This window comes from Typopeltis vanoorti, chromosome 3 (genome assembly GCF_054136105.1).
Source record: "Typopeltis vanoorti isolate ZY-2024b chromosome 3, IOZ_Tvanoo_1.0, whole genome shotgun sequence".
Lineage (NCBI taxonomy): Eukaryota > Metazoa > Arthropoda > Arachnida > Uropygi > Thelyphonidae > Typopeltis > Typopeltis vanoorti.
The window spans coordinates 13,292,519-13,580,876 of record NC_143551.1 but is presented as its reverse complement, the minus strand read 5'-3'; the positions used below and the strand labels follow the sequence as shown (position 1 = coordinate 13,580,876).

The following is a 288,358-nucleotide window of genomic DNA, read 5'->3' as shown; positions in this document are numbered from 1 at the left end:
TGTAAATCAAGTTTGTCATCGTTTATTAAAAATTTACCCGCTTCAGACCTCGGACTGAGTGAGCGTGAACCAGAGGACGCGACAACAAATAGCATTGTCTCCAACTACCACACATTAACGGTTGTATAGATCTGTTATTCGATTTTTTTAACGAACTTTTTTGATGCTCATAATACCAACAAATGAACTTGTTTTTCGTAATTTCTTATAGTTTGTGCTTTAAACTGTTAGTTCTCTTTACCCCTGAAGATGTTAGTCTAACGAAACTAGCCGGGTTATTTTTAGTACTTGTTTAGTATTTTAAAACAGTTCTCTAATAAACATGTGGTCACAAATATTTCTATTGAACTTCTTAACCACACAAACCTTGAATATTTATGTAGTGTTTCAGATTTTTAATGCTAAGGGTTCGGTGTTTCGCCATGTGCTGGTCGGATTTTGGTGCCGTTAATTAGAATTGCGTTTTGGTGGAAGTATGTTGTGATTTCGTTTAGGTCTTGTTGTGCTTTCCAGAGAGCTGTGTTAATGTCTGTGTGGATTGCTAGTAGTGCAGTATCATCTACGTATTGAAATCTTTGACTTCTTATGGATATGTTATGAACATCGTTAATGAATATGTTGAATAGAGTGGGTGATAATATGGCACACCTTGAGGTACACCGTGTTTTACTTGTATTCGACCGTGTTCGACTGTGACATGTACCTATTTTTGTTACTTGTGTTCTGTTCGAGAGGTAGTTCTTGAACCAGGTATGCAGTTCCTCTTACACCTATTGAGTACAGTTTGGTGAGTAGTATGTCGTGTGCAAGTGTATCAAATGCTTTGGTTAGGTCCAGCAGTATAAGGACGGCGTACTTGTTTTGGTCGAGAGCTTTGTTTATTGTGTCCGCGATGTCTTCTAATAATGTGATGGTGCTTTTTGTTTTCTGAAAGCCGTATTGGTTTTGTAAGATGATGTTGTACTTCTGTAAATAGTTCTGTAGTCTGGTGTGTGTTATTTTTTCTAGAATTTTTGAGATGACTGGTAGTGTAGCTATTGGTCTGTAGTTCTGAGTATTGTTTCTATTGCCGGGTTTGTATATTGGCGTAATTACTGCATTTTTTAGTTGTTGTGAAATAATGCCAGTGTCGAATATTATGTTCACGAGTCTCAAAAGTATTAGAATTATTTGTTCAAAGTGTGTTAAAAGGTCTGTGGGTCTTTTTTTTTTTTTTTTGTCTATTCCTGGAGTGGTCTTTGGTTTTAGCCGTAAGAGTGCTTCTTTCAGTTCCTGTTTTGTTACGTTTAGTGGGTGGAAAATATATGGTTTGTTGTTGACTTTGTGTCGATAATTTTTTGTTGATCGTTGGTAGATTGTCTTTTTTGAGTTGTTTGTGAAGGCATGGTTGAATGAGTCTGCTAGTTCCTCTTGGTTTGTGTCCTGACCGAAACTTTTTGCAAGAACTTGTGCTGAAGTTTTCTTTTTTCGAGTTACTAATTGGTTAAGTGTAGCCCATGTTTGATTCATGTTGTCGTTATGTTCCATGAATTTTTGGAAGTAGTAGTGTCTTTTTGCCCCACGAATTTTTGCTGTTAGTTGATTTCTTGTGTTTTTGTATAATGCTTGTAAACGTGTTAGTGTGTGACTTATTTTAGTTTTTCTCCATAGATTTTCTTTTACAGTAATACTATTTAGTATATCATCATTTATCCGTGGATTTTTATCTGTTTGTCACTTCATTTATGTAGGCTTTGTTGCTTTTTTGTATATTTCTGTGAACTTTAGTTGAAAATTCTTATATAATTTTCAGGATCATTTATTTTCAGTAGGCAATTCCAGTCTTTTTTTTTTACAAGGTTGTCGACAATACTCTTTAATATGATCGAGTTTTTCGACTTTTGTGGTGGTGGGAGGGGGTAGGTAACGTAAAACGAAGTTGAGACAAAGTAGTGATCGGCAATTTTGACGTTAATTACTGATGATGTATATGGATGGGAGCCCGTATGTTGATATGATTAATGCATGATTGTGTTAGTGAGTTATTGAGTATTTCTTCTCTTGTTGGGGAGTTAATGGTAGGGTTTATGTTGTACTGACTTAGTATATCAAGATATATGTTAGTGGTTGACGAAGCGTGGTCAAGAGTATTTATATTAATGTCTCCTATTTGGATGAGCCTATGTGTTGTACGGGGTTCGATGCCTCTTAGTCATGCTTCTAACTCATGCAGAAAGCTCAGTGGATTATTATCTGGGGTTGTGTATATTATGTTTATTGTGTATTTGATACTATGTTTGTATCAAATACACAATACACATTGTTTCCAAAATTAGTGTTTCCGCATGTTCGAAGTGAGTTTGTTTCTCAGTCACGTTGTATTTTTCTTTGATAAATGCCCCGATGCCACCTCCTCTTTTGTTTGGTCTACATAAGTTGTAGGTTTGGTAATTATTTATGTTGTATGCGTAAATTTCTGTGTCGTTTATTGCAACTTCGATCAGTATTAGCGCATCTATGTTTGTCGTGGTGTGAGCAGTGTTATCAATGTAAGCCAGTGTTTTTTTTTTGTACTTCTTATGTTTGTGTGTATGGTTGTGAAATTGGTGTTGGTGGAAATGTTGTCAGACCATTTCTTCAAAGAGTCAAAGACCTTCAAGTTTATATTATCTGACTAGATATGTTTGCCTATATTTGCGATCTCCATTATATAGTTTTTAAGTGGTTTCTAATCTTGTTCTTAAGGATGTGAAGAGTTAGTGTTAATAATAATAATAATATTTTTTAAACACTTTATTATGTCTTGCATACATATAATAATTACATTATAAATTATAGAAATTTCAAAATTTAAAAATTCTAAATATTACATACATATAATAACAATAATAATATTTTTATTTTAAATTCAATGATTTTTTATTATTAAAATTATGATTGCATATTATGCATTTACAAAACATGTTGTTCTAGTTTTTATTTTTTATTTTTTTTAACAATGAATTTCATACAAAGTTTCATTTTGTATATATAATGTGTTAATAATAGTGCAATTGAATAAGATTACATTTTTAACAGTATTTATAGTATAACAATATGTTATATTTTACCATTTTTGCTTTTAATATGTTTTTATAATAATTTTTTCTTTTTATTCTTTAATTCCTATATATTTTGTTATTATATTATTATTCTAAGAAACCTTTACATCAAAGGATAATAATAATATTTTTTTATGTCTCAGATAAATTATGTACATAGATACAGTATTAATTATATATATATATATATATATATATATATATATATAGTATTTATAACACATTACAATTGTGAATACAGATACTTGCAGTTAATTTTTTTCTTCTTTTTCTGTATAATGTATTATATTCTTTCTATAGGAGGCTTTTCTGATTTCTTCCTCGAAGCTTAGTAGAGCTTATCTGAGGAAGATAATAGATAGCGGTGGTTTCATGGTTATGCTTCTATACTGGTCCCAAGCCAGGTGTTGATTTTACTATTTGTTGGTACGTGCTTGGAAGACTTCGACTGCTATTACAGTTTAATTTTTTTTTTTGTGCAAATAGGGTTGGATTTAGACATGGTGTGTTTGTTTCTTTGTGTTATTGTAGTGATAGTTTTTGAGAAGGGGGTAGAGATAATAATAATAATAATAATAATAATAATAATAATAATAATAATAATAATAATAATGTTTATTGATTTTTTCCTCCAAAAAAGGATTATGTTATTAATATTTAACTTTTTACTATTTTTTTCAGTCGGAAAACATCAATAAAATATACTTATCGATCGTGATGTAACAAGTATTCTAATTAAAATTCGACTACTTTTTTCTTTTCTTTTCTTTTTTGTTATTTTAGTTTAAATACCGGAGCCACAATCACTCAATATATTTATTCTGACGGTTAAAATTTACCTTTAGTGGACTCTAGAAAATGTACTCGCGAAGCAGAGCTTCTATAATATTTTAATCTAATATGTTGAATTCGTGAAAAATGAAATTCGTAAGCATGAAATGAGCTTCTGTATTTATTTGCAAGTGAATAATGGGCAGGCATTTAGAAAAAGATGCAACCATGTAGCAGAAAATGGAGTTTTCGTATTTTTTTCAAAAGAATATGGATATGCATCTCTCGTGCTCTAGCAATTAGCAATGTGGCAACAGAATATAAAACGACATTTATGATTTCAAATATTTCTTGTCCAATGGATTTTTCCTAACGCTTTAATGCAGACACAGCGAATGAGTTTAAGGCACGGTTTAAGAAGTTTTTTGTGTGATAGTGTGTACTTCCCTCGATAAGTCTCTGACTCCATGGAGATCTGATGTTAGTGATAATAATAATGCTTTGGAAGGTGTACGCACTCCACAGTCTTGCGTGCCTTCAGTCGTTCGAGACCAATCAAAGTACAGTCACGTCAAGTGTCGCTCATAAATAAGTAAAAAGTGCTGTTGAATAAACAAGTATTTGGCATATTAATATCAAATTGTAAGCAATGAACCAAAATTATTCTGATAGCTCTTTAGAATACTGGCGACAAAGCGAAAACGAAGTGTTACCACAAAGCTCTCCAAACCATATAAATATTTTTGGATGTGAAGAACGTTTGCGAGGGCTTTTCAACTAAAGGTGAGTTAGTTGGTTTCTCATATGGGCGGCAGGGTTTTCCTTCTGGAAACTCGTGTTTTTCATCGGCAAACCGTCCCCATGAACATGCACACATCTATAGACATCCTTAGAGGAATGGTAACCCAGTTGCATTAAATTGCTTAAACAAAAACCTAATCAGAGGCTCAACCTGCCTTGGACGAAAATTGGATGGAACACATTTTTCCACGAAAAATTTCTTTAATAAGGGTTTAAATTGCCTTAAACAGTACAGTTTTTATTATTATTATTATTATTATTATTATTATTATTATTATTATTATTATTATTATTATTATTATTATTACGATTTTATAAATAACATGAGATTTAGTGTTTATTAATTATTGTTGTATGCAACGTAGGCATCACTGAACTTAATGCTAACAGTGTCACCAAGTGACAATTATCTAAACTAGGTGTATTTGCATTTCTTCTGTCGCACTCTCTAAATTTGTTTCATTTACATTTTTATTTAGGTGATTTTCGTAAAACTGTAAGCGCTTTATTTCTTTACACACACACACACACACACACACACACACACACACACACACACACACACACACACACACACACACACACACACACACACACACACACACACACACACACACACACACACACACACACACACACTCTCTCTCTCTCTCTCTCTCTCTCTCTCTCTCTCTCTCTCTCTCTCTCTCTCTCTCTCTCTCTCTCTCTCTCTCTCTCTCTCTCTCTCTCCCTGAACGAATTTCATCCAACATTTGTCAAGCCATCTCAGTTTTCTTACAATCGGATCGGTTACAGAAGTAAAAAAGAGCAAGACGTTTCAAAATTGTATTTATGGTAATAATTTTGCTTACACTACGTGGAATTTTATAAAGTTAAGTATTTAGGATATGATCGTGGGGTTTTAATTTTAGTTTCATCCGGTTTTACACAATTTTAATGGCAAATAAAATATCAAGTTTAAGTACATATATCCTAAGCAACTGGAGGGTCAGTTATTGTAATAATGAATGGTTTCAGGGCGCAAGAAATGCTAGTGGGAAACGTACCATTTTTTTATTTTTTATCAGCCAATGTAGCTCAGTGGATGTGGCGTTTGCACACCATGGTGCTTGACCGCACGAAGGAAGACTTTCTTTCGAATCTAGTCTGAGACTAGAGAAAATTTTTCTAAGCCATTTTTCGATCGGATCCCGAGTTAGCCGATATCTGGAACGGGCAAACGGGTTTTTCGTCCCGGAAACTCAAGAAAATCGACCATAGGACCCACATTATTTCAGACATTAAATATATTGTGTTAGGGTTAGGGATCACGAGATGGTGGCACTTGTTGAGCCGTCTCTCTTCACTGTGTGCAGCTTATTCATTAGTGATAGCCTCGGGCCAGCTATCTCTGATTGGCTACCAGTGGAGATTGAACTGCCCACTCAGTCTCCAAGAACTAAATAGGATTAAAACGACCTCGCTTACTCCCTATTCGGAAAAAAAAAGGCGTTAGCTGATTTTTTTTTTTTTTTGATAGAATGCTTTATTTGGAAACTCGTGTTATTAAAATTTCGTCATGAAAACTCCAATTCACATTTTTTTTTATTTCGTACAAGTGCTGCTTCCTAAATAGTTAAATATGTATAGAGGTTACTGAACTACTGGCAAAGATCAACGCCAGTAACTTTTATTTATTTATTTTTATTTTTTGAGAAGCGAAATGAAGGCTAATTTAGATATAAGATATCAGACGGATGAGAAGATGAAAACACTTGAAAACAGATTTGAGGCATGCTTGTACACATACTCATTGTACCAATGCTACAGTGAGTGTGTGACTTCTGAATTTTAAAGGGAGAAAATGTACATTTTTTTAAAAATATATATATATACTCGTATACACTCAGTTCCGCAATTTAAAATGCACCTCGTATGTGCATACAGCAGTTTGTCAAAAACAATCAATTGATCAAATGAAATCTATACTTAGATTGGATACCTTATATTTTATAGAGATTTAAGTGCAGTAAATCCGAATGATTTAGGTTAATTACAATTAGAATTACAATTATTAATCTCGGAATTTTGGGTTGTACATTCCGTACAACAGTAATTGGATGCAGGAAATTTTTAGATATAATGCGTTCTTCTTATGTCCTTCTTTGCTATGATAAATCTAAATAACCAAACAAATAAAACAAAATCCAATAAGAAACATCCTCGAGGAACATAATAAGCATCACTTAAAACAGTATCTGCAATGTTACATGCAACAGATTATTTTCCAGTTTTTCTCATCTTTGAACGCTCTGTTTTTAGAACGATTCTACATTTCAAAAGCTTTATTTTTTAAAGGTTTCTGACCGAGACCCGCAATGGAAAGTCATTTGTCATCGCGACTCAACCACAAACATACACATATATACTGACCTTGATCTTTAGCCAAAAGACCAAAGAGTGAGATCCAAAGGGAAGTGAGGATAAATCACAGTAAAGGTTGCGCAAGCATAAACACTTCGTCCCGTTCCAAAAATTATTTTAATATCTTGGGTCCGATGGGGACGTGTCAGATATTTAGCTAAATTATCTGATACGAAAATCAGAAAAGCTGATAAGACAATCTGATCTTATCACCTTAAAATCTAATACGGGCCCTTAATATACAAATAAACTGATTTTTGGAAGACGTGAAGTGTTAGACCAAGCTTGGTCCACCTTTTCCACGAGTGGCCCTGCAATTGCACTACCTCTTAAGTGAGCTCACCCACGTCAGAGAGAATAGAAAAACACACGCTCTAAACTGAAACAGTATTTCACACTACATGCCCTTACTATATGTAAAAAAGTAAAGACAAAAACATAACAATGTTAATATGAAACGTGAATTAGAAACAAATTCAAAATGGGCTGCCGAGTGGTTAGCGTATCCGCTGCCCAGCCAAAAGGCTGAGGATTCGAATCCCGCCGTGGGCATGGATGTTTGTGATCGTCCGTGGAAATACCAGTGGTGGTGGTGGTCGACGATAGATGGCGTTGGTGTAGTTGCGGTCAGCTGGTGGAGTTGTGAGTGGTGGAGATAGAGTTGTAGAGTAGATGCCCTCCCTCGATGAGTCTTTGGACTCCCTGGCGGTGACAACTAATAAAAATAATAAAATAAAATAAACAATGCAAAAAGAGAAATTTATTTAATGCGACAAGTATGCTCTCCATTAAAACAGAAGGATTCACTTTTATTCTTTCTTCAATACGTCTATTCTTTCTGAAGACTGGAGTGAAATTGTTCCTGTAACATCCCCCTCCTCCAACAGACAAATTACTGCAAATACTGTACAAGAAAAAAAAAAAAAAGTAGGTTTATTGTACCGCTAAATGCGGTATGGACACAACAAATTAGTTGGTGACGTGTGTTCATATATATTATATTATACAGAGTTAGCCTAAAAGAAATAAACACTTCAAAAGTTTTACAGAAAGAAGAGTTTTAATAGCATGGCTGAAATACTTACATGGTTTGAAGAGCACATCCTGAAGTTTACATCGGTAAGTTACAAGTGTTCTATGTGTGACCCTTTTGTAACACAACAAATATCAATGCGACAGTCCAGTTCTTCTCAAACACTTCTCAGCATGTCCATGTCAACAGTCGCAGCAGCTACTATGATGCGTTGTTTAAGATCGTCGACACTTGTAGGGAGGGGAGGGACAAAAACTCTGTCCTTTATGTACCCCCATAAGAAGTAGTCACAGGGTGTTAAATTCCGACTTCTTGGTGGCCAACATGTACAAGCCATGTTCTGGGCGGCTGAACGTCCAATCCAACGCCGAGGGAAATTTTCATCCAGGGAATTTCTAACTTCAAGGTGCCAGTGCGGCGGAGCGCCATCTTGGACAAATATGAAATTGTCATTGTCTTTTTGTAGTTGAGGCATCAGCCACTCACGTAACATGTCTACGTAAGTTATTCCACGCACTGTTTTTTTTCCTGGAAAAAGAATGGTCTCCATACGTCTTTTTACCGGATACAGCGCAAAAAACGTTCGCTTTGGGTGAATCCCTCACATGGTCTACTACAGCTCTGGTTTTCAGTTTCCCATATACGAACGTTGTGTTTGTTCACTGTACCACTAATGTGGAAAGTTGATTCGTCACCGAAAATTAGTCAGTCAAAGAAATCAGTATTGTAAAACGACTCGTGCAGAGTCGTCTTACAATACGTTTTACAATATTATGTTAGATAACAGAATTTGTTTTTGCAAATTCAATCACGCAGAAAGCCTTCTCCACCTGGCTAGCGGCCACACTGCTCGACTTACGTCAAGGGCGCTCGCGTGCTGATGACGTCACGAAGACAAACGAAAAGCGTAGGTCGTAAACTTCAGGACATTTTCTATAAAACAGTACTAAACGCTTTCTGATATAACAAACAAATTTCAATTTATAAAGCGTTTAAACTGTCTATTTCTTCTAGGCTAACCCTGTGTATGTGTGTGTGCGTGTGCGTTTGGGTAATTTATTCCTACATGCTCCATTGCATTACAATGCTTATATTACGTGTAGCTTACAAGTACTGATTAACATTTCTATTTATATTTTTGTATCAATTTTCATATTTACATTTAGATTTTTATATACATATATTAACATTATACAGTATAATTCACATAATAACAATATTTATATTAAATCACAGGGACTGAAAATTTATTTTATTAGCAAATTTAGTTAATTCTATGTAATAGTTTTCAATAAGTCTGTTTTGACACGGGCCATTTGTCTCCGGAAGTGATGACGTGTTGTATTAGGGGCATCCGGATGGAGTCCAATAGCTGAGAGTCGTAAAGGATGTGGTCAACAGACTGTTGAAGGTGTGGACTGCAAATGCACGATGGTGATTCCAGGATATGGAATCTGTGAAGGTAGTGTCTTAGTTTTCCGTGTCCCGTTAGTAGCGTGGTTAAACCTGAAGAAATGGCGTGTTTTTTCAGCCGGAGTCTGTTTCTGATGGTAGGAAAGAATTCTTTTGTTGTTGATCCGTTTTTTGATGTTTTCCATTCTTCTTCCCACATGTCTAGGCTTTTCTTTTCTGCGAGGGCCTTTATTGCAGATTTCGAGAATTTCTCGTAACTTGTTTCTAGCTGCTCCTTTAGCCAACTGATCCGCTCTCTCGTTTCCTGCTATTCCAGTATGCGCTTTCACCCTGCAGAACTTGATTTCCCATCCCTCTAGATGAGATTTCGAACCAGATTTCTTGTCTGTTCTATCAATGCAATATGATTGTTCTGGTTTTTTTATGCCGTCTATAGTGCTTCTGCTATCGCTGGAGATTGTTGCTGTCTTTTGCTGAGAGGTGTTGAGTTCTAATTCCTGGAGATATATAAGTGAATGAACTATAGCAAGTTGTTCTGCTTGGTTGTTGGAACAGGAAGGATGCAGTCTACAGCAGCGTTCTTGTATTATGAACTGTCTATTGTATGCATTGAACGAACAACCGACGTTCGTTTCGGTTTTGCTTCCGTCAGCGTATATTTGGAATTCGTCACTTTCAGAGCTTTCCTTCTCCTTAATATTTGTTTTCTTTGCTGGGTGAGGCCACTTACTGTAGTGAAGCGGACGTTTGTAGCAATTTGGATCGATTTTGTAACTTTCGATATATCTTCCGGAAGTGACTTCATATGTAAGAGATAATTCTTGTATTTTCAGGCAGATCCGTGTTAGAGTGCAATTGCCTCGAAAGATATTATCCTGTATCCTTTGATTATGCGTATGGCTATAAGGCGTTGAACTCTATTTAGTTTTTGTCGATTTATCTTTGATTTCAGTGAATGTTTCCAGGCAGGTGCAGCATAAGATATCAGTGGTAGTATAGCACCGGTATATATCGTTTTCAGCGCTCGTTGGCCTAATCCCCACTTAATCCTTGCCAACTTAGCTAAAGTTTACTATTTGTAAACTTTTTTCGTCAACATATGAGATGTGCTTATTGAAGGTGAATTTTTCGTCTATTGTTACTCCTAGGTATTTTAGCTCACTGGCTACCTCGAAAACTTCTCTGTTTAGGAAGACTGTTACAGGTTGTTTTGATTTTTTTTTTGTGAGATGTGGAGCACTTTAGACTTAGTGCTATTGAAGATCACTTTCTTCTCGCGTCCCCACTTTGCAATTTTAAAGGGTTCTTCGTTAGCCGTTACTTCTAACTGTAAGCCGTTGCTTCCCGGAATTATTATCATCGGCGAAGGCTATGACTTTTGTTTCAATGGTGACAGGCAGTTTAAAAGCGAGTCGTACTGGATGTTCCAGAAACCTGGCCCACAGCAGGAAACTTGCGGACAGCCTCGTTTGACTTTTTTCGTTACAGTTGTGATTTTTAGTGTTATGGTTGCTCTTCTGTCTGAAAAATAATTTTTTGTAAGGTTGAGTAAGTTTTTAGGGCATTTTAAATCTATTAATTGATTGATTATGGCTGGCCACCAAGCATCATCGACGGCTCCTTGTACATCGAGTGAGATCAGTAGTACGTCTTTTTTTTGCTGTAGACGGCGAACTCTTTTGCTTCCATAATTGCATCTACTGTGTGTGTGTGTGTGTGTGTGTGTGTGTGTGTGTGTGTGTGTGTGTGTGTGTGTGTGTGTGTGTGTGTGTGTGTGTGTGTGTGTGTGTGTGTGTGTGTGTGTGTGTGTGTGTGTGTGTGTGTGTGTGTGTACTTGTATATTGAGTATATATATAAAACTTAAAATCAGATCGTATTACAAATAAAATTTAATCAAAAGTATTCAAACTAGGATTCAGTATATCTTTTAAATTTTCTTTGTAGAAACCCGTTCTCTGGATCCTATCCCTTCTGTGTTGAGAGGACGAATTTCGACAAAGCGTGAAATATTTCTCTCCAACAGTTTGAAGTTACAAAAACGTGTGGGATGCGTTGCGATATTTTCTATTCTCTTTCATTAAAAAAAAAAAAAAAAGTTAGTCACTATCGGTGAAACTGATTTCACTACCCATTAACGGGTCGCGGCCGCAGTTTGACACAAATGATGCAGCAGACTCTGTGTAGACTTTCTAAGTAACTCTCGTAATGTATGATGTTATGTTGATTCTTTTGGTTGGTAGAGTGAAGTAAATGTCCTTTGATTCATTGCTAAATAAATGATATCAAACACAAGCGGATTCAATGTTTTTAGGGTATGGTGGAATTTAAAAATAGAACTTTTCCACTATGTTTTAATTCTTTGTTACAAATATGTCTAAACATAAGCTTGTCAAAGTGTTGATCATTGTTAAAATAATAATAATTTTTAATTAGAAAGAGAATTTTTTTATAAAATGATACACAATCAAAATTCAAGTTGTTATATTTTGCAATAAACAAGAACATTTAAAAAATGTTAAAAATACCCAAACATTTGAAAGCAATTGTAAGTGCTTTGTTTCATTTCATACGCGCCTTCCTGTGTTTTTTCTTTGAAGAGATTGATGCACCATACCAGCATTCTATTTTCACTGGTAATTTTAATTGGTATCATTGATGGAACCGTTCGTCCTGCTTGTCACTCACTACACTTAAGTTTTTTAGCAAAGAAGTCCGGATGAAAATGATGGAATCGAATCTTCAGTGATTTCCTGTCCACATTTGATGTACGGTTATTAAAGCTGATCAACTAGTTTTTACAATAATTTGAAGTTTTACTTTGTGGTCCCGAAACTCTTCAATGATGTTCTGCCTGTTTTCGTGCTTAGAGTTCTTTGGAACTTTTGGTCTTCTTCCTAATTGAAAGTGTAAATTATACCAAGCTTTCTTAAGTTTGATTTGCAAAAATTTGCATTTACGTACGGCCCATTTTTGTTCATTGCGTGACCAAAACTTTAATCAAGACCCTAAGCATAAAAAAGCAGCATGTTTTTGTAAATCTTCCTTATATTTATAGCCAACAGTAATGCAAGAGATATACAAAATGACTTCTCGATACTGCTATACAGCAGTTGCTGTTCAGCTTGTTTTCGAGTCCACAAACAAGCACAAATTCTCCGTATAATTAACTTGATTTATTTCTCTAAATATCTCCGTCACATCAGTAACAAATTTCATTCTTTGTCTCAAAATAGGAAGCTAAGATTTTCTTGTATTTCTAAAAGTAAATTTTGGCTATTGGAGTTGATGAATTCCATTTGTGAAGACAAGATCCAAGCAGTTCGGTTCCGACTGTTTACGTAGATTCAAATCTCTACGAAGATTGTTTAATTCTTTTTGTCCATTCCATGAGGTTCAATGATAACTTTATAAAGGCTTTCATTTCGCGAGCGAAAGTAGAAAGTTCATCTGTGTTGCTGTAACTTTCACTGATGGTAGAATATGTGCTGGAGGATCTAAAGAGGTGAGGCATGGGTTTCGTGGCACGTTGTTAGTTGAGTCGCGATATCAAGCATTCGTTTGTATAGAAAAGTCAGATATATTAATTATAGAGATAAATTCATTTACAAACTACTGCTACACTGAGAGTAATAATGAAGAAATTTAAAATTTCAATAATTACCTTAATTTATTTTACAATTAAATTTAAATCTAAATGATAGTGAAAGTTATTAGGAACATGTCAGATTAGTAAATAAAATATTGGTTTCTTCCCTTATCTGCTGTTTTGTTTCGAAGCACCTCACTCATCGTAGAGCCTTCGGGATTTGAGCGATTTCATTATACTTTCCCCGTCTTTTGACAATAGGTTATTATAGTTTAGAAATCAAACGAAAGTAAACCAGAGTTTGAATTAAGAAACCGAAGTTTCAGAAAAGGGTCATTGCCGTGTCTTTTATGTAGCTTTTCTTCTTGGAATTTTGCCAAAAATGTTATTCATGTCACACGTTTGGGACATCATTTAAAGATTTACCAATGGATGAGACTCGAGGGAATTTTTAACCCCTTTCTGTCACAAAGTGTCACGGATTTCAGAATCCTCTCGTGTCAGAATTAAAAAACGAAGAAATGGTTACAAAAGCACGTGACGTCTTCTCTCTTTCAATTTTCATGTAAATGGATTTATTTGTTGTAATTTCAATGAGCACATAATAATAGCTAACCTGACTTATGTTAGAATAGTACAAGAAATCAATTACTGCACCTTTTCATATTCCTTTGTTTTTCGAAATTTTTGAATTATTTTTAATGTGTTTATTTTATCTATGGTATTTCACCTGCCGTCAGGTAGGTGAAATAGGATGTAGCATAGAGGCAGCCTACCTCGTCGTGAGGTAGGCTGCCTCTATGCTACATCCTGTCGACAGTACTGTATCTGACCAGGCTGTAGCTTTCAATCCAGCTTGGATATTTTGTAAATATTTTAGGTAGTAGATAAAGTTCAAGATTCAGTATGATACCACCGTCATCACCACGCTTACTGAAGGCTTGAAAAAGTTTCATATTTGGTCTAGTGAGTAGAGTTTTTTAGATTAGCCCACTCATGGGATTGAATTTGCTATAAAGTTTCGGGATTGTTTTGTAAAAATAAGCATTTTGTTCTAAAGACCAAACTAGCAAAATAAAAATAAAAATCTGTATTTCCATGCAATTAACAAATAAAATGAAAAGAAAATTCATTCAGTATATATGAGTACAGTGTATTTAAATTATATATATACTTGATAAGGAAATTTTTTATGTTTATGATGCTATTTACAAATATTTAGATTTTTTTTTTCTTGCAGCTAGACCGTATGTAAAAGTATTTATGCATAAAAGAGAACAGCTTAAGTAGCTCCTTTGGCATGAAAACTATTAAAAACAAAGATCATAAATATCCGATTATTCTATAGCCAACTACCAAAACAATGTTTATCTTCGAAAGTCGTAATACTAACTCTTTTACGTAAACTCCAGGTTACTTCAGAAATTTTAGAAGTCTGAAACATTATTTTGTTACTTTCTATAAAATAATATTGGGCATTTCTTATCCTTCCTTTTAATAAGATTTTGATGATTTTAATAATTTTGAAGATTTTAATAAGATCATGCCAACAGAGGGCACCACAAGCACATCTACTTATTTGTTATTTAGAATAAAATTATGTTTAGATTTGTATGGATTATTTAAAATTCTGTTGTTACAAAGACTTTTATATATTTTTGAAATTTTTATGATTTTTTTTTTCAAAATTAAATTTAATATATATCATATTATATAAATAATTTTAATTTTTTTTTTTTGAAATGTTTATTTAACCATACATATACACAAATTCTCAAAACAATTTACAATTTGAATTCATGAAACCTTAATACATTTTTGAATTATTAACAGAACCGAAATGTCCGTTTTGTACTTGATTGTAGAGCAAATCAGAAAATATAGAGATATTTGAACAAATGTTATTTTTTGATGATACGGTTGTCAACATATGATACATTTGGCAACGTAACATTATATTAATAACATTTGCCAAAACAACAATAGACTATTAATATATTTGTCAACAAACACTCCGTATTTGCAATATTCACTAATTCAGAATAAAAAGAAAGATACTTTTTACACGCACAACAAGGTGATAGAAACACTTTATTTGAAATTTAGGTTAATGAATCTATTAGAAATTTATTATTATTATTATTATTATTATTAGAAATGTATCACAGTATTTTTAAGTTCCATTAGGAAAAAATAGCTATTTTAATTGAACATATAGTCTATTTTTGAAAATTATATTGAGCATATGATATTGATTAACTATCAGGTACTAATACCAACCTGCTCAACATATTAATTTATCTCTTTAATAGATAAATTATTAAATTTTAATAATATATATATATATATATATATATATATTATTTCTTTCTGTAAAGTAAGTGGTGTTACATATTTTTTCTTCACTTTTTTAAATAAATTATTTTGAAATCTCAATTGTAAATAATAATTAAGATATTCTTTTTATCAGTTCGCATAAATAAATGTTAATTATGTAGAGTCATTATTGAGTTTATTTTAGTTTTTACAACTGCCTTGCTATTCACTGTCTAATTTCCATTTCTTTTACTTAAGATGTGCAATTTCTGAAGTTTAACGTGCTCACATTATTCTCAGGAACTTAAGTGTAATATTTAATATCATACTATAGTTTGAAGATCCTTCATACTTATCCATTATATATATATATATATATATATATATATATATATATATATATATATATATATATATATATATATATATATATATATATATATATATATATATATATATATATATATATATATATATATATATATATATATATATATATAATGGATAAGTTTATATAATGGATAAGTATATATATATAATGGATATATATATATATATATATATATATATGCTTAAGTAATTATTTTAAGTCTGAGACGGATTCACAGCACAGTTGTTTAGAGTGCAATCTTTTGCAACCAGTTACTTATTCGTACCACACTTAAATACGTACGTTGAGGCAGTGGAAGGTTTTAGATCACTTATGAAGCAGATGGATTAAAGGCACTTTGTTATCTCCAGGTTCTTTTCAGTTCTTAGCATTCTTTTATTTTATATACGTCACAATCTATAACGCGCATAAGAAAGACAGCACATTAAATGCACAGAAATGCAAAAAGGAAGTTGATATTCACATCAGTTCAAAACTGGGACACAATGCGTCAAGTATGAGTGAGACAAATTTTCTCATTTCGTGCATAATCCTTTATAAAAGGTAATACGTGCAGCACATACAACATGCCTCTTGCACAGTAGCCTGTCATAAGGTATTGAAGTAAGAAATCGTTTTCTTAATTGTGATATCTGGGATGAAATCTTCTGAAGTCAAATATTTTTGGCCAAATTTCTTAGAAAAGTTAACACTCTTTGCTGGTTTGAAGAAAATTGTGATTCCTTTGACTGCTTCAAAGAAATTCCGGTCGCTATGGCAACAGCCAGTTAGCTTGGAGTCAATTTCACTTCGGTTGTTGCCTTTGGAAATTCTAGAGTGGAGCATTTAGTTACCATGACAACGATGTTGTCACCTACTTTCACAGAAAACGTTCCATTTTTATTCTAACATAGGAGTTCACGAGATTATCTCACAGGTCACTTTTGATGCATGCGAGTATTGTAACTGTTGTAACCTCGATGAAGATCTATCATCAACGGTTGGTACGACTGTGGCACTAAAGACACCTGGCAACTGGTGTCCCGTTGGGGTGGCGCTGCCTTTGGATACCCACGCATGCTATTGTCTGTTCTTGAATCCACTTTTAAAAAGAACATCTGTCCCGATTTGCCATATGGCGCTCCACCTGGCGCCACTTGCATGAAGTACAGTTTTCTTTGCTTCATGAAGTCCTCTCCTGTGACGAATATTACGACCGCTCCTAGGGTGATGCAGATCGGACCGGTGATCAGCCCAGACGTTTGGTCGCCAGTAGGATGTTCGACGTACAAACCTGCAATTGTCAAAGCTACCCCAAGTCCTACAAGCACCGAACCACCAGCAAACATGAACAATAAAAGGCAGAATTTTGATCTGTAAGAAACTGTGTCATCTGAATCATTCATAGTGGATTGTGATTATCCCGAAGTAGTGTTCTGTGGCCAGCCATCTGCGGAGAGAAAATAACATTCAGGACTTGTGAAAATAAATAAAAAAAAGTAATTATCGTGTATATTCACACGATATTTGGATCAATGCGCATGACTAGAATGGTAATTGAAAGTTGAATGATTTTTAAAATAGAAAAAACAGTAAACATCTTGGATAATAATATTATTATTATCTTCAGTATTTCTTGAATTGAGAAATTTAGAAACACCAGGATACGGAAACAGAATTTTTTACAGAAAATAGAATGCTGATATATATGGTAGATCTGTTAATTATTTAAAAGTCCGCCATATATAAGATTTAAAATAATCCTTATTATTCGTTTTCAACTTTAGTCGTTGATATTTTTTCCTCCTATTTTCGCATTTTAAAAGCTGAAACAATTGCATCAGTACTCAAAATAATCAGTATATTTCTCCGTTATTATTCAATAATAGCATTATTATTTGTTCCTATTCAAATACAAACTTATTTAGTAGTTATTCAACTACGGAGAAATACACTAATTATTTTGAGTACTGATGCAATTGTTTCAGCTTTAAAAATGCGAAAACATCAAGAAAAACATATCAACAACTAAAGTTTAAAATGAGTACTAAGAATTATTTTAAATCTTATATTTGGCCGATGTGTTAAATACTTAACAGATCTGCTTTATATTTTAGTATTCTATTCACGTTTCTGTAAAAAATTCTTTTTCTGTATCCTGGTGTTTTATTCATTATTTTATATACAATATTTCACGGATTTTCAGAAAATTATTGAATTTATTTCTCCTTTCGTTTAATAAATCCTTCATATCTATGAAAGTTTTGTGGTAAGTCTGTTTGAGACAGAAGTAGCGTCAATCACCTTTAACCCAATGTAATTTATTGTTATTTTTCTGAAATAAAAAAGTACGTTTTTTAAATTAAAACCTATAAATCAGCATTGTGAATAGTTCAAAACAGTTTTTTTTTTTTATTCTTAAACATAGCATAGATTCTACTTAATAGCCACTTATACAAAGCTCAAACGAGATCCTGCACGAGACCTCTAAAATCGTACAGTAATCTATCTAAACCTATCATGGAATTCACAAAACAAATAAGACTCTCATTACGTTTGCTTATCCTCTAATTCCTCTTTTACATGGTGTTTCCCAAAATATTCAAGGAAAATACTCCATTTAGACCAGAATCAAAAGTGCAGACTAGTCTATCTATAGGTAGGCAAGGAAAGCTATTGAAAAGACTACAGGACTCCACTGCTTCATATTTTTAGGACACCAAACAAGGGATATTTTGCTCTGTGATAAGGTACATCCATCTCAAAAAAGATGAGATCAAGCTTCGATGTTACGTCTCTTTTCACAAACGCTCCCACTGAAGAAGCAGTAATAATACTGGAAATTAAACTCCTTAGAAATGTTATGGCAGTCTTAACGCATTGCATAAATTCAGGTAACTTCGTATCAGTAATGTAGGAACGCTATGGCATTGGGGATGTTGTCAAGAACGTGTAGGTGTCAGACCATATACTATGTTAAAGATACCAAGCAATTTTATAAGCTAGGTTTCAATCCTTTTTTCCAAGTAAGTCAAGTTATTCAGACTTGCACTACGTGCAAGCGTAAACCTGCACGTAGTGCAGGTTTGCTTACTTGGGAAAAAGGATTAAACCTAGCTTATAAAATTGCTAGGTTTTAATCACACACACACACACACACATATATATATATATATATATATGAAAGAATGATCATTAACTCGGTTAACATACATATTTTTATGAAGAATTGAATGACTAGAACCGAGATTTAAGTAAAAAGGTTTTAATATAAAAACACTACTAGTTTCGGCCTGTAAAAGCCTTCATCAGGTGACATTATAAAAGAAAGAAAAAACACTAAACACTGATGGTTAAAAGACCTAACAACATAGACAGTCTCTATACATAATTAACATGAAAACGTTGTAGTTGTATTTGAAGCTGTTCTTTCGTTTGTTGCATTGTTGGGAGAGCGCGTGCTTGCAGCATCACGTGAACGCCAGTACATGATTACAGCTGAATGACTATCTGGGAGGTTGTAGCTCAAGTTATTATTTAGATGAACAGGATTGAAGATGATCTCTCTAGATTCCACGATTTTTCTCTCTAGTTCGTCACTGCAACGGAAGATGTTAGTAGATTTTTCCCAGCAGACTTCGTGACTTTGGTTATCATCATTAGGATTAGCTGAGAAAAGGATATGACTTGATAAGCACTGGCTCGCTGTCTCTTGTAAGTAATGTCTCTCATGTGTTCTTCCATACGCATTTCGACAGATTTGTCTGTCTGCCCGAAATAAGGAATATCGCAGTCACATAATATTTTATATACACCAGGATATTTGAGTTGATAATGACAAGGTTTTGGGTAGCTTATTAAGAAATGGATCTTTGGAAGTGGAGTGAACAAGGTTCTGATATTGTATTTTCTTAGAACGTTTGCTAATTTATGTGAAACTGTGCTTATGTAAGGAATAGATATATTGCCTTTGAATTGAATTCAAAGGCAATATATCTTCTGATTGATGTCTGGGAGGATTAAGAAGGAATTTTTCAATGATTCTCTTGGAATATCCATTAACTTCGAAAGAAGTTTTCAGATGGTTTATTTCTGTAAAAAGTTCATTTGGGTCATCAAGAAGAGAATGGGCTCTATGTCCCAAGGTGGAAATTATTCCAAGCTTATTAGGAGGGAAATGATGGGACTGACTATGCAGATATCTGTTGGTATGTAGGCTTTCTATATATCGATATTTTGAGTTTACCAGAAAAATTCCTTCTTAATCATCCTAGACATTACTTAGAAGAAACAAATAGATTCAAAGGCAATATATCTATTCCTTACATAAGTACAGTTTCACATAAATTAGCAAAAGTTCTAAGAAAATACAATATCAGAACTTCGTTCACTCCACTTCCAAAGATCCGTTTCTTAATAAGCTACCCAAAATCTTGTCATCATCAACTCAAATACCCTGGTGTATATAAAATATTGTGTGATTGTGATATTCCTTATTTTGGGCAGACAGACAAATCTGTCGAAATGCGTATGGAAGAACACATGAGAGACATTACTTACAAGAGACAGCGAGCAAGTGCATTATCAAGTCATATCCTTTTCTCGGCTAATCCTAATGATGAAAGCCAAAGTCACAAAGTCTGCTGGGAAAAATCTACTAACATCTTTTGTTGCAATGATGAACTAGAGAGAAAAATCGTAGAATCTAGGGAAATCATCTTCAATCCTGTTCATCTAAATAATAACTTGAGCTACAACCTCCCAGATTGTCATTCAGCTGTAATCATGTACTGGCGTTCACGTGATGTTGCAAGCACGCACTCTCCCAACAATGCAACAAACGAAAGAACAGCTTTAAATACAACTACAACATTTTCGTGTTAATTATGTATAGAGACTGTCTGCGTTGTTCATAGTCTTTTAACCATCAATCAGTGTTTAGTGTTTTTTCTTTCTTTTATAATGTCACCTGATGAAGGCTTTTACAGGCCGAAACTAACAGTGTTTTTATATTAAAACCTTTTTACTTAAATCTCGGTTCTAGTCATTCAATTCTTCATAATATATATCAACATTTAGAACCTGAGCCCACAAGAACTCAAATTCTTTCTTCAATATTTCAGAAAAATGATTATGACAAAAGAACTGTTACTATACTTTCATTACATCCATAACTACACCATTAAATTGATAATAGCGAAATAAGAGGATCTCTCTCTCTCTCTCTTACATCAACTCCATTTAAAACCAAGTTGGAGAAAGATTTGTAGATTTACAAAATCCTAAAGTACCCAGGTGTTTTTGGTGTGTCCCATATAACGGTCAAACGAGAAAATCATCGAATAGCACGTTAGAAGCATGGCATACGGGATACATGCATTGTCAGAGAGCTATTCACTCATGTACTGAATTCTACAAATACAAACGACAACCAGTGTACACTAAACACCAGGTGAAATAGGATGCATTGCAGACCTTACATCGATGCTATTGTCGATTTAAAAAATGAATCTAGAATCCATAGAAATGATTCTCATCCCTAGCCACATGAATGTAAATTTCAGCTATTAGAATTATGAGGTTTATATTCAGAATTCTAAATTTATCAGTTCAGCTATGATGAAAACGAGACAACGAACATGCGCTTGATAAGCACTGCCAACTAGTCTACAATGGATTTTAAGAGACATTAATCCTTTTCGGAGCAATTTTAGTTACTGTGTTTCCATTTTTTTTTGTTTTTGTTCTCCTGAATCCCCCCTCTTTTTTTTCCTCTCTATCTGTCTATACATATACATCACACCTGGACTACTGTGTTCAGATATGGTCGTCTTGGTTCCACAGAGATGAAAAAAAACAACGGAAAAGGTCCATCACCGTCTAACCAAGATCATATCTGCTTTGCGAAACTTTGCATATGAAGCTGAAAGAGTCTTAAAGTTTGAGAGATAGAAATAGAAGAGCAGATACGATAGAGACATAGAATAAGAAATTCTTACAGTATAGATAGAAGGAAAAAATTGCAGCTCATAGTAGATAGGAGGGAGTGAGAGAATCGTGGTCATCCCTGGAAGTTGAGTAAGGGTGGTCAGGAAAGAATGTGAGATTCAATTTCTTTTCATGGATGTAATGAGTGAATGGAATGAGCTCCCATTGGACATCGTGAGTGCGTCATCGGCGAATGTTTTTACGAAAAGATATTATAGGTATCAAGAATTACATCTTCTACGGCCTTCCCTCGATGAGTCCCTGATTCCATGGAGGTGCCTACATATAATAATAATAAAAATCCTCATAGCGTACATGTTGGGCTAACTGAACAATAAACAGAAAAAAAGTCGTGGCCATTAAGGCAAGGCCATCGTTGATGGCGTTGCCTTACTGACTGTAATGATTCAAATCAAATTAATCACGATATTTCAGTATTGTTATCCTGCTTTTACTGTACTAGTTATTATTATTATTCGTAACACCTCCAAGGAGTTCGAAGACCCATCGCGGGAGGACACCTACTGTACAAGTCTCCGTCTCCACCACTACACCGAACCTCTACTATCAATCATCTACATCAGCGCTATCTACTGCCCACCACCACCACAGCTAGTATTTTTTGTCTGTAAATTGCGTATGTTCTGAAGGGCCGATTGTCTGTATGCGGGATGAAAAACCCTGCTACCTCCGTATGAGATCGGCTAACTCACCTTCGATTGAAAAAATTCATATTATCGTCATTTTTGCTATACAAGTCTTCAGCTAAAGTTGGGTATGTTAGATTTAAATTTTCTGCAATTAAGACTATTATATAGAATACAAAAATAAATTAATTAATAAAATAAAAATACATTAATTTTATAATATAATAATTAAAAAAAAAGAATAGTTAAACAATAAAAATTGCAACGCACTTTTAAGTCTAACATGAAATTTTGGATACATGGGTAATGGGGGAAGATAGAAAAAATATCAATACTAAGTAAATGCGAAGTTAAATCAATATAACATAGTATGCTTATTTTGTTATTTTGGTAAACTATTTCAGTTAGTTTATTTTGTATCAAACCTACAGTTCACGCCAAGGATATTATTATCAGTGCAAGGGATACATGTGTGTCCCTTGGGACACACATGTATAACATGATAATGTACATGATAACATATAGCATGATAACATAATGTACATGATGCAAAGGGTGGTAAATGAAAAATATTAAGGACCTTAAAATGGTAGTTGGTTGTGAAAAAAAATCTGAAAATTTCATGAGTTATAACACTAGTCCTTAATTCATTTGGAAGGTAGTGAAGCAACGCTGAAGCTTGAGTGTTTCTACCAAAAATCTGCGATTTTTACTTCTTTCTCAAAATGAAGACTCACTTCAGGGGTCGACAAGTTCCATTAACAGACCCGGTCAAAGCAAGATCAACAGTGACTGTGATCCTTGAACTGGGAGTAATTTTTATTAGAAATATAAATAAATGAATACCATAAAATCGCTATTTGAAGTTTTTTGTTTGTTTGTTTGTTTGACTGTCTATACAGATGAGAGTGGTAATACATTTCCAGGATGGTTTTCAATCGATCTTTCGATTTCGAGGTTAACCCTCCAGAGGTCGCGCTCGGACTGGGAGTCCACACGTTTGCTTTTTTGCGTATATTTCTAAAGTGGCTGGTTAAATCCGGTTTTGCGTTTATGTAGCTTCGTATAGAGGCAGGCCATATGTTAGTGTAGAATATTACGTCGATGCGATAACAACTGTTCCCACTGAGACATTGCGCAGTCACAGATCCCACGCGACCTTTAGTGTTATAAGAATAAGCAGTCATCAAAATTTTTAAAATTGGTAAGCTTGTAAATTATTTATATTTTTACACACAGGCTTATATATTTACACAGGAAATATATATTTTATATACATATATATCTATTTTATATATGTTTATATATAATTGCAATATGGTAAATTATATTCTCTTTAGATAAAATAAAATGGGTGACTATGAGAAGGGGAAAGAACGATTACAGAAACTGATGAATGAATGCTTCGCTAATGACGAGGATGAAGATGTTTCAGACAATGATGTTAGTTCAGAGGATGAAGACAATGGAGAAGAAATGAGTGGCAGCGAAACCGAGCAAGAAGCCGATGAGGTGTCATTAGAAGTAGCTGAAGATAACCCGAAGAGTTTGGAGGATAGATTCTATCAGGGAAAAGACAGAACTTTACGGAGAGCAGTACCAAGAACTAACAAACGTATTAAGACTGAGAGATACAATCTAATCAAAGAATCATCTGGCCCTAAAAACGACACTCAAAATTTGCAGCCACCTCTTGTTATTTGGAATTATTTTATAGGCGATTCTATTTTATCGATTATTTTGGGAAACACGAACAAGTATATTGAAAGTTTAGCTAGTAATTACACTCGAGAACGAGATGCCAAGTTTACAACTCTGAATGAAATACGGGCTTTAGTTGGACTTCTATATACTGCTGGTACTTATAAAGCAAACCGTTTGAATTTAGATCTTTTTGGAAGTAATGGTAAAGGCATTGAAATATTTCGACTGACAATGTCGGTGAGGCGATTCAAATTCCTTTTGAGGTGTTTGAGATCTGATGATAAGAGTACACGTGAAGAAAGAAAAAAGCTAGACAAATTGGCAGCTATTCGTGAAGTTTTTGATTTATTTGTTACAAAGTGCAAAAATGGATACAATCTGGGTGCATTCGCTACAATCGATGAAAAGTTGGAAGGTTTTCGAGGAAAATTCATTTCGCCAATACATACCAAGTAAACCGAATAAATACGGTATTAAAATTTTTGCATTGTGTGATGCTAGAATGTACTATACGGCTAATCTTGAGGGTATATGTTGGACGACAACCGGAAGGGCCGTACTTCATGAGCAATTCGCGAAGTCACGTTGTTGAGAGACTAGTAGAACCAATCGAAAATTCTGGGAGAAATATTACTTTTGATAATTATTTAGAAATATTAAGAAACTGCAGTTGCACATCCAGGAAAAGGAAGATGCTATTATTGTGATAGAAAGAAAAAAAAAAAAAAACCGTGCATCTAAATATTATTGTAAGAGACGTTACAAATTTGTGTCTTGAACATGCTACAATCATGTGCAATGAATGTGTAGAACTTAAGTAAAAGAATGTTAATCCAGTTCTCCACATTTATTGCACATGTAGCACATGCAGTTCTATTTCTAAGACACTTAATTATTTTTTTTATTTTGTTTTCTCTTACAAATATGTTGTAATTTGAATAAATAATCTTTTTTCTACAATATGCTTATTTATTATTATTCAAAACACCTTCAATTTTGTTAAAAACGAGTACGGAATGACAGTCCGCCCGCAACCCTTGATGTCAAACATTTTCACGCGACCTCTGAAGGGTTTAGGGAACACTACCGCCACACCTAACCTGTTAGCGTTATTTAAAACGGTTTTCCAATATCCTGCCCTTCGTATCCAGTGGCAACCACCTCTGTTTAATGAGAGACAACAACACGTGGATGGAATCGACACTGTTTCAGTGCAGGAAAACATCGATTAATTCACCATGACATTTGGAAAACAATGGCTAGTGACACACACACTTTATTCAAGGCTCTTTTTCTTTCTTTCTTTTGTTATTACTGCACGATGCTTCATCGCTTGCTACTGTTTCACCTTCCACTCTGTTTAAACAAGTATTTCGTCACAAAATCCCCGCTGATTTCTACATAGTGAATTGTCGCGATGATCGTTAATTCAGCGCTCTAGGAACGTGTGTAAGCCTTTATTCGAAACGTCTTTCCACAAACTCGCATTAGTAAACAATAATCATGGCCAAGGTCAGAGCACTACCAGACGACTCCATACACGTACTGCACCCATAATGCTGACATAAGCTTGTTCATGCAACACGAATTCAGCTTTTCATGATTATAGACAAAGTATTCAGTTTCCAGAGAAGCAAAACCGAAAAAAAAAAATTATTTGAAGAAAGAAAATACCGGAGCCTAATGGTTATAAATCATTTTCAGGCTCCTCTCCATTTTAATGACAATTCAACCCATTAATGGTGCGTTATGATCACAGGTGGGTCAAGATAAGAAACTCTAATACACCCGCTCTCTGAAGAGCAAGTGTGACAACTTCAGAACTCAAATAAACTTGGTTATGGATAAAAATAATCTTCCATCTTATTGCGGCCACACATATATTATGTGGTCTCACATAATATATGAGTCATCTCCCTCTAAACAGCTCCGGTGTTCCCTCGAAGCTGCGTGCATGTGCGCGCGCACACACCAATCGAAAAGGGAGACCACATGCCTAGTAACTACGGCAATTTTTTCCTTTCAAGATTTCTAATTTACAGTCAATAATTTTTGAACGTACTATAAAAACGAATTGTATGATAAATCATACTTGTCGTCACTCATTTTATTTAGTAATTTTTGTAATGTTTTACTTCAATATTAAGCTAATATTTAGCCTGGGAATTGACGCTGACGTCAGCAAATTGTAGAAGCATATTTGTTTAGAGCGTCTACTGTCCAGATAGCACAGTTAGCCGCTGAGTCAGACCCTTTAAGAGTGACGAAACCAATTTTAACATATGACATCATCGCTTGTATCTAACTGTTTATCGGAGCGCCACCTGGAATCTCTGGATATCTTGCTAGTAATATTTGTGCGGAATTTATACAATATAAAATGCTGCTTTTGAATGAAATAGGAGTTGTCAAAAAGAGAACTATAATTTTAATTTAAGAGAAATAGTTTCAAGAGGCTATTTTTCCGGCAGCGTAAATTAAGTTAAGGGGATAATAAATCCCTCATTATTTTAAAGCCGGATACAAAACTCGGAGATCGAAATCTAAGAGTTTCATGCCGAAGAATTATCGGCGAGTCCAAGCGTAAGTCAACACCTGATAGTACAACACTAGGGCAACTCGGAGCAAAGGTGGAGCAAGCTCCCTCACTATCCTTAATATTTTCTCATAATGTAAAACGCAGCTCCTAGGAGATGTATTACTGTTTTACATTATGAGGAGAGGTCACTACCCAGACCGTTTTCGACCTTTATTGAGGTCTCATCAGTGAGTAGGTAGACCTGGATAGAACCCAACTTATATACCTTTACTATACGAATCGCCAGAAAGGTGTACCCATATATTATTATTACGATGAAGAGCCAAGAGGCTATTTCGTTGGCATATAACACGGATCTGCTAAGGCCTGCACTTTATGCAGATGATGCCATATTTTAAACGAATCCAATACAAGTTCTAAAAGACTCTTTTATCAAATTAAAATTCACTGTTCATTCTGTTCATTTAGTATGAAAATCAAGAAGAAAAGTTAAAGAGAAAAACAATTAGGAAGCATAAAATGAAATCTCAACAGCAATAAATATATTTTATTTATTTATTTATTTTTAAATCTCACATACTGCAGAACCTACACTAACACCTTAGCAACGTGCAGGATTAAAAAAAAAAAAAAAAAAAAAAAACACTGAAGGTATTTGGACAATTTTTAATAAAGATTGCAAATTGAATATTGAAATAGTTAATAGAAGATGCCTTTTGGAGAGAAGCCAGAGGAGACTGATTAATATCAAGAGTGAAATTAGTCAAAATCTCTGCCGCTTCTAGCAATATACGTATATTCCGCGCGCAAGGGTGTGTGTGTGTGTGTGTGTGTGCAAAAGTCACTAGGGAATTAATAGTGTAATTATAATTTCATCATTAATCTGGAAACATAAAGATTATTATATGTGCAAAATAGAATGTGTTAAAGTTTCTGTGCAGTTCTATAGCCACATTTCCAATACCATAATGATAGACCTCCAGAAAAAAAAAAAAAGGACCATTAATAGTTCGATTCTAAACGCCGACCAGAGGAATTTTACCCAAGCTTTTTTCAGCCAGTTACAGTCAGCTGATACCCGTCAGTACAGGCAAATAGACTTTATTTCCCCCTGGAACTTCCGAAATCGAACATGGACTTCACATCATTTCAATGAACAATATGAGTGCCAGAGTTTAGAATCACCAAATGACAGGAATTGCTACAGTAGGATCTCCTCGATCCCTTGAAAATCATCATTCCTGAGAACTAATCTATTGGGAACAGATAACAGCGGAGCTAGCTGCCTACTGATTTCCGAAGCTACAGGGCAGGCATAAAACAACTTTCTCTCTTTGAAGGCACCTGTAGCTAAAACCAATAAACGCAATGAGACCAAATTTTATATTGAGACTTTTGAAGCCCCATGGCTTCAAAAGTCTCAATATAAAATTTGCGATCATTCGAGATGATTTCCCCGAAAAAAATATTTAGTACCAAAAGTCTCCAATAGGGGATATTTTGGCGCTGGTGGAGTCGAAAACAAGCGGATAATTACACTAAAGGCAAATAAAATGGAATAATAACATTTCGACGGTGTAAGCGACAGCCACGTCATTCATTCCAGCTGGATATGTGGAGCGTTACAATGATAATAAAAATAAAAATAATTAAACTAAAACAACAACTTGCGAGAGACAGAAATTAATGTGGTGATTGAATTCACAGGAAATAAGGTTTTATTCATCAGAACTAAGGTTTCCTGGACCACATACACGATTTTCAATGTGCTGACATTTCTTGTGTACAACAAATTACATCCAGTGTGCGACATGCTCTACAGCTGAGCGTAAGGAGTCGGATTGCATGTTCTTAACAGCCCGTTTTATGTTCTCTTTCAAGACATGCAAGTTGGGAATGCCACCAACATACACAACGGATTTGAAATACCCACACAGCCAAAAGTCCCTGTGTCGTCGAACACCGCAGTAGCAACGTCTGTTACTGTCTCTTCTTGCACTGCTTTCCGTCCTCTGCCAGGCCTAACATCTTAATCATAGCTCTCAGTGCTACAGCTGACATAGGACCTGTACGCAGGTTATGAAGCCTTCTAAATTCCCGAAGGGCCGCTACGGCATTGCGCTGTTTAAGGTAAAACAACTTAACAAGTAAAGCATGCTAAGGCAAGGTAGGGCGCATATTGAGCACAACTCATCACTCATTCGAATAATTGACCTTTTATTCAGCAGTGCCACCAATCCCTTTTGAAGTGGAATTGGTGGCACTGCTGTCACGTACGCACAGTAAAATTTGCATAATCCCTTTTACCTACATTTACTGCAAATATTTGACTGCTTTTGGCTTCGCCAGCGCCAAAATTTTCCCTGTCGGCGATTTTTGGTACTCAATCTTTTTTTTTTTTTCGAGGAATTCATCTCCCCATGCCTTCGAAAGCCTCAATATAAAACGTGGTCTCATTCCGTGTATTAGTTTTAGCTACAGATTCCTCCAAAGAGGGAAAGTTAATTAATGGCCACCCTGTATAAAGAGCTCTGCCTACTTCCTTTGAGGAGTGAAAAATGACGTCAGATTTGTTTATTTTCATTGCATTTATTTATATATTACAATATTCGGGAGCGAAGAATAGAGAAATCACTCTGTAACCGTTCCGATTAGATAAACTTCATTTATTATTATTATTAATAGTACTAGTCAGTGGCGAATTCTCCATGCTTGGTGCGCAAGCTCATTAATTGAGAAAGAAGTAATATTTATTTGTTAATAAATGCATGCGTTTATAAGCACTCCATTTAAGCTTTTATTTTTGTAGACAGAAGACGTCTTAAGCTTGCGCGGCAATAATTGAGCTTTGCGTTGGGTATCGAAGGCCGATGCTTGCTCGTCTAGTCAAAGCTATCTTAGCTTGCTCGGTTGTAGGAACTTCCAGGTCCTCGCTACAGCACTGTGATTTCATGCGCGCGCATTATCCATTTCCGCTCCCTTCACGTCGTCTTAAACACGGGCCATACGCAGTCTAAGTAGCTCTAGCCAGTGAGCTTCAGCCAGCCTTTACAAGTGTGTGCGTGTTGCTTGGGAAAATTGTTACAACCAACTTTTTTATGATGATTTCGTTGACCAGTTCATAAAGAAGAACCGTGGGGTAGAATTTGTTGCTAACTTGAAAAGATAGAATATCATTGGTAAAATAAATGTTGTATTTGTATGATTAAATTTACATAAATTTCTAAATACAGGTAACCCTCGTGTAACGCGGTACTTATACAAAGCGGTCTAAAAGTGTAGTAACCCTCGTTGAACGCGGTACTTATACATCACGGTTCCGATAAGAACACGATCTACAAATTGCAGTAACCCTTTATCTTTTCATATATTTTTCACCGCGCGACTTAAAAATCAAATTTTATCTTCGTTAAATTTGTGTCTGCCTGTATCCCGCATGTAATTATAAGTAGCGAATTTATATGAGGGGAAATACCCTTTAGCACGCATGTACCTCAATTGTTTACCGTATAAAACGTTTGTTGTTAAAAATTGTCCTCGTTTTTTCTGCTGGGAAAGTGCATTCATGGGAAAGTGTGTTCATCTCAAGCTGAGCACTTTATTTTCTGGTGAGTTGCATACGATATGTAATGTTTGCTTTTTTGTGTAAAAAATTATTTTTATAGTAATGGTCACAAACTGCAACGAAAGAGAAAAACCAACACTGAAAACAAAATTAATTTCTCTCGAAGGAAAATATTCAAAATCTTGGATCGGTTGAAAAATGGAGAAAAACCAGGAGTTTTTGCAGGGACTTTGAATTTAAATGAATCAACAATTCGAACAATCAAACAAAATGAATGTAAAAATCCGAGAAAGCGTTTATTGCTGGGGTCAACGATAAGTGCAAAGCGCGTTGCTCGCGTACGCGATATTCTAATGGAAAAATGGAGAAATATCTAATGATTTCGATAGAAGATTGCACCTCAAAAGAAAATTCGTATGGATGGAAATCTTATTAAACAAAAAGCTCTCAAAGTTTATAAACATTTATAGTGCAGACCAGGTGTTCAGTGCGGATGAATCCGGGTTATATTGGAAAAAATGCAAACACGCACCTATATTTCGAAAAATGAAAGATCAGTTCTTGGATTCAAAGTTTCCAAAGATAGAAATACTCTACTGTTTTGTAGTAATACATCAGGCGATTGCATGACAAAACCAGTGTTTATTAACCAATCCTCAAATCCTCATGGATTAAAATATACACTATTTTATTGTGCCTAAATCATTTATGTTATATGCAATGAAGTTTAAGTACAATTTGTAATTTTTATACTTTTATACTATGTATTTGTTTCATACTTTATGTTTTTTTAACTTACATGAATTACCTGAATTAAATAAAAATATTTCTTTTGTTGAATATGTCATTGTTGTTTATATAATTAAAAAAAAACGATTTCAGAACCTAACCCTACTTTTTCTGTGTGATCTGAGACTCGCATAACGCGATTTATATAACGCGACATTTCTGTCGAACCTAACATCGCGTTATACGAGCGTTACTTGTACATAGTTTTAAATGGTCAGTAATTCATTATTCCGCTAATCAGATAACAAGAGCAAGCGTGAATTTCAAGACCAGCATTCGCCCCTGGTAGTAGTAGCATTTCACGATTACACCGAAATAGCAAAGGCCAGGAGGATATCTGTAAAATTTGTGTTAAAAAAAAAAGAAAAAAAAAAAGAAAAGGGAAAGCCATTAAAAATGTCGACACAAATAAATAAATAAATACAATTCGAAAGGATTGCGAAATTCCTTTACTTCAGTTAGAAAGACTCTGGTCAATGTTTGGGTATTTGCTTTTTAAAAAATCGTCTGCGTCGATGACAATGAAACAAAACAAACATAAAATAGATGGCGCAATACGGTTTTTTTTTTCTTTCTTAGCACGTGATTGTACAGTGGAGTTTAATGGAGTAACCACGCGACGTACTTCTGGCAAAATAAACTGCGTGCTTTCATGTACACGACTCATTGAATTTTAATGAATATAGCCACTTCTGCAGTAAATGGTGACTGTTTTCCTGCCATAGACTCAGCAAATTATTATTCAAAACTTTCTCAGAAAATAAATTAACACGAAAATATAAAAAATATATATAAATTTTGCTTTCAATTTTGGCCAATACGACATAATTTTTGCTGTATCTCTTTAAGCACATTTAAGTTTATATGCAATGGTTCATACATAAAAGTTATCAGCTTTTAATTCAAGTGAATCCTATTCCGCATAGTACTAAATGCGCTATAAATCAGCTAAGAGGATTAGACCACCAGGAAAACCACTCCATGGAACTCTGCGAAACCATTTCAGGACTGGAGTAATGCATGGTATCACATTAACCGATGAACATCATCTACCACCTGAAGACATTCACAAATATCTCTGGACAGTAGAGACGTCGCCGCCCTAAATCATAAATCCCACAATACTAGTTCGTTTGTTAATGAATCGTGCATATGATGCCAGTGGTTTACATCGGTTATTTTGAGAATGCCTCTTCAGTTTAGAATATGTTCACACAACAAATCCATCGCTACAAATAAAGTAGATCTTTCTTCTTTAGAAAGAGATATGCTCCATGATTTTTTTACTCTCCAATTGCCACCACTGCTTCGGTTAGTAGAGACCTGAAGTTGTCTACGAAATGAATGTAGAATGATGACATTCTTGATTTTGGCAGATTTCTTCGTTTGTATAAAATAGTCTTTCCAATAGACATCGGGCAGCATGGTTCTATAGGAATCTTCTGCGTGCATCATGGCTGTTAGGGTATTCTCCTTTGGCAAACTGTTCCGTAAAATAGAGCAGTCAACGCATAACACTACTACTCCGTTGAGCAGTACTGTTGGCGACATAAAAAGGAATCATTTGTTGGACAATGCGCAAATTGTGTTCCATAATTCACAAAGCCCATGACGAAATTATCAATCGACGTATAAATTGACAGACGTTAGAAATACTGAATATATTTTAGGTGGGAGATGATATATAAATAAATAACCTAATAAATAATAAAATCAATAAATAAAAATTCCTTAGTCCTCTTACAGGACTAGTATATTAATGGTTTACAAACTTCTATCGGCGGGATCACATAAAAATTTCCATTTCCATAGCTCATACAGGTATAAAAGGAAGCACAACGTCTTGCATTCTTCACACACAAACATTAACAGCAAAATGATCAGTATAAAAAGTCTCGTGACTTTCGACGCGGCACTATCATAGGATGCCACCTTTGCAGCAACTCAATTCTGCCCTACTGTGGCTGCTTGGATCAACTGTAAGTGATGTTATTGTGAACTTAATACGCCTAGGAGAAAGGAGCAACAACAGCACAATTGCGACCTTGTTGGCCACATAAAATCACAAATGGGGGGGGGACCTCCGAGTGCTGAAGTATATGGCGAGAAAATATCACCTATTGTCGGTTGAAACACTCACTATCGAGTTCCGAAATGACTCTGTAAGCAACATCAGCACATAACTGTTCCTCTGGAGCTGGAGAACATGGATTTCCATGGCTTACACCTAAAATCAGCAAGGACAACGCCAAACATCGGGTGCAGTGTTGTAAAGTTCGCTGCCATTGGACTCTGGAGTAGTACAAACGCGTTCTCTGGACTCATGAATCACACTTCACCATCTGGTAGTCAGAAGGACGAGTCTGGGTTTGGCCGATGCTAGGAGAACCCTGCCTATCCGAATATGTTGAGCTAACTAGGAAGTTTGATGGAGAAGGTATGATGGTCCGACCCCTTGGTTACAGTGATGGGGAAATCTTAAAGATGCAGCCTATAATGACAGTCTAGACATGTTTCCAACGTTATGGCAACATTCGCGAAGACCTTTCCTGCATCAATAAGACAATTCCTCTGTCCACAAAGCCAAGACTGTGAAGAAATGGTTTGATAAGAAGTATTGGTGAACTTTACTGTCAACCCCATCAAAAACCTGTGGGATGAACTGCAATGAAGAAGATTGCGAGTCAGGCCCAATTAACCGACACCAGAGACCTACCTCACTTCCGAAAGAATGGATGGGAATTTCAGCAGCAATGTAGCAAAATCTAGTGGAAAGCTTTCCCAGAAGATTGAAGGCTGTTATAGCAGCAAGGAGTGGATCAACGCCATATTAATACCTTTCATATCAGATTGAGAGTTAGCATGAGTAAGCGTTCGAATTTTTGATCAGATTTTGTAGGCATGCATTTCACTCTTTTTTTGTGTGCTATTCTTTTTACCATTATGTATTGTATTAGGACAAGGATCGGCATTTTTTTTTTTTTTTTTTAATGTAGAGCCATTTTGGCGAAATGGTATCAATTCGAATATTTTGAGAGCCTCTTGAAAAAGAGTTACCTTTAAATAAATTTTTAATAAAAGTAGAACATCGAAATAGACTATCTCTAAAAGTTCTATTTGGAGATATTCTTTTTATTAAAAAAAAAAAAATGAACTATTTCTGAAGAGCAACAAAAATTTCTCAAAGAGGCGCAGATTGCCGATCTCCGTTCTCAGCTGTCCTGTCTAAAAACACTGCAAAGATTCCTTACATGTTATCTTATTCATTGGCTGATTTCTTTTACTGTATGAAAGCAAATAAAAATGATAATTTCTTAAAAGATATTTTTAATTAACTGTTAAACTGTTTCGGAAATAGTTTTACAGTTTGTTATTTTATTATTTATTTATTTTGACTATTTTTTCCCTCTCAGGAAAATGCGCCCTCTATTTTGAACGATTTGTACTTGACTTGCCTCAGTGAGTAAGGATTTTTCTGTTTCCTACTCCTACTTATATGAATGCAATGAGTTCATAAGAGCTTCGTACGACTTAGTATGAAGCAAATAAGAACTAAAACTTTCATCAATGTTTTTGATGAAATTCCCTTTCAGCAAATTTTTCGACGAATTCTGATTTTATGATGAGTTGTGAATTTTCAAAAAATTGCCTTTCCGACTAATTGTTATTCGATGAAGTATCTTTCTATGAGTAGCATGTCTTGAAATGAACAACACACTTTGAAAATCTTTCATGCCTTACTTAACTCATTATTCTTTTATTAACTACAGTACCGTCAAAAGTTGCTTTGAATTAAATAAAAGGTGGTAGAGAATGAAATTTATCGATAACTGTTAACTACACAGGTATAAGCGAGTGTAGGTACAATCAATTCTTTGCAGCTGGCTAACAGAAGCATACAAATGCACTACGGAAAATTGTTTATCAATAAATCATCCATTATGTGTAAACATGAAACTGTAGACACTCCGTCACAGTAAAGTGACTTTTTTCAGTAATAAAAATGTTCTCTACTCTAAAAAAAAATGTTATTAAAAATCAGCTATTATTTTTATAAATTATTAAAGAAAAATATTAAAGAAACATTTATAAAATATAAAAATGCCAAATACACCTTAATTTTAAATATATGATATATATATATAAATAAAATTTTCAAATATTTTCAAATAAAAATTATAATAAATATTATAAAAATTAGAAAACTTTATATTTATTTAATCAGAAACATGCGATAACTGGAATTAGTTTGTATAAAAATTAGAAAACTTTATTTATTTAATCATAAACATGCCATAACTGGAATTAGTTTATAAAGTACTAATGATAACTTCCATTTCCATAAAAAAATTAAACTGAACTTTTCAGTGACTGTGTTAATGAACGTAATGAATAATCTTATTATTTTTAAGACATGACGTTTGTGGCTTATCTTTCCAAGTGTGAGAAAACACGGCATTCACATTTGTGAAGCACAGCTGGTATCAATGATATCAGCCAGTACCTGGTCACGTAGATTAATGCCATCGGGGAACAAATGTATTGCCACTCTGTCAACATCGCGTGATAGGCCAGGAGGGCTTTCCACCGGAGATTCAGAACACGCAGTTGCAACAATTGGCCAAGGTTGGAGCCACGAAATGCTGTCTATTTTGCCGAAGAATGCAAAAGAGTCGCGAAATAAGAATAAACAGTGTTCATAAAAGCAAGTGAGAAGTTATAGGCAGCTTTGTCCGTGCTTCTTTGGCGAAGACATCCCTGGGGGGGAACAGTCGAGTGTGCTGTGAATAGATGGCCTTGTGTTTTCCTAGCAACGGCATTATGTTTGTCCATGCTGCAGTGAGATACGGAAAGCACAGTGGTCGTCAAGGAAATGGATATTGCCAGTCAAAAGAGGAAAGGTTTTCAGATAGCATGGCAGTAGGAGTGGCAAGAATGGCGAAATGACAAACTACGCACTTCTTAATGACCCAAACCTACATTTATGGGTTGAGGAGTACTTATTATTTATTGATAGAAGACCTTCGATACTTTGCCAGATACAGAAATGTTCAGGGTAGGAGTAAACGCTCGAGATAGTTCGATTCTGTTCATAGATGGAGTTTTCCCTCTTCTGCAGATGTCATCCTAAACGGTAATCTACCTGGTCCTAATCCCAAACCCTCTCTATTATATGGTAAAGCTACCATATTTGGAAAGGCTGTCAGAGGGGTCACCTGAACCACTAGTGTCCCAATTTGAAACATTCTGTGGTCCGAAATAATGGACTTGTAAATTCCATCATTGCGCCTATTGTTGGAGGCTACAATGCTTTCGGATATAGTTCAATTGCAAATATAACGAAAAGATGGCAGAGTATACACCATAAATGGAATAAAAGTCCCAAGGCAGTCTAGTTTAAAGTTTTATTAAGTTATTTAATCTCAAAGGCTAAATATGAACAACAATCTAGTCAAAAGGCTATATTGTTAAAATGTGTCCTAATGGAATGTCAATAACAACATTAATAATTTGTTGTGGCCTAAACATGTTCGCTATTTAACCATTGGTTTCACAAATCGCTCTTTTCATAAGGGATTAAAAATCATACCTTAGAGGAGATGGGAAGAATTCGTAAAATAGAAATCGCCGTTCTATATCAAAAATGATGTTGTCACATAACCAAAGTTCTTTTCTTAAAAAGTTCAATTTTTTTCAGATGATCAGCATAGCAATCATTCACAATAATTCAAAAAGGATAGAAAAACTGTTATTTATATACAAAATCAGCTCCAGTCTTTCATTTGTTTTGCGACTTCAAACTATAGTAGTCGATACGATACAGAAGTTATAAACAGGGAATAAATTTATATGAAAAACTTAAAGACAAAGTTTTATATATTTCGACATTATTTTTAGAAAATTGTAAAACGCGATGGATGAGGGAGAATCAGATGGAATTTCGAGTGTGTTGCCACGTCGTGTGCCTTTATTGATTCTCCTTCTAATCTTTATTGGTTCCCATTTAGTACTGCATTGTCATATCATAAAACAAAATTTCATTCAGATCACTACACCATACTTAAACTGAGGACATCTACAGATACCAAAGAAACTAAGATTATGATGCTAGTGTATTTATTATTATTATTATTATTATTATTATTATTATTATTAGTAGTAGTAGTAGTAGTAGTAGTAGTAGTAGTAGTAGTAGTAGACTAGTAATTGCAATATACAGGTATCTCCAGAGTCAGAGGAATCATTGCTGGAGATCCATCACTGACGAAATACTCACAACCACCTCTAATGCTATTCCACCCATTCACTACCCTCCAAGCAAAAAAAATGTAGTCTTAGTCCTAACACCTTTGCTAACCACAATCATACACAACTTCCACTGGTGACTCCTTGTTCTTTCTCTTCCCGCTATCCTCTGAAAAAAGTCTTCAGTGTCAATCCTATAAAACCCCTTTAATAACTTATATGCTTCTGTCATATCTCCTCTTTTTCGCCTATCAGCGAGTGTGCTGTGTTGGGTGTGCTGTCGTGGGTGGTTTATGTAGCCCGTGCTACAAACTTCACGTCAGTTGGATTATAATTGCATTTTTATCGATGTATGAAAGTTTTAAGAGTGTATAGCATATCAGTGCCCATCTTAATTGGTCCAATGCAGTTAATTGCAGAATAAGTTACTTTGAATACTTTAATTCATCAATGAATTGTAACCATAGATACTGTATATTAGAAATCAATAATGAAGGACAATGCTATATTTTGTTGGTATATTTGAATTACTCAAAGATATAAAATTTGGAAGAATGGGATGAGGCTTACCTCCTTCGACTACCATACTGTTTCCCATTGTAAATATGGGCAAAAAAGTTATAAATTTATCAAAACTTATATATTAAAAACTTGTCTATATTACATATAAAAAGGTGCCTACCACTCAGTTCACACTTCACGCACGCAAAACAGATGAAACTCAGAAAACAAAAACAACAACTCATGACAACGTTCAATTGGATTGGTTGACACAATAACCAATCACAGCCTTTAGGTGCTTTTGTCTCAGAGCTCGCCTTCTGAGCGGTTTAAAACTACTAGAACGCTAAGAATTTTATCCGCTGATAAAGGGCTCAAAGATATATGTATTTTTAAAACACATCCGGGCTATTAACGCGAATGTGACGCAATGTTTAGGCGTCGGAGTGTTCTCTTCATGAAGCAGCCTACTGTGTGTTCAATTTTAGAAATCGCGCGAAGTCTGCAAACAATTGGGTGAGTCTTTAACGGAAATAAATGCAAAAATATAATATCGGTGATATTGATATTCCGTGGATGAGCACCGCACGCCTAGCACACCGGAATATTCGCCCCTGACCTGCACTATCTTTGTAATTAGCCTCTGGATCCTCTCCACAACTTCTTCATCCCCATCGAATCCGGGTGTCCAAATCTGCTTGAAATAGTTCAAATGTGGCTATTAAACTATCACAATGTAAACAATAACTATATCCCTGCTGGTTAATGTGTTCTTTAACAATCACGTAATCTGATGTGCTGTTTTCGCTACCTCTGCAATATGCCCTCTAAACTTGAACTCTTTCTCCCCAATCACCTCCAACTACCTGGTCTGATAAGTTTCCTGCAGTTCCATCAATACTGTACACAGCTTGTGACCTCTTCTTTCCAAACAAAGTTCATCACCTTACACTTGGCCACTTAAACTGACAGCCATTTAACTTCTGCCCATTCTGCTAATCCACGTAAGTTTTCTGGCAGGATTTGTGCCTACCATCATTTACCATCGCTCTTCCCAGTGTAGTATCATTAGCATTCAACTGAATATTTCTTGCCAAATTTCCTATATCACTGACGTACAAATTAAACAACAAAAGACCAAGTACTGAACCCTGTGATACATACACCACTGGTTACCTGCCTTCTCCAGGACTCCACTCCTCCATTAACCACTCTTTGAAATCTGTCCATCAGCCACCATCTGATCCAAATCACCAGATTCATATCCATCTTCATTTGAGTGGAAAAAACAGTAAATAAAAGGTGCACATCCAAAAATTTAGGTTTAAGAATGAATTGTCTAAAAAAGGAGAAAGAAAACTGTAGATATCCTTTTGGAAATAGCAGAAAATAGAAAATACGATTTGCCTAACGATACTAAACACTGAAACTCCACAATGCCAACAGAAGTGAGGGACATAGTTTGGGAATATATGCTAAACTGGATAACTCCGGTCAGTGTACAGCAACCAACTCTGCCTGCATTTTCCCAGTGGTAGGTGATCAACAGTCCATACGCAATTATCTGATCGGTCACTAGATAATGGATGGAAAGAGATGCTAATTTACGAAGTTTCCCAGATTGCTAACGAATAATTTTGTTGTCACCATTCTGCCAGATGTGTCTGGAGGTAGGCTGGTAATTGTAGCACGTGGTGAAACGGGAGACAATTGCCAAGATCGCATTCTGTAGAAGAATTTGGTTAATTCTCCGTTGTATATTGCATATCCCTCAAACTCTCCAGTTACCGTAAACTATCATGAAAAGTCAAGCATAAAAAGAAACAGGTTATAAGCGGAAATGGTCAGACTACTCTTGGATCCACTTAACAAATGCCTGGTCATATTCTAATGCAGTGATGTCGATTTCCATTTCCAGTCAATTATTCCTAATTTCTCAGCAGATACTGAACCTTCAACTACTACTCATTTCTAATTACACACTCTTTGACTCTTCATTGCAAAAGAGATATTTGTGCATATATTCACTGTAAAATCAGTCCAACTTAGAATCTTCTCTTTCTCATTTGCTGTCTCGATTCGATCCTAATTCTGACCATCCTCTTGAATATTTTGATTTCTTTTTTTTTTTCCCTTAAGTTAAATTTTTCCAAAAGCAAAGTCATTCTCCTCGGAGATTTTAATGTTTCCAACTTCAACTTACTTCCTTATCTCAACCGCGTTGATTCAGTAGTTTGAAATGTTGAGGGTGGAAGTATTCTGGTACACTAGAATCTCTCTCTCTCTCTCTCTCTCTCTCTCTAACTTGTGATGTTACTATTCGGCTTGGCAGTTTCGTTTCTCCTCTGCCTAATCCAGATCTCAACCTAATAACTTTCATGGAGCAATACTCACAAAGCCACTCTCGCCTTTGCACTGTGTGAATTGCAAGTAAGATGATTCTGTGATTTCTATGAGTTATTTTCTTGTATCGATTATACTCTATAATTATCTGAACTAAAATGATTGTTTCTAGTCTTCTGATCTAAACATTTGCGTTGAATGAATCATTAAAATATTCTTATAATTTTGAAATAACATTTATTCCCCATTCCACTTTTATTCTTTTCCGTGGTCCGTCTTTGAACAATCTTCCGTAAGAAGATTTTTTTAGCATCTTATATTGTCACAATTTTTTATCATCACTTCGCAACACAAATCAACGTCTACTTTTCAACAAATGCAAAACTTATGCATCACATTAAATGACAGACGTGCCATTTGGATATGATGCGAAGCCAATCCTCTGACTTATTTATTTTTAAGTCGAAGTCGTACACCATTCCAAACTTATAAATTCAATTTTTCTTTAATCCTTCGAAGACCAGAAGAATCTGGTCACCAAAAGTTACTGATCTTGACTGCATCTCTTTAAATGTTTTGAATTTAACAACTATATATTGTTTTCCAGAACTGATTCCAGTTCATTCCAACACCACCAGCAGCTAAGAAATTAGCTCATATTCAACTCGTTCTTCAGAAAGAGAAACAATTCAAAGAGTGATAAGATTTTTTCCCTTTGTGAAATCAAAGATCATCGATCTTATATTCCTCTCCTTTCAATTATTTTGAAAGGAGAGGAATATATCTAATGATAATTTATTAGATGGAAAATTTCATCTAATAAACTATCATAGTATGGATTTCGTCGATGTTGATAAACAGATCTTCAATAATAGTTTCTGACTTATGTCAGCAACCTTGGAACAAATGCAAAAGTTTTTTGGAAATCAAATGGTTACATATAATACATTTAAGACATTTGACTGGGTTTGGCACAACATCCATCAATTAATCTTCAATTTACGGTCTGTCTTCTGACTCCTGGAGCTGGATTACCAGGTCTTTTTTTGTTCGTGTGCCTTGAGGTAGCTCTATCCTTATCCTCGAACTTTGCAACTAATAGTAAAGTACAATATGGCTCCGCACCTTCAGTGACTTTCCTCTTTCTGCACATTGAAAGTTGTCTGCATATCGTATCTACAGATCTGCAATGAATTTGATATTCCTCTTCTGTTTCTCATTAAACACTTTACTCAATAAGTGAAAAGGCAAAAAAAAATATTCAAGAATATTTACTTTTAACAGCTATATAATGTCTATTCATAAGTGGGTTCTTATAAATTTGTTAACTGTAATGAGAGCTAAAATTTGTCTTATTTCAGAAAGAACTTTTTTTTTCCCAGTCTTACTTATGACAATATTAAATGCTTTAGACAAGAGGGAAAGTTCTCTTCTTGCAAGTTTCCTTCATTTTTTCACATAAGATATTAATAATGTCAAAAGAAATTGACGTTACTAATACTTAAGTGTTTTCAAACTGAGCTAAAATGGATTTGGTCGATTAAACCGAGTAGGAGATGAAAGATTTGCAAAAAGAAAGTGTTTGGAGCAAAAACAGAAGGGAAAAGACCTAGAAGAAGATTACCACAGAAGCAAGCTGATATGGTCACAGGTGCTGTAGAAGTTCGAAGAGAAAATTGGAAATATGAGAGATCGTACACCAGTTTGGAAGAAAGTTTTCGATGGGAAACTAATCATGAAATCTTGTGTTAGACTCTCCTAATATGTATAGTGTATTTCTCTTGAGTGTACACTAGAAACTGACGATGGTCTGCTTAAGCATCCTTGAAGACCTATACAATCAAAGTGGGTTGTAGGCCGATCCAATGTTTTCCAGTAAATTGTCATAACGATTGCTCATTGGCGACTTTTCTGTGCTGACATCTTTTTCAAGAGAATATTCGATGACTCTTGTGAAACAAAAACTAAGAAACTTTAAATCGAAATATCTTCCGCCTTTAAGGTAAACTGGCCATGCTTATTTTTGAGAATGAAACCTTAAATGGAGATCTGCGAAGTCTACATTGCCGAAACCACAATCGATTGAACTCCATTTATTTCATTAGCTTTAGTGACGTCTGAAAATCCCCCATGGGACTTTCCTGCACGAAACCAACGTTTGAATCAGGAGGTGAGAAAATGTTACATTTTGATTTCTGCTAAAAAAAGACCACAGCCTATTGGTTTAAAATGCCCAGCTCGCTTTAAGACAAATACTTAAACTTTAAGCTCTTCTTAATTGTACTTTGAATTCATATTGAAATGTAGAGTTCAGATTTATGATAAATCATGTTTAACTCTGTACTCGAGCTTATGAATACAATAGGTTGCTTACCTTATAGTTTCTCACTGTGCTAATCACATGAGCCACTTTTGATTTACGTTTGGACATGTTGAAAACATAACTGATCCCAGCTGATGAAGAGCATCCCAGAGAGAGAGTGATACTTGGACTTAGCGCGTCGCACACTCCTGCAATACACTTACTGCTCCAGTCATGTGCTCACACTAAGCTGTTCGTCACGTGATAACAATAGGCAACCATTTACCGTGAAGTAACGATCAATTGTCTTCGGAGCTAGTAGAAACGGAACGCGGTTCGTTGGAACGCTATCGACTTTTGCTTACCTATAGCTGTACATTTCCCCGCCCCCCCTTCTCCCAAGGTGACGTCAAGACAACAATAATAATGAAGCTAGCAAAATTCAAGGTGCGTGACTGTGCAGATGTTATCAATACATTTGTTTGCCAACTCTGTATGGCTTGCTCTTGATTTTAATTCCTTTGTGATAACTTTCATCCGTACTGGAACTGTGTTGTTATTCAAATAATCACCGCTCGGAAATGTCCAGCTTTGCGTGAGTCTGCTCCCAAACCAGTCGATAGACCTACATCACACGGTATACATCAGACTGAATACACGTCACCACTTCGTACGTGATTTTGGGTTGATTGGATGATGAATATATACATGAAACACTTCAGTAAACATGATCTACGTATTCTATTAAGAAACTTTGGAGTAGTTCAGAAATGTTGAATAATTTATCCTTTATAGCAATCCCACTCAAGAAATGTTAGCAACCTTGACCTAACTACTTGTACAATACTTAAGCATCATCGATATGTTAAGGCACTTTAGAGTGGTGTTTCCAGACTGGGTTGGCTGACCAGCACTGTTCCTTGATAAACAATGTTACCTTTTTCCAGGCAAACGTTTTATGACAGAGGCCCTTCATAAAGTCTACATAGGCAAAGATATATATTGCATTACTGATGTAATTCTAAGCAGAAGAAAGGCAATTTACAACACTGTCTTTTGCTTAAAATTTTAGTTGGAAAATAACCTCTGAAGTTTTTGGTTTATCACTCATTTATAAGTTATAAAGACCTCAACAGTGATGAAAGCAACTGATATTAGACGTTTTCTGAGCACAGAGAGAGAAAGAGAGAGAGAGAGAGAGAGAGAGAGAGAGAGAGAGAGAGAGAGAGAGAGAGAGAGAGAGAGAGCTGGTCGTGGTATCATTCTAAATACATCGTTCTTCTCGTTATTGATCCCAATAATAGGATAAATAGCTTTGAACTTCTCAGAAAATTGTGGTTTACACAGAGTCATTTCAGGACTTTACACGCGTCTGTTTGCTGCACAAACGAGCGATAATTTCAAATTCATGCTAATGGAAAAACAGTAAACAATTTGTTTACAGTTTGTCCATCATCATGAATATGTAACGTCTACTTCGAGCTCACGATATCGTCTTACTACATGTTCAGTAGATATTTATTTTTCATCGTGACACCTTCAATTTTCATTTTCAGTACCATTCGACTATACAAATAAATAATAGGTGAATTTAATTTAAGAAGGTTTATTTAATATTTAAGTTCGCTAAGTATGATTCTGATTTCTTATGGATATAGCTAATGTACCGGAGCATACTAAAAAGTGAAAATAGAGATAAGGAAATGGATAGTCTCAAAATGCAAGATTATTATTATTATTATTATTTTATTCACATAATTGATACACAGTCAAAACAAGATATCAAATAAATAAAAATTTGACTGGTGATTCAGAACAATTCAGATTCTACCCAAGAATCTAAGAATAGTCCTTCAGGTAGCGTCGTAAAATATGGACTGTTCCAAGTAATGCTGTTTTTTGTAGGTCATATGGGGTCACTTTATTGATTTTTAATTGCTGTAAATAGTTGGACAGCTTCTTTGAAGTTGCACCAAGTGCACCGATAACTATTGGAATGACTTTGGTGTGTTTAAGCCACAGTCGGCTAACTTCGATTGCCAGATCTCAATATTTAGTAATTTTTTCCAGTTCTTTGTTGTTGATGTTGTTATCACTGGGTACTGCAATATCGATAATCCAAACCTGTGATGTTTGATAATTGTGATGTCAGGTCTATTGTGTTCCAAATGCCGATCAGTTTGTATTCGAAAGTCCCAGAGAATTTTTGCTGTTTCGTTTTCCAATACAGTCTCTATTTTATGCTGGCTGCCACCTATTATCAAAAGTAGGAAAGCCATATTTTTTGCTTACATGCAAATGAATTATTTTTCGGGGTACACGGCTAGGGCCGTGTACCCCGTAAGCGACGCGCAGTTCTGTTATTCAACATTTCATCCTTGGTTTTGGCATGGTTTTTTTATGGCCAGATGCCCTTCCTGACGCCAACCCCCCCCATTTATTCGGGCTTGGAACCGACACCGAGAAGACTAATTTATCCTCCCCAGTGGCTGAGTTACGAACTGTGTTCAATAAAGAATCTATTTGCTGGGCCGATTTTCTATATAGCTTCAAGTCATCCATATACAACAGATGGGAAATTTTAATATTCCATTTAGGAATTTCATATCCAAGTTTTGTTTTCTTCAGAATCATAGACAAAGGTATCAAAGAAATGCTGAAGAGCAATGGTGACAAGGAATCACCTTGGAAAATTCCACGTTTAATGCTGATATCTCAAAAATCGTTCATTATTCACTATTAATGTTTTTTTCCATGATTTCATAGCAGTAGCCAGAAACGAACATATGTTTTTGCTAATTCCAAATATTTTAATGATTTTAGGATCCAGGCGTGTGGGAGGGAATCGAATCTTTTAATCTATCCATGCCATGTTTAAATTAGTTTTTTGTCTTTTTGAGTTTCTAAGAATCATTTTATTAATAAGGATCTGGTCTTTTGTTCCTCTAGATTTTTGAAACTCGCCTTTTTGTTCAATCGGATAAATCTGATTATCTGATAAGTAGTGGTATATGGAATTTGCTATGATGGCAGTGAACAGCTTAAGCATAGTTGGTTGTCATGCTATGGGACGATAGTTACTTGAGTCTGCATCCTTATCCTTATCTTTCATGAAGAGAAACGTGCGCCCAGATATCATCCAGTCTTCCACTGAGCCAGACTGCAACAAATGATTAAATTGTTTTGCCATTCGATCATGTAGACTGGTTAGATGTTTTAACCAAAATCCATGTATCCAGTTTTTTAATTTTCTAGCTTGAGAACTGACCATTTCTTTAGTGATCATGACATTTCACATTTGTTTTTGTTTCATTTCTGATTCTATTTCATTAATCCATGAAGCATCTTTATTGTGTTCAATAAGATTATCCCAGATTGACTTCCAAAATTTGAGTGTTTCTTCTTTTCCTGGTGAATGATTGTTTGCATTTGTATTTCTCTGGAGAGACTGGAAGAACTGACGTTGGTTCTGTCGAAATTTCTTATTGTGTGCATATTGGTTTATTCTTGCTTCATATCTTTTAATTTTCTGTGCAATCGCTGTAATTCTTTGTTTTAGCTCTTCGGTAACTTCAGCAATTGTTGAAGCAAATGTTTTGTTAGCCAAATTATATGTGTTAATCAGTTTGTTTTTGATGTTATTATTTTTCAACCGTCCTTCTTTAAAACTCTTTAAGTTGCTAAGATCAGCTCGAAGCCTGTTGACCTTTCGTTCTAACCGAATTTTCCATGGTGCAGATTGTTTCATCCTCGGCTTTTGCTCTTTCGGTTTGCAACCAAGCTTCACTGAAATGATATAAGCTGTGCTGTATAGGAGCTGATTTGTTTCCTTTATACTGTTGGTTGTGATGGTTTCAAAAAACAGCATTTGCGTCTAAGCGGAGCTATTTTAGCTTACATTGTTGTAAAGTTATTAATGGTGGTAGTCTTATACGGTCATTTATGGAGTTCATATGATCCAATATCTTCATTTTACACCGCCCTTCTGTCAAAACATTCTGAGGTATGTCGTCAGCTTGATGTTTACTGAGTTGAATTCCAAAGTTTGATAGAGCTACCTCCTGATGATTTTCTGTTACTAGAGTTGTTGGTTTATTACGTAACTCTTGCAGCTCAAGTTCAGTAAATATTTTGTTACGGAAAATGAAATTATTTTGGTCCATAAGCCTTTGTTCTGTTATTGCAGATTCTGGGAATTTTTTTCCAAATTAAATGCATTCGCTTTCTGAAACCTCGTTTTTATGGTGTTGATCTGTAAAAACATTTCATAATTTCTCTGATTTCTTCTACAGTCCATTTTTTACGTTTGATTTCTTCCAGTCGCTTTTCAGCTTCCTGCCCTGATTGCCCAGCAATCCTTAAATTAATTCACATTAGATGCACTCACTACCCATAAAGGCGAACTATTCCACTCACTCGCTGCTAGGTTTTTCTCTGTGAGAGAAAAACCTAGCATGTTCTTTCCTCCGCCAACTCTAACCTCGAAGAACGTCAACACCAAGTTGATTGGGATCGCACAACCAATTTATATATATATGCAAGGATCAATTTGAAAGACGAATTGTAGAATCCAAAGAAATAGTTCTGAACCCTTCACACATGAACAACAATCTGAGCTACAATTTGCCTCATTCCCATAGCGCAGTAATCCAGCACTGGCGCTCTAAAATTAGCTGTCACACACATTCAACTCATGCTAACAATAGCACGCGCTCACCTATTCAAATATGACTGTTAATATTTTTCTTCTTTTTATTTAGCTGGAAAGTCCATGTTTTTTACCTTGTTAGTTTTATAAGTTTTGTGTTATTTCTTACACACCTGAAGAAGTCGGGACACCGATATAACTAGTCGTGATTTATTAAAGTTTGTGTTATACTTTCTCGGGTTCTAGTCAGTTAAATATTAGTTTTATAAATGTATACATCCTGAGTCATACATATATATATATATATATATATTATGCGAATTCATTTTTACTCGGTTGGAATATTATGAAAAAGTTTTAATGACTGTTACTGAGAGATAAAAAGATGACAATATATTTAAAAAGCTACTAGTTTACTAGTTTGGTTGAATAGATCAACATCCTCAGGTATGACAATCAAAGAAATATATAAAAAAATTACAGAGACTTAAAATTGTAATAACAACAAATGCGAGTATGAGTTCCAAACAAACGTATACTACGCCATAGCGCTCTCTCTAGCCACGTTCTCTTTTCAGCTAACTCAGACGAAGGCCACCAGCACATTGTAAACTGGACTCAAACTTCTAACATCCATGTGTGCTACGATGAACTCGAAAGAAAGATTGTCGAATCTAGGGAAATTTCTCTAGATTCCTCTCATATCAACAACAGCCTGAGTTACAATCTCTCTGACGCACACGTTGCTTCTGTTCAGTACTGGCGCACTCGCGACAGCGCGTAGTATACGTTTGTTTTTTTAACTCATAGTCGCATTTGTTTTTCAAACACGCTACTGTCTTTTTGTACTTGTTCTGTTATTACAATTTTAAGTCTCTGTAATTTTTTTATATATTTCTTTGATTGTGATACCTGAGGATGTTGATCTATTCAACGAAACTAGTAAACCAGTAGTATCTTTTTAAATATATTTGTCATATTTTTTTCTCTCGGTATCAGTCATTAAAACTTTTTCATATATATATATATATATATATATATATATATATTTTTTTTTTTTCAAAATTCATTTTTACTCGGTTGGAATATTATAAAAAAGCTTTAATGACTGTTACCGAGAGATAAAAAGATGACAAATATATTTAAAAAGATACTACTGGTTTACTAGTTTCGTTACATGAACATCCTCAGGTATCACAATCAAAGAAGTATATAAAAAATTACAGAGACTTAAAATTGTAATAACAGAACAAGTATAAAAAGACAGTAGCGTGTTTGAAAAACAAATGCCACTATGAGTTCCAAACAAACGTATACTACGCGCTGTCGCGAGTGCGCCAGTACTGAACAGAAGCAACGTGTGCGTCAGAGAGATTGTAACTCAGGCTGTTGTTGATATGAGAGGAATCTAGAGAAATTTCCCTAGATTCAACAATCTTTCTTTCGAGTTCATTGTAGCACACATGGATGTTAGAAGTTTGAGTCCAGTTCACAATATATATATATATATAATATAATATAATTAAATTTATTAATACGCAACATGTTTTATCGGAGTGGCCGACTTCTTCAGGCGTGAGAAAACATAGAAAGCTAATAAAAAACACTATAAAGAATAAAGAAACATTGAGTCACCATAAAACTATAAATTCGACTATAAACCACACTTAACTTTGAACTGGAGCTACAGTCCGAGTTAAAGTTCTATTGTTAGACACCTGTGCGCGTGTGGCTTCTCGAGTGCGCCAATATCTGACAGCAGAGCTGAATGAGTCCTTTAAATTGTAGCTCAGGTTACTGTTTATATGGAGAGGGTCCATGGCAATTTCTTTAGACTCGACTATGCAGCGTTCTACCTTGTCGTGTCATATGTGAAGGTTTGAAGTTGTTGTCCAGTTTATCGCATGTTGGCGGCCTTCATTATTTGTGTTTACTGAAAACAGGACATGGCTTGAGAGGGCACTAGCTCTGGTTCTTTTGTAAGCAATGTCTCTTCGGTGTTCTTCGAGACATAGGAGGATGGATTTTTCAGTTTGGCCATAGTATTGTTTCCCGCAGTCACACGTGATTTTGTACACACCTGGGAATTGTAGATGGTTGTGAGCTTGTTTGTATTTGCTAAAACTTGATCTTAGTTTGGGAACAGTAGAGAAGCACTTTTTTATGTTAAACTTTCCCAAAATTCTTCTTAGTTTCTTGGAGAGCGTGCTGATGTATGGCGCACTCATGAAGCCACACGCGCACAGGTGTCCAACAATAGGACTTTAACACGGACTGTAGCTTCAGTTCAAAGTCGACTGTCGTATATATATATATATATATATACACCAAATTTTTTGTAGGAAAAAATTTGCTGCAATATACTTTCACTCGATGAGAGTCATTTTTTTCCCACTTGGTTAGACTATAATAAATTTAGTTTAATCTTTTATCCAAGTGTAAGCAAACAAAGTTTGCGCCTGAATTTATTGAATGTTCAGGTACAGATCAAACTCCAAAACTCAGCGTTATCCCCTCAGTAACAGGCTCACCGTGCCACTAAGAAGAACTCTCAGCGTTGGCTCTACCCCGTGGCAAGCTCACCCCACCACCGAGCAGAGCCGCTCATTTGGTCATATGTCATCTGTGGGGAAACAGCAACAGCCGTGCCTCAGTTAACTTCATGGGCTACAGCATTGCCATTCATCACCCAAGCTTCCAACCGGTTTCGACCTTTATTGAGTTCTCGTCAGTGGGAGCCAGACCCAGAGATGGCGATACCAAGGTGGAAGCAATGGAGAAGTCATATTTACCTATACGAGTTGCCAAAAGGTGTCTCGCCTTATTATTAAATTACTCTGGATTCAGAGAAAGATGTTGGAAGTTTTTCCCCACTTGGTTAAACTATAATAAATTTAGTTTAATCCTTTCTCCAAGTGTAAGCAAACAAAGTTTGTGCCTGAAGTATAGTCAGGACTCAGACAACTCGTGGTAACATGTATAATGCATAGCATTATAAATGTCCGCAAGGAGATGTGCTTTGCACTATGGGAGATACTGAGACAAGGAGTGATGAGAGCTTGGTCCACCTTTATCACGAGTGCTCAGTCCTGAAGATACTTCAGGCGCAAACTTTGTTTGCTTACACTTGGAGAAAGGATTAAACTAAATTTATTATTATTATTATTATTATTATTATTATACTTTCTTTTGCTAGAAATGAGCAAAATTTTTCACACTTAATTTTGAGATACAATTTAGCTTTTATTTGTCAAAAGTAATATTTCTTTTATTTATTTATTTTTTCATTGTCAACAAAAACGTATGACATTAATATCGTAAAGAGTAAGTTTTGAACAGCGACCTATGAATTCATTAAACATTAAAACACTCTAAGTGCTCAATTATTTAAAAGCGCATATTTATTTGCTAATTTTTTGAAATGTTATAAAGATTGTTCACATCCTAGACTCGAACTTAGGTCTTTACAATCAACGGCATAATCGGTAGTACTGATTGAACTATTGATAATTTTTATAAGGGTTTTGTAGATGAACGACAGAAACTTCAGTTATAATTCTAAACAAATCCAGGCAAAAAATTGCCGATTTATTTGGTGTAAGCAGACGACAGATCTTCATGAACTATCAATACGTTCGAATGTCTTAAATATCAATAGTGCAAGCTTGTTTAGGTTACCATGGACGTTTCATTATGATGGTCAGGAAAACACTTGCAGGATCGATATGAAAACACAGCTAAGATTCTGTTGTTAGTTAAGCTGTTTTTCACAAACAGACGTTGGGAATAATGTTTATTGAGGTGTTATTTGACATGTTCTATTTAAAAAACAAAAAAAAAACATCAGTGCATCTTGGAGATATAATCATTATCAATATCGGGAATAGGAAATCAATATTTTAGAAAAAAATAACAAAATAAATAAACAATAAATCCAAACCATGTATATTGAAATTCTAAGTTATGTTCATGGAAGTGACTCAGGGCAGAAGATAAATATAAGACAGTTTCCCCTACGTCAGTGATTCTTAATCGGGAGGCCGCTGAAAATTTATAGAACGTTTCAGTTTTTAAAATTTTGAAATCTCTTCAAATAATTATTTTTTGCTCCTTATTTTACTTTGTTTCAAACTTGTATCCTTTTGTATTAATAATCTGAATTAGGCAGTTTAATGCAGTTGTTTCTTTTGTGGTGGCGCCACAAATAGACTTTTTGCTTCAGTGAACACTGCCAGTCGTGACATCTGGCTACCGGAAGTGTAAACGTGTGATAGAAGTGATTCTTTGAAGTTTTAAACAATACCGATACGAATGCATAGAACTAAACGTTGTTAAGTACTACTTGAGTGCAATTACTTTTCGAAACTTTCAGCGCTGTAATACTGATTTATTATTTTTTAAAATTTACCCCCCCCCCCTCTTAGTAAATGAGCAAACAAAGAACATTATTGGATTTCTAAATATAAATTTCTAAATAGGAAGTAGTGATAGTGATAATTCCACGGATGATGTAAACGCGTGTGAAAAAACAGAAAATAATAGCATTGAGTAACACAATTGAAGCAAGAATAAACAAATTAGTTCAGAGTGTTCAACAACAGAGGTCATTAAAATACATTTAAGTAAAATTGATTTCTGTTTTCTGATATATATATATATATATATATATACAGGGTGTTCGTGATAAATTTAACATATTTATAATTAATTATATTTTTCCGTAAGTTACATGTATTAACACACACTTCTCTTCATTTAAAAGTTTGGACCCTTCTTCATTCATATACAAGATGTCAGAAAGGATGGATAGCTGGAACCCACCTGAATCATGGAAGAGAATAACTTGTATCATGATGATTCGTGCCCGCCATCAAAATAAGGATATTACGACTGCTGCCCAATGCTCCCTGAATACAGTAAAAACAATCAGGCATGAACTAGAGACTTGCAATGGTGACTACGAGGATGTAGCAAGAAGAAAGATCCCTAGCAGACGATCTGATTGCATTCGTACAGCAGAATTCCTCGCAAATCTGCAGGAACAGGTGTTGAAGAACCCTGGCATTGGAATTCGGGCTTTGTTCGTGGAGTTGCTAACTGTAGTCAAGCCCTGGATAACAAGGGTAGCCAATGGTAGGCCGTATGTATGGCAGCAGGATTCGGCCCCTTGCCACACCTCTGGGAAAAGTCAAAAATGGTTGTCTGAAAATTTCTACGACTTCACCAGTCCAAATGTTTGGCCTCCAAACTCCCCAGACCTTAACCCCATGGATTATTTTGTATGGGGCGCAGTTGAAAAAGACACCAATCGCACTTCCAGTAATACAAAAGCCCAGTTAATGGATAAAATTAAAACAGTTTTTGCGGCCCTTCCCAGGGAGACTGTAGCATCAGCTTGTTCGAGGTTCCGAAGCAGAATTGAAGCTGTGATCGATGCTAATGGTGGTTATTTTGAGTAAATCTTGTTGATAGTATTGTAATTAACTCTGCCTGTAATGTTTTTTTGTCAATTCATTAAATTTAATAGATACAAAGAAGATTTTCTTTTTCCTTACGAAACTGTCAAATTTATCCCGAACACCCTGTATATATATATATATATATATATATATATATATATATATATATATATATATATATATATATATATATATATATATATATATATATATATATATATATATATATACGACAGTCAACTTTGAACTGAAGCTACAATATATATATATATATTATATATATATATATATATATATATATATATATATATATATATATATATATATATATATATATATATATATATATATATATATATATACACCAAATTTTTTGTAGGAAAAAATTTGCTGCAATATACTTTCACTCGATGAGAGTCATTTTTTTCCCACTTGGTTAGACTATAATAAATTTAGTTTAATCCTTTATCCAAGTGTAAGCAAACAAAGTTTGCGCCCGAAGTATAGTCAGGACTGAGACAACTCGTGGTAACATGTATAATGCATAGCATTATAAATGTCCGCAAGGAGATGTGTTTTGCACTATGGGAGATACTAAGACAAGTAATGATGAGAGCTTGGTCCACCTTTATCACGAGTGCTCAGTCCTGAAGATACTTCAGGCGCAAACTTTGTTTGCTAACACTTGGATAAAGGATTAAACTAAATTTATTATTATTATTATTATTATTATTATTATACTTTCTTTTGCTAGAAATGAGCAAAATTTTTCACACTTAATTTTGAGATATAATTTAGCTTTTATTTGTCAAAAGTAATATTTCTTTTATTTATTTATTTTTTCATTGTCAACAAAAACGTATGACATTAATATCGTAAAGAGTAAGTTTTGAACAGCGACCTATGAATTCATTAAACATTAAAACACTCTAAGTGCTCAATTATTTAAAAGCGCATATTTATTTGCTAATTTTTTGAAATGTTATAAAGATTGTTCACATCCTAGACTCGAACTTAGGTCTTTACAATCAACGGCATAATCGGTAGTACTGATTGAACTATTGATAATTTTTATAAGGGTTTTGTAGATGAACGACAGAAACTTCAGTTATAATTCTAAACAAATCCAGGCAAAAAATTGCCGATTTATTTGGTGTAAGCAGACGACAGATCTTCATGAACTATCAATACGTTCGAATGTCTTAAATATCAATAGTGCAAGCTTGTTTAGGTTACCATGGACGTTTCATTAATGGTCAGGAAAACACTTGCAGGATCGATATGAAAACACAGCTAAGATTCTGTTGTTAGTTAAGCTGTTTTTCACAAACAGACGTTGGGAATAATGTTTATTGAGGTGTTATTTGACATGTTCTATTTAAAAAACAAAAAAAAACATCAGTGCATCTTGGAGATATAATCATTATCAATATCGGGAATAGGAAATCAATATTTTAGAAAAAAATAACAAAATAAATAAACAATAAATCCAAACCATGTATATTGAAATTCTAAGTTATGTTCATGGAAGTGACTCAGGGCAGAAGATAAATATAAGACAGTTTCCCCTACGTCAGTGATTCTTAATCGGGAGGCCGCTGAAAATTTATAGAACGTTTCAGTTTTTAAAATTTTGAAATCTCTTCAAATAATTATTTTTTGCTCCTTATTTTACTTTGTTTCAAACTTGTATCCTTTTGTATTAATAATCTGAATTAGGCAGTTTAATGCAGTTGTTTCTTTTGTGGTGGCGCCACAAATAGACTTTTTGCTTCAGTGAACACTGCCAGTCGTGACATCTGGCTACCGGAAGTGTAAACGTGTGATAGAAGTGATTCTTTGAAGTTTTAAACAATACCGATACGAATGCATAGAACTAAACGTTGTTAAGTACTACTTGAGTGCAATTACTTTTCGAAACTTTCAGCGCTGTAATACTGATTTATTATTTTTTAAAATTTACCCCCCCCCCTCTTAGTAAATGAGCAAACAAAGAACATTATTGGATTTCTAAATATAAATTTCTAAATAGGAAGTAGTGATAGTGATAATTCCACGGATGATGTAAACGCGTGTGAAAAAACAGAAAATAATAGCATTGAGTAACACAATTGAAGCAAGAATAAACAAATTAGTTCAGAGTGTTCAACAACAGAGGTCATTAAAATACATTTAAGTAAAATTGATTTCTGTTTTCTGATATATATATATATATATATATACAGGGTGTTCGTGATAAATTTAACATATTTATAATTAATTATATTTTTCCGTAAGTTACATGTATTAACACACACTTCTCTTCATTTAAAAGTTTGGACCCTTCTTCATTCATATACAAGATGTCAGAAAGGATGGATAGCTGGAACCCACCTGAATCATGGAAGAGAATAACTTGTATCATGATGATTCGTGCCCGCCATCAAAATAAGGATATTACGACTGCTGCCCAATGCTCCCTGAATACAGTAAAAACAATCAGGCATGAACTAGAGACTTGCAATGGTGACTACGAGGATGTAGCAAGAAGAAAGATCCCTAGCAGACGATCTGATTGCATTCGTACAGCAGAATTCCTCGCAAATCTGCAGGAACAGGTGTTGAAGAACCCTGGCATTGGAATTCGGGCTTTGTTCGTGGAGTTGCTAACTGTAGTCAAGCCCTGGATAACAAGGGTAGCCAATGGTAGGCCGTATGTATGGCAGCAGGATTCGGCCCCTTGCCACACCTCTGGGAAAAGTCAAAAATGGTTGTCTGAAAATTTCTACGACTTCACCAGTCCAAATGTTTGGCCTCCAAACTCCCCAGACCTTAACCCCATGGATTATTTTGTATGGGGCGCAGTTGAAAAAGACACCAATCGCACTTCCAGTAATACAAAAGCCCAGTTAATGGATAAAATTAAAACAGTTTTTGCGGCCCTTCCCAGGGAGACTGTAGCATCAGCTTGTTCGAGGTTCCGAAGCAGAATTGAAGCTGTGATCGATGCTAATGGTGGTTATTTTGAGTAAATCTTGTTGATAGTATTGTAATTAACTCTGCCTGTAATGTTTTTTTGTCAATTCATTAAATTTAATAGATACAAAGAAGATTTTCTTTTTCCTTACGAAACTGTCAAATTTATCCCGAACACCCTGTATATATATATATATATATATATATATATATATATATATATATATATATATATATATATATATATATATATATATATATATATATATATTGTTTTTTTTTGTCATTATAATTAGTAAGTAAAACCACTATTTTAAGAAAAGTTTTATTATTATTAGTATTATTGTTTTTATTATTATGGTACTACAAGCTAGGGGATAGAGAAAATATTTTAGGATACTTAGGGGGCCGCGACTGCTAAAGGTTAAGACCACTCCCCTACATGATTGTCGGAACTTGTATGTAGATAAGCAAGTAAACGAAAGAGAAAGAGAGAGAGAGACACAGAGAAAACAAGCGCATAATAGTTCTTTTTGTCAATATTTGAAACACAAAAAAAGTTAATCAGTCCCTAGAAGAAGACGTCTAAGATTCATCTTGTTCATGTATGTATATATATATATATATGAACTTTTGACTTCAAACAGAAATTGTTGGATTGCGTGCAAACACCACTTAAAGAGCTCTGCAGGATGATTTCGCCAATTGAGCAAAACACAATTTAAAACCATCAGTGATAGTCAGAGTTTGGCTAATGGGCTTTATTTTTGTTGATTGACGTAAGATGTCAAAGAAATCGATTTTCCTGATAATCTTGATAGCTAATCTAGAATCGAAAACTAGATTCTAGATTAACTGGAAAATCTAGAATCTAGATTTTCCAGTTAATCTAGGATACTTAATCTAGGATACTTTTTTGGACATTTTGCATTTAATTCTTAAATACAAAATGTCCACAAAGAATTTTAAGGTTTTCGTAAACAGATGGTAAATAACAACTTTTTAATAATTAAAAACTTATTTTGTAAGCTAGCCAAGTAAATATTAGTTTAATATCCAACATTTCACCGACTGATATCTGTCAGCATTTTCAAAGGAATACACTGGTAGGCGATAGAAAGTAACAAAATCTAGGAAACTAACCGACAATTCTAAAAATTATATAGTTATCACTGAACGTGAAACAGTGATATGATACGCGAGTGACAAGTACAACGTTTTATTTGTTAAGATATTTATTGTACTTTTCCTGAAAGTTCATTTCTTTTTGGTTAAATGATCTAATTGGAGTTTTCCATATATCCGGCAGGATTAGGCCTTGATTCTTGTTTAAGTTACCTGTTGAACGGGCTACTGTAGCAGCTTCTTTAAATGTTCTGGAATGGTAGTTCTCTTCTATGTAGGGCATATGACTCATATCCCATTCAATTTTATGGTTGGTAGAGGCAAAGTGGGAAGAAAGGCCTGATATATCATGCCTGTTATTCCTAACATAGTTATTCCTTCTTTCTTGTTTCAAAACTTCTAGAAGTCTGTCTGATGTAATTGATGCCACATGAACAGGGTATGCTATAAACTCTAGAGTATTTGTAGAAAGGATGGCTATCTTTCGGGGATCTTATAAACTTTTGAATGGTCTCAATAGGCTTGAAGGTTACTCTGATATTATAAGGTTTTAGAAGAAGAGCTAATTTTTTTGGATATGGTGCTAACAAATGGAATTGTTATAGAGCTGATGTATTGGGTTTCTGTGGTATGTCATTAAAGAGAATCTTGTTGATGATTCTTGTAGGGTAGCCATTTAGGGATAAATCTCTGGATATTTGCATTAATTCTTCTTGTAAGTCGCCAGGGTTTGTGGTACACTTAATAGCTCTTTTTTTGAGCATATGGATGATGCTGAGTTTCTGGGATATGTGGTGACATGAGTCGAAATGGAGGTAGCGTCCGCACCATATTCTTAACACCATATCCAAAAAATTAGCTCTTCTTCTAAAACCTTATAATATCAGAGTAACCTTAAAGCCTATTGAGACCATTCAAAAGCTTATAAGATCCCAGAAAGATAGCCATCCTTTCTACAAATATTAGAAAATATTTCTAATATTTCTACAAATTTCTACAAATTTGTAGAAATATAGAAACTATATTTCTACAAATATAGTTTATAGCATACCCTGTTCATGTGGTATAAATTACATCGGAAACACTTCTAGAAGTTTTGAAACAAGAAAGAAAGAAAGAACACATAGGCTATGTTAGGAATAACAAACATGATATATCAGGCCTTTCTTCCCACTTTGCCTCTACCAACCATAAAATTGAATGGGATATGAGTCATATGCCCTACATAGAAGAGAACTACGAATCCAGAACTTTCAAAGAAGCTGAAAGTTCAACAGGTAACTTAAATAAGAATCAAGGCCTAATCTTACCAGATATATGGAAAACTCCAATTAGATCATTTAACCAAAAAGAAATGAACTTTCATGAAAATTACAATAAATATCTCAACAAATAAAACGATGTACTTGTGACACGCGTATCATATCAGTGTTTCACGTTCAGTGATAACTTTATATAATTTTTAGAATTGTCGGTTAGTTTCCTAGTTTTTGTTACTTTCTATCGCCTACAAGTGTATTCCTTTGAAAATGCTGACAGATATCAGTCGGTGAAATGTTGGATATTAAACTAATATTTACTTGGCTAGCTTACAAAATAAGTCTTTAATTATTAATACTAGTGATCAAGAAAAAGGTCATCATTACAACTTTTTTTTAGTTTGTTTTTGGCCTCAAGGTCTAAGGATATTACTGCTATGATAGGAGTGATATGCTGGGTTTGTTGTTACGGATTAAATTCATCTTCTGCACTCTTTGTATTGGATTCATAAGGCTAACATAGTGTAAGAACACAATTGAGTATTTACGTCTACCAATATTACAATTGCGTGCAAAGATAAAGCAAAAAAGTTGCTGAAAGATGATAGATTATTATTTCATTCTTTAGATTATTGAGACAATGCACGAAATGTTTATATAGTCGCAAAAACTAGTCGTTTGACGAATATTGATCTATTACGGCTAGATGCAGGAGGTCTTCATGGAATTCATTTTTATGTTTGTGTACATTTTCCTTGAATACTAGCAAGTAATTAGCGGTATGATAAGACACACCTGCTTCTTTGAAGGAAAAAGAAATGTAATTGGTAATCGAATATTTCATTTTTTTTTTCTTGAGGTTGTGCAAGAGATACGCCTGCAAATTTATGCAATGCATTATTTATATTTACACATGTTAATTAAGACGTGGTGTAAGAGAATTTGCATGATATTTTGTTCTCATATAACTTACATTTAGGTTCCTATTTAAAATTTTTAAAACTTTTTTCTTATTGCAGTTGACTGTAATGACCAAATCAATTCAGCTAGTTCTTGCTCATTACCTGTGTCATTTTCATACCAACCTGGTATCAAACACTTGTTTGGTGTCTATAAAAGAAATCCGTCCTCCAAGAAATGTACATATTATGCATGACTTACAAATATTTAAATAAGTTTTCAGCAACTGCCTCAATGACTGTTAGAAACTCCTTAACCCATAATATCGGAAACTGCAGTTTTTCAACAATTCATTTATTTCGAAAAATCATTGGTAAGAAGTGTGCCACATACAGAACAGGCTATTTTGGTTATCCATAAACCACAATGCTGATTATTGAAGATCTGAAGTAACTTGAAAAAGGACCATGCTTCGTTACCTAAGCAAGATTATCTAATCCTTAGTCCACCGACAGTGAAATACCATAGGTTTAATCCTGCGGATAGCGCGCACGCACGCACGCACGCGCGCACGCACACACACACACACACACACACACACACACACACACACACACACACACACACACACACACACACACACAGATAGATAGATTCCATATCCTGGAATCTCCATCATGGATTTGTAATCCACACCTTCAACAGATTGTTGACCACATACTCTACGACTGTCAGCTACTGGACTCCATCTGGATGCCCCTAATACAAATGTCATCACTTCCGGAGACAAGTGGCCAGTGTCAAAACAGAGACTTATCGAAAAGTATTACTCAGAATTAATTAAATTTTCCAACAAGATCAGTCCGAGTGGTTAGCCTAGTGGGTATGCGCTTCGCAACCATATGCCTAGGGAAGGAGTGTCCTAGGTTCGATTCCCGTCGATGACGTGAGGAGATTAAGGATCTTCCACGCCCAAGGTCGGTTAACATGGCTATGGCGTCAGCCATAGCCATGTTAACCGACCTTGGGCGTGGAAGCAGGGTTTTTTTCCGCCAGTTTATCTGGGGTTTTTTCCTTCCGCAAGCAGGCAAACCGGCCCCGTGAACACTCAGGATACAGCCATAGGATGTAGTACGGCAAGGAAGACAACGGGAAACCACCTTGCTCATAATCATCTCCCTAGTATGGTAGCATATAGCTACCCCCCCCCACACACACGGCTGTATGGCAAAAGGGAACAGATAGATAGAATAAGATCAACTTCCAGTGCTTGTAATCGAACATAAATTATTGATATTGTGTGAATAATATGGTTAATATATATATGGATATATAAAAATATAAACGTAAATATGAATATTGATACAAAAATATAAATAGAAATGTTAATCAGTACTTGAAAGCTACATGTAATATAAGCGTTGTATGCAATGGAGCATGTAGGAATAAATTACCTCCTGGTAGGGTTACTATTGGGAGGAAAACACACACACACACACACATAGTTGCTGCTTAACTGAATGATGCAAGCCTGCAAGCTCATAAATGCTAAAGGGCAGTAACAGCTCTTTTATTTAACTCAAGTACACTTAAGAAATCTCGTAGTTATATCTTATAATCAGATTATTACTACAAATTCTAATAATTCTGATGACATGATAAGTACAAAATTCTGCTGTACTGTTATATATGATTTTGATAATTTTAGGGTTCATACACAAGCAAACCCTTACGCAGCGCTGTCATACATATTGCGATGTTTAAATGTTCTCTCTTTAGACGACAACTATCATTCCCCTCTTTAAATCTTTCTGATTAATATTAATTTTATTTTATTATATTCTCATTCTTTATCACATTAATACTTCAAATTTTGTGTAATATAATTCGTTTGTAGGATGACTTATAATACTGAAATGACAAAACTCAAGTGGGATATATTTCTCAATTTAATACCTTCATTTTGGAATGTATTTCGTTGCATTAATATTGAGTTTGGACACGACCGAATGTAATGGAAATAAATGCAAAGGAAATACTGGAAATAAAGACATTATTATTATTACTGAATTTTTTATGAACACGTTAGATTCTTCCCCCCCTCCACCCACCCACCCACACACACACACACATAAAAAACTAATCAGTAGTCTAAAGCTAATTGTTTTCTCCATCTTCAGCTGAATACTGCGCCTGTCACCATCAACACTCTGCGATGTGATAAATGCAAAGTACATGGCAGCTTTCATCTACTCGTCACACATGCGCTCTTCAGGCTTGTGGCGTTAGTGAGTAACTTTGTGGTTGTAACCACTTTTTGTTTAACTACATATTTTGTTTGTACATAATTTGTGTAACAGCTCGCTTAACTTGAATAAACATTTGGCTCTTGTATTCTGTCCATCAAAGCAAACTACCATTTCGAAGACAAGCTCCCGTCACTCTCGTAAAGTGGGGTTAACAGCGAATTACAATGACGAAGATGAATTATTGATTCTATAATAGGTACGTCTCTGAGTGCATTGCAAATCGTGTGGCACGTGTGCTCCATGGATGGTAACATTATCGATAGTGTAGTTAATGAGAAGATGGTGATAATGACATTATTTTGATGTACGAGAAATTTCAAGTAATGTGGGAAAAAAAGAGACAGAAATCGATTAATACTAAGGAGCTGTAAAATCCTCTTGCGTCAGTATTTTTCATCTCTAAATATTAATTTTAAAATTGTAATCAATTTTAAAATCGTAATCAATTTTTAAATGAAAGCTTCATTTAAAAACACTAATAAAAGATGAAATTATAATTTTCCTGTCTGGTTGACCGAGTGGTTAGCATATCCTCTCTCTCTCTCTCTCTCTCTCTCTCTCTCTCTCTCTCTCTCTCTCTCTCTCTCCAACCAACAGGCTTCAGGTTCGAATCCCGCCTTGGGCATGAATATTTGTGATTGTCTTTAGGTGAGAGATGCATTTCGCCGCTTGGTATAGTATCACAGCCGCATTTATTGGAGGCCTGAAGTAGCTTGAGAAAGTTCTATGTTTGGTCACAAAAAATAAATTACGATTATACTAGTGGACAAAAGGATAAAAGGACAAAATTTGTTTTCCTATCCGTTTCCTAATGACTTGTGGAGATTTTAAAAATCGAAATTTACCACGAAAGAAAAAGTAGTTTGTAGTGCTGAAAACATTGAAAAAGAAAGTGATCATGAAGCTGAAATCAAATACGATTAGCTAAGTTATATCTTTCCTTTTTAATTAATTTTTAATAAAGATTTGATGTAATGTTAAATATATTCTATTCTATAATATGATGTTTTATTTTTTTTTTAAAAGGTGGCTCCACTGAAGAGATCTGTTTATTTTGGCGTGCTAAAAAATTTTCATATCACCCTAATATCTTAAAATAAAAGTTTGAACTTCACTGATCCAAAGAATACAAATGTACACATGAACATTTCTCATCATCATGAAATTCCTGCCATGTACCATCAAGGGGTGTACAGGATATGATAGTACTACATGAAAAATTTACATTATTACTAACTTCCTATCTACAATTTTCCTCCAAATCAGTCTGTTACTTGTCAAGACTCCAACATTATCAGATCTTATATTTCTATCATCTAAGGCACTTTGTACCGTATCAATCCACCTATATCTTGGGCTTCCTCTGGGTCGTTTACCTGCCAACCTGGCAGAGAACACTTGTTTGGCTAATCTTTCCTCGCCCATTTCTGTTTAAGACCACCTGAGATTAGCTCTGCTAACGCACTCCTGGATGCTGACAATGTCAAGTTCTTTCCTAATATCCTCGTTTTTAATATGATATTGCCATTGATGCCATCTGTTCACGCCTCTAATCTTTCGCAGGACTCTCATATTTGCGGTCTCTATTTTACTTCTGACCCGGCTCTCAGATCCATAAGTAAAAATTGGTCTGAACACTGTTGTAAACAGCTAATTTAGTGTTTTGACTAATTTCTTTTTTATTCTATAAAATTTATTCAGCTGACTTCCTACCATACCAGCTTTGTTGATTCTGTTGTCTATTTCTATATTTAATTTACCATCTTCAGCAAAAATCGTGCCTAAGTAGCTGAAATGTTCTACTTCTTCTATAAGTTCTCTATTCACAATGCAGCTGATATTTTCAATGCTTCTGCCTATTTTTATTGTCTTTGTCTTGCTGTTACTGATTTTCATACGAACACGTATTTCTGTAGCTTTTAATTAAATAGTTTCTTTTCGATTAACATTATCTAGTTTGTCACAAAAGTTTTGAATCATAGTCACCGATATTCACAGGTGTGACCAATTGCAGTCAAGAAATACAGCTACATAAGCAGGGTAATTATATTTTATCGATTTTTTTTCGCTATTATCTAGGAGGCACAGAGCGTGCATGCATGCGTATACCGTGCTTGTCCATTATAACAGTTTTATTATTGGAATAATACAGAGGAGTTTGTGTTGTAAATATATCATGAGGCTTCTGCTTTACACCCGAACAACATTATCGAATATGCTAGAGAAGTATAAAATGTTATGAATCCTAATTTATCCGCATTGGTTACCAAATAATGCAACTTTTGTGCATACTGTTTACAGTTGTGCATTTTTGTTTCATAGTTCATAAAATGTTTATCAGAACAATACACGTATTAGATGAACGTCCTTTCGTTTTGACGGACTCATTTAAACAAAATAGGTGGTTAGATTTTTTAAATTTATATTTATATTTATTTATTTATTTATTTTAAGGAAATAACAAAATGTGTTTAATACAAATACAGTGGCGGCTCGTACATAAGCACTGCGACACTGCAGCATCCCCAAAGAAAAAATGAAAAAATTAAATTTTGTTTGTGTTTATAAATAATAACAATGCTTACAACATTATATAAATGCAATACAACATGTTAACGGTTACAGCTTATGTTTCGACAGTGATTGAATAGTTAATAATTGGAATTGTTCGATTAACGCTTCAGATTAAGAAACAAATGTACTGCGAACTAACGCAGTGTCAGAATTATCACGTTAGGCCAATTGCAGCTAGCCTTGCTGATATTCGTTTGCGCTTCTCATTGCAAGTGACAAGTGATTCCGACACTGCTCGTTTGGGTAGTGTATCGTATGCTTGCGCGTGCATTATTTCTGTTAGATACGAAACTTTTATAATTGGTGTTTGTTCGTGGTGAGGGTGAAATATTTTTAATAAAGTAATTTTTAATATGTAAATTTATTTATTAATAAATTGGTTGCTAATTAAGAAAAAAATAATTGAATTTTATTTTATTTTTTTAAATTTTGTATATGCAGAACTCCCACTTAAAATTTTCACCGGCCTCCACTGTACAAATACAAATAAACAAAGAAAAATGCCGCATATCCCAAGAACATTAGCTCAGTGCACAAAAATATTGGCAAGAACAATATTAAAAAGATATACATACATACATATGTACACGCCGAATAAAAAACACTAATCAACTGATTATTTTGCATGGGTTAATTTCTCATTTCATACTCTTATTCTAAAGAAATTTTTATTGTTTTTTATTTATTTTATTTTTATTTATTTATTATTTTTTTATTGAACCCATACACGAGAGATTGGCTGATCAACCTATAATACATTAGTACCGTATATGGGTAGTGGACTGGAAAAGGAGAAACTTGTATACATTCGATTTAAAAGTCTCTATATTGTATTCCTTGGAAAATACATCGAGGGTGGGGGGGGGAGACTGTTCCACAGCACAGCAATTGCAGGGATGAAGAAGGAGGAAAAGAAACTTGTTCTGTGGGTTTCAAGGTGCACTGTGAAGGGATGTTGGGCAGCAACTGCACGTGTTCCAACGAGCTTAATAATTAGTGGGGGAATTATTGACGTTATTTCAGATGAACATTAGCCATGGAAATATTTACAGAATACACATATTGCAGAAATCAAACGTCTGTGCGAAAGCGAGTTGGTAAGAGATGGATCATTTATCAGTCTCATTGCTCTCCTCTGTATTGAGTCAAGCATTTTGAGGGAGCTTTTAGAGGTCCCACTCCACTCTAAATTTATCAAATGAAAGGGAGGAGTGCAATCGGCTGTCATCTGCAAAACTGTGTATTGGGTTGGAGGTCAACTGAAGTACATCATTAATATACAGCAGGAAGAGGGTAGGTGAGAAAACAGAACCTTGTGGGACCCAGGCATTAGTTGAATGGTGAGAGGATAAGGAACCATCCACTACCATAAATTGTGTGCGTCCAGACAGAGTACTCTGCAATCAGCTTTCTGTATGTGTTTAGGTTGGTCTCGTTTCCTATTAAGAATGGTGAGCCATTAAAACTTTCTGGAGCCAAATGTATATAGTGTTTGTATATTATTTCTTTTGTATTTTTGTAATTAAATATTTCAAGTTCGGATTTCTGCAGAGGTATCTTTTCTTATGCTTATTCACTGATTATAACACTTTAGGAAAAGTAGTATCCTATAAATACTGTATATAGTCTAAGTAGTAAAATATTTAATAGGGTATACTGTATTTGGCTTTCGCGGTGATGTATTTATTGTTGGTTAAAATGTATATTAATTTATTTTGTAAAGAGAATACTGGTGTGAGATTTTCATCCGTAGTTTAATATACCTCAAGACATGGACTGGTTATTACTAACACTATGTTCCAACATAGAAATGTGCACAAATTCACTTGGAGGGAAGAGGCAAGAAATAAGAAAAGTCTCATTGACTGTGTTATTATTTATAGTGATGTTTTCCAATTGGTGCAGGACAACAGAGTGTACAAAGGATTTGAAATTGGAAGTGATCACTATTTAGTTTTGAGCAGGATAAAATTGAATTTCATATTGAAAAGAATAACATGTAAGAAAGTTTTAAAGCGAATAAAAGTTGAGCAGCTTTCATATGTGAACTGTAGACTAAAATACACAAAGATTATTGAAGAAAAAATGAAAGAGTTTGAGAACAGGAACCAAATCTTAGAGATTAAGTGGCAAGCCTTGAAGAAAACGCTTATTGATTCAGCCAGAGAGTCATGTGGTGAGGTTGTCTGCAAGGATAGAAACATCAGAACTGCATGGTGGACACAGGAAGTTAAAGAGGCAGTGAAGGAAAAGAAGAAAGCATATCAAAAGTACCTGGCAAATAAGTCAGTTTGTGCTCTTAGAGAATACAGATACAAATGTAAGAATGCTAAACACTGTGTAAAACTAGCTAAACAAAAGTCATGGGAGAACTTTGGCAAGAACATAGAAATTAAATATCAAGAAGGTGGTAAGATATTCTGGAGATTGTTGAAGAAGCTTAGAAATGGAGGAAAGAGTGCTGTAAAAGGAGTTAGATAATAAAGGTGACATGAAAACGGGAGGAAAAGATATCCTTGAAGTATGGAGTAAGTACTTCGATAAATTGCTAAATGAAACAAGTAGTGATAGCACAGTGTTAAAAAACACTCAACAGGCATACAGTCATGAATACATATCCATTCTTGAAGTAGAAAAAGCCTCCAAAAGCTTGAAATGTGGAAAGGCAGCAGGAGATGATATTCTACCAGAAATGCTGAAGTATGGTGGTATAAAAAGACTTACAGTGGCTGCACTGCATAGTTCAGAAGGCCTGGACAGAGAAACGAATTCACGATGATTGCAGTAGAACTCTAATAGTACACATATATAAAAATGGAAATAAAACTGAATGTGAGAATTACAGAGGTATTTCCCTATTGAGTGTTCCTCGCAAGATCTATGCAAGTATACTTGAGAAACGGTTGAGAAGAATTGTGGAAGAAAAGCTTGGTGAAGAACAAGCTGGATTCAGGCCAAATAGAGGCTGTCAGGATCAGATCTTCACTTTACGACAAATAGTCGAGAAAGCATGGGAATATAACAAAGATCTGTATTTAAGTTTTGTCGATTTGGAAAAGGCACATGACATGGTGCAAAGAGAAAAGCTATTCAATATGCTGCACTTATATGGTGTCAATGGGGCATTATATCAAGCAATACTTAGTCTTTATTTGAGTTGTAAGTCAGCAGTTAGAACTGAAGGAAATACAGGAAGATGGTTTAATGTTAAATCTGGTGTGAGACAAGGATGCACAATATCCCCTCTGTTATTCATTATCTATATGGATCACATTATGAAGGAAAGTGATATTAAACATAATATCAAAATTGGAGATATTAATGTCAGCTCTTTGCTTTATGCGGACGATGTTATACTTCTAAATAAATCCGCTACAAGTCTGCAAGATTCCCTGACTAAATTGAATAACTGTTGTAATAGATATGGTATGAAGGTCAGCAATAAAAAGACAAAGACAATGAAAATAGGCAGAATCATTGAAAATGTCAACTGTGTTGTGAATGGAGAACCTGTGGAACAAGTAAAACATTTCAGGCACGATTTTTAGTGAAGATGGTAAATTAAATATGGAAATAGTCAGCAGAATCAACAAAACTGGTAAGAAGTCAATTGAATAAATCTATATGGAATAAGAGAGAAATTAGTCGGAACACTAAGTTAGCTGTATTCAAGACGGTGTTCAAACCAATTTTAACTTATGGATCTGAGAGCTGGGTCAGAAGTAAAACACTTGAACAAAGACTAGCGACTGCAGATATGAGAGTCCTGAGAAAGATTATAGGCGTGAACAGATGGCATCAATGGCAATATCATATTAAAAACGAGGATATTAGGAAAGAACTTGACATTGTCAGCATCCAGGAATGCGTTAGCAGAGCTAATCTCAGGTGGTATGTTCACTTAAACAGAATGGGCGAGGAAAGATTAGCAAAACAAGTGTTCTCTGCCAAGTTGGCAGAAAAACAACCCAGAGGAAGACCAAGATATAGGTGGATTGATACGTCAAAGTGCCTTAGACGACAGAAATATAAGATCTGATAATGTTGGAGTCTTGACAAGTAACAGACTGATTTGGAGGAAAATTGTAGATAGGAAGTTAGTAATGATGTAAATTTTTCATGTAGTACTATCATATTCTGTACACCCCTTGAAGGTACATGTCAGGAATTTGATGATGATGATGATGATGATGATGATGATGATGATGGTTTAATATACCGTACTGTATAGCCGTCTTCATCCAAGCGAAATATAATATTCTAAGCATTGTCACAATTAACCAAAGTTTGCCTTTAAATTTTATTATTATTATTATTATTACGGGCTACTCCATCGAGGGAGGCCCTAATAATCATCTCAAGAACAACTGTTCAGCATCCGCACAGTATCTATCATATTTTGCTTTGAACTCATTTAGAAGCATGGCACTCCCAACAGGCTCTCGCAGCTTATTCCCCTCATTCACCACTCTCCAAGTAAAAACCCTACTTCTAACAGCCTTGCTAACCACACTCTTGCCCAGTTTCCATGGATGGCCCTAGTTCTCTGACCACTAAACCTGTTTCTGAAAAATTTCCTCTGAATTAATCTTGGAAAAACCTTTCAGTAATTTGATTGTCTCAATCATATCACCACCTTTTCCTCCTATCAACCAATTTCTGTAACCACAGATCTTCAACCTGTTCTCATAAGGTTCATTCCACAGACCTGCTATCATCTTGGTCACTCGCCTCTGGATCCTCTCCACCTCCTCCCCATCAAGAAGAAACCTGGGGACCGAGATCTGAGCACAGTAGTCAAGATGGGGTCTTATCAAGGCTCGATAAAGAGGAACAATAACTTGATTATCTCTGCTCGTCAGAGTATTCTTCAGTAACCAAGTGATGTCATGAGCAGATTTAGCTACTTTTGCAATGTGCTCCCTAATCTATCCACCAACACTCCCAAACCCCTGGCCTCGTCAATCTCCTGGAGTACAGTTCCACCGATGTGGTATGCTGCTGCTAATCTTTTCACCCCATCGATTTTTACTGATATATTTCTGAAAATATCTACAGCGTGAAATTTCGATTAACACATAATGTTTTTAGAACTTGTTATTCCTCGCAGTTATATACAGTATCGTTGGGTTGGGTAACTAAGCTAATTAGAGATTGCTTCCAGAATATAAATGTTCGTTCACCCAAATGAACGAATAAAAGAAAGTAGGACAAAAGAATGCTGCTTATGGTTGATTGCTATGAATAAAATTATTCCACAAAACAGAGCGAATGCAGTACAGAGCTGTCCTTAAGCGATGTTACAAGTGACCTTATTTAAAGAGCAAGTGTGACTAACGCTTGGGGAGGAGGGGCGTACTAAAATGATGTCACGAAGTCCAAGTCTGCATAGAAAATTTTAAATTTTTGAAAATTACACATTGCAACTTAAATAAAGTTATTTAATTCTTGCTAAATGTAGAAAAAATATATTCTTTTTATTTTCATTATATTAATTATTAAGTTTCATGTAATGTTTCCCAACTTTTTTTTTCACGTGTCTTTGTTGCATAATAGCTTTGGAAAAGAAACATTTATAGAAACATAGCTTTGATTTGTTATATTCTCACATATCATTATCAAAAATAGGTAAGGATATAATTTACCTTGTTCGCACGGGTTGATTTTTTGTGTATTGGGTTTAACAAATAAGGACCTTTCGTAGTAAAAGTTTGGAACACCTGTTTAAAGCAGTGATGTAAACTGATGAAAAATAGATCAATGATTATAGGATTTGTGTGCTGCGAGTAAAAAATCAGTTGGATTTGAAGGATTTCATGTTATAGACTGGATCTGAAACCAGTCTTGTTTCCCAACCAAACATTTCTTACAAATAAGTGATTGCAACGTTTTCAGATGCATCGAAGAACCAACAGCACTCGAAATGAAAGCGAACGCACCAAGGATGATTCAGGAAGAATGGAGGGGATATCCTTTATGAGACTATTGGTAATTCATATGCGTGTTGTTGGTAGTTCAGAACGGTTCAACTTTGATTACAAAAAGGCTTAAAATCAACAGCATGTTAACGAAGGATTAGGAAAGTATATCTTGAAATGAATAAATAAAGAGTAATAGAATCGTAGGGGAAAAAATATCAATGTGATTACCCAAAAGTAGATTTTAAACTCCATTATTAGTCATTATGGAATGAATGTTAGAAATAATAATTAAAAAAAAAAACCAGCGATCGTGAGAAGCGGAAACCGATTGCCTATCGATACGTAATAGTACTTTGAAGAGAGAGAGAGAGAGAGAGAGAGAGAGAGAGAGAGAGAGAGAGAGAGAGAGAGAGAGAGAGAGAGAGAGAGAGAGAGACTTTTAGGGAATGACAACGGCTTCAGAGGATTTATTTAAACTAAGCTGCTAAGTAAAGCGAATATGAAGTGGAGAGATTGTGCTGGCAAATGGACCTTATGTTATGATATAACAAGACATATTTGTCTAAATTTCGAATCGCTGCTAACACATAAAGTTTGTGGCGTGAAAACGTCGACAACTTGTGATATTGGAAATCGTTTCACTGAAGTCACTTCCCCTTTTCTTTTCTTGTTATTTATTCATCTGTTTTCTTTTCGTCTTTCCTCAGAAGCGGATAGTAAGCAGAACACCTTACTACTACACCATGTATCTCACTTGTCTGGCTGATTCCTTTTCCACTCCCCACAGCGTTAACGGCCCAAGAATTACGAAGAATTTGTTATACTAAAAATATAAAACTAGGGTTCAGTTTGATTCACACACTGAACTATTTGATCTACCATTTAACACGGATGGAATTTTATATATGGTAGACAAATAGAGTTCACGTAAGAAGAAGTAACTGTTGTATGAATGGTGAAGAATTATAAGGAAGTTTCTTAGTATGAGAAAAATAGTTTAAATTAACATAAAGATGCATGTGTTAAATATTTTCCAGACGTAGCCAGATGGGCCTCTTTGGTTGGGTGTCAAATCATCATACATCTGTGCTTTCTTGTATGTGGATTGATGTATTTTTTTTAAAAATAAGATTCACGAAATTAGGTCTCTCGTTCGGGGAAAAATTATGACATATCTATGCCACGATGGAATCTGAAGCGACAGGATGGTAGTTGGAGCCGAATCCCATCCACTTAACCACTCAGGCCAGCATTTATTATTATTATTATTATTATTATTATTAGTGATACCTCCAGGGAATCGAAGGATTCATCACGGGAGGGCTCTCTACCATACTTCGCTAAATACATCTTGCCTTCTCCACTACCACTTAATTCTTCTACTACTACGACACTACATATATAATTATATATAAAGGATTTATTACAAAATCACCTTCATTTCTGTTTCTATTAGAAAAGCAGCAAGAGTAGAGAAAAAACATCATGTGCCTCGCTCTGTCTTGTGATGTTCTAATTAGACTTAAATTTTTATGTAAGTGTACTTAATATTGGGTACTAATTTATGCGTTTATACCACTGTTTATTAATGGTTGTTGGAGAATGACTTTTAGTAATTCTGAAGCACAAGTTTCATATAGTGGAGTTTAATCATTAAACTCCACTATATATTTTAGTGTTTACAATTTATTTGGTGATATTTCAAAAACAGAATGTCTCCTTTTATTATTTATATTACAAACAAGGTTTTAATAACAACTAATCACTTTTACTGTAAATAAGTATTTCTGATTTCATAAAATAAACCCATTTAATCACTTTAATATCACGAATGAGATGTCGGAAGTATACGCCAAAGTAAAAAGAGAAGCCGTGTGGTGGATTTAAAAAAATGGCTTAGTGCTAAAAGTAAGAAAAAATGTCGGGCTCAGACGAATGAAACTGAAAAAAAAAAAAAAATTATGATATAACAGGCAACGATAGAAAATGTCAGCAAGATATATTTCTATAATAACGAATTTTAAATGCTGAAGCTAAATCTGATAAAATTATTTTGTGATTGTTTATAACAGTTCACGTATAAGAACTAAACTTTCAATTCAGTTTTACTAGTAATACATTAATTTATTATAAAGAAACAGATATATCCGTTTCATTTATTCGAATCTTTTATATTTTTACCTAAAATACTATTTGAGTAATTGGATTAATAAAGATTTTACAGTTGAATCCTATGACGAATGCAATGTCTACTTGTCTTCTTAAATAATATAACATTAAAAATTGTTATTAGAGGCCCTATGGAAACGGAGCCATCAGTCTTTAAGACTGTGATTAACGGAGTATAACTTTATTATCTTCAGTTTCGTTCTTGAAATAATCATAATTGTACGAAGAAAATATTTCATTGATTTGTACAGTGCTGTATGACTGAGCTGTTTAAATGCAATCAGTGCATTAAGGGTACGGTGAACCCTTAATGCACTGATTACGGTGTGTGGTAATGAGTTGGTTAACAGCAGTTTAACACGTAAACGTTTTCAAGGTCAAAGGTGCTTTTTCCATTTTCTCTCTCTATCTTTTTACGTATGCATACATCTTTTATATTTCAAGAATGCAGCATGAAAGAAAGGCAAAAAAACGAATAAGAGTTAGGCAAGATGAATACATCGATTATATTCCGATATATTTTTGATACTACAACTGATTTTTTTAAATTATTTTTTTGTGAATTTTAGAAACTTAGACGACACACACACACACACACACACACACACACAGACACACTTATTTTTCATTATTTTCATTATCTAAGGACACTTTTTTAATTAATTCAATAATTTTATAATATTATAAAATTTTATAATAATAATAATAATTGTTAATCATATAATATTCTAAGACTGTTTTTATTACTAGATGGCGCTACAGAACAGTGAAGGTATTAAATTCATGACGACTAAAACATTTTTATTTGATTTTATTTTGCTTTTTTTTTTAAATTCATTTACTGAATTTTTATACATTCAGTGAATCGAGATGTGGGCTGTTTATTTACTGGGATGATTCACGTAGGAGGAATATTGGTAGCTGCCAGGAACATTTACAAAAAAGCCATAATGCGGTCCTACAGGCTGTGTCCAGTACTGCACTCCTGCTTGCGATACGGCAGTAAAAGGAACTACCGGCTGAGGAACTGCTACAGCAACTGGCTTCTTCAAAGGAAAAGCTGGAACCACAGGAGCTAGAATCATGTGAAGGGAGATATTGAACTTTCTCTAAGGAATTTAACAGGAAAACGACGTGACTGTGAAATATTCAGTTCAATATCATTTTTATTTTCCTTACCTGCTGGTTTTGGTGCTACTACTGCGCCACCTGATGGACTCTGGCCCTCACACTCCTAAGATTAAAGAAAACAAGATTTTTTTTTTTATTGTAGAGCTTTGCTATACATTACCAAAACAAAGCAGCCCGATATAATAATAATTACATAATATATTATTAATATAAAATTAGAAGTCATTTTTTATGTGAATAAAATTCAAATTTTCACATGAATAAGTTACACTAAAAATTAGATTCGTAACGTAAAATTTCGATACCGTTTTGCCAAGTCTATGTAAGCTATCAAATTATCGTACGTGGGTGGGTGAGTTAAGGGTTACATAATTTGGATTCTTATAATTTTTTTATGAACTGATGCCAATTCTTGGCCAATTTATAAACAGGAAGAGTCAGTTTATTCAACAAGATACACGGCAATATTCAATTTATTGAGGAAAACTAAAACAGTGATAAAGCATTTTTTTAGTTCTTAACGTTCGTGTTACAAAGAGCAAACTGACCAACCAGCAAATATAATTATAGTATTATGATACAAGTATTTAAAAGCTTGCGTTTTGTTGTGAGATTTTTATAAAATATTAAGCTTAATATCTGAAAACATTATTAAGTTGCTTGAAATGCCGATTTATAGATTATGAAAACATAAATTGCAATATAATTTCTGAGAGAAATAAATAAATTACATGTCAATCTTAGTAGTGAAATTAATCAGAGAATAATCACAATTCACATACATACAGAGTTTGCAGTTAGGATTAATCACCCTGAGGGGAAGATTAGATGAAGAATATATATATATATATATATATATATATATATATATGAGAGAACCTGGTAAATGTAATTTACGATTCTAATTTCACTTGAGGGGGGGGGAAGTAATCAATAGTATTTGGGACTTTGTTCGGGATCAGTTACTAATAACAATGTCAAATTATATTCTGGAGCACAAAAGATAAATAGAGTGGGGGAGAAATTGATTCATTATAAAATGAAGCATGAACTTCAGAAGAAAATGATGTTGTTGGGAAGGTATAAAGAAAAGGCATATTCATCAACTGCATGAAGAGTGTCAAGCACAGGCATGGACAGCGACGAATGTAATAAAGAAAAAAAAATGCTAATACGATTATTTTACTAGATTTTTCAAAGGCGTTCGATAGAATACTGGACGACAACCTATTGTCGAAACTGAGTGGGTGAAAATGGATGGATGGTCATTTGGTAGCCTTGATACAAGGATAGATGGCTGATACAAACGACCGATTGTGTATTGAAGAGTGATGTCACAAAAAGAAGGGTGACAAGCGGTTTGCTACAGAGTTTTTTTTTTTTTTAATTTGCATATTAATCATAGGTCAAAGTTTAAGAGAAATGTGCCGTTGTTTGCTGATAATGTTAAATTGAGATGAGTAATGACAGAGTGCTCTTTTGTGATGAGACTACAAAAGGATTTGAATAGGTTGGCGTGTTGGATAGATGAATGGGGATTTCATTTCAATATTGCTAAGTGTAAGCTTACTGTATTTAGTCGAATATAACTCGCACTTTTTTCACCAAAATGAAATTTAAAAAATCGTGGTGTGAGATATATGCTGAATTTTCGGAAACGAAAGTTTTTCAGAAAAAAATTAAATCGATTTATAATTAAATTCTCAGTATTCGTTATAATTTATAATTACTCACATTATTTATAAAACGAATGCATTTAAATTTTAATTATCGGCGTTATTTATGCGATCGGCTGCTCAACTTCATCACGCGATATATTTCAATCTTTAGCGACAATGCTTCTGCAATTAAATTAAAACAAGCAGTTTCATTATTGCTTGTCCTTTTATCATTTAAGAATAATAAGATTCCCATGATTAAAAAAACAAACAAACTAAAAATGGGTATAACTTACCAAGAATCAACTGTTCGCGATCGCTACAACCGGTCTCGCATATGATTGGTGTAGTATTAACTAAAGATCGTGCGACTCAACAACAAAGGCAAGCTAACGATTGTTGAGTTGAAATTCTCTTCAACCGAATTCCAAAATACCTGGACCTGCCATATCGATATTCACTATCTATTTCTTAAAGTTAAACCTTTTTCGTGTGGAGGTATATACGGAACTTTTTAATTTCTTTTTTCGAAAAGTAAAATCAAGGGTGCGAGATATATGCGAGGGCAGGTTATATTCGAGTAAATACAGTAAGTACTTTGGCCAGAGGAGATACGATGGGATGTATTGTATATGAGGAGTTTGGCTTCAGAAGATAGAGGAGACATGTGATCTGGGAGTTCAGGGTAGGACACACTGCAAAAGTCATGAAGGTGGCTCAGAAATTTTTTTGCCATAATGCAAAGGACACCAAGAAGCAGAGACAGAAACGTCATTGCACAAGGCTTCTAATCAGGTCACATCTCGATTTCTATGCGCAGATCGGATTACCTGGATATCTGGGCGATAAGGAAACATCAGAGAAAGTCTAGAGGCGAATGACCAAGACTGTCTCTGGAGACTGTGAAATGTTAGAACGATGACACAATGAGAAACGCAATATTGTATAAATGCAATTAATTAATTAGATGGTAAATTTTTTTGGCTTTACAGGTCAAGTCATTTCTTTCCTGCATCTCCACCCCTAAGAAAAACAGACAAACCTACTGGTGAACACATACAACTGCAAAAATAATATGACGTGAAGGCTGTAATCTTAAAGTGAACACTAAATAGCTGAACGCAAGCAAGGGTCTTTCCAAGATCGTTTAAAATATCATTATTCTTTTTCTTTTTAATCATCTAATAATTCCGTATTTTTGTATCTGCCAAAATAGCGATATAAAATTCTCTTTGTTCTCTCATATATATATATATATATATATATTTTTTTTTAAAATAATTATATTACTTATAATAAATAATTGATATAATTATTAATTATAAAATTCTATCATATCCACTATTATTTTAATTATTTTATTCGATTATTAACTCGAAATTATCCGGATAGTTAAAATGTTTACCTTGTATTTACCAAGAACAATTTCTGACACAATTTTTGGCGGCAGCTTGGCCATTTCAATGACACAGTCCTTGATGTAGAATACTTCCTGCAATAAAACGCATTAGGAATTTATAGTTTTTATATAGAATTTGTATAGAATATAGTAGTGTAATTCTGTTGATGATTTTTATTTACAGACAAAAGAAAGAAATAGACAACGAAGGAAAGATAAATATTTATTTCTTATATATATATATATTAAAGGTGTAGTATGTGCTGTGTATTTGATATTTGTTACGAGTCGTTTGGCATACTCTAATAGAGATTAGAGATAAAATAGCGCCACCTGAATATTGGACAAACATTTTTGGTTCCCATAACAACAAATACACAATAATCAAAACGACGTCTGCTACATTCGCAGGAACATAGAAAAATTTTCAATAGAAATTTAATAATAATTTTCATAATAAATAAATAAATTTCATAATAAATTTCAATATAAAAATATTGAAAATATATTATACAAACGTATTTTTAATTCTAAAACAAGTTTTAGTGAATTCTTTCCACTAATTCTTATAAAGCATTGTTCAAAATAAGTATTAATAGCTCATTAATTTATCTCCTATTAATTATTTGTATGGGAAAATCTGAAATTATTAGAAAATATGAAATCATCTTCCAACATTGCAATTTTGCAGACATTTCAATATTTACTTACCGGAATTACACCTTTTCCCTCCCAAACGCTCTTGCATCTGTAATTAATAATATCTGCTGCAGTTTTTACATTCTGACCAAGGCTGTTTGTACAATCTACCCATCCTTGCATATACTGTAAGCATAAAAATAATTTATTGACAATGCACAATATGGAAATACAACAATTTTCTTTATGAAAAAAAATTGCAATGCAATAATTTTTATGAAAAATTTTAAAAATATTAATTAATATAAATAAAATTCATTATGTAATATATATATATAATAACACAATAATATTTTTGCGTTGGTGTAAAAGGAAATACGAGTCGGGATTAATTTTTTCCCTTGATATCGTCTATTAAGATTTAATGCTAAATATGCTGTACATATTTGGCATTAATTTTTAAATAATATAGCTTTGTAAACACTCTCTGATGGATAACATAATTTATTTAAAGTCATGATAATAATTTATAATTGCTAGTAATAAAAAAGTGTTAAAATATTGTGTTATTAACGTATTATTAGTAACTTAGTCACATATACTACAAAACAAAATATGTGGATAAGAATTACCGGGATTCCAATTTTATCTACTTTAGCTGAAACACACTCCAGAAGTCCAACAGGATCCTTGACCACTAAATAAAAATAAATAAATAAATAAATAGAAAATGATATGAAGTTTTGACAATTTTGGCAATTAATGTTTTACTAATTCTTTTTAGATATTAACTAGTACTACATTTTTTGGCATTCTGCCCAGTATTAAGGATGAGATATTAATATTATTAGTGCTGACACGCATTTTGGTTTCAATAACGACATATGTGCGCTGATCAATTGCCTGTTACAGTTAATTCATATGATATGAAAATGCATGTTAATCTCTTTCTCTGTCTCTCTTGTGTCTCTAAGCACAACCAGTTATAACGATCGCTGCAATAACTTATATATGAATCTGACTGTATTCCCAGAGTCAGGAGGAGGAATCAGGTAGGAGTAAGATGGATGAATAATATTATTAAGCGAGAGTTGCAGATAAAGAGAAAGTTGTGGTATAAGTATAAAGAAAAAGGTGAAGAGCATTCCCATGAGCAGTACAAGATACAGGCAAGAAGGGTAACCTGCATAGTAAGGAAGGCCAAAGCTAATTATGAGAGGAAGCTAGCTGATGAGTCCAAAACAAATCCTAAGGCGTTCTTTTGCTATGTGGCAAGTAAAAGGAGGAATAAGTTTGGAAGGATGACTTTAAAAAATGTTGAGGGTAAGGAAATTACTGAACTAATCAAATAGTTGAGTTGCTTAGTGATCATTTTGCAACAGTGTACCATCTGGGTTGTGATACTGCAGTGCCGGACGTGTCATTGACTGATGAGAGTCTAGTGATAGAAGAATTTGAGGTGCTTAGTATATTACAGAACCTTAATGCTAACACTGCCATTGGGTTAGATGGCATATCGACGGTGTGAATAACGGTTAGTATGTCAATGTTGGGTCTCCCGCGATGAGTCTTTTGACTCCATGGAGGCACCTTACATAATAATAATAATAATAATAATAATAATAATAATAATAATAATAATAATAATAATAATCAAATACTTTATTTAAATCTAATATTGTAAACTCAGTATTTTAACAGCCGTTTTGGAGCTAATGTTAATTTATGAAGAGAAGGAGTCATATTCCTCTATTTTCGTAACAGAAAGTCTGTGAGTGTAAATAATTTCTCTAATATCAAGTCATGTCACAAGAGTAATAAAGGACCGATTCAAATCCCGTATAACATAACAAAAGTAAGAATCCATAAAGCAGCAGTCCGATTTATTGATTCTTGTTTCATATGCATATTACCACATGCTAAAGAAACAAGAAAATAAACATCAGAATGCAACAGATAAATACAAATTGTGAAACGAAAATCTTAAAAGATAGTTAGTGAAACAAAACCATTTAAAGGAGCAGATAAAAAAAAAGCTCAAAATGGATTGAGCATATTAATACACCTAGAACGAATTCAAAAGAAAGAATGTTTAATTAGTAAAATATTGGAAACTAAATACAAGAAGAAAAAAAAAAAGTCAGATTATCTGCATTGAAGTACTGGAGCGTAAGTAACAAGAGTTTCACCAATTTCCGATACACCGCCTAACGAGGTTTTCTAAGGCAGTATTGAAGATACCCTTTGATTGGTAAGACCCGGATTTGAATCCCGTCCAGGACGCGAAGGAATTTTTCTGAGTGCTTTTCAACTAAAGGTGAAGAAAAATTAACAGACCGTCTTCGTCGGATCTTTCATCTGAAGTTGAATTAGTCAATCTCTTAGGGGAGGCAGTAGTTTTTTCCCCTCCTGGAAACCCATCTCATCTCACATAGTGACAGCTCGGTCAGAGAACACACACACACACACACACACACACACACACACACACACACACACACACACACACACACACACACACACACACACACACACACACACACACACACAGACGGCTGTTGTGTTTAGATAGTGGATTAAGTAGTGAAGATGGTGAATTGTGTGGAGCTTTCCTCTGCGATGAGTCCTTGGAGGTGTCACGTAATAATAATAATAATAATAATAATCATAGTGTTGGCTGCTTCAGCCGTAATATCAAACAATGTAGTCATAACCTGTCACTTTACGGTTTATTTTTACACCAACCAAGATAAACAAAGTCAGTTTGTATTTCTCACATTTATTATCTAGTCAGCAAAAACGTAATTACCCGAAAGAGAGAAGAATAATCATTGCACAGAGATGTACTTACGGCACTGGCGACTAATTTCAGCTGCGAAGTCATATTCCTGACTTGTCGCTACACCCCAAATCACTAGAAGCGTGACTAATCGAAAAGTTTTCATGGCTGCACTTTCAAATTAAGAGAGAAAGTTTGACGCTTTTCCTGTTCCGATGCACGTCCTTTTATAACGACAGCTCGGCTAATAAAGTGGCATTAAGGCTGCGGCTCTGACAGAACGAGCGGCTCCCGCCCTTTTTGAATTTCGAAACACGTTTTTCGAAATAAAATGACTTTTAACTAGCAGAACGAAATGGGGGGGGGGGAGGGGGTGCATCACTCTTAAACTTCTCGGAAGGATTAAAATATAGATCAAGCAACTTGGTTAGTTGGTTGATTATCCAACCTACTCAATACCAGTTTTCTTTTTTCTTTTTTTTTTATTTCTTTCTAGATTCTGAATTTTCAGCAGTCTCTCTCTCTCTCTCTCTCTCTCTCTTTCCGCATTTCTCTTTTCTTCATTCTTTCTGATTTCTCCTCAAACTTTCTTCAATTATGTTCCTAAGATAATTTTTGTTGGTATTTATTTGATCTGTTAGTTGTTGTTGTTATTGTTGTTGTCCTGTGGGATTCCCCCAATTTTCCTCATTTGTCCCTTAGGCCTGGCTGAACCCTCAAATGAGGGATTTTAAGTATGTATTTTTGACTGTAGATCCGTGTGTGTATGTGTGTGTTTTCACGGGCTGGTTTTTCCGTTCTGATGGACGAAAAATCCGAATTTCGGGGTGAAAAAAACCTTCTAGCTCCCTATGAGACCGGCTAACTCACGTTTAATCGAAAGAGACCACATAAATGTTCCTCACGTGAAAGACAGGAATCGAACCTAGGTCTTTCCGACCAAAGGACTTCGTCTATATCGACTGAGCTACGGAGGCTCTGATCTGTTAGTCAATATATGATGATAGAACCGCCGTGCGACCCATATAGGCAGGCAAGACACTGTCTCATGAAACCAATATACAGCTGTTGGTTATAATATATTCTTGTCTGTGCATTCTCCTGGTACCGAACGAAAAATCCTAAGTTTCTGGGAAGAAAAAACCCAGATACCTCGGAATGAGAACTGCTCAGTCACCTTCAGTTCAAAAGGTGTCTTTCCAACCAAAGTGCATCTTCAAAACGGACTGGGCTATGGCACTCATTTAATCTGTGATAGGGTACATTGGAGACACTCTTCTATACTGCAGTCGCTTGCAAAGTCGTCTGCAAAGACCTGGGTTCAATTTCAGTTGTATCTCGAGATGAACATTTATATTATCTTTTCAGCTAAAGTTATGGAGCTGGTCCCACGAGGAAACCGGCATAATTTTTCCTCTCCATAACATCTAAACCAGCCAGACAACATAAACACAGGCAGTTTAGAGATTTAATACACCGGCCTCAACGCCTCTAGTTGGTCTATTCGTAATCTAATCAGCCAACCAATGAGCACATATGAATTAGAACAACATTCTGAACTACAATGGAACAGATCTAGAGGAGAGGTTGTCGGAGCTGATCGAGTGCGTCCCTTTTTTAATTTTACATAGCTCGGTATAGTCTTTCACCTGGAAGTTGCAGGGCGAAGTTGTTCGCAGTGTGGGTCACTATTTGCTGTTCCATATGAACAAAAGTGGATTTTTGCATTTTGAAATAGAAAAACTACACTTTTGATTTTAAAATATCATTTTATATTTTAAAAATATAATTTTATATCCTAATATGCCCTACTTACTCTAACAAGTGATAGTTAATTAATTATTTATTTTATGAGATCCTGTTTTGACTACCAGAATACTATTCAATATCCAAAGAATTTATACAGTATACGAAAACATACAGCATATTCAGTTTTTGTTAATCCAACGCAGAAAAATATGAAACCTATATCTATTTTACAACATATAAAACATTTTTTATTTTTATTTTTGGAATATATTCATTTTTGTTACATTCATTTCCCAAACTAATCATACATCCCCCCCCCAAAAAAAAAAAAACGCTAAGCCACTTAAGCTATGTGTAGCTACACCGATCTCTCTCTCTCTCTCTCTCTGTGTGTGTGTGTGTGTGTGTGTGTGTAAGAGAGGAAGTAGGCAATGGCGTTTTTGTATCGAAAGCCAAGATGCAAAACATTAACCACTTTATAAAAGAAATCTTCAAAGATTCTTTCTGGAAAAAAAAAAAAAATAGAACTTTGTTTGAAATAAAAATTGTTAGATTGCGTGCAAATGTCAGTTAAATACTTCTAGATCAGGATACCACCGATCATTACCAAAAACAGTTTAGACATGAAGGCAACGTTTGTTGACGGTTAACATTTAATTTTAAAATGGTGTGTGTGTGTGGGGGGGGAAGACTCGAAATCACGTAACCGGATGTAGGAGCTAAAAGTATCAGTGGAAGAAGTCAATTATGCATAAGTAGTTTTGATAATCAAGTTGCTCAGTTAATATAAATTAATAGTAAAAATGTGTGTATCGATCCTGTTTAACTCAATCTCTCGATTGAGGATTCGATAATGAAATTTTTCTCTTCTTCTTTTTCCCTTTTTTTTCCAGCATGTTTTTTGTATTGCTATTATTAATTATTCTGATTCAAATTGTGATTTTATTATTAAATATACTGTTATTATTTTCATATGACCAGAAAATACGGAAAATTCAAATATTCCCATCACGGATTGAAGGAATTAATCCTCGCGGTTTTCCTTGAATCTAATCCTGTGTTACAAAAATCTGGAACAAGTCTGTTATCCATCAATCACAGACTTAAGAAGCGATCAAGGGGAAAGAAATAAATTATACTGTATCGCAGTACCGTATTTGACATTTGACCTACTTGCACAGTTTCAATAAATTTATCCGTAACAATTTCAAGTGAAATTTCCAAATTAATAAAATACCCACAAGCAACTCTATATAGGCACAGCCCATGTTTTCCAATCGTAACTCAAATTTCGGATAAACAATCACACGTTCACATTTCTGTTTGTAGACAGTGCCATAAATAAGGTGTTTTGGCTCCAGAGGAAGGCATATTCATATTTCTCCCATATAACTGAAGAATACCTCTTAGCGTGTAATGTTTATTTAGTAATATAGTAAGATATTTAGAGCCAAAGCTTCGATACTGACAAAAATTTCAAGATACGGTTCATTACGAAGGTATTCATTTTTACTTGAATTACGGAAATACGAAATAAAAAATTTAAGATTCAATAATGTCTTTTAATTAGTTTAAATGATAGAGTCGATGCCAAGTTTATTATTATTATATGATACTTCCATACACTCCCAGAAGGCAGCTCTACTCCATACAGTTAACAATTTGCAGTACGCTGTCTACAATTGTTGATGTTCTCTAGTGCGTTTGTCTGTTGTGAGAAGTCAAAACAAGAAAACTGTCCTACGCGAATGAAACATTGTCATTTTGTTTAGGAGGTTTCTGTTTAAAAAGAAAACCTCTTAAACTACCCCCCCCCCCCTCGGAATAAAACTAGAAAGCTTTAATGTTTCAATATGCTCCTTTATCGTTTCCAGTAATATTGTTTCAGGATCATTTAGCCTCAATTCAGATGATGTTTTAGTTTTGAAGTCTACGTTGTTAGAATAGTATTAATATTAGACTTCCTCTGTCCACCTGCCGAGGAGAGTAAAGTTCGTAAACACAACAGAATTGTAGGAAACCTATAAACATTTTTTTTAGGGGAAAGTCTGTAGTTTTTCTTCTTTTAATTCAAAGTTTCAGCTTTGCCAGTAAGGATGATAGTAGTTCTAAATATACCGAACATTCAGTACCTCAGATCTATCTAGGCGCAATACTAAATTTTGCAAATCCCACATGTACTAAATTCCTATGTACGGACAGTATATATATCACACGGAAGAATTGACAAATGGGGGATGGGATTCGTTTTGTTTTTCTTTTTGTTGAATAATTAGAATAATTATTCAACAAAAAGAAATTGATTGATTCCTAAGGAAAAACAAGACGCTCATTAAAGTGCATTTCTTTCATAAAATAGCTTTCAAATGTTATGGTTGGCGTTGAACTTTCCACCAGCTGAGTAGATTTTTTGACATACGCTTAGCTCCAGCGCGATGGTGGTGATTTCCTTTATAGCGTATTTCTTTTTTATTAACTCAGTTGTATTGGGAATATCGGAATTATGAACCGCATCAGAATGGGAATAGGATCTAAGATCTAAAATACTAATTTGCATCAAATATTAAAATAATTTTATTAAAATTAATTTAAATTTTATTTTTAGTTTTAAAAAAAGTTTATATCCGGTTTTCAGTCATTCAGACAGGTGTTAGAATCTAACTTGTATGTGTGTGTGTGTGTATATCAAGGGCAAATATTCCGGGTGTGCGGTGCTCATCCACGAAATATCAGTATCACCGATATTATATTTTTGCATTTATTCCCGTTAAAGTCTCCCCTAATTGTATGCAGACTTTGCGTGATTCCTAAAAATAAATACAATATACTAATGCTTCATTGCCCTTTTCACGAGGATAATGAAGCATTAGCGCTTCATGAAGAGGGCACTTTTCGCCGGGTAAGCATTGCATCACATCCGCGTTAATAGGCCGGGTGTGCTTCAAAAATGCATACACCTTTGAGCCCTTTGAAAAGATGTAAAGCGAGCCCAGCGGGTCAAATTCTTAGCGTTCTAGTATTTAAACCGCTCAGAAGGCGAGGATGGGTGAGCTCACCCAGCACCTAGCAGCTGTGATTGGTTATTGTGTCACATACACCCAATTGAACGTTGTCACTTGTCATGACAACGTTCTCTAATAGTTGAGTGCTTTCTGTATCCGATGGCTGTATTACAAACAGCTGTTGCACATGTTGTCAGAAAAAAAAAAAAATCAGCTAACGCCTTTTTATTCCCGTATACGGGAGTAGGCGAGGCCATTTAGCCCTATCTAACTTTTGGAGACTGAGTGGGCAGTTCAATCTCCACTGGTACCAATCGGAGATAGATGGCCCAAGGCTATCACTAATTAAGCGGTACACAGTGAAGAGAGACGGCTCAAATGTGCCGCCATATCGTGGTCCCTAACCTTAACACAATATATTTAATGTCTGAAAATAATGTGGGTTCTGCGGTCGATTTTCTTGAGTTTACGGGACGAAAAACCCGAGTTTCCGGGAGGAAAAACCCGCTTGCCCGTGCCAGAGATCGACTAACTCGGGAACCGGTCGAAAAAAGTCTTAGAAAAATTTCCTCTAGTCGGCGACTAGATTTGAACCACCAAACCCTTTCTTCATGCGATCAAGCGCTGTAGAGTGCAAACGCCACTTCTACTGAGCTACACAGGCACATGTTGTCTGGAACTGAAAATTTGAAAGTGGATGTTAGGAGAAAATACCTAAATGTTTCTCTTGCTTGTGCAGTATAGCATGCGTTGAGGTTGCAAAAAGCTTTAAAATCTTCTCGAAGAAATCTCATCTTTTCAACTAAATCATGGATCCTGTTATTCTCTCTGTGTGAGAGAGAGAGAGAGAGAGAGAGAGAGAGAGAGAGACACGTGTGATAAGTAAATTCATTTCTCCCTGAGAAATCGCGTTTTGTTAATAAGCTCTATTTAAAATCAATTTAATAATAATTTTGTTCTCATAAATAAAGTAACTTAGTAAATAACTTCAATAGAACGTTTGTAATCCTGTAGTGTTACGGAAAACTGAAGAACTTATAAATACTAATTAATAAGTTCTTTACGATTCCAAATTGTGAATTTGGAATCGTAAAGAACAGCAGCTACCTGGAAACCGACGATTTCTAAGAGAATAATAGTGAAATTGTACGGAGCTTGATCCACCCTTTCTGCGAGTTACCATTGTCTGTCCTACTTCAGTGCAACTCATGGTGATAAACGTCTGTTTAAGGCGACTCGAATTCTTCAAAACTATTCATTTCCTTAGTATGGTTTCTTATTAATGAACATAAACACATGCATGTTTTTTTTTTTTTTTAAATATTTGTTTGAAATACAGCTGATAGTTTCAAACGAAATAAACAATATTAAAAGTTATATAAAATCACAGGCATATGCATATCCGACTGCTTACTTTGTAGTTCAAATACTCTAGTGAGCGACACAATTTTCGGTGAAAAGAAAAAAAAAAGCATGTACAATTTGTTAACATAAGCATTAACAGCTACCGCCAGGAAAATATTCCTCATTGAAGTCACAAAAATATTACTTTCGATAAAAATTAAATTGAATTCACAAAATAGTTGTTAAAATTTTATGAATTTGCTATGTAGGTTCCGTAATTATTTATTATTATTATTATTAATTATTATTTCGTGACACCTCCAAGGAATCCAAAGACTCATCGAGGGAGGGCACCTATCCTACAACTCTCCGTCTCCATCGTCTACACCAACGCCATCTACTTCTCGACACCACCACCACCACTACTAGTGTTTTTTTTTTTGTTTTGTTTTGTTTTTTTTTGTCTGTAAATTGTTCTGAATAATGTGTTCTGAAGGGCCGATTTGTCTGTATGTGAGATGAAAAACCCGAGTTTCCGGGAGAAAAAACCCCGCTACCTCCGTATGAGATCGGCTTACTCATCTTCAGTTGAGGGGAAAAAAAAAACAAAAAAACATTAAATTAAAGATTCCTCCCATGGTGACGAGAATCGAACTCAAGCTCTTTCCAATCGAATGTCGTAACATACCTTCGTTCTTCCGGTTCCAATACGGAAGCCTGTGTTTGCTCTACAAATCTAAAAGTTCCAAAGGACCATTATTATGGTTGTTTTTGAATTACGGCCGAATCAATTAAGGCTGTGAGGTATTATGGCTGTTCATTACGTGTGTGCTGGTCAGTTTCCTGTTTTGAGTATTAAAAAATCGAGTTTTTGGTATCATACAACATAAATGACACGATTTAAAAGATACTTGTTAAAAATATAATTTGAAAGGGTGAATTTTGTATGTTATAAATGATATTTTATTCTTCAAGTATATTTTTCTGAACTTATCAAATAACTGTTTTCAACGTCTTTAGTTTTCTTTAAACATTTTCATTATTAAGCATCAAAATTATAGATCCTTCTGACAAACCGCAAAACGTTTTGCCCTTATCATCAAACTCCTAATACTCCTTTGTCCTACACTCCAAATTGGAAATTTCTGAAAGAGGCGAGGGATTTACATGGAGCTTACAAAACGTTTCCGCAATTTGTTTGATTGCGTTTTTGAAGACCGAGATAGTTTTGTGCATTTCAAGAAGTCAATGCGTATCTGTAAAGAGATCATTATTCAGCTTCATTCAGCTGAAGACAGGAACAAAGGATCAAATTTCATATCTATTCCTTTCTGAAAAATACCATGAAAGTTAGAAGAGTAATTCAGAAAGTGTCCGTAATGTTTTATTTCATCTTTTTTTTTCTCGCTTAGTACCATAGGTGAATTTTAAAACATCCACAAACAAGAGAACTCATTATTATATAAGAAAAGTTTTTGCGTTGCTGAATTAGGCAATCTTAAAATGGCCACTCTACCAACACCAAAAAAGAATAGCTTGTAGTAAGACAACTTTTTGTGATTTAAAGGTGTAGTAGGTGCAGAAATTCACCAACATTACACCACAGTATAGGGAAAAAATTCGTTTGCTCTTTTACTAAAAGCAGAGTATTTACTTCGTTTGGTCATGGGAGCACATGATGCTCCAATAAGTATAAGTCGAAAATTTCATTTTCCAACAGGAAAAGCGATTCTCACAATTTTTCAGGATTCACAAGGAAGGAGAGAAACGATGACAGTGCCTGTTGCATTGAGATGTAATATGACATGCATCTTACCATAATAAGCAATTCAGAGTGACCAAGGTCTGTCTGCCTTAAGGTCATATGTTGCATAGTAACTATAAAAATCATGCTCAGTTGTTACCACTTCAAGACCTGAAATATTCCCTGCACAGTGTTAAATTGACTCTATTGCAATGGACAGTGGGTCCATTTAAAACGTATTGTTGAGAGGGAGGAAAAATTGTTATGCTTCAGTATTATGAAATGCATATATGTGCAAGCGGCCAGTCATAGTCGAGTCAAATTAACCAACTTCATTTAACTTGAACACTTTCAGGATATAGACATAGCATATCCATTTGAAACCTGTGCTAGTGTGGTTGCCCATTATAGGTTTCAATGTGGACAGAAAATAGCGTCTCCACTCTCCAACCAACTTGTTATTGTCTAGAATCCTGGTCTGGACATGCTCGTGAATATTTCATATGTTTATACATGCATTTAGGTAGTAAATGAACTTCATTGAACTTCAGGTGTGAGATCCAATGAGATCACCACTCTGTTTAGTGGAAGCCAAAAGTACTCGAGGAAAAAAATATGCTCGATCTCAGAACAGAGTGTCTAGATTACTTAACCCTTAGCCCATCTCACAGTACTAATATTAATTAGAGGTTTATAACCTTTCGTAGATAGGATTCACATAAATAGGACTTTCTGCACTATACTAACGGTATTGTTGAAGTTTTGCCAAGTTGCAAAACTTCAACAAACTTGGCAAAACTAAAATTCTTGTATCTGATTTTCCTTTTCTTGATACCTTAATTATGGTAATATGAGCTACATAAAACTCCTATCCTTTTCTATTTTTTATAAAGATCACATCGAGGAATATTTGCATTTCGTTCTCTAATGTCAATAAGTCAAAGGCTTTTAGGAGGAGAGTATGGTAAAAAAACTGCCATCATCTCTAAGCTCTAAACTGTAACATTCATATTATTCTGTAGTCTGTAATAGTGTCGGTCTAGGATTGCTTGAGATAAGTATGAAATACATTAGTTTCTGGGATAAAAAAAAATCTACTTTCCTTAACAATGATTGATTCACTTCAATCATTGGAAGAACGATGCTGTGTTGCGCCCTTCGATTGGAACAGGTCTAAGTTCGATTTTCGTCGTGACGGGAGGAGTCTTTATATAAGCTTTATCAGTTGAAGGTAAGTTAGCCGATCTCAAACGGAGGTATCAGGTTTTTTTTTTTTCTTCCGGAAACTCGGGTTTTTCATCCTGCATACAGACAAGTCGGCCCATCAGAACACGCACAATTTACACAGAAAAAATACCAGTGGTGGTGATGACGTGCAGTAGATGGCGTTGATGTAGATGATAATAGTAGCGGTTCGGTGTAGTTGGTGGATGGAGTAATTAAGATGCAGAGTTGTAGGACAGGTGTCCTCCATCGACGAGTCCTCGGACTACTTGGAGATGTCACGAAATAATAATAATAATAATAAATAATAATAATAAAATAATAATAATAACTACACTTATTAGAATAAACTAACATATATCTTGAATGCCAGGTTTGTAATATAATGTGAAAAGATTGATATAAATGACCAATGCATCCTGAAGAGAAGACTAAATTTGTTAATCTTAATTTAAACCAGATATATTTCTGTACTACTTCTTGTACTACTTCTTACTTAAGCGGCCTAATTCAGTAAAAAATCAATAATTATTTTAAGTGAATGCGAGTAGACAGTTAAAATTTTCTAGATCATGGCTGATCTGCCATATTTGTAAGTCAATATAGTACTATCTTTTCTCGTGGACCTGTAGGTCCTCTCCGTAAATTTAAATACCTCGTAAAGTGAAAATATCGTTATAATTTATTAATGTTGAAGATATTTTCACGATGAGGCCTAAAATCCCATAGTAACTTACATGACGATAAACTAGGAAAATAAAGACCTTAAAGTTTGATTCCAGTTTCGACTAGAACAGTTTTTATAGCACTGTGCTTTTTCCAACCAATTTCATGGTTCGTCAATCTTTGATGCAGGCAAGTAGGTTTTTCCTCCTCAAGAAACAATGCCTTTAACCATGCAACGCACATACTAGAAGTGAAGATAATTGAGAGTTAGTTTTAAGAACATTGCTTCTTATCTAACATGCCAGAAGAAAAAAATTCAACCTCCATGCAGGAAAGAGGAAGAAATTGTTAGCCTATTGATTTTCAAAACAATAGGATTAAATTGATTGCAGCCTATTCCCTTTCAAGATTGAAAATCAGTTCGAGGATTTATTTATTTTCATGGTTTTTAGTTATAGCAGAGAATTTAAAAATCGTGAAAATGGCATTGCCACTATCTCCATTATTTAATTTTAGCGTACTTTGTTTTAGCGCACTCAAGTACATATGTATGTATGCATGTATATACATACTGTGACACTACACTGTGATGTGTACATATATAAAGTCCCGAATTCCATGTTTTGTTTTTGATGACTGTTTTTCTCCGTGAGCTTGCATAGTTTAAGCATCACAAAACAGTTTTTATAGCTCTGTGCTATTTCCAGCCGATTTCGCATTGGTCGATCTTTGATGCAGGCAAGGAGGTTTTTCCTCTTCAAGAAACAATGCCTTTAACCATGCAATATAACAAATCATGTAGAGCCGTGATAGTACCAGAAACTGAGGAAATTATTCTACTTGTAGTGGCATAAATCCAAACGCACTTGTATATAGGATTCTGCATGAAGGTCGTCATCACTGACCATTTCTAACGGGTTCAGTTGCATTTATTCCGATCACTCATCGATTGCGTTCTGTTAGTGCTTTCTAGAATAATCTATACAGGACCACTTTGTGAGCTTTTCATAGACAAAGCGAAATGATCTTTTCAATAATGACAACGATCACATGTGAGTCAATCGCTACATGTAGTTATTCACCCTAGATCAGCAGCAATACTTCATGAATGTATGGGGTTGTAATTTTTGTAGACAGATCAACTGATTGTGTCTTGTCAAATAACCCTGCAGGACATGTGTACCACGACTTCTTGTAAAATCTGAAGAATATATCTTTAGTGTTCAATAATTCCCTTGATGTGGAGAAGAAATATGTAGTTTACGCATGTCGGTACTCCACCATATCTCAACAGTCAAGACCGAGGATATCTTGATCATATGATTCCTGAATGATATATTGATCATATTGGACCAAATATGTGTCATTTCAAATAGACCCACAAATAAATATAGTGTTTGAATTAGGGATCACGAAATGGCAGCACTTGTGAGCGGTTTCTTCAGCAGTGCACAGTTAGTAATAATTTCGGGGCATATGTCTCTGACTATCTACCAGTGGAGATTGAACTGTCTCCCCATTCTCCAAAAGTTAGATAAGGATGAAACGGCGGCACCTACTCCCTATAGGGGAAAGAAAGATGTTAGCAGACTGTGCTAGACTATTCGAAGAACGAGCGTCATAAGTTCAATGCATAGAGGACTTTTATTGAGCCTTTTTTTCTACTGGTTCCTGACTTAGTCGATCTCTGGCAAGGGCAAACTGATGTTTTCTTCAGGAAACTCGCGTTTTTCGTCCCATATACTCAAGAAAATCGACTGTAAAACCCATACTATATTCAGACAGTAAACATTGAGTTAGGATTATAAGGTTGCCGGATGCTGTGCATAATTAGGGATAGTCTTGGGGAAAGGCTATCTCTGAATGACTACCAATGGAGATTGAATTTTCTACACAGTCTCCAAACGTTAGTTAGTGCTAAAAACGTTCCTCGCGTTTTTCCTATAGGGGAATAAAAGACGTTAGCTGATTATATGAGGGTGGTCTGAAAAGTTATCCGTCTAACAATAAAAAAACGAATTTATAATTTCAAAATTATTTTTATTTTTCAACATAATCTCCCTTAAGACTAATACATTTATTGAAGTGATGCTCTAGCGCCATTATCCCGTCCCTGTAGTCAGGAGCGCACCAAGGGTATTTGCCACCCCGGTGCAAAATTTATCGGCCTCCCCTTAAAAAAATAACTAAAAGAAATTGCATGTAGTATTTATTACAATAAGTAAAACATCAATGTTGCCACTGTGGTGCGGTGCATCCTTTGCACCCGCAGGTTGGCACAGCCCTGCCTATAGTGGTTCTCAGTAAGATCTGCAACATACCCCTCTACGGCTGCAATCACGTCTTGATTCGAAGAAAAACGCTGACCAGCGAGGAAGAGTTTTAGTTTTGAGAAGAGACAGATGTTAGAGGGAGCCAAATCTGTGAAGTAGGGTGGATGTTCCAACAATTCATAGTGCAGATCCTATAATTTTCCCATTGCCAAAACACCTTTGTGGGCAGGTGCATTGTTCTGATGAAAGATGATTTTTTTTCTGCAAACCGGTGCTTTTCTCACGAATTTTTTCGTCTAGTCTGGTTAAAAGATCAGAATAATATTCTACGATTATTATTTTACCCTTTTCAATATAATTAATAAACAAGATGCCTTCAGCATCCCAAAACACCTATACCATGACCTTTCCTGCTGATGGAATCGACTTTGTCTTCTTTGGCGCTGAATAACCGACTTCTCTCCACTGTTTTGACTGCTGTTTGGATTCTGGTGTGTAATGGTGAATCCAAGTCTCATCCATACTAATAAATCGACGCACAGAATCAGTTTTATTCTTGTTAAAGCGCTGCAAGCACTGTACAGAGATTTTCATGCGAGTGCGTTTTTGATCTGCTGTGAGCAAGCCTTGCACCCATCTTGTGCAAAGCTTTCTCATTTAGAATTCTTCATGCGAAATTCCTGCATGGTTAACCAAGTGGTTAGAGCCCACAAAAATCAAAAACCCAATTCGAACTCACAGTCAAAAGGCTGTGGGTTCGAATCCCGCTGTAGGATGGATGTTTGTGACTGTCTATAGAAATACTACTGGCGGTGGTAATGGGCGGTAGATAGCGTTGGTGTGTAGTTGCAGGTGGTGGATTTGGGTGGTAGAGGAAGAGTTGTAGAGTGGATGTCCTCCCTCGACGAGTCTTGGACTCCCTGGAGGTGTCACGTAATAATAATAATAATAATAATAATAATAATAATAATAATAATAATAATAATAATAATAATAAATATATCCTACACGTTCTTTTGAAAATGCCTATAGTCTCAGCAATTTCACACACATTGACTCGCCGGTCATCAAATATCACATGGTGCACTTTATCAATGATTTCTGGTATTGTTACACTTTTTTGGACTGCCTTCATGTGGATCATCTTCAAGGCTGGTACGGCCACGTTTAAACTTGACAGTCCATTTCTTAATTGTCGAAAACGAAGGAGAAGAGGTGCCCATAAACGTTTATGAACTTCGATTGAATTTCTTTTGGTGTTAAACATTATTTTACAAAGAATGTTTTAACCGCACGATACTTAATTTCATCCATTTCAAGGGATATAGACAACACTTTTGCTTTAGATAGTTGTATAAAACAAACTGCTTGATAGAATGACTTGCAATTTCACATGGATGCTTATGACAGATGTATTACTTAGAAAAAAATCTTGCATAATGTTGCCATGTATGGGTCGAGTCCGAGAACATTTCAGACCATCCTCATATATATATAGGCCGAGAACATTTCAGACCACCCTCGTATAACTATATATATATATATATATATATATATATATATATATATATATATATATATATATATATATATATATATATATATATATATATATATATATATATATATATATAGTTCAATCTCCACTGGTACCAATCAGAGATAGATGGCCCAAGGCTATCACTAATTAAGCGGTACACAGTGAAGAGAGACGGCTCAAATGTGCCGCCATCTCATGGTCCCTAACCCCTAACAAAATATATTTAATGTCTGAAATAATGTGGGTTCTATGGTCGATTTTCTTGAGTTTATGGGACGAAAAACCCAAGTTTCCGGGAAGAAAAACCCGCTTGCCCGTGCCAGAGATCGACTAACTCGGGAACCGGTCGAAAAAAGTCTTAGAAAAATTTCCTCTAGTCGCCGACTCGAACCGAAGTCTTCCTTCGTGCGGCCATATATATATCTATATATATGGCCGCTACATATATATATATATATATATATATATATATATATATATATATATATATATATATATATATATATATATATATCTTTAAATATTATTGTTCATCTTTACTTGCTAGAAAATATTATAAAAAATTAGTTTGACTGACTATATACCGAGAATGAAAAAACAACGAGGTTTAATATATTAAGATACAACTAGTTTCGTTGAATGATCCAACTTCTTCAGGTATCACAGGCAAAGAATTATACAAAAAATGACAGTGACATGATAAAATTACATCAACAGATCTAGTATAAAAGACAATAGTACATTTTAAAAACAGGCATGCGAGCTTGAGTTCTAAATTTAAGTTGACTACGTGCGTGAGCTGCCACGAGTGCTCAAATACTGAACAGAGGCAGTGTGTGTGTCAGAGAGTCTGACAAGGCTGCTGTCAATATAGGATGAATTTAGTGAAATTTATCTAGATTCGATGATCCCTCCCTCGAGTTCATCACAACACACATGGACACTTTTAAATATATATATAAAAATATATATTTTTCATCCCATAAACTCAAGAAAATTGAATGTAGTACCCACACTATTTCAGACAATAACACATCCTGTTAGGGTTAAGCACCAAGAAATGGCAGCACTTGTTTGGTGGTCTCTTCATCGGTAGTCTCCTATGATTAGTGATAGACATGGGCCAGCTATCTCTGATTGGCTACGAATAGAGATTGAACTGCCCACTCAGTTCAATTTTGCTCCATATTAGGGAATTCTGCTCCTTATTAGGGAATAAAAGGTGTTAGCTGATTTATTTATTTTATTATATATATATATATATATATATATATATATACCACCACTGGCAGTAGTATCGATGTGGGTTAATGGCATTAGTGTCACTGTGTTGTCGGTGAAGGATTAAGTAGGGGATACAGTGAGCTGGAAGTAGTATGCCCTCCCACAATGTATCCTTGAACACCCAGGAGGTAGTGTGTATAGCGCATTGGGTGTGGCGTTTGCACGCTACCGCACGAAGTAAGACTTGGTTTCAAATCTATTCGGCGACTAGAAGAAATATTTCTAAGCCATTTTTCGACCGTTTCCCGAGTTAGTCGATCTCTGGCACGGGCAAATGGGTTTTTCTTTCGGAAACGGGTTTTCCTCAGATAAACTCAAGAAAATCAACTGTAGAACCCACACTATTTCAGACATTAAATATATTGTGTATATATATTAAGAACCACGAGATGACAGCATTTGTTGAGCCGTCTCTTCACTGCATACCACTCAATTAGTGATAGCTTATCCACACGGTTAGCCTTGTGGCTTTGAGCTTCGCAACCATATGCCTGGGGAAGGAGTGTCCTGGGTTCGATATCCGTCGTCGACGTGAGGAGCTTAAGGATTTTCCTCAGCCAGAGCCAAGTTAGCTGGTCTTGGGCATTGACAGCAGGGTTTTTCCTCCCCAGTTTATCTGGGTTTTTCACTTGCAAGCATGCAAACCGGCCCCATGAACACACATGGATTTACAGCCAAAAATACTTAACTCCACATGAGGGGAGGGACTCGACTCGTCACAATAGGGATGGGGAGAAAAGGGAGGAAACTCCATATGAATAAATAAATAAATAGTGATAGCCTATCTCTGATTGGGTAGTAGTGGAGATTGAACTGTCCACCCAGTCTCCAAAATGTTAGATAGGGCTAAAACGGATTCACCTACTCCCTATACGGGAATAAAAGGCGTTAGCTGATTGATTTGATTGACGAAGAAGAAGAAAAGAAAAAATTAAGTGGTAGTTAATTTTTTCTTTTCTTCTTCTTTGCATTCTAAATGGTTCTTCATTCGTTTTCCAAATGAAGTAGGCGAGACCGTTTTATCCCTAACTTTTGATGTTAGGGATAAAACTAATTTCTTTTTGTTATTTTTGATGTTAGGGATAAGACCCTAAGATTTTGATGATTTGGTCACACTGATATGATCGTCGGCTTGTCGAGAGTTCCTGAAAAGATTAGTAGTATTTTATGTTATCATTGGCAATTTTACATAGTATTGTTTGCTTTTCGTTTCTTGGTGTGTCTGTGCAATTTTTGTGTGTTTTCTGTGTTATTTTAATTATTATTTTTAAGATAAGATAGCGTCCATATGGCACCTATTTAAAAAAAATGGCGGCCAGGTCGCCATGTTTGTTTAAGAGTTTTGATATAAAAGAGTTTATGCAATGTGCTGTCTGTGAGATGTATGCTTTGCGATGAGCAGTGGGAGACTTGTTAGATGGTGATAGTGGAGTTAATATGTGAAGAAAGTGTAAGGAGAATGAGGATCTAAAGCGTGTTTCGGGTGGCGAGAGTGATATCGTTAAAGAAAGTCAAAATATAGAAAATAGTGATGTGATAAGGAATTGCGAGGTAGTACCAGATAGGTCTGAGAGCGTCGTTGAAAATGTAAATGAAGGTAGAAATACAGAACGAATGGATGATTTATATGATAATGAAAATGGTGAGATAGATGCAAGTAGTGGAATCGCACGGTTGAGCAGAGCGATACACAGAGCAAAACGGCAACTGGAGCGTATGGAAAAATGTGTACTGAACGTACCGACTAATAAACGGCGAAAATCTTACGAAAAATAAGAGAATGTTTGTGAACGTAAATCAAATGAAGCAGCGAGTGCTCTATGGAGATTCGCTATTAAAAGGTATGATAGTTGAGAGGTTGACGAAATCGTACCAACCGGGTGCTAACATAAAGGACGTCAGCGAATCTATTCGAGTGCAAAAACAGAGGGTGAAAGAGATGATAATCGTGGCAGGAACAAATGATTCGAAAGAGGACAAAATGGAAATGATAGAGGATGTGAGGGAATTACTTGAGGTAGCAAGAGAGAAGAGTGAGAGAGTTAGGATGGTGAGTATCTTACCGCGGTATGACAGTGAAGTGTTGTGAAGCGGGGCTATAGTTGCCAATGACTTTATGCGTGAGTTATGCATGGAGAGTGGTGTGGAATTTGTGGATGTGTGGAGTGAGTTCGATGGGCGAAAGGATTTATTTATATAAATCGACGGGTTACATTTGAATGGCTTTGGTGTACAGAGGCTTGAAAAGTGTTGATGAATGAAGTGGAAGTGGATGTACAAACTCAGGGAAACTAGATTTATTAAGGGAGGGAGTAGATATGCAGACTTTAGGGAGGCAGTTGAATGTATGAATGAGTATAATTTGCCCGAGCGAGTACAAAGGACAACAAATCAGAATGGGACAGTTAGTATAAGGCATCAAAGTAGAGATGGGACTAATGGGCTTCTGCAATTCATGTACACTAATGCCAGGAGTATTAGGAACAAGAAGGAAGAGTTTTTGGCCTTGGTTGGCACTTTCAGGACACAGGTTGTTGGTATTAGTGAAATATGGCTGACAGAAGATGATAAAGCTAGTGGGATTGAATGCGACGGGTATAGCATGTTCAGGAGTGACAGAGAGAATAAAAAGGGTGGAGAGTGTTATTGATGATAGCTGATGAGTTGCAGCCAAGGAGTATAGAAGTTGAACTGCAGGATAGAGAAAAGAGCACATTTGAGGCTATTTGGTGTGAGATAGAGTCTAGCAGAACAAAATATACAATTGGTTGCTGCTATAGACCAGGTGATGGAATAGATGGTGGGGATAGTATGCATAGGCAAATAGAAGAAATTAGTAGAAGGAGGGTAATTATTATGGGTGATTTCAATTATGGCAACATTGACTGGAAGGAGGAGAGGGCACATGGGAGGAAGAAATTGGATTTTATGCGGTTATTAAGGAACAACTGTCTGCGACAGCATGTAGTGGAAAATACTAGGGGGAAGAGAGTGCTTGACCTAGTAATTGCATCTCAGAATGTGGCTGTAACGAACATGACCATGCTTCCACCAATTGGTGAGAGTGATCATAAGGTCATGACATGGGAGGTGGCTAAAGGAGTGGAATTTACAATTAAGACAGGGTACATGCGAAATTACTGGGCTGGTAAGTATGACAAGCTTAGGATTGTGCTTGGCTCAGTGCCATGGAATGTAAAACTGCAATGACTGGATGTTGATAGTGCATGGGAGGTGATTAAGATGTGTTTTCAGGAGGCAGTGGTTGACTATATACCAAGAGTCTGAATAATAAATTAAGTAGGGGTTAAATGGATGAATAACACTATTAAGCTTGAGCTGCAAAAAAAGAAACAATTGTGGAGGGAATTTAAGGAGAAAGGTGACCACCAGGTGCAGGAACAGTATAAAGCTCAGGCCAGGAAGGTATCAAGGGTGGGAAGAAAAGCAAAAGCGGATTACGAAAGAAAATTGGCCATGCAGGCTAAAGAGAATCCCAAACAATTTTTTCAATATGTTGCAAGTAAAAGGAAAAATGATCATGGCAGAATGATCTTAAAAAATGCTGAGGGTATGGAGGTAATAACCTCCATACCCTCAGCGAATCAGTCGATATAGTGGAATTACTGAGTGAGCACTTTGCAAGAATATATCATCCAGGTGGTGATATTGCAGGAATGGAAGAACCAACAGCTTATACTGGAATTGTGATGAATGAAGTAGAGGTAAATAGTCTATTACAGAACCTCAATATCATCACATCTGTGGGATTGGATGGTATACCAGCTCGTGTCGTACGTGAAGTGACTGAAGAATTGTCAGTGGTGCCCTTGACCATTTTGTTTAATTTGAGCGTCGGGTCTCGGTCAGTCCCAAGGGGGTGGAAAGTGGGGAAATTAGTTCTGTTGCATAAAGGTGGTTCCAAGGCTGCTGTTGAAAATTACCGGCCAATCAGCATAACAGGATTCGTTATCAAGGTCTTGGAGAAAATACTCAAGAGGAAAATACAAGATTGGATAGATGAAAATGGGATACTGTATCGGGGACAGCATGGTTTTGTGAATGGTAGGTCATGCCTCAGTAACTTGCTCACGTATTATAACACAGTGACGGCTGAACTGGATAAGGGTAATGGGTTTACAGTGATTCTACTGAAACTTGCTAAGGCCTTTGACAGGATACCACATGGAATTCTAATTAGTAAAATGCAGCATATGGGGATGGATATAGGGTTGGTGAGATGGATAGGAGGGTGGTTGATGGAGAGATATCAGAGAGTGGTTTATTCAGGAGTAGAGTCCACAAGACTGCCTGTGGCTAGTGGTGTGCTACAAGGATCTGTTCTTGGACTACTACTGTTTAATTTGTTCATTAATGATATAGGAAAGGATCTGAGAGGAACAGTTCATTTGTTAGCAGATGATGCAAAGTTGGATAGGGCAATAGTGAATGCAGATGATGTCAAAAATTTGCAGGATGATTTGGATAGATTGGAGGTCTGGGCTAAGGAGAATGGATGTCAATTTAATGTGGCAAAATGTAAGGTTATACATTTTGGGGTGAAAAGATTAGCAGCAGTTTATTACATTGGTGGAACTCTACTCCAGGAAATTGATGAGGCACGAGATTTAGGAGTGTTGGTGGATAAGGAGTTGAAGTTTAGGGGACACGTTGCAAAAGTGGCCAAATCAGCTCATCAAATCACTTGGTTGCTGAAGAATACGTTAACAAGCAGAGACAAGCAGGTTATTGTTCCTCTCTATCGAGCCTTGATAATACCCCCATCTCGATTACTCTGCTCAGATTTGGTCACCTAGGTTTCTTCTTGATGGGGAGGAGGTTGAGAGGATCCAGATGCGAGTGACCAAGATGACAGCAGGTCTGTGGGATGAACTTTATGAGAACAGGTTTAGGATTTGTGGGTTACAAAAATTGGTTGATAGATGGGGCAGGGTGGGATATGATTGAGACATTCAAATTACTGAAGGTTTCTATAAAATATTTTTGAGAACAGGGCTGGTTGTGGGAGGACTAGGGGACATCCATGGAAGCTGGGCAAAAGTGTGGTCAGTAAGTGTGTTAGAGCTGGGTTCTTTACTTTTAGAGTGGTGAATGAGTGGAATGGGCTGCCAGAGTCTGTGGTGGATGCTGTGACAGTGAATGAGTTTAAGACGAGGTATGATAGATACTCTATGAATGTCGGATAGTTGTGATGAACATGATTTGGGCCCTCCCTCGATCAGTCTAAGGACTCCCTGGAATTGCCCGTAATAATAATAATAATAATAACTTTGGGAGATTGAGATGTAATCTCAAAGAATATCAAAATAAAGAAAGAAAGAAAATTAAAAAACTATCTACGAGAAGTAAATACATATATATATATATAAGTAAGGAAATAAAATATATATGAGAAGAAAATAAAAATAAAAATTAAAATTAATAAAATAAATTTTTATTAAATTTTGGGAGGGTATCAGTAGTTGGAACTGCTTAATTTAGTTGTTCCAATTGCTGATACGAGGTGGTACTACTATAGCTATCGCGGTGCGTTTTAATTTTCGGTTGTGGTGTTGGTTAGAGAAGTTAATGCTTCTGTTGTATAAATGGTGTATATATTTTGTACGTTTTTCACCCAGATACTGCTTCTGGGATAATAACCAAGGTAGATATTAAAAATAACTACCTTCGACATCATGACAACTCCTGGAGAAAATACAGACGTTTGGCGTATGATGCGTAATTATCAAGACATTGTACAAACCCCTTTCTCCGTTAGGACTAATCTTTCTCCTGTTGCCGGTGCGTATTTGAGTCCTGAAACCGTAGACTCTTTGAAGAGGAAATTTGGAGGCGTTGTTACTCACTTAAACTTCAGTAGTGATTCTCTCATTCAGGATCAAACGGATGGAATTAATGCTACTGCAGAGGTTGGTAAGTTGAAGCCATTTTTTCTTATTTGGAAGAAATGTATCATCCGTTGGAGAGGTTATAATATTCATTTTCCCAAAGGAGTTAGTGATAAATATAAATAAATAAATGCACACACCGCAGTTATTTTTTTGGGACTGTGCTGTTGGCGTACCGGCTGCTTTATTAATAGTGATACGTATATGCGTTATATCGTTTTATTCAACATTTCCTGCTAGCAAAGAATGCGTGCCGGCACCCGTTGTTTCCCAAAGGGGGGGGGAAGCGTTTTTCAGGGTGGATAAAGAAGAGGGAATGGGAGAGGAGTACTGCTGTGATGATAGCTGAAGAGCTGCAGCCAAACAACGTATATCAAGAAGATAGACGTGTGATTGATAATTCATTTAAGCCAAGTAGTGGCCAACTGAACCAAATATACAGTTGGTTGCTGCTATAGGCCGGGGGGGGGCGCAGGACAAAGGATGACGTAGAAGACATGAATCAGCAAATTAGCGCAGTGAGGGCAAGTTGAGTGATTAATATATGGAGGATTTTAAGTATGGTGATATTGATCAGAAAGGTGAAAGATCATATGGCAAAAAGAAAATGAAATTCATACACCAAAGAGGTAATTGCATGAAACAGCATATAACTGAATTGACCTGTGGTGTGAGTATGTTGGATCTGGTCAGAGTGTTAGATGTATGAGTAGTAGTAGTATTAGACTTATTAGATCTGCAATAAAAGAAAATGTTATGGAGGATTTACAAAGAGAAAGGTGATCAGTACGCTCACGAGCAGTGCAAAGCTCAGGCTAGGTTACCAGCATAGTAAGGAAGGCTAAATGATTATGAGAAGATCTTAGCCAAGCAAGTCAAAGGAAATTCCAAAGAATTCTTCTGCTACGTGGCAAGTAAAAGGAAGAATGAACTTTAGAAGGATAACTTTAGTGGGCACTGATGGTTTCAATGTAACTGAGTCAGATGTAATAGTAGAGTTAGTGAATGACCTTTTCAAAAGTCTGTTACCCGAGTGAGGATATTATTATTATTATTTGACACCTCCAGGGAGTCCATGGACTCATCAAGAGTGGGCACGTGCTCTACAACTTTGTCTTCGCCACTCAATCACCAACTGACCACAACTACACCAATGCCATCTACCAGCAACCACCACTGGTATTTCTACAGACAATCACAAACATCCGTGTCCACGACGGGATTCGAACCCGCAGACTTTTGGCTGGAGAGCAGATACACTATCCACTTGGCCAGCCTGGCTGGCATAAAGTAATTCTCAAGTATACTTGCATAAATGTTACCAGAAACACTCAGTAGGGAATGTGGGATAATGGTGGAAGAAGAAGAGGTCATCCCTGGAAATTAAGTAAGGGTGTGGTTAACAAGGGTGTGAGGACTAGATTTTTCTCTTGGAGAGTGGTGAATGAATGGAATGCATTGCCTGACTCAGTTGTGAGTGCTTCGTCTGTAAACGAGTTCAAGAGGTGTGATAGATATTGTCTGGATAGTTTGGGTCTCCTGCGATGAGTCTACCAACTCCATAGAGATACCCATATATTAATATATAGGTGTGTGCGTGGCTGTACATTTTCTAGGCATATTCTCCATCATTTTGCTAAGAGTCAAGTGTTTTGGACCATTCTTCTTTCAACGTGATCACCATTGTTGGATGCACCAGATTTCCAGCCTATCCCAAAGATGTTCTGTTGTGTAGAATGCAATTTTGTATAGCAACTCCAATTTCCCTCAAACTGTGCTGCAATAGCACATGCAGTGTGACCATGTCTGCAACATAAAACTTCCACAGTGTTGGAAAATCATGCAGTCATTGTTTTATCATGCTGGGAAAATCAATTTTTCAGGATTGCATCTCTACCATAAGTGAAGGATGATGCACTGGTGCATTCCCAGGCATCCACCACACTCCTATCTAATTGGAAAAGAGTAATGCTGATTTATTGCTTCGTAGACCTCTGGTGCTTGAGACCTATACCAGCATGATTTTTGAATTATCTAATCCATAGTTCACCCACGATACTAATGTACAATTGATTTTCAACCTTTAGTGAATGGGATTCAGATAAAAAATGTTATAAAATAAATAACTTCACCCCTGCAGACCTCTTGAACTCTAGATTGATTGCTTTCACCATACTATTGAGATTTCTATATATCACCTTTCCAAGTTTTTTTTTTTTTTTAATCTACTTTTTCTAGTTTCCATGGTCTTCCTGTGCATTTCTTGGCTGAAGTAGCTGCCATCACATATTCATCAATTGATAACGTTGACAGTAGTCGATTTTGGGTGATGCTATCTTTTATGAGCATTGTGAACTGATGGCCATCGATATTATCAGGTCATCTCAAACATATTGTCATTTTTAGCATTAAGTTTTGAAAGGATATAAAAAATAAATCACTTGCTAATTTAATCAAGTATCAAGTATATGTCAGCCTGGTTGGCCGAGTGGTTAGCATATCCACTCTCCAGCCAAAAGGCTGCAGTTTTGAATTCTGCCATGGGCATGGATATTTGTAATCGTCTGTGAAAACACTAGTGGTGGTGGGCAGTAGATGGCATTAGCGTAAATGATGATGATAGTTGCAGTTCACTGCAGTTGGTGGATTGAGTGGCAGAGATGGAGAGTTGTGGAGTAGGTGCCCTCCCTTGATGAGTCTTTGGGTTCCTTGGAGGTGTCACATAATAATAATAATATATATTATAATATAATAATATTATAATATATTCTCCTTTTGAATCAGTATCACTCTCCAACATTGTGAAAGCTTAATAATGGCATTACTATAGGATTCAGGAGGTTTGGAGGCAAAGAAGTTGCATAAGCTCAATTTCAGTGCCTCTAATGTAGCACATTGTTTTTCATCAATGAAATGTTGCAAACTTTGAAATGAGTGGTAATCTGAAGGTGCAAGATCAGGAGAATATGGAAAATATGGAAGCTTCTCCCAGCGAGTGTCTCAATCTTGCTACAGATGATTCTTGCACTATGAGGGCATACATTATCATGGTGGAAAACAACATCTTTCGTTTGACCAGAGAACACCTCTTTTTCAGTTTTTCATTCATTTGATCAAGTTGTTCACAGTATACTTCAGCTGTGATTGTTTGGTTTTGTGGCAAGAGTTCAAAGTGTATAATACCAGCCATATCCCACCAAACACTTAACAAAATCTTCTGAGGGTGAACGTCTTGTTTTGACTGATGTTTAAACTGTAACATTCTTGTTACAGGTTAAACCTCAGTGAAAGCAAGACCTTCATTCGATTGTTGTTTGTCAGTTCGTGAGGAGCCCACTTGCTAAGCTTAGACACTTTTCCAAGTTCTTGCATATGGCAATGGATGGTTCAATGACGATGAATTAAGATCTTATCGAAAGAGAGAGGTACGGCACCAAGAGCAAGGGGAGTCTTTCAAGCAAAAGCCCCCTTGTCAAAATTTTTGTAACCATCACTGGTACTTTTGCACATTCAAAACATTGTCATACACTTCTTACACATTTTTTATAATGTTAGCAGCATTGTTGCCTGTTTTGAACTCATAAAGCATGATGTGCCTAATGTGCTCTTCAGTGATCTCCATAGTAATAAAGGGTTATTTAAACAGTAACTTATGTATGATGTTCTTGCAAAGTGGAATTCTTTAGAATGAGGCTGCCTTAGCTTAGTGGTACTTATAAAACTTTAAAAATTCACATTTAAACAAGCTGAGACATGTTTGAGACAAGCTGAGATAAGTACAGTATAAAAACATTACTTTTCAGATTACCTGATAAATTTATGATAACATCCCTTTCAATGTTTGTAAATTCTTTATCATGTGCCATACAGATGTAAGCTTCACTTTGCATGTTTCATTTTAAAATTACTGGTCCCAGTACTCATTTTAAAATTATATAAATTCTAATTATATGAAGAGCCAGGCTTCAATTCAGCAACATGAACTTATTTATGTTATGGGATGTTACATCCCATATTGTTTCTTAGCTGAATAAGAAACTCAAAGAGTTTCATGCCGAATATAGAAACTATATAAATTTATATAGTTTCTATATTCGGCATGAAACTCTTTGAGTTTCTTATTTGGCTAAGAAACAATATGGGATGTAATATCCCTTAACTTATTTATTACTATATTTACTGTCATCTCTTAATTATCCAGCTTTCAAATAGCCAGACCTTCAGTTTATCAATCCTGTCATTTGAACCCTGGAACAACTGTGTAACCAGCAAATCAGTTTCTCAACAAGATAGGATAATGGAGAGAGAGAATACTGTATAGTAGGGAAGTTCCTCATTAAAAAATTCTAGTTGTTTCGTTATCAAGAAGTGCTAGTTTTGAAGAAAAGAAAGAAACAAACGAACAAAAAAGAAAAAACATTTTAAATTGAGGGGTGGGGATGACCTCAGCAAACAGCCAGTAACCATTAATTGCCTTGGGTAAAATTGCTGACCAGTTGCTGCCACAGCTTCCTAGGCTGTGCTGCTAATAAAACTGCATGTCTGGCTTAGTGATGGCTATGTAGTCATTCTCTAAGAGTAATGTCACCAAGCATTTATCAACTAGGTGAAATGAATAAATGTAATAAATAAAAAAAATAAGAAAAAAATTAGAATCAAAATAAAAATGTATAAGTATAGAAGTAGCAAGTATACTGTTGAATGTTGTGGAACTGTGTAGTCAGGTTTTCTTTGTAGTTGCTTCTAGTGGTGGAGATTATAATACTAGCATTACCTGTTTATTAATGTGGAAGATTGTAAATTGTTATGCATAATATATATACGACAATACAGTACACACACACACACACACACGCACACAGTGGTATCTCGCTAATCTGAACTAATAAAAACTGTGCATGTTCGGATTATCGAAAAGTTCGGATTAGTGAATTTTCCTCCAAGAGGCAACAATAACTAGATTCTAAAGACAAAAATAATCAGATTCTAATGGTACATGAATTTAATTCTTTAAATAAATGAAGTAACTGATAGGAAAAAAAAAAAGCTACTGTAATGTAATGAAACAACAAAAAAAAAAAAAAAATACAGTACACAAGTTTATTTTAGGAAAAAAATTTGTATATACCTTATTGTTGAGGATTCTGATTTAATAAAATTGCATAGTTTAGTACGTAACTTAATTTGCATAAAAAATATCACTTTCTTGTACACAACACACAAAAAAAGTTTATTTCTTTGTAAAAAAAGTCACTGATTTTCTTTTGCTTCTTGGAAGCTAAACGCTTTTCGAATGCTTCTTCTCGGAGCTGCATTAGCAATAAAATTTTGTGGAATGGCATATCATTCTGCTTAGCACATTATATACACACATTAAAACTGTCAACTACCTCTTCATGTTTTACTTTTTTTTCTTCGAGTTCTTCATCGTCTTCTAATTCATTTTATAGTATCATATTTATAATTTCAGCATCTGATTTGATTTCGAATTCACTTTCGGTTCTACCTGTAACCCATTCCGTAACATCTGTTTGCAAAATTTCAACATCTGAATTTATATTTTTAACCAAATTATGCACGTTTTGAATTTCCTCTTTTTGTGTATACTGTATTTGTGATTCATGCCGACAATACAGTACGTGCTGTACAGTATAAAAAAAGCAAACATGAACACACAATAAATCAAAATAGGCCTCCAGTATAACGCTACAATCAACAGTATGAAAAAAATACTGTACTGTAATAATAATAAAATAAATAATAATAGTTAAAATATTAATTATTAAATAAAAATAATAGCACACAAAATAATAATATGCAATAAATAAAACTTTTTTTTTTCAATTAAAATAATATATATATATATATATATATATATTATGTAATGTCATACACCCATCCTATATTATCTTTACAAGCATCACCCCATCTGGCATTTACTTAACATAGATGCATTCCTATGTTCAATCCATCCCAAATATGGAGATGAAAGTCAGCCTTAAAATTATTTATATATATATATAATTCCCCATTTAGATGGATATTATCTTGTTAACACATACTTGAAAATCTGAAATATTTTTATTTCTCATAATGCTGAAATAACTAGTACAAGATTCATTCCATATAGACCTATTTCAATTGGCAGATGCTGTAATTAATGCTAACACCAAAGGCATGAAAAAGTAGACTTATTAGCCTTAGAAAATTCATGAGAAAAATTGAGAGTACAGATTCATTGAAGAAAGCAGAATTGAATACTAATTTTCAAATTGGACAGTTTTGTTAAAACAGATGGAAACCGTATTGAAAGCAAGTATCATAAAGGATATCTCCAGCTTCATGTTTATACCACTAAAGATCTTTATCATTGAGGTTATCTTTAGCAAATGATTAATGATTAATAACTGAGCAAGTTTGCTCTGTTATTAATCATTAATCATTAACCATTAATCACAAAAAAAAAAAATATATAGCATTCACTACGAATTTGTATATATAATTTATGACTCCTACCCATAAAAGGTTGTAAACTTATACACCTCCGAATCAAAAAATTAGAGTAATCAAAGAAAATGTGTTGAATGATTTGCAATTCTAATTTATTGCATAGAAAATAATTATTACCAAATATGAATTAACGTCATCTAAATCTATGTACATGTAAATCATGTACATAAACTTAGATAACCATGTAAACATATAAAAATGTAATATAAATTATAAGAAAACTTTATTTGAAAACGTTCACAAAATTAGAATAATTTTTTAACGTGTTTCAAAATATTAGAATAATGCAAAAATAAATACACAAATTACAGCCAAAGGGAAACAACATGATAATTAGTACTTTGTTGCATCCCCCTTAGCTTTTATGACCATTCGTAAATGGTTGGGAATATTATTTACTAGCAGTTCCTAGTCTTTTTTTTTTATTAAAACATGCCCATAAAACAGGGGTGCAGACTAGAAACAAGTTCATTTTTGTCTCTTGGGACAACTTCTTGAAGACATTTCTTCATGATTCCTACAAATTCTCAATGAGATTTAAATCTGATGAGTTTGCCAGCCAAGGAATTACATTGATTGGCCTTTATTTGAGCCATCCAGTAGTGGTCTTGGAAGTGTGACAAGAAGCTGAATCTTGCTGAAAAATGAAATCACCATTACATAAATCTTCTGATGCTTGTAACATAAAGTGCTTAAGAATTTCTTGCTACACTTTGGAATTGACTGTTTCGTACATGTACAGTCTACAATACACAGCCTTATGTGATCCTCTGCAGTTCATACAAGCCCATACCATGACAGAGGTGGGCATGTCTGGAGGCCCTAAGATGGCAGCCCCATCACCACACTGGGCTGCGGATGGTTGGTAACCAGCCCAGCTGACAAATTCTTATACTCGTAAATTGCAAGGGAATAAAAACCGAACAGCCCAAATGGATAATGAAATGGAATTGGAAAAAAGGACTATGACCTGGATACGGATCGGAACAGTAAACATAAGAGGCATCAATCACAAGATCAAAGAAATACAAAAAGCCCTAACGGAAATGAAAATAGAAATAGCAGTAATTTCAGAAACGAAGAAAAAATCAAAAGGCTCGACAGAATATCATGACTGTAGTCATGATATTCTACAGCCCGTTTTGATAAAAAAAAAAGACTGTGAACTCATCAAGAACAACAACCATGGGTCCAATTCCCGTAGGGTGTCTAATGCCATCTTGATATGATTCTTCCATTGCACTCTATTTTGTGCAAGATGACTCAGTTTGTGTATAGAGTTTCAGCACCATTTGACAATGTCATTGCCCCATTCTCTGTTTGGTCTTCCTTTTTTGTTCTTTCCTTCAATTATCCCAAACAGTAGCATTTTTATTTTCCTCTCATCGTTCATTCTACATATATGGCCAAAGAGACTGATCCAGATCCAAATGAAGAACCAATACAGTTAAATGATGTAAAGAAAATATTGGAAAAACTAAAAAATAGAAAAGCTATAGGAGAAAATGGAATAAATTCAGAACTATACAAATACAGCTCTAAACCATTTCAATTAAGATTAGTTCAATTCCTAAACAGAATATCGGAAGAAGGAAACATCCCACAAGAATGGAAGACAGCAGTAGTCATAAACATATTCAAAAAAAGAAACACAAAGGATTGCAGAGGGATATCCTTATTAAATACATGCTATAAAATATGTCTAGATATAATTAAAAGTAAATTAACACCATTGGCTGAGGAAATTATTGGAGAAGAACAATGTGGCTTTAGGAAAGGAAGATCCTGCACAGATCCCACATTTACACTCAAACAAATTATAGAAAAAGAATAGAATTTAACCTGCCAACATATATGGCCTTCCTGGATTATGAGAAAGCATATGATCAAATCAACAGAACAAAATTAATCAATATACTGTATGAATTGAAAGCTCCACCTCAAACCACAAAAGCAATAGCAAATATAATGGAAGAAAGCTATATTAAAATTAAAATTAATAATGAAACAACTGAAAAAATTAAAACCATTAGAGGTCTAATTCAAGGAAGTGGATTATCACCAGTACTTTTTAATATATATATATGGAAAAAATTTCGAGAGAGTGGAGGGAAAACAAAATCATAGGAATTAAAACCAGCCTTTTGTATGCTGAAGATCAAGTTATTTTTGCTGAAAATGAAGACCAAATACAGAAAAATGTACATGCATTGAACAAAACAATAGAACAGTATTACATGTTCTATTGTTTGTTTCTTGACTTATTACTTGTTTTATTTCAATTTGATTATTATTGTTTAGAAGCTGGGTGTAGCGATTGGTCCATTTTTTGTGGAGGAGCCTTCTAATTGTAGATTATCCTTTTTCTTGAGTCTTTTTTTAAATGATTTTATAGCTCTTTAGTTGCGGTCCATTTATATCATGCTCTAATCTTGATACAAATTTTTCTCAGTCTTGTCTTCTGATTTTCCTGGTTTCTCTTCTTATGACATTTCTAAATTGAAATCAATAGCATTTCAAGGTAAATAAATTAAAAGATGCAAACTAGTCATCCAGAATAAAGTAATAGAACAAGTGAACAAATTTAAATTACATAAGCTCAATGGAGAAATCCACATTGCATATAAAAAAACAAAAATTCCTAGCAGTCATTGAAACTCTGAACAGACACATCAATAAACAGATGTCTAGAACAACCCAAATAAAACTATATAAAATAATAGCCAAACCAATTCTGAAATATGGCTGTGAAACATGGATTTGGGGAGAATGAGATAAAAGACAAATAGAAGCTGCAGAAATGAGGATCCTAAGACCGCTCACAGGCTATAAAAAAATAGACAAGATAAGAAATGAAGACATAAGAAAACAATTATCCATAATTAACATAACAGAAGACATCATAAACTATAGAATGAACTGGAAAAACCACGTAGAAAGAATGAATGAAGACAGATGGCCAAATGTTGCCTGGAAATATATACCAAAGGGTCACCGATCAAGAGGAAGATCCAGGAGGAGATGGGCAGAAGATTTTTTAAATCCTTGAAAACGTTACAGGCAAACAATTGCCTAACACTTGAAGCCAAAAAGAAGAAGACATGCCCATTTAGGGTGCAGACTAGAAACAAGTTCATTTTTGTCTCTTGGGGCAACTTCTTGAAGACATTTCTTCATGATTCTCACAAATTCTCAATGGGATTTAAATATGATGAGTTTGCCAGCCAAGGAAGCACATTGATTGGCCTTTATTTGAGCCATCTATTAGTGGTCTTGGAAGTGTGACAAGAAGCTGAATCTTGCTGAAAAAGGAAATCGCAATCACACAAATCCTCTGATGCTTGTAACATAAAGTGCCCAAGAATTTCTTTATACACTTTGGAATTGACTCTTTTGTACATCCACAGCCTACACAGCCTTGTATGATCCTCTGTAGTCATACAAGCCCATACCATGACAGAGGTTACAAATTTCACTGAATGTTTCCTGCATTCTTTATCAAATGCTTGTTGTTTAAGATGCCAAATACATATTTGGTGACTCTTGATGACCATGGGACACACAAAATATACTTTCAATCCTAAAAAGCTATTTTCCATTCCTCTTGACCCACAATAGTCTTTGCTTACACCATTGCACTCTAGCTGCCTTGTGCTTGTAAGTCATAAGTGACTTTGTCTTAGGCACACGTGATTTAAAACCCAATTTGTGAAGTTGTCTCAATGTCGTAGATTTAGACACTTTCAGTTCTCCTGTGAAAATATCTTACATTTTGGAAGTGGCTTTTTTCATGATATTCTTCAATCTTCTCTCATCTCTTGATGTAGTAGTTATTACCTTCCTACTGCTATTGCAACGATTATTTTGAAAATTTAACTTATTAGAATATTGTCTCAATACTCTACTCATGCTTGCTTGAGTAGAGTATTGAGACATATACTCTACTCATGCTTAGCTATAAACTGTTGAGTTTGGCCTTCTTTGTGTGGAGACACCATATGAAACTTCTTAGCTTCCAATATGTCATTTGCTTGACCCATGTTTATCAAATGATTAACTGAAATCTATGCACAAACGATTCCTCACACGAGTCAGTCCTGCAGCTACTGAAATATATGCTATTTCTATGCTCTCCTCAAAACCAATTGGAAAAATTTGAAATATGCTAATATTTTGAACAACGTTTAAAATTGGAAATTTTTACCCACTTGTTTAGACTATAATAAATTTAGTTTAATCTTTTATCCAAGTGTATGCATACAAAGTTTGTGCCTGAAGTATCTTCAGGACTGAGGCAATTCGTGGTAAAGGTGGAATAAGCTCTCATCACTTGTCCTCAGATGCTGTCTCATTCCAATCTGTTACCATTATTAAAATTATGTTAACAGATTGGAATGAAGAGGCAGCATAATGATCACCCTTTTTTTTTTATTAATCAGACCAATTTGCCTATACATTTTCTTCTCACTGTCCTCCACATTACTAGTCTATTGCAATGCCCAGCTAGATATTTCATTCCATTCACCTCTGCCTCACACCATACTGCTTCAAAATTACTACCACTACTTACTCTTTTCATCTCCACCTTAGATGGATATAAACTTTTCCTCTCTTTTTGTCATGTCTATCTTCACAAAAAAACATCATATGCATCCATCTCTATTCCTGTCAGTGTGCCCTCAACATCTTACTTATTGAACAATTATTGGGCAAATAATCTTTAATAATGCTACAATTTCATATCCTTTATTTTTGAATACTTCTGACATTTCTAAACATTCATCTGAATTTGTGGTTAAAGAATACCACCACAAAACAAATTCAGATGAATCTGCTTGTGGTATTTTATATAACTGACTATTTCAAATAGACAGCGGATACCTATTCAGATTTTTGAATCACGAGCAAAGGGGTTGTGGTATCACTCAACAGGATAAAAGCCTAAAGGCTGTACTAAACGAATTGTGTTTGAAGGAAGTTCTTGTGAAGGAATAAAGTGGCAAACTTAGAAATCTTGTAATGTCTTGGATGCATCATCTAGATGATTTTGCAAGAGGAAGAATTATTGGAAAGCTTGAAGGCTGCAGAATTACTGATATTTTAAGAGAGCTTGGATTCTCACGTAGCATTGTATCCCAGCTGTGGGCAGCATTTCAAACCAATGGAATGTGTTCCAGACGTTTGTTAAGAGGTCATCCTTGCTCTACCATGGAGCACGAAGACAGGTTTTTGGTTATAAGAGCACAACATAACTGATGCACCACAGCAGGTCAGCTTGCAAGTTGACTCCATTCAAGCACAATTACGTGGATATCTCAACAAACTGTGGCAAAGACATCTGCAGCAAGTAGGCTTCTATATCCAAAGACCTGTAGTCTGCATCTTATTGTAGAGCACATTTACAGAGTAGTATCCATAAAAATTGGAACACCAATGGGCTAATATACTCTTTACAGATGAGTTTAGTCTTTCCTCAGATTCTAGATGACAGTTGAGCTGGTGTGAAAGTGGTACTACTTACTGTCACAAGAATGTTCTTGAAAGATAGATATAGTGGTGCTGGGATCATGGTGTAGGGAGATATTATGCTTAATGGATGCACCAAGCTACAAGTGCTGGAAAAAGAGACTATGACTGTGAACAATATTGTAACGAAGTTCTTCAAAGGCATAGAATTCATTTTTATGGATGACAGTGCCACACCACACCACATTGTACGCAAGCAGTGGAGATACTTCTGGAGACGGAGGATATTAATCCAATCTAGTGGCTAGCATACTCCTCAGATTTCGACCCATAGAACACATTTAGGACACAATAAGGAGACGCATTGCAGCTCAAAATTCCCCAACCAGGGCATATCATTTCCCACCTTTACAATGAGTTGCCCTGGTGTTGCGCCATCTTTAGACTTGAACTACGTTCGGGCGCAAACGTAACTGTTTGCTTACCTGGGATTAGGAGTAAAATAACCAAGTTTATAAAATTACTTGGTAACCCTAATATACATTACCCAAGGTAAAAAAACTTATTTACATCTATATCTCCTCCAGAGATTCTTATTCAAAATAAAAACACCTTGTAGCAACTTGTATAGGTAAAGTTGATAAGGCTCTGTATTACTAAAAGCTTGGTATTTAGGGTCTAGCTACTCACTGAGGAGACCTCAAAAAAGGTTGAAACCGGTCTGGGTTGTGACCCCACCTATAATGTATTGCAGTATACATTTCTTAGTGAGATGTATACTGCAATACATTACCCACCTTTACAATGAGTTGGGGACACAATAGATTACCCACAATGAGTTGGGGACGCAATACATTACCCACCTTTACAATGAGGGCAACTCATTGTAAAGGTGGGTAAAGCTTTGATCACTATTCTTAGTATTTTCCATAACATAAAGCACTAAGAATAGTGATCAGAGCTTTACCCACCTTTACAATGAGTTGCCCTGGTGTTGCACCACCTTTAGACTTGAACTACGTTCGGGCACAAACTTAACTGCTTGCTTACTTGGGATTAGGAGTAAAATAACCAAGTTTATAAAATTACTTGATAACCCTAATATATATATATATATATATATATATAATATATATATAGCTGTCTGGTATATAAGTTACAATATTGGGAAAAAAATTACTTTTACAGCATCATTGAAAAGAAAATTGGTGACTACTGAAGCTGAATTACAGCATGCCAAAGCTATGGTTACTGCTAATGAAGCCTTAATTAGTTCTTTAGAACCAAATAACAAACGCATTTGTCTGGAGTTGGAAAAAGATTTAGAAATATTAAAGCAAAAATATGAGGTAGGAAGACAAACATTTTAAAAAATAGAAATTTAGGTTTCATATTATTTATAGCAGATAAATAACTTTCATTTTTTCCATTAATAGGTAAGTCCCATGGTTATGTTTTAATCATATTATTTCATTTTTTAATGCACTTTCTCTACCAATTCTTTTAACTTATTGAATTTAGCTAGTTCATTTTGAAATTTATTTTCCAGATTGGAGTTAAACTAAAATGTAACAATCTCATTAAAAAGATATTTTTTAAAATATAGATATTTCCTAACACTTTTTCTCATGTCACTCCTAATTTAAAACAGTCTCAAAGAATAGTAAAGCCTATTGTGTGATGTAGCTACCTGTCTTACCGACCAAAGGAAAATTAGATCTAACTAATATAAGTTGCATTAAAAGAGTAATTAAAAAAATTATACTTGATTGTATATTTTTAGAAGGTAGGAATGACAAAATATTTGGAGCCAAACTTGATTGAGCTCAAACATATGATAAGAGAAAGTTGTTGAGAATGAAGCTAAGTATGTGAACTTAAATATGTATATTCAGTAGTGGAAATGAAACCTCAGTAAAACTGGTGATGATGAATCAAGTGGACTATTTAGATTTTGAAAGATTAAGAATTCAAATTATGAAAACTAAAAAAAAAAAAAAATTTTAAACTAAAAATGATATGCCGGCTGCTTCATGGGAATCATCAGGTGATAAGTAATGCAAAACTGACTGTGAGCTTGCTTCAGTGTGAATAAAGATTATGTATTAAAAGGAGTATGGTTTAAGAGTAACAGAGAGTTTGCATTGTTTGAAATTAAATGGTAGTAATTTATTTTGTTTAATTGCCAAGAGAGCAAGATTAGATAAGGTGTTTAGATCTTTATAGCATCCTAATTGATTCTTATCACTAGAGATTTGCAGCAACATAATTTGGTTTTGTTTTCTTGGAAATCAATAATGGTTGACTTCAATTTCAAGGATGTGTTTTAAATTTTATTGTTTGCAACGATATTTCAATAGTGGGATTTTTGTTGATATTATTGGTGTGTTTTTGTTTGTGTTTCTTTTAAGTGGTGAAATGTAAGTTTTCTGGTATGGGGATATTGTAATCTTGGTAATGTTCCAATAACTGAGACTTAAAGAACAAATAAGTAGATCCAGTTAGAAAGTATTACACCCTTATTGGCAGTTAAACTTATAAACAACATTAAGCCATTGTAATACGTCAGTCTGAGATATTGTGGTTTTATGTTTTAGTAAATTTTGTAGTCTCTTGCATATGGTGAAGACAATTTTGTAATTAGAATATTTGAAGATGTTTGATGGCTTTGTAGATATTGTAAATATATGCAAATTTTAGAATCGTACAGGATTTAGATAAGTTATTTTGGGAGGAAGGCATATGATTTCAGGCTGTTTGAATAGCATAATTATTAATTGTTTAGGATATTTGCAAGATGTCTTTTAGGTGTATGATTTCTTGGTTTAGAGCAGTGATTGAAGAAGACAGTACAGTGATATCTCGCTAATCCGAACAAATAAAAACTGTGCTCGTTCGAATTAGCGAAAAGTTCGGATTAGCGAATTTCCCTCCAAGAGACAACAATAACTAGTGTTTAAGACAAAAATAATCAGATTCTAATGGTACATAAATTAAATTCTGTAATTAAATGAAGTAACCGATAGAAAAAAAGCTACTGTAATGTAAACTTAAAAAATAATACAGTACACAAGTTTATTTTAGTAAAAAATTTAGTTTGTATGTACCTGTATTGTTGAGGATTCTCATTTAATAAAACTGCATAGTTAAGTACATAACTTAATTTGCGTAAAAAATAGCACTTTCTTGTACACAACACACAAAAAAAAGTTTTTTTTTATACACAAAAAAGCAAACAAAAAATGCTCGAATGCTTCTTCTCGGAGCTGCATTAGCAATAAAATTTTGTGGAATTGCATTTCATTCTGCTAAGCCCATTCTATCTACATATTAAAACTGTCGACTGCTTCTTCAAGTTTTACTTTTTTTTTCTTCGAATTCTTGATCGTCATCTAATTTATTCTGTAGCATCATGTTTATAATTTCAGCATCTGATTTGATTTTGAATTCACTTTTGGTTCTACCTGTAATCCATTCCATAACATCTATTTGTGAATTTCAACATCTGGATTTATATTTTTAACCAAATTATGCACGTTTTGAATTTCTTCTTTTTGTGTATCACCATAGTTATACTGTAATAATAAAAATAAAATAAATAATAGTTAAAATAGTAATTATTATTAATAATTATAACTAAATAACTAAATAATTATATTAATAATATTAAATGTAATAAATAAAACTTTTTTTCTTTCAAACCGCAGTTCGGATTACTGGAGGGTTCGGATTAGCGAGATACCACTGTATTTGTAAACATTGACTGTGTTAAAATAATCAATCTTTTGATACAATAAGGGTGGTAGGAGGGAAAATGTAAGTAGTTTCCAATGTTGGTATGCTAGAGCAATAAGCATAAAAACTAGATAACCGGGAGTAATCTTCTCATCATTAGGTTTAATGAAACGAAAATGGCATAAAAATAAAATAAATAAAAATAATAATTAAACATAGGTTTAATAGTACCAATATTTGGTTTCGTTCACAAAGACAACTTTTGAGATGCAATATTTTTTATCAGTTTATTCAATGAGCATTTTAAAATATGAATTCTGTTAAAGGAAAAAAAATATATAAGAAGTGGTGTGCCAAGTGGATAGCATAATCCATTAAATGGCTAAGTAAATGGTTTTGACATTAGAAATATTCTGCATTGGAAAATTTTGGACACTGAAGATTGCATTCATAGTGATCAGCCAGTAATAGAAAGAACAACATTAGCATTATTATAGTGTGTGGAAATATGTATCTGGTTATAAGAAAGACAGCAGCTGTTATAAGAGCTTAATTGCTATTAGATTATTTCATGAAATTACAACATATACTAAATATTAATTAGAAGAAAACTTGAATCAATACTTCCTATATTTCGGCAAAGTTACATTGCCATCTTCATGGGAACATAAAACTATGATAAGTGCACACAGGCACGAACAACAAGCAAATGAGGCCAAAGACAGTAACGTTGTTCCTAGAATCCTAAAGGTGCTCTCTAGTGGGCTAAATTGGGTTGTCTTGGCTGATGTTCTCATGATGCAAGCTTCCCAAATTTGGGGTAGTCTCATGCACCCAAATTTGTTGAGGTTTGGGAAGTTGTTTTTTTAGAGCTGAGGCTGATTCCATGAACAATCTTTCGTATTTATATTTACTGCAGTGTAGTAAAGTGGCTTTTTTCCATCGTATTCTGTGGTGGGCATCCTAGAGCATGGTCCATAAGCCCAGAATGGCTATATTGGTGAAATATCCTTTAGGACTCTAGGAACAACGTTAGTTACTCTCTTCGGCCTCGTTTGCTCATTGTTCGTGCCTGCGTGCACTTATCATAGTTTTATGTTTCCATGAAGATGGCAATATAACATTGCTGAAATATAGGAAGTATTGATTCAAGATTTCTTTTAATTAATATTTAGTATATGTTGTAATTTCCTGAAATAATCTAACAGTCATGTGTTACCAACGTATAAGCTTATCAACAAGAAAGAGCTTCATTGATATTAATTTCCTTAATTTAACCTGTATATTAATGATATTGAGATTGATCTGGATAGTAATATACAAATATCTGCTGATGGCATAAAGTTGTGAAGGGTGATAGGGGACATTACAGATACAGAATCCTTGCAGACTGATGGTACTGATGCAAACAAATTAGTTCTATGAGTAAATGACAGTGAATGTCAGTTCAGTGTTACTGCTAAGTGCAAGGTACATTTTGGTTTGAGGACATTGAAGGCAGAGTATTTTATTAATGATAATTTGCTATAAGTGATCAGTGAAAGCTAGAGACCTGAGGGTGATGTTAGGAGATAGGGTTTAGGAGATCACGTTGCTAAGGTGGTTAAGTCATCATATCTGATAACTGCAATGCTGAAGAGGACAACTAACTTGTAGGAATACAGAAATTATTCTTCAACTCTATAAGGCTCTGATAAGACCACATGTTGGCTGTATTTGGATATGGTTCAGAAGAGATAAGGAGACAATTGAAAACATCCAGTGGCAGATAACCACCTTGTAGAACTTCAGTAAATAATGCTGGGGGGGGGGGGTCCAACAAGGTTCTGTCCTCTCACCCACCTTTTTTCTTCTATACATCAGTGATTTGTTCCAGTTGATTGCCAATCCAATATACAGTTTTGCTGAAGACAATATACTACATTCCTCCTCACTTGATAATCCTTGTCCCAAATAAACCACCAGAACTCAGAGCAGCAATCTCTGCCAGCTTAAATTCTGATCTTTTTGTGGATGGGCTCGGATAACCTTGCCAATTTCAACACCTACAAAACACAATTTGCCTTATTTCTCACAAAAAAAAAACACATTATCCCTATCTTACCTTTGTTAACACCCAAATCTCTAGGCAAGATAAGATCATCATATTGTCTGGAAAATGCCCCACTTCAGTGAATCAACTTACTTGTAAGGCAGTTGTCAGATGTTTGGATGACATCAAAACTCTCCTAGCATAACAACCATTTCCTCCTCAGCATCAAAAAAATTAGGATTCCTCTTTCATTCAAGGCATTACTCTCCCCCCCCCCCCCCCCGAACAGTTGTTAACCCTGTATAAATCACAAATCCATCCATCCATCAAGTGCTGCTCGCACATCTAGGGAGGTGCCCCTAAAAGTACACTTGACACAAAACAGAAGAGAGCATTCAGACTGATTAATGACTCATCTCTTATTTACTCCTTTTATCCGCTCTTGCACAGGTGTCTGGTATCTACACGTATCTTCTATAAATATTTCCATGGTAATTGTTAATCAGAATTATCATTAATAATTACCCCTTTCTCTATACATTAAAACATGTGCAGCTACCACCCAACATCCCTTCACAGTCAAGCTCCATACTCATAGAAAAAGCGTCTCCAATCTTCATTTCTACTGTTGCTGTATTCTGGGACAGACTTCTCTCCCATGTGTTTTCCAAGGAATGCAATTCACAGGCCTTAAAATCCAAAATGAACAAGTTCCTCATTTCCCAGGTCTCTTCCCATACATGGTATGAACATAATATAGGTTGACCAACCAACCTCTTGTGTGGGAGCTCAACATAAACAAACAACAACAACAAAAAAAAGATATGAGGCCTATGGAATTATTCATATGAGAATAGACTAAGGAAATGTGGTCTTCCAAGTATGAGTAATATGATAGCAGGGCTGGCCTTCTCTATAAAGGGGCCGGGTGCAAGAAACCTTTTGGGGCCCTAAAATATTTTTCGAAGGTAAAAGTTAAAGGATTAAATAAATGTATTGTAAAACCTCTTACCTGCAAATGATTTTGGCACAGGAAAACAAAAAAAACACATTCAAAATATAATACGTTTCCGCAAATGTGTACCGACAGTGCCCACTCGATCGTGGGGGGGGGGTTGCATTGCACCCACCGCATCCCCGAAATGGCCAGCCCTGTATGATAGAAACAAGTTTTAGGAGATATTACATGCTCAAGGGAGATTTTACAGCTTGTGGTAAGTTGAGAGAACTCAAGATCATTCCTGGAAACTTAATAAGGGTGTCATTAGGAAACGTGAGGTTAAGGTTCTTCATATAGCATATGAAATGGACTATCAGTGGATGTTTTGCATATTTTAGCTAGTGTTTTCAAAAAGAAATACAACATTTATTTAGGTATCATTATCTCGAAAATACCCTCCCTTAATGAATCTCCAGGGAATCTAGGACTCACTGACAACTTACTTGTAAGGTAGTTGTCAGATGATTAGGTCATTTTGTAATTCATATTCTACACTCTCGGTCCAAAAAGAAACCGAACTTTTGATAGAAAATAAAACACAAGCCAATTTAAATTATTCAAATCATTTATTTCAATCAATATACTCTCCCTCAACTTCGATACAGTATTTGACACGGTTAATTATTTTGTTAAATGAGTGTTTTATATAGGTTTTTGGGATATGGTTTGAGGGTCGCGGTTACTGCCACTCGAACGTTTGCAATGGTGTCGTGTCGCTTTCCTTTCATCAGCAAATGAAGTCGAGGGAAGAGAAAGAAGTCACATGGTGCTAAATCAGGTGAATAAGGCGAGTGATCCAACACACAAACTTGGTTTTTGCTCAAAATCTGTCACAATGTTCGAACGACGAGATGGTGCATTATCGTGCAAAAGTGACCAGCTGCTTGCATCACGATATTCATGTTGTGCGTCAAATTAACAAATTAAAAATGAATTTAAGTAACTCTTATGCCAAATTTTACACACATTTGGCACATTTTTTCATCTTCTCTTCCAAATTGTTTTCTATATGCATGGGATCTAGTAATTTGACCAGGGCGCTATGACAATTATTTTTTCTCTGTAGATTAATCTATTCTTGAGGAAGGATAAGTTTGCATATTTTGCATGAGTAAAAAGCCTGAATTGCAAGGGTGGAAAAAATCCTATCATCTTCACAAATGGATAATTTAGTCCTGCCTGAAAAATGCTTAAGATTCTGCTAACAATATATGGAATTTGAAATTAACTTAGGTCTCTTCTCCAGGTAAGTTATGCATTATAATACCACTCAGCCACCAAGATTACCCAATTGTTTTGAAGAATCAGATCTGATAGGAAGTTAGTAATGATGTAAGTTTTTCAAGTAGTAATATCATATTCTTACACACACCCCTAGAGGGTACATGTCAGGAATTTGATGTTGATGAAAGTTAACATTTTTACGCACGAGTCTAATAGTATAATTTTTCATTTGACCAATTAGATTGAAAAGCAACATGTGACAGAGTTAAGGCAACAACTGAAATTTCATGTCAATAAAGAAAAAGATCTAGCACAGCAACTTTTAGAAAGTAAAGCACAACTTGATAGTGAACGTGCATCACGTGAATTGAAGTTAAGAGCAACTCAGAAGAGTCATGATCAGTACAGAAACAAAATGGAAGAGGTGAGATTAGTTAAAACTTATCCTTTAATAATAATAAGATACTTTTACATTTTTTGTGGTTGGTTTAAAGCTTGCTGTCATTATAATTTCCTAGCCAGAAATTATGTTATCTTATGTTCTTCCTTTTATGAGATTAGTGTTTAAAATTCCACTGCACTAACTGTTAATGTTTTGCTTTACTAGAATATTGAGGAATGATTTATTAGGAATAAAGAAAAAACATTTTTCTTTTCTTTTCTTTTTTTTTTTATATTGTTGGAGTTTGGTTGAGATTAAAATGAAAATGTTTATAATTGTGCATTTGCTTTCTGCTGAATGTAGGTTATTACATTGTTATTTTGTCCATTTCAGAATTACATTGTATTATTTTGTCTATTTCAATCAACATTTACTGCATATATATAACAGATTGGTTGTTCATATTTACAATTTTTTAAATATTTTCTCTAATTTTCTCTAAACCAATATACAAAATGATAGTACAACACGACAAAATTTCATGCCGGGTGGGGCGTCACTCAGTTAAACAAGGCCCCCCCATTGTTTTCGCCAGAGAACTGGGGCGAACAGCAAAGAGTCAGCTACTGGAACAAATCTGAAAGCACACCCCAACTCAAATGACCAGAGTTAAAGATCGGTACTATCAACATAAGAAACCTGAATGGCAAAGACATGGAGCTAGTTGAGGAATTAGATAAGTACCAGATTGACATAATAGGGGTGACTGAAACAAAAAAGACAAAAACTGGTGAGATCTTTCTGAGCAATAAATAAAAAATGTTATATTCAGGAAATGACAATCAAGGAAAAGAAGTAGCCATAGTATTCAACACAAAATACTAGGCTAATCTTATTGAATGGCAAGCAGTCTCAAATAGAGTGATGTGGGCTAATATCAGAATGGGGAATTGGACAATGAGACTTATTTGTGCCTATGGTCCCACAGAAGGTTCTATTAAGGTAGAAGTGGAGGAATTTTTTGATGCTTTAGAAAAAGCAACTGACATAATGAAAAAGGAAAAGTTTGTCCTTGTTGGGGATCTAAATAGCAGACTAGGAAATGATTGTCAGACATACAAAAATGTTTTGGGAAAATTTGGAGAAAAGAGCAAAGCTAATAATAATGGCAAATATCTGTTGAATTTCTGCTCAGGACATGGACTGGTTATTACTAACACCATGTTACAAACATAAAAATGTGCACAAATTCACATGGAGAGAAGAGGCAAGGAATAAGAAAAGTCTCATTGACTATGTTATTGTTGATAGTGATGTTTTCTCCCTGGATTGGGACACCAGAGTGTACAGGGGATTTGAAATTGGAAGTGATCACTATTTAGTCCTGAGCAGGATAAAATTGAATTTCATATTGAAAAGAATAACATGTAAGAAAGTTTTAAAGTGAATAAAAGTTGAGCAGCTCTCAGATGTGAACTGTAGACTAAAATACACAAAGATTATTGAAGAAAAAATGAAAGAGTTTCAGAACAGGAACCAAACCTAGGAGATTCAGTGTCAAGCCTTGAAGAAACCCTGATTGATTCAGCCAGAGAGGCATGTGGAGAGGTAGTCTGCAAGGATAGAAAAATCAGACCTCCATGGTGGACAAAGGAAGTTAAAGAGGCAGTGAAGGAAAAGAAGAAAGCATATCAAAAGTTCCTGGCAAATAAGTCAGCTTTTGCTCTTAGAGAATACAGAGACAAATGTAAGAAAGTGAAACACTGTGTAAAACTAGCTAAACAAAGTCATGGGAGGACTTTGGCAAGAACATAGAATATCAAGATGGTGGTAAGATATTCTGGAGGTTGTTGAAGAAGCTTAGAAATGGAGGAAAGAGTGCTGCTGTAAAAGGAATAAGAGATGATAAAGGTGACATGAAAACGGTAAAAAAAGATATCCTTGAAGTATGGAGTAATTACTTTGAAAAGTTGCAACATGAAACAAGCAGTGATAGCACAGTGGTAAAAAAACACTCAACAGGCATACAGGCAGGAATACATATCCATACTTGAAGTAGAAAAAGCCATCAAAGGCTTGAAATGTGGAAAGGCAGCAGGAGTAGATGATATTTGACCAGAAATGCTGAAGTATGGTGGTATAAAAGTCTTACAGTGGCTGCACTGCATATTTCAGAAAGCCTGGACAGAAAAATCAGACCTCCATGGTGGACAAAGGAAGTTAAAGAGGCAGTGAAGGAAGAGAAGAAAGCATATCAAAAGTTCCTGGCAAATAAGTCAGCTTTTGCTCTTAGAGAATACAGAGACAAATGTAAGAAAGTGAAACACTGTGTAAAACTAGCTAAACAAAGTCATGGGAGGAGTTTGGCAAGAACATAGAATATCAAGATGGTGGTAAGATATTCTGGAGGTTGTTGAAGAAGCTTAGAAATGGAGGAAAGAGTGCTGCTGTAAAAGGAATAAGAGATGATAAATGGTGGTATGGTGGTATAAAAGTCTTACAGTGGCTGCACTGCATATTTCAGAAAGCCTGGACAGAGGGATGAATTCCCGATTATTGGAGTTGAGCTCTAATAGTACCCATATATAAAAAGAGAAATAAAACTGAATGTGAGAATTACAGAGGTATTTCTCTTCTGAGTGTTCCTGGCAAGATCTATGCAAGTATACTTGAGAAACGGTTGAGAAGAATTGTGGAAGAAAAGCTTGGTGAAGAATAAATTGGATTCAGGCCAAATAGAGGCTGTCAGGATCAGATCTTCACTTTACGACAAATAGTTGAGAAAGCATGGGAATATAACAAAGATCTGTATTTAAGTTTTGTCGATCTGGTAAAGACATATGACAAAGTGCCAAGAGAGAAGCTATTCAATACGCTATAGTTATATTGTGTTAGTGGGGCATTATATCAAGCAATACTTAGTCTTTATTTGAGTTGTAAGTCAGCAGTTAGAATTGAAGGAAGTGGAGGAAGATGGTTTAATGTTAAATCAGGTGTGAGACAAGGATGTATATTATCCCCTCTGTTATTCATTATCTATATGGATCACATTATGAAGGAAAGTGGTATTAAACATGATATCAGAATTGGAAATGTTAATGTTAGCTCTTTGCTTTATACAGATGATATTATACTTCTAAATAAATCTACTACAGTTTGCAATTGAATTGCAAACTGTAGTGGATTTGAAGATGGTAAATTAAATATTGAAATAGACAACAGAATCAACAAAGCTGGTATGGTAGGAAGTCAATTGAATTAATTCATATGGAATAAGAGAGAAATTAGTCGGAACACTAAATTAGCTGTATACAAGACACAATGTTCAAACCAGTTTTAACTTATGGATCTGAGAACTGGGTCAGAAGTAAAACACTTTACCAAAGACTAGAGACCACAGATATGAGAGGCCTGAGAAAGATTAGAGGCGTGAACAGATGGCATCAATGGCAATATCATATTAAAAATGAGGATATTAGGAAAGAACTTGACATTGTCAGCATCCAGGAATGCGTTAGCAGAGCTAATCTCAGGTGGTATGGTCACTTAAACAGAATCGGGGAAGAAAGATTAGCAAAACAAGTGTTCTCTGACAGGTTGGCAGGAAAACAACCCAGAGGAAGACCAAGGTCAACTAGGTGGATTGATACGGTACAAAGTGCCTTAGACGATAGAAATATAAGATCTGATAATGTTGGAGTCTTGACAAGTAACAGCCTGATTTGGAGGAAAATTATAGATAGGAAGTTAGTAATGATGATGTAAATTTTTCATGTAGTACTATCATATCCTGTACACCCCTTGAGGATACATCTCAGGAATTTGATGATGATAAATATTTTCTTTGTGTTTCTTTCTAAGAAAAGAACTTAAGTTTCGTGTGTTAAGCTTAAGTGCTAGGAGGATATCTTGTTGGCTATTCATAATGAAATAATTACAGCATTAGGAAAGGATTAAAAACTAATTTTAATACTTCCAATATTTTGTGTTGGTCACTAAGTAATTACAAATAACTCTTGTAACACACAAAGACAACACAATACTAAATGAAACATGTGGGTGACTGTAAATTCCCATCTAGGTGGTGTGCTCCCTATGGGCATTCGTAGGTGGCCCAGGATGTGAAGTGGGATCTCTGATAATTATATTTTCCCAAATTTTGCAGTTTTATGCATCTGTATTTATTTAAATTCAGTTGATTTCTGAATGCTGCTGCAGATTCTAAAAACAGGAGATCCTGTGGGTAGTATCCAGTACATGGTCTGCAAGGCCAGATTGACGATAGTCGTGATTGAAGATGTATGAATTGTGTTCTTCTAAATGGATGGTTGCTGATCTACCTGTTTATTCGAAGTAAGCCAAATTGTAGGAACAGGGTACTTGATAATATTATTATTATTACGTGACACCTCCAAGGAGTCCAAAGACTCTTTGCTTTGAGAGAGAGCACCTACTATACAACTTTCTGTCTCCATGAACTACGTCGAATTGCATCATCTACACCAACACCATCTACTGCCCACAGTGGAATTCGAACCCGCAGCCTTTTGGCTGGAGAGCGTATATGCTAACCACTCGGCCAACCAGGCTGGCCTGGTTGGCCGAGTGGTTGTATACTCCAGGCACTGAGAGAGAGGAGGAAGTTGATATTTGGTAGAACGAATAAGGGTAACAAATTTCTGGTGAGGCTTTTAAGCCCTACCAGAAATTTGTTACCTCTATCCATTGCACTTTTTTGAAGACCTGGCTATTTTTTCTGATGTGCCATAGATGTAAGATTATGCTGATGACATTTCTGAAATCCTTCTGAAGTGATGGGGGAGGAACTGATTATTTTTTTAATTCTGTAATCACTATAGCCACTGGAAAGGAAGTTGTTGTATGTATCTGGTTGTTCTGTTGAAAGAGAGGTTCCACTTCAGTAAAGATTATAGGCTCTATTGGTTAGAATTTTAATAATGCCATATTGTTGATAGGGGTAGTGGTGGGAAAGTTCGTGAATGTAGGTCTAGTGGGATGTAGGTAGCACAGTCTCGGAGAATAATGTCGATTTTTATCGCGCCACCTACATCCCACTAGATTGCGATCCCACAAAAACACAAGCAAAAAAATTTAAAAACTTACATTAAAAAAAGTATCTTCTGGCTGCCAGACATTACAAAAAAACTCAAACCCTTTGATTCTCATCCTCCTCCCCTGCCAGATATATGGTTTACCTAAAACCCACAAACCTAGTTCCTCCCTAGGACCTATAGAGTAGATGCCACTGATGCTCCATGCTACAAATTGTCAAAACAGCTGACAAACTCTCATATCATCCCTCTCCCTCCCTGGACTTACTCACATCCTATATAAAAACTCTACCCATTTTAACTGGTAATTAGTTTACGGAATTAACAACGCATATAAAGTATATTAATTAAAGGTAACTTTAATAAATAACTTCTATATTTCGGCAACATTACATTGCCTTCTTCAGGAACATAAAGATATGGTATGTGCACGCAGGCACTAACAAAAGCAAATGAGGAAGAAAGCAAGAAACTAATATTGTTCCTAAAGTCCTAATGGTGCCCTCTGGTGGGCTAATTTGGTTGACTTGGCAGTTGGGCTGAAGTTCTCAAAATGTAAGTCTCCCAAATTTGGGGTAGTTTCATGCACCCAAATTTGTTGAGGTTAGGGACCTTTTTTAGAGCTGCTGAAGATTCCTTGAATAATCTTTCGTATTTAAACTTGCTGCGGTGTATTATTTTTGTTTTCTTCCAGCGAATTCTATGGTGGGTATCTAAGGCATGGTCTGCCAGCCCAGAGCGGCTGTACTGGTGAAACCAGATGTAGTCTTTGTGTTCTGAAATCCTGATATTTGTTGTTCTGCCTGTTTGGCCAAAGTAGGACAATTTGCAGCTGCAAGGGACCTGGTATACACCAGGTAGGTCTAGGGGAAGTGGTTGGTCTTTGGTAGAGCGGATAAGGGATGCCAACTTTTTATATGGTCTGTAACAAGAAGTAAGGTCATATTTTCTGAGGATATTGGTTATTTTTTCAGAGGTGCCCTGGATGTAGGGGATGGTGATAGATTTGGTGTAATCTTTATTGTGGAGGGGGGTGTGGTTTACTGGTTTGAGTATATTTTGAATTTTTTTGGGGTTATAGCCATTGGCTAAGAAAGTGTGCATGTGGTTTAGTTCAGTAGTTAGGGCCTTGTCATCTGAGCAGATTAATTTTGCCCTGTTATATAATGTTTTTATAACCCCATATTGTTGTGAAGGGGGGGGGGAAGTGGTTTACTGGTTTGAGTATTTTTTGGGGTTATAGCCATTGGCTAAGAAAGTGTTGTGAATGTGGTTTAGTTCAGTAGAATTTGCTTTTGTTAGTACCTGCGTGCACATACCATATCTTTATGTTCCTGAAGATGGCAACGTGACGTTGCCGAAATATAGAAGTTATTTATTAAAGTTACCTTTAATTAATATACTTTATATGCATTGTTAATTCCGTAAACTAATTACCAGTTATGTATGACCAACGTATAAGCCTTGCTACTAGAATTTTGATCTACCCATTTTAAAACCTAGATTGAAAAACCTAACTTTAAATAATACACACATTTTGTGAGCATTGGCATCACCTCACTGTTTACCAATATTCCCTTAAATGACACATTAACACTCTTCAAAAACGTTTTTCCTTCTGATATCTTAGATCCCTTTTCCTTTGCCATCTTTCTGGTTATTTTTCTTGGAAGAATAAAATTTACAAACAGATAAAGAGAACTGCAATGGGTTCTCCCCTCTTGCCAAATTCTTTAAAAACTCCACTCTTTCCTGATATCTTTTCTGTACATTTAATAGCAATCATTTTGAACTGAATTGCACACTTTTCCACAGTTTCATTGATTTTGAATTGTTGACCATCTAAAATGGGTTGAGTATAATTTTTACTTCAGGTTCTTCTATTCTGTAATAATCTACAGAACCACTGCAAGACTTAATACAAACACATTACTTCATATTCTCAGATAACAAAGCACTTTTTTTCTGCACTGTCATAATAATCAGTGTATAGTTAACATGGAGGTATACATCCAGTTCTGTATATTTTGAACAGATCTTGTATATTGTTTAAGCTGATATGTTAACCTCCCCCACCAATCCCAAACCCATCTGTGATTTTCTTATGTTTTGCAGGCACAGTCAGAAAAAGAAAAGACTATAAAAAATCTTGAAAAGGAAACAGCTAGGTATTATTCTATTTTATTCTTCCTGTTATTTATTTTTTTGCCTATGTATATCTTTGTAGAATATTACGAGACAAGTTGTGATTAAAAATTAATTTTAAATTTTTGTTTCATTTTAACTAGAATGCCAGATTGTGTTCCTGCTATTTCCATTTGCTGCTATTAATAATTAATCTTGTTAAAGCTTTTTTCATACTCTTTGGCTCCATTGGAGGGGGTGGGGTAACCAAGGAAAAGTACAGGTCTTTTTGTAATCTGCTTTAAAAAAATCATCTTCCATTATAATAGCTAAAAAAGAAATTAAAGGTAAGGAAGGAAATCATTTGAAAAGATTATGTAATTACATTTTTTAACCTCTACAAATGATGTGTAGTTGATTTTATCTTTAAACATTTGGGATTTTTTTCAGTGTATGATTGTTTGGTAGGATTTTGCATTTCTTCCTGGAAATAGTGCAACATGCATAGAAGTTGGTCACTGCAAAATGGTTATGCAGATTCTCATGAAATTTGGGCACATCAACTACAAAGCAATAGCAAAACACCTTTTGAAAGTAGGACTAGTGATACTTCAAATGGCAAATGCAGTTAATTGACCAAGTTTTTGTATGCACTGTTTCAACATGAAATTGCTGGAATATGGGTAATTCTAAATTAACAGTATATAACTTATTAAGAGTTTTTGGTGCTATAACCAGTAGTACTAAAAACTCCCAAAAGAAGCAGTTCGCAGTTAGGAACACAACATGACATCCCTTCATTTGGAAAACTTGAATTCAAATTCTGTCTGAGATACAATGAACCTTCATAAGGACTTTTCAGTTGAAGGTGAGTTTAGTTTGTCTCATATGGCAAGGTTCACCTTCTTGGAAACTTGGATAAATAAATGATTTTAATGGATCATGTGCATTAGATATTAAAATAACTTTCTCGGCTTACACATGTAATAAATTTTTTTTAAAAATATATATAAACTATCATCATAATCAAATTCCTGATGTGTACAGGATATGATAGTACTACATAAATCACCACTAACTTCCTATCTACAATTTTCCTCCAAATCAATCTGTTGCCTGTCAAGATCCCAACATTATCATATCTTATATTTCTGTCTTCAAATTCACATTTTACTGTATCAAATCACCTATATCTTGGTTTTTCTATGGGTCTTTTTTTTTTCTGCCAACTTGGCAGAGAACACTTGTTTTGCTAATTTTTCCTCTCCCATTCTGTTTAAGTGACCATACCATCTGAGATTAGCTTTGCTAACACATTCCTGGATGCTAACAATGTAAAGTTCTTTCCTGATATCCTTTTTTTAATATATTGCCATTGATGCCATCTGTTCATGTAGCTAATCTTTCTCGGGACTCTCATATCTGCAGTCTCTAGCCTTTGGTCAAGTTTATTTCTAAACCAGCTCTCAGATCCATAAGTTAAAATTGGTCTGAACGCTGTGTTGTAAACAGCTAATTTAGTGTTTTGACTAGTTTCTCTCTTATTCTATATAAATTTATTCATTTCACTTCCTACCATACCAGCTTTGTTGATTCAGTTGTCTGTTTCCATATATTTAATTTACCATTTTCACTAAAAATTGTGCCTAAGTATCTGAAATGTTTTACTTGTTCTTTAGGTTTCTCAAGTATACTTGTATAAATTTTACCAGGAACATTCAGGTTTATTTCCCTTTTTATATATGGGTACTAAAGAGCTCTACTTCAATCATCTGGAATTTGTCCCTCTTTCCAGGCTTTCTGAACTATGTAGTGCAGCCACTGTAACTTTTATGCCTCCATACTCGAGTATTTCTGGTCGAATATCATCTTCTCCAGCTGTCTTTCCACATTTCAGGCTTTTGAAATGTGGAAAAACAACTCGTAAGACATGATATTTGTTCATCTCTAATTCCTTTTACAGCACTCTTTCCTCCATTTCTGAGCTTCTTCAACAACCTCAGAATATCTTGCCGCCTTGATATTTATTTTCTATGTTCTTATCGAAGTCTTCCCATGACTTTTGTTTAGCTAGTTTTACAGTGTTTAGCTTTTTTATTTTTGTCTGTTTATTCTCTATGAGCACAACCTGACTTATTTTTCTTGTTTTCCTTCACTGCCTCTTTAACTGCCTTTGTCCACAATGGAGTTCTGATTTTTCTATCCTTGTCGACAACCTCACTACATGCCTGTCTGGTTGAATCAATGAATGTTTTCTTCAGGATTTGCCACTCAATCTCCAAGTCATGGTTCTTTTATTCACTTTAATTCACTTTTATTCACTTTAAAATTTTTTTTACATGTTCTTCTTTTCAATATGGAATACAATTTTATCCTGCTCAAGACTAAATGGTGATCACTTCTAATTTTAAATCCTCTGTATACTCTAGTGTCTTGCACCAGAGAGAAAATATCACTATCAACAATAACATAGTCAATGAGACTTTTCTTATTCCTTTCCTCTTCTCTCCATGTGAATTTATGTACGTTTTTATGTTGGAACATGGTGTTAGTAATAACCAGTCCATGTCCTGAGCAGAAATCCAACAGATATTTGCCATTATTATTAGCTTTCCTCTTTTCTCCAAATTTTCCCAAAACATTTTTGTATGTCTGACAATCATTTCCTACTCTGCTATTTAGAATCCTCAACAATGGCCAACTTTTCATTTTTCATTGTGTTAGTTGGTTTCTCTAAAGCCTCAAAAAATTCCTCCACTTCTACCTTAATAGAACCTTCTCTGGCACCATAGGCACAAATAAGTCTCATTGTCCAGTTCCCCATTTTGATATTTGCCCACATTACTCTACTTGATATTCCCTTCCATTCAAGAAGATTAACCTCGTATTTAGTGTTGAATACTATATCTACTCCTTCTTTTCCTTGATTGTCATTGCCTGAATATAACATTTTGTGTTTATTGCTCAGAAAGGTCTCGCCGGTTTTTGTCTTTTTTGTTTCAGTCATTCATATTATGTAGATCTGGTACTTATCTAGTTCCTCAGCTAGCTCCATTTCTTTGCCATTCAGGCTTATGTTGATAGTATCAATCTTGAACTCTGGTGATGTAGAGTTCTGGTGTGTTTCAGGATATGTTCTGGTAGCTGACTTTGCGCTGTTCACGGTAAACACAATGGGGCCTTGTTTAATTGGGCAACTCCACAGCCGGCATGAGATTCTGTCATGTTGTACCATCATTTTATATTATGGTTTAAGCCAATAAGAATACTATTTGGTTGGCTAAATCCCAAATTGCCAGATCATCTTCGTCATTCATTACTATCCTACCTAACAGGGTACACCACGAGAAGGCGAGGATTAGACATTAGGTCAGAAGCTTTGATTGGTTCTCTGCATTTCTTTAAAGTAGTGGTCGCCAAAGGGTTCGATATCGACCCCCTGGGGTTGATATGACATTGTTAGGGGTCGATTTGGGCTCAGGGATCGATTGGGGGTCGACAGAAAAATATAAGACATCATTGTATGGGTAATATTTAATTCGGTTAACTTGGATTACCTCCATGACAAAAGACATGGAGGTAATGACAACGCAATTAAGAGTGAATTGTGGGATCAGTACCTCCATCTTACAGGTCCATAAATAGGACCTGTAAGATGGAGTAAGGTCATGAAAATAATTACTGAGGCCAATCAAGTAGGCCAAAATGACGTATTTACCAATAAATGGATGTCGGTGGTTCCTGCCGGCCAGTGCAGTGGGAGTGAGATTGCAACACGTGCGTGGTTCGTATTTACTGATACATACAAGTATTCAATCTCAGTCTCATTTCTGCGCATCGACATACAAATGAGCGTTAATGTTCTAAAATTCATCAATATACATATTATAATTCAATCGTTATTCATTCAAGAACTAAACTTCTCTATGTTAAAGAGTTGAGCAGCGCTGGTAGTAATACCAGTAGTTTATTAATATCACTAGTAATACCAGTGATATTACTAGTGATAGTAGTAGTAGTAATAGTAATATAATGATATATACTATATTATACATCCAATAAACACTGTAACTATAAAATAAACAATCTAAAAACTCACATAAGCATCTTGTCCTATTATAATTACGTAATAGTAAAATATAGGGGATCGATAAAAAGTCAAGAAACTCTTGAAGGGGGTCGACGGGCAAATAACTTTGGCGACCCCTGCTTTGAAGGATATGTGGAGGTCTTCTCTCAGTTATACAGCTTTGACTCTTAAGCACCTGTTCATTGCATCACACTAAAATATGGTATGATGCACAAATTTAAGGAAAGCTATGAAATTATAATCAACTACCCTAATCTTAATGATGACGGTTTAAAAATTTCAAGAATATGGATGGCACATATTTTACCCACATACTCTTTTTGTTCTAAGAGTTCATTATAAATTATTATTAGGACTGTAGTCCTAATTATAATTTATAATTAGGACTTATTATAAAAATTAGTTATAAAAAATTATAACATCCTTTATAATTACAGGAATACCTTGTATAGTGCGGTTTTGAACAACGCAGGTTTTAGTCTAACGTGGTTTTTATTATTACACTAACATTGTCAACACTGACCGGCGACTCCAGGCGCGGCAAGTGACAGTCGAGAGCCACGTTTATGCAGTAGTTATTTGATTGGTATATTAATATTAGTATTTAATATTTTTTTATTATTTAAGTATGAGTGAAAAGGGACAAAACAAAGAAGATACTGTTGGAGTAACAAAAAAATGCACGTGGTTGACATTAGCGAAGAAACTTTGGAATTATAAAATGTCACGAGAATGGCGCTTCGTTTGCTAAAATAACACGTGAGAATTCAACAGAATGAGTCATCTGTACGAACAATTATTCAGAGCAAAGAAAAGATTAAACAACATGGAATGAGCACTGCTTCTTATGTCAAAAGTGATCACGAGAAATCGATCTTCTACAATGGAAAATATGGAACGCCTTCTAATGATCTGGATTGAAGATTGTAATCAGAAAAAAGATTCCTTTGAGTCAAATGATAATCCAAGCAAAAGCAACAAGTCTAAATGACAAAATAAAAGAAAATGAAAGCGAAAATGAAGGAGGTACAACCAGTGAAACTTTTATAGCAAGTCGCAGGTGGTTCTACAATTTCAAAAAGCATATGGGACTCCATAACGTAAGAATCCAAGGTGAAAGTGCAAGTGCTGACACTAAAACTGCAGAATTATTTCAAAATGAATTGTAGGAGCTTATTGAGAACGAAGGCTACACAGATGATCAAATTTTTAACGCTAACGAGACTGGCTTGTTCTGGAAAAGAATGCCATCGCATACATTTCTAGCAGAGAAAGGAAAAACACAATCTGCGTATAAAGTGTCAAAAGACCAATTGACACTTTTACTAGGAGGTAATGCATCAGGTGATTTAAAATTGAAGCCACTGTTAGTGTACAGAGAGGAAAACCCAAGAGCTCTTAAGGGTTCTTTACAAACAACAATTTACCTGTTCATTGGTGTTCGAATAAAAAAGCGTGGGTGACTCGTTCAATTTTCGAAGAATGGTTTAAAACTTGTTTTTGTCCTGAAGTTAAAAACTATTGTAAAAAGAATGATATTCCTTTCAAAATTTTGCTTTTATTAGACAATGCGCCAGGCCATCCAACTCTATTGATTGACTTAGATGAAAATGTCAAGATTCGTTTTTTCCCTCCGAACACAACATCAATTCTGCAGCCGATGGATCAAGGCGTTATCTCCACTTTCAAGGCTTACTATTTAAGATGAACTTTTGCTCAAGCTATCAAAGCTGCAGCAGAAGAATATTCTTGGACTTTGAGTGAATTTTGGAAGAAATTTAACATAAAAGATGCCATTCAAAATATTTATGAATCTTGGCAAGAGGTGACTCAAAGCAACATGAGAGCTGTATGACATAATATCTTGCCACATTGTTCAAAGGACTTTGTTGCCTTTGCAACACAGAAAGAGGAAATCTCAACAGAAATTGTGCAGATGGGCAAAGATCTGGGTTTTACAAGTTTAGATTGTAACAATGTAAACGAATGCATTGATTCTCATTCAAATGATCTGGATGATGAAACCCTTTTGGAGTTGGAACAACAACGAGCCTATGAAGAAGAAGACGAAGATAATCCCACTGATGTCTTGGGTGAAGAATTTTCCTTTGCTGACTTTCAACTTTTGTGAGAAAAATCGACGAAGCTTCAGACTTCTCATAAATGCCGACCCGAATTTGGAAAGAAGCATCAAAGTGAGACAACGTCTCAGTAATACCATCAAATGCTACAGAGATCTAGCACTTGAAGAGACAAAGAAGACAAGGATGGTTCAACCAACACTAAAAGACTACTTTAGTAAAAAGTAAATTATTGTATGCTAAAATTGAAGCAATTGTTTTGTTTTCTACAACTTTTATATCAGTTTAAAAGGATTTTATTTGTTATTTAGTTAATAAAAATAACATTTTTTTTTTCATTTGTAAACATTTTTATTATTCTAAATTTTTGTAATAAACAAATTAAATTGAAAACCTTTATAAATAGAATCCGAACAACGCGGTTTTGCATAGCGTGGACGCTTCTTGGAACCAATTAACCGTGCTATACAAGGTATTCCTGTATAATATAACCATCACTTATGTTAAATTATTGATTAGGCCACACCACTATTGTTGTATTAAAAGATAAATTGTTCTTTGGCCACATCATAAGAAAAAGGGGATATAGCTTTGATGTAGGGGATTGTTACCTTGGCATATTGTTTGAATTGTAATGTAGCTTGTCTCTCTGTGTGTGTGTGTGTGTGTGTGTGTGTGTGTGTGTGTGTGTGTGTGTGTGTGTGTGTGTGTGTACACAATTCTGTAGAATATATATGTGTATATATATATACTCCAGATGATGACCTTAATATGAAGGTTGAAACGGAAAATCACCATAATCAAATTCCTGATACGTACCTTTTTCTGGATTGGATGAAAAAGTTACATCACAACCAACTTCGAATCAATTTTCCTCCAAATTAATCTTCTCTGTCAAGACTCCAACATTATCAGATCTTCTATTTTTGTCGTCTAAGGCACTTTTTACTATCGATCCACCTATAGCTTGGTCTTCCTCTTGATCTTTTTCCTGTCAAACTGGCAAACAACACTTGTTTTGATAGTCTTGCATCTTCCATTCTGTTTGAGTGACCATACCACCTGAGACTAGCTTTCCTAACGCTCATTGATACCATCTGTTCACTCTACTAATCTTAGAACTCTCATATCAGAGGTCTCCATTCTTTGGTCAAGTGTTTTATTTCTAACCCATCTCTCAGATCTATAAGTTAAAATTGGTTTGAACACTGTCTTGTATACAGCTAATTTAGTATTTTGACTAATTTCTTTCTAATTCCATATAAATTTATTCACTTGACTTCCCACCATACCAACTTTACTAACTCTGTTGTTTATTTCCATATTTAATTATCATTGTCCATATTTAAATACCATCTTCACTAAAAATTGTGCCTAAATAACTGAAATTGTTTCACTTGTTCTATAGTTTTACCATTCAGGATACAGTTGATGTTTTCAATGTTTCTGCTCTATTTGCATTGTCTTTGTGTTTTTATTGCTGATTTTCAAACTAAACTTATTACAAGGGGAGTGCTTAAGGGTCAAAGCTGTATAACTGAGAGAGACCTCCACATAGCCTTTAAAGGAATGCTGAGAACTGACAAGGGTTTCTGACCTAATGCCAATCCCCACCTTCTTGTGGTGCACCCTGTTAGGTATCTACCTGGATACTGGTAGATACCTAAGGAGGTATCTACCAGATATCTACCAAAGGAGGATGGGCTGTCAATTTGGAATTTAGCCAACCAAATTGTATTCTTATTGGCTTAAACCACAATATTAAATGATGGTACATGACAGAACTTCATGCTGGCTGTTGCATCGCCCGGTTAAACAAGGCCCCTGTTTTCTCCAGGCAACTAGGACAAACGATGAAAAGTCAGCTACTGGAAAACCCTAAAACACACCCCAACTGAATATCACCAGAGTACAAGATTGATACTATCAACATAAGAAACCTGAATGGCAAAAAATGGAGCTAGTTGACGAATTGAATAAGTACCAAATCAATATAATAGGGGTGACCGAAACAAAAAACGCAAAACCTGGTGAAATCTTTCTGAGAAATAAATACAAAATGTTATTCAGGCAATGACAATCATGGAAAATAAGGAGTAGCCATAGTACTAAACACTAAATACGAAGCTAATCTTATTGAATGCAGGCAATTTCAAGTAGAGTGATGTGGGCAAATATCAAAATGGAGAACTGGATAATGAGACTTATTTATGCCTATGGTCCCACAGAAGGTTCTGCTAAGGTAGAAGTGGAGGAATTTTTTGAGGCTTTAGAGAAAGCAACTGACACAATGAAAAATGAAAAGTTGGTCCTTGTTGGGGATCTAAATAGCAGAGTAGGAAATGATTGCCAGATACACAAAAATATTTTGGGAAAATTTGGAGAAAAGAGCAAAGCGAACAATACTGGCAAATACCTGTTGGATTTCTGCTCAGGATATGGACTGGTTATTACTAACACTATGTTCCAAGATAAAAATGTGCATAAATTCACATGGAGAGAAGAGGAAAGGAATTTTCTTATTCCTTTTAATTCACTATCAATATCACTATCAACAATAATTATGTTATTGTTGATAGTGATGTGTTCTCTTTGGTGTAGGACACTAGAGTGCACAGAGGATTTAAAATTGGAAGTGATCACCATTTAGTCTTGAGCAGGATAAAATTGAATTTCATATTGAAAATAAGAACATGTAAGAAAAATTTTAAAGTGAATAAAAGTTGAGCAGCTCTCCTATGTGAACCGTAGACTGAAATATACAAACATTATTCAAGAAAAAATGGAAGAGTTTCAGAACAGAAAAACCAAACCTTGGAGATTCATTGGCAAATCCTGAAGTACACATTGATTGATTCAGCCAGAGAGGCATGTGGGGAGGTTGTCTGCAAGGATAGAAAAATCAGAACTCCTTGGTGGACACAGGAGGTTAAAGGTAGTAAATGAAAAGAGGAAAGCATATCAAAAGTTCCTGGCAAATAAGTCAGCTTGTGCTCTTAGAGAATACAGAGACAAATGTAAGAAACTTAGTTTTGCACTGTAAAACTAGCTAAACAAGTCATGGGAAGACTTTGGTAAGAACATAGAAAATAAATATCAAGAAAATGGCAGAGGTTGTTTAAGAAGCTCAGAAATGGAGGAAAGAGTGCTGTAAAAGGAATAAGAGATGATAAAGGTGACATGAAAACTGGAGAAAAAGATATCCTTGAGGTATGGAGTAATTACTTTAAAAAATTGCTAAATAAAACAATCAGTGACAGCACAGTGGTAAAAAAAAAAACACTCAACAGACATGCAATCAGGAATACATATCCATATTGAAGTAGAAAAAACCATCAAAAGTCTGAAATATGAAAGGCAGCTGGAGTAGATGATATTTGACCAGAATTGCTAAGTATGGAGGTATAAAAGTTTTACAGTGGCTACACTGCATAGTTCAGACGGCTTGCTGAGGGACGAATTCCAGATGATTGGAGTAGAACTCTCATAGTACCCATATATGAAAAGGGAAATAAAACTGAATGTGAGAATTACAGAGGTATTTCACTGGGTATTTCTGGTAAGATTTATGCCAGTTTATTTGAGAAATCGTTGAGAATGATTGTGGAAGAGAAGCTTGGTGAAGAACAAGCTGGATTGCGGCGAAATAGAGGCTGTCAGGATCAGATTTTCACTTTATGACAAATAGTTGGGAAATCATGGGAATATAACAAAGATGTATATTTAAGTTTTGTAGATCTGGCATATGACAAGGTGCCAAGAGAGAAACTATTCAACATACTACAGTTATATGGTGTTAATGTGGCATTATATCATGCAATACTTAGTCTTTATTTGAGTTGCAAGTCAGCTGTTAGAATTGAAGGAAGTACAAGAAGATGGTTTAATGTTAAATCTAGTGTCAGACAAGGATGTACATTATCCTCTCTTTATTCATTATCTATATGGATCACATTATGAAGGAAAGTGGTATTATATCTGATATCAAAATTGGAGATGTTAATGTCAGCTCTTTGCTTTATGCGGACGATGTTATACTTCTAAATAAATCCGCTACAAGTCAGGATTCCCTGACTGAATTGAATAACTGTTATAATACATGTGGTATGAAGATCAGCAATAAAAAGTCAAACACAATGAAAATAGGCAGCGTCATTGAAAATGTCAACTGCGTTGTGAACGGATAACCCGTGGAACAAGTAAAACATTTCAGCTACTTAGGCACGAATTTTAGTGAAGATGGTAAATTAAATATGGAAATAGACAACAGAATCAACAAAGCTGCTATGGTAGGATGTCAATTGAAGAAATTCATATGGAATAAAAGAGAAATTAGTCGGAACACTAAATTAGCTGTTTACAAGATGGTGTTCAAATCAGTTTTAACTTATGGATCTGAGAGCTGTGTCAGAAGTAAAACACTTGACCAAAGATTAGAGACCGCTGATATAAGAGTCCTGAGAAAAGATTAGAGGCGTGAACAGATGGCATCAATGGCAATATCATATTGAAAACGAGGATATTAGGAAAGAACTTGACATTGTCAGCATTCAGGAATGCATTATCAGAGCTAATCTTGGTGGTATGGTCATTTGAACAGAATGGGCGAGGAAAGATTAGCAAAACAAGTGTTCTCTGCCAGGTTGACAGGAAAACGACCCAGAGGAAGACCAAAATATAGATAGATTGATACGGTACAAAGTGTCTTAGACGATAGAAATATAAGATCTGATAATGTTGGAGTCTTGACAAGTAACAGACTGATTTGGAAGAAAATTGTAGATAGGAAGTTAGTAATGATGTAAATTTTTCATGTAGTGCTATCATATCCTGTAAACCCCTTGAGGGTACATGGCAAGAATATGATGATGATAAAAACAGAATAAAAAAAACTTATTACCCTTACTATTATTCTGTATGAATATGTTGCTGTTTATTATTAATTGTGGTGGCTTTTATGGTGACTTGTATAATTCTTTACAAAAAATAAATAAATAAAATAAATAGTTATATCTATTTAAAAAGTTTTTCCCCACCCATTCATAAGTATAATATAAAAAAATTCTTTCTTTAGAATGACAGCTGAGCTTAACATCCTTCAGGGAGATAAGAAACAGGCCGAAAATCATATTGATATGTTAATGAAGTAAGTATCATTATTCATATTAATAAATGAATCAAGCATTTAATTTACTATCAAGCTTTTACCTTGCCTTATTCAAATACAGTAAACTGCCATTTATCTGCCTTTCAAAACAATGATATTTCAGTTAACTGACCCCTTCTCTGTCAACTGGTACAGCACAATGTAATTGTACCTTCACTTATCTGACTCCTTCAACTGTCAGACTGTCAACTGCTTTCCCACTGTGATAGGGTAAATAGTATATTTACCCTATCACAGTGGTATACATTATACATTAGTATACATTACCCTGTATGTTCATTTAAGAGAATTACTCATGTGGCAAATCTGACGGAGGATATTACAATGGGTATTGAGTGGGATTGCAATAATTTGAATTATAACTACTCTGTGATGTACTGTATATATATATATCTGTAGAAAGTTTTTTACCTTGGGTATATACTATGTTAAAGAAACCAAGCAATTTTATAAGGTAGGTTTTAATCCTTTTTTTCCCAAGTTAGCAAACAGACAAGTCAAGTTTGTACCTGCATGTAGTGCAACTCGTGGTAAAGGTGAAGTAAGCTCCGATCACTTTCCTTAGTATTTTCCCTGAATACAAATCACGTCCCCTTGCGGAGATGTATGATGCTATGAATTAAAGGGAAGTCTACTACGCAGACCGGTTTCAACCTTTATTGAGGTCTCGTCAGTGGGAGCCAGACCTAAAAATGCCAAGGTGGAAATAATGCAGAGCTTATAAATTTTACCTAAGCAAGTTGCCACAAGGTGCTTGGTATCTTTAACATAGTATATACCCAAGGTAAAAAACTTTCTACATCTTACTCTCATCCTGAGATTTTTATTTAATAAAGTCAAAGCACCTTGTGGCAACTTGTTTAGCTAAAATTTATAAGCTCTGCATTACTTAAACCTTGGCATTTTTAGGCTGACGCCCACTGACGAGACCTCAAAGGTCGAAACCAGTCTGGGTACTGTCCCTTGCCTTTAATGCATAGCATCATACATCTCCACAAGGGTATATGCTTTGCATTAGGGGAAAATACTAAGGAAAGTGATCAAAGCTTATTCCACCTTTACCATGAGTTGCCTCAGACTTGACTTGTCAGTTTGCTTACTTGGGAAAAAAAGAATTAAAACCTAGCTTATAAAATTGCTTGGAGGGTGGTCTGAATAGTTCTTGGCCTAACAATGAAAAAACGAATTTATAATTTCAAATTATTTTTATTTTTCAACATAATCTCCCTTAAGACTAATATATTTATTCTAGCAATGCTCTAGTGCCATTATCCCATCCCTGTAGTGGTTCACAGTAAAATCTGCAAAATATCCCTCTACAGCTGCAGTCATCTCTTGATTCGAACAAAAACGCTGACAGCAAGGAAGAGTTTTAGTTTTGGGAAGAGACAGAAGTCAGAGGAAGCCGAATCTGGGGAATAGGGTGGATGTTCCAACAATTCCTAGTGCAGATCCCTTAATTTTCCCATTGCCAAAACATCTTTGTGGGCAGGTGCATTGTTCTGATGAAAGATGATTTTTTTTCTGCAAACCGGTGCTTTTCTCACGAATTTTTTCGTCTAGTCTGGTTAAAAGATCAGAATAATATTCCCTGGTTATTGTTTTATCCTTTTCAAGATAATTAATAAACGAAATGCCTTCAGCATCTCCCAAAACACCGATGCCATGATCTTTCCTGCTAATGGAACCGACTCTGTATTCTTTGACACTGAACAACCGGCTTCTGTTCACTGTTCTGACTGCTGTTTGGATTCTGGTGTGTAATGGTGAATCCAATCTCTTCCAAAGTACTAAATCAATGCACAAAATCAGTTTTATTCTTGTTAAAAATGCTTTAAGCACTGTTCAGAGATTTTCATTCGACTGCATTTTTGATCTTCTGTGAGCAAGTGCCTCACCCATCTTGCATAAAGCTTTTTCATTTGCAATTCTTTGTGCAAAATATGTCCTACATGTTCTTTAGAAATGCCTATAATCTCAGCAATTTCACACACTTTGACTCCCAGTCATCCAATACAATAACATGCACTTGATCAATGATTTCTAGTGCTGTTACACTTTTTTGGACATTCTTCACGTGGATCATCTTCAAGGCTGGTATTGCCACGTTTAAACTCGGCAGCTCATTGCTTAATTGTCGAACACGAAGGAGAAGAGTGCCCATAAACTTATGAACTTCGAATGAATTTCTTTTGGTGTTAAACCTTCTTTTACAAAGAATTTTATAGCCCCATGTTACTCAATTTTACCCATTTCAACGGAGACAGACAACACTTTTGCTTCAGACAGCTGTATAAAACAAACTATTTTATAGAATGACCTTCACTTTCACATGGATACTTATGACAGATGTACCAACTTAGAAAAAAAAAATCTTGCCAATAGTGTTGCCATCTATCGTCTTGGCTGAGAATTTTTCAGACCACCCTCGTTTATATATATATATATATATATATATATATACATACATACATACACAGACACCCATCTGTGTGTGTATGCTATATGTATATATAATATTATTATCTGAGACCTCCAGGGAGTCAAGGACTCATCAAGGGAGACTATGTATCACCCAAACCAACTATCATACCTTTTCTTAAACTCATTCACACTAGATACACTCACAACCTCTAAAGGCAAACCTTTCAACTCACTTGTAACTCTGAGAGAAAAATCTAGCAATTACCCCTTTCTTAACTACATACACAAATTTACTTAACTTCCATGGATGTCCCCTGTGTTTTCTCTCTCTCTCCCTCCAACTTCCATATAATGAAAAGTTTCATTGGCAATATCCCATAACACCCATTCAGAAGTTTTAGACCTCTATCATGTTATCTCTCTTTCTCCTGTTAATCGCATTCATTCCACAGTCCACGTACAAGTTCTTATAATCTGAATTCTGTAATCTCGAATCTTTGTAACTCTTCTTTTTCACCCTTTCCACAGCTTCTTTATCCCCATAGAAACTGGGAGACCAAATCTGTCCATGGTAGTCCAGGTGCAGTTTTATCAAGGCCTTGTAAAGAACTAAAATGACTTACTTATCCTTACATGTCAAAGTTTGCTTTAACGTTGCACTTATCCTCTGAGTTGTATTTGCAAATTTTTGCTATGTGATCTTTGAACTTCAAATTCCTATCCATCATTACTGTCATGATCCCCATCCTTATCAGTTTCTTGTAACAGAACCCCACTAATATAGTATGCCAATGGAAATTTCATAACGCCAAAGTGCGTAACTACACTTACTAACATTAAATCGATAGCCATTTTCATTTACCCAAATTTTCAGCATATTGAAATAATTTTATAAGTGCTGGTTATCAGTAATCAGTAATAAAGTTATCAGTAACATCCCTAATTGCCCTGTCTGTCTTCACATTATTGGCAAAAAATTGCACATCTCCTGTTAGATCCTCCATAATGTCGTTAAGGTATATGTGGGTGGTCTGAAAAGTTCTCAGCCTCGACCATAGATGGCGACACTATCGGCAATATTTTTTTTTTCTAAGTTGGTACATCTATCACAAGCATCCATGTGAAATTGCAAGTCATTCTATCAAGTAGTTTGTTTTATACAGCTGCCTGAATTCTCGTGGAAAGGCTTAGACGTTGGTTATGCATTTTTTTTGCTAAGTAATTTAAGGAAATTACAATGTCACTAGGATATGCATTAAAATAAATTTTAATATACTTCAATATTTCGGCAACATCACGTTGCCATTTTCAAGAAACTTAAGAACAAGACACCTGCACGCAAGCACAACAAACAGTAAATGAAGAAGAAGCAGGAAGCTATTATTTCTCCTAAAGTCCTGATGGTGTCCCCTAGCGGGCAATGTTGGTATTCTTGGGCGATTGGGTGAAGGTCTTCTGATGTAGGTTTCCCAAATTTGAGGAAGTCTCATGCAGCCAAATTTGTTGAGGTTCGGATCTTTTCTTAGGGCTGAAGCTGATTGTTTGTTGTGCCTGCATGCACGTGTCTTGTTATTAAGGTTCTTGAAAATGGCAACGTGACTTTGCCGAAATATTGAAGTATATTAAAATTTATTTTAATGTATATCCTAGTTACGTTGTAATTTCCTTAAATTACTTAGTAAAAAAAAACAGCTGTCTGAAGCAAAAGTGTTGTCTGTCTCCCTTGAAATGGATAAAATTGAGTATCATGCAGTTATAAAATTCTTTGTAAAAGAAATTCATTCTGTGTTCATAAAAGTTTATGGACACTCCTCTCCTTCATTTTCGACAATTAAGAAATGGGCTGCCAAGTTTAAACGTGGCCATATCAGCCTTGAAGATGATCCACGTGAAGGACGTCCAAAATGTCTAACAACACCAAAAATCATTGATAAAGTGCACGATAGTGTATTGGATGACTGGCAAGTTAAAGTGTGTGAAATTGCTGAGACTAAAGGCATTTCAAAAACGTGTAGGATATATTTTGCATGAAGAATTGCAAATGAAAAAGCTTTGCACAAGATGGGTGCCGTGCTTGCTCACAGCAGAACGAAAACGCACTCGCATGAAAATCTCTGAACAGTGCTTGGAGCGCTTTAACAAGAATAAAACTGATTTTGTGTGCCGATTTATTACTATGGATGAGACTTGGATTCACCATTACACACCAGAATCCAAATAGTGGACAGAAGCTGGTTGTTCAGCACCAAAGAAGACAGTCATTCCATCAACAGGAAAGGTCATGGCATTGGTGTTTTGGGATGCTTTTGTTTATTAATAATCTTGAAAAGGGTAAAACAATAACCAGGGAATATTATTGCAATATTTTAACAAGACTAGATGAAAAAATTCGTGAGAAAAGAACTGGTTTGCAGAAGAAAAAAAGAAATCATCTTTCATCAAGACAATGCACCTGTCCACAGAGGTGCTTAGGCAATGGGAAAATTAAGGGATCTGCACTATGAGTTGTTGGAATATCCACCCTATTCCCCAGATTTGACTTCCTCTGACTTCTGTCTCTTCCCAAAACTAAAACTCTTCCTCGCTGGTCAGCATTTTTGTTCGAATCAAGAGATGATTGCAGCTGTAGAGGGGTGTTTTGCAGATCTTACTAAGTACCACTTTAGGGACGGAATAATGGCGTTGGAGCATCGCTGGAATAAAGGGAGATTATGTTGAAAAATAAAAAATAATTTCGAAATTATAAATTCCTTCTCGACCTTAAGCTTCTTGTCATGACCAGAGGGGACAAGAGCTAAAGAGCAAGACTTCTCTACATTAATAGAAAAGCTTTGAATAGAGAAAAAGAAGTCAACTGCCCAGTCAAGGAGTTCCTGCAAGCCTACCTTAGTAGAGGCTACAAGAATAAGATCGTCTGCAATAGAAGTCGCATGGGATCCTGTAGTGATAGTGATGGAGCTCCCCAAGTATAGCTCCATAACATAGAAAAGAAAGGGTTCTGGACACCCAGCAGTAGACAGCCTCGAAGGAGAGCAGGAAGGGAGATGCTATCAAAGGCCTTTTGGAGGTCCAGTGAATCAGAGTGAAGAAAAGAAAGAAGATATACATTCTCAGCACAACTGTCCGAAGGGACAAAAGCTCTCTGTCTATAATCATGCCGTATATGTTGCTGAAATCATTTAACTTTGATTTTATTATAGGGTCTAAGTATCACAAGGGAGATGGTAATAGGTCTAAAGCCTGATGCACAGCTTGATGTTTCTTTCTTCAGAATGAAGATAGTTCTTGAAGCACGTAGGTATGGTGTTATTGCTTTACTGGAAAGGAAAATGTCCAATAAGTCTTGAAGAATCTTCAGCGGCACCTTCTGAAGCCTAGACGCAGGAAAGTCATCAGGTCCGGAGGCAGAAAATGGATAGAAGAGCTGCTTTGATCTCCTGGATGGAGACAGGCTGGTATAATTGAAGGGCAGGAATGGACCTCAATATCATAGGATGATCATCATCAGGGAAGTGTGGAGGTGGAGCAGAAAAGACTGTACTCCAGAATCTAACAAAATCATCATGTAAGTCTGCTAGAGGTAGAGGGGAAGCACCATCAAGGATGGTTTTGGCACATTGCCCTCTATTCTTTTTATAGAGGGCATGCATAGTTGTGTAGACCCTCTTCCTCTGCTTCCTATTTGACAAATCATTGTAGAATGAGACACAGGCTGATGTTGATGAGGCATCAAGTGCTCGGAGAATTCAGCATGGAGGTAGTCTAACTGATCTGTGATATCCATCCCCAGAAGGTCAGTCTGGATGAGAGATTTAAGAATTTGATGTTATATTCTGGAAGAGGAGGATCATCTAGAGATGATGTCAGTCTGAGAATCAAAGCGTTTTCTTCAGCAGCAGGATGGTGGCTGGAAGATGGGGAGGCAGGGACAGGAGATACGGAGATATTACCTGTCCCTACCTGTGGCTGACAGGCTATCAATTCTTGAAAACTAAGGCTTTGTAACTGTCTTTCCATCTATGACACTTGATGGCATCCAAAGATCTTAATGGCAACACTTTAAATAAAGCCTCATTGATTTTCTTTATCCCTCGAGCCGTCAAATCAATCTCATGAGCGGCGAGTATCTTTTCTTCTTTGGCAGTCCAACGTGCTTTGATGCGCTCAGTTCTTATTGCAGCATTGGCTTCGGTTGGATGTTTTGAGAAATGGGTTTATACCATTTTTTTCCAGACATCTGGAATCAAACTCGACGAGTTTCCAGGCTCTGGCCTATAAGAGTCGGAGCCTTCATCTGATGAGTTATTGCAAACGAGGAAACTTAATCCTACCAGGGCTGCTTACCCTGGAAGGGAGGAATAGTGTAGCAGGCCATTCAATCACCCGAAGGTGTCCAGGAATCACCCCTAGGAGGTCACCTACTGCTGCACTTGCGAAGTGTCTCAGGGGATGTGCAAGCCAAGACAACAATGCTTCGGATTCCTTAAATCTTGCAGATTCATATCCACTGTATACCACTTTTTGATATCTGTCTGTCAACCATCCACTGATCAAGTCAAGAGTTTATATTCCAATCCCATATTCTCCAGTTTATGCAACAGCCTTTTATGTGGTCTCCTATCAAATGCTTCAGAAAAATCCAACATTATCATAGTGTATCCATTCCCTTTATCCAACTCTGCTGTAACATTGTTATAAAATATGATCAAATAGCTAAAACATGACCTTTCTTTAGTAAATCAATGTTATTCCTTGGAGTATAGCTTGTCTGTCTATCCATTTCTGTATGTGAGTTCTTATCAACTTCTCTAAAATCTTCACCACCACACCAGAGATACTGATAGGTCAGTAATTCGACATATTGGTTTTTGCTCCACTCTTGTACAGTGGAGCTATCATGCATTCCTTCCATTCCTAGGAATCTTTCCAGGGTGATCTTTACTGAGCTGAGACTCAAGTAATACAATCATGCAATGGCTTCATCTGAAATAATTTTGAGCATATCATAGATACATAGACTATTCCTAAGCACTCTGATCCAGTACATATGGTCCCAATCCTATTTGTGTGTCTGGAATCGCTAAACCAGTTTCAAGTATTCTAAAAATAAGTCAGTGCCTACTTTATTTCCTGTCAGTAAACTCATCTCCATGTTACTTTCCATCAAAGATAAACACTCTCCTCTTTCTTCTACTCTCCTCTTCCTCAACCTTGTGATGGGCTTCTCTCCTATTTTAGACAAACAGGATGCTTGTTGAGAAGAGACGGCAAGAACATCAGTCCAACATTCTCTATAAAAAAAAATAAAGCTCAAAACTGGTGCAAGTGCATCAAGCAGTCTACATAGACACAAAATAGTTTGGTTGAATTTTCTTTTACATAGATACTATTTTAAATATGAATGTGTATTATGAACCTCTACTACATCACCCTAACTTGAACCAGAACAACTGTGTTTCCTTATTAACAATTTGATAAAGTCTGATCTTTATTAATTGTAAATAATATTTAAAAAAAAAATTGTACTTATATAACAACCTCATATCCTTTCTATGGTATTGCTGTAGTATGTAGCTTGTATTTCTTTTGAAATCCATTGTTATTATTCTACTTGTTTGAATTCTCTGTTCTCTGAGGATGATCATTAAGTTTCAGTTCAAAATTCTTAGTTATATGCTATATTAACACATTCGCTGCCAACTACGAATATACTCGTATGTCGATTACTGACCTCCTATACCAAGCACGAGTTAACTCTTAGTATAAGTACCTTAATTTGGACCCTTCGCTTGTGAATAAAGCAGAGAGCACGTCTGGGAGCTTGGTAGAAGGGAAATAATTTCAGCTAAAATATAGTATATTGTATATGTGCCTCAGAAGCCAACTACGAATATACTTGTATGTTGATTACCGACCTCCTATGCCAAGCATGAGTTAACCCGTAATTTGTAAATCAAATTAAAACTAATAAAATGAAATCAATAAAATAAAAACCAATTTATTCAAATTACGAATGATACACTTTAAAACAATTTTCCACTCACAATGGTGATTTTTCCTGGCAAACAGGACAATAATAACATGTTTCACGTCGTTATTTGTTTCGTGTACATACTCGGCATGGCTTTGTCGGGCGATTCTTTTTTTCTGTAGGTGGTAAAATTTCCAAATAATGAAGATCTCGAATCTTGCTGATATTCTGTGATGCTGTAAGATCCAACAAAAACTAAGATAAATTGATCTCTAAATTTTAACGCAGTCATTGCGTTTCCAGTAATTATATTATAAAATTATGCGTATTTTGAATGTATATATCAAAGATGCGTATTGCCAATTTCTTTGGCCATCTAATTGTCTTTCGTAAGACAGAATAGTAAGAAAGCATTTGATCAGAAAGATCAATGCCTGACATACCCAAATTATAGTCCCTAACGATATTTGGTTTTAATTGAATTTTACCATTCTGATTTTTCGATTCGACCATTTCAAATTTGTGCATATTTGAAATGGAAAGAACTTCCCTCTTATCCTTCCATTTGCAATGATGAATTCATTAAGTTCATCATTGCTCATATTAGCCTAAGCTTCTAATTCTTTATCAGTAAGTTTCTTTTACTGGTCATGGCGAAACTGAAGCTTTTTAGAGATGACGCAATAAACACAATCAACAGTGCATGTAATATATAGGTGGGAGTGATACGACATTACTCGTAGTTGGCATATGAAACAAATTCTGTCTGATAAGCTGACTATGAGATTACTCGTAGTGACCTTGAAGACATGGGTGATATGAGATTACTCGTAGTTGGCGTATGAAACAAAATTCTGTCTGATAAGCTGACTACGAGATTACTCGTAGTGACCTTGAAGATGCGAAAGTGCTTGGCGTGCTGGAACAAACTATGCCCGAGGAGCGTGGCAGCGAACATGTTAAATAAGCTTTCTTGTGTTCATATTGTATTTTCTCTGTCACAAATGCCTTTAAAACTCATTTAATTTCTCTCCTTATTTCAAATGAATTTATTCAACTGTCTTCTTACAATGCTAGCTTTGTTTATTATATTATTATTATCTATTACCAAATTTAATTTGCCATCCTTACTAAAAATTGCATCCCAATTGCTTGAAGTATTTTACTTGAAGATCTAATTCACTATAGATTCTTGATTCAGCATGCAGTTAAAGTTTTCTGTGTTCTGTTCCTGCCTAATTTTATTTTTTTATTGAAAATATGACATGAAAATTAAAATTTTCATGTCATATTTGTTATATACTGTGTCTTACTTCTGCTCAGTCTCGTACCTCTCTCTTCCAGTACCTTCCTCCATCTTTCCAGTTTAGCTGCCACTTCTCTTGAATCTGCACACAGCAAGATGTCATCTGCATACAACATTGTCCAAGGCATGTCTTCTCTCACCACCTCCATCACAATATTAAACAGAAACGGACTAATGCTGACCCTTGATGCAAGCCAACTGTTACTTCAAAACTTTCTATCTGTCCCAGACAAGTCCGAACTTTTGTCTTCACATTTCTGTACATCTACACCAACCTGGCATATTTCTCCGGTACCTTCTTCTCCCTCAGACACCTCCAAACTTCTTGCCTTGGCACTCTATCGTATGCTTTCTCCAGATCAATAAACACCAGATGTAGCTCTCGTTGTTTCTCTCGAAACTTTTCCATCATCTACCGTAACCCAAAGATAGCATTTGTCGTTGATCTACCAGGCATGAAGCCAAATTGTTCCTTGGCAATCTCCACCTCCTTCCTCAATCTTCCATCAAGAACCCTTTCTAGGATTTTCGTTGTGTGGGACATCAGCTTTATTCCTCTGTAATTCTTACAGTCTTGTGCATCCCCTTTACCCTTGTAGATGGGGGATAAGAGTACTTTCCCTCCATTCCTCGGGTATATTTTCCTGTTGGCAAACTTTCATAAACTGGTCCCACAACAGGTCAATTCCCTCTTCCCCCAGTGCCTTCCATGCCTCCACCGGAATCCTGTCTGGGCCCACCGATTTTCCATTCTTCATCCTCTTCATGGCCCCCTTCACAAGAATGATGCAGAAATTTATTGAGTTTTTGTGAGACAACTTTCTCAAGCAGTATGTGAAAGAAGGAAATCCAGGTCAAAGAGTCTTAGACTTGAGCATAGTATCATAAGGAATCTTTTTTTTTTTTTTTTTAATGGAGAACCCATTCCTCTAGACTCTAGAGGTTGGTCAACCTATAATTTGCTAGTACCATGGATGGGCAATAAGGAACTTATTCGCATTTGACTTGAAAAGGTGTGGGTTGTATTCCTTAGGAAACACGCGGTGGAAAACTGTTTCAGAGGGTTGCAGCGGAAGGGATAAACAAAGAAGAGGAGAAATTTGTTCTGTGAGTTTGGAGTTGAACTGTGAGAGGGTGTTGGTTAGTTGCAGCATGCATTTGGACAGATTTGCAAGAGAGTGTGTGTGTGTGTGGGGGGGGGGATTATCAGTGGTAAATGGCCATAGAAATATTTATAGAAGATGCAGTCTTTGTCTGAATGCCTATGCATAAGTGAATGGGGTGTATTAGTGAGAGAGGAGTTGTCAATCAATCTAACTGCTCTTTTCTGTATAGAATCTGGTAGGTCGCTCTTAGGTGCACCACCTCAGGTATGAGAGCAGTATTCAATGGTCTAGGAGATTTGTGTAGGGTTAGGAGCTATTTGGAATTAAATGATTCCTCGAGCAAAAGAGAGAGAGCCTAATTTTTTGGTGCAGAGGGGGCAATATTTGTGATATGTTTGAGCTAAGAGAAACTTGAGGTTAGAGTTATGCTGAGAAGGTGAATCTCTTCTTGACTAGAGATTTGAGTATTGTCAAGGGTAAGAGTGAAAGAACAGGTTTTTTTTTTTTTTTTTGTAGGAAATAATGCAGAGCTGTGTTTTGCTAGTGTTGAAGTTGATAATGTTATCCAAACCCTACTTTTGCTTTGAAGATCAGAATTTAAGGTAGCAGAGATTAGCATTCTGGAATTTGTGATGATTTGTGCTTTGAAAAGGAGGAGTGCAATCATAAGCAAAACTGTGTACCTGATTGGCAGTCAGCTGGAGTAGATTATTTATGTACAGAAGGAAAAGGGTGGGCAAAAGAACAGGTAAGGATGTGACTGTTATGCTACCAGTTGGTGACAGTGAGCATGTTGTACTTTCCTGGGGAATAGTTAATTATATAGTGTTACGATTAGGACAAGTTACATACTGCACTAAATATCTGGAAATTATGACTAACTCAGGAGAATACTGTCTTTCATCCTATGGTATCATTTACTGAATGGGAAAGATATCAGCAATGCATGGAAACCTTTGAAAAGTGCGTAAATGAGACAGTAGTATCAGAATGTATCCCCTAGAGTTCAAAAAACAAATAGGATATAAGTGAAATGGATGTGGAAGGAATATATTGAGAATAACAGTGAGAAGAGTTATAAAATATATAAGTGCAGTCCAGAAGAGTTATATTGCTGAAAGCTAAATTGGAGTATGAAACAAAATTGGCTTAAGCAGTCCAAAAGTATTATATCGTTATGCTGCATATAAAAGAAAGAATGAATATGGAAGAATAACTTGAGTGAATTCAGGTGGCACTCTTGTGTCACAAGCTGTTGAGATTATTCAATTAATGAATGTCCACTTTGCTAAGATATATCAACCAGGTGTATACAGCATGGTGCATAGTGCTGCTACTACAAGATTGGATGAAGAGATAGAGGTACAGAGGGTGAAGAGCTGTAACATCACGTGGATAAGAATTTGGCAATAGGGACAGATGAAATATCAGCACATATGCTGATGGAATGTTCTGCCAAATTAGCTTGGCCTTTGACATGTTTGTTATGAATGTTTGAATGAACTATTGTGCATTCTTTCCTGAGTTTCAGCTCAGGAAAGAATGCACGATAGTTCCATTGTACAAAGGTGGTACAAAAACCTATGTATCTAACTACCGACCTATTAGCACCTATGCTGTGGTGGTGAAGATTTTCAAGACGTTAGTAAGAACTTGCATAGACAGACAAGATATATACTCTGCTAGGAATAACAATGTTGTGGCCAAGTTGGATGAAAGGAATGGATACACAATGACACCATTGGATTTTGCTAAGGCATTTGATAGGATACCACATGAAAGGTTGTTGCATAAACTGGAGAATATAGGTTTGAAATATAAACTCTTGACTTGGATAAGTGGATGTGTGATCCATATTGATAATGAATAACAGTGGAGATAATGTGAATCCTGGTAATTCACCTGATTTAACATCAAGCCATCTTCCTGTACCTCCTTCAATTCTAACTTGCTGACTTACAACTTAAATAGAGACTAAGTATTGCCTGATATAATGTTCCATTTACATCGTATGACTATAGCATTTTGAAGAGATTTCCTTTTTTTTTTTTCACCTTGTCATATGCCTTCTTTAGATCTATGACACTTAACATTAGAAATCCTTGTTATATTTCCAAAATTTCTCAACTGTCATAAAGTGAAAAATCTAATCCTAACAACCTCTATTTGACCAGAATTCAACTTGTTCTTCATCAAATAGAGGTTATCATGAGATGAGTGAGAACAGATTATATTTTTGGAATCACTTTTACATCATACTTTGCTTAGCACAACCTTAATTCTTACCCAGCTATCAGATCCATACATAAAAATTGGTTTGAACACTGTCTTGTATACAGCTAATTCAGTGTTTTGACTAATTTCTTTCTTACTCGATATAAATTTATTCAGCCCACCGTACCATCTTTACTAATTCTGTTGTCTATTTCCATATTTAATTTACCATCTTTGCTAAAAATTATGACTAAAATAGCTGAAAGATTTTACTTGTTCTATAGGTTCATCATTCAGGATACAGTTGATGTTTTCAATGTTTCTGCCCTATTTTCATTGTCTTTTTATTGATTTTCATACCAAACCTATTACAACAGTTATTCAGTTTAGTCAGGGAATCTTGCAGACTTGTACTGGATTTATTCATAACATCATCATTGATATCATATTTAATACCACTTTCCTTCATAATGTGATCCATATAGACAATGAATAACATTGGAGATAATGTATGCCGTTGTCACCCACTGATTTAACATCAAACCATTTTTATACACCTCTTTCAACTCAAACTGCTGACTTAGAGTTTAGAAACTATGTATTGCTTGATATATTGTCCCATTTACACCATATAGCTGTAATGTTTTGAAGAGTTTTCCTCTTGGCACCTTGTCATATGCTTTTTTCAGATCAAAAGAAGTTAAATACAGATCCTTTGCCTGAATCCAGCTTGTTCTTCACCAAGCTTACCTTCCACAATTTTTCTTAACCATTTCTCAAGTATACTTGCATAAATCATATCAGGAACACTCAGTATTGAAACATCTCTAATTCGTATATTTGGTTTTATTTCCTTTTTATAGATGGGAACTATGAGAACTCTGCTCCAATCATCCATAATTCTACCTTCTGACCAGGCCTTCTGAATTATTCAATGCAGCCACTGTAAAATTTTATACCTCTATGTTTGAACATTTCTGGTCGAATTTCATATATTCCAGCTGCATTTCCACATTTCAGATTTTTGATGACTTTTTCTACTTCAAATATGGATATGTATATCTGACTGCATTCCTATTGGGAGTTTTCTATCAACATGTTTACACTTCTGGTTTCATTTACTCTTTCAAAGTAATTACTCCAAACATCTAAAATATCATTATCCTCAGGTTTCATGTCACTTTGATCATCTCTAATTCCTCTTCCATTATTTTTTTTTCTATTTCTAAGCTTTTTCAATAGCCTCCAGAATATTTTGCCATCTTCCTGATATTTATTTTCTATTTATTTATTTATATTTTAAACCAAAGTCTTCCCATAACTTTTGTTTAACTGGTTTTACACAGTGCTTCACTGTCTTACATTTTTTTCAGTATTTCCTAAGAGCACAAGCTGACTTACTTGCTATGAACTTTTGAGATACTTTCTTCTTTTTCCTTGACCACCTCTTTAACTTCCTGATTCCACCTTGGAGTTGTGGTTGTTCTATTCTTATGGACATACAGGGTCATGACATGTCTCTCTGGCTGAATCAGTTTTTACTTCAGGATTTGCCATTGAATTTTCAATGTTTGGTTCTTGTTTTCAAATTCTTTCTTTTTTTCTTCAATAATGTTTATGTATTTGAGTATTTCAGTTCACCTCTGAAAGCTGCTCAACTTTGACTTTTTTTAAAAACTTTCTTACATGCTAATAAAACGGTTATTTTTGACCATGAGAACTATAGGAGAGAGAAAATGATTGTGACTACTATTTCGGGTGCCCCCATTGTTTTCGTCAGGGAACCAGGGCGAACAGCGAAAAGTCAGCTACTGGAACAAATCTGAAAACAAACCCCAACTCAAAATCACCAGAGTTAAAGATTGGTACTATCAACGTAAGAAGCCTGAATGGCAAAGAAATGGAGCTAGCTGAGGAATTAGATAAGTACCAGATCGACATAATAGGGATGACTGAAACAAAAAAGACCAAAACTGGTGAGATCTTTCTGAGCAATAAATACAAAATGTTATATTCAGGCAATCACAATCAAGGAAAAGAAGGAGTAGCCATAGTATTCAACACAAAATACGAGGCTAATCTTCTTCAATGGCAGTCAGTCTCAAGTAGAGTAATGTGGGCAAATATGAGAATGAGGAACTGGGCAATGAGACTTATTTGTGCCTATGGTCCCACAGAAGGTTCTACTAAGATAGAAGTGGAGGAATTTTTTGAGGCTTTAGAAAAAGCACACAATGAAAAAGGAAAAGTTGGTCCTTGTTGAGGATATAAATAGAAGAGTAGGAAATGATTGTGAGACATACAAAAATATTTTGGGAAAATTTGGAGAAAAGAGCAAATCTAATAATAATGGCAAGTATCTGTTGGATTTCTGCTCAGAACATGGACTGGTTATTACTAACACCATGTTCCAACATAAAAATGTGCACAAATTCACATGGAGAGAAAAGGCTAGGAATAAGAAAAGTCTCATTGTTTATGTTATAGTTGATAGTGATGTTCTCCCTGGTGCAAGACACCAGAGTGTACAGAGGATTTGAAATTGGAAGTGATCACTATTTAGTCTTGAGCAGAATAAAATTGAATTTCATCTTGAAAAGAATAACATGTAAGAAAGTTTTAAAGCGAATAAAAGTTGAGCAGCTCTCAGATGTGAACTGTAGACTAAAATATACACAAAGATTATTGAAGAAAAATGAAAGAGTTTGAGAACAGGAATCAAACCTTGGAGATTCAGTGGCAAACTCTGAAGATAACATTGATTGATTCTGCCAGAGAGGCATGTGGTGAGGTTGTCTGTAAGGATAAAAAAATCAGAACTCCCTGGTGGACACAGGGAGTTAAAGAGGCAGTGAAGGAAAAGAAGAAAGCATATCAAAAGTTCCTGTCAAATAAGTCAGCTTGTGCTCTTAGAGAATATAGAGACAAATGCAAGAATGCTAAACACTGTGTAAAACTAGCTAAACAAAAGTCATGGGAGGACTTTGGCAAGAATATAGAAAATAAATATCAAGATGAGGGTAAGATATTCTGAAGGTTGTTGAAGAAGCTTAGGAATGGAGGAAAGAGTGCTGTAAAAGGAGTCAGAGATAATAAAGGTGACATGAAAACTGGAGAACAAGATATATTTGAAGTATGGAGTAATTACTTTGAAAAACTGCTAAATGAAATAAGCAGTGATGACAGCACAGTGGTAAAAAACACTGACCAGGCATGCAGGCAGGAATACATATCCATACTTGAAGTAGAAAAAGCCATCAAAGGCTTGAAATGTGGAAAGGCAGCTGGAGTAGATAATATTCGACCAGAAATGCTGAAGTATGGTGGTATAAGAGTCTTACAGTGGCTACACTGCATAGTTCATAGGGATGAATTACCGATGATTGGTGTAGAGCCCTCGTAGTACAATATATAAAAAGGGAAATAAAACTGAATGGGAGAATTGCAGAGGTATTTCCCTACTGAGTGTTCCTGGCAATATCTATGCAAGTATACTTGCGAAACGGTTGAGAAGAATTGTGGAAGAAAAGCTTGGTGAAGAATAAACTGGATTCAGGCCAAACAGAGGCTGTCAGGATCAGATCTTCACTTTACGACAAATAGTTGAGAAAGCATGGGAATATAACAAAGATCTGTATTTAAGTTTTGTCGATTTGGAAAAGGCATATGACAAGGTGCCAAGAGAGAAGCTGTTCAATACGCTGCAGTTATATTGTGTCAATGGGGCATTATATCAAGCAATACTTAGTCTTTATTTGAGTTGTAAGTCAGCAGTTAGAATTGAAGGAAGTACAGGAAGATTGTTTAATGTTAAATCTGGTGTGAGACAAGGATGTACATTATCCCCTCTGTTATTCATTATCTATATGGATCACATTATGAAGGAAAGTGGTATTAAACATGATATCAAAATTGGAGATGTTAATGTCAGCTCCTTGCTTTATGCAGATGATGTTATACTTCTAAATAAAGGCGCTACAAGTCTGCAAGATTCTCTGACTAAATTGAATAGCTGTTGTAATAGATATGGTATGAAGGTCAGCAATAAAAAGACAAAGACAATGAAAATAGGCAGAATCATTAAAAATGTCAACTGTGTTGTGAATGGAGAACCTGTGGAACAAGTAAAGCATTTCAGCTACTTAGGCACGATTTTTACTGAAGATGGTAAACTAAATATAGAAATAGACAACAGAATCAGGAAAGCTGGTATGGTGGGAATTCAATAGAATAAATTCATATGGAATAAGAGAGAAATTGGTCGGAACACTAAATTAGCTGTATACAAACAGTGTTCAAACCAGTTTTAACTTATGGATCTGAGAACTGGCTCAGAAGTAGAACACTTGACCAAAGACTACAGACCGCAGACATGAGAGTCCTGAGAAAGATTATAGGCGTGAGCAGATTGCATCAATGGCAATATCATATTAAAAATGAGGATATTAGGAAAGAACTTGACATTGTCAGCATCCAGGATTGCATTAGCAGAGCTAATCTCAGGTGGTATGGTCACCTAAACAGAATGGGCGAGGAAAGATTAGCAAAACAAGTGTTCTCTGCCAGGTTGGCAGCAAAACGACCCAGAGGAAGACCAAGATATAGGTGGATTGATGCGGTACAAAGTTCCTTAGACGATAGAAATATAAGATCTGATAATATTGGAGTCTTGACTAGTAACAGACTGATTTGGAGGAAAATTGTAGATAGGAAGTTAGTAATGATATAATTTTTTCATGTAGTACTATCATATCCTGTACACCCCTTGTGGGTACATGGCAGGAATTTGATGATGATGATGTTATACCAACTAGTTTCGCCAACTGTGGCTGTTGGCTTCATCAGGGTTAAAATTATATAAATGTAAGAACACTTAAACGCAAAAAAACTGTTTGCACTGAAACCATAAATGGACCAAATAGAATTGCATTTTTATAAAAGCAGAAGAATGCGTACACCACACGTATAGCACGTGTATGATCTACTAGTTATTATGTAAGAACGTTCTGTAGTTGGCAGCAAAATTTGATTCTGGCATGTTGAAAGATCTAATGAGGGTCTTCCAGATCTCGGACAGAATTAATCCTTGGTTTCTAATTAGATTTTCTTCTGAACGGAGAACTGTTGTGGCTGTTTTTATCATTCGGGAGCGGAAATCGTCCTCTAAGTAGGGCATGGAGCTTTTATCCCATTCTATAACATGGTTAGTCCTAGCAAAATGAAAGGCTAAACCCGATTTCTCTTCTCTATTATTATTGATGTCTCCTATGTGTTCCTTTTTTCTGATTTCTAAACTTCTTGAAGTCTGGCCAATATAGTTTAAGCCGCACGAGCAGGGAATGTTGTAAACTCCGGCATATTTGAAAAAAGGATGACTGTCTTTTGGAGATCTTAAGAATTGGCGAATGGTCTGTGAAGGTTTAAAAGTTACTCGTATTCCATGTGGCTTGAGGAGTTTAGCAATCTTATTAGAAAATGTCCCTATAAACGGAATCACAATAGTAGAATTGTAATGTATATCTTCCAGTCATCTTTGTGGGGAGTCACAGAAAAGAATCTTGTGGATCAATTTTCTAGGATAACCATTCTTTGTTAGATTATTTGATATCAGGGATAGTTCATCTTGGAGATCTTTATCATCAGTTGTAATGAGAGGCTCTATTTTTTAGCATGTGTACAATGCTAAGTTTCTGAGAAATATGGTGTGAAGAAGTGAAGTGTAAATATCTACCTGTATTGGTAGATTTGCAATAAACTGTAAGGCTGATGCATACATTTATTTGTTTTTTAATTAAAATGTCCAGAAAAGGTAATTTGTTATCTTTCTCCAGTTCTAGAGTGAATTTAATTTTGTTATGTAAAGAGTTGATCTTGCTTAGAAAATCAAACAAATCCTTTTCCATATATTATTTTATTATCATTTATTTAAAAAACAAATAAATGGATGCATCAGTCTTACAGTTTATCGCAAACCTACCAATACAGGTAGATATTTACACTTCACTTCTTCACACCATATTTCTCAGAAATTTAGCATTGTACACATGCTAAAAAATAGAGCCTCTCTCTCATTACAACTGGTGATAAAGACCTCCAAGATGTGAACTATCCCTGATATCAAATAATCTTACAAAGAATGGTTATCCTAGAAAATTGATCCACAAGATTCTTTTCTGTGACCCCCACAAAGACGACTGGAAAATATACATTACAATTCTACTATTGTGATTCCGTTTATAGGGACATTTTCTAATAAGATTGCTAAATTCCCAAGCCACATGGAATATGAGTAGCTTTTAAACCTTCACAGACCATTTGCCAATTCTTAAGATCTCCAAAAGATAGTCATCCTTTTTTCAAATATGCCAGAGTTTACAACATCCCCTGCTCGTGCGGCTTAAACTATATTGGCCAGACTCAAGAAGTTTTGAAATCAGAAAAAAGGAACACATAGGAGACATCAATAATAATAGAGAAGAGAAATCGGGGTTAACCTTTCATTTTGCTAGCACTAACCATGTTATAGAATGGGATAAAAGCTCCATGCCCTACTTAGAGGATGATTTCCGCTCCCGAATGATAAAAGAAGCCACAACAGTTCTCCGTTCAGAAGAAAATCTAAATAGAAACCAAGGATTATAATTCTGTCCGAGATCTGGAAGACCCTTGTTAGATCTTTCAACATGCCAGAATTAAATTTTGCTGCCAACTACAGAACATTCTTACATAATAACTAGTGGATCATTCACATGCTATATGTGTGATGTACGCATTCTGCTTTTATTAAAATGCAATTGTATTCGGTCCATTTATGATTTCAGTGCAAACAGTTTTTTAGCATTTAAGTGTTCTTTCATTTATATAATGTTAACCCTGATGAAACCAACACCCACAGTTGGCGAAACTAGTTGGTATAACTTAATTTAAAATAAATATATTTGACCAAAAAACCCAAATAGTAGTCATTCTTTCTTGTATGCTTTTCTTTTCAATATGAAAAAATTCAGTTTTATCTTGTGTATACTCTTGTGTCCTGAACCAGTGGGGAAAACATTGCTATCAACTATAACATAGTTAATGTGGCTTTTATTTCTTGCATCTTCTCTCCATGTGAATTTCTGCACGTTTTTATGTTGAAATATGGTGTTAGTAATAATTAATCAATGTCCTGAGCAGAAATCCAGCAGGCATTTATTATTATTATTAGCTTTGCACTTTCCTCCAAATTTTCCCAAAACATTTCTATATGTCTGATAATAATTTTTCCTACTCTGCTTTTAGATCTCCAACAAGGACCAACTCTTCCTTTTTCATTGAGCCACCTGTCCTTCGTAATGCTTCAAAAAATTCTGTTTCTTCCTTTGTAGAACCTTCTGTGGGACCATGAGTAGTAATAAATCTCATTATTTAGTTCCTCATTGTTATATCTGTCCACATTACTTTATTTATATTTCCTGCCGTTCAAGAAGATTATCCTCATATTTAGTGTTGAATTCTATAGCTATGACCTGTTTTTGCCTTCTTTGTTTCAGTCATAAACTTTTTTGTTTATGTCAATTTGGTACTTATCCAACTTTTCTGCTAGTTCCATTTCCTTTCCATTGATGCTTCTTATGTTGATAGTACCAGATTACTAGCCCATCCAATCTTGAACTCTGTTGATGTGAACTGGAAATTGTTCTAGTAGTTGACTTTTTGTTGTTTGACCTAGTTCCTTAACGAAAACAAAGCAGGCCTTGTTTTACTGGGCAATGCCCCAGCCCGAATGAAATTCTCTCATGTTGTACCATCATTTTACATTGTGGTTTGAGCCAATAAGAATACAATTTGGGCATCTAAATCCCAGATTACCAGCTCATCATCATTTGTTCATTATCCAGGTAGATACCTAACAGGGAATGTTTGGTATCTACCTGGAGAAGATGAGGATTGGACATTAGGTCAAAAGCCCCATTTAGTTGTTTTCCACATTCCTTAAAAGGCTACATGAAAGTCTTCTCCTCCCAGTTATACCGCTTTGAACCTTAATCACATCAGTTTTGAAATCCTTAATTATAAAATGAAAGATAAGTCATCTCACTCGCTCCCTACATTTTCTTAGAAAATCATAAAATGGATGGGTCTTCTGCCTCAATGCCTGTCCTTTTTAAGGACAACACTTAAGGAATTTGAGGTTCATATGGCAATTGAAGAGGAACCAGTGTTTCATCATATTTCATGAAATTTGGAAGCATATACTTTTATGTAATCTGTCAAATCCCATTATACTAGTAACCATCTAAAGATCTTTGCACAATAACGAACATTTATTTGATATATCAAATGGCATTTGTGACTAATCTACATTATTAGTAATGTTACATGTTTCAAAACAACTGCTGTTCTTTTTTGTGTATTCTCTGGTATGCTTATCTTCCTGATGAAAATGTTAATGAAATGTGTAGAAGTTTAGTTTCTTGCTTTTACAATAAATTACAAGTAAATCCCATTATTATAGTTTGTGTTACCTAATTGTCCTCACAGTTTGATTTCAAAATTGAATTTTAAAAAAAGATTTAAAATATCCACATTTTTTTTTTTTTTAAAAGACAGATTCAGAGGTATAAAACATCAGTAGCATCAGAAATGCTTCACAAACAGTTGCAAGATTCTCAAAAAAAAGTGAAGGTAAGCAGGTCCTTATGACTATAAACTTTCTTTAGAATAAATGAACTGTATACTTATTTTGGTATTTTTCATACACTGATTTATTTTTCTATTTTTGTGATTATGATAATTTTGAAATGTATGACTTAAGTGTTCATTATAAATCTTGATTTGATTAAAATCATATCTTTTTTGTTGTAAACTGTGAACTCTTATCTGTTATAATAGTTTCCATATATATGAATCATACTTTTATAAAAAAAATTTTGAAATGATTCTTAAAGATTACAGCTTATGGAATTCAGTGTTTCACTTTATCACTTTACTGACTAAACCTTGAACTCTACTTTCTACTATGACACAAACAAAACTTAATTTTAGCATCTTCAGTTCATGTATTAGGTCCAGTCACACGTTAAACAAGAAAACTGCCTTTTATAAATTGTATTTCACTAGGAGGAGAGGTTTAGTCTTTTTCTTCCAGTACCAAAAAAAAACAAACCAACTGGCACATAGATTAGTTTTTTTTTACTATGAATTCCCCCCCCCACCACCACCACAAAAAAAAATCGTTATGTAGCATTATCATAATATTCTGTACTTATCAGGATTGACAGTGATAATGATTTTTTTTAATTTATTCTAATTAGTCTTATTAAAAGTCCAGTGTTTTGTTCAAGCACAGGTTTTTCTGCTTCCACTGGGATTAATGTTTATTAGAATTGGGATAATATCTTTATTTTTAATGAATCTGTTGCTGGTACCATATCTGTCACTTATCTAATTTTTCCTCAGAAATCTCATACCTGAGAAAAATTAGGGGACTCATACTTCAATCTTTTTGATCAACTATTTCATTTCTAACCCAGCTCTCAGATCTATAAGTTAAAATTAGATTGAACACTGTCTTGTGTTTAGCTACTTTAGTGTTTTGACTAATTTCTCTCTTATTCAATATAAATTTATTCAGTTGCTTCACTACCTTACCAACTTGGCTAATTCTATTGTTTATTTCCATATTTAATGTGCCATTTGCATTAAAAATTGTGCCGAAATATTTTACTTGTTCTATGGATTTCCCATTCAGGATGCAGCTGAGGTTTTCACTGTTCCTGCCTATTGTTATAGTCTGTCTTTTTATTACTGATTTTATTATTACCTTATTATAGAAATTCCTCTGTAATTATCATATTCAGTTTAAGGGTCAAAGCTGTATAACTGAGAGGAGACCTCCACACAGCCTTTAAAGGAATGCGGAAAACCGACCAGGGCTTCTGACCTAATGTCCAATCCTCACCTTCTCGTGGTGCACCCTGTTGGGTTTCTACTTGGATACTGAATGGACGAGGATGGGCTGGCAATTTGGGATTTAGCCGAACAAATTGTATTCTTATTGGTTAAACCAAAATATAGAATGATGGTACAACATAACAAAATTTCATGCCGGCTGGGGCGTCGCCCGGTTAAACAAGGCCCCCGTTGTTTTCGCCAGGGAACCAGGGCGAACAGCGAAAAGTCAGCTACTGGAACAAATCTGAAAATAAACCCCAACTCAACATCACCAGAGTTAAAGATTGGTACTATCAACGTAAGAAGCCTGAATGGCAAAGAAATGGAGCTAGCTGAGGAATTAGATAAGTACCAGATCGACATAATAGGGATGACTGAAACAAAAAAGACCAAAACTGGTGAGATCTTTCTGAGCAATAAATACAAAATGTTATATTCAGGCAATAACAATCAAGGAAAAGAAGGAATAGCCATAGTATTCAACACAAAATACGAGGCTAATCTTCTTGAATGGCAGTCTGTCTCAAGTAGAGTAATGTGGGCAAATATGAGAATGGGGAACTGGACAGTGAGACTTATTTGTGCCTATGGTCCCACAGAAGGTTCTACTAAGGTAGAAGTGGAGGAATTTTTTGAGGCTTTAGAAAAAGCAACTGACACATTGAAAAATGAAAAGTTGGTCCTTGTTGGGAATTTAAATAGCAGAGTAGGAAATGATTGTGAGACAAAAAAAAATATTTTGGGAAAATTTGGAGAAAAGAACAAATCTAATAATAATGGCAAGTATCTGTTGGATTTCTGCTCAGGACATGGACTGGTTATTACTAACACCATGTTCCAACATAAAAATGTGCACAAATTCACATGGAGAGAAGAGGCTAGGAATAAGAAAAGTCTCATTGACTATGTTATTGTTGATAGTGATGTTTTCTCCCTGGTGCAGGACACCAGAGTATACAGAGGATTTGAAATTGGAAGTGATCACTATTTAGTCTTGAGCAGGATAAAATTGAATTTCATCTTGAAAAGAATAACATGTAAGAAAGTTTTAAAGCGAATAAAAGTTGAGCAGCTCTCAGATGTGAACTGTAGACTAAAATATACACAAAGATTATTGAAGAAAAATGAAAGAGTTTGAGAACAGGAATCAAACCTTGGAGATTCAGTGGCAAACTCTGAAGAAAACATTGATTGATTCTGCCAGAGAGGCATGTGGTGAGGTTGTCTGTAAGGAAAATCAGAACTCCCTGGTGGACACAGGAAGTTAAAGAGGCAGTGAAGAAAAAGAAGAAATCACACCAAAAGTTCCTGTCAAATAAGTCAGCTTGTGCTCTTAGAGAATATAGAGACAAATGCAAGAATGCTAAACATTGTGTAAAACTAGCTAAACAAAAGTCATGGGAGGACTTTGGCAAGAATATAGAAAATAAATATCAAGAAGGTGGCAAAATATACTGGAGGTTGTTGAAGAAGCTTAAGAATGGAGGAAAAAGTGCTGTAAAAGGAATTAGAGATGATAAAGGTGACATGAAAACGGGAGAAAAAGATATCCTTGAAGTATGGAGTAATTACTTTGAAAAACTGCTAAATGAAACAAGCAGTGATGACAGCACAGTGGTAAAAAACACTGCCCAGGCATGCAGGCAGGAATACATATCCATACTTGAAGTAGAAAAAGCCATCAAAGGCTTGAAATGTGGAAAGGCAGTAGGAGTAGATGATATTTGACCAGAAATGCTGAAGTATGGTGGTATAAGAGTCTCACAGTGGCTGCACTGCATAGTTCAGGAAGTCTGGACAGAGGGGACGAATTCCCGATGATTGGAGTAGAGCTCTCATAGTACCCATATATAAAATGGGAAATAAAACTGCATGTGAGAATTACAGAGGTATTTCCCTACTGAGTGTTCCTGGCAAGATCTATGCAAGTATACTTGAGAAACGGTTGAGAAGAATTGTGGAAGAAAAGCTTGGTGAAGAACAAGCTGGATTCAGGCCAAATAGAGGCTGTCAGGATCAGATCTTCACTTTACGACAAATAGTCGAGAAAGCATGGGAATATAACAAAGATCTGTATTTAAGTTTTGTCGATCTGGGAAAGGCATATGACAAGGTGCCAAGAGAGAAGCTATTCAATACGCTGCAGTTATATGGTGTCAATGGGGCATTATATCAAGCAATACTTAGTCTTTATTTGAGTTGTAAGTCAGCAGTTAGAATTGAAGGAAGTACAGGAAGATGGTTTAATGTTAAATCTGGTGTGAGACAAGGATGTACATTATCCCCTCTGTTATTCATTATCTATATGGATCACATTATGAAGGAAAGTGGTATTAAACATGATATCAAAATTGGAGATGTTAATGTCAGCTCTTTGCTTTATGCGGATGATGTTATACTTCTAAATAAATCCGCTACAAGTCTGCAAGATTCTCTGACTAAATTGAATAGCTGTTGTAATAGATATGGTATGAAGGTCAGCAATAAAAAGACAAAGACAATGAAAATAGGCAGAATCATTGAAAATGTCAACTGTGTTGTGAATGGAGAACCTGTGGAACAAGTAAAGCATTTCAGCTACTTAGGCACGATTTTTACTGAAGATGGTAAACTAAATATAGAAATAGACAACAGAATCAGCAAAGCTGGTATGGTGGGAAGTCAATTGAATAAATTCATATGGAATAAGAGAGAAATTAGTCGGAACACTAAATTAGCTGCATACAAGACAGTGTTCAAATCAGTTTTAACTTATGGATCAGAGAACTGGGTCAGAAGTAAAACACTTGACCAAAGACTAGAGACCGCAGATATGAGAGTCTTGAGAAAGATTATAGGCGTGAACAGATGGCATCAATGGCAATGTCATATTAAAAACGAGGATATTAGGAAAGAAATTGACATTGTCAGCATCCAGGAATGCGTTAGCAGAGCTAATCTCAGGGGGTATGGTTACCTAAACCGAATTGGTGAAGAAAGATTAGCAAAACAAGTGTTCTCTGCCAGGTTGGCAGCAAAACGACCCAGGGGTAGATCAAGATATAGGTGGATTGATATGGTACAAAGTGCCTTAGACGATAGAAATATAAGATCTGATAATGTTGGAGTCTAGACAAGTAACAGACTGATTTGGAGGAAAATTGTAGATAGGAAGTTAGTAATGATGTAATTTTTTTCATGTAGTACTATCATATCCTGTACACCCCCCTTGAGGGTTCATGGCAGGAATTTGATGATGATGATGAGTTTTATTTCCTTTTTATAGATGGGTACCAAGAATCTTTATTCCGTTCATGTTGAATTTGATTCCCTGATCAGTCCTAAATTATGCAGTGTAGCTGCCTGCATGTTTGAGCATTTCTGGTCAAATATCTACGTCAACTGATTTTTCACATTTGAGGCTTTTGATGGTTTTTTTCTACCTCAAGTATTGATATATACTATTTACATTCCTCGTGAATATTTTCTGCCCCTATTCTATTAGTTTCTTGTTTTATTTAGCAGTCTTAAAAGGTAATTGCTGCAGTCATCTAAACCATCTTTCTTTTCTGTCTTCATGTCGCCTTTATCATCTCTGATTCCTTTTACCTTTCTTTAAGCACTATATTTCAATAGCTTCCAGAATATTTCCCACCTTTCTGATATTTTTCTTCTAATTTCTTAGTCTTCCCATGACTTTTGTTTAGCTACTGTTACACAATGCTTCTTTCTTATAAATAAATATTTTATATATATATATATATATATATATATTTTTTTTTTTTTTTTTTTTTTTTTTCTTTCCCAAAACACATGCTGAATTTCTTGCTAGGAACTTCTCATACACATCCCTTCTTGTTTTCCATGATTCTTTGAATTTCCAAGTTCAGCATGGAGTTTTGATTTTTCTATCCTTGGAGACAACTTTTACCACATGCTTTTCTGGCTGAATCAATAATTGTAGCCACAGTAAAATTTTTATACTTCCATATTTCATCTTTTTGAATTAGCTCTCTTCTATCCAGTTCAAGTTTCTGATGGCTTTTCCCACCTATGGTATTGAGATGTACTTTTGATTATGTTCTTTTGAATGTTTTCTAACTTAATTTCATTGACTAATTGACTACATAATTTAGTTGCTCTTCAAAGTTTTCTTGAAAAATCTGGGTTATCCTTATCAGTTTTTTTTTATTGCAGGCGTAGATTTCTGTGGCTAATTGTTTCAAAAGATATATTTCGGCGATTACACCACATTTTTTTATTCAGTTATATAAAACACTGAAATACGCATGGCTGAACACCAAAAAGATGTACAATACAAAAGAGAACAAAAAACAGGTCTTGCTTTCCATACCACTTCCACTGGACACGATGTACTCTGGCAAAAAACCACGATGTCATACATAGAAAACAACAGTTATATAAGAAAATTTAAAGAAGCTGCTAATATGCTAAAAAACCCAACCCAATGCAATAAAAATCAAGGTTTAATTCTCCATCAAGTGTGGTCAGCTCTAATAAAAAATCTACCTCAATCTGAGCTCGGACTGTATGAACGAGAACAAGAACACATGACATCGTCCAGTATTGTTCAACGTCAATAACATTATATATATCTGCATTCTGTTATTTGAGTTTTATGAATAGCCAGACAGTTATGATTTGTATTTATTAATTCTCTTATTTAAACTTTAACTTATACCCCTGAAGATGTAAAGCCTACGATTTACGAAACTTGTCGGGAACTATTATTTCAGTGTTTTATATAACTGAATAAAAAAATGTGGTGTAATCGCCGAAATATATAGTTTTTTTTATATTTTATATCTGATTCCTTTTGCAATATCTTTTCCTCTATTTCTACATTTTTTTTTTTTTTTTAGTAACCTGTAAAACATTTTGCCACCTTCATGGTATTTATGTTCTTTAAAGAACCATGACTAGGGTAGTGGTAAGTCACTGACTTCTTGTTCTTGTTAAAGGGATGTATTTGACCTGCTATATTATCTCTGCTAAGTTGAAATCATTTTCACTTTTATTTGACAGTGGGGTTTGCCTACAACTCTGTCAAATATCTCTGATGTGCTATAGGTTTAGCAATCTCTTGTGTGTGGGGTTGATGTGTGTGTAAAAACATAGTTGTCAAAATTGAAGTATAAAATTCAGTTAATAAAAAAAAAATAGAAAAAATGCAGGAAAAAAGCATTGTTCCTCCTTCCTCTATGGACTGCATAATTCAACTGATTTCAACCAAATTTGGATATATATAGTTGTTTCTAATAAGCTTGTCTGAAACATTCTCTTTTGCCCAATCACTAAAGAGGTCATGTTCTCGTGTCCTTTTGAGATGTATTGCTGCTCACATTGTTCGATGGATTTCAACTAGATTTAAAGTGTTCGAAGATGCAGGGCCCCCTTTCTCAGAAGACATCTACAGGTCACATTCATCAACCATCTTAAGTCAAATTTAGGATATATTTATTTTTACCAGTTATTTGTTGACTTTATCCATTTATCTACACAAATATGTGATGTTCTAATAAGCATTTCATAAACACTTTAGAGCTATTTCTTAGTTCTGATGTTATGAGTATATAAATTCCCCTTTGAAATTTGAGTGATGCCATAGCAGCAACTCTACTAATTATTAAAAATAATGTCAGTAAAGCAGTCACTTCTAAATTGCAACCAACTTTTTTCTTCTGATTCTATGGCTGGCATTGTTCCATCTCTTCCCACAATCTTTTTTGGTTACTTTTACAGATGACTTATCTTTCTTACATTTATTTTTCCTACTTAGCTTTCCTGGCTAGGAATTTTCTGTGATTTCTTTTCTGCTTTTTTTTTTTTATTTCCTGCTTATCCACTTTGCAATCCTTATTTATTTTCTCTGTAAATCACTTTGCATATTTCCTGAATGCAGTCAGTCAGTCAGTGTTTTCTTCTGGTTCTACTTTTTACTTTTTAAGGTGTAGTTTTTGTTTTCAAACTCTTCTTTTTCTGCAGTAATATTTGTGTTTGAGGTCCATGGTTTACAGCTGGTGTTTAAACTTTGTGTTTAACTTTGATTTTTTTCAAAACTTTTATACAGATTATTTTCATTATAATACTAATTTTTATCCTGTTTTGTAAACACAGTGTTTTCTTCCTGTTTGAAATTCCTGTATGTTTCTATTTTTTGAATAATCTGTCAATAACATAATAAAAAAATACTTTCCTTGTTTCTTATGTGTTCTTTTCAAATAAATTTCTGCACATTTATGGTAGCTAGTTCATAATCCAATCAGAAATCCAGCAGATTGTTGCCATTATTATCCACTCTGTTCTTTTCTCCATAATTTTCCAAAACATTTCTGACAAGTTTCACATCTTACTCCATTTGGTTAAGCCCTGAACACAAGCCATTTTCCATACTTCTTAATCAATAATTACCCTTTCTAATGACTGAAAGAATCCCTCTATTTATTAATACTTTGTATGGGGGCCAGCAGATCAATGTAATGATTTGTTTTCTACTATTTGATCAAGCTAATAAGTATTGTTGTGTTCTTGATGTACAGATTGTTAACTAGCAATACATTTATATGAGCAAATTTTGTAAATGTTAAAAAAAAGAAAAAAAAATTTCATATGTGTTAGTATTTTTTGCTATCTGATATATGCATGTGTTAACTTAATTCAGTTCAGTCAATTATATAATTATTATTTTGTTTAGAAATATGAAGAAAATATATTCAAAACACTGTTTCTGAACACAGGAACTTGAAAATCAAATGGCATCAAATGAAGATAAAGCCCTTTTAGTCCAGACAATGCATTCTGAGCTGACTAAGTTACCAGAACTAAAGAAAGAAAATGGCCATTTGAAAGAAGAAATAAAAAAATTAAGGTATACTAAAATATTTCAGAAATTTCAATATTTCTAACTGAAACCTATAGCATATGAAACCATTTTTCATTTCAGGGTCATGTGAATGAAAATCATTGATTTGCTAAAAATGTCTTTTTGAATTATCTTGAATCTGGGAACTTAAAAAAAAAAAAAAAAAAAAAAAAAAAGTTTAGCTTAATGCTCATAAATAAACAAGAAAATCTGTTACCTGCCTCCAAATTAAAATTTTCCTTTGATGTCTGCATTAACCATTTGAGGTTTCCATGTTGTACATAATCAAAATGAAATTATTATAATGAGAATATGCTTCAAAAAAATTAGTATTAATTTGACTGTATCACCCCTGTAAGTTGTGAAAAAATTTTTTCTCAGTATTTGTGTTTTTGTTTCTTCATCTCAGACATGAATGGAAAAAGACTTGTCAATAAAATAACATTCTGTAGTCTTCTCATTCAGGTCAGATAACGGGTGTAAACAGTCAGTCATTCATGAGCAACATAGAAATACTATATTTAAGCTTAAGTAGCTGTCATCTCACATGAAGGGAAGAAGTTGGTAACTTGATCAACTGTAATAGCATGATCTACTTGCCTTTGTCTCCATATTGTTACTACATTGACAAACTGTAGTCAATATGTAGGTTTAAGTATGCACTTGCACTACTCTCCCTTAAATCTGTAATATCAGACAAAAATAAAATAACTTTTTGCTGGTTCTGGAATAAGGAAACTTAATTGCGATCCTAGATTTAGAAATGAATCATGGTACTGTGTCTACATGCAACTAGTAGAGATGAAGATGTTCTAATTAAAGTGATGTAATGAGTACTCCCATAATAAAGTTCATGCAAAAAGTGTGCTAAATATTGGAATACTTTCAGTTATAATGGAAGTGCTATTTTACTCTAACAAGTGCTGTTAGTCATTTTCTATAGATAAAACAGTACAACAGAAGTGAATTTAAATATGTAAGAACTAGCGTGAGTTCTTAAGGGTCAAAGCTGTATAACTGAGAGTTCTCCACATAGCCTTTAAAGGAATGTGGAGAACTGACCGACGCTTCTGACCTAACGTCCAATCCTCACCTTCTCATGGTGCACCCTATTAGGTATCTGCCTACCGAACGAATGAGGATTGGCTGGAAATTTGGGATTGATTTAGCCGACCAAATTGTATTCTTATCAGCTTAAAACACATTATTAAACGATGGTACAACACGAGAATTTCATGCCGACTGTGGCCTTGCGAGTTAAACAAGGTCCCTATTGTTTTCGCCAGGGAACCAGGGCGAACAGCAAAAAGTCACCTATGGATGAAATCCTGAAACCCAACTCAACATCACCAGAATTCAAGATCGGTACTGTCAACATAAGAAGCCTGAATGGCAAATAAATTGAGCTAGCTGAGGAACTGGATAAGTACCAAATTGACATAATATGAATTACTGAAACAAAAAAGACAAAAACTAGTGAAACCTTTCTGAGCAATAAATACAAAATATTATATTCAGGCAATGACAATCAGGGCTGAATATAATATTTTGTATTGAATATTTAGTATTCAACACTAAATACGATGCTAATCCTCTTGAACGGAAGGGAATATCAAGTAGAGTGATGTGGGCAAATATCAGATGAGAAAGTGGACAATGATACTTATTTGTGCCTATGGTCCTATAAAAAGATTCTACTAAAGTAGAAGTGGAAGAATTTTTTGAGGCTTTAGAGAAAGCAACTAGTGCAATGAAAAAAGAAAAGTTGGTCCTTATTGGTGGATCTAAATGGCAGAGTAGGAAATGGTTGTCAGACAAACAAAAATATTTTGGAAAAATTTGGAGAAATGAGTAAAGCTAATAATAATGGCAAATACCTGTTGGATTTCTGCTGTTCCAACATAAAAATGTGTACAAATTCACATGGAGAGAAGAGGAAAGGAATAAGAAAAGTTTCATTGACTATGTTATTGTTGATAGTGATGTTTTCTCCCTGGTGCAGGACACCAGAGTGTACATAGGATTTGAAATTGGAAGTGATCACTATTTAGTCTTGAGCATGATGAAATTGAATTTCATATTAAAAAGAAGAACATGTAAGAAAGTTTTAAAGCCAATAAAAGTTGAGTCTGGGCAGCTCTGAGATGTGAATGCTATCATCATCAAATTCCTGACATGTACCGTCAAAGGGTGTACAGGATATGATAGTACTACATGAAAATTTACATCATTATTAACTTCCTATCTACAATTTTCCTCCAAATCAGTCTGTTACTTGTCTAGACTCCAACATTATCAGATCTTATATTTCTATCGTCTAAGGCACTTTGTACCATATCAATCCACCTATATCTTGGTCTACCCCTGGGTCGTTTTGCTGCCAACCTGGCAGAGAACACTTGTTTTGCTAATCTTTCCTCGCCCATTCTGTTTAGGTGACCATACCACCTGAGATTAGCTCTGCTAATGCAATCCTGGATGCTGACAATGTCAAGTTCTTTCCTAATATCCTTGTTTTTAATATGATATTGCCATTGATGCCATCTGTTCACGCCTATAATCTTTCTCAGGACTCTCATGTCTGCAGTCTGTAGTCTTTGGTCAAGTGTTCTACTTCTGAGCCAGCTCTCGGATCCATAAGTTAAAACTGGTTCGAACACTGTCTTGTATACAGCTAATTTAGTGTTCCGACCAATTTCTCTCTTATTCCTTATGAATTTATTCTATTGACTTCCCACCATACCAGCTTTGCTGATTCTGTTGTCTATTTCTATATTAATTTACCATCTTCAGTAAAAATCGTGCCTAAGTAGCTGAAATGTTTTACTTGTTCCACAGGTTCTCCATTCACAACGCAGTTGACATTTTCAACGATTCTACCTATTTTCATTGTCTTTGTCTTTTTATTGCTGACCTTCATACCATATCTATTACAACAGCTATTCAATTTAGTCAGAGAATCTTGCAAACTTGTGGCGGATTTATTTAGAAGTATAACATCATCCGCATAAAGCAAAGAGCTAACATTAACATCTCCAATTTTGATATCAGATATAATACCACTTTCCTTCATAATGTGATCCATATAGATAATGAATAACACAGGGGATAATGTACATCCTTGTCTGACATCAGATTTATCATTAAACCACCTTCCTGTACTTCCTTCAATTCTAACTGCTGACTTGCAACTCAAATAAAGACTAAGTATTGCTTGATATAATGCTCCATTGACACCATATAACTGTAGTGTATTGAAAAGCTTCTCTCTTGGCATCTTATTATATGCCTTTTTCAGATTGACAAAACTTAAATATAGATCTTTATTATATTCCCATGCTTTCTCAACTATTTGTCGTAAAGTGAAGATCTGATCCTGAAAGCCTCTATTTTGTCCGAATCCAGCCTGCTCTTCACCAAGCTTCTCTTCCACAATTCTTCTCAACCGTTTCTCAAGTATACTGGCATAAATCTTGCCTGGAACACTCAGTAGGGAAATACCTCTGTAAGTTTCACATTGTTTTATTTCCCTTTTTTATGGGTACTATTAAAGCTCTACTCCAATCATCAGGAATTTGTCCCTCTGTCTAGGCCTTCTGAACTATGCAGTGCATAGTTCAGAAGTTCCCCTCAAAGAAACCTTAGAGCTAATCCAAGCTAAATTTTCTCCCGATATTTCAGCCCTATTTCAGTACACAATGAACTTAGGCTATTTTGTTTGGCAGGAAAAATTCTACATACAGATAGAGGGTCAGCGATGGGATCACCACTTTAACATTGGTTAAAGTGGTGACCCCATGGCCAACTTCTTTATGGAGACTTTTGAAGAGAAAGCCTTAAACTCAGCCCCACAAAAACCTACCATATGGCTTCGCAACGTTGACGATGTGTTCGATATTTGGCCACATGGCCTGGATACACTCCTCCTTAACACACTTAAACAGCCAACACCCTAGAATCAAGTTCACCCTAGAAAAAGAGAAAAACAATAGCCTCCCCTTCCTAGACACACTAGTCACCCGCCAACCTGATGGAACCTTGGTTTTCTCAGTTTATAGAAAACCCACCCATACAGGCAGATTCATTCACCAACAATCTCCCTCCCTCTCCTCACAACAATATGAAGTTATTAAGACACTATTCAACATGGCAAAACTATCTGTTCAAATGATCAAGCCGTAACCACTGAACTAAATCACATCCTTTTTTTGGGAGGGGGTAACCTCCCCCCAAAAAAAACTTAAACCAGTTATCCACAATTCACCCCCCCCTTTCACAAAAAAGATTACTCTAAATCCATCACCATCCCCTACATCCGAGGCACCTCGGAAAAAATCAACAAAATCCTAAAAAAACATGACAACCACCTGTTACAGACCATATAGAAAATTGGCATCTCTTATCTGCTCCACTAAAGACCAACCATTTCCCCTGGACCTACCTGGTGTATACCAGGTCCCTTGCAGCTGTAAATTGTCCTACTTTGGCCATGGCCAAACAGGCAAGACAGCAAATATCAGAATCTCAGAACACAAGGACTACATCTGATTTCACCAGTACAGCCACTCTGGGCTTGCAGACCATGCTCTGGATACCTGCCACAGAATAAGGTTGGAAGAAAGCCATAGTAATACACTGCAGCAAGTTCAAATATGAAAGACTATTCATGGAATCAGCCTCAGCCCTTAGGAACATGCCAAACCTCAACAAATTTGGGTGCATAAGACTGCCCCAAATTTGGGAAACATATATCAGAATAACTTCAGCCCAAAGACCAATAACTACCAATATAGCCTGCCAGGGAGCACCATCAGGGCTGTAGGAAAATGGTGGCTTCCTCGCTTCATTTCTCATTTGCTGTTATGTAGCACTTGCGTGCACCTGTTCTTTATTTTAAGTTCCCAAGAAGATGGCAACATGACGTTGCTGAAATATCGGAAAGTATTTATTAAAGTTGTTTTTAATTTATATTTCTAGTGTACACTGTCAATTCCTTAATTATTAGTTATCATGTTTAACCAGCGTATAAGCCTTTCAACAAGAAATATATATTATTGTCACACTATGTAGATGCTATGTTTGGTTCACTGTTCAGATTACATGTTTGAAGTGTGTATAAAGTTGTAATACCTTACTAACTCTCTAAAATAATTACTATTCTTTGTTAATAAATTACTATACAAAGCAATATAGAAAAGTGTGGTAGTGATGTATAATGCAATTTAAATAATAATTCAGAGTGGTCACTTAAGAGTCAAAATGTGATAACTTGGAAGAGACCTCTGGCCTGGCCTGTGAACACTTAGAAGATGTGACTGCATCTTCTGAATGTTCACTTCTCGTTGTGTACATTGTCGTTAGATATTCATCTAGATACTTAATGAATGAGGATGGGGTGGCAGTTTATTTGAAACTTACCCAAATTTGTAAGTTTTGCCAAAAACATATTGTAATTTAATTTCTACAAAATTTATAACACATATTTTGTGTAATATAATTGTTTAGCATGCTAGCAATAAATTTGTCCACATATGGCTGCAGTCGTTGAATTTTTTCATATACAGGTCAAAATGTAGTTTATCCTTAGCTTTTAGACACCAGTGTATATTTTCTGTATTTTTAAATTATTTTTACATAGTCCTTAAACTCTGCTCTAGAGCAAACATAGTACTTTTTCAAACTACTTCAGGCCTCCAATAAGCAGGACAGTGGCTTTACACTATGCAATGAAATTCATCTCCCACCTAAAAACAATCACAAACATCCATGCCCACAATGGGATTCGAACCTGCAGCCTACTGGTTGGAGAGCATACCGGTATGCTAACCACTCAGCCAGCAAGGCTGACATGGAGTAGAGCTCTCATATTACCCATCTAGAGAAAAGGGGAAAAAAAAAACAATGTAAGAATTAAAATTTCTCATCATCATCATCATCAAATTCCTGCCATGTACCCTCAAGGGGTGTACTACTTAGAAATTTTAATTCTCATGTAAGAGTTATGTAATGTTATAAAATAAATAAATAGTTCACTCATTTTATTGCTAACCATTATTTATTTCTTAATGATATCTACAACGGATGCTCCATTAAAATGTCTAGTCTTAAAATGTATGCAAGCATACATGAGAAGAGGCTTAGAAAAGTGTTGAAGAGAGACTTGATTTTTACTTTATGATAAATAGAAATATATTTACTCTATAACAAATAGTCAGAAAATCATGGAGATAAGAGGATTTGTATTTCATTTTTTTAGGTCTACAAAAGACATGAATTCTTGACAATTGCAATAGAAAAGCAAGAGATGCTACAATTATATGGGGTAAATGGAACATACAGAGCAGTATATAGCCAATACTTAAGTTGTAAGTTGGCAGTTAGAATAGGAGGAGGTAGATGAAAATGGTTTGATATATTAAATTAAATGTAAAAGACAAGAGTTTATGCTATTCTCTACTATCCTAATAATCTACACAGATCATGTTATAGAGGGAAAATAGTATCAAACCTGATATCAGAATTTACAATATTCAACAGCTCTTGACTATTATAGATAACATATGATTCTAAAACATTGAGTTTTAGAATCAGTGAATAAAGCATACAAAGTCTGTTTGACCTTGTATGCTTTATTCACTATACTAAAACCTTCAACTGCATAGATTGGAAACTGATGGGGAAATAATGTTTATCTGGCTTTTTATCAATTAATAAGTGAACTTTATAATAATAACTGTACTGCAGCAAGAATTGATAACACATTATCAGATTAGTTCTGTTTACAAAAAGGAGTAAGACAAGGTTGTATTCTGTCTCCTAGAAACTTCAATTTCTATCATGAAATCATTATAAATTTCTATTTCTATCAATTTCTATGGTGAAATTACCTAGAAACTTCAATTTCTATGGTGAAATAATGTGATCTCTGGATGACCAGTATAGAGTTATATTGGCAGGTGACTCAAGAATAAATAAATTAAGATATGCTGGTGACATAGTACTAATAATAGAAAATGAAAATGTCATCAATGAACTCTTTGGAAGAATTGACTGGCATAGTTTGACATATGGACTTGAGATTAGCATCAGTAAAACAAAGCTGATGATCCTCTACAGGGATATCAAACTGGCAGGTCACATGTGGTCTGCAGAGCAATTTCTTGCTGCCCACGATGCCTCAAGGAAAGATACAAAAAAAAGTATCGTTGCTTTTTATAATAAAACAGAAATATCAATTTAAACATTAGATTTATTCGTTTTCATACAACATTTATAGTTACAATATGGATACAATGATCTGCTATAATATAATTGCAATAATAAAAATTTATATACCAATTTCAATGTTAGATCTGATCCTAATTAATCGTAAACTATATTTATGCTTGCATTGTTAATTAGATGAAAGTCAGTGAACAGGTGGCATCACTAGCAAAATCATATGAAAAATGAAGATATTAGGAAGAAACTTGACATTATTAGCATTCCGAAATGTCTAAGCAGAGTCAGTTTCAGATGTGTGGTCACCTAAACGAAAGTGTTTTGCTAGTATATCAGGAAAAAGACCCTGTGGAAGACGAAGACTAGGTAGATTAATATACTCAAAAGTGCTCTAGAAGACAAAATATCTGACAGTATTAGAGTGCTGACAAGTGATGGACTGCTTTTATTTGGAGAAAAATTGCTGACAGGACATTAGTAATAATGCACACTTAATTGTGTGTGTGGTACTACTGTCTTAGTGTCCTGTAAATCCTGATGATGATAAACCCAGAGCCAAAAAAACACTTGTCACAGAACCTAAGACTCCAGCAGTCAAATAATATTGTATTCAAAATTTTAATAGACAAAAGAGTTGACATCTTTTCACAATAACTTCTAAGACTGAATTTAAAGTAGTTTGCTGCTCTGGCTGAGCTAAAACTGACTTAAATTTGTAAGATAGTCATTTTGTAGTCAGTTTCAGCTCTATGACTGTAAACTGTTTTATCCAGCTGTAGTGAATTCCAAGATAGAACATCACTTTTGTCCATTAAAATGTTACTGTGTCCACAATTATTTGATCATTGGTGCTGGTTTGAAATCCAATGAAATATTCAGCAGCTTAAGAAATTATATTTTGTTCTTGTGGTGTTGTGGGTGAAATAGTTACAAATAGTTACCCTCTGTCCAAAAAGAAACTGAACTTTTGATAGAAAATAAAACACAGGCCAATTTTAATTATTCAAATCATTTATTTCAATCAATATACTTTCCCTCAGTTTCGATAAAGTGTTTGGCACAGTCAATTAATTTGTTAAATGAGTTTTTTATATTGGTTTTTGGGATACTGTTGAGGGTCATGGCTACTGCCACTTGAATGTTTTCGATGGTGTCGTATCACTTTCCTTTAATCGGCAAATGAAGTCAGGGAAAGAGAAAGAAGTCACAAGGTGTTAAATCAGGTGAATACAGTGAATGATCCAACATACAAACTTGGTTTTTGCTCAAAAACTGTCTCACAATGTTCAAAAAATGAGATGGTGCATTATCATGCAAAAGTGACCAGCTGCCTGCATCACGATATTCATGTTGTACGTCAAGAATTCTTGCTATCGATCGCTTCAAAACATCGAGATAAAACTCACCATTGACCGTTTGGCTAGGCAGAAGGAATTCTTTGTGGATAATGCCCTTGGAATCGTAGAAACAGATCAGCGTTGCCTTTACTTTTGACTTCTACAAGTGGCTTTTTTTTTCGGATGCCCCTCTTCTGGTGATCTCCACTCAGCACTCTGGTGCCTTGTTTTGGGCTCATGCTCAAAACACCACATTTCATCACCAGTAACGATCGTTTCAAAGAAGTTTGAGTCTTTACGAGTGCTTGTAATGAGGTCCTTGCAGTGTTCAATTTGATACATTTTTTGGTCGTCAGTCAACTTGTGGGGAACAAATCATGAATTCAATTTACGAAGGCCCAAACTCTCAGTCAAAATGTTGTGCACAGTTGATTTTGGAATCCCCAATTCATCTTCAATCAATCTCACAGACGATTTCGGGTTTTCTTTGATGAAATCACGCACTTTTTGGATGTTAACTTGCTCAGTCCAGTTTTTGGACTGCCTAGCTTTTCGCCCTCCTGAAGCGTCTCACAATCACTTTGAAATCACTTAAACCACTCGTAAACTTGAGTATGGGATAAGCATTCATCACCGTATGCATTTTGAAGCATTTGATGCATTTCGGTAAAACTTTTACGACGTTTAACACAAAAGTCAATTGCGGCTCTCTGTTTGAAACCCTTTTCTGACTGTTTGTCAAAACACACTGTCACTCTTGCCACTATAACTCGGCTTCTAAAGAAACAAATGTCATAAACAGTTGACACAACATTAATGAAGGTTGCCCCTTTCGACAACAAGAAGATACAACAGGTTGGGTCACTAGATCCAGTTTAGTTCAGAGTATTGCAGCATGCTCTCTTAAAATTGCACTATAAAATAATATGAAATGAACTTAATCTAATAATAATAAAAAAATTAAGGTGGCTGTTAGTGAAAAAAGAATAAAATTCATGGAAACAAGCATCAATCTTTATCTCTCGATGTAAAGTCTAAAGGTATAATGAAAAGTTGATACTATGAATAGGTAACAATTTCCATAATTTATTAGATTTTAACACTTTAATTGTGTTATTTCAGCAGGTTATTTCAGTTTCTGATTCATTTATAGGGATAATATTAACAACACAGCTTTGCTTGAAGAGAAAGTATGGACACTTCAAGAACAAGTTGCCCGTGCAGAAAAAAGAAACCTGGAATTTATTAAGCTTCAGGTAGAACATCAACATTTAAAAAATCGTTTGCATCAGTGGGAGTCCTTGTCGATCAATGAAACTCCTACATCCCGGTAATTCTAAAGTTTGATGAAAAGTTGAAGATTTCTTTAATCTGTTTATTTATTTAATTTATACAGGCAGTCCTTGACTTATGAGGGTTCAGTTCAAATGATTGATCTCATCATAAGTTGGAAATCACTATGAACTACAAGGATATGTTAAGATGTGTCAACAATTCTTTGTTGAATTCTGTGAATGCGTGAACATATTTTTTCAGGAGCTTCAAAATACCATTCATACACTAATATCACCTCACTCCACTGCTGCTTTTGGAAAATATATTCTTTTCACAAGTCTGAGATTTTTCTCACCATCAGTAGCAGTTATATTTTTAACTAATTGTACTGTTTTTTTTTTTTTTGTTGTTGTTGTTTTTTGTAGTCAAGTAATACAGTGTACAAATTATAGCCCAAAAAATAGAACAAATTATAAATTTACTGTGTACGTTACTTAATGTAATAATGAAACTAGTATACAGTTCTGCACACATATCAGTAAAATAATCAGATGAAAACATGTGGAGTAAGAGTAATTCTCAAAATTGCTGCTTCATTAACTGGACAGTTCATCAGAAGAGGCATGTGAGGCTAGGTAATCAACAACAAATTCAGAAATACTTCAAAATGTTTTGAGGGTGGTTCACCATATGCATAAGTTGTGGAAGGTCTAGGCTCATCTTCTGGAGATTGGGGATGACAGCTGGGTTTTTTAAAAATTTGTTCAATATGTCTAGCTTAGTCTTCACATATTTTCTTTTCTGTATAAACTTTTCTGTAGCAATGCTGCTTGTATTATTCTGTTGACTTTGTTAAATCTCCATATATTGGGATCCATTTCCTCAAAAAAACCAAACTGTCTTATTAACAGAAGCAAATGCCTCAGCATTTTTTTTTGTTGTTGTTGTGAACTTTTTTATCGACTCAGCTTCCTCTTCTTGTTCTTTTGCTTTTTTCTCTCTTCTGCAATTTTGTGCTTTCTAGTTCCATAAGAAATGATGTTCTACAGATGTAGAACATCACTTCCAACAGATGTTTTACATCTTCATTGTTAGTCTCCAGTTCTGTTTAGCTAGCAGAACTATCTTGTCACCACTATCTTGTTAGGCTTTGTCTTTGTTGAACTCTGTGAATGTGTGAACCGATTTTTTCAGCAGCTTCTTCAAAATACCATTCATACACCAATATCACTTCACTCCATGCTGCATTTGCAAAATATTATATTCTTTTCACAAGTCTGAGATTTTTCTCACCATCAGTAGCAGCAATAGCCTGAGCAAAAGTATTTCTTAAATAATATGTCTGGAAAACAGCAGTAACACTTTGGTTGCAGAATGATATGGTATTCATGTTAATGGGATGGTAATCATAAGCCGCACATGTTGTAAGTCGAGGACCACACAAAACTTATAACTCAGTAGTGCTGTGTACAGGCAAGTGATTAGATAAGATATAAATTGAAAGCAAGTTTATAGTGTAAGAATATCCTTGTAGCTGTAAACAAACCATAACTGTATTTAAGCCAAATACAGGGAGTAGATATACCAGCTAAGAACAATTAATAGTAAATTCTTGAATGATTTCTGAATATGGAGTAACCTCCATGTTAACTCTCTTAAAATAGTGCTAACAAAAATTTTCAGTTGAGTCAAAATTTTTTGTTACAGATATCTCCTGGGTGGCTCAGTTGGATGGTCTACTTTTCAATGAAAGTGAATATGTGATTCAAATATGAATCCATACCACCGTGATTTGGATGTTTGTAAAGATAGAAGATGATTTTTTTTAATTTATTTCCTGTGTGTGTGAGTGTGAGAGTGAAACTAGCACTTTTTTGGGTGCCTAAAATATCCTGAAGTAAAAGTTTCGTTCTCTAAGCAGGAGTTTCTAGATTATCTGATCCATTGAATAGGCTATTGTATTCCATTGAATAGGCTATCAGGTGTTCATAATACAATGAGGAGAGACAAAATTTTGCGACTAAAAAAAATAAATGTTTTGATCATAGAAATTGAAAACAGGAAAATTAGGACAAAATTCAGAATTATAAATGAAGCTATGGCCAGTCATTGAGAATAACACATTAAGAGGAAGGTCAAAAAGATTATAATTGTAGAAAAATGGAAATTTAGTAAATAAATAAAAAGAAGCTTCTTAAGAGCTTTAGCAAATAAGATAAATTGTTTTCAACTTTACCATTTTCTTGTAATTTGCTGGCAGAAGAATAAAGAGGTGTGAAGCTAGCATTCCAGAAAACGTAATTTTAGTGATGCTATGATGGTTATTGGATTGCTTTGAATGTTGAGTAGTAAGAAATCCTTCCTTCCAGTGACCATAACAGGAAGGTAAGTGTGCAATGTATGTTTACAGCAAAGTTGTCATTCTAGTTGGTGATGGCTCTGAACATGCTAAGTTATTTAGCTAGATGGCTGTTATTTTTTTATGATCTGTTTGTAGAGCATGCTTTAGTGATTTAGCAAGGGCTACCATTTCAGTATTTATTAATACAGGTATCCCTCGATTAACGCGGTTAATTAATCCCTCGATGTTACTGCATATATCAAAATCGCGTTAATCAAATCTAATAATCAATGGTAAAAATTACAATTTGTCCATATTCGATTACTGTATTAATAATTCATTTTATATGGTACTCTTTTAGGAAAGATAAAAAATGAATGCAAAGTAAATGTTTAATAAATGCTTGTACCTACATTATTTACTGCAATTTTTTTATCAAAAGAAGTTATCAAGAGTCGTTTGAACAGTTTTAGTGTTTTTCTTATTGGCATAAATGCTATGATAACAAGCAAAATGACTCTCCAGACCTGGGCAAACAAGCAATAAAACATTAAGAAAAAACACTGCAAATATAATACATGATGGTACAAATTAAGTGGATATTGAATCCAACATTATTTCATAGCCGAATATAGAAACTACAAGAGTTTCGTGCCGAATATATAGAAACTAAAAGTTTCGGCGGATGCAAGCATAAGCAACTTTATGGGCAAATCATAGTAAAGGTGGAGTAAGCTCCAGATCACTTTCCTTAGTATTTTCCATAATGTAAAGCACATCTCCTAGAGGGCATGTATGATAAATAAGTTATGTTCTAGTAGGAAAAAACTGCGCAAAAAATTACTATTGCAATGTACCGTATTTGGCTCTCTATTTCAGTAATACATGATGGTTTATTTATTTTCAGTTACAGTCTAGAAATTATTGAACAAATAATAAAAAAACAACTAAACCATACTATACTGACATCGGAAGTCGCGTTATCTCTCAGTACAATTTCCTGTCAAATATCACAAACCTTGACATAACATGTGTTAAACCAAACTGACAGCAAAAAACAGTGTGAAATACCACTCGTAAGATATGAATGCACAGCTACTCATGACCTCCAAGCTATACACTAAATTGTGAAAGATTATTTATATTAAACATTTTGCATGTATCTGTGAGATCAGCTGTGAGCTCTGCAAAGTTAAACTCGTGTTAATCAAAACTCTTGCCGCACATATCAAGGGATTGCCGCAATTAATTTTTCCGCGTTAAGCAAGGGATACCTGTACTGTTATAAATAATGTTTTTGTTTTTCTTTTAAGAAGATACAGATGTTGGAATAAGGAAACTGTAATTTTTGAAGTGAGGGATGTACTGAATTCTTAGACGCAGTGATCCAGAACTGAAATCTACTAAAACATTACACTTGGCTATTTTCATTGCTAGTACTTAAACAACCAAGTAGAATAGAATAATCATACAAAATTAAATTATATCATTAATGTACAAATGATTTTCAGTACCTAGGTTCTTACATCGATACTCTGACATAGTAAAATGAAAACACAAAACTCTTCAATTCCACTAACTAATACTCATCATTGCAAATACCAAAATTCATCTGTACAAAACCACCAGTTGAGTTATATTTACAATATGGTGCCCAGACACGGAACATCACTACTCTATGAACAGTGAATATCATCAATAGCTTTGGAAAAACATGAAACAATACTACAAGATCACATTCCTAATACTGTCATTCTTGAAGAAAGCCAGCAAAGACACCTAACAAACAATTCAAAAACATCAGAGATGCTTGGGATACCAACTTAGACATCCACCTTTACCTACATTCAGTGTTCTTGCTTTCTACAGGCCAACTAATAGACACAAAGTAAGAGGAAGACCAAGGGAACAGTTTTGGCAGTACAGTGAGGCTCATGAACCATCTGACATTTACTATTTGGCAAAACAGAGCAACTTGGCTCACTTACGTCTAATAGACTTTAACTCCATGAGTTTTTGCTACATGAATATTTTTTGTATATAATTCCCTATTCATACATAAATAAATGATGATGTGCATATTTTAAGTCAGGAGGAGATTCACAATTACCATGAGTACAATGGGATTTAGAGACTGGATAATTATTTATAGTATTTATGGATTATTCTTTTTTACAAAGAACATAAAGTGTTTAATAAGATTCCCAGAACCTAAAGAGTAGTTTATGAAAATCATTCTTATTTATGTAGCAGATCATTGAAATTTTTTTGCGCAGTTTTTCCCTACTAGAACATAAATTTTATTCTTAATCATAATATAAAGAAATCTGTATCATAATCTTCATAAATATTAAGAGATGGGCTGATTATGTATCTATAAAACATGGAAGAGTGTTAAAAGACCTGAAATTGCATCAAGGAGAAATCTTAATGTATTGCTTAATTTTTATTAGCAATGAATACAGTCCAAAACATATATTCATAAACATAAAAACATATTTTCAGTGTTTGAATATATGTTTTAGTACTTTGTGAACACTCCAGATTTGGAGGAGAATTTATTTTCTTCATGAATGATATTCTGCAGGTTTTGAACAGATTTTTGTAGCTTGGTTAATTATGACTTACTATAATAGTCTCTAGATTAGAAATGCTATGTGAATTTTATAGTTCATGTGATTGCTACATAAGAACATTTATATTAATTTAGGTGTTTACACACACACACAAACAAAAAAAAAAAAAAACTAATTTCTTTATCAAATTCTGTATAATAGTTATTATTATTATGTACGTGTGCTTCCATGGAGTCCGAAGACTCATCGCAGGAGAGACCCAAACTATCCACACAATCGATTATACCTCTCTTTGAATTCATTAACAGACAAAGCACTCACAACTGATCTGTCAACAGATTTCACTCATTCACAACTCTCCAATCAAAAAATTCTAGTCTCCTCCCCCCTCCTTGCTAACCACAGCACTCTGGCCCCTTCATCCAAGTGCTGAAATATTTCCCCTGCATCATTCCTATAAAATCCTTTAAGCAACTGAATCATGTCCCTCTTTTTTTCTTTTTTTTCCCCCTATCTGGATTTGCAACCGCACACCCTCAGTCTATCGGGTACACAACAACTGGGTTACTGTCAACTGGGCAATAGCCAGATGGGCAACAGAAACTTAAAAATTTTTGCACGGTTAGCAGGCATACGATTTGATGTTTATTGTTTTTTTTTATATATATTGGTAAAATATATCATCATCATCATCAAATTATTGCCATGTACCCTCAAGGGGTGTACAAGGGGTATGATAGTACTACATGAAAAATTTTTGCACGGTTAGCAGGCATACGATTTGATGTTTATTGTTTTTTTTTATATATATTGGTAAAATATATCATCATCAAATTATTGCCATGTACCCTCAAGGGGTGTACAAGGGGTATGATAGTACTACATGAAAAATTTACATCATTACTAACTTCCTATCTACAATTTTCCTCCGAATCAGTCTGTTACTTGTCAAGACTCCAACATTATCAGATCTTATATTTCTATCGTCTAAGGCACCTTGTACCGTATCAATCCACTTATATCTTGGTCTTCCTCTGGGTTGTTTTCCTGCCAACCTGGCAGAGAACACTTGTTTTGCTAATCTTTCCTCACAAATTCTGTTTAAGTGACCATACCATCTGAGATTAGCTCTGCTAACGCATTCCTGGATGCTGACAATGTCAAGTTCTTTCCTAATATCCTCATTTTTAATATGATATTGCCATTAATGCCATCTGTTCACGCCCCTCCACAGGTTCTCCGTTCACAATGCAGTTGACATTTTCAATTATTCTGCTTATTTTCATTGTCTTTGTCTTTTTATTACTGACCTTCATACCATATCTATTACAACAGTTATTCAATTTAGTCAGGGAATCTTGCAGACTTGTAGCGGATTTATTTAGGAGTATAACATTGTCCACATAAAGCAAAGAGCTGACATTAACATCTCCAATTTTGATATCATGTTTAATACCACTTTCCTTTATAATGTGATCCATATAGATAATGAATAACACAGGGGATAATGTACATCCTTGTCTCACACCAGATTTAACATTAAACCATCTTCCTGTACTTCCTTCAATTCTAACAGCTGACTTACAACTCTAATAAAGACTAAGTATTGATATAATGCCCCATTGACATCATATAACTGAAGTGTATTGAATAGCTTCTCTCTTGGCACCTTGTCATATGCCTTTTCCAGATCGACAAAACTTAAATATACATCTTTGTTATATTCCCATGCTTTCTCAACTATTTGTCGTAAAGTGAAGATCTGATCCTGACAGCCTCTATTTGGTCTGAATCCAGCTTGTTCTTCACCAAGCTTTTCTTCCATAATTCTTCTCAACCGTTTCTCAAGTATACTTGCATAAATCTTGCCAGGAACACTCAGTAGGGAAATACCTCTGTAATTCTTACATTCAGTTTTATTTCCCTTTTTATATATAGGTACAATGAGAGCTCTACTCCAATCACTGGAAATTCATCTCTCTGTCCAGGCTTTCTGAACTATGCAGTGCAGCCACTGTAAAACTTTTATACCACCATACTTCAGCATATCTGGTCGAATATCATCTACACCTGCTGCCTTTCCACATTTCAAGCCTTTGATGGCTTTTTCTACTTCAAGTATATGTATTCCTGACTGTATGCCTGTTGAGTGTTTTTTACCACTGTGTTATCACTGCTTGTTTCATGTAGCAACTTTTCAAAGTAATTACTCCATACTTCAAGGATATCTTTTTCTCCTGTTTTCATGTCACCTTTAGCATCTCTAACTCCTTTTACAGTACTCTTTGCTCCCTTTCTATGTTTCTTCAACAACTTCCAGGATATTTTGCCACTTTCTTGATATTTATATTCTATGTTCTTGCCAAAGTCCTCTCATGACTTTGTTTAGCTAGTTTTACACAATGTTTAGCATTCTTGCATTTGTCTCTGTATTATCTAAGAGCACAAACTGACTTATTTGCCAGTTTGATATGCTTTTTTCTTTTCCTTCACCGCCTCTTTAACTTCCTGTGACCATCATGGAGTTCTGATTTTTCTATCCTTGCAGACTACCTCTCCACATGTCTCTCTGGCTGAATCAATAAGTGTTTTCTTCAAGGCTTTCTACTGAATCTCCATGGCTTGGTTGCTGTTCTCAAACTCTTCCATTTTTTTTCTTCAATAATCTTTGTGTATTTTAGCCTACAGTTCATGTCTGAGAGCTGCTCAGACGTGAACTGTAAACTTTTATTTGCTTTAAAACTTTCTTACATTTCATTCTTTTCAATATGAAATTCAATTTTATCCTGCTCAAGACTAAATAGTGATCACTTCCAATTTCAAATCCTCTTCTCTCCATGTGAATTTGTGCACATTTTTATGTTGGAACACGGTGTTAGTAATAACCAGTCCATGTCTTGAGCAGAAATCCAACAGGTATTTGCCATTATTATGCTAAAATATATATAAATATAAATATGGTTAAGACTTATGAGTTATGTGTTATTTCCACATAATTGAAAAAAACTGAAAATAATCCAGAACTAACGACCTAATTTGACCTAAGCTTACTTGCGTGAATTTGCCTTCGATATTCTAATTTTCAATAAATTAAAAAAATTTACTTCTTCAAAGAATTGATCATTTGAATAACTTGCTTTCGAAGACATAGTTAAAAAGAATGGTCTGAAAATGATTTAGAAATGAAAAGGTATAATCACAGAATATTAAAATAAAAAAAAAATACAGTTTTTGAATTCATCTATTAATATTATTTTCTAATGAACAAACATATTTATACACCATGTTACATGACAGCACAGTGATAAAAAACACTGACTAAACATGCAGTCAGGAATACATATCCGTACTTCAAATAGAAAAAGCCATGAAAAGCCTGAAATGTTTAAAGGCAGCTGGAGTAGATGATATTTGACCAGAAATGTTCAAGAATTGAGGTACAAAAGTCTTACAGTGGCTGCATGGTTCAGAATGCCTGGACAGAGGGACAAATTCCAGATGATTGGAGTAGAGCTCTCATAGTACCCATATATAAAAATAGAAATAAAACTGAATGTGCTAATTACAGAGGTATTTCATTACTGAGTGTTCTTTGTAGGATATATGCAAGTATACTTGAGAAACTGCTGAGAAAGATTGTGAAAGAGAAGCTTGGTAAAGAACAAGCTGGATTCAGGCCAAACAGATGCTGTCAAGATCAGATTTTCACTTTACGACACAAGATGAATGGCAATAATTTTGTTTATTTTTCAAAAATTTGGGAATATAACAAGGATTTGTATTTGAGTTTTTTAGATCTGGAAAAGACATATGGCAAGGTACCGAGAGAGAGAAACTATTCAGAACACTACAGTTATGGGATATTAAATCAAGCAATACTTGGTCTTTATTTGAGTTTTAAGTCAGCAGTTAGAATTGAAGGAAGTACAGGAAGGTGGTTTAATGTTAAATCTGATGTCAGACAAGGATGTACATTATCTTTTTTGTTATTCATCATCTATATGGATTTACATTATGAAGGAAAGTGATATTAAACCTGATATCAAATTGGCGATGTTAATCTCAGCTCTTTGCTTTATGCAGATGATGTTATACTTCTAAGTAAATCCGCTACAAGTCTGCTAGATTCCCTGACTAAATTGAATAACTGTTGTAATAGATATGGTATATTAAAAAGACAAAGACTATGAAAATAGGCAGAAATATTGAAAATATCAACTGCATTGTGAACGGAGAACCTGTGGAACAAGTAAAACGTTTCAGCTACTTAGGCACGATTTTTAGTGAAGATGGTAAATTAAATATAGAAATAGACAACGGAATCAACAAAGGTAGTATGGTAGGAAGTCAATTGAATAAATTCATATGGAATAAGAAAGAAATTAGCCAAAACACTAAATTAGCTATATACAAGACAGTGTTCAAACCAATTTTAAGTTATGAGTCTGAGAGATGGGTTTGAAATAAAACACTTGACCAAAGACTAGAGACCACAGATATGAGAGTCCTGAAAAATATTAGGGGCATGAATGGTGTCAATGGCAATATCATATTAAAAACGAGGATATTTGGAAAGAACGTGACATTGTCTGCATCCAGGAATGTGTTAGCAGAACTAATCTCTGGTGGTATGGTCACTTAAATAGAAGGGGAAAGGAAGGATTAGCGAAACAAGTGTTCTTTGCCAGGTTGGCAGGAAAAAGACTTAGAGGAAAATCAAGATATAGGTGGATTGATACAGTAAAAAGTGCCTTAGAAGACAGAAATATAAGATTTGATAATATTGGAGCCTTGACAGGTAACAGACTGATTTAGAGGAAAATTTAATAGGAAGTTAGTTATGATGTGTTGTAACGTTTTTTTATCTTATTTTAATTTGTACACTTTCTTATACTTCATACTCTACTGGCTGACTGCCTTTTATGTTGCTTTCTTTCCCTCTTAATTACAACTACTTTAACCTTTTACTATATCTCCTTAATACACTCTATCGGGTAACACGTGGTGCCTCTGAGGGACAATGGAATTTCCTCGAGATATAGGCAGTACCAGAGTATCAGAGTGTCTGAGATTTACCTCTCTTAAAACGCCAAGAAATTTATTTGTTTCGCTGCGCCTATTAGCGCTATTAGATTATTAAATATTAACAACCAAGAGGTAATCTCAGGACAATACTTAATGATACCTTTCAGTTCTGCAGACGTGGCCAAAATATACCCCTTTCAAATATCTCTTTTAATATCCCACATAGGTTCACATTAATATTTTATAAGTGATGCATCACATTCCAGAAATCACAGAAAGTCTTTGTTAGAATCAAAAGCAAGGTTTATTATACTCAAAAGTTGATACACATAATAACACTAAATTTAATCCCATCTTAAGGGAGTTTCAGACAAGGTATATAAAATTCAAACACTACTGTTACTCATATAAAATAATATACAGTAGCTTCCTAAAGTATGAATTATATTAACCTTCGCTAATGCACTAATCATGTACTATTATCACAATCAATCTAAGACTCCATAGCTCTGTCAGACTACACAAGATAATATTCATATCTTTCACAATCTCTTTATATTATGCCAATTCTTTACTCTAAACATATCCTTAATTTCATTCAATATAATGGCAAACTCTAACACAACGACAGATAATAACCATAAATTCAATATCCTTCTAAAGTCCTAGCAATACAATCCTATCCTAGATCATAAATGTTCTTCTTCTATAACATATTAACATGACACAAATCTTTCATTCCTATTCAGTATAACACAAACAAAGTTTACTTATCTTCCCTTTTTGATTCTTTAGTGCTTCGTAGGTTCACTGGAACAGGCCTTTTGTGGACTGTCGGGCTTGTTTCTTTTCGCGGCGAATACGACCATCCAGGACCATATCGGGATCCGTCTGACATCGAGGACATTCGCGCCCCACGCCACCACACGAAAATGAACACCAGGAAATCCGGGGAGAAAAAGCCTTGTTTCAGGGTTGCATGACCCTTATATTTTCCTCCTATTTCTCGGCATTTCTCGCCCTTTTCGATGTCCAGCGAACTACTACGTCACGCTATCCATCGTCTCCCCCGCTAATCGCACGTACGATGACATCATTGTTTACTTGGGGCGAACACTTCCTCGTGTAACCTTTGGACCTGACTCCTTCCCCCCCCCCCCCCCCAACTGTTGAATTTGTGCTTACATTTTATAATCCTTTTGCACAGGTTAATTTCTAAAGCTCTGGTAATGTTTTACATTTTCAATACTAAATTAATCACGTTCGCGAATGGCACAAAATATACACTTATTTAACCTTTTCTTAACAGAACACACTTGATTTATATATACATAATACTTATTCTACCGCTTAGAGGCAATTTATTGTATTTATCTCATTCTTTTGTTTAGAAAAGCATGTTAGACTGTAATAAGATAGGAATACTTAATTATCCACTCTATCACAAATTAACAGATGTAAATTTTTCATGTAGTGTCATACCCTGTACGCCCTTTGGTGGTATATATGAGGAATTTGATAATGATGATTCTAGTTATGGGGTGCTTAAGGGTCAAAGCTGTATAACTGAAAGGAGACCTCCACATAGCCTTTAAAGGAATGCGGAGAACCGACCAGGGCTTCTGACTTAATATCCAATCCTCACCTTCTCGTGGTGCACCCTGTTGGGTATCTACTTTGATACTGAACGAACGAGGATGGGCTGGCAATTTGGGATTTAGCCGACCAAATTGTATTCTTATTGGTTAAACCAAAATAAAAAATGATGGTACAACATGACAAAATTTCATGCCGGCTGGGGCGTTGCCCGGTTAAACAAGGCCCCCGTTGTTTTCGCCAGGGAACCAGGGCGAACAGCGAAAAGTCAGCTACTGGAACAAATCTGAAAACAAACCCCAACTCAACATCACCAGAGTTAAAGATCGGTACTATCAACGTAAGAAGCCTGAATGGCAAAGAAATGGAGCTAGCTGAGGAATTAGATAAGTACCAGATCGACATAATAGGGGTGACTGAAACAAAAAAGACCAAAACTGGTGAGATCTTTCTGAGCAATAAATACAAAATGTTATATTCAGGCAATGACAATCAAGGAAAAGAAGGAGTAGCCATAGTATTCAACACAAAATACGAGGCTAATCTTCTTGAAGCAGGCAGTCTCAAGTAGAGTAACGTGGGCAAATATGAGAATGGGGAACTGGACAATGAGACTTATTTGTGCCTATGGTCCCACAGAAGGTTCTACTAAGGTAGAAGTGGAGGAATTTTTTGACGCTTTAGAAAAAGCAACTGACACAATGAAAAAGGAAAAGTTGGTCCTTGTTGGGGATCTAAATAGCAGAGTAGGAAATGATTGTGAGACATACAATAATATTTTGGGAAAATTTGGAGAAAAGAGCAAAGCTAATAATAATGGCAAATATCTGTTGGATTTCTGCTCAGGACATGGACTGGTTATTACTAACACCATGTTCCAACATAAAAATGTGCACAAATTCACATGGAGAGAAGAGGCTAGGAATAAGAAAAGTCTCATTGACTATGTTATTGTTGATAATGATGTTTTCTACCTGGTGCAGGACACCAGAGTGTACAGAGGATTTGAAATTGGAAGTGATCACTATTTAGTCTTGAGCAGGATAAAATTGAATTTCATCTTGAAAAGAATAACATGTAAGAAAGTTTTAAAGCGAATAAAAGTTGAGCAGCTCTCAGATGTGAACTGTAGACTAAAATATACACAAAGATTATTGAAGAAAAATGAAAGAGTTTGAGAACAGGAATCAAACCTTGGAGATTCAGTGGCAAACTCTGAAGAAAACATTGATTGATTCTGCCAGAGAGGCATGTGGTGAGGTTGTCTGTAAGGAAAATCAGAACTCCCTGGTGGACACAGGAAGTTAAAGAGGCAGTGAAGAAAAAGAAGAAATCACACCAAAAGTTCCTGTCAAATAAGTCAGCTTGTGCTCTTAGAGAATATAGAGACAAATGCAAGAATGCTAAACATTGTGTAAAACTAGCTAAACAAAAGTCATGGGAGGACTTTGGCAAGAATATAGAAAATAAATATCAAGAAGGTGGCAAAATATACTGGAGGTTGTTGAAGAAGCTTAAGAATGGAGGAAAAAGTGCTGTAAAAGGAATTAGAGATGATAAAGGTGACATGAAAACGGGAGAAAAAGATATCCTTGAAGTATGGAGTAATTACTTTGAAAAACTGCTAAATGAAACAAGCAGTGATGACAGCACAGTGGTAAAAAAAAACACTGCCCAGGCATGCAGGCAGGAATACATATCCATACTTGAAGTAGAAAAAGCCATCAAAGGCTTGAAATGTGGAAAGGCAGTAGGAGTAGATGATATTTGACCAGAAATGCTGAAGTATGGTGGTATAAGAGTCTCACAGTGGCTGCACTGCATAGTTCAGGAAGTCTGGACAGAGGGGACGAATTCCCGATGATTGGAGTAGAGCTCTCATAGTACCCATATATAAAATGGGAAATAAAACTGCATGTGAGAATTACAGAGGTATTTCCCTACTGAGTGTTCCTGGCAAGATCTATGCAAGTATACTTGAGAAACGGTTGAGAAGAATTGTGGAAGAAAAGCTTGGTGAAGAACAAGCTGGATTCAGGCCAAATAGAGGCTGTCAGGATCAGATCTTCACTTTACGACAAATAGTCGAGAAAGCATGGGAATATAACAAAGATCTGTATTTAAGTTTTGTCGATTTGGAAAAGGCATATGACAAGGTGCCAAGAGAGAAGCTATTCAATACGCTACAGTTATATGGTGTCAATGGGGCATTATATCAAGCAATACTTAGTCTTTATTTGAGTTGTAAGTCAGCAGTTAGAATTGAAGGAAGTACAGGAAGATGGTTTAATGTTAAATCTGGTGTGAGACAAGGATGTACATTATCCCCTGTGTTATTCATTATCTATATGGATCACATTATGAAGGAAAGTGGTATTAAACATGATATAAAAATTGGAGATGTTAATGTCAGCTCTTTGCTTTATGCGGATGATGTTATACTTCTAAATAAATCCGCTACAAGTCTGCAAGATTCTCTGACTAAATTCAATTGCTGTTGTAATAGATATGGTATGAAGGTCAGCTATAAAAAGACAAAGACAATGAAAATAGGCAGAATCATTGAAAATGTCAACTGTGTTGTGAATGGAGAACCTGTGGAACAAGTAAAACATTTCAGCTACTTAGGCACGATTTTTACTGAAGATGGTAAATTAAATATGGAAATAGACAACAGAATCAGCAAAGCTGGTATGGTGGGAAGTCAATTGAATAAATTCATATGGAATAAGAGAGAAATTAGTCGGAACACTAAATTAGCTGTATACAAGACTGTGTTCAAACTAGTTTTAACTTATGGATCTGAGAGCTGGGTCAGAAGTAAAACACTTGACCAAAGACTAGAGACCGCAGATATGAGAGTCCTGAGAAAGATTAGAGGCGTGAACAGATGGCATCAATGGCAATATCATATTAAAAATGAGGATATTAGGAAAGAACTTGACATTGTCAGCATCCAGGAATGTGTTAGCAGAGCTAATCTCAGGTGTTATGGTCACTTAAATAGAATAGAAAGATTAGCAAAACAAGTGTTCTCTGCCAGGTTGGCAGGAAAACGACCCAGAGGAAGACCAAGATATAGGTGGATTGATACGGTACAAAGTGCCTTAGACGATAGAAATATAAGATCTGATAATGTTGGAGTCTTGACAAGTAACCGACTGATTTGCAGGAAAATTGTAGATAGGAAGTTAGTAATGATGTAATTTTTTCATGTAGTAGTGTTATATCCTGTACACCCCCTTGAGGGTACATGGCAGGAATTTGATGATGATGATTCTAGTTATATGCAATACCGCGTAAATATTCTGTTATATTTTCCGTATCGTAATATATAACTTTTTTCAAAATGTATTTTTCATCGTAATGTCTACGTTTGTGCTGATGTTGAAAACCTGTTACTGCTCTGTCATAATCAACATCATATGTTTTTTGAATTTTTTGTTGTCCATTTATAAAAATCCATAAATTTTGATGACAGGCTTCTGCAAAATTATGGAGCCCTGGTTCTATTATTCCTTTGGCAACCTATGTGTGTGTATATTCTAAACCATTTTAAAATTAGTTCAAATTCATTGAATAAATTATTCTCAAGTTAAAAAATAGCATAAATTATATCTTGTTCTTGAATGAAAGCAAGTGAAGTGATCATTTTTGAATTTAAAGTGAATTGCTCATTAGAATTGTATCTAGTTAAAAGTTTGCTTGAAGCTAAATGCTTACGAAGATTTTGTACGAGCTGAAAAAAGTAACCATTTATGTTAGCTTGTGGAAATACTATACGTAAAGTTTAATGAATGGCAATTTCATAATCAACATTTATATTTTTGGGATCTAATGGCCAGATTTCATGTATCATATAAATAATTTTGTGTATTTTTCAAGAGTCTTATTAGGTAGTAAACAATATAAAACACAGAAAACATGACCTCCATCTTTTCTAGCCAAAATAACAAAAATTTGAGCAAAAGAGGGAAAGAAAGTAAAAAAATGTGCTCCACAAATAATTCATTCATTCTTTGGCTCCACATTGCATGACTTTCATGACCAAAAATTAATATTGTCATTATGATATAAACAAAAATATTTATTAACTAGCTGACTCATTTTTTGCACGGGCAATTCAATATAACTTCTATTCAATTTCGTAATTCTACACAATAAAAACTTAATTATATGTGAGTTTTTTCAAATTTTATGTTTATACTGTTCTTTTAACTCATTTTTCAAAAAAAAAATTATTTAAATTTACTGGGTAGTAGATCAATAGAATAGCATTGCATGTTTGATCTATTATTTTATCGCCCAGATGTCCGGTGCCCAGTTGACCATGTCCCAGTCTCTCCTCATAAGGAACATTCCACAGACCACTAACCATCTTGGTTACTCACCTCTGAATCTCTCCCCCCCCCCCCCCCCCAAAGGAACCCAAGAGCCAGACTTCAGCACAGTAATTTGGACGTGTTCATATCAAAGGCTTTATAAAGAAGAATGATAACTCCCTGGTCTTTCTTTGTTAGGATGTTTTTCAATAGCTACTTTAGCAATCTGCCCTTTAAACTTCAACTATCAGCCCTCCCAAATCTCTTGCTTCATCAATTTCCTGGAGAATATAATACAACTCCTGAAGAATATAATACAACTCCCATTTTTGGTCTAAAAATTTTAGAAAAAAGTATTGTCTTATATATGGAAAAATATGGTATATACTTGGTTTAATCTTTTATCCAAGTGTAAGCAAACAAAGTTTGTGCCTGAAGTATTTTCAGGACTGGGGCAACTCGTATAAGGAAGCTAAGACTACACATCACTTGCCTTAGTATCCCATAATGCAAAGCGCATCTCCTTACAGGCATGTATAATGCTATGCATTATGGGAAGGGTCACTACCCAGACCGGTTCGACCTTTATTGAGGTCTCTTCAGTGGGAACCAGATCCAGAGGTGATACTAAGGTTGAAGTAATGCAGAAGTCGTATTTTCATATACGAGTTGCCTTCTGGCTCCCACTGAAGAGACCTCAATAAAGGTCAAAACTGGTCTGGGTAGTGACCCTTCCCATAATGCTTACCATTATGCATGTCTGCAAGGATATGTGCTTTGCATTATGGGATACTAATGCAAGTGATGTGAAGTCAATACCACCTTTACCACGAGTTTCCCCAGTCCTGAAAATACTTTAGACACAAACTTTATTTGCTTACACTTGGATAAAGGATTAAACCAAGTATATAATTTCTTGGTATCTTTAATTTATAGTTTTACTAATGTAAAACTTTAACTTTACATTAGTAAAATTGTAGCTTTTTTTATTGATTTATTTTCCACCAGAGGTTAGGCTATGGTTAATTCGTGACCAAATGGTTATTCTTAGCCTACTGTAGTATGTATCAGTGTAGCTTGTGATCTGGTGTATGTGTATACACATATATATTTATTCCTGAAGATGACCTTGATATAAAGATCAAAACATCAATTTTAATTTAATCAAAGTTCTTAATCATGGTAATGTCTTCATAATTATTCATAATATGTTTATTTTGCAAACCCATCCCTCGGAGTTTGTATAATAGCTTCCAGTGTAAAATCCTGTCAAATGCCTTGGCAAAATCCAGAAGTATCATATGTCCATTCCCCCTTATCCACCTCTTCTGTCACTAGCAATCTTCTCACATTTTATAATGAAGCAAGACTTACCTTCAACAAAATCATATCCATTCTCCTTATCCAACTCTGCTGTTATTGCAGATCGCTAAAGCAAGACATTCTACCTTAACAAAACCATGCTGTTTCTCTATAGAGGATCAGTACTTTTGCCTACCCATCTTTAGATATGATTCCTAACCAATGTTTCCAATACCTTGATGATCACAGCAGAGATAATAATTGTTCTCTAATTTAATGTATGTCTTAGCTGTACCCTTAGTTAATGGAATTAACTTTCCCTGCTTCCACTCATTAGAAACCTTGCATGTGCTGAGAATTGGGTTGAACATTCAGGTCAGGGATGTTGATAATTAGTTTGCACATTCCTTCAGCTATCCCATCTAGTCCAGTTGCTGTATTTGATTTAACTCTTGTAACAGCTTTGATACTTCCAACTTATCTCTATTTTTATTCTTTCATCCTTCTTCCTCATCCATGGAGCTAATGGGTGTGCCTGAAACATATGTCTTACTAAAGTGATTACTTAATAACAGCCATTTCTTGTATATCTCACACTTTTCTATGATATTCACCAAGGTTATTCTTTTATGGTCCTTCTTCCTTTTGCTTACTATGTAGAAATAAAATTCTTTTTGGATTTCCTTTGGCCTGTTTGGCTAATTACTTTACTTTTCATAATCTGATTTCACCTTCCTTAGAAGAGTGACCATGGCTGTCACTCTTCTAGCATGCTCTGGCATTCAAGTCTTATCATCACTCTTCTCACAATATAGGATCCACAGTATCTTTTTTGCAGTTCTTGTTTTCAAGTATTAATTTCCCAACTCTGAGGATGCAGTCAGATATAGCCTTTAGGCATTCTTTGACTAATCCCCATTCATTCTTGATTCTTCTATTGTGCAGTTTCTCAGACTGAGGCTGTTTCACAAACTGCCTTTTCTTAGAGCTCCTTCATTGTTGCCTCTCAAGTTACAATAATGATCAATTTGTTTATAGACAAATCTAAGATGCTATAAATAAATCTAATGTGTTTATCTTACAAGTACTCCCATCACATATTGCTTAAGTTAGTTATTCTTCAGTAATTGTATAAATTCATTTAACCTTATCTTTCATGCTCTCTGGCCTTCTGTCTATATCTCCATAGTTGAAATCACTCAAATATAATAGACCTCTTTATATCCATAGGATTTATCTGTCTGTACAGTTCATCATCTCTTAGTAGCACCCAATTGTGTTCTCTATTCACCTATCTAACACCAAACAGGCTTAAATCCATATCCTTTTTAACTCATATTTTCACCACAATTACAGATTTCTGCTGTGCAGTAGAATTCCCCTGCAGTCATTAGTAGCATTTCCTTGTTCTTCTTTCTGTCTTCTGAATAAACTGAACTCTGTAATAATGTTCTCCTCATCAGCCAGGTCTCTCACTAATACCTATGATTTTTGGTTTCACTACATTAAAATGACTAGACTTCCCCTTTTTCAGCCACTGATCGCATTGTCCTGAGAAAATAAATAGGATGCCAAGAAGGATTGCTAGTTTTCCATATTATCTTACATAACTCTTCATTGGATTGCACATATCAGTGGACTGCATATCTACCATCACATGAAACTTATTCTCAAAAAGATTCATGTGTGTCCCATCTTACCTTTTTTTCATAAATTAACTTAGCTGTGCAGGTTTTTTTCAAATGAGTAAAGATGTTTACTCTGTTTCCAACTATAATCCATTCAGATGACTTTCACATAGTTTCCACAGATGGTATTACAAATGCAGACGAAAGTCATATTTTATGTATATGATAATAGGCATTGCGAATGAATTCTAGTGTTTTCTTTGGTGTTTTTCAAAGTATTAGTGTCTTGATGGTGTTGTAAACTCTGTAACATTATTATAAAATTATTAATTATAAATTCAGTTTGTTGAAAATGGGTCCCAAGATGCCCGAGCAAAAAAGTGTAAGTTCACAGAACTGAAACAAGAATTCCCTTTTCTCACTGAAAGTCATAATGTTGACAGTTAAGTTTTATGCACTCATTTTTTATTGAACATGGTGGTGTTTCAGATATCATAGCATGCTGCTAAAAAAGAAGCACAAAAAAAGTAGTTGCAGCAAACCTCTTTCATGACAAAACAGCAAAATGTAAATGGTAAACAAAAATGTTTCACTGTGCAAGAAGGATTGCTAACTTTCCGTATTATCTTACATAACCATTCATTGGATTGCACACATCAGTGGACTACACATCTACCATCATTGAAACTTATTCTCAAAAAGATTCATGTGTGCAAGAACAAAATGTCAATGTATTGACTGTTTCTGCATTTTGTGAAGTGATAAGTGACTTACATGAAGCAAAATATGTATCTGCTATGATAGAGTCATCAAATCCCTAAGCCTGAAGTTGGTCCCAATTTTAGTGAGGTAGTTTATTTGATTCCAATTTTGGCAAGGTAGTTTATACCTATGCAAGGAATGCAATTGAAATTGTTGGAATTCGAAATTCTCATAGGAGAAACATCTGAGATATTAGTGGATTACATTTTGTCCATATTGGAGAAATATAAATTAACTGACAAGATAATAGCATTTTTTGGTGACAACTGCAACACCAACTTCACTGGTATTGCAAGAAAAAGTAACAATAATGCCTTTCATAAGTTAAGCAACAACATGAAAATTAACATTTTGGGAGTAAGCTGTGCTGCACATATCGTGCATAGTGCTTTGCAAACAAGTACAGATATGTTACCAGTTCATGTGGAATTAGTTATTAAGAAAGCGTTTCAACATTTTCATTTTTTTTTGAGGCACTGAAATCCTGCAATTTTGTTAAAGTGAAATACAAACAAGTTTTAGGAGCTGTGAAGACAAGATAGCTTTCCATGCTACTTGCTGTGGAAAGAATGAAATGTTTGATGGTGTCAAGACATATTTTCTCTACAAAATAAAAGTTCCAAGTTCTTGATGAATTTTTTTTTTTTTAATAATCCAGTCCCTTCTCTGGTTCGAGTTTATTCACAACCAACTTAAAATGTATAATAACACTATTAAAACAATTGGACAAGAGGACATTTGTGTCAGTGAAATGGCACAAGAACTGGTTATCCTGATAGAACAAATGCTCTATAGAAAGGAGCAACATCTGCTGCACTGGACAAAAAAAAAAAAAAAAAAAAAAAAAAAAATCAAGGACGGTGTCATCAGAGATGTTGACTTTACTAAAACTGTCAACAGTTTGTGATACTTTCCTAGAATACATGGAAAACTGGGTCAAACCTAATGCAGAGCTATGCAACTTAATTGGTTTACTCCATCTTGGTGTTGTTCAGTGTGTCCAAAATTGACATTAACATACTAAAAGTAATAGATGAAGTATTCAATGAAATGAATCGTGTGAAAGTAAAGAATAGATGTGAATCTGAGATCAGTCACATTGGAAGAAATGTAATCTGACCTAGTGAAATGGACTGAGACAATTCAGACATTAGTTCTGTGAACATAAAACTTACACTGTAAGTTTTATGTTAGGAATACTGGGCTGAAATGCATCATTAGATACGGGGCTTTCTTTCATGAAAGCATTTTGGACTGATGAAAGGAACCAGTTGTCTGTTGAAACTGTATAGGCAATACTAATAACAAATCACATTTTACAGACATTTCTTGTATGAACTTTTACAATTTCATAAAGGAAAAGCCAAAGCTTTTGGAAGAAATTCAGTTTTCTAAGAAATATGACAAAGACAGTAGTAGTGTATGTCCTGGACTATCTATTCAGTAAAGATTTGTGTAATATGACTGTTAATATATGTGACTAAGACAGCAATAAATATGTAAGTAACATATGTTAATTTTAATCAGGCTAAAGAGTTATGGTTAGTTGGCATGAAATAAGTATGAGAGAACTGTTTTGACAGTCCATTTATATCAACTTGCAATTAGTGTCGTGTTTTTTTTTTGTTTTATAAATCTGGTTGCCATTCATTACATCCATGTATCAATGCTAAAAACTCCCTGCCTTTATTCCAGATGCTTCTGCCATTAGTGTATATACAGGACAGCCAACTACCAACCAGGCTGATGAGTTGAATTATATCCCTCCCTATTTCTGCAGTTTAAAAAGTAATCCTGCATTTTCTAAGGTCATTCCTATCATTCTCTCTCTCTCTCTCTCTGTCAATATATCACAATTTCTGCCACTTAATTTAATGCACACATCCACACTTTCATCAACCACCAGACATCTAGTTTTCCTGACAAATTACATTCACTCTTTCGCCAAACAACAATTTCTCCAAGTGCCTGATATCAAAACTATTCAGATGCTATCCATCTTGCAAGTACTGATCCTTTCCATCATCAAACATCATCAAATTTATGTGTCTACATGCCACACATTATTTCTTTTAAAGTTTGCTCTTGACTTGTTTGCAATCACAGCTCTTCCCTTAGCTCACTCCTGTCATACCGTACCTATGGTCTCACAGTATATACTTTTTGCTCTTACATAAACGTATATTGAGGTTCAGGTACGGGATTAAACCCATAATTAGATTGCATTACGAATCTGATCCTAGGAAAATCACACTTTCATTACTTGCTCATCCAATATTCACCCTCTGATCATCTATATATTACCATTTGTCTGTCCATGGTACACTTAAGTATTGAATCTCTGATATGTTCAGTTTGATTGTTTCTCATTTTATTTAATTTAATATACTTAGAAAACTTTAACCTATATTATCTCCTTCAGCAAAAGTTAATTTCCTAATAAGTCACTTAGTGTAAGTATGGAATTTAAAAAAAAATGTTGAAAAAAAAATTGTTTTTCAACATTCCTTGATATGTTTCAGTATCTGTTTCACTATACCATTAAATGTTTGTTAGGTCTCCTGCAGCATTCTCTAAACATTTGTCTACACTTCAGAAGAATGAAGCACTTCTCACAGAGCAGCTTGGAAAACTGAATGCTGAGTAGGTAGTTATCTATGCTCTTTTTTCTAAATGTAAAGATTTTCTTTCTCATATCACAATTTCAAGATATTGCAGTTTTCTTATGTTTTCTAGAAATCACAAAATTAGAATATTTTGTATAAGGATTCTATAAATTTAGATTAGGATATTTCGTGATTAGAATAATTTTGTATAAGGACTGATGTAATGAATGGAGAACAGCAAAAGTGTTGTCTCATGAAATCCTAAATGTACCTAGGATCTTTGGTTTTTACTAAGCCTTTTAATTTTTTAAACCTTTTCTTTTTATAAAAAAAAAATTTGTTATTTTTGTTGTTTTACCAAGAGTTGATGCATAGAAGTTCTGTCAAGTTGATGTCCACATGCAGCAAGAGATTGTTGTTAGGTTATTAGTGAAATTAGGACATGAGAAGCCAAAGGAAATTCATCAGAAGTTATTCATTTTGATTAATATTGATATTATCACTATCTTAAAAGCTATGTTAGCAAAATGATAATTTTACAATAAAAGATGTTCTTCTAAAATATAAAAATAAAGAAGAATCTTTTACATTAGAAATTAGTCATTACTAACACTGTGTTCTAAGATAAACATGTGCACAAGTTCACATGGTGAGAAGACACAAGAAATAAGAAAAGCCTCATTGACTGTATCATTGTTAGTGATGTCTTCATGCTGGCTCAAGATATAAAAGTGTATAGGATTTGAAATTGAATTGACCAGCACTTAATTCTAAGTAGGATAAAAATGAATATCACATTGACAAGAACAGTACACCTAAACCTCTTTTTATGCGAATTGGGATATCAAAAAAAATTTTTTTTTACGCGATTTTTATTCACTTTTACGCAACCAACCTAAAGTCTAAGTTAGGAAGAAATCCGTAATTCAAGAAAATTCTGAGAATTTTGTAGAATTGCATTCTCGTTTCAGTTAAGAAAATTCTAAATTCTTACGAATTTCATTTATTTGGAATTCCCCGAATTACATAACTGACTGCGCATAAAAAAGCAGTTCTTAGCAGTTTGAATTTGGTGTTTGAGTGGACAACACAGTTAACTTATTTTTTGCATTTGCATTTTTTAAGTGAAATCAAAATAAAAATCGCGTTATAAAATTAATAATTTTGCCGAGAAATAATAAATGGTAAGCTATATGTAATTTTCAAACTTTCATTTCATTAACCGAAGATTTTAATCCAGCCCTCACATGATGTTGCTGATAACCAAAAAAAAAAGGAAAGCTGTTTCCTTGGATATAAAAATTCAAATTTTAGATAGTCTTCGAACTGGGGAAGGTGCGATGGCTGTGAGTAAGCATTTTGGAGTCCATGAATCAATTGTTAGATCTATCAAGAAAAATGAAGAGGCTATTAGAAAAGCGGTATGTTCTGGTACAAAATCAAGTGTGAAATTATCATCATACCCAAGGAATGTTCTAGAAAAGGCCGAAAAAGCTTTAGTGATGTGGATAGAAGATAATGTACAAAAAAGAATGCCAGTTGACGGAAATTCCATCAAGCAATCAGCATCGAGATTTTATTAACAGATTAAAAAACTGCAGCCAGATACTTCATCTCAATCGAGGAAAAAATATGAATTTCATGCAAGCAATGGTTGACTGGCTAAGTTTATTAAAAGACATGCTCTTCATAATATAAAAATTAAAGGTGAAAACGGCTGCTAAAGCATTTCCACAAAAACTTGCTAAAATAATTGAAGATGGAGGTTACACTCATGAACAAGTTTGGAATATGGATGAAACCGGCCTATTCTGGAAAAAAAATGCCAAACAGAACTTACGTATCAAAAATGTAAAAAACTGTTGGTGGGTTCAAAGCAGCAAATGATTGCATAACACTCCTATTTTGTTCGAATGCTTTAGGATATCAGATGTTAAAACCACTGCTCATAAATCGATCATTAAGACTACGGCCAATGAAAGGCATAGATTTTCAAAAATTGCTAGTTCATTGAATGGTCAACAAAAAAGCTTGGGTGACCACTGATATTTTCACTGAGTGGTTCCACACACATTTTGTGCCAGAAGTTAGATGCTATTTGAATGACACGGGTCTCGAATTTAAAGTGCTTTTGATTCTTAATAATGCACACCTGGTCATCTTGCCATAGAACACCCAAATGTGCAATTTTTTTTTTCTGCCACCCAATATCACATCATTGCTACAACCTATAGAGCAGAGTATAATTGTGACTTTTAAAACATATTATGTCAGACGAACATTTCAGTACGTTTTGAACAAGCTAAATGATGATGAAACACTGTCAGTTATGGATGTATGGAAACAATTTTCAATTATGGATTGTATTGATCAGGTTCGATTATCGTTATCTGAATTGAGACCAGAAACTATGAATGCATGCTGGAAAGCTATTTGGACCGCATGCGTTAAAGAGAATGCTTCTGTTCACTTCAATCATACTGCAGAATTCCCTAATATAATAAGTTTGGCATGTGAAATTGGCAGAGAAGAATTCAATGATCTTACGTCGGCAGATATCAAAGAATTGTTAATTGATAGACCTCTTCGCGAAGATGAAATAGTGAAGATTGTTTCTGAGACTCCTGAAAGTGAAGAAGTTAATGATAATGATCAAGATAATCCTACTTTTACTGCTGATATTATTAAAGAAGGTCTTAAACTGGCCAGTAATTTAGGCAATTATTTTGCCGACATGATCCAAATGAAGAACGTGTTGGGAAGTTTTTACGTGACCTTAAGTTGTTAATGTCTTCATACAGAGAATTATATCGCAACTTATCTAAAGCATCAACACAGCAATTAATAACTGAGTGTTCATGCCTGAATCTACTGAAACAACCAGTGGTACTTTTGTTCAAGACATGACATGAAACACTATGTAAAACTAGCTAAACAAAGTCATGGGAGGACTTTGGCAAGAACATAGAAAATAAATATCAAGAAGATGGTAAGATATTCTGGAGGTTGTTGAAGAAGCTTAGAAATGGAGGAAAGAGTGCTGTAAAAGGAGTTAGAGATGATAAAGGTGACATGAAAACAGGAGAAAAAAGATATCCTTGAAGTATGGAGTAATTACTTTGAAAAATTGCTAAACGAAACAAGCAGTGATAGCACAGTGGTAAAAAACACTCAACAGGCATACAGTCAGGAATACATATTCATACTTGAAGTAGAAAAAGCCATCAAAATCTTGAAATGTGGAAAGGCAGCAGGAGTAGATGATATTCGACCAGAAATGCTGAAGTATGGTTGTATAAAAGTCTTACAGTGGCTGCACTACATAGTTCAGAAAGCCTGGACAGAGGGATGAATTCCAGATGATTGGAGTAGAGCTCTCATAGTACCCATATGTAAAAAGGGAAATAAAACTGAATGTGAGAATTGCAGAGGTATTTCACTACTGGGTGTTCCTGGTAAGATTTATGCCAGTATACTTGAGAAACGGTCGAGAAGAATTGTGGAAGAAAAGCTTGGTGAAGAACAAGCTGGATTCACGAGAAATAGAGGTTCTCAGGATCAGATTTTCGCTTTACGACAAATAGTTGAGAAATCATGGGAATATAACAAAGATCTATATTTAAGTTTTGTCGATCTGGAAAAGACATATGATAAGGTGCCAAGAGAGAGAAGCTATTCAATACGCTACAGTTATATTGTGTTAGTGGGGCATTATATCAAACAATACTTAGTCTTTATTTGAGTTGTAAGTCAGCAGTTAGAATTGAAGGAAGTACAGGAAGATGGTTTAATGTTAAATCTGGTGTGAGACAAGGATGTACATTATCCCCTGTGTTATTCATTATCTATATGGTATTAAACATGATATCAAAATTGGAGATGTTAATGTCAGCTCCTTGCTTTATGGGGACGATGTTATACTTCTAAATAAATCCGCTACAAGTCTGCAAGATTCCCTGACTAAATTGAATAACTGTTGTAATAGATATGGTATGAAGGTCAGCAATAAAAAGACAAAAACAATGAAAATAGGCAGAATCGCTGAAAATGTCAACTGCATTGTGAATGTAGAACCTGTGGAACAAGTAAAACATTTCAGCTACTTAGGCACGATTTATAGTGAAGATGGTAAATTATTATTATTATTTGACAAATCCATGGAATCCAAGGACTCATCGAGGGAGGGCACCAGGTCTATAACTCCGTCTCCACCATTCAATCACAACTGACCATAACTACACCAACGCCATCTACTGCATACCACCACTGGTATTTCCACAGACAATCACAAACATCCATGCCCACGGCGGGATTTGAACCTGCAGCCTGGAGAGCGGATACGCTATCCCCTCGGCCAAACAGGCTGGCCAATATCAATATCATATCGACCATATCAATAAAGCTGGTATGATAGGAAGTCAGTTGAGTAAATTCATATGGAATAAGAGAGAAATTAGTGAGAACACTAAATTAGCTGTATACAAGACAGTGTTCAAACCAATTTAACTTATAAATTTGAGAGCTGGGTCAGAAGTAAAACTTGACCAAAGACTAGATACAAAGATATGAGAATCCTAAGAATGGTTTGGAATGTAAACAGATGGCATCAATGGCAATATCATATTAAAAATGAGGATATTAGGAAAGAACTTGACATTGTCAACATCCAGGATTGTGTTAGAAGAGCTTAATCTCAATGGTATGGTCACTGAAACAGAATGGAAGAGGAAAGATTAACAAAACAAGTGTTCTCTGCTAGATTGGCAGAAAAACGACCCAGAGGAAGACCAAGATATAGGTGGATTGATACAGTAAAAAGTGCCTTAGACCAACATTTCTCAACCTTTCTAAGGCCTGCTGAAAACAATTCTATGGACCACTAAGTTACGGGGGGGGGGGTGTCTATCCATCCCAGATGACACTTTTTTGGCGTTTAAGATATCTTGCGTTACTGTATATAAAACAGGAACTGAGTGATGAAATAGACTTCTTCGACAATGTCATTGACAATTTTTTGTGAACCGAAAAGCAAGAAAAATAACATTTTGGAATGTTGGAATTAGAGTTTTACTTCAGAAATAAACATAGTGTTTTTGATTTATTTCCCTATATTTTTGTAATTTTTTTTAAAAACCTAAGTAGGAATTATGAACATTTTGGAAAAACTGTGCCATTTATAACATAGTAAATCTAAAGCATGTTTTGAATACATGGAAACATAATTAATTAAATTGGAAGTAAACGATTAAAAGTGTATCATCATTGAACAAAGTTTTAGTTTTTATTAAACAAATAAATAATATGATCTAATTATGTTACTACTTACTTTTAACGAGATGGTTGAACTTCTCGGACCTTGCAGATTTGCTGGATAATTTGGCTCAATATTGGTCAAATTCGGTCGGCACACACACAAAGACTATTTCTGTATTTTGTTTTTATTTGAAGGAGCGATAAAAATCCTTTCTCACAAAGATAGGTTGTAGAGAACTGCATGATGATTTTCAATACTACTTCAGATAATTCTGGAAATTCACTTCTCACTGAAGGCGATCTCCAAAATCGAGCCAAACGAAGATTACGGAATTGCATTTTAAGTCCATTGTCACTTGAAAGCTCAATTAACTGTTCTTTTTTTGCAGTGAAATGGATTGCAAACCCACAGGAATTTCTTATAAAAGTTATTTGGAAAATATATTTCAAAATGCAGTTTCATATTTTTGAGGTGATCACAAACCCTTTCCAGAAACTCAGAATCAACAAAAATATCATTTTCCACTAAAAAGGATTCCAATGTTGGAAAAGGTGCAAATTGTCTGTCTTTTACATAATTAATCCATAAAACCAGTTTTTTTCTCAAATGCCTTTATTTTGTTGTAGGCATCAAGAACAGTTTCTCAACCTGTGGTCTGCAGGCCACAGGTTGAGAAACACTGCCTTACACAATAGAAATATAAGATCTGATAATGTTGGAGTCTTGACAAGTAACAGACTGATTTGGAGGAAAATTGTAGATAGGAAGTTAGTAATAATGTAAATTTTTCATGTAGCACTATCATATCCTGTACACTCCTTGAGTGTACAGGATATGATAGTGTCATCATATCCTGTCATCATATCCTGTCATCATATCCTGTCATCATATCCTGATATTTGTCAGGATATGATGTGTACAGGATATGATAGTGTCATCATATCCTGTCATCATATCCTGATATTTGTCATCATCATCACATTCCTTAACAGGAATGTGATGATGATGACAAAAGAGCTGATTTAATACATGCATTAAATATTTTTCATTTTCTGTACTCTATAATTTATTATATCCTTCCTGTATGATGTTTATTATCTTCTGTGGCATTCCTTTGTTTTGAAGTGCGTTCCACACACACACACAATCTCTATCAATGGAATCAAAGGCTTTTCCCTAATCCACAAACAACAAATATAAAGGAAAGTTAAATTCACCTGACTATTTGATTATTATCTGCAGACACTAAGGTAGTTAAAATTATTGAAGTTGGAAAGCCTTTGAGACTGAATTGAACATAAACTTTTAGAGAACAACCATGAGTTGCCTCGGTCCTGAAGATACTTCAGGTGCAAACTTTGTTTGCTTACACTTGGATAAAGGATTAAACTAAATTTATTATAGTTTAACCAAGTGGGGAAAAACTTCCAACATCTTTCTCTGAATCCAGAGTAATTTAATAATAAGGCGAGACACCTTTTGGCAACTCGTATAGGTAAATATGACTTCTCCATTGCTTCCACCTTAGTATCACCACCACCATCTCTGGGTCTGGCTCCCACTGACAAGACCTCAATAAAGGTCAAAACCGGTCTGGGTAGTGGCCTTTCCCTTAACGCATAGCATTACACATGTCTGCAAGGAGATGTGCTTTGCATTATGAGAGATACTAAGACAAGTGGTGATGAGAGTTTCATCCACCTTTACCATGAGTTGCCTTAGTCCTGAAGATACTTCAGGTGCAAACTTTGTTTGCTTACACTTGGATAAAGGGTTAAACTAAATTTATCAAGATCACAGGATGAGAATTTACAAACTTCAAACTTATAAGGCACAATTTCTTTCATATCTCTTGCATTATCAGTTCTATCTCTATTTCCTTAAAATACAATGATAATTTTAAAGTTCCCTTTTTTCCTTCTGGAAACTTCTTCTTTATTATTCAAAACAAAAAGAATTCATCTCTTTCAGGTTTACAGCACTTAACTAGAATATGTTTGCTGCATGCTATATCAAAAGGGACAGTCTGTTGCTTTGGAAGAAACTATATATCACTTTTCTCTATGCCATAGACTCAGCTTCATTTAAAAGAAATTCATTCATGAATTTTGCAATAACTTTATTTCTTTCATAATGCTCTTTTCCACTTTTTGGCTTAAGAATTCCTTTAAACTATATTTTTCCCCTAAACTTCCAATTATTTAGAACATCTTTTATGTTCTAATCAATGCAACAGTTGTTCTAATATTCTCTATCACTAATTCAACTTCCTCTTCGGAAGAAGAAACTTCACACAAGCTCACTACTGGCTGGTGTAATATAGCTCATAAGATTACTTGGCTATTGAAGTACACATTAACAAGTTTAGATAAGGAAATTGTTATTCTGCTTTATGAGGCCTGATATGTCCACATCTGAATTACTGTGCTCAGGTCTGGTCTTCTTGGTTTCTTACTGATGAGAAAGCAATGGAGAATATTTAGAGCCAAGCGACCAAGATGGTGAGTGGTCTGTGGAATGTTCCCTATGAGGATAGAATGAGGAAGTGTGGATTGCAGAAGTTGGTCGATAGGAGAAAAAGAGTGGATATGATAGAAACGTTTAAGTTACTTAAAAGGTGTTATAGGATTGGTGCAAGGGAAATGTTTCAGCACTTGGCTAGAAGGGCCAGAACATGAAGTCATCCCTGGAAGTTGAATAAAGGTGTGCTTAGTAGGGCCGTGAGGACTAGATTTTATGCCATTGATGGCATCTCTTCATTCCCCTAATCTTTCTCAAGACTCATATCTTTAGTCTTTGGTGAGTTTTACCTCTGACCCAGCTCTCAGATCCATAAGTTAAAATTGGTTTGAACACTGTCTTGTATATAGCTACTTTAGTTTTTTTTTTGACTAATTTCTATCTTATTCCGTATAAATTTATTCAGTTGACTTCCTACCATACCAGCTTTGTTGATTCTTTTGTCTATTTCCATATTTAATTTACCATCTTCACGAAAAATCGTGCCTAAGTAGTTGAAATGTTTCACTTGTTCTATAGGTTCTCCATTCAAATGCAGTTGATATTTTCATTGTCTTTGTCTTTTTATTACTGACCTTCATACCATATCTATTACAACAGTTATTCAATTTAGTCAGGGAATCTTGCAGACTTGTAGCGGATTTATAACATCGTCCGCATAAAGCAAAGAGCTGGCGTTAACATCTCCAATTTTGATATCATGTTTAATACCACTTTCCTTCATAATGTGATCCATATAGATAATGAATAACAGAGGGGATAAAGTACATCCTTGTCTGACACCAGATTTAACATTAAACTATCTTCCTGTACTTCCTTGAATTCTAACTGCTGATTTATAACTCAAATAAAGACTAAGTATTGCTTGATATAATGCTCCATTGACACCATATAACTGCAGCATTTTGAATAGCTTTTCTCTTGGCACCATATCATATTTCCTTTTCCAGATCTACAAAACTTAAATAGAGATTCGTTATATTCCAATGATTTCTCAACTATTTGTCGTAAAGTGAAAATCTGATCCTGAGAGCCACTATTTGGCCTGCATCTTTCTTTCTTCTTTTCTTTCACTGCCTCTTTAACTTCCTGTGTCCACCATCGATTTCTGATTTTTCTATCCTTACAGACAACCTCACCATATGCCACTCTGGCTGAATCAATCAGTGTTTTCTTCAGGGCTTCATAAATCCAGCTTTGCTCTTTTCTCCAAATTAATGGAGGTGTCTGTATAATAATAATAAATTACACACATGTGAAACAATTTTTGTTTGAATTGTTAAATGCATTTTTAATTGTACAAACTATATACATTTAGTAGAAACAAATGTGGCACTGATAAAGGTCATTTGATATATGCGAAGAGAGACTTTTGTTTAAAAATTTCTTTAAATTTTTTATTTACTAAAAAATTAATCATAGAATACACCTTCACTTATATGTGACAAAAATACAAAAAAGGAAAAGGAAATCATAAATTAAAAAAAAAGTGCTGCATATCCCCTAAAGATCTTTTGTGTTCCCCTGGGGATAGTTATACTGCATTTTGGAAAACACTGCTCTAGTGGATTTGAATCCTAGCTTATTAGCAGAATGAAGATGTTATTCTCACTTTGGCAAATGAAATTACTTGAAATAAACATTTTTAAATGCATTAAATGGTGTTCTATTAAATTGATAAAATTATTTGATCTTCTATAATATTCTTAGCAGTGTCTTATTATTGTTTTAATAGTTCTTTTGGTTTTCAGTGCAAAATCTTTGGAATTAACGAAACAAAACTTGGAGGGTGAACAAATAAAAGTAAAGGCAGAGTTGCAGCGAGTTAAACAAAGTGCAGGTGACCAAAGCAATATGGTGAAGAAACTACAAAGAAAACTCCTGTTGATCTCCAAAGTAATGACCTCTTTTGAGATGACTCTTTCTATTTTAGAATTTTATGAACTTTAGGTTCATGCTGCTCCTTGTACTAAGCTTGCTTTAACAAGCTTAGTGTTTTATGGCACACCCTATATAATAATTCCTCATTGGCTACTACCTAATAAACAATTAAAGCATAAAGAGCAGTTTTAGATTAAGAAAAGAGTGTTAATCATGTTTATTAGGTAGGCCAATGAAGAAGGGTAAGGGAGCTGTATTTTGTTATTATTATTGAGACCTCTAGGGAATCAGGGATTCATCGAGGGATGCCACATACTACAAGCACCAGCTATTCTACTTATTCTTGAATTCATTCACATTGTTTCCACTCAACATCATATGGCAATCCATTCAAATCATGCACCACCCTATGAGAGAAAAATCTAGCCTCACCCCTTCTAAGTGGCATTCATTATTAGCTTCCAACGATGGCCTCTTGTCCTTTCCCCACTCTCCATAAATTGAAAAATTCCGTCAACTGAAATCCAGTATGACCCTTTCAGAAGTTTGTAAGTCTCAATCATATCACCCTCTTTCTCCTGTTTGCTAGTGTCTGCAGTCTACAAATTCTCAATCAGTATTCCACAATCCTGATATCATTTTTAACACTCTCCTTTGTACTCTCTCCAATATATCAGAATTACAACGGAAACCAGGAGACCAGACCTGTGCACAATAGCCCAAGTGAGGTCTTATTATCAAGGCCTTGTAAAGAGGCAAAATAACATCCTTATCTTTACATGTGAACGTTCGTTTCTGCATTGCAATTATCTTTTGTGTTGTATTTGCAATTTTTGCCACATGACTTCTGATCTTCAACTTCCTATCTATTAACACCCCAAGATTCCTAGCCTAATCCCACCAATATAACATGACATTGGATATCTAATCACTCTGAAGTGAATGACTTTACATTTACTGACATTGAACTGACACCCATTTTCCCATGCCCACAATTTCAGCCTATTCAAATCATTCTGTAAGTACTGCATATCAACAGCATTCCTGATTACCCTACCTATCTTTGCATCATCATCAACCAATAGCTGTCGCTTGTCAAATTCTTCCCAATATCATTAATGTATAGATTGAATAACAGTGGACCAAGCACTGATCCTTGTAGTACACCACTGGTTACTTTAAATTTTACAGACTCTCATCCCACACATACCACTTTTTGATATGTCAGTCAGCCGTAATCCTTTTATCCACGCTTATATTCTATAATCCAAACCCATGTTCTCCAATTTATGCAACAGTTTACCATTCTGTATTCTGTCAAAAGCCTTAGCAAAATCCAAAAGTATCATGGTGTATCCATTCCCCTTGTCTAGTTCAATGGAAACATTATTATAGAATGTGAGCAAATTGCTGAAATATTATCCTCCCTTAATGAACCCATGTTGCTCCTGAGAAGTAGAGATTCACTGTCAATGCATTTCTGAATGCGAGCCCTAACCAATTTTTCCAAAATCTTCACCACCACTCCTGAGATACTAATTGGTCGATAGTTGGAGACATCAGTCTTTGCAGCACCCTTGTGCAATGGAATTACCATACATTCTTTCCATTCCTGCAGAATCTTCCCTGTTGTGAGATTCATGTTAAACAGCCTGGTCAAAGGAATAGCCAGTAGAGCTTGAATACTTTTTAGGAGAAGTGCTGATATCCCATCAGTCCCCTCTTGCTGAATTCTTATTAATACCTTGTCGTCATACACCTGAATTTTTTCATCCAGTGAAGTGGTAGTAGTGAGCCCAATGTTGTATACACCAGATTGATAGCTTTTAACAAAATGGGCACTCATTAGTTGAATAACCTCTTTTGCATCTGTAACTGTCACGCTATCTGCATTTAGAAGAGTTATTCTTTTATATTCATTCTTTCTTTTACTTGCAGTATATCGATAGAATTCTTGTGGGTTGTCTTTAGCACGCAGAACCAGTTTCTTTTCATACTCAGACTTTTCTTTCCATATAAAGGTTTTTACTCTTCTAGCCTGCTGCTTATAATTTTCATAATGCATGTCATCCTTATACAAATGGTATTATTCCTTCCACATTATCTTTTTCTTGCGAATCTATTGCTTAATAAGATTACACATCCATTTGACTCCTACCCTGTTTATTCTTCGAACTCTCTTGACACGTTCTGATATAGCATCACTTAAGTATTGTTTAAATGCTTCCCATGCACTCTTGATATTCTCATCCATGAACTGATCCCATTCCACTGAACTCAATACACTCCTCAGTTGGTCATAATTGCCTGTTTTGTAGTTCATCATGTCACCTTTTCTGAATGGAAAATCATAAACTTAGTCACTTCCCAAGTGAGTACTGCGTGATCACTGTCACCAACCAGAGGCAGAATAGTTACATCTTTAAATGAAACACACTCTGACACTTCAAATCTAACACTCTTTGACCTCGAGTTCCTTCTGTTACATGCTGCTTGAGGAAGTTGTCCCGCAACAGCTCAATAAATGTATTTTCATTCTTCTCATGAGATTCTACTGCTACCCAATCAATATTGGATAATTAAAGTCTCCATTATGATTACTCTTTTTGAACTCATATTGTCTATTTGGTGTTGCATTTCTTCACCACTAGCAACTGATCCACCAGGTCTCTAACAATACCCCACCATGTAATTGATCTTGTTAGATTTCATCTCACACCAGATGGCTTCAACCTCTCGCCACATGAAATACTGTTAGTAGTAGTACTACAATCATAGGTCTCAACTCTAATTGGATTCAAGTCATCTGATATCATTAGCAGCACACCTCCTCCTCTCCTATCCTCTTTATCCTTCCTAATAATGGTGTACCTTTACACTCGATAGTAGTTAGTATGTCTGATTCTGATAGCCAGGTCTCACTAATGCCTATAATCTGAGTCATGGGAGGTCCCATCATATTGACTAAGACAACAAACTCTGCCCCTTTGTTTCTGATACTCCTAGCATTCCACAGACATAATAAATAATCTATTTGCATGTTCTTTTGTATGCTGTTGTCTGCATAACACATTTGGACAACCTGCAGGTCTCATTCTTCTCTAGTGCCTTATACATGTAGTCTTTGCACATATTTGATGGGTCCAAACTGGACGAACACAAAGTCAAAATCATTCTGTCCTAGTCAACATTTCCACTACAAAGCCCATTCCCATCATTAACACATTTATATAACATTGTCGCTCTTACACTCACATTCTCACCATACCTCCCTTTATAATTTAGTTTCCCTGACTCTCTGTGTTAAGTTTCATACCAGTTGTTAGCTTTTCTAGACTTATGATACCAAACACATTCCAGAGCAGGCCGTCCCTCCAATCTTCCCTCAGACTCACTCCACATATCCAAAAACTCTCATCCATTCCTTCTAGCCTATGCATCGAATTGCTTGCCATCATAGCCCTTCTTCTTAATTCATTTTTATCGGGGTAAAATACTGACAATTTTCACTTTTGTCTCTTCCAACAACTTTTTCATGTCCTCTCTCATACTGAACTTATTGCTAGACAAGTTGTTAGTGCCTACTACAATTACAGCATAAAAAGCTTACTATATATGCTTGAATGTGACATCCTCTATAGATTTTATATCTGTAGTGTTATTAAACTATAAAAATGTCCACAAATTCACATGGAGAGAAGAGGCAAGAAATAAGAAAATCTCATTGAATATGTTATTGTTGATAGTGATGTTTTCTCCCTTGTGCAGTACACCAGAGTGTACAGAGGATTTGAAATTGGAAGTGATCACTATTTAGTCTTGAGCAGGATAAAATTGAATTTCATATTGAAAAGAATGAAATGTAAGAAAGTTTTAAAGCGAATAAAAGTTGAGCAGCTCTCAGACGTGAACTGTAGACTAAAATACACAGATTATTGAAGAAAAAATGGAAGAGTTTGAGAATATCAACCAAACCATGCAGATTCAATGGAAAGCCTTGAAGAAAACACTGATTGATTCAGCCAGAGAGGCATGTGGTGAGGTTGTCTGCAAGGATAGAAAAATCAGAACTCCATGGTGGTCACAGGAAGTTAAAGAGGCAGTGAAGGAAAAGAAGAAAGCATATCAAAAGTACCTGGCAAATAAGTCAGCTTGTGCTCTTAGAGAATACAGAGATAAATGTGAGAAAGCTAAACACTGTGTAAAACTAGCTAAACAAAAGTAATGGGAGGACTTCGGCAAGAACATAGAAAATAAATATCAAGAAGGTGGCAAGATATTCTCGAGGTTGTTAAAGAAGTTAGAAATGAGGAAAGAGTGCTGTAAAAGGAATTAGCGATGATAAAGGTGACATGAAAACGGGAGAAAAAGATATCCTTGAAGTATGGAGTAATTACTTCAAGAAATTGCTAAATGAAACAAGCAGTGATAGCACAGTGGTAAAAAAACACTCAACAGACATATAGTCAGGAACACATATCCATACTTGAAGTAGAAAAAGCCACCAAAGTCTTAAAATGTGGAAAGGCAGTAGGAGTAGATGATATTCGACCAGAAATGCTGAAGTATGGTAGTATAAAAAAAAGGCTTGCAGTGGCTGCTCTGCATAGTTCAGAAGGCCTGGACAGAGTAACAAATTCCCGATGATTGGAGTAGAGCTCTCATATTCCCATATATAAAAAGGGAAATAAAACTGAATATGAGAATTACAGAGGTATTTCACTACTCAGTGTTCCTGGTAAGATATATGCAAGTATACTTGAGAAACAGTTGAGAAGAATTAGAATTGTAGAAGAAAAGCTTAAGGTGAAGAACAAGCTGGATTCCAGCCAAATAGAGGCTGTCAGGATCAGATCTTCACTTTACCACAAATAGTGAAGAAATTATGGGAATATAACAAAGATCTCTATTTGAGTTTTGTCGATCTGGAAAAGGCATATAATAAAGTGCCAAGAGAGAAGCTATTCAATATGCTACAGTTATAAGGTGTCAATGGGGCATTATGTCAAGCAATATTTAGTCTTTATTTGAGTTGTATGTCAGCAGTTAGAATTGATGGAAGTACAGGAAAATGGTATAATGTTAATTCTGGTTGAACATTATCCCCTCTGTTATTCATTATCTATATGGATCACATAATGAATTAAAGTGGTATTAAACATGATATCAAAATTGGAGATGTTAATGTCAGCTCTTTGCTTTATGCGGACAATGTTATACTTATCAATAAATCCGCTACGAGTCTGCAAGATTCCTTGACCAAATTGAATAACTGTTGTAATAGATATGGTATGAAGGTCAGCAATAAAAAGACAAAGACAATGAAAATAGGCAGAATCGTTGAAAATGTCAAATGCATTGTGAACAGAGAACCTGTGGAACAAGTAAAACATTTCACCTACTTAGGCACGATTTTTAGTGAAGATGGTAAATTAAATATGAAAATAAACTACAGAATCAATAATACTGGTATAGTAGGAAGTCAATTGAATAAATTCATATGGAATAAGAAAGAAATTAGTCAGAACACTAAATTAGCTGTATACAAGACAGTTATCAAACCAGTTTTAACTTATGGATCCGAGAGCGGGGTCAGAAGTAAAACACTTGACCAAAGACAGGAGACGGCAGATATGAGAGTCCTGAGAAAGATTAGAGGCGTGAAGAGATGGCATCAATGGCAATATTGTATTAAAAACGAGGATATTAGGAAAGAACTTGATGTTGTCAACATCCAGGAATGCGTTATCAGAAGTAATCTCAGGTGGTATGGTCATTTAAACCGAATGGGCGAGGAAAGATTGGCAAAACAAGTGTTCTCTGCCAGGTTGGCAGAAAAACGACCCAGAGGAAAACCAAGATATATTTAGATTGATACGGTACAAAGTGCCTTAGACGACAGAAATATAAAATTTGATAATGTTGGAGTCTTGACAAGTAACAGACTGATCTGGAGGAAAATTGTAGATAGGAAGTTAGTAATGATGTAAATTTTTCATGTAGTACTATCATATCCTGTACACCCCTTGAGGGTACATGGCAGGAATTTGCTGATGATAAAATAAGCTTGTTCTTAAAAAAAAATTTTTCTCTTTTATCCACTTAAAATTCTTAGCATACGAAAGCATTCTTGTGTAGAGGCTTAAGTGCTGTGAGGACATTATGTTGGAGGTTTAATGGATTTTTTACAACACTCAAAAAGAATTAAAATAGAATTTAATATTTCCTATATTTCGTCCTAGTCACTAGGACATCTACGAGGATTACAAAAACAATTAATGTAACATGCACACAAAAACTTACAATACTAAGCCCAACCACATGGGTGACACTAAAGTCCTATCTAGGTGGAGCGCCCTCTAAGGGCGGTAGTAGGTGGCCTTGAATGTAAGGTGGGACCCCTGGTGGTGAGTGTTTCCCAAATCTTCGGAACCTTAATGCAACCGTATTTATTAAGATTTGGTTGGTTTCTAGAGCTGCTGCTGTTTCTAAGAAAAGTCTCTCTTTCTTGAATTTGCTGTGGTGGAGCATGGTGGTTTTCTTCCATGATACTCTGTGGGTGGTGTCCAAAACATGGTCAGCCAAGCCTGAATGGCCATAGTTGTGTTTAATGATGTACGACTTGTGTTCCTCCAGGTGGATGGATGCTGATCTGCCTGTCTGTCCAAAGTATGCAAGCTTACAGGAACAGGGTACTTTGTAAACTCCAGGCAGAGAGAGAGGAGGGAGCTGATCTTTCGTAGAACGGATAAGGGTAGCAAGTTTGCGGTAAGGCTTATATGCTGTGTGTAGGTTATACTTTTTTAGTATCTTGGCTATTTTTTCCGAAGTACCACGGATGTAGGGTATGGTGATGGCATTTTTAAAGTCTTGTTGACGAGAGGGACGGGGAATGGGGGAGGAATTGATTATTTTTTTGATACTGTGTTCGCTGTAGCCATTGGAGAGGAAAGTTCTGTGTATGTGGTTAAGCTCAGTAGTGAGGGCGGTTCCACTGGAACAAAGATTGTGGGCTCTCTTGGTAAGAGTTTTAATGATGCCATATTGTTGCGAGGGGTGGTGGTGGGAGAGTTTGTGAATGTATCTGCCTGTGTGTGTGGGTTTTCTGTATACAGTGAAGGCAAGTGTATCATTAGGCATCTAGGAAGGGTAAACAATTGTTCTTTTCCTTTTCCATAGTAAATTGGATTCTTGGATGTAGGCTATTGAGATGACTGAGGAAGTAGTCTAACGTGTCTGGGCCATGAGGCCAAATAGAGAACACATCATCTACATATCTTAGCCAGATAGAAGGTTTGAGTGGGTCTGAGTCTATAGCTCGTTTTTCGAAATCTTCAATATAGAAATTGGCAGGGGGGGGGGGGAACCCATGGCGGTTCCCTCTATCTGCTTGTAGATTTTGTTCTTCCAAGAGAAATACCCAGAGTTGATGGCAAAGGAAAAGAGATCTAAGATGTCAGAGGGAAAAACGTTTTCTAAGAGAGATAAAGTGTCAGTTAAGGGAATATTGGTAAACAAGGAGGAGATATCAAAGCTTACTAATATGTCTGTATTATTCAAGGTTAAATTTTCTGTGAGGGCTTTAAAGTGGGTCGAGTTTTTTATATAGGAAGCGGAATTTCCGGTGAGGGGGGGGACAGAGAGTTGGCCAGCTGTTTAGACAGTCTGTAACAAGGTGCATTGGTGGCATCTACTATAGGTCTGAGTGGGGAATTGCGTTTGTGGATTTTTGGTAAACCGTATATTCGGGGGGGACTGGAGCGGAAAGGTTTAAGTTTTTTCGTGACGTCAGGGGGCCAGGAGGTTACTTTTTTAAGTAAGATTTTTAATTTCTTAACTTGTGTTTTTGTGGGGTCGTGTTCTAGTGGGATATAGGTAGCGCGATCGCGGAGGATAATGTTCATTTTACGATTGTATTCGCTAATACAATACGTGGTTGGGCTTAGTATTGTAAGTTTTTGTGTGCATGTTATGTTAATTGTTTTTGTAATCCCTGTAAATGTCCTAGTGACTAGGACAAAATATAGGAAGTATTAAATTCTATTTTAATTCTTTTTGAGTGTTATAAAAAAATCCATTAAACCTCCAACATAACATACGAAAGCATGATTCTTATATTTTGTAATACTAAACTTACATCTTACTAAGATGGGTTCAAGTTATTGTCAAGTTACTGTATAGTAGATGAAAACTGATTTAGGAAGAATTTATATGCCATATAAGATTTGTCCTTATTTTGAACAATTATTTATGAGTGCTTTATTTTCTTTACATCTCAGGAACGAGATTGCTTTAAAAAACTTCTGGACTCTTATGAAAGTGAAGTCACAATACCTGTAACACTGATGACAAGAGTTCACACCCAAGATCTTCAGAATATTATAGAAGACTATAAGGTCACTTTGGCAAAAGTGAGTGTTTAAATAGCATATAATATTTAAGTGATATTTATGAAATATTGATGGGATATATTGCTGGCTGATCATGTTTACCATAGGGTTTTAGTTTTTTAGTTCATATTTTTTAAAAAAATCTTCATTATCTTAATTTTGTTTCATTTATGATTTTATTCCTTCTGTATATCTTTAATCATGTATTTGGTTTTTGCCTTGCACAATGTTTTTCACTTACATATTTTTTTTGTAGCTTAATTTTAAACTCTGCAGTAAATGTAACATTATCATGATCAAAAAATTATCCTTGTATATCCTGTTTGTTACTCTTTCTAATTAAGAAATTTTTTAAATGAATAAATAATCGATTAATTTTAAGCCAGGTTGTATAAACAGGAGTAAGCTCAATTACTTGACTTGACTTATCTAGGTGCTGTCGGCCCGGGGGGACTTTTGGCCTTAAGCACCACATGATGCCATTGAGCACTGTCCTCTGCGACTATCTGCCACGTTCCAGTCTCCAGCCCGACAACCTGCAGATCCTCCTCCTCCTCCTGATCTGCCTATCTCCTTCTCGGTCTGGCGGCCTCTTTGATCAAGGTCAGGCCTCCCACACTTGTCTCACAGTCCTTTCTGGCCCATATGGTGCAGGTGCCCCAGCCACTGAAGACTCTGGGCTCGCAGCTCTGTCAAGACGTCTGCCGAGTTGTAAAAAGCGTGTATGGCAGCATTAGACCGCTTCCTCCAAACTCCATCTGCCATGACCCCTCCATAGATTCATCGTAGCATCTTATTCTCGAATACTCACAGGTGGTCGGCTTGCCTCACCGTGAGAGTCTATGCTTCGGCATATAGAGGAGAACAGGTCTGATCAAAGTCTTGTATAGTCCCACCTTTGTAGTCCAAGACAATAAACGCGAGGCAAAAAGGGGAAGCACTTGATAGTAGACCACATTTGCAGCATTCACCCAACTCTGGACATCAACTTCAACTTTGTTGTCTTCAGTCACAATAGACCCCAGGTACCTGAATTCCGATACTCTCTCAAACTGAGCAGCTCCCTCTAGATCTTGAACACCATGGCGACTCATGAAAAGGTTCTTCGTCTTCTTGGCGTTTATCTTCAGACCAACTTCTTCTGCAGCTTCCTCAATAGCAATAACCAGTGCCACTGCATCGTCCCATTGGTGCGCCATGACATTCAGGTCGTCTGCGTAACCAAGAATCCTGACCTGCATCCCCATGCCGACTCCACCCGCCACTTGTTGTATGTTTCTAATTACTTTTTCCAGCACTAGATTGAAGATAATCAGAGAAAGCCCATCACCTTGCTTCACACCAGTCTGTACTTGAAACGGGTCCGACAATTCACCTTCTGCTTTCACTCTTGTTCTTGAACCAGCTACACGCACCACACCATTTTTCAGAGTTTTCGGAGAATTCCCAGCTCTTCTAACACCTGCCACATTTTTGGGCATATAATTGAGTCATAGGCTTTAGAAAAGTCTATGAAAATATTCTGGACTTCCCGATTATATTCCCAGCACATTTCAAAAACTTGGCGCAGTGTGAAGAGTTGGTCTATTGTAGAATGGTTCCTTCTAAAATCCGTCTGGTAATCACCAAGGCACTCTTCTGCATATGGTGTGAGGTGTATTAGCATGATATTAGACAGCACCTTGTAGTCAGTCGTCAGCAGTGAGATGCCCCTATAGTTGCACATTGAAACTTATCTCCTTTCTTATCAGGGGTGATCAGCGCCTTCTTCCACTCATCTGGTAGATGCTCCTCCCGCCATAGCAGCAAGATGAGCCGGTGCTGCTGCTCCAGCAGGACATCCCGCCATTCTTCAGAACCTCTGCTGGATGCAGTCCACTCCTGGAACCTTATTATTGTTCAGCATACGGACAGCACAAGTAATCTAACTAAACGTCGGCTCTTCAATATATGGTTCTCCGGTATTGACGTTCAGCAAGTTCTCAAAATATCTACACCACTGAGCGAGAGCTTCTTTTGAGTTTGTTAGAAGATTTCCACTCTCATCTCTTATGGTTGCCACTTGTGCCTGGGCACCTCGCATGGCTTTGATCGTCCGGTACATTTCCCGCCCATTATTCGCCACCCTATTACTCTCTATGCTGGCCACCTTCTCATTAAGATATTTCCGCTTTTCCCTACGTAGATATATATTCACCACTCTTCTCACCCTCTCATATGCAACCTTCTTCCTGCTGTCTGCCAAGTAGTTCAGTAGCGCTTCCCTTCGTTTCGCTACAGCTTCTTCACACTCTCTGTTAAACCATGCCTTTCCTCTTCTCTTTCTCTTTCTTACAGTCCTTGAGACAGCAGATGTGACCGCATTTTTGATGGTGTCCCACATCCTATCCGGATCACCCTCCTCCTGTAGCTCTTCAAAGCGGTTCTGCAGCTCTAACTGGAAAGCTCATCTGCCTTCCGCTGTTTTCAACTTGTCCAGGTCCCATACAGGTCACATGTAGTAGGATGCGAAGGCTTCTGGACTGCAATTCTGTGCCTAAAATCGTAAGCTACCAGGTAGTGGTCGCTATCTCCGTCTGCTCCTCTAAAACTTCCTCACATCCGAGATGGACCTGTGGTGATGCCAATACTCTGGTACATGGTCTATTTGGTTAGCTGTTCTACCATCTGGCAATCTCCAGGTCTGCTTGTGGACGTCTTTGTGCGCAAACATAGTACTCTTTGCAAATCATCCCATGGCTGAGGCGAAACTCACAAGTCGGGTCCCATTATCGTTGCACTCCTCGTGTAAACTCTCACTTTTCACGAAAGGATGCCACACACGCTCTCTCCCCAGTTTCGCATTGAAATCTCCCACCACTAGCTTGACGTCATAAGACACTAGATTAACACAGGTATGCTCAAGCACTTCGTAGAAACAATCTTTGGCTTCCTCCGCGCTCTCTTCTGTAGGCTCAGTACCGTTCACAATAGGCACATTTTGGAAAACGTCCCTTAACTCTAATAGTGCACAGCCGATTGTTCACAGGTTTAAAATCTAAAATATTACACAGAAAATTATCACTAACTATAAACACAGTTCCGAGGACTCTTCGTCCTCTGTCATCACCACTGTAGAATAGCATATACCCCTGATTACGGGTCGAGCCATGGCCCAGCCACCGCACCTCTTGTAGAGCACAAATTCCAATTTTATACTGTCATAAGACATTCTTCACATTAAAAAAAGCACCTTCTTTCATCAAACTGCATATATTCCAGGTCCCAAACTGCACATATTCCAGGTCCCACAGAAGCCATGGAACTCGTCACAAAGCATCCGAGTTCCATGGCTTCTGTGGTACTTGTTTCGTAACCAGAGTCTTTTTATAGGAGGGTGGTTGGCCTCTCACTAACCCTCCCCATTTCTCTTGGCGTGGGACTGGCAAGGTTTCGACGGTGTCCTTTCTTGACTCCTCCACCTTGGCTGGGTTACTATAAAGCTGAATTTTTTGTTTAATATTGATAGAATATTTTTAATATAACAAGCAATTACAAACCTCTTTAGATAATAACAAACATTATCAAGCAATTTGGAACTTAATAAATTAGGTGTATTTCTGTGTATTTACTTTTATATAACAATACGATATGAAATAGATGTGAATGATTTAAGTTACTTATTTAGCACCGTGGATGAGCAAGAGTCAGATAATTCAAAAACCCTACAGATTAATCCTTGAACTTTTTTAATTACTTCAGTAAGCACAATTGTGTTCTTATACTAGGTGATGAAATTCATTTACCACCTAAAGATATTTACAAAACATGCATACCTACAGTGCGATTCAAATCCACAGCAAGTTGATTAGAGCACTGTTTCTGAACCAGCAGGCACGGCCCGGTACTGGTCCCTGGCATCAATTTTATACCGGCCAAGAGAAATTCTCCTGGAATTTGTGATTTTAGTTTTCTAAGCATTTTCCATGAATAAATATTTTATAGTGGAAATATTCTGACGAGAATAATATTCCTGAATGTGTCAAAAAGCTCAGACCCAGAATGCCTAAATGACATCTGTGTAGCAAATGCTAGTGACCAAGCCGCATATTTTTAAACATGGAAGTATTCATGAATTATCAGGAATTTTTAGACATCGAAATCTTTCAGCATTCAAGAAAGGGGGTATACTGCTCTTTATGACCAGCCATAAAAAATGCCTGTAAGCCAATTACAACAATAGGCGGTGTATCCTCTGTTCTCAAAACTGAACGAAATAACATCTGTGTTGCAAATGTCAGTGACAATCAGTCTTACAGATTTAAATTTTAATATGAATAAGAGATAAGGGACTGTTTAATTTTGGTGTTAAAAAATCTTGTATTGAAGGTGTTTGTGATGCAACAAATAGTGAATCATCCACCTCAAACCTATAGAGTGATCTCCAGGATGTACAAAGGAGGGGAAAACTACCAGCACACAGAAGAAAAAAGTCTGCATTCACTCATAAGTACATGGACAGCTATATAAAATTTAGTTTCATACAGTGCCCTTACACTGACCAATTGACACGACCTCAGTGTGTCATTTGTGCTACTGTTCTGGGAAATGAAGCCCATGACGACTTACTTAACATCTCAACACAAAACATTTGATCTAGTCAACAAACCCATTGAATTCTTTGTGTGTAAAAGAGATGCACTTAAAATAGAAAAGAAAATTATTTCCCAAGTATCAACCACTGACATTTCACTTCTGACAGCATCCTTCATCCTATTTAATATCATTACAGATAGGTAAATATAAAAAACCGTATTCCATTGGCAAAGAACTCAGCACAAGGATTGTTTGAAAAGTTTGGTAAAAAAATAACTTAAACACATTTTTTCAGAAAAAATCACCTTTATTTCTCAGCATAGTCTCCATCAAGGTCTACACATTTGGTCCAGTGAGTTTCCAATTTTTTCATCCCATCTAAAAAGTAGGATTTGTCAACTTGTGCAAAATAGTCATTGGCAGCCTTGATGACATCCTTGTTCAAAGAAAAATTTTTTCCACTGAGGCAAATTTTTAAGTTTGGGAACCAGAAATCACATGGGACCAATTCCGGAGAATACGGTGGATTCTCCGGAATTCCGGAGAATATGTGGAACTGATTAGAATCTCAATTCATGCAATTTTGCCATTGCAAAGGCCGATGTGTGGAATGGTGCATTGTCTTGATGAAAGAGCATTTTTTTGTGTGGAAATCTTGGCCGTTTTTTCTTCAGTTCTTCTTTTAAATGGTCCAAACAATGACGCATAATAGACTCCTGTTATTGTCTTACCCTTTTCCAAATAGTCTATCATGATAATTCCTCGGGAATCCCAAAAAAAACAGTGGCCATCACCTTCTCAGCGGACAAAACGGTCTTTGCGTTTTTCGTTGCTCTCTCACCGGGCATTGTCAACTGTTTAGAGTGCTGTTTGGACTCAGGTGTGTAGTGGATAGATCTAAGTTTCATTTACAGTCACAAATCGATGCAAAAAATCTTGCGAATTGCGATTAAACATCGCCAAACACTGCGTTGTAATGTCTTTTCACATGCCTTTTCGATTGACAGTCAACAATCATGGCACCCATTATGCATACAGCTTTTTCATGCAGGATATTATATACCCATTCAGTCAAAATGCCTACAATCTCAGAAATCTCACGCACTTTCACTCAGTTGTCTTCCATAACGATACCATGGATTTGTCAATCATTTGCTTCGTAGTAACCTCAGTCGGGCATCTGGAGTGCACTCATGACTTACAGCCACGTTTAAACTCATCCAAAAATAAATAGTCTTTAATACTGGTGCAGAGTCCCCATGAACTGCATCTAACTCGGTTTTCATCTGCATGGCTGTCTACTTCTTCAAATAAAAGTGTTTCATCACTGCAAAAAACTCGTTTTTCTCATTTTTATTAAAAATGCGAACACAGTCATTTTAAATGTTTGCCAAATGAGAACTACGCTTTGCACGTGGCTAAAATCTTGAATGAATTTTGTCGGCATCTATTGGAAATTTATCAAACTTTTCAAACAACCCTCGTAATCCTTCTTTGATTGCCTTGTAATGGAGTATTAGGCCAGTCTCTGGCAAGTAAAATGAAAGACATCCCATTGTCAAATGATACAGTTGAAAGACAGATATCTGATATGGCAGAAGATACAAAAACATAACTCATTGAAAAAATTAAAAAATCTAAATCATTTGCATTACAACTGGATGAATCTACAGATATTCAGAACAACATTTTACTTGTGTATATACGATATATTAATCATGATGCTAGTGACATGAAGGAAGACTTAAGTTTTTATGAATTACCTACGCACATTACCAGCACTGAAATTTTCAGTTTTAAATGGTTTCATTGAAGAGAGAAAGGTTTCAAATGGAAAAATTGCATTGGAGTTTGTATTGATGGTGCTGCCTGTCTTACAAGTAGAAATTCAGGTTTAGTCACTGAAATTAAGGATATGGCAGGCAATAACTTATTGTCAACGCATTGCTACATCCATAGGCAAAACCTGGCCTCCAGAGAAATTGCACCTGAGCTTAATGAAGTCCTGTCTCAATCTGTTAAAATTATTAATTATATAAAACACAGTGTTTTAAATACAAGACTTAAAAGCATCTGGATGTGCGATGAAATGGGCTCTGATCATCAAAATCTTCTTTTCCATTCGGAAGTTTGTTGGCTGTCATGTGGTAAAGTTCTCAAGAGGTTATATGAACTCTGAAAGGAAGTTGAGCTGTTTCTAATTGATAACAAAAGTGACCTGTCCCATTATTTCCAGGATAAGAAATGGGTAGCAAGACTGGCATATCTCAGTGACATATTTTCTTACATAAGCGAGTTGAATTTAAAACTTCAAGGTTCAGATACAACAATATTTAATGCTTGGAACAAGATCAGTATTGCCATCTATAATAAGATGTTTAAATTTATTGTTTAGTTCATGTGTTCATGTTGGAATATATCTTTTTTAATGTTGAATTTGTGTACATCTATGTTTTGCTTTGATTTTTAGAAACATTTTCTTCTTTCTTTTTTGGCAGTTTATTTGGATTTTACTGTGTACCATACAATGGTCACTTCCAATGTTGAAGGTATTTATAACAGAGCAGTCTTCAAAGATTTTTTCTTATTGCTGAGGATAAAGTCAATTTCACTAGTTTTTCCATTTGGACTTTTCCATGTCCACTTTCTATGTGTTTTTTTCTTGAAAAAGGAATTCATGATATACAGGTTTTCTTTTTCTGCAAATTCTATTAACCTTGCTCCTCTGTCGTCTCTCATGCCATGTCCAAAATTTCCCATTGAGCTTTCATCTGAATGCTGTTTACCATTTTTAGCATTAGAGTATCGCATTACAATTCTGAAACAATGTTTTCCTTTATTGTAGTTGGGATACATCATGATAAAAGGCTTCAATTCTTCATCAATATGACTTATTGTTGGTGCATAGACTTGGATATATGATGAGAACTTATACCACATTTGCCATGAGTTTCCCCAGTCCTGAAAATACTTCAGGTGCAAACTTTGTTTGCTTACACTTGGATAAAGAATTAAACCAAATATATAAATTGGTAGCATAGCCAAGTGAAAAAAACTTCCATCAACACATCTCTAATCCAGAGAATTTTAATAATAAGGTGTGACACCTTTTGGCCACTGGCATATGGAAATATAACTTCTCCATTACTTCCACCTTAGTATCACCACCTCTGGGTCTGGCTCCCATTGATGAGACCTCAATAAAGGTCGAAACTGGTCTAGGTAATGGCCTTTCCCTTAATGCATAGCATTATACATGTCCACATGGATATGTGCTTTGCATTATGGGATACTAAGGCAAGTGATGAGAACTTATACAAGAGTTGCTCCAGTCCTGAAAATACTTTAGGCGCAAACTTTGTTTGCTTACACTTGGATAAAGGATTAAACCAAATATATAATTGGTAAGCAAAAGTTCTTAGCAAATAAGTTAGCAGATGCCCTAAAAGAATATAGAGAAAAATGTAAGAGAGTTAAGCTGTATGTAAAACTAAAGAAAAATCATGGGAAGAATGTGGTAAGAATATAGAAGATAAATATGAGGAAGTGAGAAATATTTTGGAGGCTATTTGAAAAAGCTTATAAATGGAGTAAAGAGTACTATAAATGGAATTGAAGATGATAAAGGTGAACATGAAAACTGAAGATAAGGATATCCTGGATGTCTGGGGTAATTACTTTAAGACTGTTAAAAAGCAAATGGTGACAGAACCATAGTAGAAAATTTTCAAGAGAAGTGCAAATAGGAGTGCATATCAATACTTGAGGTAGAAAACGGCATCAAAAACTTGAAATGTGATAAGGCAGCTGGAGTAGATGATATTTGACCAGAAATGATCAAATATGGAGATATAAAATTTTACATTGGCTACACTGCAATGATTCGGAGGACCTGATCAGAATTCCATATGATTTGATTATTGTTACAGTTCACATCCATAAAAAAGGAAATAAAGCTGAATATGAGAATTTTTCTACTAAAGTTCCAAGTAAGATTTATGCAAGCATACTTGAAAAGAGGCTGAGAAACTTGGAGAAGAACAAGCTAGATTCAAGCAAAAGAGAGGTTGTCAGGCTCAGATTTTCACTTTTTACATGACAGATAGTTGAGAAATCATGGGAATATGACAAGAATCTGTACTTACATTTTGTGTATCTGAAAAAGCCATAGAAGAAGGTGCCCAGGGAAAAGCTTTTCAAAACAATAAAATTATTATTATTAAGAGACCTCCAAGGAGTCAGAGACTCATCAAGGGAGGCCACACATTACACACACCAGCTATCATATTTATTCTTGAATTCATTCACACTGCTTGCACTCACAACATCCAATGGCAATCCATTCCAATCACGCACTACCCTGTGAGAAAAAAATCAAGTCCTCGCCCCCTTCTTAGTGGCCTTCATTCTGAACTTCCAAGGATGCTCTCATCCTTTCCCCAATAAATTGAAAAATTTCATCAATTGAAATCTTGTATGACCCTTTAAGAAGTTTGTAAGTCTCAATCATATCTATCGTCTTTCTCCTGTCTGCTAGTGTCTGCAGTCTACAAATTCTCAATTTGTCTTCATACTCCGTATTCCACAATCCTGATATCATTTTTGATATCAGGATTTGTACTCTCTGCAATATATAAGAATCACAATGGAAACCAGGAAACCAGACCTGTGCACAATAGTCCAAGCAAGGTCTTATCAAGGCCTTGTAAAGAGGCAAAATAACATGCTTATCTTTACATGAGAACGTTTGTTACAGCATTGCAATTATCTTTTGAGTTGTATTTGCAATATTTGCCACATGACCCCTGAACTTCAACTTCCTATCTATTAATACCCCAGGATCCCTAGCCTCATCAGTTTCTTCTAGCCTAATCCCACCAATATAATACAACATTGGATATCTAATCACGCCAAAGTGATTGACTACATTTGCTGACATTGAACTGACACCCATTTTCCCATGCCCACAATTCCAGTATATTCATATCATTCTGCAAGTACTGCATATCAGCAGCATTCCTGATTACCCTACCTATCTTTGCATCATCATCAGCAAATAGTTGTATATCGCTTGTCAAATCCTTCCCAATATCATTAATGTACAGATTGAATAACAGTGGACCAAGCACTGATCCCACCACTAGTTACCTTAAATCTTGCAGACTCACATTCCCTGTATACTACTTTTGATATCTATCAGTCAGCCATTCTCCTATCCATGCTAATATTCTATAACTTAGACCCATTTTCTCCAATTTATGCAGCAGTCTGCCATGCTGTATTCTGTCAAAAGCCTCCTTAGCAAAATCCATAGGTATCATGGTGTATCCATTCCCCTTTTCCCCTTGTCTAGTTCAATAGTAATATTTTTATAGAATGTGAGCAAGTTGCTAAAACATGACCTTCCATTAGTAAACCCATGTTGTTCATTGCAAAGCAGAGATTCACTGTCAACCCATTTCTGAATGCGAGCCCTAACCAACTTTTCCAAAATCATCACCACCACTCCTGAGTTTAGTAAATGGAACATTATTCGGTGCAATTTTATATTCTGTATTTAAGTCAGCAGTTAGATTGAAGGAAATACAGGAAGATCGTTTGATGTAAAATATGAGGTAAAACAAGATCGCTCATTATCTCCACTCTTATTCATCATTTATATGATCATGTTATGAAAGAAAGTGGCATCAAACCTGATATTAGAATCACAGTTATCAAACTTAGCTGTTTGCTTTGTGATGATGTAAACCTGAATACATCCAGTGCAAATCTTCAGGATTCTCTAATGAAATTGAATAACAGCTGTAACAAATTCAGCATGAAAATCAGCAATAAAAAGACTAAAAACTATGGAAAAAAAAAAGCAGGAACATAGGAAACTGCATTCTGAATGGAGAACTACTAGAAGAAGTAAAATATCTCAGCTATTTAGGCACCGTTTTTAGTGAAGATGGCAAGTTTAATCCGGAAATAGACAACAGAATAAGCAAAGCTGGTGTGGAGCCAGTTGAATAAATTGATATGGAATAATAATATAGAAATTAGCCAAAATACTAACTAGCAGTATACCAGACAGTGTTCAAATCAATAGAAACACTTGATCAAAGATTAGAGACCATAGATACGGAAGTTCTTAGAAAAATTAGGGGCATGTACAGATGGCATCAATGTCAGAATCATATTAAAAATATGATTCTGACATTGATGCCATCTGTACATGCTGGAAAGGTTAGCAAAACAGGTGTTTGATGCAAGATAGCCTAGAGTAAGACCAAGATCTAGGTCGATTGATTCTGTCAGGAGTACTTTAAGAGAATGAAAAGCTAGAACAGATAAAACAATATTGGAGTTCTGACAAATAATAAGCTAGTTTGGAGGAAAATTGTTGATAAGAGACTAGTAATAATGTAAACTTAATCATGTAGTGCTGCAATAGTAGCCTAACATTACTGACATTGAACTGACACCCATTTTCCCATGCCCACAATTCCAGTCAATAAACACTCTTTAGGGATACATATCAGGAAATTGATGATGATCATGAAAGGTAACATGAAAACTGAAGATAAAGATATTCTAGCTGTCTTGAGTAATTACTTGGAACGATTGCTAAATGAAACAGGCAGTGACAGCATTGTTGTAGAAAACAGTCAACAGAAATGAAATCAGGGATGCTTGAAATTAAAAAAACCATCAAAAACCTGAAAAATGTTCATTTCAGATATGGAGGTGGTGGAGGAAAGAGCAACATATCAGAGCATTGTGCCCAAATAAAGAATACATCATTAATGTACTTAACCAAACAGAAGCTCTGAGAAATGGCTGTATTAAGAGCATGTTTTTTAAAATGCTCATATAGAAATTACCTAGAGAGAGAAAAGAGAAGAGCATATGGCTGAACCACCTATCTGTTTATATATGTGTGAAATAATGATGATGCCAAAACTGAAGAGATCAGTGATGTAATAGAAGAAAACATGTCATGGAGGAAAGTAAAGTGTCAGAATGGTGGATGTGGGTAAATAAACAAGACATCAAAACTAACTATGACATCAGTATTATCATCATCATCATGAAATTCTTGACATGGACCGTCAGGGGCATACAGGATATTATGATAATGCTACATGAAAAGATATCAACAAACAAAAATATGTCAGCAGACATTGCCATGAAAAGTTATCAACTGTCTATTGACAATTTTCCTTCCATTAATCAGTTATCTGTCAAGTCTCCAATATTATTAAATCTTATATTTCTCTCTTCTAAGACACTTTTCATTGTATCAATCCACATAGATCTTGGTCTTTCTCTGGGTCTTTTTCCTGCCATCCTGGCAAAGAACACTTGTTTTGCTAACCTTCCCTCTCACATTCTGTTTAAGTGGCCATACTATTTGAAATTAGCTCTGCTAACACATTCCTGATTATTAACAATGTCAAGATCTTTCTATATATACTCATTTTTTAATATGATTCTGCCAATGATGCCATCTGTTCACTCCCTTAATCTTTCTCAGAACTCTCCCCTAATGAAAATAAAATTGGTTTGAACAATGTTTTGTATACAGCTAGTTTAGCATTTTGAATAATTTCTCTCTCTCTTATTCCATATAAATTTATTCAGTTCTTTCTACAATACCAGCTTTCCTAATTCTGCTGTTTATTTCCATATTTAATTTGCTATCTCTAAAAACTGTTCCAAAATAGCTTCAATGTTTTACTTCTATAAGTTCTCCATTTAAGATGCAGTTGATGTTTTTAATGTTCCTACTATTTTTATTGTCTTTATCTTTTAATTGCTAATTTTCATACCAAATTTATTACAGTAGCTAATCAATTTAATCAGGGAATCCTGTAGACTTTTGCATTTATTTAGAAGTATAACATCATCTGCACAGAGTAAAGAAATTAGATTAACATATCCAATTTTGATATCAGGTTTAATATTACTTCCCTTCATAATGTGATTCTTATAGATGAATAACAGTGGTACCCTTGTCTGACACCTGGTTTAACATTAAACCATCTTCCTATACCTCCTTCAATTCTAACTACTGATTTACAGCTTAAATGTATTGCTCAATATAATGTCCCATTTACACCATATAACTAGCATTTTGAAGAACTTTCCTCTTGGCAACTTGCCAGCACCCCAAAATCTAGTTCAGTATGGAAAAAGAAAATATCTGCTTTTTCAGTATACAACCCACATAGGTAGATACATATACAAACTTTCTCATCATCTCCCTTACAATATTGTTTCATTAAACCCTTGTTAACAGAGTCTCCAAATCTTTGTTCCAAATAGGCTTCCCTCACAGCTTAATTCTCCTTTTTTTTTTTTTTTTTTTTTTTTTTTTTTTTTTTTCATCATAGCTTCCTGTCCAATGGCTAGTTTTTGAGGAGTCAAACCTTATATGTGGATTTTCGAACAACATGGGAGTTGGTGCCTCTAACTCTCGCGTTGTTCAAGGATCAACTGTATGTATGTGTATACATATTTTTTTAATTTTTTTTTTTTTTTTCTTGTGGAGCATTGGCTGTTTAGCATCCTAGAATCATACTTTTTGGTTTCCAAGAAACTAATAAAATCAAGAATATTTGTGGTTTTCATAACACCACATCAAGTGATTTTTATTGACAGTTGGCCTCCTGTATAAAAAGTGTGATGAAAGATCTGGATCTTTCATCACTTCCAACTGCAGCAAATATAGGTGGCTGTTTTGGATGGCATCACAGAAACATTGCAGTATGGGTGTGTATCAACAATGCAATCTGTAAACAGTGAGTTAGTCAAAATTATTCTTTTGCTGTCCCAAAAGTGTCATTGTCACCTGAAGCTGTTAGGTGATAGACTTCTGTATCTCTGTTATCCTTTTGTGTTTTAACTGCTCACTGTGCCAATTTGTTAGCTGGTGTATCATCTGTTTTCTTTCTCTCTCTATATATATAGGTAGCTCTCACTATTGCAAACTCTTAGGGATCACAGGAATGGTTGGTTGTAGCAGTAGATTATGATTTATTTATGTATTTTTATTTTTTCCTCATAGCATTCTAACTGTGTTGTCCGCTTGGAATGTTAATGGAAACTTTGCAGGAGTTTGTTATAGTGAGTGAGTTATAACAGAGTTTGCTGTAGTGAGAGTTGACTGTATAGGACTACCTACAAGTAAATCTTATATAGTATGACATTTTAGGATCATAAAAATTGCAAAATATATTTTATCCTCTTTGATGGAAATGCACACAAGAAAGATGCCCAACACATTTGAAATGCCACTATTTATCAAGGAAAAAATATGAAAAACACAATTTATTTTCTGATCTCTGTGTATTTATTTTTTTTAATTTTTATTTTTGTATTCTATATTAATAACACTACATATCAAAACGTTGACAAAATGTTTTTGATTTATCCTTATTTCCCATGATTTCAGGTTGAAACAAAATATTTTGCTAGAAATATATTTATTTCTGTTGCTAGAAATGTATTTATTGTTTATTACTTTTTAATTATTTATTCAGCTAGAAACAGAGAAAGATGCATTGATGAAAGAAGTGGAACGTGCCCAGGGTGACAAAGGAGAGAGTGTCTCAAATGAAGAATTACAGCAGTTAAAGTTAGTAAAAATTTATGACGTTTTGTTTTTGCATAATATTATTGGAACTATGTTAAGTTTCAATAGTGTTATTAGTAAAAATGTTGAAGTTCTGTAATTTTATCATTGCAGATAAAAATTTAGTTGATATTTTAGTACCATTTACTTCGTTTACATACAGTAAAATAACATAGTAATAATGGTGTTAACAGTTATTTAGTTCAATACTAGGATGAAAAAAAATTTTTAATTTTTATGAAGAGAGGGTTAATGGAACATTATACAAAGCAATGCAGTCTATATTTAAGTTGTAAGTCAGCAGTTAGAATTGAAGGAAATACAGGAAGATGATTTGATATAAAATATGGGGTAAGACAAGGATGTACATTATCTCTGCTCTTATTCATCATTTATATGGATCACAATATGAAAGAAAGTGGCATAATATTAGAATTGGTGACATCAAACTTACCTCTTTGCTGTATGCAGATGATGTTGCAATTTTAAATACATCCAGTGCATGTCTCCAGGATTATCTAAATTGCATAACAATAATAAATTTCATATGAAAATCAACAATAAAAAGACAAAGACAATGAAAATTGGCAGAAATGTTAACTGCATCCTGAACAAATAACCCATAGAACAAATAAAGCATTTCAGCTATTTAGGCATAATTTTTAGTGAAGATTGCAGATTAAATTTGCAAATAAGCACAGATGGTATAATAGGGAGCCAACCGAATAAATGTATACAGAATAACAGAGAAATTAGTCAAAACACTATCCAATCCAATTTAGAAAATTAGCTAGAATACTCTGTTTCACCATCATAGTTGATAGTTTGAAGTATGATGTCCTTTGTTTTAGTCCAATAATGAGCTGAATTCTTAAGGAATTAGAGTGGCTTATGCAGGTCTTGAGAAGGAATGTTAAAATGTTTTTTTTTTAATGACAATCCCAACCACCAACAGTCGTAAAGTACATTTAGTATTGTTAGTGACCAAGCTTTATAGATAACCTTTAGGGACCATACATTGTATTTTTTCAAGCCACTTCAGGCCTTCAGATAAGTGGGTGATATTCTTACACCAGGTGATGAAAATTATCATGTCAAGATATTTACAAACCTCCATGCTACATTGGGATTCAAATCCACAGCCTGTAGGTTGGAGAGGAAAAAAAAACAATGTCCACAGGTTGTACATTTGAATATGACTGTGGAATTCAGGCCCACTTTATTTATTTTGTTGTTGTTGCAGTAATGACTTAGGAAAACAGCAGTTTCATTTCTGTTTATATCTAAAACCAGATAAAAGAAACTAGAGCATGGATGTGAAATTACATTTATGATGATACTAATACTACTAAATATCTAATTCTAAATATCTGTTATGACAGCACATATTTTTATTCAGTATAGAATTTAAATTTTGAATATTGTTTCAAGTATAGCAGATAAAGAACTTATGAAGTCATTGCTCTAGGTACATGAATGAATTACATGTACAAACTGAAGTTCATCTCATTTTTTGGATAAAAACAGTAAAGAAGAGTATGAAGTCTTCATTGCCTCTAAACTTATTCAAGTACAATATTTACATTGAGAGTGATTATGTGTGTAGCAGTAACTATAAAACTTTTATTATATCTTCATACGTGAACATTTCTTGTTGAAATGCTTGAATATAAAAGTGACCAATGGTGTACCTGAGAATTCAGTCTTTGGACCATTGTTGTTCAATCTATACATTAATGACATTAGGAAGGGTCTAACAGGAGATGTTCAATTGTTTGCTGATGATGCAAAGATGGGTAGGGCAATCAGGGATACTACTGATATCCAGCACTTACAGAATAATTTCCATATGCTGGAAATTTGGGCAAATGAAAATGGCTGTCATTCCAATGTTGGTAAGTATAAAGTAATGCACTTTGGCATGATGAGATTTCCAGTGGCTGTGGAGTGTAGGGTTATGTTACAAGAAACATTGCATAATGGTGAATAGGAATTTGAAGTTTAAAAGTTACATAGCAAAAATTTGCAAATGCACCTCACCTCAAAAGATAAATGTTGAAGCGAACCTTGACATGTAACGATAAGAAAGTCATTTTGTCTCTTTACAAGGCTTTTACAATTTATGATTGGTGGGAGGTGATAGTGGATAAGGATCTGAAATTTAGGAGATACATTGCTAAAATTGTAAGGACAACACAAAGAATTCTGGGAATGGTACGGAGGACACTGACGTGTTGAAGTAAGGAGATTCTTCTTCCATTGCATAAGGCTTTGATTAGGCTACACATGGACTACTGCGAACAGATTTGGTCACCTTTTTAAAAGGACGAAGAGATGATGTTGGAAAGCAGAGGTGACTGATTGAAGGTAGTTTCTGATCTCTGGAATGTTGAATATGAGGAAAGGTTGAGAAGATGCAGTTTACAGAGTCTAGTAGATAGGAAGAAGAGAAGGTTGTTATAGGATCATTGTTGGAGTGGTTTTACAGAAAACAGTGGGAGATCAGGGGAGAACCAGAAGTCATCCCTGAAAGCTGTATAAGGAGGGTGTGTGAGAATCAGATATTTTTCATGCAGAGTTGTGAATGATTGGAATGCCTTGCCTGAGTGTGGTGTCTGCAGAGAGAATTTGAGTGTGTTTAAGGCACAGTATTGTTATTTTTTTTATTTTGTTACATTGTTATTATTGAAGAATACAAAAGAGAACTGCAAAAGACATTGAAACTGTTAAATGAGGAAGGGAAGAGATTTGGACTTGTTATGAACTTGGAAAAAACAAAGACTGGTATTTGGTGAGAAGATGAAACAAAAGATACAAGTGGATTGAATTGATATAGAAAATGTAGAACAATTGACATATTTGGCAATTGACTCTTTTCTTCATTCCTTCATAAGGAATGAAGAAGAAAAAAAAATCAGCTAATGCTTTTTATTCCTGTATAGGGAATAGGCGAGGCTGTTTTAGTCCTATCTAACTTTTGGAGACTGACTGGGTAGTGCAGTCTCTACTGGCAGCCAATCAGATAGCTGGTCCATGACTATCACTAAGTTAATCACCACTCAGCGAAGAGATGGCTAACAAGTGCTGCCATCTCATGGTCCCTAACACAATATTTTTAATGTCTGAAAAAAATAGTATGGGTTCGCCAATCGATTTTCTTGAGTTTATGGGAGAAAAAACCCACTTGCCTGTGCCAGAACTCAACTAACTTAGGAACCAGTTGAAAAAAGCTTAAAAAATGTTCCTGTAGTCGGTGACTTCATTCGTGTGGAATGCCATGTAGTGCACTTCCACGGTCAAGTGCAAGTGCAGCACTTGATCATGCACTTCTACTTCCACTGAGCTAAACAGGCTCTAAAGAAAAATAATTTTGAAAGAACTTGTTACAGGAAGATTCTAAGAATAGGATGGGTACAGAAAATCACTAATGAAGAGCCCTATCTGAAGATACAACCAAAGTGTTAGATCTTGAAAGGGGACTCTTTCAACAAAAAAAAGTCATTCATTCAAGATTTAACAAGAAACAAAATTCTGAGCTAGAAATGCTTGCACTATTGGTTAATTAAGAAAAATATAAAAGAAAACCTGTTACAATTACCTTAGAAAGAAAATTGAGGAGAAAATTGTATGTCAAAATAGAATTATATTGTAAAAATTATTGATGTCTAAATTATACTGTATAAGAATGTAAATCTAAGTGCAAACAAAGGTTCAAAGGTTGCTAGCTAACTGCCTACGATGACGTCACGGCGCAACGGAAGCGTTCGTGAAAGGTGCGCTGAACTCACGTTCGGCGAAATGAGTGCTCTTCAAGGAGCAGACGTGTGATGCAATCGTGTAGGGGCGAATAGGAGAGCACAGTGAGAGATCCTCCATTATGAAAAGAGGGCGCTAAAAAGAAGAATAAAAAGCGAGTTCACTCAGGTTTGAACCCCCCCGTTTTTTCTGTTCCTGTTTTCTCGTGTGGACGAGCAGAGCGCTGACCGATCGACGACGCTGGAAGTATTCTCCTTCCCGGTTGCTAGCTGAAGAAGTCGGGCATGCTATACGTGAGCTGACGGCAGACATTAACTAGGGCCATCAGTAAAAGTTTACCGATGCGAAACAGCGGAATAAGTTCCCCAAAAAGGACGGCCAAGATGACGATATCGATCCAGTAGACAAGCGTATATACGGCAAAGTGCAAGGAATGGCGATTTGCGTCGATCAGCATAATCTTCACGTGGATGCGACTCAATAAAGCAGAAAGACATCTGACAACAAAGGACGGACGAAAAGAAGCGCGATATCCTCTCAGGACACTGGTAAAGTACAGTAAATTTCTTAATCGTGTAACGGTTAGTATTGGGGCAAAGAGAGAAGAACAAATTTCTGATTTGAGAAGAAAGAGAACTTTTAAGTGACTTTTGTGCTTAGTAACGCGTTAATCTAATTATATTGGACTAGTAGTCTGAAAGCCTGAAAGTATGCAACACTTAGTTGAATGTGAATTGACCTTTGTTAGCAAGTTTTACTTAGAATTCTGAATTACTATTTCATGATAAATATGTGCTTACTTAATCTATAGGTGTAAAATTAGAGTGTTTAGATAATTAATGTGTTCCTTATAGCTCAGCTAATGAATTAGAATTCTGATATGACATACCTTGATATGTTTATTGTATGAATTTTTGATAATTAATAAACATGTTTTCTCTATGTAAGTCTGAGTTTGTCTGAACATGTGATTGAAATTACTACTCACTAAAGTTCGAACCTGTGAATAAGGGGAAATTAAAGAAAGTTTAGGCCATGACTGCAATGTTGAAGTTTCTATAGGCACTTAATACTTTAATAAGATTAGGTAATACTTAAACTCTGGGTAAGTTTCTTTGTACAAGAATTCTTCTGTACTAGGACTCTGGCTGGCGCAGCTAAAATAAATAAATTTTGTCAGAGTTCCGAATAGAGAAGCAGCCCCAGAGAAATAAGTTAGAGATTTGAGGCTTAGTTAGTACGACAAGGATTTAAGATAGAACATAGAGAACCACACAAATATAACAAAAGGTAAATCTAATGCAGAAGATTATACAACAGAAGCTGCAATTATTTGGACATCTGCAGAATGAGCGAGGATTGGAAGATAAAGACATTCATGTTTGGTATTATGGATGGTGTAAACAGAAGAGATAGACCATACAAAGAATGGATAGATGACAGAAAGGACTGTTATGGAATAGGTTTACAGAAACTGCGACACACTGGACAAAGAAAGGTGAAAGAAGATGGTGAAGGAGGCATCAGACACCAACGGGCAGTGAGTCCATGGTTCAGATGATGACGATGAAGGCACGGTATGATGAGCTGTGGGTATGACAAAAGGACCTCCTAGATGAGTCTTTGACTCAATGGGGTCTTGGGATAATAGTAATTATCTTCTTTTTAATCCTAAAGTCTTTCCAGTGGCTTTTGTTTAGCTACTTTTATTTTTCTTCACATTTTCTTATATTTTTCATTGCATTTTCTCAGAACATGCTGATTTATTTGCTAGGAACTTTTAATGTGCTTTGTTCTTCTCCTGGATTGCCTTTTTTACTTCTTGCATCCACCAGAGAGTTCTGATTGTTCTATCCTTGCAAACACTTTATCACATGCCTCCCTAGCTGAATCAATTAATGTTTCCTTCAGAGTTTGTCACTAAGTCTCCAAGGTGTTAAACTTGTCATCAAACTTTCATTTTTTTTTCATGAATCATACTTGTATCTTTGAGTCTACAGTTTCACTTCTGAAAACTGCTCCACTCTGATTCTTTTAAAAACTTTCTGCATCCTTCTCATCGATATGCTATTCATTTTTTATCCTGCTCAAAAATAAATGGAGATCACGTCTATTTCAAATTCCTGTATACTCTTGGGTCCTATTTTCTTACTGGAATGTGACTTTAGTTTTAGCGATAACTAGTCCATGTCCTGAATAGTAATCAAGTAGGTACTTTACTTATCTACTTGTCTTGCTCTTTTCTTCAAATTTTTCCCAAACATTTCTAAATGTCAAGTATTCATTTCCTACTCAGCTGTTTAGACTTCCAACAATGACCAACATTTCTTTTTTCCTTGTATTATCCTGTAATGACTTGAAAATTCTCTTTACTTCTTCTGTAGTATAACCTTCTCTGGGACATGAGCACAAATACGTCTCATCCCATTTCCCATTTTGATGTTCACCTACCTTGCTGCACTTCATATTGCCTGCCATTCAAGATAATTATCCTCATGTTTAATATTAAATATTATAGCTGCTACTTCCTTTTTCTTATCAATGTTGCTGAATATAATATTTGTGTTTGTTTTTTAAAAGAGCTATACTTGTTTTTGTCTTCTTTGTAATGGTGATACCAATTTATGTTGACCTGGTACTTCTTCAGTTCTTCTGCTGGTTCCACTTCGTTTTGAGTGATGCTTCTTATGTTGATATTGCCAATCTTGAATTCTGCTGTTGGTGATTTGGAGTTTGTTCCAGTAGTTCCAGACAAAAACAGTGGGAGCCTTGTTTAACTGGTCTACCCTCCCAGTCAGGCCAAAATTCCATCATATTGTATGATCATTTTATTTGGTTTAAGCTGATACAGAATACAATTTGGTTGGTTATATCGCAAATTGGCAGCCTGTCATCATTCGTTCACTATTCAAGTAACAGGATACAACATGAAAAGTTGAGGGTTAGGTCAGAAGCCTGGCATGTTCCTTCAAAGGTGGGGTCTCCTTCCAGTTATCTAATTTTGACCCTTAAATGACCCCAGTGTTGTACATGTAAATTGTAAATAATGGCTACTTTATAGGTATCAGTTTAAAGCATTGGGAGTAGCTTTTAGTAAGATAGCTCCTATTAATTAAATTCTTGCTTTTTTGAAACATGTTATAAATATACTGAACTTCATGAAACAAATTTTAGAGTTAACTTAAAAAAATAACAGAGACTTAATATATATTTATTTAAGTATTAGTGAACTTTTTATTAATCATTGCATGATACGCTAGACATTAATCAAAACCAACTAATTTTGCAAACACCCCTTGCAGCTTCATTAGGGCTTTTTTTGTATGGAAGAAATGAAGAAAGCAAGCATTGATGTTAAACTGAATTAGTCGTTAGAAGAGCACAATTCAATGTAAATTAAATATGGATACAGTGATGTAATTACATGACTGTAGAATTTGGAAGTAATTGTTGGAGAAATTAAAGACTGATATGTCAAAAGATCTGATTAGTGATTTCCAGATATCATTTAGGATAAATCCTTGGTTTCTGTTAAGGAAACCACATGAGTGAATAACCATAGATTCTTAGATTTGTCTAGGAAAAAAAGTTTTCTTCTGAATAGGGCATGGTGGATATATCCTAATCAACAGTATGATTTGTAGCCAGAGTATGTGAGCTATCCCAGACTTTTTTTTCCTTTTAGCTTTTGCCTATGTAAGCAAGACCACAAAAACATAGTATCCACCTGAATATTGTAGAGGTAGAACTGCCCTTTTGAGTCTCCATTAAGAAACCAAAAGGAAAAGGTTTGAAGTTCCTCCTTAAGTTTGTCTTCTTTAGTAGTGATAAAGGTTGCCTGGTTTGGGTGTGGATTACACCTAACTATTGAGAAGTTGATGAAGGAACAAATATTATCCAGTATGTGGTTAGGTTTGCAGAAAACCATCTAAAGAAACACCATTATCTGGTTTCTTTGTATTAGAACATCCAGAAAAGGAAGTTTACCTTCTTTCTTTAACTCTAATGTGAAATTATGTTAGGGTGAAACAAATAAACTGCTGCAAGGCAGAAAAGTCATGCTTCCAGACTTCTGCCAGATGGTGGGTATCAATGTAGCTTGAGTCAGGAAATGTGTCTTCTCGATGTTTCCTATGAGTAGATCAGCAGATGGGAGATAAGGACCACCTATTGTTATTCCAAACTGTTATGTATGAAAAACCATTGGTTCATTGAAAGAAGTAAGGCCAGAGACAATGTTTGAACAGTTATGCAATGACTAATAAAAGTTCCTCAGTACTTATATAAGTTTTTATGGTTGTAAAATACAAATTTAAAATTTCATATTGTACATTTAATTTTTGTAGGGCACAGTTATCCCAACAGCAGGTACAGTTGCAACAACTTCAGCAGAAAAAAGAAACTCTGGAGCAAGAAGTTTATGAACTAACTCAGCAAAAAGTAAATATGTATTGTCCTTTTTTAAATTTTACTATTATGTTATCATAAATTAGTAATACATTATTGTTTGCAGTGGTGAAAATTTCTTAATTCTTAGATGATTTCTTCTGTACAAGCCATCTTTCATTTTTCATTTAAAAAACACTTAGTAAATGGAACTTGTGGGATGCTCTGTGTTAAACGAAAATTATAGAATTTGTTTGATTTGTATTTTATCCTGTGCTATATAAGTTTTTTGTATTACAGTCAAATTTTACTATAGCAAACTCATCATCATCATCAAATTCCTGACATGTACCCTCAAGGGGTGAACAGCATATGATAATACAACATGAAAAATTTACATCATTACTAACTTCCTGTCTACAATTTTCCTCCAGATTAGTCTGTTACCTGTCAAGACTCCAATATTATCACATCTTATATATCTGTCATCTAAGGCACTTTGTACCGTATCAATCCACCTATATCTTGGTCTTCCTCTGGGTGGTTTTCCTGCCAACCTGGCAGAGAACACTTGTTTTGCCAATTTTTCTTTGCCCATTCTGTTTAAATGACCATACCACCTGAGATTAGCCCTGATAATACATTCCTGGATGCTGACAATGTCAAGCTCTTTCCTAATATCCTCGTTTTTAATACGATATTGCCATTGATGCCATCTGTTCATGCCTCTAATCTTTCTCAGGATTCTCATATCTGTGGCCTCTAGTTGTTGGTCAAGTATTTTACTTCTGACCCAGTTCTCAGATCCATAAGTTAAAACTGGTTTGATAACTGTCTTGTATACAGCTAATTTAGTGTTCCGACTAATTTCTCTCTTATTCCATATGAATTTATTCAATTGACTTCCCACCATAACAGCTTTGCTGATTCTGTTGTCCATTTCTATATTTAATTTACCATCTTCAGTAAAAATCATGCCCAAGTAGATGAAATGTTTTACTTGTTCCACAGGTTCTCCATTCACAACACAGTTGACATTTTCAATGATTCTGCCTATTTTCATTGTCTTTTTATTGCTGACCTTCATACCATATCTATTACAACAGTTATTCAATTTGGTCAGAGAATCTTGCAGACTTGTAGCGGATTTATTTAGAAGTATAACATCATCTGCATAAAGCAAAGAGCTGACATTAATATCTCCAATTTTGATATCATGTTTAATACCACTTTCCTTCATAATGTGATCCATATAGATAATGAATAACAGAGGGGATAATGTACATCCTTGTCTCACACCAGATTTAACATTAAACAATCTTCCTGTACCTCCTTCAATTCTAACTGCTGACTTACAACTCAAATAAAGACTGAGTATTGCTTGATATAATGCCCCATTGACACCATATAACTGTAGCATATTGAATAGCTTCTCTCTTGGCACCTTGTCATATGCCTTTTCCAGATCAACAAAACTTAAATACAGATCTTTCTTATATTCCCATGCTTCCTCAACTATTTGTCGTAAAGTGAAGATCTGATCCTGACAGTCTCTATTTGGCCTGAATCCAACTTGTTCTTCACCAAGCTTTTCTTCCACAATTCTTCTCAACTGTTTCTGAAGTATACTTGCATAGATCTTGTCAGGAACACTCAGTAGGGAAATAACTCTGTAATTCTCACATTCAGTTTTATTTCCCTTTTTATATATGGATGCTATTAGAGCTCTACTCCAAAAATCGGGAATTCGTCCTTCTGCCCAGGCTTTCTGAAATATGCAGTGCAGCCATTGTAAGACTCTTATACCACCATACTTCAGCATTTCTGGTCGAATATCATCTACTCGTGCTGCCTTTCCACATTTCAAACCTTTGATAGCTTTTTCTACTTCAAGTATGGATATGTATTCCTGGTTGTATGCCTGTTGAGTGTTTTTTAACACTGTGCTATCACTGCTTGTTTCGTTTAGCAATTTTTCAAAGTAATTACTCCATACTGAAAGGATATCTTTTTCTCCTGTTTTCATGTCTCCTTTATCATCTCTCTTTCCTCCATTTCTAAGCTTCTTCAACAACCTCCAGAATACCTTACCATCTTTTTGATATTTATTTTCTATGTTCTTGCCAAAATCCTCCCATGACTTTTGTTTAGCTAGTTTTACACAGTGTTTGTCTTTCTTACATTTGCCTGTGTATTCTCTAAGAGCAAAAAATGACTTATTTGCCAGGAACTTTTGATATGCTTTCTTCTTTTCCTTCATTGCCTCTTTAACTTCCTGTGTCCACCATGGAGTTTTGATTTTTCTATCCTTGCAGACAACCTCACCATATGCCTCTCTGGCTGAATCAATCAGGGTTTTCTTCAAGGTTTGCTACCAAATCTCCTAGGTTTGGTTCCTGTTCTCAAACTGTTTCATTTTTTCTTCAATAATCTTTGTAAACTTTCTTGCATGTTATTCTTTTCATTATGAAATTCAGTTTTATCCTGCTCAAGACTAAATAGTGATCACTTCCAATTTCAAATCCTCTGTACACTGGCATCCTGCACCAGAGAGAAAACATCACTATCAACAATAACAGCCAATGAGACTTTTCTTATTCCTTGCCTCTTCTCTCCATGTGAATTTGTGCACATTTTTATGTTGGAACATATTGTTAGTAATAACCAGGCCATGTCCTGAGCAGAAATTCAATAGGTATTTGCCATTATTATTAGCTAACTCACTTTAACAAATTATCAAAGAAAAAAAAAAAAAAAAGCCTGATAATGTTCTTGCTGAAATTAATAATTCTGCTAAGTGTATGTTTTTTCCCCCCTCAAAAGTTATGTTTTTCAGATAAGTAAGATTTTCATGTGATTAATGTTTGCAAAAATGTGCAGTCAAGTTTTATTTTACAAAAAATAAATATAGCCTACAATCATCTTAATTATCATTTAAAAAAATTACTGCATAAATAGCTTACAGGATATGTACAAAACATACGAAAGCATATTCAGAAACATTCACAAACTCTTGGTTTGCTTTCAGAGTCTGGAGCATGGTGCTGATGAAAAAATAATTCATCTGGTAAACAATCCTGTGAATATGGCTATTCAAGAAAGAATAGCTGCCATGCAGAAACTGAAATCAGAGAATGATCAGTTGCGCACAAGAATAAAGATCCTTGAAGAGGCTGGAGGAAATATTGAAAATATTACTTCAAAGGTACAACAACATCTTGAAGAACAGCCACCAGCCACTATAGAAGGTAGGTAGGTAGTCATCTAAAAACATAAGAAATATTTTCAACTGTTCTTCTTATTAAAAAAAACTTCATAGTACCTGTTCAAATTGTTAAGCAATTCTTTATTCTTCAGCATAATGGATTAAGATGGTTTATCACTGTGCTCACCTCTGTTGGATATGAGCAGAATAAGATGAGATAAAATGAGTTATTTGCTTCATACACACGGTTTCACAGGATTCAAAATCTGAATCTTTGGTAATGACATTACACAAGAGGAACTGTGGATTCAAGGGGATGCCAGAAGTATCAGAAATGAAAGAAGAGTTTTTTGGCATTGGTCATCAGTGAGACCTGGTTAACAGAAAATGATAGTTATGGGATAGAATGTAAAGAATGACTGTGGAAAGATGACTTTCATCAATACTTATAGTAGGAAGGTGATAGAAGCAAAAGAAATAGTTGAGTTGCTGAGTGATCACTTTGAAGTATATTATTGTTTAGAGATGAGATTATTATTATTCTTTTTTCAATCTATCCTCATTTTTATGAGATTTTCTCTATAACAATTATTTCTATTTCCGAGTGTATTTATATGTGCACAAGGGTTCACTCTGATTGGTGCAATGACTCTTACTGTTTCTTTCAGAATCCAAAAAAAAATCACTTGACTCAAGCCCAAATACAAAAATTAGACATTTAATAAAACAAAAACAATATATATATATATATATACACTTCAAACAAAATTACATAACTAACTACAAAATTAATTGGATCCAAGGCCTTTTAAAATAATCTTACACTTAAGAGATCACCCATTTTCTAACTCATTCTATTACTGATTTGTTTAACATATACTTCATCACATCCACGAGACTAAACACTTTGTTTACACAATAACAAAATGTTCATAGCCAGTTTCTCTGTTAAGGCCCTTTTCCGAAGATATAAGATTCTCTTCTTCTTTTCATAGGATCCTTTCTCTTCACCCTCATGTAGTACACATTATTCCTCCTGACTCTGAAGTAAGATATTCTGAATTTATCGAAGTATAGTTACTCTTACCTCATGCATTTCAATTTTTGTTAATTTTGTACCAGCAAAAAAGTTTCTTCTACTGCTTTATCTAAGTTGCTAAATTCCGTCTCCTATTCCAGTAGAAATAACAAATAGATCCGGCATCCTTAAAACAGATGAAATTTTCAATCAGCGTTTCCTTGAACATTCCTTTAGAAAGTCAATTGCAATATATTCTTTTATTTACCAATACTTATTGCAGTCTTCCACTTTAAAAACTCACAGTTCTATGATTCCTTTTTTGGAATGTACTATTAATTTTCTTCTGACTGTCGCATAAAAAAAAAACTTAATTTCCTCAGAACCCAAATATTTGCCAGCCTGCATTCTGTTTTCTTTCCAAACTCTCTCTAGTTGTTTTTCATTACCTCGATACTGAACGCTCTCTCTGTCAGCTGTCAATCACCCATCAAACTCCTCAGCGAGCATGCGCACTCCATGAAAGTGGCAAGCGGGAAGCTCAGTATAATGGCTGACACGTTGTCTCCGTTAGCGACAAGAGAATGTCTTTACAAAAACACAGCACTTAATAAGTTTAAACCACAATAAAATTTCTGAAAGTAACACAACTGTCTAAATCCAGTAAGTACATGAATTTTTTTTAAATGCTTCGCATTTCATTTTGACAAAATAACATCAATAATGAACACATCGCAAGTGCCAACAATACATGTTATGAAACCAAAACTAATAAACATACTAACATAAACAATTTAAAAAAATTTTCAGAATTTTAAATTATGATTATTTTTACATTATCCAGGTGGAGATCTTGCAGTTGCTGATGTGACAAACTGATGTCAGAATTGAGGTAAATGAACAGGAGTTGCTCAGCATATTGAAAAATATCAATGTGAATACAGCAGTGGGACTGGATGGCATGTTGGCCCCTGTGCTATGCAAATGTGAAAGAGAATTGGCAGTGCCTCTGATGAAATTGTTTGACCAAAGTCTCAGCTCTGACAAGGTTCCAAGGGAGTGGAAAGAGGATAAGATATTTCCATTACATAAAGGTGGCTCCAAGACAGAAGTAACAAATTACAGGCCAATTAATATCTCAGGAGTGGTGGTTCAAGTATTGGAAAAGTTGGTTAAAAGTAAAATTCAGGAATGTGTGGATAGGAATATGATATTCTATGGTGGGCAGCACGACTTTGTAAAAGGAAAGTCTTGCCTTAGTAAATTTACTCACATTTTATAATAGTATGACAGTGACAGTAGAATTAGATAAGGGAAATGGCTACACCATGTTACTGCTGGACTTCACAAAAGCATTTGACAGAATACTGCATGGAAAACTATTACAAAAGTTGGAGCAAATGGAAATGGATATGAAACTGGATGAGGGGTAAGTGGGACTGACAAAAACCAGTGAGTAGTATATGGTGGAGTGGAATCTAGGAGAATGAGGGTGACTAGTGGAATGTCATGGGGTTTTGTACTAGGCCCACCCTCATTAATTTGTATATTAATGATATAGGGAAAGATTTGGAGGGGGGGGTGTTCAGTTGTTTGCTGATGATGATGATGCAAAACTGGGGAGAACAATAGTTGATAAAGGTGATGTGGATATCCTGCTGGATGATTTAAATAAATTAGCATTGTAGGCAAAGGATAATGATTGTCATTTTAATGTTGCCAAATGTAAGGCAAGCTCTTGCACACCTCAGTTGAAAAGGTTACATACTGTGTATAGTATTGATTTTGCTGGATTGCAGGAAGTTGATGACACTAAGGACTTGGGGGTAATGATGGACAGGGTTGAACTTCAGGGGGAATATTGCAGAAGTTGGTAAAATGCTCAAAGAATATTTGGATGTTGTGAAAACATCCAAATATCCTTTTATGTATGTATTATGCATATAAAGAAGCATTTTCCCTCTTTATAAGACTATGATTCAGCTGCATCTTGACTACCATGCACAGATTTGGTCACCTGGGTTTCAGGAGGTGGTGAAGAAGATTTAGAGATGAGTGAGCAAACTGGCATTTCACAGACCTGTCACCAGGTCTGTGGAATGCACCCTGTGATGATAGGCTGAAAGTGTATGGGTTGCAAAGTTTAGTTGATATGTGAAAAAGAGAAAACATGATAGAAACGTAAGTTATTAATGGGGTTCTAGAAGATTGACACAAAGGAAATTTTTCACAATATGATGAATAGAGAGATAACTAAGGTCACCCCTGGAAGTTGTGGAAGGGTGTGTATGTGGACTCGATTTATTGCTTGGAGAGTGGTGAGTGACTGGAATGGATTGCAAGAATTAATTGAGTGCCCTGACAGTGAATGAGTTTAAGGAGAATTATGATAGGTGTTGTGTGTATAAAGGTTAGTGTGGGTCTTCCACGATGAGTCTTCTGACTCCATGGAAGATACTCATATAATAATTATCATTGACATATAAAAAAAAATTGATGAACATGATCCATTTTATATGGTATGTGAGACAAAAAAGTTACTTGACTGAATCAGAAATTTGTATCATCTAAGATTGGATTGGATTAAGAAAACTTAATTCCTTCCAACTATAGAAGAGATTTGAGCAGTATGTATCTTTCAGACATTATAGAAACTTAAAATGCTGCAAAAGAAACAGATCATTGGTAGAGAATTCATAATTACTGTGTGCATATGTGCAAAACACATACCCACTTATGCTGTTTAGTATAAAAATACTTTCCAGTTTTTAGAGTGCTATATAACTAAATAATAATATCATCAATTTTGTGATATGTATTCTCCATGGGTGTGCAGACTACAGTCACAGTACTACATATGATTAAGTTAACATTGTTACTATCAACAGTTTTCTTCCAGATAACAATAATGTATTAATAAAAATGGAGAAAACTTGTATTTTAATCCCATTTCAGCAGGATGTGTCCAGTGGCATATTACAGCTAATCAAGTTGGCTTCTTATAAAACTAATTTTTGGTAATGATAGAACAGTTTGGGCAATCTGTTGTGTCTTCAATATATGTGTTTGCTGGCAGATTTATCAGTGCTACAGGGAAAACACAAGTTTTCAGGAGAGAAAGTTCTGCCATAACTATAGAAACCAGCAAATCATACTATAAATATTTGTCTTTCAAATCCAGGCTTTTCCAATCAAGACAGTGTTGCTATTGGCTGCAGTACAGGGACATTTCCTTATCATTAATTTTTTTCATATTTGCACATGAATATGTTTTTTCTGCAGTAGACCCTCATTATAGGAAATGATGCTAACAATCAACTAGAAACTCCTGAACCAGAGAAGAGCCACCATAGATGAAATTTAATTTAAAAAAAATAATAATAATAATGATATCCTCTGTAACTAACATTTCAAGTTTGTTATAATAAGTTGGAACATCTTGGTTTTCTTTATCTCAAGCTGTTATCTCTTTCATAGCCTTAAACGAATACTATCGTACAGTAACTTTGGTCTTGATCTTGTGTACATTGGCCAGTTAAAAATGAAGGTGGAAAAGAGCAGTAGTTGATAATTATCCAAAAATACTTTGGGAATTTTTTAAATCAGTACCATTCACATTAAGAAAGTTCAGCAGCTGCAGAACGTTTTCTTGGATGCATTGTAATACAGTGAATTATGACACCTGAACTAATAGCTGACCTACCAACTGGGATCGATTCTGTTCTTTGTAATCATTGTTTCACAGACCATTATTTCCAACCACTGATCCTCCTTGGAACTATTACCAAATGAAAAATAAAATTTTAAAAAATTTTATTTTTCATTTGGTAATAGTATTTTTTTTCCTTCAGCAAAATCAACATATAGTTCTTTTGAGTATTGATTATTATTATCCGTATGCAAAAAAGAAACTTATCCTGTCTAAATATAGTAATTTATGTAACCATCAGTTCATGTTCACTAAGTAATTTTTCTATATGGATCACCTTATTCTAGCAATCTATTTTTCATTTGTTGAGTGTGACTGCCAATGGAATACTTGTTTCTGTAGATATGTGTTTGGATTCTTGAGCCAATTTGCATGTGTGAGAAGGGGGGGGACCCTATTGATCCTTTGACCAAAGCTGACTAACTTAGCCTTGCCTTGATATTTCAAAATTTCAGTCATGTAATATTAAGTACATCCTATAATATAGCTTAAGATTTATAAGGTGTTCAACATATGTTTGATTGTATCTTTAAATGGAAATCATTAAGGTCATCACATAATGTATACATCATTTCCTTTCACAAAAGAAAAATTGTTTTATACTTCTCTTTATAAGAGATGATTTACTACATTTAAATCACTAATAATGATAAATATAAGAAAAGTAATATACTTTTTCCTTTTTATTTTTTCTTTCAAAAAACAGAACTGAAGGAAAAGATAACAAGTGCTGAAAAGAAAAATAAAAGACTAATAGAAGCATTTCGTATCACAAGTCAAGAGTTTCGAGATGTTTGCTACATGTTGACTGGATATAAAATCGAAGTTCCTACCCAAAAGAAATATAAATTATCTCACATGTATGCAGAATCTCCTGATGAATACTTGCTTTTTGAGGTAAAAGACTTGTATTTCAGTATAGGAGGAAATGAATATATGGTATATAATTAGAAAATATTTTCTTTCTTCAAAATTGGTAAACTTAATTACAGTTTAAAGAAGTCCATAATGGTCAAAGCTAGATAACCAAGAGAAGACTTCCATTTTTATATATTAGATGTGTATAGCCTATAAGGAATACTGAGAAATGGCTGCAGCTTCTTACTCAGTATCCAATCCTCACTTTCCTGCTAATGTGTATCTAATTGGAGACTAAGGGAATGAGGATGAGCTGGAAATTTGGGAGTAGCTAATAAAATTGTATTCTTTATTGGTTTAAACTACACATACATTATGCTACACCTAATCATATGCTGCCCAGCTGGATGCCTCTCAGTTAAATAAGGCCCCCTCATTGTTTTTATTATAGAATCAGGATGACGGTGAAAAGTCAGCTACTTGAACATCCCCAACAAAGCTGATGGTTGACATCCATCAGTGCATGAAGCATCAATGGAAAAGAAATGGAACTAGCAAAATGATTACTGAAATGCCACTTGGACATGAAAATTAGTGTTAACAAGACAAAAAAAAAAAAAAAGGAGGGAAGAGAGAAAAAGAACTTTTTCTTTGTCCTGATAAACAGGAAAGATTTATGTTGGATAAATCTAAGACTAGGTTTTGGATTTAATCCAACCAAATAGTATCTGCTATTGGTGAAACCAAACCAGCAAACAGTGAGGTCATCTGCTAGAACACTCTCTTTCAACAGAATTGAAGATATAATATATGAAGCATCACAAGAAATACCATGTTAACATAATTGGGGTTACTAACACAAATAAGACTAAAAATTGAAATTGTTTAAAATTATAGTTATAAGATGATTATTTAAACACTATGGATAAGGAAAGTACAGTAGTAGCTATAGTACTTAATATCATGAACATAAACTTTTTTAAATGGGAAACGGTTTCAGATAAAATGATATGGGTAATTTTCAAAATGAGAAATTCGACAGTGCAACTTATTGCATTATCTGATGCCCCATTGAAGAGATCAAGTCCTGAAGAAATAAACTATTTGAGCCATTAGAGATAATAGTTGATATAAACAAAAAAAAACAACAGAGTTAGAAATGCTATAGAAATATTTGGAGAAAATAATATGGCTGGTTCCAATATACAATATTACTGTGAGAAAAAAAAGTAAGAATTTGAAAACAAGAAGCAAACTTAAAATTCAATGGTAAAATCTGAAGAAAACATATATAGATTGTATAGGAATGCTTGTGATAAAGTTGTCTGTAATAATAGAAAAATAAGGTCACAGTATACTCAAAAAGCTACATGCATTTGAGTAGTGCAGAAAAAGAAATCTCATAGAAAGTTGCTGGCAAGTAAATCTGCATGGGTTATAAAGAATATAAAGAAAAATGTAAGAAAACTAAATTTAGCTATACAGAATGCTGCATTTCCATCTTCAGATTTTCAACTTAGTGGTGTGTGTGTGTGTGTGTGTACATATTGAAGTGTTCTAGAAACAAAACTGTGTGTTACTAGGATTGAAATACATAATTATTAAATTATTTACATGTTTTCATTTTGCTAACTTGGGCTAGCATTATGCAAACTGCCTCATCTTCCTGGTGAGAAGATAAGGCAGTTTGCCAAAAATGAACAGGGTTCATAGGGTTTTGCAAGAATGAGTTCTTTCCCGATACAGTCTTTTCAGTTTAAAGTTAACTGTGTAATAGTTTTGCTTTTTTCCCATCTCGTGAAGAGATCTTTTTTCAGGGCATGCTGTATTAATTCACTTTTGGATTGTTAATACTGTCCGTGCCACTAGCCTAGTGGCTGTGCGCTTCGCAACCATATGCCTGGGGAAGGATAGGTTCAATTCCCATTGGTGATGTGAGGAGATGAAGGATCTTCCTCAGCCATAGCCAAGTTAGCCGGTTGGGCGTGGACAGTAGGGTTTTTCCCCCTGCTGTTTGAGGGTTTTTCATCCCTTAAAATCAGGCAAACCAGGCCTTGAGAACTCAACACGACAGGACATAGGATACTCTGGGGCATAGGGCTTGACCACCTTATTGACCACCTTATCCTGTGAACGGCTTGAGGTCTGATGATTAATAAACCCTCGGCACTGCAAGGTAAAAGAGGGTAAAAGGAAGATGAGATGAATTGTTAATACTATACACATTTTTTATAATATTAATAATAGAAATGGAAATTACTAACATACAAAATAACTTTTAATGACTACAAAAATTTTGGTCTAGTTTCTCAGTCATTCTCATTGTTAAAAGTATTAAAAAGAATAACGATTACAAATAAGCGCATTAAATTATATGATGTTGCAAGCAAGAGAACTTTATCAGTAATGTCATTAGCATTGTTTTAAAAGTGATTTTGTCAAGCCTTGTTCCAAACAAAAGCACAATAATTCTCACATGCCTTAAGGACACTATACAAACCATAAATATCCTGAGCGTTTCCAAAAAAAAAAAAAAAAAATCTGATACTGTCCATAACAAGTGCGTGCTAGTGCACAAAGCAAAGATTATGGCGACAAAACTGAATGATGACAGACTCATTTGAGTCTTGCTACTAGAAAAAGAAAAAAGAAGAAAAAAAAAACACTTAAACTTCTTCTATGTGATTTTTGTGGACTCATCCCAACTGTACCAAGATTGATGAATTGGCATCAAAGTCCTGAGATTCCTAAATCTTGGAAAGCACATGGACAGTTTTGAACAGCACCTTATCACACCTGATAGCTTTCTGGAAAAATCTATGCAATTGAATGAAAATTCAAGTAATTGACAATCAGTTTCTCAAAGATGCTTATTGCCAACAATGTCAGCAAGCATCACAACCTCATTGCCTCGTCAGTCCAAGACACAACTGAGGCTCATGAATTTCCATTCCAAAATGCACCTAATGCTAAGTAATGATATTTGCTGGCTCACTGAATGTAACTTTGATCCCAAGAAAGTTGTCTGATGTCTCCATTTTTGGCCCATGATTACATAAACAGATGAGATGAACTTCCTGTGTTTGATAAAAGTGACTATACCCTAATGAGTAGATCTGCTTCATGTCAGCTGTGAACAACTCAGAAGTCCCCCCCTTACATGTATAAAGCCAGTGATTGCAACAAGAACTGGAAGAAAAATGTCAAAGCAGAGACAAGGCATGGAGAGTCATCTGGAGGGAGGGGGAAAGGAATACTAGTGAGAAAATGAAATTCTACTAATAACCAGCATGGTACATGTAAATATCAGAAATATGTGTGATCTCAGGTCCAACCGTAATGATGTTCGCTTCTACCTTCAGTCTGCAAAACCTCACATACTTTTCTTGACAGAAATGCAAATCTCTGCATCACATTCTTTGATTCCTTTAGCCTCATATGGGGTTTGTGCATATGTCGGCTCTGATGTACCATGCCAAAGCATATACAACCTAGATCTCCTGATTTTTGATCTCATTTTGTCAAATTCATCCTCTATTGCTCTCCTAATGCCAACAACCATTCCATATTTTTGATTTCCTTTCCCTAAATGTCAATTTTTTTTAAATCCAACTTTCCTAGAAAAAGTCATCTTTCTTGGAGACTTTAAAGAAGAGATCCAGCTGGTTAACACCAGCTGGATCTCTTCTTCCAATTGCACAGATCAAGCAGGTAGGGAGGCTGAGACATTTGCAATCATCAACAATCTGACAGATAGTTCACATATTCACCAGTATATGAGACAATCCCAAACACTCTGGACCTCTTGTTTGCTAGTGACTCATCTAAGTACACAGCGAATGTAGTCTGCCCTCTAGGTAGCTCAGACCATAATCTAGTACAGATCTTTCCTCCCCCCCCCCATGCAGTACGATGATATAATTTGATATACTCACATCCATGTTATATAGCATTACAAGAAAGCCACATGGGATGATCTTTGCAACTTCTATGCCTCACTTCCTTGGTTTTATATTACTGCTTCCAGTCATCCGACCCAAACCTGTGTGCTGTATGAATCACTGAAAAAATTCTTATTGGAACGGAAACATTTATTCCCTGCTCCCATCCACTATTTAAGCCCTGACTCTTCTCTTGCACCATCTTGGCACATATACAGGAGAACCAGGGAATAAATGTTTCCATTCCAATAAGAATTTTGGGGTTTTGGATGCAAGCCAATTACAGTATGCTAGCATCCAAAACCCTAACAATAGCTGGAACACATCAAAAACTGACTGAGAGAACTAAAAGAAGGAAATTTGCATCTTGTGCAAATGGTAGCTATGCCTTTTGGTCTCTGGCCAAAGATGTTGGCCATAACTTCTACAATACACTATTACTCCCATCCAGTAATGGTATTACTAGTATCTAGTAGTAATACTATTATTACTAATAGAAAAAATCAAACTTCCTGGCTTTCTCCTTCAATTCCTGCATGGCTGAATGTTCCCCACTCATTCTCAACAATCAGTGCCTGCTTTGACCTATTGTTAAAAAAAAAATTTTTTTTTTTTTAAATTAGAAAAATTTTATTCACATTGGGTACCAAAAAGTCTCCTGGCCCTGGTTGTATTCTTTCAATTGTTCTAAAGGTCTGTGCTCCGGAGCTGAGTCCAACTTTGATCGCCTTTTTACACTCTCTTACGCCACTGGTATATATCCTGTAATCTGGAAATTAGTCCACAAGCATCCTATTCTTAAGAAGGATGATAAAATCTTTTCAAACTACCATCCACTTTCATTTACTCAGTTCTTATTTCTGATTTTTATTTGAAATCAGAAATAAATTTAATTAGAATTTGTTATTCTGAATAAATTTAAATTTATATCAAATATTAACAGATAATTCTAAGGCATATGTGCCAATAAGACATGATTTTATATATATATATATATATATATTATCATCATCGTCAAATTCCTGCCATGTACCCTCAAGGGGTGTACACGATATGATAGTACTACATGAAAAATTTACATCATTACTAACTCCCTATCTACAATTTTCCTCCAAATCAGTCTGTTACTTGTCAAGACTCCAACATTATCAGATCTTATATTTCTATCATCTAAGGCACTTTGTACCGTATCAATTCACCTATATCTTGGTCTTCTCTGGGTGGTTTTCCTGCCAACCTTGCACAGAAGACTTGTTTTGCTAATCTTTCTTCGCCCATTCTGTTTAAGTGACCATACCACGATTAGCTCTGCTAACGCATTCCTGGATGCTGACAATGTCAAGTTCTTTCCTAATATCCTCATTTTTAATATGATATTGCCATTGATGCCATCTGTTCACACCTATAATCTTTCTCAGGACTCTCATAGATGCGGTCTCTAGTCTTTGGTCAAGTGTTTTACTTCTGACCCAGCTCTCGGATCCATAAGTTAAAACTGGTTTGAACACTGTCTTGTATACAGCTAATTTAGTGTTCCGACTAATTTCTCTCTTATTCCATATGAATTTATTCAATTGACTTCCTACCATACCAGCTTTGTTGATTCTGTTGTCTATTTCCATATTTAATTTACCATCTTCACTAAAAATCATGCCTAAGTAACTGAAATATTTTACTTGTTCCACAATTTCTCCATTCACAACGCAGTTGACATTTTCAACGATTCTGCCTATTTTCATTGTCATTGGCTTTTTAAAGCTGACATTCATACCATATCTATTACAACAGTTATTCAATTTAGTCAGTGAATCTTGCAGACTTATTTAGAAGTATAATATCGTCTGCATAAAGCAAAGAGCTGATATCTCCAATTTTGATATCAGGTCCAATACCACTTTCTTTCATAATATGATCCATATAGATAATGAATAAAAGAGGGGATAATGTACATCCTTGTCTCACACCAGATTTAACATTAAACCATATCTTCCTGTACTTCCTTCGATCCTAACTGCTGATTTACAACTCAAATAAAGACTGAGTATTGCTTGATATAATGTCCCATTGACACCGTATAACTGTAGCGTATTGCATAGATTCTCTCTTGGCACCTTGTCATATGACTTTTACAGATCGACAAAACTTAAACACAGATCTTTGTTATATTTCCATGATTTCTCGACTATTTGTCGTAGAGTGAAGATCTGATCCTGACAGCCTCTATTTGGCCTGAATCCAGCTTGTTCTTCCATAATTCTTCTGAACTGTTTCTCAAGTATACTTGCATAAATTTCACCAGGAATACTCAGTAGGGAAATACCTCTGTAATTCTCACATTGTTTTCTTTCACTTTTTATATTTGGGTACTATGAGAGCTCTACTCCAATCATCAGGAATTCGTCCCTTTGTCCAGGCATTCCGAACTATGCAGTTCAGCCACTGTAAGCCACTTTTATACCTCCATACTTCAGCATTTCTGGTCGAATATCATCTACTCCTGCTGCCTTTCAACATTTCAAGCCTTTGATGGCTTTTTCTACTTCAAGGATATCTTTTTCTCCTGTTTTCATGTCACCTTTATCATCTCTGACTCCTTTTACAGCGGTCTTTCCGCCATTCCTAATCTTCTTCAACAACCTCCAGAATATTTTGCCACCTTCTTGATATTTATTTTCTATGTTCTTGCTATAGTCCTCCTATGATTTTTGTTTACCAATTTTTAGCTTTCTTACATTTGTCTCTGTATTCTCTAAGAGCACAAGCTGACTTATTTGCCAGGAACTTTTGAGATACTTCCTTCTTTTCCTTCACTGCCTCTTTAACTTCCTGTGTCCATCATGGAGTTCTAATTTTTTTGTCCTTGCAGACAACTTCACCACATGCCTAACTAGCTGAATCAATCAGTTTTCTTCAGGGCTTGCCACTGAATCTCCAAGGTTTGGTTCCTGTTTTCAAACTGTTTCATATTTTCTTCAATAATCTTTGTGTATTTTAGTCTACAGTTCACATCTGAGAGCTGCTCAACTTTTATTTGCTTTAAAACTTTTTTACGTTATTCTTTTCAATATGAAATTCAATTTTATCCTGCTCAAGACTAAATAGTGATCACTTCCAATTTCAAATCCTCTGTACACTCTGGTGTCTTGCACCAGGGAGAAAACATCACTATCAACAATAACATAGTCAATGAGACTTTTCTTATTCCTTGTCTCTTCTCTCTATGTGAATTTGTGCTCATTTTTATGTTGGAACATGGTCTTAGTAATAACCAGTCCATGTCCTGAGCAGAAATCCAACAGATATTTGCCATTATTATTAGCTTTGCTCTTTTCTCCAAATTTTCCCAAAATATTTTTTTATGACTGACAATCATTTCCTACGCTGCTATTTAGATCTCCAACAAGGACCAACTTTTGCTTTTTCTAAAGCCTCAAAAAATTCCTCCACTTCTACCTTAGTAGAATCTTCTGTGGGACCATAGGCACAAATAAGTCTCATTGCCCAGTTCCCCATTCTCATATTTGCCCACATTACTCTACTTGAAATTGCCTGCCATTCAATAAGATTAGCCTCGTATTTAGTGTTTAGTACTATGGCTACTCCTTATTTTCCATGATTGTCATTGCCTGAATATAACATTTTGTATTTATTGCTCAGAAAGATCTTGCCGGTTTTTGTCTTTTTTATTTCAGTCACCCCTATTATGTCGAACTGGTACTTATCTAATTCCTCAGCTAGTTCCATTTCTTTGCCATTCAGGCTTCTTATGTTGATAGTACCGATCTTTAACTGTGGTGATGTTGAGTTGGGATGTGTTATATATATATATTAAAGTAACAAATGGGAGAACTTAAAAATTTTCTGCCGAATAAACTGATTTGAAACTATGTAGCCTATGAGACAGACTGTATATGTATAACTTTTATTATACATATACAGTCGATCATTTTAATACTTAACAGTGATATATTATTTTTTTTATACTAGATAACATACAAACACAGAGCTCTTAATCATATCTTTCATTAAATTATTCATGGATGGTTTAAGAACTGCTAGAAATGGCATCCAGTGATTGAGAAAGGTAGCAAAAGAATTGTGCAATCTCATAAATGAAACTAGAATTTAGTGTAAATGCACAAAAATTTTCACGGCACTAAGAATTTTGCCATCGCTACTCTTTGTTTTCTTCTTCAAGTGCATCCCCTAGAAGGAGGTTGGCAACCATGTCACGGAACCTATTTCTTTCTTTTGCTGCTCTGGAAAACATTTATGGTAATTCAAGCCAGTCCAGTCCTTAATGTCTTCAAACCACATTCTCCTGGGTCTACCTCTCTCTTTTTCCATCCAATTTTCTTTCTAATATTAATTTCTGAATGCCTTCTTGTCTAGTTAGATGTCTGAAATATTTAAGTTTTCACTCTTTAATTATTTTCAATAATGTTTTTTCATTTTTGCTTTCTTTAAAACATCTTCATTTTTCATTTTCTCTGTTCATGTATTTTTAACATTCTTCTGATGGTCCACATTTCAAAAGCTTCTAATTTTTTCTCTGCTTCTTTATTAAGATTCCAAGTTTCACTGTTGTAGAGAAGGCTTGACCAGATATAGCATTTTATTAATCTTTTTCTTGTGTATATATAAATGTCTCTGGATTTTAGAACAGTTTTCATATCAGTAAAGGCTTTTCTTGCTATCTCTGTTCTTCTTTTTATTTCTTTAAAGGAATGTCCTCTGTCTGTAAACATTTGTCCCAAATATATAAAAGTCTGAACCTGTTCAAGTTTCTTTTTGTTAACAGTTATGTTTAGTTTCTTATTTATTGGTTCTTTTGATATAATCATGCACTTTGTTTTCTTTAGGTTAACAATTAGTCCCATGTTTAAGCATCTGTTGTAAATTTCTGTGACTAAGTTTTGAAGATCATCTTCAGATTCAGCTATAAGGACTGTGTCATCTGCATACCTGAAGTTCCTACCTCTGACTTTTACACCCTTAAGTTCTGAAATATTTTTAAAAACTTGCTCACTATATATATATTGTACAGTAAGGGTGATAAGACACATCCTTGCTTTACTCCTTTTTCGATTTCAAAGTCAAAAAAAGTCATATTGCCAGAATATGTATTTTTATATCTTATTTGAGGCCATTTGATTCTAGTATATATATATTTGTAATTATACGTAGATCTTTTCCTTTTAACCCATTATTCTGTTGGATATGTATTAATTTCTTGTGAAATGCTTTGGTGTAATCAATAAAACAAAGATACAGTGATATCTCTGTAATCCGAACCTCTTTAGTCCGAACTCTCCAGTAATCCGAACTGCGGTTTGAAAGAAAAAAAAAAGTTTTATTTATTACGTGTTATTATTTTAACTATTATTTATTTATTTTGTTATTATTACAGTACAGTATTTTTTTTCATACTATCGATTGCAAGTTATAGTTTAGGCCTATTTTGATGTATTGTGTGTTCACGTTTGCTTTTTTCTGCTGTTCAGTACGTACTGTATTGTCGGCATGAATCACAAATATACACAAAAAGAGGAAATTCAAAACGTGAAATTTGGTTAAAAACATAAATCCAGATGTTGAAATTGCACAAACAGATGTTACGGAGTGGATTATAGGTAGAACCGAAAATGAATTCAAAATCAAATCAGATGCTGAAATTATAAATATGACGCTACAGAATGAATTAGATGATGAGGACGATGAATAACTCGAAGAAAAAAAAGTAAAATATGGAGAGGCAGTTGACAGTTTTAATGTGTGCATGAATGGGCTAAGCAGAATGATACACCATTCCACAAAATATTATTGCTAATGCAGCTCCGAGAAGAAGCATTCGAAAAAAGTTTAAAAGAAGCAAAAGAAAATCAGTGACTTTTTTACAAAGAAATAAAAAACTTTTTTTTTGTATTATTTTGTGAAACTTTTTTTGTGTTGTGTACAAGAAAGTGATTTTTTTTATGCAAATTAAGTTATTTACTGAAATATGCAATTTTTTAAATAAGAATCCTCAACAATACAGGTACATACAAATTAAATTTTTTTACCAAAATAAACTTGTGTGCTGTGTTAATTTTTTGTTTCACATTACAGTGCAGTAGCTTTTTTCTATCAGTTAATTTATTTACAGAATTAAATTCATGTACCATTAGAATCTGATTATTTTTGTCTTAAACGTTAGTTATTGTTGTCTCGGGGGGGAGGATTCGCTAATCCGAACGAGCATGGTTTTTATTAGTTCGGATTAGCGAGATACCACTGTATATGCTTTTCTGATTGTCAAGGCTTCTTTCACATAATGTTTTCAAATTGAAGATTCTTTCTCTTGTACCTTTGTCTTTTTGAAAACCTGATTGAGTGTCTTCTATTTCTACTGACAAAGTACCTTTTATTGTTTCTAGGATTATTCTCAGTAGTAATTTTGTAACATGGTTTGTTAAACTTATTAGTCTATATTCTGAACATTCAAAAGTTCTTTGAATTTTGGGAATAGTGACAAAGATGGATTTCCTTAGCTCATCAGGGATGTATCCTGTATCATAGATGTTATTAAAAATAACCTTTAGGTCATTAAGTGTGTTTTTATTTACTTTCTTTAGCAATTCAATAGGGATCTGATCAGAGCCTGGTGTTTTACTGTTTTCATTTGACTTAGAGTGTATTCTATTTCTTCATAATTAATTGGTTCACCATCCATATTTTGTATATCTGGTGCATCTGTACAATCAGTTCTTTTCCATATTCTTTCCATCTTTTTATGATATCTTGTGTCTCTTGTAGAATTTTTTCATTTTGATCTTTTATACAAGGATTATGGTTGAAATTTTTCTTATTATTTGTCAGGGCTTGGATTGACATGCATTTCTTTACTATTGTATTTCTTGTCCAATTCCTCTATTTCTTTACATTTTTCATTTAGCCACTTGTCTTTAGCCTTCCTGCATTCATTTTTTATAATTTTACTGAGTATTCTATACTGTTGTGTACTTTTCTTTTTTCATCTTTCATTCATAAGTTCTAGTATTGATTCGGTCATCCAGGGTTTTTTCTTATTGTATTTAATTTTTGGAATAACCTCATTAGCTGTCTTATATATTGCACTTCTAAAATTTGACCACCTGTTTTCAATTTCCTCTGTGTTACAAAGTATATTGTCTTCTGTTTTATATCCTACATGATCTGATTTCTGAATTAAACACCATTATGTTGTCAGGTATATTCAGAGCTGTGAATTCAAGTCTTTCAGTATGATTGTTTTTAGAAATGTTTTTAAGTTTAATTTTTAAAGTAGACACAACAGGGTTATGGTCTGAACCTAAATCAGCACCTGGGTATGTTTTTATGTTGGTTATATTATTTTTGTATCTATTATTTATCATTATGAAATCTATTTGGTTTCTTATAGAGTTATCTGGGTTTGTCCAAGTATATATAGTCTGCACTTTGGATGTTGAAAGAAAGTATTCAATATGCGCAAGTTGTTTTGAATGCAGAATTGTATCAATCTTTCACCTCTTTTATTTCTGTCGCCTAGTCCATATTTTCAAACAACTAGATTTTCTTCCCCTTCTCCAACCTTTGCATTCAAGTCATCATCATCATCATCAAATTCCTGCCATGTACCCTCAAGGGCTGTACAGGATATGACAGTACTACATGAAAAAATTACATCATTACTAACTTCCTATCTATAATTTTCCTCCAAATCAGTCTGTTACTTGTCAAGACTCCAACATTATCAGATCTTATATTTCTATCGTCTAAGGCACTTTGTACCGTATCAATCCACCTATATCTTGGTCTTCCTCTGGGTCGTTTTCCTGCCAACCTGGCAGAGAACACTTGTTTTGCTAATCTTTCCTCTCCCATTCTATTTAAGTGACCATACCATCTGAGATTAGCTCTGCTAACGCATTCCTGGATGCTGACAATGTCAAGTTCTTTCCTAATATCCTCATTTTTAATATGATATTGCCATTGATGCCATCTGTTCACGCCTCTAATCTTTCTCAGGACTCTCATATCTGCGGTCTCTAGTCTTTGGTCAAGTGTTTTACTTCTGACCCAGCTCTCAGATCCATAAGTTAAAATTGGTTTGAACACAGTCTTGTATACAGCTAATTTAGTGTTCCGACTAATTTCTTTCTTATTCCATATGAATTTATTCAATTGACTTCCCACCATACCAGCTTTGCTGATTCTGTTGTCTATTTCTATATTTAGTTTACCATCTTCAGTAAAAATTGTGCCTAAGTAGCTGAAATGTTTTACTTGTTCCACAGGTTCTCCATTCACAACACAGTTGACATTTTCAATGATTCTGCCTATTTTCATTGTCTTTGTCTTTTTATTGCTGACCTTCATACCATATCTATTACAACAGCTATTCAATTTAGTCAGAGAATCTTGCAGACTTGTAGCGGATTTATTTAGAAGTATAACATCATCCGCATAAAGCAAAGAGCTGACATTAACATCTCCAATTTTGATATCAGGTTTAATACCACATTCCTTCATAATGTGATCCATATAGATAATGAATAACAGAGGGGATAATGTACATCCTTGTCTCACACCAGATTTAACATTAAACCATCTTCCTGTACTTCAATTCTAACTGCTGACTCACAACTCAAATAAAGACTAAGTATTGCTTGATATAATGCCCCATTGACACCATATAACTGCAGCGTATTGAATAGCTTCTCTCTTGGCACCTTGTCATATGCCTTTTCCAAATCGACAAAACTTAAATACAGATCTTTGTTATATTCCCATGCTTTCTCGACTATTTGTCGTAAAGTGAAGATCTGATCCTGACAGTGACAGCCTCTATTTGGCCTGAATCCAGCTTGTTCTTCACCAAGCTTTTCTTCCACAATTCTTCTCAACCGTTTCTCAAGTATACTTGCATAGATCTTGCCAGGAACACTCAGTAGGGAAATACCTCTGTAATTCTCACATTCAGTTTTATTTCCCTTTTTATATATGGGTACTATGAGAGCTCTACTCCAATCATCGGGAATTCGCCCCTCTGTCCAGGCTTTCTGAACTATGCAGTGCAGCCACTGTAAGACCCTTATACCACCATACTTCAGCATTTCTGGTCGAATATCATCTACTCCTGCTGCCTTTCCACATTTCAAGCCTTTGATGGCTTTTTCTACTTCAAGTATGGATATGTATTCCTGACTGCATGCCTGGTCAGTGTTTTTTATCACTGTGCTGTCATCACTGCTTGTTTCATTTAGCAGTTTTTCAAAGTAATTACTCCATACTTAAAGGATATCTTTTTCTCCTGTTTTCATTTCACCTTTATCATCTCTAATTCCTTTTACAGCACTCTTTCCTCCATTCCTAAGCTTCTTCAACAACCTCCAGAATATTTTGCCGCCTTCTTGATATTTATTTTCTATATTCTTGCCAAAGTCCTCCCATGACTTTTGTTTAGCTAGTTTTACACACTGTTTAGCTTTCTTACATTTGTCTCTGTATTCTGTAAGAGTAAAAGCTGACTTATTTGCCAGGAACTTTTGATATGCTTTCTTCTTTTCCTTCACTGCCTCTTTAACTTCCTGTGTCCACCAGGGAGTTCTGATTTTTTTATCTTTGCACACAACCTCACCACATGCCTCTCTGGCAGAATCAATCAATGTTTCCTTCAGAGTTTGCCACTGAATCTCCAAGGTTTGATTCCTGTTCTCAAACTCTTTCATTTTCTTTTCAATAATATTTCTGTATTTTAGTCTACAGTTTACATCTGAGAGCTGCTCAACTTTTATTCGCTTTAAAACTTTCTTACATGTTATTCTTTTCAATATGAAATTCAATTTTATCCTGCTCAAGACTAAATAGTGATCACTTCCAATTTCAAATCCTCTGTACACTCTGGTGTCCTGCACCAGGGAGAAAACATCACTATCAACAATAACATAGTCAATGAGACTTTTCTTATTCCTAGCCTCTTCTCTCCATGTGAATTTGTGCACATTTTTATGTTGGAACATGGTGTTAGTAATAACCAGTCCATGTCCTGAGCAGAAATCCAACAGATATTTGCCATTATTATTAGCTTTGCTCTTTTCTCCAAATTTTCCCAAAATATTTTTGTATGTCTCACAATCATTTCCTACTCTACTATTTAGATCCCCAACAAGGACCAACTTTTCCTTTTTCATTGTGTCAGTTGCTTTTTCTAAAGCCTCAAAAAATTCCTCCACTTCTACCTTAGTAGAACCTTCTGTGGGACCATAGGCACAAATAAGTCTCATTGTCCAGTTCCCCATTCTCATATTTGCCCACATTACTCTACTTGAGACTGACTGCCATTCAAGAAGATTAGCCTCGTATTTTGTGTTGAATACTATGGCTACTCCTTCTTTTCCTTGATTGTTATTGCCTGAATATAACATTTTGTATTTATTGCTCAGAAAGATCTCACCAGTTTTGGTCTTTTTTGTTTCAGTCACCCCTATTATGTCGATCTGGTACTTATCTAATTCCTCAGCTAGCTCCATTTCTTTGCCATTCAGGCTTCTTACGTTGATAGTACCGATCTTTAACTCTGGTGATGTTGAGTTGGGGTTTGTTTTCAGATTTGTTCCAGTAGCTGACTTTTCGCTGTTCGCCCTGGTTCCCTGGCGAAAACAACGGGGGCCTTGTTTAACCGGGCGACGCCCCAGCCGGCATGAAATTTTGTCATGTTGTACCATCATTTTTTTATTTTGGTTTAACCAATAAGAATACAATTTGGTCGGCTAAATCCCAAATTGCTAGCCCATCCTCGTTCGTTCAGTATCCAAATAGATACCCAACAGGGTGCACCACGAGAAGGTGAGGATTGGACATTAGGTCAGAAGCCCTGGTCGGTTCTCCGCATTCCTTTAAAGGCTATGTGGAGGTCTCCTCTCAGTTAAGCACCCCCCATTCAAGTCACCCATCACTATCAGTCTTTCATTTGATTTTACATATTCTATAGGTTTTTGTAAATTATTATAAAAATTTTCTATTTCTCATCGTTGTGAGTCATCGTAGGGGCGTAAACCTGGATAATTATGATGTTAAAAGGCTTTGCGACTAATTTAATAAGTATTATTCTTTTGTTTATGGGCCACAGCCCCATTACATATTTAAAGATGTCTTTCTTAATCATGAAACCCACTCCATATTCATGCTTCTCTCCACCAGAATATACAAATGTAAGACCATCTTTTTCTAATTTTCCCGTGTTAAGCCATCTTGTTTAACTAATTCCCATCATATCAACTTTAAGTCTTTTTATTTCCTGTATAAGGTTGTCAAAATTCCCTAGTTTATATGTTCCAAGTTTTCAAAAAATTGGAACTTCGATCCTCATTTGAAAACAAGACTCTGTTTCTTGTTTTCAAACGAGGAATATCAGATGTCAACCTTCCCTTTGGATTTAAGTTGACATTATCATGGAGTGCACTTGCAGCGCTTGTTTTACTCACAGTTTCAGTGTCTTCTTCCCTGTAACTATTTACAGCTGGGGACGTTGCAGAGGTTCCATCTTCCAAAGCATAGCTTGTAAAATATTTCTGTTTCTCCCTGGTCGACTATAGGATAGAAACGTGGCGAGGCCCTGATCTCTTCTTACATCAACATGCTACAAGCATGACTGATGGCTAGTCAGCCAAGATCCTGGTAGGAGAACACAGCTTTGTTTTAAAATTAAAACTTTTTGTTTTAAATGTCATAATATCAATGGATTTAGACACCAGCTAATAATTATTAAAATTCTTCATTAATAAAAAAAAATCTTTTGGATTATATAATAACCTATATATTTTAATTTCTTTACAGCTGAGTAATGGCACCCTGCAGCTTTTAGAAACAGAATATTCCAGACAACTTGAGAATCTTATTAAAACTTACTTACATGGTCATGACAGTATCCCAGCTTTTCTAAGTACATTAACTATGGATCTGTTTAGCCATCAGACATGTGTAATTGAAACTATGTGAGACAGGACTGTATATGTATAATAAAGTACATATTATTTTAATACTTAAAGGTGATATTATTTTTTTTATACTAAATAAAAATATGTACAGAATTTTTATGTGAGTTTTTGAGCCTTTCCAATGGGCTAATACTGCGAGGCTTCCTCAGTGAATTGAGGAACATACATGCACCAAAGCTACATTGTAACATTTAAATTCTCCACTGTGATATGTGTGGAGTTTTGTCCTTTTTTTCCTCTGAGTTAAATACATCATAATACTTTTAGATGGAGAGGTTGGCTTTTACAATGTTTTTTTTTTTTTTAATCATTTACTGGCCAATTTATGTGTTCATTTATCACTTGTTTTTTAGTAAGAATTTAAGATTTAACCAACATTCATGTCAATCAGTTTTGGCAACCTTCCTAAAATTGGTTGTAAATATTCACAGGTATGTTTTAGCCTCAATAAAATATTTTTATAATGCAGAATCAAAACTTGTAAAACCAAACTACTAACTTAAGTTTCACGAAATAAACAGTGAAAGTGAGAAAGTTAATTAAAATCCTGCTAATTTATCAATGTGTGGCATGTATTCCTTTCCAGAAGACTTATTATTCATATTCAGACTATCATATACTACTTGATATTATTGCAATAAGCTTTGTTTATATCAACAGACAGGAAAATATAATAGTTTTCTGAAGGAAGCACTAAAAACAATAGGATCAGCTTTTTAGTTTGTAAATTCACAATGTATTAATTGTAATAAAGTTTGTGGGGGGGGGGGGTAATAACTGCAATAATAATTTAGCAATTGTATAAAATTGGTGATTTTTTGTATTTTATTATGTTTTTCCCTTAGACAATTAGTGTTTTATAACATATTTTATTAAGATATTTCAGTAATAAGTTGAAACTGGCACCAAAAAACGTAATGCTAAGACGAGCAGTGCAGTCGAGAATAAGAAGGCTAGCTCCGCTAATGAGGTTATTGGAAATGAATTAACTCTAAAATATCAAAATTAAATCAGATCATCAGAGAGACAATGCAGGAATTACAAAAAGTTGAGAGGCATTTAAATGAACATAGAAAGGAAAAGAAAATTAACCAGCAAAATAAGAAACAACAAAGTATGGAAATCAAGTAAAGGATGTTATTTGGTATGGTGACTTTAATAAAATATGCTATTGACAAGCAAGTCAATAGGAAAATTAAGAATATAAAGGAAGCAATTCAAAAACAGAAAAGAAAAGGAGATTGTAATTGTAGTAGGTACTAGCGATAAGTTCAGTATGAGAGAGGACATAAAAGGGTTGTTGGAAGAGGCGAAAGTGAAGTCATTAGTATATTTTCTCGATATGATATGATTAAAATGAATTAAGAAGGGCTATGATGGCAAACGATTTGATGCTTAGACTGTAGAACGAATGGATGTGTGGAGTGAGTTTGAGGGAAGATTAGATTTGTATAAGAGGGATGGCCTACACCTAAATGTGTTTGGTATCAGGAATCTTGAAAAAATAATAACTGGTATGATACCTAAACAGAGAGTCAAGGAAACTAAATTATAAAGGGAGGAATGATGAGAATGTGAGTGTAAGAGCGACAATGTTATATAACTGTGTTAATGACAGGAATGAGCTTTATCACGGAAATGTTGATGGGTAGAGAACAATTCCGCCTTATCAAATGTGTGCAAAGATATCTACATGTATAAGGCACTAGAGAAGAATAGAGATCTGCAAGTTGTCAAACTTTTGTATACTCTTGTCATGCAGACAAGAGCATACAAAAGAACATGCAGGTAGATTATGTCTAGAGTTTGTTGCCTTGGTCAGTATGTTGGGACTTCAGATTGAAGGCATTTGTCAGACCTAGCTATTAGAATCAGACATACTAACTGGTGATTTCAATTCTATTTTTGTTTAAAATATTCATGTTATATGTATTTACTAAAATAAAGAGCCAAAAGGCTTCACTTTAGTGATGCAAAATTATATAAATTAAGTGGATATTAAATCCAACATCATTTCAAAGCCGAATACAGAAACTATAAAAGTTTCGTTTGAAAATTGACCAGAGCGCTTGCGGGAATAGGGCAGCAAGTGAATACACTCACCGCCATACTACAAGCATGGCGGTAGGTGTATTCTCACAAGCTCACTGGTCAATTTTTGCATGAAACTTTTACAGTTTCTGTATTCGGTTTGGAAATGTTGCATTTAATTTCCACTTAATTTATATGATCCATGTTATATGTATAAGGCATTAGAGAAGAATACAGATCTGCAGTTGTCCAACTGTGTCATGCAGACAAGAGTCTACACAAATGCTAGGAATATCAGAAACAAAGGGATAGAATTTGTTACCTTAGACAATATGTTGGGACCTCAGATTTTAGGCATTAGTGAGACCTGGCTATCAGAATCAGATATACTAACTGGTATTGAGTGTAAAGGGTATGCTATTTTTAGGAAGGATAGACAGGATATGAGGAGAGGGATTGATGCTAATGATATTTGATGAGTTGAGACCTATGATTGTGCTACTAATAGCAATGAGCTCGAAGCCATCTGGTGTGAGGTGGAATCTAACAAGATCAATTACATAGTGGGGTGTTGTTACACACCTGGTGGATTGGTTGCTAGTGATGAAGAAATGCATTACCAAATAGAAAAGACGAGCGTGAAAAGAGTAATCATAATGGGAGACTTTAATTATCCAAATATTGATTGGGTACCAGTAGAATCTCATGAGAAGGATGAAAATGCATTTATTGAGCTGGTGCAGGACAACTTCCTCAAGCAGCATGTGACAGAAGGAACTCGAAGTCAAAGAGTGTTAGATTTGATTATAGTGTCAGAGGGTTTTACAGTTAAAGACGTAACTATTCTGTCTCTAGTTGGTGTCAGCAGTCATGCAGTATTTACTTGGAAAGTAACTAATTTATGAATGTTCCATTCAGAAAAGGTTACATGTTGAACTGCAAAGCAGGAAATTATGACCAACTGAGAAGTATACTGAGTTCAGTGGAATGGGATCAGCGATGGATGAGAAAAATATCAACAGCACATGGAAACATTTAAACAATACTTAGATGATGCAACATCAGAGTGTGTCCTGAGAGTTTGAAGAATAAATAGTGTAGGAGTCAAATGGATGTATAATCTTATTAAGCAAGAGATTCGTAAGAAAACGTGGTGAAGGAATACCATGTGCATAAAACGATGTCTGTTATAAAAATTATAAGCAGCAGGCTAGAATAGTCAACTGTTGTATGGAAAGCAAAGTCTGATTATGAAAAGAAACTGGCTCTGCATGCTAAAGACAACCCACAAGAATTCTATTGATATTCTGCAAGTAAAAGAAAGAAAGAATAAATATGAAAAAATAACTCTTCTAAATTCAGATGGCATGAGGGTTTCAACTAATGAGTGTCCATTTTGTTAAAAGCTATCAACTTGGTGTATGCAACATTGAGTACACTACTACCGCTTCACTGGATGAAGAAACTCAATTGTATGAGATGAGCTGTTGCACAAACTGAATAATTCAGCAATAGGGAATGATAGGATATCAGCACATGTATTAAAAGAGTGTTCAGCTGAACTTGCTATTCCTTTGACCAAACTGCTTAATGTGAGTCTCACAAGAGGTAATATTCTGAAGAAATGGCAATTCCATTGTACAAGGGTGGTGCAAACACCGAATAATCCAACTATTGACCAATCAGTATCTCAGGAGTGGTGGTGAAGATTTTGGAAAAATTGGTTAGGGCTTGCAGTGAATCTCTACCTTGCAATGAGCAACATGGGTTTCTAAGGGAAGGTCATGTTTTAGCAACATTCTATAATAATGCTACCATTGAAGTAGACAAGGGAAATGGATACACCATGATACTTTTGGAATTTGTTAAGGCTTTTGACAGAATACAGCATGGTAGACAGCTGCATAAATTGGAGAATATAGGTTTGAATTATAGAATATTAGCATGGATAAGAGAAGGGCTAACTGACATATCAAAAAGTGGTATAGGGGGGTGTGAGTCTGCAAGATTTAAGGTAACCCAGTTGTAACTGGGTTACTTTACTAGTAACCAGTGATGTACCACAAGAATCGGTGCTTGGTCCATTGTTATTCAATCTATACATTAATGATATTGGGAAGGATTTGACAAGCGATTTACAGCCATTTGCTGATGTGCAAAGAGAGGTAGGTTAATCAGAAATGCTACTGATATGCAGTCTTTGCAGAATGATATGAATAGGTCAGAATTGTGGGCATAGGAAAATGGATGTCAGTTCAATGTAAGTAAATGTAAAGTCGTTCACTTCGGCATGATTAGAATTCAATGTAGTATTATGTTGGTGGGATTATGCTAGAAGAAACTGATGAGGCTAGGGATCTTGGAGTGTTAGTAAATGGGAAGTTAAAGTTCAGGGGCCATGTAGCAAAGATTGCAAATACAACTCAAAAGATAATGCTGAAATGAACGTTCACATGTAAAGATAAGGATGTTATTTTGCTTCATTACAAGGCCTTGATAAGACCTCACTTGGACTATTGTGCATAGGTCTGGTTTTTCCTTTATGATTCTGATATATTGAAGAGAGTGCAAAGGAGTGTTAAAATGGATATCTGGATTATGGAATACTGATTATGAAGACAGATTGAGAATTTGTTGACTGCAGACACTTGCAAACAGGAGAAAGAGGGGGTGATATGATTGAGACTTACAAACTTCTGTGAAAGGATCATACAGAATTTCAGTTGTTAGAATTTTTCAATTTATTGAGGGTGGGGAAAGGACAAGAGGGCATCCCTGGAAGCTGAGAATGAATGCCACTAAGAAGGGGGTGAGGGCTAGATTTTTCTCTCACAGGGTGGTGCATGATTGGAATCGATTGCCATTGGATGTTGAGTGCAAGCAGGGTAAATGAATTCAAGAATAAGTATGATAGCTGTTGCGAGTAGTATGTGGCCTCCCTTGAGGTCTCTCTTAATAATATATATACATAGATTTATTTATTCATTATTTTTTATATTCACTTCATGTGAATGTTTTTAATTTATATATACACACAATGGTTGATTTAGTTTTGTATACCCTTTTTCTGAATAATCTGTTGATTTTATATGTACTGGAATACAATTTATACAATTGCATTAAGGTACATAATTAACAGATTATTCACATGAAGTGAATAGAAAAAGGGGTATGCATTAGAGTAGATGCATTCACTTTGTGTATATATAAATGGTTAATTTATTTATATATATATATATACACACACACACACAAACTGAATAAGAATTCAGCAAGTGCAATAGCTCTAATGCCTCCTCCTCGTACACCAAGTTGATAGCTTTTAGCAAAATCGGCACTCATTAGCTGAATAACCTCTTATGCATCTGTCACTGTCAACACCATCTGCATTCAGTAGAGTTATTCTTTCATATTCATTCTTTTACTTGCAGAGAGAGCTTCTTTTCACACTCAGACTTAATTTTATGTACAATTGTGAGTCATCTGGTCTGTTGCTTATAATTTTCATTACAAATCTCTTGCTTAATAAGATTATACATCGATTTGACACCCACCCTATTTATTCTTCAAACTCTCAGGGTGCATTCTGATATTGCATCATTTAAGTATTTTTTATATGCTTCCCATGCGCTGGTGATATTTTTCCCATCCAGCAACTGTGCTGAACCCACTATACCATTCAGCTGGTCATAATTTCCTGCTTTGTAGTTCTGAATGGAACATTCATAGATTTAGCCACTTCCCAAGTGATTACTGCATGAGCAATGTCACCAACTGGAAGCAGTTTGCCCAAACTGAAACTTCCTTACAGCATGTGACAGTTCCTTCTGTCACATGCCGTAAGGAAGTTGTCTTGCAACAGCCCAAATTCATTTTCATTCTTTTCCTGCCAATCAATATTTGGATAATTAAAGTCTCCAATTATGATTACTTTTTTCGTGCTCATCTTTTGTATTTGGTGATGCATTTCTTTGTCACTAGCAACTGATGCACCAGGTCTATAACAACTACCCACTCATATATTTGATCTTGTTAGATTTCACCTCACACCAGATGGCTTCAAACTCATTGCTACATGAAATACATCATCAAATTCCTGTCATGTACCCTCAAGGGGTGTACAGGATATGATAGTACTACATGAAAAAAATTACATCATTATTAATTTCCTATCTGCAATTTTCATCCAAATCAGTCTGTTAATTGTCAAGACTCCAACATTATCAGATCTTATATTTCTATCGTCTAAGACACTTTGTACCATATCACTAACCGATATTTTGGTCTTCCTCTGGGTCGTTTTGCTGCCAACCTGGCAGAGAACACTTGTTTTGCTAATCTTTCCTCGCCCATTCAAAGTAATTACTCCATACTTCAAGGATATCTTTTTCTCCTGTTTTCATGTCACCTTTATCATCTCTAACTTCTTTTACAGCACTCTTTCCTGCATTCCTAAGCTTCTTCAACAACCTCCAGAATATTTTGCCACCTTCTTGATATTTATTTTCTATATTCTTGCCAAAGTCCTCCCATGACTTTTGTTTAGCTAATGTTACACAGTGTTTAGCATTCTTGCATTTGTCTCTATATTCTCTAAGAGCACAAGCCTACTTATTTGACAGGAACTTTTGATTTTTTTATCCTTGCAGACAACCTCACCACATGCCTCTGGCTGAATCAATGAGGGTTTTCTTCAAAGTTTGCCACTGAATCTCCAAGGTTTGATTCCTGTTCTCAAACTCTTTCATTTTTTCTTCAATAATCTTTGTGGATTTTAGTCTACAGCTCACATCTGAGAGCTGCTCAACTTTTATTCGCTTTAAAACTTTCTTACATGTTATTCTTTTCAATATGAAATTCAATTTTATCCTGCTCAAGACTAAATAGTGATCACTTCCAATTTCAAATCCTCTGTACACTCTGGTGTCCTGCACCAAGGAGAAAACATCACTATCAACAATAACATGGTCAATGAGACTTTTCTTATTCCTAGCCTCTTCTCTCCATGTGAATTTGTGCACATTTTTATGTTGGAACATGGTGTTAGTAATAACCAGTCCATGTCCTGAGCAGAAATCCAACAGATATTTGCCATTATTATTAGCTTTGCTCTTTTCTCCAAATTTTCCCAAAATATTTTTGTATGTCTCACAATCATTTCCTACTCTGCTATTTAGATCCCCAACAAGGACCAACTTTTCATTTTTCATTGTGTCAGTTCCTTTTTCTAAAGCCTCAAAAAATTCCTCCACTTCTACCTTAGTAGAACCTTCTGTGGGACCATAGACACAATAAGTCTCATTGTCCAGTTCCCCATTCTCATATTTGCCCACATTACTCTACTTGAGACTGACTGCCATTCAAGAAGATTAGCCTCGTATTTTGTGTTGAATACTATGGCTACTCCTTCTTTTCCTTGATTGTCATTGCCTGAATATAACATTTTGTATTTATTGCTTGGAAAGATCTCACCAGTTTTGGTCTTTTTTGTTTCAGTCACCCCTATTATGTCGATCTGGTACTTATCTAATTCCTCAGCTAGCTCCATTTCTTTGCCATTCAGGCTTCTTATGTTGATAGTACCGATCTTTAACTCTGGTGATGTTGAGTTGGGGTTTATTTTCAGATTTGTTCCAGTAGCTGACTTTTCGCTGTTTGCCCTGGTTCCCTGGCGAAAACAACGAGGGCCTTGTTTAACCGGGCAACGCCCCAGCCAGCATGAAATTTTGTCATGTTGTACCATCATTCTATAATTTGGTTTAACCAATAAGAATACAATTTGGTCGGCTAAATCCCAAATTGCCAGCCCATCCTTGTCCGTTCAGTATCCAAGTAGATACCCAACAGGGTGCACCACGAGAAGGTGAGGATTGGACATTAGGTCAGAAGCCCTGGTCAGTTCTCCGCATTCCTTTAAAGGCTATGTGGAGGTCTCCTCTCAGTTATACAGCTTTGACCCTTATGAAATACTATTAGTAGTAATAGCACAATCATAGGTCTAACTCTTAACTGGATTCACATCATCAAATACCATTAGCATCAATCCTTCTGTTCATATCCTGTGTATCCTTCCTAAAAATAGCATACTGTTTACACTCAAAACCAGTTAGTATGTCTGATTCTGATAGCCAGGTCTCACTAATGCCTAAAATCTGAGGTCCCAACATATTGTCTAAGGCAACAAATTCTATCCCTTTGTTTCTGATATTCCTAGCATTTGTGTAGACATAATAATCTACTGCATGTTCTTTTGTATACTCTTGTCAGCCTGACACAGTTGGACAACTGCAAATGTGTATTCTTCTCTAATGCCTTATACATATAACATGGATTATATAAATTAAGTGGAAATTAAATCCAACGTCATTTCCAAACCAAATACAGAAACTGTAAAAGTTTCGTGCAAAAATTGACCAGAGAGCTTGTGAGAATACACTCACCACCATACTTGTAGTATGGCGGTGAGTGTATTCATTTGCTGCCCTATTCCTGCAAGCGCTCTGGTCAATTTTCAAACGAAACTTTTATAGTTTCTGTATTCGGCTTTGAAACGATGTTGGATTTAATATCTACTTAATTTATATAATTTTGCATCGCTGAAGTGAAGCCTTTTGGCTCTTTATTTTAGTAAATACATATAACATGAATATTTTAAACAAAATTGGAATTGAAATTAGAATTTCTATACAGATAAATATTTTTTTAAAAAAAAGATAACATTTAACGAAAATGAAATAACTAAAGAAGAATTAGAAATCAGCCTGAAGGAAACAAGAAATGCGAAATCACCTGGAAAAGATAAGTTAGGTTCAATATTATATAAATATTAAGGAATAAGGTTCGAAGAATTACTCCTATTATTTTTAAATAGAATTTATTCAGTAAGCAACCCACCAATAGAATGGAAAAAAGCAATAGTGATCCCTATCTTTATAAAGGGTAGAGATGATGCTTAAAATATTATTATTATTTGACACCTCCAGGGAGTCCAAAGACTCATTGAGGGAGAGTGTGCCATCAGTGCATCAAACGATTGAACCCCTTCCAACTACAAACCGCACTCAAACGTGTTGAACTTTTTTGCATGAGCCATCTCTAGATTGGTCTACCAATTGACCAACCTTTGCTATAAGTATTCTAAATCCCTGTTATAAAAGATATGGTAGAATTTTAAATAAACTAATAAAATATTCTGAAAGCTTTATTTTAGAAGTACAAAATGGATTTAGAAAAGGATGATCACGTATAGACCTGGCCTTTTGCTTAAAATTAATAATAGAGAAACACATTACATTTATAGACTTTGAAAAAGCATTTGATAAATTTAAAAGAAGTATTTTATCTAACATATTAAAAGAAAGATAAATACTAATTAAAATTCTAAAATCTATCATATGTATGAAAATAATCAAATACAAATAAGATTAAATTATGAATTATCATATCCAAGAGAGATAAACCTTGGAGTCTGACAGGGATGTCCCCTTTCAGCAACTCTGTAATATTTATCTAAATGGAATAAAAATCTCCAAGGTATTAAATTTTCTCCTACTGTGAACTTAAACACACTCCTTTTTCCTGATGGCCAAATAATTACAATTTCTGAAGATAACTTACAGAAAGATATTTTAAATTGAAATGAATTAGCCAAAGATTTATGGAATGATATCACAGAAAAATCAAAAATGATGGCATTTAAAGGACAAGATTCAATAAGAATTAAAATAGTAATAGATAAGATTTTTGAACAAGTGAACTCATTTAATTACATATGAAATTGAAAAAGATATAAACCTAAAAATTGCAAAATATTTAAAAATACCAGGTGTAATTAACTCTATATATTTATTTAAACCTAACCTAGTTCAAAAACAAACCAGACTAAAAGTATACAATACATTAGCCCTACCAGTCCTATTATTTGGAAGTCAAATCTGGACAATAAGACAAAGATTAATAACATCTGAAATGAAGTTACGAGAAAAACTGTAAAATATACTCTATTCGATCACAAAAGAAATGCAGAAATTATGAAAGAATTAAACCAGGAATCAGTAATAGAAAAAATAAAAATATATAAACATAAATGGATGGAACACATTGAAAGAATGAAAACAAAGATTACCAAAACAAACTTTAAATTACAAACCATTAGGGAAAAGAAAACTAGGATGTCCTCTAAAAAGATTCAACAATGACTTCTAAGGCCAGAACCAGCCATTCTAGACCCTAAATCCTTGAAAAAGCAAGTTTAGGTCTAAACACTTGTAAATGTTGACTTTGAATTCTTCCAAATAATCCAATGATTATTTGTCATATATACTATACATATTACAAATAATCATTAAATTATTTGCAAGAATTCATAGTGAACCATTTACCAGTGTTTGAAAATTTTTAGACTATCATTGTTTATTTCTTTTTACCAGAAGATACATATTACATCCTTCAGGACTTGATGCATCACCCTTCACAAAAATTCAGAAACACATCACATGCCATCTGATGACACATTCAGATTAGAACAACAATGCATTGAAGGCAATATAATACTCAATGGTTGCTTGATATCCAAATTACAACACATCTTGGATAATTACTCTCCTACTAATAGCTCATCATCAGATATCAAGAGAATTTTCATTGTTTACATCAAAGCATTTCTGAACACATCTCAAGTTATTAAAAAAAATATGATTCCCAGACACTTTCAAGCTAGTAAACAAGATTCCTTTTATCATGCCTTCCACAAAAGACAAACCTACTCATCCAGAAGTGTAACAGATTCCTTGTTCCTGCAATTTCTCCTATTTTAGCCAGACTAGTCATACTGTAGACTCAATTTCAGAACCTACAGAATACATCCATTTTCTTCAAGCTGAGAAATCTAGTCTTGCATTTCTATTTTTAAATTTAAATTTCTATTAGCCAAAGAACTGATCTTGTGGAAAAATTTGCCAAACGTGGTATGAAACTTTTCACAATCAGTCTAATCGAAATTGTAATGATAGTATAAAAAATCCAGAATTCTAGAAAACGGCAAGTTTGACCTCTTGTTAATAATGTAATGATTATTCATATGTATAAAAAATCCAGAATTCTAGAAAACGGCAAGTTTGACCTCTTGTTAATAATGTAATGATTATTCATATGTATACACAATTCTTATGCAAATACAGTAGGTTTTAATTTATATATATATATACAGTGGTTGATTTATTTCTTCATATCCTGTTTCTATTCACTTCATATGAATAATCTGTTAATTTTATATGTACTCTGATGCAATTGTATACAAAAGTTATAATTTAATTTTAATACTGTAATTTCTTTTTAAATTTTCTCTATGTAAACTTCTTACATACCATGTAACAATCCTTGCCTTCCATTGGCCAGTATAGTTTGTCCCACCAGTTTCCAAAATTATTTTATGGCATCTCCTCCTTTGAAGACCCAAATCAACCATCATACACACAAATCCTATCATACCTATCCTTGAATCCATTCAGCATCAGGGAATTCACGATCAATTCTGGCAATCCATTCCACTCACCACTCTCCAAGAAAAAAATCTGGTCTACACACACACATCCCTACTAACCACACTCTTACACAACTTCCATGGATGGCCCCTAGTTCTCCATTTGTCACATATATTGAAAATTTTCACTTGCATCAATTTTATGAAACCTCTAATACCAAGTTTCTATAACGGCCTCTCTTTTCCGCCTATGAACTAAACTTTGTAACCTACAATCCTTAAACCTATCTTCATAGTGAGTATTCTACAGACCTCTCACTCATCTCTGAATCCTCTCAACCCACCTCCTGGTCCCCAAGAAATCCAGATGACCAAATCTGTGTGCAGTAGTCAACATGTGGCCGAATCATAGCCTTATAAAGAGGGATAATAACTTTGTATCTTTACTTGTTAGCGTGTTTTTCAACATTGAAGTAATTCTTTGAACTAATATGCCATCTGAACTTCAACTCTTTGTCCACCATTATCCCAACGTCCCTACCTCATCAATTTCCTGCAATCCAATACCATCAATATGATACACCATACGCAACCTTTTCAACTCGGAAGTGCATAACCATACATTTTGCAACATTAAATTGACAATCATATTTAATCATCCTGCAGATATCTACATCACCTTTATCGACTATTGCTCTCCCCAGTTTTGCATAATCAGCAACAACTGAGTATCCTCTCTTAAATCTTTCCTTATGTCATTGATATACAAATTAAATAGTGGCCCTAATACCAAACCCTGATGTACTCCATTTCACCATATTAGTGTCTGTCTCATATCCATTTCCTCCAGGTTTTTGTAATCATTTTGCAACATTTATGCTTGCTTAAATATTACCAGGAACATTTAAGAGAAATTCCTCTGTAATTCTCACATTAAATTTTATTTCCTTTCTATTGAGAGGAAATAAAGAGACCGCTACTCCAATCATTGGGAATTCAACCTTCTAACCAGGTCCTATGAATTATGCAGTGTAGCTACTGCAAAACTTTTATACCTTCATACTTTCTGGTTGAATATCATCTACTCCAGCTGCCTTTCCACATTTCAAGTTTTTGACAGCTTTTTCTACCTCAAGTATTGATATGTACTTCCCTTTGCATTCCTCTTGAAAATTTTCTAGTATGGTTCTGTCACTGCTTGGTTCGTTTGACAAAGTAATTACTCGAGACATCTAGGATATCCTTATCTTCAGTTTTCATGTCACCTTTATCATGTTTGACTCCTTTTACAGTACTCTTTTCTTCATTTCTAAGTTTCCTTGAATAGCCTCCAGAACATTTTGCCACCTTCCTGATATTTTTCTTTATTCATACCATGACTTCTGTTTAGCTACTTTTGCACACAACTTAGCTCTCTTACATTTTTCTCTGTATTCTTTTAGGACATCTGCCAATTTAGTTACTAGGAACTTTTGGTACACTTTCTTTTCTAGGACTGCTTCTTTAACTTCTTGTGTCCACCATGGTGTTCTTATTTTTCTATCCTTGGAGACAACTTCGCTATATACCTCCCTAGCTGAATCAATCAATGTCTTCTTCAGTTTGCTACTGTGACTCCAAGGTTTGGTTCTTGTTTTCAATTTGTTTTTCTTCAATAATGTTTGCATAGTTCAGTCCACAATTTACCTGTGAAAGCTGCTCAACTTTAATTTTTTAAATCTTTCTTCCTGCTTAGTACTAATTAATGATCACTTCCAATTTCGAATCCCGTGTACACTGTTGAATCCTGAACCAGCCTTATGATATTACCATCAACAACGACATAGTCAATGAGGCTTTTTTTTTTTTTATTTCTTGTGTCTTCTCTCCATGTATGCTTGTGCACATCTTTATGTTGAAACATGGTGTTAGTAATGACTAGCCTGTGTCCTGAGCAGAAGTCCAATAAATACTTACCATTATTATTAGCTTTCCCTTTTCCTCCAAATTTTCCCAAAATGTTCCGACCAGGACCACTTTTTCCCCTTTCTTTATGTCAGCTGCCTGTTCTAATGACTCAGAAAATTCCTCCACTTCTTCCTTAGAAGAACATTCTATGAGACACACAAATAAGTTTCATTGTCCATGTTTCCATTGTGAAGTTTGCCTACATAAGTCTACTTGAAACTGCCTTCTAATCAAGAAGTTTATCTTCATGTTTAGTGTTGAATGCTATCGCTACTCCTTCCTTTCCTTGATCATTATTGCCTGAAAATAACATCCCATCTTATTATTTAGTAAGATCTTGCCTGTTTTGTCTTTGTCTCAGTAATGCCAATTACATCCACATGGTACTTTTCCAATTCTTCTGCAAGTTCAATTTCTTTTCCATTAATACGCCTGATGTTGATGGTTGCTATTTTCAGTTCTGGTGTCAGGTTTATTCTTCTTCTAGATGTGTTGAAGCTTGTTCCAGTAATTGACTTTCTAGTGTTCTCTCTGCTGTTTTCATCAGGTAACCAGTGCAAACACTAGAAAGTCTTGAACACTAGAAGGCCCCAGCTGGCATGAAATCTCATCATGTACCATCATATGCAGTTGTGGTTTAAGCCAAAAGAGTACAATTTGGTCAGCTAAGTCCAAAATTGCCAGTCCATCCTCGTTCGTTCAATATCCAGTTGATACCTAATAATAGTGCACCACATGAAGGTGAAGATTGGACATTAGGTCAGAAGCCCCAATCGGTTCTCTGCATTCCTGAAAGTTGATGTGGAGGTCTCCTCCCAGTTATCTGGCTTTGACCCTTAAGCAACCCCTAAATTTACCAGCTGATGTATATGAGTGTTTAATTCACTTCTATATTTAATGAGTTCAGCTACTATTTCATCAGTACCTGGTACCTTGTCTTTGAGTTGCTTTATACTTTCTTCTACTTCAACTAGTGAAGGTTTAAATATTGCAAATAATCTAAAAGTATAAAGTGTAATGTTTCCATTTTATGCAATGGTTCATCATATTCCAGTAATACAATTAAAATAATCCTCATAAATAGCATTTTATTGAAAATCACATTAAATTACATTTCGAAAAAAAAAAAAAAAAAATCACAGTCTTTCTTTAAAAATGTGTCTACTATTACAAGAATATTTTTCTAAAATTCATTTGAAGAATTCAGTTATCTGGAAAATTTCAAAATAGTTAAAATACTTTTAACTATTTTGAAAATACATAAAATAAAACTATTCCAATGTGCTTATAGTACAAAAAACACCTCCAATGGCTAAGTGAATTACATTACGGTACTAGTTTAGAAGACTAGTCAAAAAGTAAAAATATAAAAATGTTTCAGCAAATGGAACAAAATAATATGGCCAAGGGTAAAAAATAAACACAAAAACTTTTAAAAAATGGAATTGAGTAAATTCCCTAATTTACATGGTGCGTCTGCTAAGTTTATGTTCTTCATCATCCATTCTGATACTCATTTTAATAGCTGCTAATTTGTTATCTATCGTTGCTTTCATAATTAATTCTATTAAGCAAATATTTAAAAATTATGTAACTATTTTTAGTCTCCATTATTTAGAAAAAATATTTACAAAATTTGAACTGGAAAGCATAAATTTCCATGTCTTCAGAAAGGCAATATAATTAACAAAAAAAATCACAGAAATTATGTAATTAATTTAAAGAGAAATAATACAGCTATACATTAAATATCACATTGATCCCTTTGCTATTCACATTAAAATACTGTTGTGTCATAAAGTATTCATATATATATATATACAGGGTGTTCGGGATAAATTTGAGCTTCGTAAGGAAAAAGAAAATCTTCTTTGTATCTATTAAATTTAATGAATTGACAAAAAAACATTACAGGCAGAGTTAATTACAATACTATCAACAAGATTTACTCAAAATAACCACCATTAGCATCGATCACAGCTTCAATTCTGCTTCGGAACCTCGAACAAGCTGATGCTACAGTCTCCCTGGGAAGGGCCGCAAAAACTGTTTTAATTTTATCCATTAACTGGGCTTTTGTATTACTGGAAGTGCGATTGGTGTCTTTTTCAACTGCGCCCCATACAAAATAATCCATGGGGTTAAGGTCTGGGGAGTTTGGAGGCCAAACATTTGTACTGGTGAAGTCGTAGAAATTTTCAGACAACCATTTTTGACTTTTCCCAGAGGTGTGGCAAGGGGCCGAATCCTGCTGCCATACATACGGCCTACCATTGGCTACCCTTGTTATCCAGGGCTTGACTACAGTTAGCAACTCCACGAACAAAGCCCGAATTCCAATGCCAGGGTTCTTCAACACCTGTTCCTGCAGATTTGCGAGGAATTCTGCTGTACGAACGCAATCAGATCGTCTGCTAGGGATCTTTCTTCTTGCTACATCCTCGTAGTCACCATTGCAAGTCTCTAGTTCATGCCTGATTGTTTTTACTGTATTCAGGGAGCATTGGGCAGCAGTCGTAATATCCTTATTTGGATGGCGGGCACGAATCATCATGATACAAGTTATTCTCTTCCATGATTCAGGTGGGTTCCAGCTATCCATCCTTTCTGACATCTTGTATATGAATGAAGAAGGGTCCAAACTTTTAAATGAAGAGAAGTGTGTGTTAATACATGTAACTTACGGAAAAATATAATTAATTATAAATATGTCAAATTTATCCCGAACACCCTGTATATATATATATATGCTCAAACAAATGCGATGATGTATTACAATATTAACAAGAATAAGTTTAACTTTTTTAATTAACATTTTTCATGTGGCTGAAAGGCATGCAGCTACTTTTATAATTAGCTTTGTTAATAAAAATATATGCAGTTAGCATTGAAAAAAAAGTGACTAATCAAATTAATAAAAAAAAGGTCACAGATTATATAACCACTGAAGAAAGTGGTGATGAGAATGTTGAGATACACACGCTAATTCTGTATATGATACACTAAAAGTAACGGGATAAGTTTGAGAAAAACAGAAATATGTTACAAAAAATACACGTTTGTTTTTTTATATCAAATCGTCTCGATTAACAAAAGCATTAGAAAGATGCATAACTCTAAATGATTAGGAATTACTGTTGAATTAATTAAATTTTATCTGACAGTAAATTTGTACTTATTATTGGATAAAGCATTGGACTAGAATTTTCTTTTTTTTTTTTTTTTTTGTCAAAAGTATTAACACAAGTATTTATTTATACACATCATTTTAGATAATTAAAGAAAATTATTTACAATTTTATGTGATTAAACAGGTATTTGTATTATTTAAATATAAAGAGCCAATAGGTTTCATTTCGGTGATGTAACATTTTAAATTAAGGGGATATTAAATCCCACGTTGTTTCAAAACCGAATAAGAAACTCTGGTTTAATTTGGTCTAGCTACTCACTGATGAGACCTCAATAAAGGTCAAAACCTGTCTGGGTAGTGACCTCCCACCATAATGTATAACATCATACATCTCCTAGGAGATGTGTTTTACATTATGGGAAATACTAAGAACAGTGATAAGAGCTTTACCCACCTTTGCTACGAGATGCCCTAGTTTGTACTACGTACTATGTGCTTTAGCTTATGCTAGTAGTCTCCGATTCTTTTATAGTTTACTATATTCAGCATGAAACTATTTGATTCCAATCTTTGAGTTTCTTATTCGGGATTTAATATCCCCTTAATTTAAAATAGGTATTTATATGCTTAAAAGAAAATTCATATTTGCCTTTTAATACCTCATACAAGTTTTCATTATTGGATGAGTTAATATTATAATAAATTATTAGTAAAAGTATTTGCATGACAGTTGCTAATGAACACAGCACACTTAGATTTTGTCAGCTCTTACTTTAAAGTGGTCCTGGATGATGCTATCAAACTTATCATTATGATTCGGAGTAGTTTGCAGTTTCATGCGTTTTCTGGAACATCAGTGAAAACTGTTCCATTTTTGAACATTCAGCATATGTGTAACTAAAGATTAGGTTTTATCCAATATCTTGCTTGATTGATCTGCTCGTGATTTACAGCTTAAGAAGTTAAGGCTATGAGGCCAGTGTGTAGTATGTAAGTTGCATATGCTATTTTGTCTATTTTGCAGGATGAAAAACCTAAATTTTTCAAGAGGGGGAAAAACTCTGCCAACTCCAAACAAGACTGGCTAACTTGTATCTTGTTTGGCCATATTGGAAATAGGTACGGAATTTGTTTTCTAATACAGTATAGGGCCTCGTATTCCTGATAAATGGAAGTTATTCAAGCATTAATTAAAACCAGTGTCATTAACTGCATATCAGTTTCTGTACAGCAAGTCTGGATGGATTTTTGTCAAGCTGCTTTTCTAATTCTCGAAAAGCCACCGGGTTCCCAGAATTATGATTCACTATTTATATGTTTATTATGTACTTTTGATATATATTTTTATACTGTGCGAATAGATGTAACTTTGTACCTCTATTGCCAGAGATTTACTCCCCCTATTTTGGTAATTTTTGTTTCGGATTCTCATTCATAATACCTCAAGTACTGTAAATTCCACCAAAAAATATAGAAGTCCCAAGAGGTTTAAATTGGAAGAAATAAAAAGCCTAGACATTTCAATGCAATGCATTTTTCTCATTGATGTCAATTTTAGAATTATTCTTGCAGTTCTAACTGGCTGATTTTCTTTGTTCTTGCTTTAAAAAGCCGAAGTGGTGTGGATTTGCAGAAAGATGAAATTCCTAACAGCTTCATTATGGAATCATAGAAAGTTCACACGGTTTTATTTTCCCAAGAGTCCCACAAATGATCAAAATTCACATCACTGTTAATAACAGTTTACAAGCAATACTATAACAGGCCATTCTGTTTTATTTGTAGTGGTCATTTCAGCATTTGTATATAGCATTTAGAATCTTACAAGAGTTGTCCATACTGTATTGGAGTAAAATCTTTTTTTCCACTATATGCTTAGACATATATTCATAATTGCTTTTAATTCCAGTAAACAACCTATAAATAGTAAAATAATATGTCAAATATGGTGAAGGCAACTTTGGGAATTATTTAGTGATTTTTTTCTGTGTGGCAGCACTTGTAGCATTGTGTCTTATGTTAAAAAAAAATAAAGTAAATAAATAAAAGTAGTTAACCTGAAAAACTCGCTTTTTAAGGATCTCTGCATAGCATAGCTTAGTGGTAATATTCTTGCAGTATCTTTGATTTCATGAGAATAAATGGGATCAGTGGATTCCATGTATATAAACCATGGATGTTTTATATGCATAAAGGGAGAGTTGAAAATTGACTTTACATGCATGGAATAACCCATACAAGATTATTATTATTATTGTTATTATTACGTGAGAGTCCTGAGAAAGATTATAGGCGTGAACAGATGGCATTAATGGCAATATCATATTAAAAATGAGAATATTAGGAAAGAACTTGACATTGTCAGCATCCAGGAATGCATTAGCAAAGCTAATCAAGGGTGGTATGGTCACTTAAACAGAATAGGCGAAGAAAGATCAGCAAAACAAGTGTTCTCTGCCAAGCTGGCAGGAAAACGACCCAGAGGAAGACCAAGATATAGGTGGATTGATACAAAGTGCCTTAGATGATAGAAATATAAGATCTGATAATGTTGGAGTCTTGACAAGTAACAGACTGATTTGGAGGAAAATTGTAGATTGGAAGTTAGTAATGATGTCAATTTTTCATGTAGTGCTATCATATCCTGTACACCCCTTGAGGGTACATGGCAGGAAATTGATGATGATTACGTGACACCTCGAGGGAGGGCACCTACTCTACAGGCTCTGTCTCCACCAACTACAATGAACTGCAACTACACCAACGGCATCTACTGTCCACCACCATTACCACTAGTATTTTCACAGACAATCGCAAACATCAATGCCCATAGTGGGATTCGAACCCGCAGCCTTTTGGCTGGAGAGCAAATACGCTAACTACTCCTTGTTTGTTGTTGAGAACGAGTACAAACATGTCTAGGTGCATAGATATATGACATTGAATAGTTTTCAGTGAAACAAAGTTATCATATATGTATGTATGTAAGTGTATGAAGACTTGTAGCTATAGTAGGCAAAAAAAATCATCATCCACCAAAAGACTCACAAATATCCATTATTCATTATACGGTGATTTTATCCTATAGTCCAAAGTGAAAACAAACTACTAGATGAGACAATTTCATTTCTATCAATGAGAGAATCATGTTAAAGTGAATATATTTGAAAATAAATTGGCATTATTAATATCCAAGAATGTCTAGCTGAAGATTCATAATTATTTAAATATAATGGACAACAAAATTCAATAAATATTTGAGATGAGGAAACAAATTTTTCAAGAAGACAAAAATACAGATGAACAGCAGTAAACTTACAGCATGTAAGATGCTATGTCTACTGATTTACCAACTGCTCAACAAATGATTTTAAATGGAGGAATAATGTACTTGGAACAAAGAACATCTGTTTTGCAAAGAGAGAAGCTCCTCAAAATATTATAATAATAGCACACTAGCTTTTTCCCCCCTTTTTGAATATAGATTAGGTTAAGTAGTTATGAATTATATAAGGAGTAATTAAGGCTACAAAACTAGTGTATTATGTCTGTTAATTGTGTGTGTGTGTGTGTATAGGATGAACTTAATGGAAATTTGCTATAGTTGTTAGTGACCACTGCGAGTCTCCATAGCTCAGTCAGTATAGATAATGAAGCCCTTTGGTCGGAAAGACCTGGGTTTGATTCCCATTCAAGACATGAGGAACCTTTATCTGGTCTCTTTCAACTTAAAGTGAGTTAGCCGGTCTCAATACGGAGATGGTTTTTTTTTCACCCAGAAACTCAGATTTTTCGTCCCTCAGAACAGGCAAACCGGCCCATGAACACACGGATCTACAGTCATAAAATACATACTTAATCCCTCATTAGGAAGGCTCAATTTGTCCTAAGGGATGGGGGGAGGAAAGGGGGAAACCCCATAATGAAATAAATAATTGTGACCATTTAGTGCTTATACTATAAAACAAATATCATAAATACTTTACTGCATATTTAATTTCATATGCTTTCAGAAGAAAGGTATATCATGTCTACAAGTATAATACCTTAATATAGATTGGGTGGATAATCCTAAAGCAGTAGGAAAATGACAGCTCCCATTCAGATATGCAGAAGATTGTAGTTATGAGAAAATACAAATATGATCAACAGATATATTATGCACTAACAACTAAGACTGGGTCACACAAAGCTCATATGTCTATTAATTGTATCGCTGTTCACTTTGCCTGGACCAAACATGGCACTTTTTCCAAGCCACTTCATCAGGGGGCTTACAGTAAGCAGGATAATGGGCTCACACTTGGCAACAATCTGAATGCACTGCTTGGTCTGATTGGAATTAAGACAAAAACAAAGGCAGTCCATCTGTTAATTATGTTCTTTTCTCAGTATTATTTGGTAGGAGGTAAAACCTGCTACTTTTGTATGAGATCATCTAACCATATTCAGTGTCCATGAGGTTAGCCTAGTGGCTTTGCGCTTCACAACCATATGCCTGGGGAAGGAGTGTCCTAGGTTCAATTCCTGTTGACGACGTGAGGAGCTTAAGGTCTTCCTCAGCCATAGCCAAGTTAGTCAGTCTTGGGCATGGACAGTAGGGTTTTTTCTGCCAGTTTAACTGGGGGTTTTCATCCTGAAAGCAGGCAAACCAGCCCCATGAGCACACAGATTACAGTCAGGAATACTAACTCAGCAATAGACCTGATTCGTCAGTTATGCCGGTTCCTATCCCATATAAAATTTGGGGGGATTGAGATTGTGCCATACCCCCCCATAAAAGGGACTCATGGCCGTTGTATCATCATACGAAACTAACTAACGATATTCAGTTGACAAGTTTTTTAAAAATTTTTTGCATTCTGACTGGATTCAAACCTTGATTGTAAGGCAAATGTAGCGAAGGTGCTCAAAAAACAGAGATGCTGTTCACTTAGCCAACCAAACCAGCAGTTATAATAAATCGTTTTCTATGTTATAACTATGACCAATGTGGCAATCATGTTCACAAAAGGTTACAAGTCCATAGCACATTACCACCAAAGGAATGGTGAAGTCATTTTAACTTTGTTTATTTCTCTAATAGGCAAAGATGATAGCTAACAACTGTTTATTGGAGTACAAGTGTGATTTTAGTTATGGTGTATTTTAGTTAAGTAATAAGAATAATAAGTAATAATAAAAGTTTCCCTACATAAAGCAAACCAAAACCCAATTTTTTTTTCTGTGCATAGAAAATAATTTGATAAAGGTGCCTTCTTATTTTTTTTTAATAGATACTTTGTTATTCTTATATACATGTAAGATAGTTTCTTTCAAGCCACACATGGCATATCACTAAGATTATTAGCCTTGACCACAGAATAAAGATTGGGTGGTTTTGGAATTAACATGCAATTAATATAACAAGCCAAAGATAAACATATCAGCAGAAAGCTAAGCAGTATTTTCCAACAAACAGATCTTTGGGAAATATATTTACTGATGTGGACCAAGTAGAAGTAATCATTGCAGACATACTGATTACTTAACAAAAACCTTAAAGATGACAAATCAGTTATCTTGCACTGCCATCCTGGGTCATAAATATAACTGCACTTCGAAAAACAATTATCAAAATGAACTTTATGATATAAAAAGAGTGAAACTGCTTAAGAACATCTGATGTGAAAGAAAAGCATTTTTCACCAAATGAAGGCAAATGACTATCGGAATGTAGTTTGAGTCATCTGAAATGTAGAGAGGGAATGCTAAAATTTGATACAGTTATACATTCTTGAGATTTTTGTCTCTAGAACTAATGATAAAGCAAAAACTGTTTCATCTTTAACTACCAAATTGTATGAAAATAATAGTTTTCATACAATTAGAATCTAAATGTGTCTAACAGTGATGAGGAATAACT

The 288,358-nt window shown here is 35.0% G+C and overlaps 2 protein-coding genes across 2 annotated transcripts; one reads left to right on the top strand and one right to left on the bottom strand.

Annotated features, from left to right (window-relative positions):
• Positions 1–72,584: 72,584 nt before the first annotated feature.
• LOC150107932 (uncharacterized) lies at positions 72,585–79,494 on the bottom strand. The gene is made up of 6 exons (XM_090415455.1): positions 79,395–79,494; positions 77,176–77,240; positions 76,616–76,729; positions 75,911–75,997; positions 72,896–72,950; positions 72,585–72,791 (listed from the first exon to the last, which is right to left on the bottom strand). The coding sequence occupies exons 1-6, from the start codon at positions 79,486–79,488 to the stop codon at positions 72,598–72,600; spliced, it is 609 nt and encodes a 202-aa protein (XP_090271581.1). The 5' UTR covers positions 79,489–79,494; the 3' UTR covers positions 72,585–72,597.
• Positions 79,495–99,711: 20,217 nt separating this feature from the next.
• Positions 99,712–266,423, top strand: LOC150107931 (mitotic spindle assembly checkpoint protein MAD1-like). The gene is made up of 16 exons (XM_090415454.1): positions 99,712–100,082; positions 113,222–113,382; positions 120,266–120,448; positions 127,594–127,646; positions 138,848–138,919; positions 160,550–160,628; positions 168,635–168,765; positions 178,471–178,647; positions 200,701–200,787; positions 210,276–210,420; positions 218,685–218,816; positions 232,898–232,992; positions 241,092–241,185; positions 244,160–244,379; positions 249,770–249,960; positions 265,701–266,423. The coding sequence occupies exons 1-16, from the start codon at positions 99,845–99,847 to the stop codon at positions 265,860–265,862; spliced, it is 2,220 nt and encodes a 739-aa protein (XP_090271580.1). The 5' UTR covers positions 99,712–99,844; the 3' UTR covers positions 265,863–266,423.
• The last annotated feature ends 21,935 nt before the right edge of the window (positions 266,424–288,358 follow it).

Coding starts and splice junctions, on each gene's coding strand:
- LOC150107932 (XM_090415455.1), bottom strand. CDS start 79,488: ATGAAAACTTTTCGATTAGTCACGCTTCTAGTGATTTGGGGTGTAGCG. Junction 76,730..77,175: donor TAGATAAAATTGGAATCCCG/GTAATTCTTATC, acceptor TTATGCTTACAG/TATATGCAAGGATGGGTAGA. Junction 72,951..75,910: donor TTGTTCTTGGTAAATACAAG/GTAAACATTTTA, acceptor CTTTAATCTTAG/GAGTGTGAGGGCCAGAGTCC.
- LOC150107931 (XM_090415454.1), top strand. CDS start 99,845: ATGACAACTCCTGGAGAAAATACAGACGTTTGGCGTATGATGCGTAAT. Junction 200,788..210,275: donor CTTGGAAAACTGAATGCTGA/GTAGGTAGTTAT, acceptor TTTGGTTTTCAG/TGCAAAATCTTTGGAATTAA. Junction 232,993..241,091: donor GAAGAATTACAGCAGTTAAA/GTTAGTAAAAAT, acceptor TAATTTTTGTAG/GGCACAGTTATCCCAACAGC.